The sequence below is a fragment of the Pelobates fuscus genome, chromosome 1 (genome assembly GCF_036172605.1).
Source record: "Pelobates fuscus isolate aPelFus1 chromosome 1, aPelFus1.pri, whole genome shotgun sequence".
NCBI lineage: Eukaryota > Metazoa > Chordata > Amphibia > Anura > Pelobatidae > Pelobates > Pelobates fuscus.
In genome coordinates, this window is record NC_086317.1 from 457521469 (window position 1) to 457809826 (window position 288358).

At 42.6% G+C, this 288358-nt stretch overlaps 4 protein-coding genes across 5 annotated transcripts; 3 read left to right on the forward strand and 1 right to left on the reverse strand.

Annotated features, from left to right (window-relative positions):
- The first annotated feature begins 70605 nt into the window (after positions 1-70605).
- Positions 70606-93840, forward strand: LOC134599239 (transmembrane 4 L6 family member 1-like). The gene is made up of 6 exons (XM_063444948.1): positions 70606-70769; positions 82399-82581; positions 85979-86044; positions 87695-87840; positions 87980-88166; positions 93541-93840. The coding sequence occupies exons 2-6, from the start codon at positions 82411-82413 to the stop codon at positions 93553-93555; spliced, it is 585 nt and encodes a 194-aa protein (XP_063301018.1). The 5' UTR covers positions 70606-70769; positions 82399-82410; the 3' UTR covers positions 93556-93840.
- Positions 93841-108920: 15080 nt separating this feature from the next.
- On the forward strand, positions 108921-132262 carry LOC134585353 (high-affinity choline transporter 1-like). Its single transcript, XM_063440762.1, has 8 exons — positions 108921-109098; positions 118027-118140; positions 120787-120942; positions 125812-125960; positions 126137-126280; positions 127526-127679; positions 129847-130064; positions 131732-132262. The coding sequence occupies exons 1-8, from the start codon at positions 108921-108923 to the stop codon at positions 132260-132262; spliced, it is 1644 nt and encodes a 547-aa protein (XP_063296832.1).
- Positions 132263-141235: 8973 nt separating this feature from the next.
- On the reverse strand, positions 141236-198872 carry LOC134571968 (high affinity choline transporter 1-like). 2 transcript variants are annotated; one of them, XM_063430713.1, is made up of 8 exons: positions 198552-198872; positions 193312-193425; positions 165832-165948; positions 153261-153409; positions 150550-150693; positions 148967-149120; positions 144909-145126; positions 141236-142101 (listed from the first exon to the last, which is right to left on the reverse strand). In XM_063430713.1, the coding sequence occupies exons 1-8, from the start codon at positions 198727-198729 to the stop codon at positions 141601-141603; spliced, it is 1575 nt and encodes a 524-aa protein (XP_063286783.1). In that variant the 5' UTR covers positions 198730-198872; the 3' UTR covers positions 141236-141600. The 2 variants fall into 2 exon arrangements, with proteins under 2 accessions (XP_063286783.1, XP_063286776.1); XM_063430706.1 differs by having other exon boundaries at positions 165793-165948.
- A 25972-nt stretch (positions 198873-224844) lies between these two features.
- Positions 224845-257400, forward strand: VSTM5 (V-set and transmembrane domain containing 5). Its single transcript, XM_063430752.1, has 4 exons — positions 224845-225131; positions 252576-252902; positions 252986-253123; positions 255647-257400. Exons 1-4 carry the CDS (start codon positions 225062-225064, stop codon positions 255679-255681), a joined length of 570 nt encoding a protein of 189 aa, XP_063286822.1. The 5' UTR covers positions 224845-225061; the 3' UTR covers positions 255682-257400.
- Positions 257401-288358: the final 30958 nt, after the last annotated feature.

Genomic DNA, 288358 nt, shown 5'->3' on the forward strand with positions numbered 1-288358 from the left:
ACAGAGCAGAATCAGGACTGTTCCCCCTACATAGGGTCACTTGGCAGATTTGGATTGACACCTGTCCTCGGGGACCCTGATACACACTGACACAGAGCAGAATAGGGACTGTTCCCCCTACATAGGGTCACTTCGCAGATATGGATTGACACCTGTCCCCAGGGACCCTGATACACACTGACACAGAGCAGAATAGGGACTGTTCCCCCTACATAGGGTCACTTGGCAGATTTGGATTGACACCTGTCCTCAGGGACCCTGATACACACTGACACAGAGCAGAATAAGGACTGTTCCCCCTACATTGGGTCACTTGGCAGATATGGATTGACACCTGTCCTCAGGGACCCTGATACACACTGACACAGAGCAGAATAGGGACTGTTCCCCCTACATAGGGTCACTTGGCAGATTTGGATTGACACCTGTCCTCAGGGACCCTGATACACACTGACACAGAGCAGAATAGGGACTGTTCCCCCTACATAGGGTCACTTGGTAGGTATGGATTGACACCTGTCCTCAGGGACCCTGATACACACTGACACAGAGCAGAATAGGGACTGTTCCCCCTACATAGGGTCACTTGGCAGATATGGATTGACACCGTCCACAAGGACAAGCTGCAGGCTTCCTGGTAGGACAAGGTGATAGAGCAGGCTTGTGATACCACCTTTGGGATCGGTCCGGTCACAGGCACGGGAGGCAAGCGCATGCTCCATGTGAACATGCTCAAGCCATACCATGAGCGCACGGAAGAGGTAACCGCGATCTGTGCACCTGCCACTGAAGATTATGATAATTTGACACTACCAGATCTCCTAGACCAAGAGGGCCAGAGCGTAGACCTCGGAGAAGTACAGTTAGCAGAACCGTTAGACCCCCAGGAGCGAACCCAGGTCTAAAGACTAATCCAGGACAAGGGGGCCACGTTTTCCAACTACCTGGGTACACTCCGTTAACCACTCACAAAGTTGAAACCCTAGACCAGACCCCCCTTTGCCAAACAGCCTATCGCATACCCGAAGCAGTTAAAGAAAATATGCAGAAAGAAATTGAGGAAATGATGCAGTTAGGGTGATAGAACACTCTGACAGCCCCTGGGCCTCCCCGGTAGTACTAGTACCGAAACGGGACGGCACGACCTGTTTCTGTGTGGACTACCGGAGGCTAAACGATAAAACAACCTCAGACGCCTACCCTATGCCCCGGATAGACGAGCTCCTAGACAAAATGGCCAGAGGCCAGTACCTCACCACAATAGATCTGTGCAAGGGGTACTGGCAAATTCCATTAGCCGAGGACGCCATCCCCAAGTCGGCATTTGTCACCCCGTTTGGCCTGTATCAGTTTAAGGTCATGCCATTCGGGATGAAGAATGCCCCGGCTAACTTTCAGAGGATGGTAGATCGGCTACTGGATGGGTTTCAGGAGTATGTCTGCGCCTACTTGGATGATATAGCCATTTTTAGCTGCTCCTGGCCTGAACACCTGACCCACATAGGAGCCGTACTAGACCGGATTAGGGAGGCCAGACTGACCCTAAAGCCCAGTAAGTGCCATATAGGAATGGCAGAAGTTCAATACTTAGGGCACAGAGTCGGGAGCCTGCTACAGGAACCAGAACCCGCTAAAATAGAGGCAGTCGCCAAGTGGCCAACCCCCCGCACTAAAACCCAGGTCCTCGCATTCCTGGGTACCGCAGGGTACTACAGGAAATTCATAGCTAATTACAGCACCCTAGCTAGACCTCTCACAGATCTAACACGTAAAAACTTCCCCAAGATAGTAGTATGGGCCCCAGAGTGTGAACAGGCCTTCCAACAGCTCAAGACGGTGCTCATTAAATCACCTGTACTTTCTGCTCCTGATCCAACTAAACGCTTTCTCGTCCATACAGACGCTTCTATGTTTGGATTGGGAGCAGTACTGAGCCAAGTCGGAGCAGATGGCGGCGAGCAACCCGGGGCTTATCTAAGCCGGAAACTTTTGCCCAGGGAAGTAGATACACTGCCATTGAAAAGGAGTGCCTGGCGGTGGTGTGGGCCCTCAAAAAGCTGCAACCTTACTTGTATGGACAACCGTTTACCTTACTCACAGATCACAACCCGTTGGTGTGGCTGAACAGGGTGTCAGGAGACAATGCCAGGCTGTTGCGCTGGAGTTTGGCGTTACAGCCTTTTGACTTTACAATTCACTATCGCCCTGGGAAGCAAAATGGCAATGCTGATGGGTTATCCAGACAAACAGTGATCTGTGAGTACTCCTCCGGACATCCCCAAGCCGATCCTGGCCTGCTTCAGGACGTCCTGTAAGCCTGGGTACTTATGCACAAAGCGTTGTATGATCAGATTACACACATGTGCCATGCACAGAAAATGTGTCAACTTGCCCAAATTCAATGCCGCCAACAAATTTCTTACGTTGTCACAAACCACTTTGCCGATCTCCAGTTGCTGCAGAGTCAGCCACTTTTACACCTGTGCGTTCAGGGCGGACAGGAGTGCTGGTCCGGTGTGACTCTCTGCTTTCAGGCAAGTCAACCCCAAGACGGCATGACACTGCCATATCCGGGATGTGGAATAGTACCTGGGGAGCTGGAGGGGTGCCGTTGATGTGGAGCAAGACACAGCAGCAGAAGAGGACTCAGCCGAGGAGGTTATGGAAGAGGATGGAGTAGGAGGAGTAGAGTAGGTGGCAGCATGCCTGCCTGCAAGTCGTGGCGGTGTCACCAACTCCTCTGCAGAGCCACGCATTCCATGCTTGGCATCCGTCAGCAGGTTTACCCAATGCGCAGTGTAGGTGATATACCTGCCCTGACCATGCTTTGCAGACCAGGTATCAGTAGTCAGATGGACCCTTGCCCCAACACTGTGTGCCAGACATGCCATTACTTCCTTTTGCACAATCGAATACAGGTTGGGGATTGCCTTTTGTGCAAATAAATTTTGGCCGGGTACCTTCCACTGCGGTATCCCAATAGCTAAAAGTTTTTGGAACGCCTCAGACTCCACCAGCTTGTATGGTAAAAGCTGGCGGGCTAATAGTTCAGACAAGCCAGCTGTCAGACGCCGGGCAAGGGGGTGACTTTCTGACGCTTGCAGACAACTAACTGCTATTCAATCTATAACAGTGAAAAAAGTTTTTTGTTTTTTAAATGCAATCTATTGTGACACCAGATAAGAGTGGCACTGTGCAGTGGCAGAGGTTGGCAGAGTAGGCGCTGTAGGCCTGACACCCGCTTGAAGACAAATAACTGCTATTCAATCTATAACAGTGAAAAAAGTTTTTGGGTTTTTAAATGCAATCTATTGCGACACCAGATAAGAGTGGCACTGTGCACTGGCAGAGGTTGGCAGAGTACACGCTGTAGGCCTGACACACACTTATGAAGGACACTGACTGCTATTATATTACAGTCCAAAACGTTTATGTTTTTAAATGCACGCTATTGTGACACCAGATATGAAGGGCACTGTGCACTGGCAGAGGTTGGCAGAGTACACACTGTAGGCCTGACACACACGCTTGAAGACAACTAACTGCTATTCAATCTATAACAGTGAAAAAAGTTTTTTGTTTTTTAAATGCAATCTATTGTGACACCAGATAAGAGTGGCACTGTGCAGTGGCAGAGGTTGGCAGAGTAGGCGCTGTAGGCCTGACACCCGCTTGAGGACAAATAATTGCTATTCAATCTATAACAGTGAAAAAAGTTTTTGGGTTTTTAAATGCAATCTATTGCGACACAAGATAAGAGTGGCACTGTGCACTGGCAGAGGTTGGCAGAGTACACGCTGTAGGCCTGACACACACTTATGAAGGACACTGACTGCTATTATATTACAGTCCAAAACGTTTATGTTTTTAAATGCACGCTATTGTGACACCAGATATGAAGGGCACTGTGCACTGGCAGAGGTTGGCAGAGTACACGCTGTAGGCCTGACACACACGCTTGAAGACAACTAACTGCTATTCAATCTATAACAGTGAAAAAAGTTTTTTGTTTTTTAAATGCAATCTATTGTGACACCAGATAAGAGTGGCACTGTGCAGTGGCAGAGGTTGGCAGAGTAGGCGCTGTAGGCCTGACACCCGCTTGAGGACAAATAATTGCTATTCAATCTATAACAGTGAAAAAAGTTTTTGGGTTTTTAAATGCAATCTATTGCGACACAAGATAAGAGTGGCACTGTGCACTGGCAGAGGTTGGCAGAGTACACGCTGTAGGCCTGACACACTTATGAAGGACACTGACTGCTATTATATTACAGTCAAAAACTTTTATGTTTTTAAATGCACGCTATTGTGACACCAGATATGAGTGGCACTGTGCACTGGCAGAGGTTGGCAGAGTACACGCTGTAGACCTGACACACCCGCTTGAAGACAACTAACTGCTATTCAATCTATAACAGTGAAAAAAGTTTTTTTGTTTTTAAATGCACGCTATTGTGAGATCAGATATGAGTGGCACTGTGCAGTGGCAGAGGTTGGCAGAGTACACGCTGTAGGCCTGACACACACGCTTGAAGACAACTAACGGCTATTCAATCTATAACAGTGAAAAACGTTTTTTGTTTTTAAATGCACGCTATTGTGAGACCAGATATGAGTGGCACTGTGCAGTGGCAGAGGTTGGCAGAGTACACGCTGTAGGCCTGACACACACGCTTGAAGACAACTAACTGCTATTCAATCTATAACAGTGAAAAAAGTTTTTTTGTTTTTAAATGCACTCTATTGTGACACCAGATATGAGTGGCACTGTGCACTGGCAGAAGTTGGCAGAGTAGAGCAGACTGATGTTCTAGCCCTAAAAAGGGCTTTTTGGGGTGCTGTCCTTACAGCAGAGATCAGATGAGTCCTTCAGGACTGTAGTGGACACTGAATACACTAGCCTAGCTATCCATTTCCCTATCAAATCAGCAGCAGCTACACTTTCCCTCCTCTCACTAAGAATGCAGCTTCAGAATGAATCTAAAATGGATGCTGTACAGGAGGTGGGAGGGTCTGGAAGGGAGGGTCTGCTGCTGATTGGCTGGAATGTGTCTGCTGACTGTGAGACACAGGGTCAAAGTTTACTCAATGATGATGAATAGGGGGTGGATCGAACCGCGCATATGTTCGCCCGCCGTGGCGAACGCGAACACGCTATGTTCGTCAGGAACTATTTGCCAGCGAACCGTTCGGTACATCACTAACACTGACATACACACAGAATCACTCCAACACACACATGAACTCACAGACACACACACACACTAACTGACAAACATGCTCCCTCACAGAAACACACACTCACTCAGACACACAGGCCCTCACAGACACACACTGTCATACACACACACACACACACACACACACAGACTCACTGACACACACACACACACACACTGACAGACAGCCATACACACAGACAGCCACATACACGCACACGCACACACACACACACACACACACACACACAGATAGCCATATATAAACACACAGACAGTCATACACACAGATACATAGACAGACACACACACACACACACAGAGACAGCCATGCACACACATACAGCCATGCACACACATACAGCAACACACACACACAGACAGCCATATACACATACACACAGACAGCCATACACACACACACACACACACATAGACAGCAATACACACACACACACACAGACAGCAATACACACACACAGAGACAGGAATACACACACAGCAATACACACAGACAGCCACACACACACACACACACACACACACACACAGGCAGCAATACACACACACAGCCATACACACATACAGCCATACACAAACACACACATACAGCCAAACATACAGACAGCCATACACACACACACAGACAGCCATATACACACACACACACACACACACAGACAGCCATACACCCATACACCCAAACACACATTTCCCCCCCCCCCCAATTTTTTTAATTATTTAAATCCACCCAACCTCCATACTTTTGGGAGAGTTGGGTGGATTTCTTACCTGGGGTCCAGTGGGGCTGCTGGGCGGGAAGGCGGGCGAAGGTACAGGCGGGCCGGCGCTCTAAGTTTTCAGCAAGGGAGCACTTTCCCCTGAGCTCTCTCTGCGTGGCGCAGAGTGGTACCGGGAGCCGGAATGTGACATCATATTCCAACTCTCGACATCACTGCGGGGGGCTGAGCAGGGAGAGTTTACATTCAGCGCTCCCTTGCCGCGACCCGCAGGCTGCAAACATATTAGTTGTGGGCCGCATGCGGCCCGCGGGCCTCGAGTTTGACATCCATGCATTAAATGAACAGTTTATTGTGAGGGATACAACGCTGTATTTCTAACACTAAACTGTTCCTGCCTCCCTCCCGACGCAAATAAAGCATTAAAAATTATTTTTACACTCACCTTATTTCAGCATCAAGGTCGCCTTCTCCTACGTTAGAGCCGTAAGGGGGAACCTAATGTGCCCACACTGCGAGCGTTGTACACACATTGAGCCTTCCCAATAGGAAAGGATAGGATGTCCTGCGCCGTCACACAGAGTCAAACTCTGTGTTAATAGGGTATTCTTATGAAACCCTACAAACTAATTAACTTTTAATAAGGCACACTCGCAGTGAGTGGCAATATTGCAACATGACTGTGTAACAAAAAAGCTAATCAAAACACACATTCTGACTTTTTCCTCTCTTGAGGTACATTTGTTAAATGGACAATATAGGCCCTATCACGTATCTTCTCATTGAATGGATAGTTTAAAAAAAAAAATGTGAGCAGTTTAAGGGGACACTATGGACACCCAGAACACTTCGGTTCATTAAAGTGGTCAGGGTGCAGTGTCCCGGGTCCTTTAACCTTACAGTCGTAATTATTGCAGTTTTTAATAAACTGCAATGATTATCTCCCAGGGTTAACTCCCCCTCTAGTGGCTGTCTACCAGTAAGCTACTAGAAGTACTTCCAGGCTATGCATTAGGGCATCCAGCGTCCCCCGAAACCTAATGCGAGCATGACCATCGCCGCACATGGGCATTAGGACCCCACTTGCTGAAGTCTGCTGGGGAAGAGCGAAGGCGGATCCTGAATCAGCGCCAAGGGACATTGACGTTGGAATCAGGTAAGTGACAGAAGGGGTTCTTAAACCCTTCTGTACCACTTAGGGAGGCACAAGGGAGCGGGTGCACTATAGGGAACTACAGTACCATAAAAACAACTTTATTTTCCTGGCAAATAAGGGCCCCCGGGCTCCTACTGAGGGCATGGCTAAGGCAGGAATTAAATTGACACCCCAGAACCCTAAAGCACTTGCTGAAAAAATATACTTTTTTTTTCTTTCCTTTTGCAAAAAGTGCAGTATTTAATAGAAATTTGCACTTTCATAAATTAACCTTGTTACACCCCAATGGCTGTTAATCAGACAATCGGCCCTGTTACTTTCTGGTTTGGTTAGCTCAGTGGAGATACAGTGCCTTGCAAAAGTATTCACCCCCTTGACTTTTTACCTATTTTGTTACATTACAGCCTTAAGTTCAATGTTTTATTAATCTGAATTTTATGTGATGGATCAGAACACAATAGTCTAAGATGGTGAAGTGAAATGAGAAAAATATATACATAAAACTACTTTTTAGAAATAGAAAACAGAAAATTGGGGGGCATGGCTTGGACACGGAGCGAGCTGGACGTGTTTGCCTAGAGCTCCGCTCCGACTGCACCCCAAAACAGCTAACTTCAGCATAAAAACACATCCAAAAGAAGCCGAAACTGCTCCCGGGGATGGATAAGAGGCCCCAGAAGAAGAACTCTAAAAGGGCCAAGACTCCGGTACCTCCGTGGCGGAGTTCTTCACCGCACGAGCTGCGACCACAGACCGCCAAGATGGCGGCGGCGGCGGGAAGGAGGGAGGTGAGGAGCCAGCGCACTGGACTGGTGCTGCGGGACCTCAGAGTATTGCAGACGCAGCCCAAATACTTACCACACTCGCAGAGGTAAAATCATTCCTGGCTGGAGAGATAGACCGCGCCGTCAAGCTTCTCCGTGATGAAATCCAGGCCCTGGGAGACCGCACCACGAGGCTGGAAACGAGGCTTGAAACCACGACAAAGGCCCACAATACGGCCGTCGCACAAGTCAATCAATTGACAGCTAGAATGGTGGCGGCTGAATTAACCATCGAAGACATGGCAAATAGATCACGCCGCAATAACCTACGACTAAGGGGCCTCCCAGAAAACGCGGGAGAGGGCCCAGTGGCGGCCATAGTGTCTGCAATTTTGAAACCACTACTGCCTGATATCCCCGACCACCAATGGCACATTGAAAGAGCCCACAGAGCTCTGCGGGCAAAGAGGCCAGACGCCAACTACCCAAGAGACATTATTATAAGGTTCCTGCATTACCAAACAAAAGAAGCCATCCTTAAGAAAAGCAGAGAGGCCCGGATCACCTTCCAGGGTGCTGAGCTGTCTATTTTCCAGGACTTAGCGCCTACCACCCTGCAGAGGAGACGGGAATGGAGGCCCATCACAGAGTCACTGCGAGACGCTTCCCCCCCCCCCCCCCGGCTCCCTTCAATACACTTGCACCCGACAGTACGGATATTTACCAGTTGAGCATGGGACCACAATAGGTGTACTAGGGTAGTCGGGCCTAAGTGATAGACCTATGGCCCGGATGTATGGGAGGGGGTGGCCGGATGGAATGGGTTCTGGGGTAGCAATGTATATACCATATTTCTGTTAAGTGTATGTATTCGCTATATATGATTTACCTGCATGGGAACCTAACTGCATTGCCTACAAATATACAATGTGTAACCCCGCAGCGGACAAGCGCCCCACCCAAATGTATAAGGAGGGATGACCCAATATGTTAATTGACTAATTGGTTAATCAATGTTCAAGTGCATATACTGATTGTACAGCGCACTCCTACTGGGTAAATGTAAATGTAAAAGTTAATGCTAGGTCAATGTTCCACTTCCCACACGTGCGTTCCCTCTCCCTGAGACCCAGTTCATATGCCCCCCCCCCCCGCTTCTCACATCAAAGTTACGGCTTCTCGCCTTTTAACCCCACGGAGTCACACAACCTAGTCCCTCCCTGGGACGCACATACACGTACAAGTGACGCACACACCAAACCGACATATAGCGATTAACGCGGTGCGGTTCCGCCACGGCTTTGTAACCCGAAGTCCATATAGTACCCGGCTGGGTACAGGCTGTGGACGCGAGGACGACACCCCAAATAGAACTGCCAATTAGTAAGTCCAGTCTTTTTTCTTTTTCTTTTTCTTTTCTCTTTAATCTTATCTCTCTTTTCCCCCCTTACCTTGCCCCCTACCTGCCCCCCCCTCCTGTATGCGATGGTCTCAGAGGCGGAGGAACACTTCATAACACCAGTAATCGGTAGTTATTATAGCAATAGTGACAGTCAGAGAGGGAGCCCACTAACGGGTAACGAGCGACAAACACAGCGACAGATATGGCTCTAAAACTACTTTCCATAAATGTCAAGGGCTTGAACGCCCCTAGAAAGAGACGCCTCATGCTCAGGGAAATCAAAAGACACAACCCTGACGTAGCGCTCATTCAGGAGACACACATCTCTCAGAACACGACGTTCCACATTAGAGACCGTACGTACCCTACATCTTATGAGGCTAGATCTCACCGCAAACACAACGGGGTGGCTATCCTTGTACATAGCAGGTGCCCGATACAAATACAATCTAAGGACATAGACACAGACGGCAGGTACATCATACTGTCAGGGACATTGTACTCCCATCCAGTGCACTTAATCAATGTGTATGCCCCTAACTCACCAGACTCAGCATTCTGGGGGACAATGACGGACAAAATTAAGGCCCTTCCATACGGTATGTTAATCATGGGGGGCGACTTCAATGCCGCACCGTGCCCAGCAGTTGACAGAAGCGCCAGGGCAGGTATCCAGAGGTCGCAGGGCAGGGGGGGTCAGGACAGAATGCTTCGTGGTTTTCTCCAGAGTACCGGCCTGATTGATGTGTGGCGGGCCTAGCATCCCGGAGAACTCGATTACACCTTTTACTCCGCACCGCATGGTACCTACTCGAGGATTGACTACTTCCTCGTTAACGACACAAGCATGGCAAAGGTAAAAGAGACCGCAATTGGTTCAATCACATGGTCAGACCATGCCGAAGTCACCCTGACGCTGGATCACCTGTGCTCAGCAGCGCCATGGAACTGGAGGATGAGCCCACACCTGTTACGCGACGAGGGTACCAAAGCTGAAATACGCGCCGACATGCAAAACTACTTCAACGAAAACGAAACTGATGATATTGCCCCAAATACAGTGTGGGCGGCCCATAAAGCTGTGATCAGGGGCACATGCATTAAACTAGCAACGAGAAAGAAAGCACACAAGGCCAAAGAGGTGAACAGACTAATGGAAGAGTTGAGGAAAACAGAGCAGAGGCATAAAACCGCTCCAACCCCCCAACTCACGGAGCAAGTGCAAGAGATCAGGCGATCCATAACCGCTTTACTGATGGATGACACCATAAAAGCCCTTAATTGGACCAAGAGAACATATTATGAACACTCAAACAAAATGGACACCTTATTGGCCAGAACCCTAAGACCAAGACAAAACCGTGCCCCGATCACTACGATCAAACACAGTGACGGAACGATAAAAAAACACCCCAGCAGAGGTGGCACAGGTCTTTACCGACTATTATAAGAAACTCTACAACCACACACCCCAATCTCAAACGTCTCAAGAAGAAGCTAACATGCACATGCGCAACTTCGTGCAGGGCCTAGACCTGCCAAAACTCTCGACAGCGTCGGCACAGCTCCTTGACGAAGCCATAACGAGGGAGGAAGTAGATAGGGCTATAGCGGGCCTGAAAGGTAACAAGGCACCGGGACCAGACGGCTTTGATGGGACGTACTACAAGGCCTTTAGGGAGGAACTATCCCCACACTTAGTGCGAGTATTTAACGACCTCATGGAGGGCGGCGACACAGAAAGCAGTATGTCTCTAGCTAACATAATACTCCTCCAGAAACCTGGCAAGGATCCACTACTCCCTGACAACTATAGACCCATATCGCTGATTAATCAAGACATTAAGATACTGGCGAAGATATTAGCAGACCGACTGAACCCCGCATTAAAAACCCTGATCCATCCTGACCAAGTGGGGTTCGTACCAGACAGACAGCTATTTGAGAATACCCGGAGAAATATAGACCTCATATGGCGACAGAAGGCCTCCAACACTCCCACATTATTGGTCTCGCTTGATGCAGAGAAGGCCTTTGACAGGGTCGAGTGGCCGTACCTATTCGACCTCCTGAAACACCTGAACTTCCCCGAAAGGTACGTAACATCAATCAAGGCCATGTACAACCATACTTCTGCACAAGTCAGGATGACGGGAGCAGGACCCCAACCCTTTTTTCTGAGGAACGGAACCAGACAAGGCTGTCCCCTCTCCCCCCTCCTGTTTGTGCTGTCGCTTGAGCCACTCATGCAAGCCATGCGACGACACCCTCTGATTACAGGGATCAAAGTAGCGGGACAAGAGTTTCTCGCCTCCGCCTACGCGGATGACGTTCTGTTGACCCTCACGAATCCCACAGCATCCATGGCAGCACTCAGAGGCCTACTGACACAGTTCGGGGCCTTCTCCGGCTACAAGGCGAACCTGGATAAATCAAGTGCCCTCCCAATCGGTATGACAACAGAGGACATAACGACCATACAGGAAACTCACAATATTCCGATAGTACGTGACCATCTAAAGTACCTAGGAGTACGCCTATCTGCTGACCCAAAAAATTTACACCACTTGAACTACACCCCCCTGATTAAGACACTCATGCACGACATGGACAATTGGCAAGACAAACCCATATCCTGGATAGGGCGCATCCACACAGTAAAAATTAACATCTTACCAAGAATCCTGTTTCTCTTTCAGGCACTGCCTGTCAGACTGCTCAAATCAGACCTGGCACACCTCCAGAAAGCAATAGGCGATTTCATATGGCAAAACCGCAGGCACCGGATCTCCAGGAATATACTATTTAGACAGAAACAAAGAGGGGGGTTGGGCCTGCCACACCTCTACTCCTACTACCTAGCGGCACAATTGGCACAGATCGCTATGTGGCATTCTCCCCTGGAGGTTAGAAGGTGTGTAGACCTGGAGTCGCTCATGACAGGGACCGACGTCCCGCAGTATCACATGTGGGTACGCAAAGAAGACAGGCCTATCCTGAGGACGACATGCCCAGCCATACTGAATTCCCTAACCATATGGGACACATGTGCCCACAAATATAACTTAACATCTAGACACTCACCCATGACCCCTATACTGAGGAACAGAGCATTCCCCCCAGGCATAGCAGCTAGGGACTTCGCTAACATAGCCAGCAGGGACAGCAGGGATTCAGAGGATCTGCCATATGTATGAACATAAGAAACTAGTCCCCTTTGACCTACTCCAACAGAGAACACACCTCACCCCAGCTGACTTCTTCCGTTATATACAGATAAGAGACTACGTTCAACAGACAGACGTTCGACAAGCAGCAACCACCCCCCTAACATTCTATGAAAGAATGTGTCTGAATTAATCTACACAAAAAGGCTTAATTACCACAATGTATGCACACATATGCTCAGAATCAAAAGAGTGGGGACCATTGACGTACACGGAGGCGTGGGAAAGAGACCTGGGGGAGGTACTAGAGGGAGAGGAATGGAGGGACATCTGGGAGGCAAACCATAAGGTATCTATAAGTGTAACACTACAGGAGCAATCCTACAAAACAATGTTCAGGTGGTACACCACCCCAGTTACACTACACCGCATGGGTCAGACACCCACTGACGACTGTTGGAGGGATTGCGGACATAAGGGTACATACCTTCACATGTGGTGGGATTGCCCCAAAGCTCAAGCATTCTGGGCTAAGATACACCAAGTAGTCAATGGGATATTCCACAAGGCACCCGACCTAAACCCATGGACATACCTCCTGAACAGACCCGTAGATAATTGGACGAGAGTTGAACAAACATTACTCCATAAAATTACACTAGCAGCTAGGAGATCGATAGCACAAACATGGTTACAAACAGACTTACCCACCACCCAGAGAGTAATAGGTAACATAAAAGAGGTACACCTAATGGATAGTCTAACGGCCAGATTGAAAGGCACCACACCTAAATTTGACAGAGTGTGGGAACCGTGGCATGACTATGTACTCCCGGTCACCGCATAGAACAACACATACCGATATACAAAGAATAACGAACATTACCACACTGCGCTGGGACGTCGCATACGACCCACCCCATCTACCCCCTACCCCCTTTCCCTGCCCTCACTTCTTGACCCCTTTTTCTTCTCTCTTTACTTTTTATTCCCTTCCTAATCCCCCCGTTTTTGGTAAACGGGGTGAGCACGGAAGTTCTACACATACGTTCTAAAACAACGGTGCATAACCACACAACATGAACCAAAACACACTTTACACTCAAATAGTGTTGCAAGATAGGTACACGGAAAGGTGCGCCAGGGTGAACCCCTATATTAAGGGACGAGGCAACCCTATCAGGTTACAATACATAAGGTTATATGTTATATTTTATATTTCACGATTGTTTTTTCCAATGGTTACACTAGCACGATGTAATGTGGATTTCTAAAAAGAAAAATCCCCTGGAGGACAGAGACAATGACGACATCAAGCCTCGTGTGAACTAGTTTAAAGTATCTATGTACAGTAAACATGGATGTTATTCCTTTATCTAAGTTTCGTGGCTTCTGCGTAAGCCCATGCAATGTTATCATTCCTCTTTGTCCGGCAGGATGCAAAAATAAAGTACTTAAAAAAAAAAGAAAAAAGAAAATTGGCATGTGCGTATGTATTCACCCCCTTTGTTATGAAGCATATAAAAAGCTCTGGTGCAACCAATTACCTTCAGAAGTCACATAATATCCAAATCTTTGAAGATCCCCAGGAGCACCATCAAATCTATCATAACCAAATGGAAAGAACATGGCACAACATCAAACCTGCCAAGAGACAGCCGCCCACCAAAACTCACAGACCGTGCAAGTAGGGCATTAATCAGAGAGGCAGCACAAAGACCTAAGGTAACCCTGGTGGAGCTGCAGAGTTCCACAGCAGAGACTGGAGTATCTGTACATAGGACGACGATAAGCCGTACGCTCCATAGAGTTGGACTTTATGGCAGAGTGGCCAGAAGAAAGCCATTACTTTCAGCAAAAAACAAAATGGCACGTTTAGAGTTTGCGAAAAGGCATGTGGGAAACTCCCAAAATTTACTTTTCGTCCATCAAAGAAAACACTGTCTGGTGCAAACCCAAAACATCACATTACCCAAAGAACACCAACCAGCAGCCGCGACTGGGAAACTGATCAGAGTTGAGGGAAAGATGGACGGTGCTAAATACAGGGATAATCTTGAGCAAAACCTGTACCACTCTGTGTGTGATTTGAGGCTAGGATGGAGGTTCACCTTCCAGCAGGACAATGACCCCAAACACGCTGCTAAAGCAACACTTGAGTGGTTTAAAGGGAAACATGTAAATGTGTTGGAATGGCCTTGTCAAAGCCCAGATCTCAATCCAATAGAAAATCTGTGGTCAGACTTAAAGGGACACTCCAGGCACCCAGACTACTTCTGCCCATTGGAGTGGTCTGGGTGCCAACTCCCACTACCCTTAACTCTGCAACTGTAATTATTGCAGTTTCTAATAAACTGCAATAATTACCTTGCAGGGTTAACTCCACCTCTAGTGGCTGTCTACTAGACAGCCACTAGAGGGAACTTCCTGGTCCATAGCAAAGATTTTCTTTGCTAGAGCGTCGCTGGATGTCCTCACGCTGTGTGAGGACCTCCAGCGTCGCTCAATTCCCCATAGGAAAGCATTGAAAATTGTTTTCAATGTTTTCCTATGGGGTGCGCTAATGCGCATGCACGGCATTGCCGCGCATGCACGGCATTGCCGTCCATGCGCATTAGGTCTCCTCGGCCGGTGGCCGGTATCAGTCTCGCCCACCGGCCACTGGAGGCAGAAGGAGGAGCGGCGGGGGAGGAGCAGGCAGCGACGAGGGACATGTCGCTGCCTCAGGTAAGTCACTGAAGGGGGTTTTCACCCCTTCAGCAACTGGGGATTGAGGGGTGGGAGGGAGAGGAATCCTGCAGTGCCAGGAAAATGGATTGTTTTCCTGGCACTGGAGATTCCCTTTAAAGATTGCTGTTCACAAGCGCAAACCATCCAACTTGACGGAGCTGGAGCAGTTTTGCAATGAGGAATGGGCAAAAATCCCAGTGGTAAGATGTGGCAAGCTCATAGAGACTTATCCAAAGCGAATTGGAGCTGTGATTGCTGCAAAAGGTGGCTCTACAAAGTATTGACTTTAGGGGGGTGAATAGTTATGCACATTGACCTTTTTTTGTTATTTTGTCCTATTAGTTGTTTGCTTCACAATAATAAAAAAATAAAAAAAATAAAACATCTTAAAAGTTGTGGACATGTTCTGTAAATTAATTGATGCAAATCATCAAACAATCCATGTTAATTCCAGGTTGTGAGGCAACAAAACACGAAAAATGCCAAGGGGGTGAATACTTTTGCAAGGCACTGTACACTCAAGAATCTGCTATTGCCCAGCGTACCTGCCTTGCAAAGATTTCTGATTGTGTTGCATTGGGAAGTCTGTGATTTGATTTGTCTGTGATTTGACAGGAGGAAAGGGAGAAGTGCTGGGGAGGGGGTAGAGACACATGGAGGGGCTGAAGGGGTGGGAGAGACACATGCAGGGGATGGGGCGAGACACATGGAGGGGCTGAAAGTGGAAGAGACACATGGAGGTGATGGGAGAGAGAAATGTTGAGGGGCTGGTGTGGGATGAGACATTTTTGAGGGTCTCAATATAAATTTCACTATAAACGCAATATCAATTTTATCCTATACAGTTCAGAGTTAATATATTTTATTGAATTGTGGTCCAGTTAGTGTGAACTAAATTTCCCATAATGCTCATAATGCTGGCAAAGCATCAGGGGAGATGTAGTCCACAACCACTGGAGTGCTAAGCAGTGCTTGTCTCTGGCACTAGTTGAAAGATATCTCTAGTGTGAAGTAATTCATCTCTGTCTGAACAGCAAGAAATACATTATTATTTAGCATTATCATTCAGCAAGCCAAGAGGCAGCAATTGCCAGGAGTATGTGTCTTGCAAATACTTCTCATTGAGCTGCATTGGGAAGCCTGTGATTGGCCTGTGATTGAACTGACACATAAAGTCTGGGCGGAGTTAGAAGGGAAGGGCTTGGAAATGCTTCAGACAAGAGTTCTGCAGCGTTTTCAAGCTGTTTTTAGTTATACCCCCATTAAAAATGCATAATTAAATGCATGCATGTGTTCATCTACTAAACAGTGATTTTTATTTGTATTTGGGCAGTGGAGTGTCTCTTTAAACACTTCTTTCTATACCAATTCAAACCAGCAATGGGAGCTGTGATCGCCTGAAAGCATCAGTTCAGCATTTAGCGTTAAAGCATTAAAACAGTGTAACAACGAACGGCAGGACAATGTCGGGGGACTCCAGACACTATAACCACAATTATAACCACAGTGAGAGGATGCAGTTACAGTTGCCTATAGTATCCCTTTAACTTTAAGCCCAACTTCTCCAAGAATTAGTAATATGTCAGTATCTTGTATAACTTCCTTCTAGCTTACCTTGCCCTATTCTCTACAAGTTAGTGATAACAAGTTATCAAAACTGAATTTTAAACATTTTATGATGTAAATCATATATATTTTTTTAATAATAAATCAATGACATTGATTGTTATTCTGGGTTTAGATACTGTTTCAAATAGTCAATTCTCACATTTGCTGACATAGGTTATTAACAATCTCAATTACAAGTTTATTATCATTTCTAGGAATGTAACTCGGTCAAAGACCTAGAACTCTCTAGACCTTAAAGGGACACTCAAGACTCATACAGCACTTTAGCACACTAAAAAACATTATGTGTGAAAAGTGTGTGCTATTTTTTTTTTCATTTTGCAAAAAGGGCAAATTTTATTAGAAAGTGGCACTTTTATAAATTAACCTGGTTATACCCCCTGGCTTTCAAGCTTACAACTGGTCCTGTTACTTCCTGGTATGGTTAGCTCAGTTGAGCTAAACTCAATAGGCATCAATTGTCCAGCGCGGCTGCCTTGCAAAGATTTCTCATTGAGCAACATTGGGAAGTCTGTGATTGGACAGTCACTGAAAGCCTGGGCAGGGTTAGAAGGGGGAGGGCTTGCAAAGGCAGCAGACAAGAGAACTACAGGTTTTGCATGTTGTGTGTAGATATACCACTAATGAAAAAATGCATAATTAAATGCATGCACGTTTTCATTTGGGTTATATCTATTAAACAGTGATTTTCTTTATTTTGTATTTGAGCAGGGGAGTGTTACTTTAAATAAAGAGCTTGATTTTTTTAGCACCCTTAACAGGCAGCATTGTGGTAGTGGACAATACATCCTAGAGAGCTCTGCCAAGTTAATCATCTGTGCTTTTTAATTAATATTGAACTGGGGTTGAAGATGGGATATCTCCTGTTGCTAGGTGGTAGCCTTTAAACATTGGAAGGCGTGATGGATGGAAGGGGTTAGATCTAGTACGAGGGCAATGAAGTCTCTGGTGACAGGTCTGGCCAGAATAGGGTTCTGTTAGCCCCATAGGCCTTGCACTTTGTGAACATGTTTAAAGACCTGCTTGGTCTGAGATTGTTTTTCTTGGTTTATCTGAAAATGCACTTTCAACTTTTACCAATAGATGTCACTCAGACAAATCATTAAAAGAATCACATTGTGACAACTAGAGTATTTAAATTGCGAAAATGATTCTGTTTCTTTTCTTTTGTGTAAGCATGGATGATAGTAAGAATAATGTTACACAATATCTTACCAATGCTTTAAAAAAAAAAAAAAGTATCTTACATTTTTATCCTATACAGTCCAGAGTTATTATATATTATTAATTCGTATCATAGTCTAGTTCAAGGGCGGGCAAACCTCAGCACTGTAGATATTGTGAACTACATCTCGCATAATGATCTAGCAGCAATAATGCTGGCAAAGCGTATGGGGAGATGTTGTCCACAACATCTGGAGGGCTAAACGTTGCTTGTCCCTGGCGCTAGTTGAAAGATATTTCACCAGAGTGTGAAGTAATTTGTCTTTGGCTGAAACATTTGGCAAGAATTAAAAGATTATTTGGCATTATCATTCAGCAAGCCAATACAGGTGGATCGGTTGTTATTCTTAATAGCCAGGATTAATTTGAGAAAGCAGGTGTCTGATGAGAGATTCTAATCCATATACCGTTTAATTCTTGATTGTTAACAGAAGCTTTATCGATATGTCTTAATATGACAATGTTGTCTTTACTATTGATGAATATTTAAACGTAAAGTATCTATTGTTCCAATATTCACCCTAAGGTTCACAAACCTGCAGTGGTTCGCTTAAAAATCTGACTGTTTAGGGTACAGGACTACTTAGTTTGCATTTAATCAAACACTAAATTAATGCTATTATTAGATGTGTGCACCAGTGAAATGTTTGTTTCGTAAAGTTTCAGGAGAGGTTAACAGGGGTTAGCAAGCACAGAGGTGGTCCGTAGTTCGTGGGTTTGTTCGGTAGTTTATTATACCGAATGCAGGGAAAGCATAGACGAACTCTAGGCACTTGTCAGGGAAAAAAGAGGTTGGGGAGAACAGCTCCAGGGTAGGCGAAATAGTGGGTTTTGTCACGAACGGTACCGTCTTCGACCTAGAAACATTTTTAATTACTATACTGATGGCAATATTTTATTTCCCATGGAACACAATAAGGAGTCCATTGTGATTTTGGATTTAACAATGTCTACAAATAGTTTGTCACTTGAGATATCTTTGTATATGCTAAAATGCTTTGGCAACAATCTTATAGTGGGCTCTCCTGTTCATCGTAGACTTCATGTAATTGGCAAACCAATTCGGCAAATCCTCTGTGTAAAGTGAATTTGTTCTAACTTTGATGATGAGGCAAACATTCATATGCTCTTAGAGATAGGTCTCTACACATAGATGATCTAATTCACGTTTCAGAAAAAACTTCTGTCTAGAATACATTTTCAGGATGTGCTGCAATTTGCACACAGAATGTGTTTTATGTATCAACGGCATCTATCTTTCCCTGAAACATCAAGGTATATATGGGAGCTCAATAAATCTTATCATGTGATTAAACCATGAGGCCGATGATTGGCTGCTAATCAATTAAGGAAAGACATAACTCCAAGCTCTCAGTTAGAGAAAGGACAGTACCTCTGACTGGCCAATCGCTTGCAGGAGGCATAGTGAAGCTACAATTAGATACTGAAGTCATGTTATTAAAACCTGTTTATGGAAAGGAACATTTATATTGTGTTGCTGCTTTGTATTAAAGAAAATTACACATAGAAAGAAATTAGTCTCTCCAAAAATAAGTTGTACCACTCCAATAGAGTATAGAGCTTCCAGTTCAATGTTTTCATTGGAATCTCCGTCTCTGTGCCATAACATCTTTATTTGGCTTTCAATCTTTTAGAATGTTGACAGTGTATCTAATTTTCTTATATGAAATGTATTTACTCCTATTTTTGTAAATAAATAAATATTTGATTCTAATTAGCTCCTTATGACCGCACTATGTGTTCTCCTCTGTGTGTCTTCCATGTACCCTCTGTCCATGTCCGTACTTTCAAAAATTCTGAATTCAGGAAACTGAACTGCTAAGTGCTTAACTCACCCTTTAATACATTCTGTAATGCACTGTCTTTGAAAGTGTGTATTTAGTGTGCATTTTTATACTTTGTTCTGTATTTCTTTTTTATTTTACTAAAATATGATTTCTCTGTACATTGTAGGTAAGCAGAGCTGCCACCAGAAATTGTGTGTTAGTGTAGTGAATGCAGAGTGTGTGTTAGTGTAGTGAATGCAGAGTGTGTGTTAGTGTGTAGTGAATGCAGAGTGTGTGTGTGTGTTTACTAGTGTATGCATGTTGTGTAAATTGAGCATTTCCCCCTCCCGCCACATGAAAATGTAATAAAACCTATCCCCCCCTCCCTGCTTCTTACCTGGTCCAGTGGCATGGTGGGGCCCCCGGCTCCCTGTATTTGCAGAGGGGGCCCAGCAGACTACAGCTCTTCCCTCTCTCAAACTCCCGCGAGCGTGACGTGCGTGCCGCACAGAGCATTGCCATGGTAACCCGTGGCAACGCTCTGACGGTCGCACGTCTCGCGGGAGTTAGAGAGAGGGAAGAGCTGTTACATACTGCTGCAGTCTGCTGGGCCCCCTCTGCAAATACAGGGAACTGGGGGGCCCTACAATGCCGCCGGACCACCAGGGGTGGAATTAGAAATGTGCAGAGAGGGAATGTGGGGCCCGGGACTGCCAAAGCAGTCCGGGCCCCCCAGGACCGCCGGGCCTGTGACAACCGTCATGGTTGTCATCCTCTGATGGCGGCCCTGCAGGCAAGTGACTACAACTACAATGGGGGAACCCCACACAGGCCGAGATGCATATAATAACCCATTATGAACCTTTATCCTGGTAGATAAGAAATGCATTTCCATGAACCAGGTACAGATGAGGCTTTCCAACACTGGTCACACTGATCACAGATAAACCAAGCCCTCAATTGTTTAATATTATTTATTATACTGTCCATTCAAGAGAATGCTTTCATAGCTCCCCAGGCAGTATTCTTTGGTCCTTCCAACCCTTTGAAACTGCTAATAATTAAATGTTTGTCTTATTTGTAATGTGGCTATAACACAATAATACATTATCATATCGTGGCTAATGCGGTTTCATCTAATCAGATTGATAACAATTTAGACCTGACTGGTTGAATATCATGAAAGGTGTGCTCTGCTGCTGATAGCTAGACAAATATTTACCGTCTTTCCCAGAAAATAAGACCGGGTCTTCTATTAGTTTTTGCTCTGAAAAACGCACTGTGCTTATTTTCGAGGAATGTCAAAGCATATGCAAGAAAGTAGGTCTACGTTCGAGGGGGAATGCCCCAAACATAGACCAGTTTATTAAAGCATGGAATCCCGCAAATCTATGTTCCGGGAAACTTCCCCGAAAATACATAAGCTTACTAGCGCATGGAATCCTGCAAATCTACGAAAATTCCCTGAACATAGATTAGTGAACCAGTGACTAGGGATTATTTTTGGGGTAGTTCTTATATAAAACCAGCTTAAGATCTGAGCAGGGACCCACCGAAGGGCAGGCTATTTCAGCTGCTGCCCGTTCTCAGTATTCTCTTGCGCCCCATTTTTTGCTCTCCATAAATTTAAAGGGTATTCCAGACATGGACCCCTTGCTCACGGTGCCTAGAGAGATATCAGCTATGCCTCACTGATGATGCCTAACAAGGCTGAAACGATCATCTGTGGTTGCTGTGTCTCTCCCGCAGAGGGAAGTTGCTGGCATTTCGGACCTGGACTGCCTGTATGAGTGGGGCCAGTCTGATATGCTTTAGACATGTTCTCTCTGTAATGGCACAAGATGAGCTAAAACCAGCTTGAGAACTGAGCGGGGACCCACCGAAGGGCAGGCTATTTCAGCTGCTGCCCGTTCTCAGTATTCTCTTGCGTCCCGTTTTTTGCTCTCCATAAGTTTATGGAGAAAGAGAAAGACAAACAGATAACTAGAGAGACAGACTTTCACACATTCTTTTTTTTTTTTTTTATATAATTTTTATTGTCGTTATAATTAATTTCTTTCTTTACATACAAAAACAAAAACATTCGTTGTGCTTGGTTACATACTACTTAGTCTTCGCGGTTTAGTCACAAAAAAGTACAATAAATACATATACATACATACATATACATACATTACATCACATATACATTACATCACCTTGCATGCCGAAAAGAGAGCAGGGGAGATCTGCTGGTTCATCACATAGTCTCAGAGTCACACCAGGGTCCTTTGCCGGTTATCAGCCCCTATGTTTAGCAAGTGTGACCTGGGTATCACTCAGGGACAAACCTAATTACCGCTATCATTTTGTAGTTTTTCTCTCCAAAAAGTGCTATAATCTTTGGCTTTCAAGTCTTTGCCATGAAACTTATCTAGTTGGGATTCCATCCCCAGTTGGAACTTTACTTGAGATAGAAGTTTATCTACAGAGAAGGGAAGTGAGTTTTTCCAATTCCTAGCTATTATAATTTTTACAGCTATCATAAAATGAATGTAGACAGTAGAATCTTTCTGAGATAGAGAATCAATATTTAAGTGTAGAATAGCATTTTCTGGACATTTGGGTATAGGCTTAAAAATCAATTTTTCAATAATAACAAAAGTTTCCTGCCAAAAGTTTCTTACATTCTCACAGTCCCACCAAATATGTAAGTAAGAGCCCACTTGTCGGTTACATCTCCAACATATGGGTGAGGTCGAGCTATACATATTAGCTAATCTGGTGGGGACAAAATACCATCTGTTTATTACTTTATATAGTGTTTCCAGTAAATTTAAGCAATGAATATTTTTGGCTGTTTTAGATATAATCGTACACCAATCTTCCCTTTTAATTCTTATTTTTAGTTCTTTCTCCCATTTTTGAACTGAGGTAATAACAGGAGGTGCATCAAGTTTTAGAATAGCTTTCAATGCTAAAGCAGAGACTCTATTAACTCTTTTGTTGTTTAAAAATAAACATATCATCTTAGCCCCAGCTTGTAAATTATGTTCAATTCTTTGATTTAAAAAATGTTTTAATCTCAAGTATGTAAATAGTTCTTTATTAGGGAGCTTGAATTCCTGCTTCAATTGTGGGAAAGGTTTAATTTTATCATTTACAAACAACTGATCTGTCTGGACAATACCACTCATAACCCAGCACTTTAAATTCAAATCTGTTACATAATATGGAATTAATTCAATTTTAAGAGTTATGGGAATTTTGATTTCCAAATTGCATTTCCTTTTTATAATATGCCAAATTTCTAATATTGAGTCTATACATGTATTTAATTTTCTTATAGATCGAACTTTGGGATCAACAGAGCTATACCATAACAAAGAACTTAGATCTTGGACCTGGCAGATCTCTCTTTCTAAATTATACCAACCCTCATTCTTAACACATTCCAGCTGGGTTCGGTATACATGAAAAAACCCGTTTGCCAGATATATATCATTAATGGTTGGGAAGCCCAAGCCTCCTTCTTTGATTTTTTGTGCCAAAAGTAACTTGTTTAGTCTGGGTCTCTTATTTTTCCATATAAAATTGGTGACCGAATTTTGCACCAGTTCAAGCCATGGTCTAGGTATCTTTATAGGAAGCATTCGAAACATATATGCCCATTTAGGGAAAAGATATGCCTTTATTAAGTTCATTCTACCCCACCAAGAAATTTCTATTTTTTTCCATCTATTTAGGGCTTTTGTCATGTCTCTAAAATTACTCAAGAAATTAATCTGCATTAAATCTATAAGATCTCTTGTCAAAAGTATCCCTAAATATGGGATATTATTTTTAGCCCATTTGAAGTTGTATAAATCTTGTAGGTGGTTCCTGGTGGCTATATTTAAATTAATATCTAATATAATAGTTTTGTCTTCGTTTAGTTTATAGTTTGAAATTTCGCTGTACTCCTTTGCTATCTCCATAAAGGTCCTGATAGAATTAATAGGATCGGTCAAGGTCAAAATTAGGTCATCCGCATAAAGTTTCAGTTTCCATTCTCTTTGTTTTATGGTTATCCCACTTATATGTTTATTGGATCTTATTTTATTGGCCAAAATTTCCATAGTGATTATATAAAGAATGGGGGATAGTGGGCAGCCTTGTCTCGTTCCATTGTACCAATTGAACCAGTCCGCGCAGATATTAGAGCCCACTGTCCTCGCAGAAGGACCACTATATAGGGACATTATGGCTCGGTGTATCCAACCTTGGATTCCAAATTTTTCCAAGGTTTTACTCATAAAAACCCATTCCACTCTATCAAACGCTTTCTCAGCGTCCACCGTTATTATAGCAAGATTTTTGCCTGTTCTATTAGCCAGGTCTATAATGTCAATAATACATCTTGTGTTATCAGAAGAGACTCTATTTGGTACAAAGCCTATTTGGTCTGGATCTATTATATCAGGTAGTATGGTTTTCATCCTATTTGCTAATATTGTGGCAAAGATCTTAACGTCAGTATTTATGAGGGAAATAGGTCTGTAGTTGTCCACCAGAGTTGGATCTTTATTCTGCTTCAATATTGGTGTTATATTAGCTCTTAGCATTTCTTTGGGGAATTGCCCTGTTTCTACTATATTGTTAAATAAAAATGCTAAAGGTTGTTTGAGAAGATCACAAAAAGACTTATAGAATATATTAGAAAATCCATCAGGACCTGGGGTTTTGTTGTTCATCAATTTTCTAATGGCCTCCTCAACCTCTTGGGACGTAATCTGAACGTTAAGAGATGTTCTTTGAGAATCTGATATTATTGGAAGATCCATGTCCTCTAGGTATTTGTCTATGTCTTTTTCTTTTGTTGAGAGAGAATATAAGTTACTATAATATGTATTAAAGCATTGCCCTATGGACGTAGGGGTAATATGAATCTTATCGTTCATATTTATCTTAGTTATTTTACTTGATACCCTTTTGTCTCTAAGTTTCTTAGTTAATAGTTTATCAGCTCTATTCCCTGTGCTATATTCTTTAAGCTTTAGCTTTGCCAGGATTTTTGCATTCTTTTCTATATTAATTTGGTTGATTTGGTCTTTAATCACCTTGATCCCCTCTGATTTAGGTCTAGAGGGATTCGTCTTGTTTTTTTTCACTTGTTCAGCCAAATTATTGTAGAGAGGAATTAAATCCATACTTTTGTTTCTATTTAAATGTGCTTCTAAACTTATTAAATTACCCCTCATTGTAGCTTTAAAAGAGCACCAGTTGTTAGCATGTGAGGTGTCATTAGGCCTATTAGTTTCAAAAAAGCATTCCATCTGTGTTCTAAGCAAGTCTAGATTTAATTTGTTATAAAGTAAATGATCTTTTAATCTCCATGTAGCTTTATTGGTTTTATTCCACTGGTCTCTCATTGTCCAGATATTAATGCTGTGATCGGACCAGGTATTATCCCTAATTTCAATCTTCTCTAGATTTTCTAAAGCTATTGCATTACCCCATACCATATCGATCCGCGAATATGAATAGTGTACTCTAGAAAAAAAAGTATAATCTTGTCTCTCTGGAAAAGTAGATCTCCATAGATCAAAATAATCAAATTCATTCATTACTCTATTTAACGATTTGGCCATTTTTGTTACGGAACCATTCACTTTTAAATCCTTAGCTAGCTTCTTATCCAAGCTTGGGTCCAAAACACAATTAAAGTCTCCTGCGATAATACACACCCCAGTTTTTATAGATTCAACTTGTTCTAATATATCTCTTAGTGTAGTAACTGGAAGGGCATTAGGCAGGTATATATTGACTAACGTATATTTAATTTCGTTTAGCTTACAGACAAGAATCAAAAATCTAGCTTCGATGTCAACATGTTGATAAATTAATTCGAATTTCACGGAGCTTGCCACTATTATGGCCACCCCCCTTTTCTTCCTGTCGTTAAGAGAAGCTTGGAATACATATGGAAATTTAGTCCCTCCCCATTTTACCTTGTCTATCAGCCTCCAGTGTGTCTCTTGTAAGAACCCTACCTCTACGTTATGATTCTTAAAAAAGTCATATACCAGAGTTTTTTTCACTCGTAAGTTTAAGCCCTGAGTGTTTACTGAAATCATTTTAACCATATTCTTTACCAGAATCTCCCTGTGCTCTCATCGGCATGCTTACATACTTCTCAACATTTACCCTAACAATAATGATACAGTCATACTCTTCTGTTCTGGTAATGAACCAGAAAAAACAGATTGGCCTCGCAACCCGCCCAAGAACCTTGGTGGGTGGAGCCATTCTCTCGAAAGTGGGTTCGAGACGAAAAAACCCTCCTAACGGTATTAGTGTCTCAACATGGACACATGGCCGGGGTGAGGAACCCTGGCCTGAGGGGAAAAACTACTTCCTCTTTTCTCCCTCTCCCTTATATTCTCTGAAAAACCATGTATTTTGACGTTAGAGAGAAGAGAGAGGGAGGGGAGAGGGAGACGGAGAGAAGAGAGAAAAAAATAAAATAAAAATATATATTAATCCCTATTCTTTCTTTTTAAATTATGAGTTGTGCTTGTATCTACTGTTACACATAATAGTTTAAGAATCCTTCACTATCCTATACCATCCAAAAGTGTTAATCCCTGTTCTTTCTTTTTCAAATCGTGAGTTGTGCTTGTATCTATTGTTAACCATAATATTTTAGAAAATCCTTCCTTATCCTGTATTTCTTAATACCCAAAAGAAACCAAAAAAAAACAAAAAAAAAAAAAACCATATATATTAATCCCTTATCTTTCTTGTCCGAATTGTGAGCTGTACTTGTGTCTACTAATACACAAAATGTTACAGAGATCCTTCCTTATCCTGTGTTTATTAACCCCGTCATAAGTTTATTGCGATGGATCCCCTTCTCCCCCCCTCCTACCCTCCTCTTAGCTTACTATTGCCAGTCAAGTGATGCTCTAGGCATTGAGTGATACAAACAAGTGTCTATATAGAAGAGAAATCAGGGAAAAAAAACCAAAAAAAAAAAAAAAAAAAAAAAAACATATATATATTAATCTCTATTCTTTCTCTTTTAAATTTTAAGTTATGGATTTATCTACTGTTACACATAATATTTTAAGAATCCTTCCTTGTCCTATACCAAAAAAATATTAATCCCTATTCTTTCAAATTGTGAATTATACTTGTGCCTATTGTTACCCATAATATTTTAGGGATCCATCCTTATCTTATATTTAATACCAAAAAAAAAAGAAAAATATATATATTTATATATATATATTAATCCCGGTGCTTTCATTTTCCGATTGTGAATTATTCCAGTGTCTACTACTACACCTAATGTTTCAGAAATCCTTCCTTATTCTATGTGTCTTAATATCATCGAAAATATTTACATACATGATTCCCCAATCCCGCCCCTCCCCCCAACCCTCCTCTTGGCCTTTCTATTACCAATCAAGTAATATTATAGGCTTTAGATGGTACAGGAGTCTATGGAGGAGAAGAAAGAGAAAAAAAAAAAAAAAAAAAAAAAAAGGGAAAAAGTCCTTGTTGGTTCTTTCCAAACCACTTCATGGGTTAGTTATGGGTATTTCAAGTATATTTAGTTGTTCCATCCAGACCTTCAGTGCTTCTTTTGAGGCAAAATTAACCATTTTTCCATTCCAAGACACTCTTAATAGGGAGGGAAATCCCCATCTGTAGCCTATGTTCTTCTGTCTTAAAATAGGCAGCAATTCTTGGAAGCTTTTCCTCCACATTCTTGTTGAGTATGATAAGTCTTGGAATATCGATAAATTCTTGAATTTGTCTTCTAATACAGGATTATTCCTCATCGCCATCATAACTTTTTCTTTTGTTTGGTATGAATGAAATTTAACCAATACATCTCTTATAAATGTCTCCGGAGCATTATGGGGTCTAGGTAGTCGATGTCGGCGATCCATTAAATAATCGTGTGAAATTACGCCTGGAATTACATTTTGAAAAAATTCCATCAGGAAGTTGTCCAAATTCTCATTGGAGATTTCTTCTGGGATGTGTCGGATTCTAATATTTGATCTTCTGGATCTGTCTTCCATGTCGCTAACTTTAGCTTCCAATGTTCCTATTTTATTTTTCATCATAATAATCTCTTCTTGACAGAGTTTATATTTGTTGTCTAACTTAGTAAAGTTATCCTCCATAGTTACTAATTTAGCTTGTATCGTTTTAAATTCTTGTTTTAGTTCTTTCGTATTTGCGGCCATATCATCAGCTAATGTTCTGGAGAATTTTTCCAAGTTTTTGGTGAGAATATCTTCCGTCATAGTGGTAGACGTTTGTGTCTCTTTAATTAGACTAAAATTCATTTCTGCATTTTCATCTGTATTTTCTTGTGTAGTTTTTGTCTTATGTTGAGATGGGGAAAAGTACCCTGATAGTCTTTTGTCAGGTGGTAAGTCTCTTTTATCTTTTTTCCTCCGCTCTTCCTGAGCTTTTTTAGAAGCCATGCTGGAGAGAAAAAAAAAAAGGAAAAAAAGACCTTTGCTTTCTTCTTAATTTTCTCCTTCTGATTCCTTGATTTCTGTTTCTGTAACTGTAAATCTTCCTTTGGAACAGAATCAATCCTTATTGTATAGAGTAAACCATGCATATATTGTTCTCTGGGATTCCTCAAGGCTTTCTCTAAATCATGATCTTAGGGCCTCAGTTCATATATTGCTTTCTTTGGACTGTATCCTTGTCAACCCCATTAAAGTTCTTTGGATTATGTTGTCTTCTGCCCCTTTAACAAATCCGTCCACCCATCCGCTGTGTCTGGGCTTTCTCCGGGCGTTATCTGAATTGTACCCTATCTGCCCCTTTAACGTTTTCAATTATTTGGCGTTTTCCGCCGTTTATTGTTTTCTGGGGAGTCTAGGGAGTCTCTGAATGCCCACACATCCCTCCATTAATCTCCTCTGCACTCGCAGGGTCTTCACAATCCTAGTATCTCCCTTTCTTGCCCTTTTCCCCTTCTGTCTCCTTCCTCCACCTTCCTCCCGTCTCTCTCCTCTCCCCCTCTGGTCTCCCTCCTCTTCCTTCTGTTCTCCAGCCCCACGTTCAATTTTTCTTCAATACATAAATTATATAAATTTTCTTTGCTGTTGTTCCTACCTTCGCCCCCGGAGTCAAGCTCTGAACCCAGACCTCGTCCAGCCCCTCTTCACTCCTTTGGCTTCGCGCCAAAAATCTCCCGCTTTTCAATATCTGGCCGGCCTTCCGAGCGGTCCGAGACACCCGGAGGGGAAAAAAGGTAAGGAGTCTGCTTGTGTTGCGGAATAGGGTGGACGTGGACTTTCACACATTCTATGTTTGAATGATAACATTTCCACTAAAGCAAAATATATGTCAACAACTGTGTAGCAGAAATATATTGTTGTTGGTTTTTTTTTATTGTATATATGTTTACTAGATGAAGCAAACTATTGGTAAATGCTATTTACCTTTGTTGTGATCAGATGTGAAAATTGTAAGAAGATTTAATATATATATATTAAATAGACATTACCTTTATTTTAGGAATGGGATAAAGCCGGATAAATGCTCTTATAAAATTCTGTTTGTCATCGCTACAGTGGCTCCTGTCTAATGTATTCAGCAACAAACAAAAATGGCACTTATGATATAATCAGATTAAAATATCCTCTTCTGTTTACCTACTGCATATTTCAGTCATAGTTAATCTGTTTGCTCATTCGGTAGTTTGTACATTGGGATTATTTTCTTTGGCTCAATTGAATGAATTTGAAAGTGAGAGTGGACGGCTGAGGAGAGCTGTGGGGAATTCCCAAAGCCTGGGGAAATTCCAAAATGATCTTGTGAAGACTCTGCCTAACATACTTTCACCATCTTTTATTCAGTATTTAACTTTGGCAGGAATCTACGTTTATTTGAAAAATATTGAATTACGAGCAGGAGAAGAGAAGTAACAGTAAATTAAACCACACACAAATTACAAATAAAAAAACATCACGAGGTCCAGATGACCTAAAAGGCAGACCATGGGAAGACCAAGGCATCATGGGAAGTAATGTCTTCAAACAAGGTGTGTTTTAATTGCTCTTTTTATTAACCAGCTCAAGCAAGTAAAACAAAAGTTCAAATTTAAATTATTTTCCTTGGGAGGTTAGTTTTTCAGTTTAAATGACACTTTTTAAAATATATATATTTTATGCCCATTGTCCTTTATGTAGAAGTTGGTGCACCAGTAGAACCCCCAATTGCCTTTATTTATTTGTTGTTGTTTTTTTGTTTTTGTTTTACAATAAAGCATTTTATAAAATTTTATCTGACTCTTCTCCATTTATTTTTAATGCATTTTTGTAACATTTTCTGCTCATGGAGGTCTTCAATCAATGACTGCTGACTTGACACACAGTAAAGGCCTTGGTAAAGCCTCGGTAAATTCAGTTGGCCATGGCTAGGCAGATCCTGATACCATCAGCCAACTGGTGGGATCTTCCATGTAGACCCATTTTATATTAAAGTGAGATAATATCATGATAACATGAGAATGACATTTCTTACAGAATTTGTTGAAGACAATTACAGTGCTTTTTTTTTAACTTTTAATTGTTTTCTGTCTGTAGCATACATACCTTCTATCTTAATAAGTTACAGGTCCACTTTAAGGTCACTGTCGATAAAGTAATAAAAAAATAACTAGACCTAAGTTCTAATGCAAGACTTCTTAGAAGAAAACTGCATTCATGTTTGTACAGTTATAATTAGTGACCCCAAGATAACTTTAAACTACATGTGGTGAGTTTCCTTTAGTGATGTTCTTGTATCTTACACTCATGTAATTATAGTAGTTAAGGGGCTCAATACACAGATGACTGGGAAATGGTACCAGGAAATCACACAGAAGCAATGGCAACCAACAGTGGCAGAGGGAGAAGTTTAAAGTGTTAAATACAAATGGGTAACTCGAAAAGGCAGGGTCAAGCTAAGCAGCCTTAGAAGGCCGGTGTTCTCCTTTTATTGAAAAACACCACTTCCTCGTGCACACTCTAGCCCCACAAGACGAGACTTTGGTTTTCACCCTACCCCCGGCCATCTTGAGGTCTAAGCTGGACGTGAGAAGATTTGTCACAATGCTGAGGTCCACTCAGGTGGAGTGGGCACCACTCTGGGACTGTACATGATGGGCATAGTTTACGTGAGGAGACCCAATCCAGAGAAAAGGATTTGTACAAAGACTTTTTATCCAGCTGAGGAAGCCTATTTGGCGAAACGCGTCCTGGAAAAGACTGTAACTATTGGACTTTTTATTTTTTGCCTTTATAGTGTGTATTTATATTTATTGTTTGATACTTTTATACTGATATATTTATTGTTTGATACTTTTATACTGATATATTTTTAAAAAAGTGATAGTCAAATAAAAATTACTATTTTTACTGAGACACTATCTGGCAAAATTTCGTTCCTGCTACTAAAAAGAAGGATTGTGGTCCTTAACCACATATGCTGTACCATTGAGCCTAGTTGAAGGCTCTGGTTTTGTGAGTACCCCATTCTGAATTACACTTATATAAGCCATTTACCAAAGGTACTACACTATATGTGTTCTATGTCCTAGATTGGAAAAAGGAAGAACAAAAGTGTCAGGGTACCTGTGGTCTCTACCTCCGAAAGAGGTAGAGACTTAGCTGTTCCTCCATGCAGACGGTCTGATGGCTCCCTTCCCCGCGGTCTATCCGGTCATGCTAGGCCGGCCGCGAGGGAGTGACTGCCTTTTACAGCATCTAGGCAGGAAGTAGTCATCAGGACACTCCCCCGGAACGACCTGTCAGTCAATTGCTGCAGGACCAATCAGGACGCCTCGGAGGCGTGGTTACTGCTCTGAACAGGGTATTTAACAGAGCTTCTTTCATTAGCTCATTGCCCTGTCGTGGTTCTAGCTTGTTCTAGTCACTCAGTGCTTGTGTATTCTATTATCCCTTTTGGTTTTGACCCGGCTTGTTTACCTTACTCTGCTTATCTCTGTTACCCTTGATTCGGCTTGTCTCTCGCTTACCTGTCTTCTGTTACCCTCGACCTCGGCTTGTCTTTGACCATTCTATACTGTACTACTTACGTTAGTCCGGCCATTCTAAGGTCCGGTATACGTATCTGGCTACTGTTTGTACTCTGCGTGTAGGATCCCTGTCCCGATCCTGACATTACGACAGGGCCAATGGATCCTGCAAGTACAAACAGTCAGCTGGCTGCTCCTGATCCTAGGTTTGAAGCCATGGATCACAGAATGGATCAGATGGCGCTTGCGCTACAGGCTCTATTAGCTGGTGCCAATAACCCACCAGAGGAGATACGTAATACCCCTGTTTCTCCTGTCGGTTCAGGTCTAGAGGTAGCCACAGTGGGTGCTTCTTCTCACATTACCCCCCCAGTACGCTATGGTGGGGCTCCTGAGAAGTGTCGTGGTTTTTTAAACCAAATTAGTATCCACTTTGAATTGCAACCTCGCTCTTATCCTACAGATAGGGCAAAAGTAGGATTTATTATCACCCTACTCATTGAGAAAGCTCTGAGATGGGCCAACCCACTATGGGAGAACGATAATCCATTAGTTTATAACTATAACGCATTTGTAGCTGCTTTTAGAAGAACATTTGACCCTCCAGGTAGAAAGGTTAATGCAGCCAGATTACTGTTGCGCCTGAGACAGGAGAACCAAACACTGGTGGATTATGCACTAGAGTTCAGGTCTCTGGCGGCAGAAATCAAGTGGAATGAGCAGGCGTATATGGATGTATTTTTGAATGGCCTATCTGATGTAATCCTTGATGAGGTTGCTACCAGAGAACTCCCTGAGAATTTAGAGGATTTAATTTCGTTCATCTCTCGTATAGATGAACGTCTAAGAGAGAGACAGAACACTCGAGAGAGGAACCAGAGACCTTCTTTTAGGTTAGCTCCCGCTGTTCCAAGTCCTGACTCCACGATATCTTTGCTTACTGAACCTATGCAGATAGGGTATACCCGCCTCTCTGAGGAGGAAAGACAGCACAGGAGAAGAGAGGGTTTGTGTATGTATTGTGGAGCCAAGGGTCATTTACTCTCGAACTGTTCTAACCGCCCGGGAAACGCTCGCACCTAAGTCTCTCTAGAGGACAGGCCTTGGGTGTTTCTATTTTGTCCTCTACTCCTGATTATAAAGATCACAGGCTTCTGCTACCAGTTTCCTTAACTTGGGGGAAGGAAGTAGTAAGGGCTATGGCATTGATAGATTCCGGTGCTGCTGAGAATTTTATCGACCAAGCCTTTGCTAGTAAGAACAATTTCCCATCCCAGCTAAGGGAGACACCTTTGGCCATTGAGGCCATAGATGGTAGACCACTACTAGACCCTGTTATCTTTCGTGAGACCATACCCATTAATTTAAATGTTGGTATCCTACACGTGGAGAATTTATCTCTTCTGCTCATTTCGTCTCCTTCCGTTCCCATAGTTCTGGGGTACCCATGGTTGAAAAAACATAACCCTATTATCGATTGGGAGTTAGGAGAGATACTCTCGTGGGGCCAGGGCTGCCAGGATCGGTGTTTGTGCAAGGTTTCTCCATTAGCTAATATTAACATACCGGAGAATCCTACTCAGTCCACAGAAAGACAAATACCAGACCTTTACCTAGACTTAAGGGCAGTGTTTGACAAGAAGAATGCCGATTCTTTGCCTCCACACAGGTCATTTGACTGTAAGATTAAGCTTCTACCCGGCACTATGCCTCCGAGGGGCCATGTATATCCTTTGTCTGTTCAGGAAAATTCGGTTCTAGAGGAGTATATTCGGGAGAATTTAGAAAAGGGATTCATCAGGAGGTCTTCTTCTCCGGCCGGGGCTGGGTTCTTTTTCATTAAGAAGAGGGATGGCACGCTGAGACCTTGTATCGATTACCGAGGCTTGAATAAAATAACTGTCAGAAATGCCTATCCTATCCCACTGATTACCGAGTTATTTGATCGTCTTAAGGGCTCCAAAATCTTCACCAAGTTAGATCTCAGAGGGGCTTACAATTTGGTGAGAATCCAGCAAGGTCACGAGTGGATGACGGCATTCAATACCCGGTATGGCCATTACGAATACACTGTGATGCCATTTGGACTATGCAATGCTCCTGCAGTATTTCAAGATTTGATTAATGAGGTACTTAGGGAGTTTCAGCATGATTGTGTTATCGTTTACCTGGACGACATACTAATACACTCTAAGGAGATTGAGACTCACCATAGACAGGTCAGAAAGGTATTACACAAGCTGCTGCAACATGGTCTATATTGCAAATTGGAGAAGTGCAGTTTTGATCAGTCTCAGGTAGACTTTCTTGGATACGTGATTTCTGGGGAAGGTTTTAAAATGGATCCTGTAAAACTTCAATCTATTTTAGACTGGCCCTTGCCCAAAGGACTCAAGGCTATCCAAAGGTTTATTGGTTTTTCCAACTACTATAGGCGCTTCATTAAAGGATACTCCTCTATCATTGCGCCTATTACCAATATGACCAAACAAGGGGCTGATACTAAGTTCTGGTCTAAGGAGGCTCTGGGTGCTTTCAAGACTCTCAAGGAACTTTTTGCCTCGGCTCCCATTCTAGTCCATCCTGATACGACTCTGCCTTTCTTGCTCGAGGTCGATGCCTCTGAGACAGCAGTTGGGGCTGTTCTGTCTCAAAGGTTAGGGGTGGATAAACCGTTACACCCTTGTGGTTTCTTCTCTAAGACATTTTCTGGGCCTGAGAGCAGATATGACATCGGGGAAAGGGAACTGTTAGCAGTCATTAAAGCCTTAAAGGAGTGGAGACATTTGTTGGAGGGGACCCTACACCCTATTACGATTTTGACGGACCACAAAAATTTGTCCTATATTGGGGAGGCTAAGCGCTTATCCTCTAGACAAGCTCGTTGGTCCTTATTCCTGACTCACTTCAATTATGTACTGACTTACAGACCTGGTTCTAAAAACTCTAAAGCCGATGCATTATCTCGCCAATATGAACCTTCTACTGTACCTGAACCAGTTCTTTCTTCTATAGTTCCGAAATGCAATATCATTGCTAATACGAATCTCAGGATTCATTCTCCATTATTGGCCGAGATCATTAAGTTGCAACATCTAGCACCTAAACAGACTCCTGCGGGCCGTCATTTCGTTCCTCCTGCTCTTCAACTGGAATTTTTACAGTGTTTACATAATAGCAAGATGGCGGGACATCCTGGTATTCGCAAGACTTACGCGTTGATCTCTAAGGACTTCTGGTGGCCTGCTTTACGGAGGGATATTGAGGAGTTCATCGCTGCATGTGAAGTTTGTACTAAAACCAAACAACCCCATACGCTTCCATGTGGATTCCTGCAACCCTTGGAGGTTCCAGAAAGACCATGGTCCTGTTTGGCCATGGACTTTATTGTCGATCTACCTATCTCTAAAAGACAGACTGTTATCCTCACCGTGGTTGACAGGTTTACTAAGATGGCACACTTCATTCCCCTGCCTAAACTCCCGTCTTCTCCCGAATTGGCAGAGATATTCGCTAAGGAGATTTTTCGCCTACATGGGATACCCTCTCAAATTGTATCGGACAGAGGCTCCCAATTTGTTTCCCGCTTTTGGAGGTCCTTCTGCTCTCAACTTGGTATTAAATTAAACTTTTCTTCTGCCTATCATCCTCAGTCTAACGGAGCTGCTGAACGTACCAACCAGAAAATTGAACAATATTTACGATGCTTTGTTTCTGAACACCAGGATGATTGGGTCGGTTTGATTCCTTGGGCGGAGTTTGCACACAACAATCTCGTTTGCGATTCTACTCATTCAAGCCCCTTCTTCATGAATTATGGTTTTCATCCGTCTATTCTTCCTTCGGATTCTCCTTCCCAGGGGGTACCGTCGGTTGATGTTCATGTTGCCAATTTGAGGAAGTTGTGGGATCAAACTCGACAAATCCTTGTGCACAACTCTATGTTGGTCAAGAAACACGCTGATAAACGTAGAAGGGCGGCTCCGGTCTTTGTTCCTGGTGATAGGGTATGGCTGAGCACGAGGAACATCCGTTTAAAAGTGCCCTCCATGAAGTTCGCTCCTCGTTATATTGGACCCTACAGGGTGCTGACCCGTATCAATCCAGTTGCGTATCGTTTAGCTCTTCCTAATACCTTACGCATCCCGAACTCGTTTCACGTTTCATTGCTGAAACCACTCATATGTAACAGATTTTCCTCCACAATAGCCCCTCCTCGCTCCGTTCAGGTGGAGGGTCAGGAGGAGTATGAGGTTAACTCTATTATTGATTCTCGAATCTCCCGGGGAGAGTACAATATCTGGTTGATTGGAAGGGATATGGTCCTGAGGAGAGGAGTTGGGTACCTCAGGAGGATGTTCATGCTCCCCGTCTCCGCAGGGCGTATCTCTCTCGCTTCCCATCTCGTCCCGGTTCATTCCGCCCGGTGGGCGTATCTGAGAGGGGGGGTACTGTCAGGGTACCTGTGGTCTCTACCTCCGAAAGAGGTAGAGACTTAGCTGTTCCTCCATGCAGACGGTCTGATGGCTCCCTTCCCCGCGGTCTATCCGGTCATGCTAGGCCGGCCGCGAGGGAGTGACTGCCTTTTACAGCATCTAGGCAGGAAGTAGTCATCAGGACACTCCCCCGGAACGACCTGTCAGTCAATTGCTGCAGGACCAATCAGGACGCCTCGGAGGCGTGGTTACTGCTCTGAACAGGGTATTTAACAGAGCTTCTTTCATTAGCTCATTGCCCTGTCGTGGTTCTAGCTTGTTCTAGTCACTCAGTGCTTGTGTATTCTATTATCCCTTTTGGTTTTGACCCGGCTTGTTTACCTTACTCTGCTTATCTCTGTTACCCTTGATTCGGCTTGTCTCTCGCTTACCTGTCTTCTGTTACCCTCGACCTCGGCTTGTCTTTGACCATTCTATACTGTACTACTTACGTTAGTCCGGCCATTCTAAGGTCCGGTATACGTATCTGGCTACTGTTTGTACTCTGCGTGTTGGATCCCTGTCCCGATCCTGACAAAAAGCCGCCCAAGAAGGGAGAGGGTTGCCTTTACGGACCCTATAAGCGCATGAACTGAGCTAAAACATTTTGGCTCTTTAAAGTGTGAGTGGGAATAATCTTATATACATACTTGAAAATATACTTTACAGTGTTATACTATGATATATTCTTTGTGTTTATACTTTTAAGGAACCGTATATCAAGGTTAAGATCTCAAAAGAGAGAGAAAAAGGATATTTCAGGTATACCCACTTATTCCCAAAGATTCTCTGTATTTTTCTTACCTTATATATAAATATAGCGCTTCACCATTTCCCTAGATTGTATTCCTTGGTGTTAAGATAAGATTTTGGTGTTTAAGCAGCTACAATTGTATGATATTGTAACCAATTGGTGTATATTGTGATTCTCCAAATTAGCGCTGGTACATCCACCCATCTTTGATTACCCTCAAATTAAAGCTGAAAGTCTGCAGTTAAAGCACATCTTGTTTGTTTCATTTCAAACCCATTGTGTTGGTGTATATAGCCAAAAAGATTAGAATTGTGTCGATGTCCCAATATTTATGAACCTGACTGTGTATATATATATATATATATATACACATTCACAGAAATGCTTTAGACTTGAGAAAGGGAGGATTGTCATGATAAATCTTTTAATGAGAGTAAAACAATTGCATATCAGAGGCATACCCAATGCTTGATATCAAGGAGAAGAGACAAACACACGCGCGTTGTATGTTAAAATCATCTTCTGGTTTATTCCGCGGTTGCTCAAGTCTTTTATGTTATGTAGATAAGAAAGTTTGAACATGTCTTTTCCTGAGAAATTAAACTTTATTAAGTTTCCATGTCTCATGAAATAGAAATCCACTTGTTAGTTTTTTTTCTACTTTTTCTCCTGGTACTGGTTGATACAAGTGCGTAGATACATGATTATAGCTACTGGATAGAAAATTAACCCTGAGTTAGATTTTCTTCCATCACGGATCTCCTAAAAGTTATGCATTCCAGAAGTCTCTTAGTCCAATAAAAAAGTTACTAATTTAATTTATCTAACATCTGCATCACTGGGTTAATAAGGCTAGAATCTCTACATATATATATGTATATATATATATATATATATATATATATCCAATAAGCAGAGAGGTGCACTCGTAGGTCTTAATCCAAGTGATATTTATTCAAAAATATTCATTCAAATATAAAGTCCCGATGTACGTATGTAAATACATAGTGTAAATTGCAAGTTTAAATACAAGTGATAACCACTTACCCTATTCTACTCGTACTCTACAACGGCACTGTCATAATAAATTATCACACTTTGTTTACATATCACCTAGCAACCACGCAAATGCGTACGCACGCACGTCACGGTGTTCTCGTGTCCCACCTATGCACTTCCGGTTTCAGAGGGATTGAGCTGCACGCACTCTGTTTGGTAAGTAGTTATCACTAAAAATTGTATTTAAACTTGCAATTTACACTATGTATTTGATCTATGTGAACGTTGATCGGGACTTTATATTTGAATGAATATTATTTAATAAATATCACTTGGATTAAGACCTACGAGTGCACCTCTCTGCTTATTGGATATATTTAGTACGTTGGTTGCACCGAGGCTCAAAAAACTAAAGGGGTGAGTGCTGAGGATTTTTGGAATATATATATATATCTCCAAAGTTTCCCTGCACGCTGCACAGGCTGTATGCAGTGTAGTTATGATTGCCGAGTGCCAGGCCGTGGTCACTGGTATACAAAAAATCGAAGAGATGGTCTGCACTCACGGACTTGATACAACTTAACTTTTAATATCTACATAAAAAAAGAACAAAAAAAAAAAATAAAACAGCTATGATGCTTGTTAGCGTCAACGTTTCAGTCCCTGTTTGGGACTTTCCTCAGGACAGTGCTTATATATATATATATATATATATATATATATATATATATAGATAGATAAATGCAAAATCCTTGCACACAGGCTATACGTATAAATAGAAAAATAAATAGATGCCGGGTGCACACCCTGGGACTTTAAGTATCCAAATATAGGTAGAATAGGTAGCACTCACGGTCTTCAAAGTTAAAAATCTTCTTTTATTGTGCAAGTTTAAAACATAATGCCAGGATCAACGTTTCAGTCCTCTCTCAGGACTTTCATCAGGATCAAATCTTTGATCCTGATGAAAGTCCTGAGAGAGGACTGAAACGTTGATCCTGGCATTATGTTTTAAACTTGCACAATAAAAGAAGATTTTTAACTTGAAGACCGTGAGTGCTACCTATTCTACCTATATTTATATATATATATATATAGTGCTTGTGAATGAAATTCTCTCGACTTTCGGCCTGGGATGTGAGGCACGTCCCTCAAAGTTTAATTAATTAAATCACACAATTATGCTGAAAGATTATCATAAATATACACATATAATTTTAATCTATATACATATATATGTATTTAAATTCTACGTGTATACTTATGTAATCATTTATGTCATTATATATATTTGTATTTATTTATATATAGATAGATAGATATAGAATGTCATTCTAAGTGTATTTTGTTACCAATATATATATATTGGTAACAAAAAAAAAGTCCCCATGTAGGCAGATCTGCAGACAGCTATACCTGCCATTTGATTGCTCTTTAAAAGCAATCACATGGCCCCCAGGGGCCTGATTTGCTCTGGTAGGACTGCCTGGGCTCCTGAAGCAGAGCGCCAGGAAGGTAAGTATCCCGAGGCTCCTGTGCTGCAAGCTGTTACGGCGTTCTATGCCGCTGCAACGGCTTTAAAGCCCATTGAATGCGGGACAGCATAGAACACCATAACAGCAATTAAACAGAAAGGGTGAAATTCTGGTAGAATTAACCTTATGGCAAAAGTGCCAAAAGATCTCGGGCATAAACATGTTGCATTTCAAAAAATAATTGTTCCATAAGGGGTTAATCCTAGGTTTAACACCCTCTTAAAAACTAAACATCTCATGTACCCCAGTGCAAAATTTAAACCGACTCTAACCTTATCCTCAATAATCCTAAACACACCCTGTACCTAAATACTAAATTTAATCCCATTCTAACCTTAAACCAAATAATCCTAAACACTCCTCCACAACTATAACAACTCACAAACGTTTAATCTTCATGACACTAAACAACATATGTAATCTATTTTTGATGTTAATCCCTTTGTAACCTTAATGTCCCTTTACCTAATCACTTCTAACATTACCTTTAACCCGGCATGGTGTCGGCATGCATTTAAATTGCATAACTCCCGATACTCACAGATTCAAACACAATTCATTAGAAGTAGATCAGCTAAAAGCTGTAGCTTGGGAGATAGTTTAACAGCCGGGCAATGATACCAAGCACAAGGCAAAAGGAATAACGGGGTGGCTCAGGGACATAAATGTTAAAACGGTATATTGGTAATATGCAGTAATTTGAAAAGGGATTTTACATTTAGTTTAAACACAGCTCTGTTATTTTAAACCTAGGTTAAACACAGATCTTTTATTTAAAATTTCTACATGTATCTCTATTTGCAGTTAAAGGTGTTAGAAATACAAATATGTATTCCTAACATTAAAGTGTCCCTCTGCCTTGCGGCACCCCTACTTCCCCACTGCTCCATCCATGGAAAGGTTAAAAAAACTTTTCATTCACTTACCTGATTCCATCACCTATGACCCTCGGCGCTAGGTCGCCATCCTCTTCTGCTGACTTCAGCCGATGATGGACCCTAATGCACATGTGCAACGAGTGCCATTCATGCTTTAGGCCAGGGCTGTCCAACCTGCGGCCCCTCAGATGTTGCTGAACTACAACTCCCATGATTCCGTGGCTATCTGTTTCATTGACAAAATCATGGGAGTTGTAGTTCAGCAACATCTGGGGGACCGCAGCTTGGACAGCCCTGGCCTAAAGCATGAATGGCACTCGTTGCACATGTGCATTAGGCTCCATCATCAGGTGAAGTCAGCAGAAGAGGATGGTGACCTAGCGCCAAGGGTCATAGGTGCTGGAATCAGGTAAGTGAATTAAATGTTTTTTTAACCTTTCCATGGATGGAGGGGTGGGGAAGTAGGGGTGCCGCAAGACAGAGGGACACTTTAATGCTTTCCTATGGGGTTTTGCTTAAAGCTGGAAGTCCTCATACAAAGTGTTATTTCACAGAGTCAAACGCTGCCAAAATGCAGGAAGCACCTCTAGTGGCTGTCTGGTAGAAACTGCAATGTTTTACATTCTAGGGCTAACAGGATATTGACACTGCACCCAGACCATTTCAATGAGATAAAGTGGTCTAGGTGTCTGCAGTGTCCCTTTAAGTCACTTTTAGTGAATTAAGCAGCTAATTAGTCCAGGTAAGCCAATAAATAAGGCAGCATTTAAGGCAAGCATTTGCCAAACTGTAGTCTTTGGTGATATATATATAATATTTTTTGTGGTCGGGGAAAGGTCGAGGGCATTCATTAGGTTTGAGCTATACCAGTAAGCGCAAGTCAGTTGTAGTGTGCCAAAACCGACAAACAGGTAGGCCTTAAAAAAAAAAAAAGGTCAACAATTATTAATACCACCACATCTTAGAACAGAAATAAGTACCCTTATAATTAGCAACTGTTACATATTGCCAAAAACTAGGGATGTGCATGGGCAAAAATTTGGTTCTGTTCGGCACTTCCGAAATTCAGGAATTCAGGACTTCAGCACTTCCCTAACCCTCCCCCTAAACCTACCCCTAACCCTACTCCATAACCCTAACCACCACCACCACTTGCACATATAGGGTTAGGGGTAGGGTTAGTGTTAGGGGTAGGGTTAGATTCCTGTCATCATTCCCGTTATTTTCCCTCCCTCTCTTGTTTTGCCACTTTTCAGAAATCCAAAGCACTTCCCCAGCCGGCCTGGGCAGCTCAGGGGGGTCTTGAGGAAGGGTCTCCTGATTATAACAGTACCCCCTATGTACAGGTTTTATGGTGTTTTGGAAAGTTAAAGAGTCAAATATAAGGCTTACATTTTAGTTTTTTCACATTGGAATTTGCCAGATTGGTAATGCTGCCTTTGAGACCATATGGTAGCCCAGGAATGAGAATTACCCCCATGATGCCATACCATTTGCAGAAGTAGACAAGCTAAGGTATTGCAAGTGGGGTATGTTTAGTCTTTTTTAGCAGCCACTTAGCCACAAACACTGGCCAAAGTTAGCATTCATAATAGTTTTTTGCATTTTTCACACATTTCATTGTACAAGGTACATTCACCCAGTTAGGACTAATTCGTAGCCCAGCGACCTGTCCATGCCAGCACTGTGCCTTGCCTAGAAGGTTCTGTCTCATCAGGTTGCCATGTGAAGGCAGATGTAAGCTAAATTGTCTCCTGGTGGTGGTAACTTGTCCCGGGAGCAGAGCCGGTGCAAGCATTTTTGGCGCTCTAGGCGAAAACAAATTTGCCGCCCCATTTGCTTCACCTAATCATGCAGACTAACACACAGACTGACTCAAGTAGACACACACTGACCATGCAAACTGACACACACGCACTAACCCATGTAGACTGACTCATACAGACTCATATACACACACTGATCCATGCGGACACACACATACAGATACACTGACCCATGCAGACACACACAATGACCCATACAGACACACACAATGACCCATACAGACTGACACTGACCCATACAGACACACACAATGACTCATACAGACTGACATTGACCCATACAGACTCACACACTGACCCATACAGACACACAAACTGACCCATACAGACATGTCTAGACTACTAGGTAGTCCGATATTGCTGTTTTACCTCTATGCCTCCCGTTTAATAGCTAGCGTGATAGCAATTCTAGGTTACCCTTACTAGTCCCGTAAGACTGCCAAGCTTCCATGACACTTTTTTTTTTTTTTTTAAATTCTTTATTTTTTAAGTGCGCACAGTGATAACAGTTGCTTATGAGGTACCCCAAAGGCAATCCTCTAGCACGTTAGGCACATTTGTACATAGGGGTAGACATGAGATCTTGCACACAAATTTTTTTTAAAGTAAGGAGATAAACAGTAATGATGAACTTTGCTTAGTGAGTTTGCAAAACACAACAAAGAAAAACAACGTTTTGTTTTTTACATAGTGGGTTAATATGCTGTGTCAGATGCTAGGCAGAAACGTTTTCAATTATTCTTATTCTAAATGAAGCGGACAGGTTACATATCGAGCAACTTAGCTTAAGACTCCGCTGGAAGTTAAATCTGAAGTGGGGTGTTCCTATCCCTGATTTATTCACATAAATTGAATTACCAGGAGCTCCCTGTGGAGTTTAACAATAATCTGCCGTGTCTGGTTAGTTGAGGGCGATTAGGTGATTCGAGACATAAGCGTTTATGCATTTCAAGGCTGAACTATGAAAAACAATCTATGCTGGAATAATGCATGTAATAGCTGTCAGCTAGGGTATGTGTCTTAAGAGTAACCGTGAGGCTGAAATTAAATGCAATAATGATAAAATATCGTCAAAATGAACTGTGCCGGGCTGCCTAAATATACGTATGGAAGCATGTACCAGACAGTTCGCTTCAGTCCCTCTAGAGTTTCTCAGCCCACTCCTACTGTCGGTAAGATGGCGTCTCCAGAAGTGATGTCCTCCATTGCTGGTGCTGCAGAGGTGAAGATCTGCGGTAGCTTGTTCCGCCGGATCCCCTCGGGGACTCGTGTGTGGTCAACTCCGCTCCGGTCGGTCTTGTCACCCCGAGTGGGGGTTCTGGAGCTGGTGAGTGCCGCTTGAAGAGGGGTCCCGGTGCTCTGCTGCACGCCTCCTTGGACTGTGGCTGGAGCGTGTAGAGACTGGGATGCAGCGTATCGAGCGCCAGCTCCCAATCCAGGTGAGGCTATTTCATGTGTGGTTAGGTTAGCGGTCCCGTTCTCAGGATCGTGGGGGCAAGCACCGGTGTCTGGGCTACAGGGCTTCCTAGCCCGCTTGTGGGATCGCTGATGTGTGCGCGGCCCAGTTACTTTTCTGGACGTCTGTGGTGGGTGCCTGTAGTAGCGGCGTCTGCTTCCTGGGCGAATCCACGTGGCCACTATTTTTACCGCACGGTGAAAGGCTATCCCGCGGTCTTGCAGTATAGTCCATAGGCCCGCACAGAGTCTATCAAAGTCCCCCAAGGGGTCCGTGGGTGATTGGGCGTGTGTGCTCCGCTTCTTAGGCCCTTGCTGGGCGGCCATCTTAGGCTGCTTTACAGTGGCTTGGTGCATCCGTGTGAGCCGCGTATCGGGTAGCTGAGCCCCGGTATAATGTCGAGGGACCACTGGTGTTGCAGTAGTGATCCCAGCGAGGACCGGGATGTCCCCCACCGGTCAAAGGGGGGGGTGACAGGGCGCCAAGGAGGTCTATTCAGGGTGTTCGGCACCCGGCTGGAGATCGGCCGCCTCTCCTAGGCCGGAGGCCTGCTGCCCCGGTAGGTAACTCAGTCAGATTAGCGACTATGCTGGTTCCTGCGGAGATATTTGGGCTGCTTAATGTCTCCTCTTGGTTGCTAGTAGTCTGTGCTTGGTTTCAAGCTTTTTTGCAGGGTTTTATAGTTATTTCACGCTTTTCTTTGCAGGAGCTCCAAGCAAACATGTCTGGCCTGCTTGAGAGTCAGGCCCCGCCCCCCTCCATGACACTTTTTTGTTTTAAAAGAGGAAAAGATAAAAAGGAAATAGTGGTGGAAGGGGTGGAAAGAAAAAAAGGGGGGGGGAGTGAGTAAACTATGTACAATGTAGGTGTATATCACCTGTATCTCATTAGGATGTAACTATCACATAGGACGAAGCTCCCATACGTGGAAGCCTCTTAATGCCCAGTGCCTCCTGTGTTTGCTATTGCAAATATTGTAGTGCTGCTGCCTATGTAATATGAGTTGAGAAAGTCAAGCAGATTCCGGATATCAGTCTTTGTTATTCTCTCTCTACGCTAGCTCTCTTACCCCTCTTCCTCCAGTGATGGAGCTACTATCTGTCTATACTATTTTTCTTTTTTATATTGAAATTATAAGGTGTGCACGTGTTGTATCTCTCATTCCCCTTCCTCCCCTCATCAGCGAAATGTTCATGGGTTGTGGATGTTTTCGTTTTTTGTGTGGGCTGCAATGTATGTGTCCCATAAAGCACCAGCTCCCTGTACATATTATTTTGGACTGATATGAGTATGGGCCATGGATTTGTAGCCCAGATTCAAGGAGATCTGATCTAAAAGGGCAGAATGTGTCGGCACTCGGCACCACTATGGTTTTCCATGTCACTACACAAAAGTATATATTTGTAGAAAGTACATCCCCCAGGCTATGTAACTAAGAATATTTTGACATGTTTCATTTAACCATTCATAAACCTAGGTCACATAAGTTAATTATTTTTGTGCTTTTCTCCCACATGTGTTTTATTTTGGGGGAATTCACAGACAACTCATGCCCACTATTGCACCCACCCCATATTTGTATTCTGTTACTCTTCTCAATTACAAGGATCCCCTACATCTATACCTTTTCCTGTAGTCCAACCCCTAATCCAATCCTTAATCCAGGCATTAAGTCTACCCTTAAATCAACCCTTAATCCTAACCAAATTCCTCTCTGTAAACCAATCTATAACCCAACCTATCATCCTACCAATTAGCCAACCCATAATCATACTCTTAATCCTGACCCTAAACATCCCCTACTCCGACTTTAAAGCAATTGGTGTATACCAATTTGAGTCTGGTTAAAGTACTTTGCAAAAAAGCATGGACTGCTGTTGAGAGATAGCAAGTCTCTGTTTGCCTTTTAGATTGAAATATTTGAATACTTAAATGCGAGAATAAACAAAGAATTGTTGTTATTATTATTATTATTATTGCCATTTATATAGCGCCAAACAGATTCCGTAGCGCTTTACAATATTATGAGAGGGGATTTAACTATAAATATGACAATTACAAATAAATTTACAGGAACAATAGGTTGAAGAGGAACCTGCTCAATCAAGCTTACATTCTATAGGAGGTAGGGTGTAGAACACATTAGGACAGGAATTTGCAATCAAATAAGGTGGGCTGCCCTTTAGGAGAGGGCAAGAGACAGGTATGTGAGGTTGGGGTTAGTCTTGGAGGCCATAAGCTTTTCTAAAGAGATGGGTTTTAAGGCACTTCTTAAAAGATGCAAGACTAGGGGAGAGTTTGATGGCAGTAGGCAGGCTATTCCATAGGAAGGGAGCCGCCCACGAGAAGTCCTGCAAGCGCGAGTTGGCCGTACGGGTGCGGACAACGGACAGGAGGTGGTCACGGGCAGAGCGGAGAGACCGAGAAGGGACATACCTATGGATCTGTGAGGAGATATAAGAGGGGCTAGAGTTGTTCAGTGCTTTATAGGTGTGAGTTAGTACCTTGAATTGACTCCTATAGCATACAGGAAGCCAATGTAAGGACTGGCAGACGGGTGAGGTGTGAGAGAAACGACTAGAGAGGAAAATCAGTCTAGCAGCAGCGTTCATTACGGACTGTAGGGGTGCAGTACTAAATTACTAGAGCATGGACAAGCTCTTTGGTAGCATCTTGCGTAAGAAAGGGGCGGATGCGGGCTATGTTTTTAAGATGGAATCCACAGGATTTGGCAACATACTATATGTGAGGCTCAAAGGTGAGGCCAGAATCAAGTATGATGTCAAGACAGCACGCTTGCAAGGATGGACTTATGTGGATACCACAAACTTGAAGGGAGGGCGAAAGAGGAGGATCAGTATTAGGAGGAGGAAAGACAAGGAGCTCAGTTTTTGAGAGATTGAGTTTCAGAAAGCGGGAGGACATCCAGTCAGAGATGGAAGAAAGGCAAGCAGTGACACGTTGCAGGACGGCAGGGGAGAGGTCCGGGGAGGAGAGATATAGCTGGGTGTCATCAGCGTACAGGTGGTAGTGGAATCTAAAAGAGGTAATAAGTTTGCCAAGAGAGGCAGTATAAAGAGAAAATAGAAGGGGACCAAGGACGGAGCCTTGGGGGACTCCAACCGAGACAGGACGAGGGGAGGAGGTATCATTAGAAAAAGAGACACTGAATGAGCGTTGGGAGAGATAAGAGGAAAACCACGAGAGGACATATTTTAACTTACCTGGTGTCTATGTTGCTGGTTGTCTTCCTATCTTGGTAATTCTGGAGTTGGTAATTCTAGTGACAACTAACTAGGGACCACAGTAAAAGGTATTAAGAGAATGCCGTGGTGCATGATTTATCCACATTACTTTTTTGTGTGAGGAACATAGTGACCGGATATATACCATATATATCGCAACAAATTTACATGTCAGGTGCCTGTAAACACAGAATTCTAAAGTACCCTTCGCTCCCAACACCTATAAAAAGGCAGATAAAGTGAGTTTCATTAATTTATTAACTTGACATTGCAGGCATAAAAAATGTATAAAAATCATATTCATATTGGACAACTGCCTATATATAAATGTCCATTTAAGGTCCAAAAATGTAAAAACATGCTGAAAACAGATACCCCCTACAGGACATGGCCTGTAGTCGTAAATTCAGCCCTGGGTATAGGCAGGGGGGTTTCTTGTGGCTCTCCAATAAATTGTGGTCATAGAGTTCTATCTTGGTCTCATCTTGCAACAAAACCTTTTCCCATGTCTTAGTCATTCTCATATCTCATAGTAAAGATTTATTTTGAGCAATATATAAAACATAGGGACAGGGCACTCCCTTGGTAACCAGGGTGCAGCCGTACCCGAGGTAGGCCAGAAATCAAACTACAGTTATGAGGGGCCTGGGGAGATCGCCTGGATATTTCAACTCCAACACAGGACTCCGGGTGAAGTTTTGAAAAAGCGGCTTTAATTCAATATAAAAAATAAAGATAAAATAAATATAAACAAGGTCCTACGCGTTTCGTCCCTTTTACAAAATAGGGACTTCCTCAGGGACCACAATATTAAAATACAATTGATACAATACAATAAAAAAAACAGCCTAACAAATCCCCACCCGAAAGTCCTTTAAATAGGGCTAATCCCTAGATGTAATTCTGTCACATGTGCCTCTCAGTCCCTCCTCAGTTAAATTTATTTTAGAACACAATTATTTTTTCTTTAATGACAAATTTTATTTACAAATCACGGGAACCGCCATGGGCACCAGGTTCGCCCCCAGTTATGCCAATATCTATATGCGGAGATGGGAAGAGTTATCAGTTTGGGCTGGTCATGACTGGAGGGAGAACCTGGTGCTCTGGCGGAGATATATCGACGAAGTTATTATTATTTGGAAGGGTTATTTTTCTTCTTTTCAATTATTTGAAAATTATTTGAACCAGAACAAGTACAATTTAAAGTTTACTTCCGTATGGAGTCAAAAGGAAATTAATTTCTTAGATGTGTCCTTGATATGTGAGAATAATTCAATAAGAACAAAGTGTTTCTTCAAACCAAGTGATGGCAATGGATATGTCCACCAGCAAAGTTGCCATCACCGCCCCTGGCTTAGAGGAATAGCTAAGGGACAATTCACCAGGGTGAGAAGAAATTGCTCACAAGTCCAGGATTTTATAACACAATCTGTCCATATCAAGGACAAATTGGTTGAAAGAGGTTATAAGAAGAACACACTAGATAGGGAAATTCGTATAGCTCTACAGACCGACAGGGGTAACTATTTGATGGATAAACCTTGTGCCAAATCCTACCAGGACAATATAACCACTTTTAGAACTCAATATTGCACAAATCATGTTAAAATTAGGAGAAGTTTACAAAAACACTGGTCGATTCTCCAACAAGATCCTGTACTTAACTCTGTTTTACCTGACCGGCCCAAACTTATTTTTTAAAAAAAAATCTGAATTTTAAGAACATTCTGGCACCTAGTTATGCCATAAAAAACTATGAGGTAGTTGGAATTCCGTTGGTAATAGTTCTTTCAGGGGTTGTAATTCTTGTAAAGCTTGTCACACTGTTAACATAGAAAGAACAGATACATTTTCTAGTTTCATTACAGGGGAGGTTTTCCATATTAAGACCGAGATAAATTGCCGCACGGACTATGTAGTTTATCTACTTCAATGTCCGTGCGGCAAACAATATGTTGGTAGAACCAAGAGGGTCTTGAAAGTTCGTTTTATGGAACACATTAATAATATTAAAAAGAATTTAGCTACCCATTCTATTCCAGTTCATTGTAATCATTGTCCACTATTCTCCTTCACTAGTTTTAGGTGCACAGGCATTGAAAGGGTAGTAGTGGATTGGAGAGGGGGTGATAGAGTAAAAAAACGTGAGACTTACTGGATCCACAGACTGCAGACATTGGAGCCAGGAGGATTGCATGCAGAGGTGGATCTAGTGTGTTTTCTATGATTGCATTTCACCATTTGTATTATATCTTTGAATTTTTTAGAAATTCGTATTATTAGTAGTTTAGTATTAATTTTATCAGATTGATTCCGGTTGAAAGATTCTTATTCTAACACACAATCACAACAAAAAAAAAAAGTTATAATAAGATATTATTATTAAAGAAAGATTGACACAAATGAAGTTATTAACAAATTTATTGAAATGTATTGCAATTTGTAATACAAACTAGATATATAAATAGTAAACTCACTAAAATTAGGGGATAGATCATATGATAATATAAGAATCATATTATTAAATATTGTATATTGAAGTGGATTAAATACAATCATTCGGAGGATGTTGTACAAATGGTGTAGTGTAAATTTTGTATGTACTATATGGGAAATACATTGTTAGTGGGGATGGAGTTGTGGAGTGGGAGTATTCACATGTATTTTTATGGCCAGACATTACAGATTACAAATGGAACGCAAAAACGAGGTTGAAACGCATGCCACTTCTGGTTATACCCCACTTCCGGTTTCATGAGTGTAGTTGGAACGCACGGCACTTTCGTTTTTTTGGAACGCACAAAATTGCCGAAAATTAATGGAGGATCATTCAAGAGGTCGAGATCAGCTGTGAATATTTAGGATCATGATCATCAACAGATGAACTTTATCAACACAGGACCAATGAGGAGGGACTGAGAGGCACATGTGACAGAATTACATCTAGGGATTAGCCCTATTTAAAGGACGTTCGGGTGGGGATTTGTTAGGCTGTTTTTTGATTGTATTGTATCAACTGTATTTTAATATTGTGGTCCCTGAGGAAGTCTATATTTTGTAAAAGGTACGAAACGCGTAGGACCTTGTTTATATTTATTTTATCTTTATTTTTTATATTGAATTAAAGCCGCTTTTTCAAAACTTCACCCGGAGTCCTGTGTTGGAGTGGAAATATCCAGGGGATCTCCCCAGGCCCCCCATATCTTTAGGGGAGGCACCATGTCAGGGACCAGGAACCAGACAGAGACAGAAGTAGATGCAAACACACCTTTAATAATAAATAACAAATAATAAACAAAAGCAAAGTCCAGGAATCAAGCAGGGGTCAGTCACCAGAGCGGGTAGTCAGACAAGCCAGGATCAGGAGCACGGAGAGCAGCGGAGTCAGGAACAAGGCCGGAGTCAGGAACCAGGATCAAACAGGAAACACAGGAACAAGGAGACTTCTGGGAAACAGGAAACCACGCAAGGGCAAGGAGGTTCTGGGCTTAGCTGCTTAAATAGGCAGAACTGATTAGCAGCAGGGTGATTACTACTCACAGGTGAGTAACCGTGGCAACAAGCAGAAGCAGCTCATAGGAATTGCAGCTGCAAACTCAATCACTGAAACAGAAAGGTTTGCTGTTAGAAACAGCAGAGAAACCCTGACAGTACCTCCCCCTCAACGATTCCCCCCATCTCTGTTGGTGGGTCCGGGCTTCATGGGGAAGCGGGCGTGATAGGAACGAAGGAGGGATGGTGCATGGACATCAGAGGCTGGAACCCAGGAGCGTTCCTCTGGACCGTATCCTTTCCAGTGCACCAAGTATTGGATCTGTCCTCTGAAGACCTGTGAGTCAATGATGCTGCGTATTTCATATTCCTCATGATTGTCAATCAGAACAGGACGTGGACGTGGCACTGAGTTGGTGTAGCGATTACAAACCAACGGTTTCAAGAGGGAAACATGGAAAACATTTGAGATGCGCATGTTAGCAGGAAGGTCAAGTGCGTAAGCTACAGGGTTAACCCTTCGAAGTATACGAAATGGCCCAACGTATCGGGGTGCCAGTTTTTGTGAGGGAACACGAAGGCGTAGGTTGCGGGAAGACAGCCAGACCCTCTCTCCGACCTGATAGGTAGGTGCAGGAAGGCGTCTGCGGTCGGCCTGGAGTTTGTAGTTCTGCATTGCGCGTTGCAAAGAACTCTGAACCTGCACCCAAGTGGAACGGAGTTCCCGTAGATGTCCCTCCAATGCCGGTATCTCCTGTGGCAAGAACGTATCAGGCAACATGGACGGTTGAAACCCATAGTTTGCCAGGAACGGGGATAGCCGGGAGGAGGCATTAATCGCACTATTGTGGGCAAACTCCGCCCAGGGTAGCAGATCAGACCAGTTGTTCTGGTGGTCAGAAATGTAGCAACGCAGAAACTGTTCCAGTGTTTGGTTAGCTCTTTCCGCTGCACCATTGGATTGCGGGTGGTAGGCCGAGGAGAAGGAAAGCTGAATTCCCATTTGCGTACAAAAAGCTCTCCAAAATCTGGACACGAACTGGCTACCCCTATCTGAGACTATCACTTTGGGTAACCCATGCAAACGAAAGATCTCCCGACCAAAAATTGTTGCAAGTTCCTGGGAAGTTGGTAGTTTTTTCAAGGGAATGTAATGCGACATCTTCGAGAATCGGTCAACAACCATGAGAACGACTGTATTGCCACGAGAGACCGGAAGATCTACGATAAAATCCATGGACAAGTGGGTCCAGGGTCGTTCACCATTAGGTATGGTTTGCAGGAGACCCACTGGAGAGCGTCGTGGGGTTTTGTTTTGAGCGCACACAGGACAGGCAGCTACAAAAGCGGTGACATCCGAACGGAGACTAGGCCACCAAAATTGCCGGGATACGGACCAGATTAACTGGTTTTTGCCTGGATGTCCAGCTGCTTTGGAGTCGTGGTATGTACTCAATAGTTTCGTACGGAGGTTAATAGGTACAAAACAACGGCCATTAGGTTTCTCTGGAGGAGCATTACTTTGTGCAGCCAGAATCTCCTCGCCTAGGGGTGAGGTGAGGTTAGTACGGATGGTTGCCAGTATATGGTCCGGAGGAATCACAGGAGTAGGGGTTATCTCCTCTATAGATGGAGGGGAGAACTGTCGAGACAAGGCATCAGCCTGGATGTTTTTTGTACCGGGCAAGTAAGAAACCACATAATTGAATCTTGATAGGAAGAGAGCCCATCTAGCTTGCCGGGGGGAAAGTCGCTTAGCTTCAGAAAGATATGTTAGATTCTTGTGGTCTGTGAGTATGAGGATTGGCACTGAAGTACCCTCAAGAAGGTGCCTCCATTCTTTGAGAGCCAAAATTATGGCTAGAAGTTCTCTATCACCAATCTGGTAGTTGCATTCCGCCGGGTTCAATTTCCTCGAGAAATACCCGCACGGATGCCTGGAACTCTCTGGGTTAGGACGTTGAGACAGGAGGGCGCCCACTCCTGTCTCAGACGCATCGACCTCAAGAATGAATGGTAAGGCAGGGTTAGGGTGTGCCAGTATAGGGGCAGCAGCAAAGGCGACTTTGAGAGACTCAAAGGCAGTAATGGCTTCCTGTGACCAATGCTGTGGATCAGCATCTCTCCTGGTCATGTCCGTGAGAGGTTTAACCAAGGAAGAAAAGTTGCGTATGAACTTCCGATAATAATTGGCGAAGCCCAGAAACCGTTGTATAGAGCGAAGACCCGTAGGTCGAGGCCATTTAAGTACAGCCGAAAGTTTCTCCGGATCCATAGAGAATCCAGTATCTGAGATAACATATCCCAAGAATGTAACCTGTTTGCGGTGAAACTCACATTTCTCCAATTTGCAGAACAGACTATTTTCTCTAAGTCTCTGTAGAACACGAGAAACGTCTGCGTGATGGTTCTCGAGAGATGTGGAATGGATCAGAATATCATCAAGATAAACCACCACACATTGCTGCAGCATATCTCGCAGGACGTCATTTATAAATTCTTGGAAAACCGCCGGAGCATTGCAAAGACCAAAGGGCATTACTAGGTATTCGTAATGGCCGCTCCTGGTGTTAAATGCGGTTTTCCATTCGTGGTCCTCTTTTATCCGGACGAGATTATATGCCCCTCTCAGATCAAGTTTGGTGAAGACCGTTGCTCCCTTGAGGCGGTCAAATAATTCCGTGATTAATGGAATGGGGTAGGCATTCTTAATAGTAATGCGATTGAGACCCCTATAGTCGATACAGTGTCACGGTAACATACCCCAACACGCAGGAATAGTTCAATAGTCAAGAGACAAGAAACAGGGTTCGTCTTACCGGACCTTAGAATGGCCGGACTAGGACGAGAGAGAAAGACAGAGTCAGGACAAGCCGAGGTCAAGGGAACTGAGAGACAGCGTAACGTAGAACAAGCCGAGGACTGGTACACAGAGGACAAAACAGTGGATAGGCAAGCAAGGATAAGGAGAGAGCGGAGTCAGGAACAAAGCCAAGGTCGAGCACCAAAAAACCAACTGAACGATACAAGCACTAAAGGGAACTGGACAGAAACCACGATAGGGCAAAGAGCAAGGGAAACAGGTGAGTATAAATACCCTAAGGTTCACTTTGATTGGCCCCTGTCATATCCACGCCCCCAAAACGTGAGTGTATGGGGAATGTGGCCTGACAGAGGCCAATGGGAGACTGATTCTAATTTAGTCTCCCACTGTCCCTTTAAGAGCGCGCCCGAGACGCGCGGCGCGCTCTTAGTGTCGGGCGGGACATGTGACCGCTTCTCGCGGTCAGTGCCCGCCTGACTGATCCCATCGTTGGCTGAGCCGCGCGCGGCTCGTGCAGGAGCAGGACCGCGCGCGGCGAGAAGAGAGGACCCCGGCCGGCCCCTGGAGAGGGTAAGTACTGCTACAGTACCCCCCCCTGAAGACACGCCCACCGGGCGGGGAGGAGCAGGCCTGGCAGGAAAACGAGCGTGGAAAGAACGCACAAGGCGAGGAGCGTGAACAGCGTCAGCGGAAATCCAACTGCGTTCCTCAGCCCCATAGCCCTTCCAATGTACCAGATATTGGAGGCGACCCCGAAGCAAACGAGAGTCAATTACAGCCGCCACTTCAAACTCCTCATGGCCCTCCACAGAAACCGGAGGAGGAGGGGGGACATGCCGAGTATAACGGTTGCACAGGAGGGGTTTTAACAAGGAGGTATGAAACACGTTAGGAATGCGTAAATTTTTAGGAAGATCCAATGCATACGAGACAGGATTAACCACATGCAAGATACGAAAAGGACCAATAAAACGAGGAGCCAACTTCATAGAAGGCACACGAAGACGAATATTGCGAGTAGAAAGCCAAACCCGGTCTCCCACAGCATAGGATGGAGCCGCCCTGCGATGCTTGTCTGCCTGAACCTTCTGGCGAGCAGCTGAGGCCACCAAAGAACACTGAACCTGCTCCCAAGTATTACGTAGACTAGCCAAATGTTCGTCCAGAGCTGGCATGCCCTGTAAGGAGAATGCAGCTGGAAGAACCACGGGATGCCGGCCATAAACAACGTAAAAAGGGCTGTTACCGGAGGATTCATGAGCAGCATTATTACGAGCAAACTCAGCCTAAGGAAGAAGGTCAGCCCAATTGTTCTGATGGTGGGACACGAAACAGCGAAGATACTGCTCCAGAGATTGGTTGGCACGTTCAGCAGCTCCATTAGACTGGGGGTGGTAGGCTGAAGAAAACGAGAGGGAGATACCCATCTCCGCACAAAACGCTCTCCAGAATCTGGAGATAAACTGGCTACCCCTATCGGACACGATCGAAGTGGGAATACCATGCAACCGAAACACCTCCCCGGCAAAGATAGAGGCAAGTTCCTTGGATGATGGCAATTTGACAAGAGACACAAAATGAGCCATCTTAGAAAAACGATCCACAATCATCAGGATGACAGTTTTACCATTAGAGGGAGGTAATTCAACAATAAAATCCATGGATATATTGGACCATGGCCTCTCGGGTATGGGCAACGGATGCAACAACCCACAAGGAACTCTGTGTGAGGACTTCATACTGGCACAAGTGCTACAGGCATTAACGTAATCGGTGACGTCCTTGCGCAAGGAAGCCCACCAGAAATATCTAGAAACTGCTGAGACTGTCTTAGAAATACCAGGGTGTCCAGCAGTTCTAGTGTCATGATATAATGACAAGATGTCTCGTCTCTCTGGTATATCAACGAATAGCTTATCAGCAGGCCTCTCCTCAGGAGCCAAGTTTTGTTTAGCCTGAATAGCTTGTAAGAGAGAAGACGAAATAGAAAGAACAGTAGTCGCTATTATTCTGTCAGGCGGAATGACAGGGGTAACATCGACCTCGAGTTTGTCAGTAGTCTCGAATTGTCTGGACAGAGCGTCAGCTTTAGTATTACGATCACCCGGTCTGTAAGTGATTATGTAATTAAAACGAGACAAAAACAGAGACCACCTGGCCTGCCTAGAAGACAATCTTTTTGCTTCACTAAGGTATGAGAGGTTTTTGTGATCCGTTAAAATGAGGATAGGATCCCTGGTACCCTCTAGCAGATGTCTCCATTCCTTGAGCGCCAAAATGATAGCAAGGAGTTCACGATTGCCTACATCATAATTCCTCTCTGCTTTGGACATCTGTCTGGAAAAGAAGCCACAAGGGTGTAACGGCTTTTCAGGTGAATCTCTTTGAGACAAGATAGCACCTACCCCTATCTCAGACGCATCAACCTCAAGAATAAAGGGCAGTGAAGGGACAGGATGCTGTAAAACAGGAGCAGAGGCAAATGTAGCTTTCAAGAATTCAAAGGCCTCGAGTGCTTCTGGTTTCCAGACATGAGTATTACCATCCTTCTTGGTCATTCTGGTTATAGGCGCTACAATGGCAGAAAACCCTTTAATAAAACGCCTATAATAATTAGAGAACCCCAGAAAACGCTGAATGGCTTTCAAACCCTGGGGTAGAGGCCATTCCATAATGGCAGACAGTTTCTTGGGATCCATACGAAAACCCTTGGCAGAGATTATATAACCCAAGAATTGGACTTCAGATTGATCAAATGAACATTTTTCGAGTTTGCAATAGAGACCGTTAACCAGAAGAGTTCTCAACACTAATTTAACATGCATGTGATGAGTCTGTAAATCATTAGAATAAATTAATATGTCGTCCAAGTATACTATAACGAATGTATGTATAAATTGACGTAGGACATCATTAATAAATTCTTGAAAAACTGCTGGGGCGTTGCAAAGACCAAAGGGCATCACAGTGTACTCGTAGTGGCCACTCCTGGTATTGAAAGCAGTCTTCCACTCGTGATCCTTTTTGATACGTATGAGATTGTAAGCACCCCTAAGGTCCAATTTAGTAAAAACTGTGGCCTGTTTAAGCCTATCAAATAGTTCTGTGATCAAAGGTATGGGGTACGCATTTTTGACGGTGATTTTATTTAGGCCCCTATAGTCAATACAAGGCCTTAATTCGCCATCTTTCTTAGATACAAAGAAGAAACCCGCCCCTGCCGGGGAAGAGGATCTTCTTATAAATCCCTTCTCTAGAGATTCCTTAATATATTCCTCCATAACCAGATTCTCCTGAGGAGATAAAGGATATATTCTCCCTTTGGGAGGCATCGTACCAGGTAATAAATTAATTGCACAATCGTAAGGCCTGTGAGGTGGCAATCTTTCAGCCTCCCTTTTATCAAAAACAGATTTAAGAGACAGGTACTGAGAGGGTATGACCGTAGGCACGGGAGGAATATTAGTAGAATTCAAAGGGGTGACTTTAACAATACAAGACTCTTGGCAATAATCACTCCAAGAAACTATTTGTCCTGACTCCCAATCAATGGTGGGATTATGAGTACGTAACCAAGGATACCCTAACACGAGGTGAGAGGAAGGAGAAGTAATGATCTGAAACCGAATGGTCTCAGAGTGTAACACCCCCGTAGACATATGTAGTGGAACAGTTTTATGTGTGATAACTGGAGAGCATAATGGTCTACCATCTATGGCCTCAACGGCCAGGGGTGTCTCCTTCTCTCTGGTGGGTATGTTATTCTCCTTGACAAAACTGGAATCAATAAAGTTTTCGGCCGCTCCGGAGTCAACCAGGGCTAATATATTCCCTGCTATGCAGTTACTATCAAGGTGCAGGGAAACAGGAAGAAGTAATTTATTAAGAGGCAAATGTGAGGACTGTGAAGTCACACCCAAGGCTAGTCCTCTATACGGACTTAGGTGCGATATTTTCCTGGACGCACGGGACATTCTTGTCTCATATAACCCCTCCTTTCTCCTATAAAGCTTTTCAGCGTCAGTAAGTTTGGCAACCCCTAACTGCATAGACTCCTCCTCAGAACCTTTAGATCCCTCGGGAGTCTCAGCTCTAGGGGAGTTAACGGGAGCAAAAGGTCTATTTCTGGACCTGGTATATAACCTGTCACGGATCCTGTTATCTATATCGATAAGATAGTCAATCAGGTCCTCCAGGAGTACAGGGAGGTCCTTAGCTGCTACCTCATCCAACATAGTTTCAGACAGACCCTCCATAAACGCAGTAGTAAGCCCATTATTAGTCCAATCTACCTGTGAGGCAAGGGTACGGAACTGAATAGCATAATCGGCTACTGATTTAGATCCTTGCTTTATTCTCATTAATGCCCTGGCGGCATTTTTTGACCTTTTAGTCGTGTCAAAAGTTCTACGAAACGCTGTGAGGAAGCTAGTGAAGTCGTGTACCATAGGCCCATTAGCCTCCCAAATAGGATTTGCCCATTCTAGTGCCTTATCCGTAAGTTGGTGCATAAGAAAACCCACCTTAGATCTATCAGTGGGAAATGAACGTGGGTACATCTCAAAGTGGAACTCCACTTGATTAAGGAATCCCCTACATGTCTTAGCGTCCCCTCCATACCTAGGTGGCGGGGTTAGATGTGCTGAAGCATTAGGCATATTAGCAGTGTCTGGTATAGGGTTTACAGGAGGCGCAGGTACAGGTACCGGAGCTGATCTGGATAACAGTGTCTGGATGGCTTGAGCCATTTGATCCATACGGTGATCCTGTTCTGCGAATCTAGCCTCATGAGTGGCCATCTGTTGTCCTAAACCTGCGGGGTCCATGGCCCTATCGTAATGTCACGGTAACATACCCCAACACGCAGGAATAGTTCAATAGTCAAGAGACAAGAAACAGGGTTCGTCTTACCGGACCTTAGAATGGCCGGACTAGGACGAGAGAGAAAGACAGAGTCAGGACAAGCCGAGGTCAAGGGAACTGAGAGACAGCGTAACGTAGAACAAGCCGAGGACTGGTACACAGAGGACAAAACAGTGGATAGGCAAGCAAGGATAAGGAGAGAGCGGAGTCAGGAACAAAGCCAAGGTCGAGCACCAAAAAACCAACTGAACGATACAAGCACTAAAGGGAACTGGACAGAAACCACGATAGGGCAAAGAGCAAGGGAAACAGGTGAGTATAAATACCCTAAGGTTCACTTTGATTGGCCCCTGTCATATCCACGCCCCCAAAACGTGAGTGTATGGGGAATGTGGCCTGACAGAGGCCAATGGGAGACTGATTCTAATTTAGTCTCCCACTGTCCCTTTAAGAGCGCACCCGAGACGCGCGGCGCGCTCTTACTGTCGGGCGGGACATGTGACCGCTTCTCGCGGTCAGTGCCCGCCTGACTGATCCCATCGTTGGCTGAGCCGCGCGCGGCTCGTGCAGGAGCAGGACCGCGCGCGGCGAGAAGAGAGGACCCCGGCCGGCCCCTGGAGAGGGTAAGTACTGCTACATACAGGGTCTCAACTCGCCATCTTTTTTCTTTACAAAGAAAAAGCCGGCCCCGGCAGGAGAAGATGACTTCCGAATAAAACCCTTAGACAATGCATCGGTAACATACTCCTCCATGGCTCGATTTTCTGCTACAGACAGTGGGTAAATCCGGCCCTGGGGAGGATTGGTACCCGGTTGGAGTTCGATACCACAGTCATACGGACGGTGTGGTGGCAGAACGCTGGCTTGACCCTTGTCAAATACATCTTGGAATTCTTGGTACTCAGCGGGTAAGGAAGAGGCAGAACATGCGCCCAAAACTTTGACCGGTTTCTGGAGACAGGACAATGTGCATTGCTGGGACCATGATAATATCTCAGCTTTGCGCCAATCAATTGTGGGGTTATGCTTCTGTAACCAAGGGTATCCCAAAACAACCTGGTAATATGGAGAGGAAATGACCTGGAATTGGGTCGTCTCATGATGTAGAGCCCCTACAGCCAGAGATATGGGCACGGTTTCTTGGGTCACGTGGGTTGGCTGTATTGGTCTGCCATCGATGGCTTCGAAGGCTAGTGGGGAGTTGCGAGACTGTAAGGGTATAGAGTGCTTTGCTGCAAATGCACAATCTATAAACAAGCCTGCGGCCCCAGAATCAAGTAACGCCCGGGTTTCAATGGATGAATCAGACCAGGAGAGGATAACAGGCACCAAGGGTTTGTGCACACATATCTCTGGGTCTGCAGAAAGACCACCCAAGATCTGCCCCTGACAGTATCTTGGGTATGGACCCTTTGCCGGACGGATCGGGCAAAACTTTAACATGTGACCGTGGTGTCCGCAGTATAGGCACAGGCCCTCCCTCCTCCTAAAGGCTCTCTCCTCGGCTGAGAGGCGTGAGAAGCCTAACCGCCTTGGCTCCACACAGACAGAGGACTCAGGACCAGGAGGCAAGGGAGGTGAGGGAGGTTCGGGTGGGCAAGAAAAGCTCGGTGTCAAATTTACAAGAGGCCTCCGCAGGCGCTCCTTGGATGAGGATCTCTCTCGGAGTCTGATGTCAATGAGGGTGACAAATGATATCAGTTCCTCGAGATCTTTAGGTAGTTCTCTGGCTGCAATCTCATTTTTAAACACATCGGAGAGACCTTGTGCAAAGGCAGCCACAAGAGTCTCGTTGTTCCAGCCACCCTCTGCTGCCATGGTACGGAATTCACTGGCATAATCGACAATAGTTTTTGTGCCCTGAGAATTAGACATGAGTAGTTCGGCAGTAGGGGTGGAGCGAGCTGGAATATCAAAAACCCTATTGAAGGATGCAACAAATTCAGGGTAATTGTAAATAATAGGCTTCTCCGCCTCCCAGAGAGGTTTTGCCCAAGCTAGGGCCTTTTCAGACAGCAAAGAAATCATGAAGTGAACTTTGTCACTGTCTGTAGGAAATGCCTGGGGCAGGGTTTCAAGGTATCCTTTAACCTGATTTATAAATTCTCTGCACTGTGCTGGGTCGCCCCCAAAATGCTGAGGGAGCGGGACAGACCCAGTCATTTCTCTAGCCGCTACAGGTTTGGAGGTTACAACCGGTGCTAGAACAGGAAGTGAGGCAGAGGCGGCCGCAATCGCAGGCTGGCCGGGTACTGGATCCAGATGGGCATACTGGTCCAAATGGTGGTTCTGCTGGTCCCACTGGGTAAGCAGGTTAGGTATAGGTGTCTTGCCTGTACCATCTGTATTCATGGCCCTTGCGTAATGTCAGGGACCAGGAACCAGACAGAGACAGAAGTAGATGCAAACACACCTTTAATAATAAATAACAAATAATAAACAAAAGCAAAGTCCAGGAATCAAGCAGGGGTCAGTCACCAGAGCGGGTAGTCAGACAAGCCAGGATCAGGAGCACGGAGAGCAGCGGAGTCAGGAACAAGGCCGGAGTCAGGAACCAGGATCAAACAGGAAACACAGGAACAAGGAGACTTCTGGGAAACAGGAAACCACGCAAGGGCAAGGAGGTTCTGGGCTTAGCTGCTTAAATAGGCAGAACTGATTAGCAGCAGGGTGATTACTACTCACAGGTGAGTAACCGTGGCAACAAGCAGAAGCAGCTCATAGGAATTGCAGCTGCAAACTCAATCACTGAAACAGAAAGGTTTGCTGTTAGAAACAGCAAAGAAACCCTGACACACCACACATGCTTGAATTGTCCAAAATCCTGTGAGTGCATTTCATATCGTGCAGTGTTTATATTGTAAACTGTATTACACTATATTTTCTTTATTCATTCTTATTTAGACCAACAGCCGGTTCCCTCGTTGTGTTTTTGCATATTCTTGTGGTCAAGCTGATCGCTAGCTGGGAGCGATATGAGGGAGGCTGTATTCATCTACATTTGATAAGTATCCTTGTATATATAGTGTGTGTGTATAAGGTACATTGTCGTTGGTTGGTTTTATCAAACTATAGTTATAAGACAGAAGATTGTCCAGGCACTCAAGGTTCAAAGAATAAACAGATGTATTGGGAGAGTGTACAGCAAAGCACAAAGAGCAATAAATCTGCTTATTCTGTTCAGTAATGGCGTCTTTCCTGCCACCCTCCCTTAACGGCCAGTTTGATAGAGAGCTTTCAAAATTATTGAATGGTGCACATTATTCCAATCTCAATCTGACCACTGTAGCTTCTTTAAAGTGACTGATGGCTTTTTCTTGGCTTTCGTCACAGGTCCCCTCCCCACTTTGTCATTGAGTTTTTGACCTTTTTTTAGACAGTGTCTGAATGGTGTGAAGTAGCCTCTACTTCTGGAAAATTGGTACAACAGTGCTAACTAGGCTTTTCAGTCTTTTAAACAGTGTTGAATCATTTGGAAAGCGTATTAAATCACGGCTTATGTAGTATAATCTCTGTAACCGTTACTTTTAATAACTGATAAACGTTGTAAAACATAGTAAGTGATACAAAACAAGAAATGTTAAATAAACAAATATGTGACCGTGGAGGCAATCATCTGAAGCCTTAGTCATGTAGATGTCCATTCAAAATACTAACCCTTACCTATAAAGCTTTAAACAACTCTAGCTCCTCTTACATTTATTCACTGATTTATAGATATGCCCCTTCTCGGTCTCTCTGCTCTGCCGGTGACCACCTCCTTCCCTTACTGCCAACTCGCGCTTGCAGGACTTCTCACAGGTGGCTTCCTTCCTTTGGAACAGCCTGCCTACCCCCATCAGACTCTCCCCTAGTCTTCAATTGTTTAAAAAGCCCCTCAAAAGAAATCTCTTCAGAAATGCTTATGGACTCCCAGAGTAAATTATCTATACTTATCCATATCTGTCTCTTGCTCTCCTAAAGAGTCACACTCCACTCTCACCTCCAGGTATGCTACTTTTTCACCTTGTTTGGTGTCTGTCACCCTTGCTGCCCTGTTGTGTATTTGTACCCCACCTGCGCTAGAGTGTAAGCTTGTTTGAGCAGGGCCCTCATCCGCCTATTGTTCCTGTGTAATTGTCTCTAATTATAACCCCCCCAAATATTGTAAAGCGCTGCAGAATTAGTTGGCGCTGTATAAATACCAATAATAATAATAATAATAATAATAATAATAATAATAATAATGTTGGAGTTGTTCTAAAAGTTGTTGTTCAGAATCAAGACACTAGGTGGCAGTGTTTTCCTGTATTTCAACATCATAGTGGATACGGTTTTAACCAAGTGATCGACGCTCAAAGAAGTATATTGTATTTTCTGAAGAAGATATTTGCAGTAGCAAATTCTTCCAGAATTCTTTTGGGATGATATTTACCTGGGTTTGTTCACTGAGCTGGAAATTTGGAAACGTAAGATGGAAATTGAACATTTTAGGCCAAATTATTGAAGCTCAAACAACATCGAGATATACTGAATTCTTCCAGTTTAGCTACTGAGGTTTAACATTTTCATGTTTGTTTATTTGATAAACACAGCAGGCTACACAGAGAGGGCAGTGGCACAATTTTTTACTTTAAAAAGATGGTTTAAGTAAAACAGTGTTTTTGCTGTCACCTGCATTCATCTGCCATATGAACTCTGAATCAGAATCTGCCTGACTGGCAAAGCCCCTGCGATATATATTCTTAAAAGGTTATCTGTCACGGCTCCCGGCATCTCTGCCGGCGTGGCTGCACTCAAACTAAGCAGCCATGCCATCAGAGATGTTTCAAACTTATCTTGGGCTCGGCGGGCAGCTACCAGGTCTCCCTCCGTTCCAGTCCCCAGCTGGTGCGACGTTCTTAGTACTTCCCTGATTTCTGGTATCCTTGACTTCTGGCTTTCCTCATCGTTGTGTCTCATTCTGTGTCCCTAATCTTGGCAAGTATTTTGACTATTCTGCGGTACGTTAAGTCCGGCTATTCTAAGGTCCGGTTAGACTTTATCCTTAGTCCTAGGTGTGATACTATTCTTGGAGACGTTAAGTCCGGCCATTCTAAGGTCCGGTTAGACGTTATCCTTAGTCCTAGGTGTGATACTATTCTTGGAGACGTTAAGTCCGGCCATTCTAATGTCCGGTTAGACGTTATCCGTAGTCCTAGGTGTGATACTATTCTTGGAGATGTTAAGTCCGGCCATCCTAAGGTCCGGTTAGACGTTATCCTTAGTCCTAGGTGTGATACTATTCTTGGAGATGTTAAGTCCGGCCATTCTAAGGTCCGGTTAGACTTTATCCTTAGTCCTAGGTGTGATACTATTCTTGGAGATGTTAAGTCCGGCCATTCTAAGGTCCGGTTAGACGTTATCCTTAGTCCTAGGTGTGATACTATTCTTGGAGATGTTAAGTCCGGCCATTCTAAGGTCCGGTTAGACGTTATCCTTAGTCCTAGGTGTGATACTATTCTGCGTGCTGGATCAACAGTAATCCTGACAGTATCCAAGCTGGCCAAGCAGCTTCAAATAATGATTTTCAGCAATTTATCGCACCAGCACCAGGTATGAATACCACGGTTTGGAAAGGACTGGTGTTTTATTTACTAGTTAGCTGTGTTCATGAACAGAACTAACTACAGGCTTGTTCAAAAGTTGAGGATGTTAACCCCTTATTGATGGAAGTATTTGTTCCGTATTGTTCTGGTAATTGTTTTCAAAAAATTATTTAGGGACCTGAGTGGGGATTTACTGAGGGGCAAGCTATTGAATTTCTCTAAACTTTTGTCTGTTCTCAGAGTTTTCATATTCTCTGTTTCTGAACCAAAACAAAACCTTGAATTTTGCTTTTGTTTATTCTACCGTAATTTAACCCCTTAAGGACTGAGACAAATGTACACGTTTTGATCAAAATAAACAAATAACTTGGAACTTGACTATATGTCTGTTCACCTCTTTCATATTAAGTGCACCCACACTTATTATATATAATTTTATTCACATTTATTATATATAATTTTATTCAGGGCATTCATTTAACATCAAATATTGAGCTAAGAAACATAATTTAATATGAATAAAATATAAAAAAAAGTGTGAGAAATTAAGAAATTGTATTTTTTTAGTACTGCGTGACATTTTAACTGTGAATGTCATAATACTGTTTGCTTTTACTGCAATAAAATACACATATTTGTATTCAGCGATATCTCACATGTAAAACAGTACCCCCCATGTACAGGTTTTATGGTGTTTTGGGAAGTTTTTAATTTTTTCACATTGAAATTCGCCAGATTGGTTACGTTGCCTTTGAGACCGTATGGTAGCCCAGGAATGAGAATTACCCCCATGATGGCATACCATTTGCAATAGTAGACAACCCAAGATATTGCAAGTGGGGTATGTCCAGTATTTTTTAGTAGCCATTTAGTCACAAACACCAGCAAAAGTTAGCGTTAATATTTGTTTGTGTGTGCAAAATGCCAAAAAACTAATTTGAACTCCGGCTTCCTCTACTTCTGCTTCCAAAGAAGGGTTGGTGCCCTCTTTCTAGGCAGCTAGGCGTTATCACCCAGAGCCAGGTTCTATTGGCTCTGGAAAAGGTGAGCATTTGTTTGCATTTTTAATTAAGTCACTACTCATATACTACACTATAAGCGATGTGTATCTCATTTATCTTCTGAGGATATTCACTGGAACCAAGAAAGGGTTACGTGCCACCAGACAGCCCAGACGCTGATGTGATTTGAGCCTGTCCATCCAGTGGCTCTAATCCATGTGAGTTTACATCTTATAGTATCTTCTTCATTTCCACGTATCCAACCCGGATTAATGCTATGTGATTTTTTTTTCTCTCTCCCCCATTTATGTTCTACCAGTATCTGAACATTTCATCTGTTTGTAGTAAGTGTAAATTACTCTTTCTCCACTAATCTATAGCGCTCCACTCATATATACGACCTAGTCGGATATATACCTTTCCTTCAATTGTATTTAACAGGTAGCTCCCTAATTTGTACCTTATGTGCTATTCATTTTATTAAGAGTACCAAAAAGTGAGCAGCCTGCTAAGCAGCATCCAAATTTGGTATCCTTTCGAATAATGGAAATAATGGTGCCTGAACTTCGTTTCACTTCCACATTTTTTCAGGATTTCATTTCAGTCCGAATCAGTAATTTCCAAACTTTATATGAACTGAATTTTGAAAATTAATGAATTGACAACAAGAAACTATTTCTTTGCCAGTGCACATCTCTAAGAGGTATAGTTGTTATAGTGTTGGGGGTGGTTGGAATAGGGTTAGCATTAACTCCCAAAATTTAATTCAGAACCAAGACATATTAGACCTTCAACAATAAGGACTAATATGCAGGGCCGGCGTGTCCATAAGGCGGCACAGGTGGCCGCCTTAAGGCACACGGGCTCTGGGGGCGCAATATTTCAGTGACCGGCAGGAGGGAAGCTCTCCCTCCTGCCAGGCCACCATCTCGACCCCCGGCGCGGAGTGCGGCAGTGCTGTGATCAGACACGGCGAGGGAGCTCTAATCTCACCACTCTGCTCCCTCGCGCGCTGTCTGCTGATGCCGCGGGAGCCGGAATATGACGTCATATTCCGGCTCCCGCGGCATCAGTAGACAGCCCGCGAGGGAGCAGAGCAGAGAGGTTAGAGCTCCCTCGCCGCATCTGATCACAGCACTGCCGCACGCCGCCCAGCAGCCCCACTGGACCCCAGGGAATGATCCATCATCCACACCAGCTCTCCAGGTAGGGAGGCTGGGTGGAAAATGTTTATTTATAAAATAATTAGTGAATGTATGTGATGTGTGTCTGTGAGTGACAGTGTGTGTGTCTGTATGTGTGTCTATGTGTGTGTCTGTGAGTGACAGAGTGTGTGTCTGTGAGTGACAGTGTGTGTGTGTCTGTGAGTGACAGTGTGTGTGAATGACAAAGTGTGTGTGTCTGTGAGTGACAGTGTGTGTGTCTGTGAGTGACAGTGTGTGTGTCTGTGAGTGACAGAGTGTGTGTGTCTGTGAGTGACAGTGTGTGTGAATGACAAAGTGTGTGTGTCCGTGAGTGACAGTGTGTGTGTCTGTGAGTGACAGTGTGTGTGTCTGTGAGTGACAGAGTGTGTGTGTCTGTGAGTGACAGTGTGTGTGAATGACAAAGTGTGTGTGTCTGTGATTGACAGTGTCTGTGAGTGACAGTGTCTGTGAGTGACAGAGTGTGTGTGTCTGTGAGTGACAGTGAGTGTGTCTGTGAGTGACAGTGAGTGTGTCTGTGAATGACAGAGTGTGTGTCTGTGAGTGACAGTGTGTGTGTCTGTGAGTGACAGAGTGTGTGTCTGTGAGTGACAGTGTGTGTGTCTGTGAGTGACTGAGTGTGTGTGTCTGTGAATGACAGTGTGTGTGAATGACAAAGTGTGTGTGTGTCTGTGAGTGACAGTGTGTGAGTCTGTGTGTGACAGTGTGTGCGTCTGCGTGTGTGTCTGTGAGTGACAGCATGTGTGTCTGTGAGTGACAGCATGTGTGTCTGTGAGTGACAGCGTGTGTTTCTGTGAGTGACAGCGTGTGTGTCTGTGAGTGACTGCGTATGTGTGTGTGTGAATGAGTGCGTCTGAGTGTGTGTGAGTGATTGTATGAGTGTGTGTGCATGTGAGTGTATGAGTGTGTCTGTCAGTGTATGATGAGTGTGTTTGTCAGTGTATGAGTGTGTGTCTGTCAAATCAGTGAGAGTATGTTTGTCATTGAGTCTGTGTGTGACTATCAGTGTGTCTGTCAATGAGTGTCAATCAGTGTGGGTCTGTCAGTGTCAATGAATTAGTGTGTGTCATATCAATGAGTCTGTGTCTGTCAGTGACGTCTGTGTGTTTGTCATTTTGTGTGTGACTGTCAGTGTGTACAGAGTGTAGCGGAGCAGAGCGCAGTACAGGAGCTTCTGTTTCCTGTACCTGGCCAGACTGACAGGAGGTGCTCACAGAGAGAGCACTCCCTGTCAGTCCGGGCCGGGTACAGAAAACTGAAGCTCCTTTAGGGGATCTGCTCTGCTCGGCAATGCAACAATAGAGGTAGGAGGCACACCAGGAAGGGGAGTGTTACCACTAAAGGGGTGTGGGGTGCACCAAGGGACAGGGAGGGAATGGGAGAGAAACACCAAGAGACAGGGAAAAGAGGGGGGAGGGGAAAAGAACACTAAGGGACAGGGAAGGGAAGGGACCACTAATGGTACGGGAGGGGAGAGCGGCTGGTTAAGAGGCACATAGGTGAAGATGTTTTTTTTGGGGGGGTGGGGGGAAGGGAAGGGAAGGGCGGAAAAATGCATCTTCGTCTATGTACCTAAAAATCCAAGCACCGGCCCTGCTGATATGCGAATCAATTTTGAGTTCTTTGTATTTAGTTGCCATTGATGTTTATAAATTATTACAAGCAAAAAATGTTTCCCCACGATTTTTATAATTTTTAACAGAATTCTTAAATGACGGTGGAATAAACAATAGTCAATAGCTCCCTAATTTGGTATCCTTGAAATGGCAATCCCATTTAAGGGCAACAAAAATCTCTTTTCATTGTTTTGCTCTTTCAGTTGCTTAGTAGATAAGTCCCTAATGTGGTACCCTTATTTATGGCACTCCTACATTAGGATACCAAATTAGGGAGCTATCTACTAAACAGCTGAGAAAGCAAAAAAATAAATAATGTAAAAATATGTTTCTTAGTAGATAAGTCCCTAATTTGCTGTCCTTATGAAAATTAATGGATCTGAAAGAATTTCCTTCAATTTGTTCCGAATTCCTTTGTTTTCTGTTCGCTTTGTTTTGCAAAGAATTCAGAAATTCGGACGATTCTGAATTGACAAATGTGGACGAAATTTGATTTGGAACTTCGATTGGAATTGCACATGTCTAATGTCCCTTATCCTTATTAATTACAAGTGCCCAGCATGGCCAGCATCAGCGTCATGTGCGTAATCCTCTGTATCTTCAATTGATTAAAAAACAAAAAATACCACGTCCCTCGAAATGTGAGAGCAGTAAAAGTAGTATTGTAGTATGTTAGTATTTCTGAGTATTTATTCTGTGGTGTTGACAATTTTAAATATTATTGATGTAGTCAGAGACACTTTGAGCACGGGACCAAAGCATGGCGTGGTGTGCTGATGAGATCTTAAAGGAGGTATCTTTGTTTTAAATCAGGTGTCAAAACATGGTCTGTGTGAAGATAGGCAAAGTCATATCCCTATGTAGAAACAAAAAGGGCATTGAATAATAGAAAGGAGTACCCTAGGTTGGTAAGGCAAAGTTGGTAACAGATATGTGGTGACAGGTAACTGTCTAATGTAAAGAGGGACAAGCTATGTACTTGAACCCAGAAAACAGGCTGTTTTTATAACAAATCAATAGGTGTGTGCAGGCAGCAGACAAATGATAATCTGGACAGGAAAGAAAGCAGTAAATAAGACCAAAGTCAATCAGGAATGCTATTATATAGGTAAAACCATGAAAATGCAATGTATGAAATATGGGTTAATACAGGCCACTTCTAGTGATGTTTAATGTCTTATTAACAATAGTACAAGGCTCAATTACACGTTCATCCACACGGTGGCGCTCACAGTCATGTCTATAACAGGGATACAGACAAAGAAGAGAATGTCCATTGCCAAAATTATGTTTAATAAATCATGCATCCTGCATAGAAGGTCTGTATCTGGGCTTCTGATTGGTGTCACCGAAGCCATCCAAATCTCTTGAATAACCTTAGTGAAAGGCTGTTGCACAAACTGTTTCTTAAAGTAAAGTTGAAAATATTTGATATGGCCATAAGCACAGATTTACGACACGTTCAGGACTTTACACTCCCCGGATTTATTTATGTCTATTAACACACAAATCTGATCTCCAAATAAATATTGCAAAAGAATTGTCTTTGTGTGAGATTTCATTGTAAGGAAATACGCAGAGAACACAAGACGTGCTATGCATAATTCAGTTTCGTGTACATTATATTTAATTACTGCTGGGTACAAAATACTGATTGAAATTATATCACCTGCTGTTTTGTAATTAGCAGTCTGACAATATATTTATTTGCCAAGAAACGGCATTACACATACTATGGTATTAATAAATGTCCAATCCCTCTGCACCATCATCACATCCTCTCTATATTACTCACACTTATAGTTCATTCATTAAATAAAAGATTTTTATTATTTATGACTATAATCACACTGAGAGGTTATCCTAATCTCTATCCTAATCTCTACATAAATGTCTGATTATTCTTCTGTGTATGTTACAGCTCTATTATACTATATTAAAAGTCTGTATGTTGTACATGGTTTTAAATTACTAACATGCTTCTATTTGGCAAACATGGTTAAACCATATTGTGTTACGTCTTTCTTAAACCTGTACCTGTTGAGTTCCAGGATGGATATAAGGCAATTCGCAGAAATTTAACTTATTTCATTTATAGGTATTTGGATTAATGTCTGGAGGATTATCAATAAGACAAGTACCGAGTTTGTGATTTAATTGTTGCCAACGTCAGTTGGCTGGTCTTACGTAATTGCAGATTAAGTCCAATTTTAGGGGTCATTTTACTGAGGTACAAAGTGATTTTATCTGGATTTTTTTTTTTTTTTGGTAACAGGTGCTATATTAGCCCTTTGCATTCTAACATGCCAGGAGTAAATCATTAACTATTTCCCTTCCAGCAAGGGATATACACATGGTAACCATTGATTTTTTTGCTCATTATATTGTTGTTAGGTTGGCGAGGAACACACAGACCTAGGGTAAAGGGCTCTTTCATTATTCACTCTAATGGGAAGTACATAGATCTAGTGACTTGGGCAGTACATTGCTATATATGATGATTAAAGGAATACATACCTGTACTTCTAACACTACAGTTTCTAGCAATAGTAGGCTTCCTCCCTCCATCGCTCCCTTGGCACTGCTTACCTCTTCACCTTCCACAATAGAGGCATGAACTCCTCCATGCTGGTCTAATCCAATGTTCCTCATTTAATGTATGGTGTTGAATGGGATTTATGCCAGACAAATACTGTTAGAGCTTTATCACTAACCAACCACTTTTGTCCTTAGAGAAAAACAATTGTGTTATTGGAGATAATTTACTGGGCAAACTGGTAAAATGTCCTTGTTACGTTTTTACCTCTGCTAATTTTATCTGTGCTTTTACTATATCCAGAATATTTAGGCTACATCCAATCCATAACTTCAACATTTGTGGACGGTGATGGGTAGCATAGACAAACATTACCAGAGCTTTATTTATACAAAAATGACATCATCTCAGCGAGTTAATAAGTAAAAAAACAGGAACATTGACCAAGAGAACAGTGAGGCATTCACTGGCCAGATAATCGATAACGCAAGATATCACTTGTTGCTGCAGCCTAGATACAAGTTCAGGGTCCTTCCAAATTCTTGCAATCATTGTTAGCTTTCACCGGTTGCCGACTGCGTTCAGAAAGTCACTCATCACACAAGCACTGCGGTAGAGGAGAAACATAATTCCGGTGTTTGCTTCTCGGGGTTTCAGGTACGTAACACCTTTTTGTTCCAGGGTTCCATACTCTGAACGTGTAGTATTTTCAAATTATTTTGATTACATTCATGATAGATATATAGATAGATAGATAGATAGATAGATAGATAGATAGGTAGGTAGATAGCATTTTATTTATTTATTTTCCGACATTTAGAACTAATTTCTAAAAGTACAAGTAATTTGGTAATATGCAGATTTGAACATTTTAATCTCTGTCATTAGATTTGTGAATGAGATAAATGGATGGTTACTGTGGAATTAGCCTGAACATCTCTTAAAATGCTCAGATCGTTCAAATGCAATCCTGTGAATTTTAAATGGTGGAGTGCGAAATGGCAATATGCAAAAAGTGGTCATCCCAAAAATTCCAAATCCTGCGTGTCCCTCTTTATTTGTAGTCAAGCGTTTGGAATCAGCCAGTGTAGCGAGGCTTGTTATTAGTCCCAACATGTATGTTTTATATTTGTATACGTTAGTTTCTTTTAGTTTAGAGCAATACACATTAATGGTAATTCAGTAAAGTCCCAATGCCACAACCGAACGGGACAAAATCATTTGTTGAAGTGCTATTCGTGCACTGTTTATATGATTTAAGAAAGTCCAGAGTTTGCAATCCAAGCTCTGAATGAGACTAAATTTGAAATCTGACGGATGGCTGAATTCCGTACCTGGACACTTCAAATCAGAGCCTGGATTTTAAAAATCCAAACTATTTGCCCACGGGGCAGAGCTAGTAGCCTTTAGATTTATTATGTTTTCTTATAGTGCTCCCACCACTGACCAATTTAAATATATATCACTTGCACCTAAATATTAAACAGTATTTGCCTCGTAAACCCTAAGAAAATGTCCTGCAGGTAAAACACAGGCAGCGTATTAATAATCCCCCTTCCCCAAGAACTAGACGACACGTAGCTTGGAGGTCAACTGCCGTTTTTTAAATCACGGGCACAGTATTTATGCGGTTACAAATGCAAGGGGTTTCCCAAGTCACACTGCAGGGGCTGTACAGCAGTTGACTACATGGGGGGCTGAGCTCACAAGCTGATTTCCCATCATACACTGCTGTACTAGAGAGATAAGCACCCAAGAATGTATTGTTAATGGGATTATCTACTAGAACAGCAAAATACAGTTTTTACATTAAAATCCATAACTGACACAATATTACTGCAATGTAGCTAACAGACCCCATTTTTACATAGCTGGGATATACAATTACATTCTGTAAGTGGCTAGGTTTGCCACACTCGTACAGCAAAATATACAGTTTTACATAAAAATACATAACTGATATAATATTCAGACGAATGCTACACACTGCATATAAAACGAGCATAGCAACAGTTAACGAAATATTCACTCTAAGTTTCCAGAAGTGACTAGGTTTGCCACATTTACGTTGCCCAATGTAAGATGGAGATTGTTTCACTTGAAATCTGATTTTTGTTATCTCACTATTTAGTAAATTGCCTCTAGTTTCACAGGTCTTATTGAATCTTCCTGATTTTTTTCTGACAGACACATTACATACTGAGTCATATCTAGTTACAGTTTAACAAGGTAGGGATAAAGATGAAGATTATGGTACACGGGCAGTCTGAAAGATTGCCCATTGCATAATAGACCCCTTTATTTAGAAAAATATGACATGATCCTGACTGTTAATTATTGTGTATATTTTATTTATAGGCAGAGTGACAATAGACATTAAATTGATCATTAAAGGGACACTCCAGGCACCATCGCAATTTAGTGGACATCGCAATTTAGGCACCTTTGGGCTTAAACCGCTTGAGAACGATTTAACCCCTTGTGGTAAAAGTGCCTCCGTTGGCCTCCTGGCACCATAACCACTTAGTTTAGATTAAGTTATTTTGGTGACTGGAATGTCCCTTTAATAATCTACTAGGATGACATGCGTAGTACAGCAATATTTCCATTGAAGTCCGCACACGGTAGTAGTAGCTCCATCCTATTAATGAATACTAGTTGCTGCCATTTTTGTAATATGTTTTCCTGTATCCATTTTTTAATAAATTGTGAACTTTCTCATTATTTACCTGTGACATTATTTTGGAGCTACTCACGTGTGCGGACGTCAATGGAAATATCGGTGTACTGCATATGTTATGTTTAGGATCAATCCAGCACCGGTATGAAAGCACCAGGATTTTTATCTGACAGGCAACGACATTATACCAAGTAAACTTTTCCTGCTGTGTCTACCCCTTGATGTTTGAAAGTGGCGGTATTTTTTTTTCTTTTACGGGGATTATTTTCTGTTCTATTTCATATTTACGTGGGATTAAATAAGTCCTGCTTGTAAGTATTTTTTTTGTGAATTGTGTTCTGAAGCATTAGCATAAATCATGATGATCCCGAGGTACTGCTTCTAGCTCTTATTTTATTTGAAGTCACGTTTTGTCGAATTGTTTCATTAAAAGGTCAGTTTAGGCACTATACCCACTACGCCATTTTCATATGGTCTGACAATGTAATATTTTTGTTTATGGCACTTGGACTGCATTTTTAAAATTTTCATCTTCTGTGCTGAATCTACTAGTTGGGCATTGTAAAAGTTGTAGTCTGCACACAATTATTAGAGGAATCATTACATTAGAACACTGACAATTTTATATAGAAAAATGGAAGTGAGTTATGCTTAGCCTTTGGACTGGCACATTATCCCATGAAAAGTTGTTTGTTAAAATCTGCAATGCAAAGGCTGAACATAACTGGTATACGTTTGTTGTTTTTTTAATGACAAAAATGAAAACTAGCAATGAGATGATAACAATATAGAAAAAAAGCAAAGTTTTTACATTTACAGCGGAAATCTCTCACTAATTTAATCTGATTCACAACCCTCCGTGACATACAGTAACATTCAGGTTAAAAGTCTAGATTCTAAGAGGTAAGTGCTCTCACTCCTACCATTATGACCACATTATAACGGAAATAGTCTATATCTAGTACATAGAAATCAGTGGCAACTCTTGGGGAGGGGTAGAATCTCCATTTAAACTAAAGGAGGCCTACTACACTACATGCGCTGACAGTTGGCTAAATGGCCTATCTTCAAACAGTCGAAGCAAAGTGGAGCTCCATACTCAGAATACTCAGTACCTCCATTGTAGTTTTCTTATTCCAGGGCAAAATCGCACATCAGTGATTATAGCGCTCCACAGACACTAGACGACACATAGTGCTGGGAACAATAACTCTCTTTGTATTTATACACAGAGAGGGCTGTTTGCATACAATGGGTAATTAACAGCACGTACCTCTCCCCATCAAGTCTTCTCCTTTAATTCCTTCTGTTTCTTGCTGAAAACCACCAGCAGCCCCAACAAAACAAACAACCTAAAACAATGAAGTCTGCTTCCCACCCAAGCATGGGGAAGCCCAGCCCCGCAACCCTGGGTTCAGGACAGGATCCATCACACAGGGCAGCCACATTGAACTGGTCTGGAAGTGTCCCTGGAACAATGGGACACTGCTGTGCTGGGAAAACAATAAGACAAGAGAAAGGGGAAGACAATAACTAACAACAAACAAATACATTATACCCAGCCTGCACCTATAATGGGCACAGGGTGACTAAAACATAAGGGTAACCTGGGGGCCTACATTACGTATCCGCCATCCGTCCCCAGTGATGGTGACTACCATCACATGAAGGATGTATGAAACAAGGATGGGTGGTGGGAGGAAAAGGAAATGCCAATGACACAATACCCATCACTGGTAACTGGTGGCACTAACGACGTAAAGACCCATAATGACTGCGCATGTTCAGGTCACATAGATATGTGGCTCACACCTGCACTTTGCTTTCTTGGAACTTTTCTTGGGTGTCACCATTCAGATGTCAGAGAAACAAAATCCCAGGACAATGGGACAGTGATGCTAAACAGGGACTGATATCCTGGATGTAAGGATGTTGGGAGGTATTATATAGATATCACTGCATTTTCTGCCATTACCAGCCATGTCAGGTACTGTGCTTATTATCTAAATTTTCAGATTACACATTACGAGTGCTATTTCAGCTACATTTAGATGGACAACCACAATATCTGCAAAGTTTTGTGGCTTTTTTTTTTTTTGTCCCAAAGGATTGTTCACTAAAGCGAGAATTGCTGTAATTTCAAAGTGAATTCAAAATGAGTTTCACATTTAAAGGGACACTATAGTCACCAGAACAACTGCATCTTATTCGTATTTGTTCTGGTGAGTATAGTCAGTCCCTGAAGGCACTTTCATGTAAACCAGTGTTTACATTGATGCCAAGGATAGCTCCAGTGGCACTCACTCAGATGGCTACTAGAGGTGCTTCCTGGGTCAGTGCTGCACAGTGTGACACTCAGTGTCTCCACCCACTGAACTTTCCTCAGAGAGATGCATTGATTTGATGAGGAGATGCTGATTGGCGCAGCATACATTTTGGCGTGCGTACACTAAATGGGAAAGCATTGGATTGGCTGAGACTGTCGATTTTAATGATCTGAGCCAAGGAGGCGGAGCAGGGACAGAGCCAGAGGCGGCGAGACTAGCGCAGCACCGAATTAAAGGTAAGCTTTATTACCTTTTAATGAGGGCAAAAAGGGGCTGGAAACTAAAATGTGTTTTAACATTTTAATGTCAGGAAAATATGTTTGTATTCCTGACACTATAGTGTTCCTTTAAGGCCAATGTAGCTGATCTTGAGGTATGACTGGCTTGGAGAATTTTACCAATTCAGCAATATATACCTTAAATTTGAAATTAACTTTTGAATTATATACAGTTTCCTTGTTAAAGTTAAGAGAGAAGCTGTTTAAATTGGATTAGCAGAGCTCTGAGGTTCTGCATCTTTCTTCTTATTTCCCGTTTCTGAAGTTCACTGTAGGAAATGAACAATGTATCATGCCTTTGACATGTGATAACTGTGTGACAAGGTATGTAATAACATGGTCAATGAGCCAGTGTTAAACTAGAGACATTCTTAGAATGAATGAAGTTTAAATGATGTTCCTTTCTTTGTTACAATGAAGACAGATTCCCTGGATCCTCATTATAAGCCATGTGTAAACAACAGACTCTTAACTCTAACTCTAACACCTCAAGGAAATGAAATGTGAAAATATGTTTTAAGTAAAATTAGTATTATAATCATATTGTACTTGGACAGCACCAACATATTCAGCAGCGCTGTACAATAGCGGGAATGCTGAACAAATAATGAACAAATACCCTGCCGATTATACAAACCGTGCCTATATGGTGATATATAGCCTAAATTGGGGCAAGACGTTCTGATGAGCCAGAAGGCCAGTAGTTAATGGTAGCAGTAAAATCATTCATTATTGGCACAGAGACAGATCTAATGCAGATGAGATTTTCCCTTTCTGTAAAAATAGTGCAACATATGAAGAAAATAACAATATTATGATACAACAATAATGTAGTCTAACATATTTTGTCTGCTTCTCAAATAATAATTGCTAATATATTAATTTTTATTAAGGCTATAAAAATTTACTGCCATATTTTCATTATGATTTATCATGCCACCTAGGTGACTATATTTTTTAATGTGTTTATTATTTTTTTTTTATGTACTACTTTCTGTGTTATCTATTGGTTTAGTAGTGATAATAACAGGGAAAACATATGGGTTTGTTATGATAAAATAAAATACATCAAAGCAAGATTTTGAAATAAAACCCCACAAGCTTCTTAATGAAAAAACAGCTACTGTGATGTGTGTTTTTTTTCCTTAACAACCAGTTTTGGTTGTTTTGTTTTGTTTTTTTAAAATCAAATCACTTTATTATAAATTTAAATATACGAAACAAAAATAAGTAACAATAATAACAATGTGTCAATACTGCAAAAAAAAAAAAAAAACAGAATCAGTGATAGAAGCCACACAACACATACTCAAACCACAAAGGGACAACAGCCCATCAGTACAAGGCTGGACACATGCACCAAACACACCCTAACACCCCGGCACTAACAACATTTTATGTGTTTTATCCACTTTATTAGAACCAAAATCCCATCAATATTATTCATTTATGAATTTAGTACTCTTTGTTTATTTAAGTTCTCATTTTTTACTTTTACTTGCTGAAGCCAGTCTCATATTTTCCATTTTGGGGACTCAAAAGTATTGTTTGTTTTGTTTGTGTGCTTGGTTTTAAGATAGCATTTAAAAGTATGGTTAAAGTGGGATGTGGCTTAGCGATCCACCAAGATGGCCGCGTAATCTGCTAGCTCCGTGGTCCAGCTTAAGCGTGTAGACGAGCTTCCTTAACCCCAAACCACAGCATAGATACCTGGGGGAAGGCTCCAAACGAGCATGGCTACGAAATCGGGCAAAAAAAAAATCAAAGCTCCGGCAAACAGCGCTACAAGTTACGGCACTGATATTGCCGAAAGCACAGGCCCAAGATGGCGCTTCCCGACCACGCTCTCCTGCGTCCTACTTGGACAAAAGTGATTGCACGTCTGTTTCTTTACCTACCTCGGCACCAGCAACTGATTTTTCAAACCACAGGATGCTGTAAGCCTCCCTTCAGTCAGGCCTGGCTAAAGGGGCAAGAGACATAAGGGCAGACATACAAGCCCTGGGAGACAGAAAGTCCCATTTAGAAGACAAGACAGAAGAACTAATCACGGCCCACAACACGTTGGCGGATGCTTACACAGAGCTCTGCACAAACAACTCACAGATAAAGTGGCTGATCATGAGGACAGAGATCGGCACAGCAATGTCCGCATTAGGGGTATCCCGTAGGAGGTATCGCCGACGGAATCATAATTATGGGCCCATGTTGGACCCACAGTTCCTCCCATCACGCACAGGCGACAAAGTTGCTGACCCACTACAATATCCCGTCACGTACAAGAGCTCTTTATTGACCTCAGAGTCCCCCCATACATAGTTTTAAGATGACATTCACTATACTAGCTCTCTGAATGCCAAGGGCCTTAACTCCCCCAACAAGTGAAGGCTAGCCCTAAGAGAAGCCAAGAAATGCAAATCCCAGGTGGCTTTTTACCAGGAAATGCACTTCAAATGGGGGTATAAACCAAAATTCTGCTCCAAAGCCTTCCCACATGACTACCACTGTTGTTTTAAAAAGAAAAAGAGGGGTGTGCCAATCCTGATAGGTAGTGACGTCTCCTTTGTCCTTGTCAAAAAACTGGGTAATAAGAATGGTAAATATATGCTGTGACAATGTTAGATTAATAATGAACCATATACCTTGGTAAATGTATATGGACCCCACAAAAATCAAGCTGAATTTTCTAACCAAAATTCTTGCCATGGTGACGCATACAAACTTGGGAACGTCATCATAGGGGGCGACACCAATTTCATCTTAGATTGCCAGCTGGATACCTCCTCAATGGGGAGGGTCTTGCACACCACTGCACAAAAAATGCGCAATGCGACTGAACACAAATGTACCACAATCCTTCAACATGACTTCATAGACCCTTGGGGGATATTACACCCTGCAGAATGAGACTACACATTTCACTCAATTCTACACAACATATACATTAGAATTGGCAGATTTCTCACCCCGGCCGATATCATGCACAAAATTCAAGACGTTAGCGTAGGACTGATAATGTGGTCAGACCACGCACCTATACTCCTGTCAATCAACAAACAGTTCCCAAATACTGGCAGAGGCTCTTGAAGGCTTAATTATGTTCTCCCGCTTAACCCCAAGATAGTCTCCGCTACAGAGACGAATTACAGTTGTATTTCTTCGACAACACGACCCCAGACGTAAGCATCGAAAATGTTTGGCAAGCCCATAAGACTGTGATCGGGGGGGTACTTACTAAGACAGCTAGCTATGCTAAAAAAAACGAAAATTCAAGTGTACACCTCCTTGATAAAAGAATTGACACACAAAAATAAGACAACTCCGTCCCCTTCATTGAAAAACAACTTGATGAAATTACAAACCAAATTGCGAGAAATGAAATATGAAATTATATAACCTTAAAAGATGACCCATCAACGAATGTTCACTCTCCGAGCGACATTACCAAAATTACAGAAACACTAAACTTCCCCAAATTGCTCCCAACTGATCTAAACTGATCTAAACTGACGGCTCCCTTTGACAGTTTGGAAATACAGGAGGCCATCAAACACTTCCCCAAACACAAAGCGCCAGGGCCTGATGGCTAAACAAATCTTTACTATCAAATGTATGCTGACATTTTATCCCTGTATATGACAAAGCTCTTTAACTCCTGCTTCTCTAAGGGAGCCCTACCTTGTGATATGTTAGAAGCACACAGCTCCACCCTGCCCAAACCTGGCAAACCACCTACACAATGCCAAAACTTTCATCCTATCTCACTCCTAAATAGCGACGTCAAACTCTATGCCAAGCTCATATAGATTGGCAAACATTCTTCCCAGGTTCATACATAACAATCCGTCAGGGTTTGTTCGTGGATGTCAGGGTTCAGATAACACAAGAAAAATACTCAACATCATATCACACATGGGTTCAGATAAACACAGAGGTCTTCTCCTAGCACTTAATGTGGAGAAGGCCTTTGACCGGCTACACTGGCCGTATATGGAGCAAGTGCTCTAGCAATTTGACTTTTCCAACCCACTAATTCAAAGCATCATGGCTCTATACAATAACCCCACTGCCCGAGTTTCAAACTCCAGATTAAGAACGGCACCAGGCAGGGATGTCCCTTTTCACCTCTCCTGTTCATCCTTTCCTAGAGTCGCTGGCCTACAAAATCAGGGAACACAAGGACATTGCTGGCATCTCGATGGCCGGGCACAAATACTGCATATCCATGTTTGCAGATGACATCCTCCTGACTATCAGCTATCCATCCACATCTCTGCCAAACATACTGGACTTACAGACACAATACGGAAACATCTCGTACAACAGACTGAATCAGACAAAGATCCATGCACTGCCAGTAGGACTCTAATCGGTCACGGTAGAAGCCCTCAAGAGGACTTATGACTTTGACTGGGGTTCAACTCACACCTACCATTGGGGAACTCTTCACACATAATTTCAAGCCACTACTCGCACAATGTACAAAAGACTGCCACTCGTGGAAGGCAGTCAAAATTTCATGGCTGGGCAGGATAAATACTGTCAAAATGGTGGTACTCTCCAAGATCCTTTACCTATTTAGGATGTTGCCTGTGACTATTTCCCCCGCTTTTTGTAGACAACTGCAGAGAATTATCTTGAGGTTTGTGTGGGGAAAACTGAGACCCAGTATGGTCTTGGTTGCAGAGGAGGGGAGAGGATGGTGGGGTGGGGTTGCCTGATTTTTCTGCCTACTACAAGGCTTCCCAACAGGAGAGAGTGGTGAAATTACACACACCACCCAACACTCTCCAATGGGTGGATATGGAGAGACACGAGGCCCTTTTCTGAATGTAACTTGTTTTTTCTCCCTTCTTGCCTTCTGTACCCCTTATCACTTTATGCTACAAAATGAATAAACTTGAATTGAAAAAAAGTATGGTTAAATAAGTATGAGTAAGAGAGTAGTGTATTGTAAGAGAAATATGTATTCCTGATGTTATAGTGCCCTAGTCACCGTCTAGGTAACCAGGCCAGCGCTGCTAGGGTTAAAAAATATATTCTAATTAACTTTCTTCCCTTGCCACGTCGGTCTCATTGGGGAAGCTCCACCTCTTTGGCTGAGATCATCAAGATCGATGATCTCAGCCAATCCAATGCTTTCACATATTGAAAAGCTTTGGAAAGCTAGAGCGCATGAGCAGCACAACCCAAGCTTGTACTCTCTGAGACCATCTAATTAAAATACCAGAGTATTTCTCTGCTATTTTACGGACATACCTTGAGTGAAGGTCATATTGACAGCCACTAGAGGCAGGTTAGCCCTTCAATTAAAATACTGCCGTCCCTGCAGAATTGTAATGTTTCAGCTGCAGGGTTAAAATGGGGCGCACGTTGAGATAAAGTGGTATAGTTGCCTACAGTGTTCCTTTAACACACTGCTCAAAAAATAATTGGAAAGCAAAATAATCAGGGTTTGTGAATTGTTTGGAATTCTAAATTAGTTCAAATTAAATTAAAATTGTTAAGGCAAAGTAACACAACTGGTAAAATGATCCACATCTGCTATGTTTCCGATTCAAAGATTTTGCCTTATGATTTATATCAAGTTTGAATTCACAACAATTTAAACATTGGTGTTTAACAACCAGCTAAAAGAGTCATTAACCTAAACACATTAGTATTGTCACATTAAGCTCACACTATACAATGACTTAATTTGTATTTATGTGATTGTTAATGGCCTCATGTTAAGTGTACTAATAACTACTGGCCCATACAATAGGACTGTTTATGTGTATTTGATTGTATCTCTGTTTGTACAGATATAATTAGTACATTTAGGCTGATTTTAACATACTTCACAATGTTGGTTGGTATGATATCAGGATGGGGGAAGGACCTGATGCAACTGGCATATCTGTCAGCGCCAACAACAGGATGGCCTGTCTGGAAAATGGGGTGGGGGTCTGCTCACTGAAGAGGCCTTTTTGGTCAGCAACCAACTTACAGGACCTTGCAGAGAGCAGCACAGGCTGTGGTGTCCCCAGATGTTGGACAGGACACCAAAATTTAAACTGTATTTTACTCATACTGTGAAATGTCAAAAAATGAATTTACATTTTAAGACTAATATATACGTGAATTTTAAAAAAATACCTGACTACCTGAAATTACCTGTGGCAAACGTGCCACGAACTCCTGGAGGAGCCTAGCCTCCTGCCCAAGGACTATGGGCCATATACAAAGACCCTGTTCGGGAGTTAAACCTCCGCCATTAGTAGCTTGCCCTGGGTGCCCCTAGTTCGGCACTCTCCGTTCATGTGAATGGAACCGAAAGCTGTCTCTCTGGCCGCCGTTCACATGAACCAAACCCACAAATTGTCCTCATTGGTACTTAGCTGCGATCATTATGGAACTAAACTAGGCATTAGGACTTTGTGCGGTTTTCCGGCCAACTTGGTTCGTGGGTTTGAGTCATTTTGAGACTAAGGGAAACAAACGCAACCTAAGAGTCAGCTGGAGCAGTCCTTATTGCGGCCGCAGGAGCTCCTGAGAGTTGATTGGCCAAAGCACCAAACGCCGAGAACTGTTTTGGGCATAGGACCATGTATGTGGCCAGTCAGAACTTTAACGCGGTGACGTTTTCCCTACACTGCATGGATCTGAGTGCTATTTGGATAATTTGGACACTCAGATCAGGGCTATTTGGCAATGTATTTTTTGTGGGGCTATTTTATATTTTTAGGATGTTTTAAAGGTATTTTTATGTTTTATATTTTTATGTTTGCCTCTCTGTTCCTGGGAGATAATTAGCTTACCGGTCTTTAACGCAATTATCTCCTAGGCTCCCAGAGATCTTTGGGAAGGGCTTGCATTGTATTATGTGGAGACTCAGTTGTTTTCTGTCTTCATCAGTGAATGTGAGAAGTTGGAAGTTGATCTTTTAGGATTGGCTAATTTGAGAATTTAGCATTTACTGATTTAATTATTATTATTGCATTTATGTTTTTATTTGGCAGTTTTCCAAGACAATGTGCACAGGGAAATGTTCGAGGCTCATTGGTATAGCTCTTTTCCCCCTCGGAATCTGCGCCATTATTTGCAATCTACTCCTCTATTTCCCCAACGGAAAGATTTTGGCAACAGAAGAGATAACGGATTATGTGTGGTATTTTCATGGAATAATTGGAGCTGGATTACTAGTAAGAAAGATGTATTTAAATTATTTTCATACTATATACCCAGTAGAATTCTACTGTGAGTTGTATGTTTTTCCTTTATTGACACAAAATAACAGAATACATAAGTACCACAAGGATACGGTCACTATTAGACTTTAGGTATTTTTTTTTACTAAAATTGGGATTTCTGATTTTAAGCTAAACCAGGAAATTGCATATTTTAAACTAAAATAGCCAAATTAAAAAAAATTCTCCATATCATTATTTTAACCACTCAACTGTTCTAACCTAAAATTCCCTGGTCAGCGCCCCAAATTCCCGACTAATCTCAATAGCTCCCTGTGGCTGAATCTCTCTGATTTTTTTCCTGAGTGGTTTTGTTTTTATAAAAACACCGAAGGAAAAGTAAGGACTTGCGGCATAATAGTCAAGTTGACAAAGTTGACAATGGGCGTGGCTTGAAGCAAAGTTCTGTGTCGCATGCCATTCAGATTTACCCACAATCCATCTGTAAAATCATTCCTATAGAAGGTTAAACAGCCTACATCATGGGCAGAGGAGAACAAAATGGCGGCGCCCAGATATTGAGATCCGGTACTAGAAAGAAAATACATTATATAAAAATATAGCCAAGAAGGAAGGGAAGTAGCATGATCATTAAGGTACAGGACGCATAAAGGAAGGAAAACCAAAAGAACAAAAACATGACTTTAAATGCAAATATTAAATCAAAATGCAGTGATATTTATTGAATGCAGGTATAACATAGTGCAACATTATCACTTCAACATGTCTGTGTATGTTAACATGAATAAATAAATAAGAATATAATAATAATAAATAATTCGTTGTGATGTGGAATGTGGATTGCTGAAATGAAAAACTAGCACAAGTGAGTCATTTCTTTGTACAGAGAGTCATAAAGCCTTCACTCAATAAATATTTAACATGATAAAGTACAGGGAAATGTATTCTATATCGATGATGGAAAGAACAGAAACAAAACGTGCAAAAATAAATAAATAAATAATGCATGTTTTCTGTCTCATGAATTGCCATGTAAAAACAGTTTTAATCAGCTGATGGGCCTGGAAAAAAGGTCAGGTTTCCCAAGGCTCTGATGCATGATTCCGAAATAATGAAAAGTATAGTGATATAACTTATGTTATTGGGGGAAAGGATATGACTTGGATTCCTAATAATGTAAGGATAATACTAGGTAGAGTCCTGGTAATTGTTTTTGTCTAGTAATATCTCAGCAAGCCACTAGGTGTCATGGGTGCTGTGTATTGAGGAGTCCAGAGAGAAATATACTGATCAGCCATAACATTAAAACCAGCTGCCTAATATTATGTAGGCCCCCTCTTTTGCTGCAAACACAGCTTTGATGCGTCGAGGCATCTACTCCTCAAGACCACTGAACGTGTCCTCTGGTCCTATGGTATCTGGCACCAAAACATTAACAGCAGTCCTACAAAGTTGTGAGGTAAGGCCTCCATGGATCGGATTTGTTGTTCCAGCACATCCTCCAGATGCTCAATTTAATTGAGATCTGGGAAACCTGGGGGCCAAGGCGACACCTTAAACTATTTGTCATGTTCCTTAAACAATTCCTGAACATTTTTTCAGTGTCGCAATGTGCATTAACCTGCTGAAAGAGGCCACTTTCTTTTTTTTTTTTTTTAATTCTTTATTTTTAGTTGTGCATGACATAACAACGAGCCTACGCAGCCACGACAGTTGACATAGGCGGTAACAGTCAAAACAATGTATACATGGCATAGAAAACATGTTGCACAATTTTAAATTTTGGTGAAAGAAAAAGCATAGACAGCGGGTGAGAATGACCTTCTGTAATTGAGTCTTCCTGGTCGACCTGCCCCTTTATTTATTTATGCAGTTAGTGTTTCGTATCGGCAGACCAAGGGCATCTCTCCTAGCATACACAGGTAACATTAACATAACTAGATCTGTAACCATGAGTAATAACGGTGGTCAATGACAACCCATTCTCGTATCTGAGGCCGTTGTAGTGGTCTCCCGAGAACTGGTTGGTGATGCCAGTAGCCGTTTGTCGGCTCGGTTTCCGCGGTTTTGCAGAGGTAATCAGAGCGCTACCTGAAGTCTGAGGTATGTCATGTATCTACAGTGCATATGGGCATAAGAGCAGCAGTAGCGCGTGACCTCCCCCAGCGAGGAGGTCCCTGTGGTAAGCGGGGCTCTCTATAGGGTGTAGCCCGCGGGCACAACTGTAGTGGCTACATCTCTCGGGAGCTCGCTCCCAACAGTCTCTGGCAAATATATGCTAGCCATAGTTACAAAAATTAAAGAGAGAAAGAAGAAAAAGGCCAAGAAAGAGAGAAAAGAGAGAAATCAGAGAGACAGGGGTAGGGTGGGGGGGGGGAGGGGGGGGCGGGGGGCGTGGTGGGGAGGGGGGGGGGGTCATCAGGGGAAAGAGGCCACTTTCATGCGCCACTTATGGTAGGTACTAACCACTGCATAACAGGAACACCCCACAATTTTTCAATTTTAGAGATACACGGACCACCACCCCTCATAGTTATTAGAATGGGGTGTTGGAAAAATAGGGATGCTCCTTGCACGATAACCTCCTATATTTAGCTAACAAATTACACTTTTAGAGCACAAAAACGGAGCATTTATCAAGTTCGATCTTCTACGAGCACCTGTCAAACTTTCTGTTTGCCAAAGTTTTAAAGAGGAAAAAAAGTCCCCCCCCACCCCCGAAAACTCAATGATGAAAGTTTCCTCTATAAAATCAGACTATAACAACAATTAATTTCCTAAAAAATCTCAGTGAATTAATATTTTCAGGAAAACTGGTTTTACACGGTTTCCCTAAAGTTGCATTTAAAAAAAAAAAAATGAAAACGTAAAAGTGGATTTGGAATCAAAGGTTGACACTACTGTAAGTATAATGCTCAGTACTGGGAGACACAGTATTTATAATGGAGTCACCCAACATTTACTGAATAAGAGGCTCTGCTTGGCAATTATGTTGAATACATATGATCTAAATCAGTTAGGTAAATTGTATTTCATTACCTTTGGGGTTTATGGCACATTGTATCCATAGGCAACAGTGTAAAAGGTCTTGGGGGGGGGGGGGGGGAACCACAAAAGGTGACTTCATTTAGTGCACGTATCATTCCACTTTGCATATCGTTGCAGACTTTTAGTACATTAGGAACTGATGAAAAATGTAAATATGGGGTGCTCAAAAGGTAGATCTCCAGATGTTGTAGACCTACAACGTCCATGATGCTTTGCATGCAATCAGAATGTCAAAGCATCATGGAAGCTGTAGTTTTAAACCATCTGGAGATCTACCTTTTGGGCATCCCCAATGTAAATCATTTAAAAAAAAACTTGTAAAATATATTGCTGTCTCCCACAGGTTTTCCTCACAGCGTTTATGACACTTGGGGCAGGTGGAGAAGGGTGTTGCGCAAATAGATGTGGAGTAAGAATTTTTATGTGATCTCACATTCTTTGTTTATCCTACAATCCTGCTAATGCTTTTATTTTGTTTGATTGTTCAGTTTCTGCCATTTATTAAAGTTTATTTAGCGGCTCTTCCGACTAGAGTTATAATCAGTGTGGCTGGCTCCTTCTCTTTGTGCGGGATGCCAAAGGCTGTGAAGGCTGTGAAGGCTGTGAAGGTACACATGGTAGTCATTGTCACCGTCCTTAATGAAAATGGCCAGAGTACTAAAACATCATTCTCGCATGTATCAGAAGAGCTCCCATTCCTTTACTTCCTCATGTTCTTTATTGGCACAGCTGTCAGAGGCCTTTGTCCGGGCATTCATAAACAGTCACATTGCCCTCACATCATCTAGCTGCTGGAGTTATAGTAGTGTTTGCGGTTCTTGTTCCTGAGTTTTCTCTGATTGCTGCCGATTGCAACCCAATGATCCAATTAGTTACCTGGACAAACCTATTGCTGTATCACAATCCTTCACAATCTGGTTATCTTTTATCCAAATATTTTTTGATGCAGAGTTTTACATAAGTAATGGGGATTAACTGACCACAATCAAGACAATGTACCAAGCAAATACTAACTAAAAGAACCTTAAATATTAACGATACACACTACCAATTAATAATAATATTACATGTCTCAATCCCAGATAAGACAGGCAGACCAAGTTCTTGTTCTACAATACCATCAGAGTCCCTAGTAATAAGTCTTATATGACAAACACCAAACAGAAGACATCAGGTGATAACTTATAGTTTATTTGATGCATACACAGAGGAAATGAAATGTATTCTAACTCTCCACTCTGAATACCAAATCACTGGTTATGTGGACAGGTTCACGGTAATAGGTAATAACTACTCTGCATTAGTTTTACTGACCTTAATGTGGATGGACAGTTTTAACTATTTAGGAGCATACTAAAACGTGTACAAGATACCTAACTCTTTAGTATACCCAATACTGATACTCTTACAGCCACGGAGTACTCTGTCTATGCACTTTGGTAATTTGACACATTCTAAAGGCAATACTATCTTCCCAAAGGTAGCAGACAAATCTTCAAGCAAGTCCATTTAATTCTTAGTCTGAATTTCTCCTAAATATTTCTCTGCCTACCACTTATACACCAATTAGGTAGCTTAGAGCTAAGAAGGTGCTATAACAGTCCATTCTACTGTTATCTTTTAGGATAAGGAATGGTCCTTTCTGCTCCCTTGTGCAGGTATCACAATAACCCCCCTGCATTAAAGGAAGCAGTAAAAATCTTCATATGTATTTTCTGATGACCACCATTATCTCACCATGCTCTACTCATCGTAACAATGAATTTGACACTCAGTTCCAAGAGATCTAATCCTCAAGAAAACTTGCATCAAAGAGCCTAACATTCCTTGCATCAAATTGGTTGTCCTTTCCTTACTGTGTGATCCAACCATTGAAAATGCATACTGAGGATACCCGAGATGTTATTCATGGTCATTTATGAAGTAGAAAGCTGATTTTTACTAATGCTATCCCTAGGGCCATAAAAGAGAGATTGTTTTGTGACTTTATTAAACATGGTTTATTATGTTTTAGAGCATACTATTTGTCATAGTGAATTTATGCCGTGTCCATCCTCAGATGTTGCTGTCTGTATTGCTGGCTTTGTTGGGCACTGCGGGTGGAGCTTACTGTGTTGTCATCTCTGCAATGGGATTGGTCGAAGGACCTCTGTGTGACACTGGAGATGGAACATACACCTATCCTTTTAGAAATGACACAGAGGAGTAAGTCTACTAATTACCAAAGATCAGCAAAGCTCACATGGTTTGCTTGGTTCTTTAAAGCAATGAGCATGTCCCGGGTTTTCCATGATAGGCATATAAAATATTTGACCTCTGTTGTGTTCTTTATCCACTGTTGCAGAGAGAGCTACTTATTCCAACAGAACACGTGGGACATTTGCCGGGAGCCTGAAAATATTGTATTATGGAACATTGTCCTTTTCTCGATCCTCCTGGGCTTGGGTGCCATCGAAGCACTGTTGTGTGCCATTCAGGTGATCAATGGACTTGTTGGATTCCTGTGTGGCACCTGTTTGAGAAAAAGAAGGGTCAGTAATTAAAAATATAAATAAATCTGACTGTCTGTCTATCTGTCATGACATATTAGATCCAGGACTCTCACAACATGGAGTAACTTGTTATGAAAAAAAACTATTTATTCAACTACCTCAAATTAATGTATCGAACATTCTACCATTCAGATGTCCACCATTAGAGTTGGCAAACCTCAAAGCTGAGTTACTTGGAGGATTTGGATAGAAGATTATACTGTGTGTGTTGGGGAGGCTGAAGTGCATTGGATACCATTATCACATATGAAGTCATGGAGGTGTTTGTATAAAAAGACTGCAGCAGTCAGTACTGGTTATTGAGATCTTGATAAAGAGCTGAAGTGATAATTGAGCAATTACTTGTAGTATTCTTTCTTATCTCTGAAGAAAGCGTAATTGAGGGCAGGCATACCAGCATGTCTTGATTCCTCCAGATTAATATTTGTTAAAGGGACACACCACTGCCCAAATACAAAATACATAAAAATCACTGTTTAGTAGATATGTCTCTAATTAAAATGTGCATGCATTTAAATACATATTTGTTTTTCATTAAGGGTATATCTAAAAATATCTTCGAAAACCAGCACTTCTTTTGCCGGCCTTTTCAAACCCTCCCCTACTAACCCCACCCATACTTTATGTGGCTGTCCAATCATAGACTTCCTAATGCAGCTCAATGAGAAGTCTATGCAAGTCAGGTGCTCTGGGCAATTGCTGCCTCTTGAGTTTAGCTCCACTGAGCTAACCAAATCAGGAATTAACATTACCTGTTGTCTGCTTCAAAGCCAGGGGGTGTAACCAGGTTAATTTATAAAAGTGTAAATTTTTATTTAAATCTGTATTTTCTGTAAAATAAAAAGCAAAATGAGGACACACTCTCCCCACGTAAAGCTATTCAGTACGCTAAAGTGCTTTAAGGGTTGTGATGTTTTAGATGTGAAGAGTGTGTCCTATTTTTTTTTCATTTTGCAGAAAATGCTGATTTAAATAGAAATTGACCCTTATATAACATAACCTGCTATTCCCTAGCAAAGAAACAACTTAAGGAAGTGTCACACTAAGGCAGTGAGTGATGAATGATTACTACAATCTGCTTCTCACTGGTGTTACGCACTCCCAGCTCACCCAGCTACAATCTATACTGAATGCTGTGGAAGGACTCAACTTCCTGTGTTCCCTCACCTCCCCGGTCAGTCCTTGCATTGGCTTCCCATTAGATATTGAGCTCAATTTTATATTCTAGTAATTGCTTATGAATCTCTTTATAAAACCTATCCTGTTTACCCAGGGCCGTCTTTAATATTGATGGCATTTGCTTGGGCCCCCTGGTACCCTCTCCCCAGGTGTGCAATCCCGTCCTCCACCCCAACGCAGTGGCAGACCTAATGTAGAGAGGTGCAAGAATTTTTTTGAGCCTCCCTATCGCACGGGTGATTAAAAGGTAGTTCCCCATCTGTCGTGCAACTCCAGCAATGCATTGACAGCTGGGGCTCTACCAATTACCCATGTTTGAAGGTTTTTATTTAGCACTAAGCTGTTTTTATGTGTTTGAATGTAAACAGGTTTTTGTATGGAATGTATGTGGTGTTGGCGTACTTGCATGCATGTATTTATGTGTAGTGTTGGTTTTTGAATGCAGGGGTGTGTTTACATATAATTTTGGTGTGTAACACAGACGTGTGTTTGTACGTAGTGTTGGAGTTTGAATGCAGGGGTGTATTTGTATGTAGTGTTTGTATATGTGCATACATCTCAGCATTCACACACTCACACACATAGATATTTATACACACACACACTGAAAAACATGCAGACACACAGATATACACACTGGCACACATGTAGATATGCAGACACATATACACACATGCAGATACACAGATACACCGAAACACACAAAGACAGCATACAGATACACACTGATACACATACAGACACACAGATATACAGACACATATAGACAGACAAACTGACACATACATACTGACATATGGATACCGACACATACACTGACATACATGCTGACACACACACAGACACATACTGAGACATACTGACATACATTCACAGACACACACACAGACCTACTGACAGACACACAGACATAGTGGCACACAGACATAGTGGCACACACACACACATACATACTAATACCCAGGCAGACACACTGGCACACTGACACACACACAGACAGACCTACTGACAGACACACACACAGACCTACTGACAGGCACACAGACAAACTGACACACATACACATACCTACTGACACACACACACAGACCTATTGACAGACACAAACACAGACCTAGTGACAGACACACACACAGACCTAGTGACAGACAGAAACACAGACCTAGTGACAGACAGAAACACAGACCTAGTGACAGACAAGACACACACACACACACAAACCTATTGACAGACACAAACACAGACCTAGTGACAGACAGACTGACACACACACAGACAAACTGACACACACACACACTGACACACACACACACACACACTGACACACACACACACTGACTGACACACACAGTCCTACTGACAGACATAAACACACATATACTGACATACACATGGGCAAACTGTAAAGCGTCCCCTCCGGTTTCCTACCTTCCCTGGGGTTCAGTGTGCTGCCTTGGGTGGTTGGAAGTTGGGGACTGGCTCTCTTTGCTCAGTCCCCCTCCTCGCTGCCTCCTGGCTCAGCCTCCCTCCCGCGCGGCTCATCATCTCTGAGGGAGGAAGTGACTCCCGGACGCCACTTCCTCCCAGGCTGCCGTAAAGCAGGAGGCCCGGTCGTGCTGTTAAACGGCCACAGCATCCGACCGGACCCATGCTGAAAAGTGCTCACCGGGTGGCCCTAAGTGTATTGGCCACCCGGTGAGCACCCTTAGAGTATGGGCCCCGGTGCAGCCGCAATACAAGCACCGCGGGCCCATGGGTGGGGAGGGAATTTTTCTTATGCAGGCTATGGGCCCCCCAGGAGTAACTGGGCCCGGGGCAGCTGCCCCGTTTGCCCCGCGTTAAAGACGGCCCTGTGTTTACCTGTCTACATATCCTCACCAAGTATGGCCATGCAGGCCCCTACGCTCTGCAATAGACTTGCGTCTATCCTCTGTTTGTACTCCGACCTCTGACTCTCACCTTGAAGACTTCTCTAGGGCTGCACCGTTCCTATGGAACTCCCTTCCTGCGCCATTAGCCTCTAACCCAGTCTCTATTCCTTAAAAAATAACTGGAAACCCACTTCTTCAAGAATATATTTCAACTAAACTGTTAGTTTCCACTCCTCACCATCTCTCCTGCAACTGTGTCATTTAAAATATTAACCTGTCACTCTTAACTCTTCTCCTTTTCCATTACATTAAATTAATTGTTCCCTAACTTCTTGTGTCATTTTGCCCCACTCCCCTTAGAATGCAAGGTCTACTGAGCAAGGCCCAATGAACCTTCTGTTCCTGTACATCCCACTTAGCTTGTTACAACTACTTGTTGTCCACCTACTGTACTGCACTGCAGAATTTGTTGACACCTTATTATTATTATGTTATTATTATTATTATGTTATTTATATAGCGCCATCAAATTCCGCAGCGCTTTACAATGGGTGGACGAACAGACATGTAGTTGTAACCAGACAAGTTGGACACACAGGAACAGAGGGGTTGAGGGCCCTGCTCAATTAGCTTACATGCTAGAGGGAGTGGGGTAAAACGACACAAAAAGGTAAGGATAGAAATATAAACATTAATAAAAAATAATAATGAGCAAGAAAGATGTAAAGGTAAATGCAAGTGAATTCGCTCTGTCCACTCTTTACCCCAAATAATACACATTCAGGGTTATTTGCTAAAGTGAGAATTGTCTGGATTTCAAACTGAATTTAAAATTTAAGGCCAACGAAAGCTGAATTGGAAAAATGTCCTATGTCAACCAGTAGCATAACTACCACAGTATCAGCTGAGACCGGGCCTGTCACTCCAGGGGGCCCGGCCCCAGCTGCAACTCTTGCAACCGTGGGCCACCTTACCTTTAGGGCCAGTGCACAGCTGCTGGCCCAGGGCCAGCAGTTGCTGGGTAATCAGCAGGAGGGGAGCATTGTGCTGCTCCCTTCCTGCCGCTGTGTGTAGCATGGCTGAGTGGATTGCGGTCTGACAGGAAGTGCTCACTGAGAGAGCACTTCCTGTCAGATCGACCGGGTAACGCGGTAGGCAAGTAGAGGAGGGGATGGGGGAGAGATACATGGAAGGGATGGGGGGCGAGGGAATGAGACACATTAAGCGGCTCGGGGGGAATGAGACGCATGGAAGAGCTAGAGAGAGGGAATGAGACACTTGGAGGAGCTGGGAGGTGGGAGGGAATGAGACACATGGGGGGCCAGGAGGGAATGAGACACTTGGAGGAGCTGGGAGGAGGGAGGGAATGAGACACATGGAGGGGCTGATGGGGAGGGAATGACACATGGAAGGGTGGGGGTAATGAGGTGTCTCATTCCCTCCCTATCAGCCTCTCCATGGGGTGGATGAGACACATGGAGGAGCTTGGGGGAGGGAATGAGACACATGGAGGGGCTGGGGAGAATTAGACACATGAAGGGGCTGGGGGAGGGAATGAGACACATGAAGGGGCTGAAGGGGAGGGAATGAGACACATGGAGGGGCTGCGGGGAATATGACACATGGAGAGGGAGGAGGTAGATTGCTACACACATGGAGGGGCTGGGGGAGGATGAGACAAATGGAGGAGCTTGGGGGGGAGGGAATGAGAAATGTGGAGGTGCTGGGGGGAATGAGACATGTGGAGGTGGTGGGGGGAAATGAGACACATGGAGGAGCTGAGGGGGAATAAGACACATAGAGGAGCTGGGGGGAGGGAATGAGACACATTGAGGGGTGCAAGGGGGAATGAGACACATGGAGAAGCGCAGGGGAAATGAGACACATTGAGGGGAGCAGGGGGGAATGAGACACATGGAGGAGCTGGGGGGCAGAGAATGAGACACATGGGGGGGCTGAGAAAGGATGAGACACGTAGAGGGGCTGGGGGGAGGGAATGACACACATGGAGGAGCTGAAGGGGGCGAGACACATGGGTATTTTAAAGTGTGAATTCACTTTGAATACCTGACAATTCTTCCTTACGTAAATAGCCCTATTGGTTTGGGAAGCAACTGGTTGAAAAGCCAGAAATAGGGGGAATATATATATATGTATTTTTTTAATTAAAGTTCCTTCTACATACAATATGGTTGTAAGGAATAATCAAACATGAGAACCAATATAGATATGTGTGAGGGGAGGGAAGGGAGACGTTATATTTCTTTTAATTTTGTTTGTGTTTGTTTTTTTCATTCTTACAGACTGGAGTAGCCTAATATCTGGGATACCATACTTGCCATGCAAAGACAACAAACCAGAAGCAGTGTGTATTTATAAAATGTTTAATTAAATATTCTCCTGTTTCTCCATATTAATTAAATAACCTAAAATGGAGAAGTATTTTGTACCAGAATAAACTGGTTATCACTGATAGTATATCTTGCATTATCAGGACTAATGATGCCAATAACTTTGTAAAGTACATTGTTATTGCTAAAGTCTGACACGCCTGTGAATTACCATGTTTCAATATTTAATAAATTGCATTTTCTAGTGATGTACTCTTTATTGTGTTTTTGCATATTGGTAAAAAAAATAAAAAAAATAGAACAGTGTGATATTGTATGTAGTGTACCGTCACATAATTATATATTTTAAGGAGCAATACAATATAAATAAAATCCTTTGTGTACGAATACGGATTTCAGTCTTTGTCAGAAATAGATAGAGTGTTATTCTGATAGTGAGAATGTCAGGTTAATTCAAAGTGAATTTCAAATTTATGGTGAAAGTAGTCCGTTTGGCTGCTGTGGCCTTAGATTTGAAAATTACTTTAAATTCACCTTAAATTCTTACTACAGTAAATAAAATGGATGTAAATACTCATTAAGAATATTCAAACAATATACATTTTTGAGTATTTTTGCTAGTACAATTTATAAATGATTTTTATTCTCTTTCAATATTCACTGCACACACAAAAATATGGCCATACCGTGTTAATCTCACCACTACTTCACAGTACCACAATATCGGTGGGCCCTACACTAAATCTAATGAAGCCCATGGATCAGCGCAGTCAGGGGAATGGGCCTTGACAGAGCCAAGGAGTAGGCAGGTGGAGCTATAGATTCGGGGGTGGGGTTTAGGGTGGAGCATGCAAAAGGGTGTGGAAAAGTGCGAGTATATTAAGCGGCCATTTTAGCAAACGGCCATTTTAATTCAGAATCCGCACTTACCTGTTAATTGTTTTTGGCAGGTTGTGGGGTTTCTTTTCTTCTGTCTTTCAGATGGCTTCGCTTGAAGAGATCTTGGACGGTGTGAGAGCAGCAGTGAGAGACAGGGGGATGGCTTGGCTACAGCAGCAACTGGCGGCTCCTGGGACCAGCGGTAACCCCCCAGCGGCTGTGGAAAGGCGATCGGTGCGGAGGGCGAGACCGCCCCAGCGGCTGAGCCCGGGCGTGATGCCCGCAGCGCGTCGGAGACGGAGTCCTTCCAGAGAGGCGAACGGATCATCAGTTAAGGAGGCTGGCCAGTCGGAGCCAACGCAAACGCCGCCGGCCCCGTCTGTGCGACGCGGTGCCGGTAAGGCAAGGGCGGAGAGTAGGCCTGGCACGGAGTCGCGGCCTACCACGAGGAGCGCTGCTCGCAGGACGGCGGGCGGCAAGGCGGCGAAAGTAGCGACGGCCTCCGAGGAGACCGGGACCGCAGAGGATATCGGAGGTGTGGATAGAGCCCAGACACATCCCGGTGAGTCTGCCGCTGGTTTAAATACCGGGCGGCAAGGAAAGGCGCTGGGGATTGGGAAGGACGGGCTGACACCACCTCAGAGGACAGCAAGGGATCCCAGCGGAGGGAGACCTGATCAGGCGGGCGAGACAAGGCCCAGGCAAGGCAGCGGGGGGACAGCAGGACAGGTCACCCAGCTAGGGCCGCAGGACCGACTCAGGGCGACAACGGAAGGGGCTTCTGTTTGTCAGGGCCAGCGCAGCGCTTCCCCAGTGGACGGAGGAGCGGACAGTGAGGGAATGTCCCAGGGGTACGACACACACTCTGACAGCGGGGCTAGGAGTGTACGGGAGGGCCATAAATGTTGCTCCCGGGGACGGCATGATTACAGAGACAACCCTAGGCCTATGGAATACAAGAGACGGCGCAGGACTAGCGCCAGGCAAGTCCGGGCAGGGTGTGTCAGGGAAAGGAGCCCGTCTACTGACGGGTGCAGTAGGCAAGGATCAGTCTACAGGGCCAGGAGGAGAGGGGAACGGCGCTGCGAGTCTGGGTCCTCCGACGGGAGCGCTCAAGGACGGCCGGACAGTTCGTACGGCCCAGAGGGCCTGGCTACTAGGCGAGAGAGGCGCAGGGGTGACGATAGGGAACGTATGGAGGAAGGGCGGGTAGAGGGGCACTCGAACAGACTACCCAGGTGTTCTTCTCCCTACAGGTCGCGGAGCGGTACACCTGCGGTCCCGCGGAGGGATCTGGCGGAAAGGAGTCGGCGTCAAAGGGACACCCCGGAGCCGCACGCAGCGGAGGGAAGGAAAACGACCCCGCGGCCTTCCGCGGCCGGAGGATCTGGCGGTGAGTTGCCTGTCATATCACATTCTGATTCCATGTTAACTTGCCTAAAATCATTATTAGACTCATGGGGCGGTGGGGAGGGGGCTTCACCGCAATTTTCGAAGGTATGGGTTCCGGAAGTAGGTTCCGGGACGCCGGGGCAGGCGAAGGGGGCGGTGAGTGGTGTCTCCGGACGGAGCACGCCCGAACCAGGCGACAAGACAGGCTTAAGTTCGGTGGGAGGAGGGGAGGTTTCTGACGCGGCGCGGCAGAATGTACATGTCTCTTTCGCGGGCCCCTTGGGATGTCACCTGAAGTCTGAGGTGAAGGACAGGATTTGGAAGGGTGAGTTCGTAGAGGTTTTTTCTCTCCTTCCTCTGGAGGAGTTCCTCGATCTAAAGGATGAGGATAAAAAGGATGCGAAGAAGGAGGAGGAAGAGAAGAAGCGTAGGTATCGGAAGATACCAAAGACGTTTGCGAACTGGTTGCGGGCTTTTTGCATACTGGCCAGCGTCATCGGGGAAAAGTTTCCCGATCGCTGTTCACAACTTTTTTGCTATTTGGACGGGATAGGGGACGCTTACCGGACGTATGGTGGGATTGCTTGGTGGAAATACGATGAGCAGTTCCGCCAACGTTTAGCAGCGAACCCGAACATGAGATGGGATCAGATGGATCTCCCCCTGTGGATGCGGCTCATGATGGCGCAGAAGGCTGCGCCCTTTCACGGGGCGGCCGGTGCAGCACCTGGAGGAGCGGCGCCGGCCGGACAAAAGAAGGGTTTCTGCTGGCTTTTCAACGAGGGCCAATGTAAATGGGGCTCGTCGTGCAGATTCAAACACGAGTGTTCCGGTTGCGGCGGTACACATGGAGTCAATAGGTGCTTCAAGAGAGGCAAATCGACTAGCGGGGGAGGTCCCAGTGGCGCCACGGCTCCTGCCGCTGCCACTGGGGGCAACTCCGGTGAGGGTAGGCGAGATGCTGCCATGGCTAAAGCGCTACGCTAATCGGGCTGACGCGGAATTTCTGAGGGAAGGATTCACGGAGGGGTTTAAGATACCGTTTAAAGGGACAGGGTCAGGGACTTTATGTTTGAATTTACGTTCCGTTCGGGATCACCCAGGGGTGGTGCGGGACAAATTGATGGCGGAGGTACGGCTTGGCAGGATGGCGGGACCCTATGCGGTCCCACCTTTGCCGAATTTGAGGGTGTCTCCGTTGGGGGTGGTCCCCAAGAAGGAACCAGGCAAATTTCGGTTGATACACCATTTGTCTTACCCAAAAGGGGCGTCCGTTAACGACGACATTGACGCGGCCCTGTGCTCTGTGTCATACGCGTCATTCGATCATGCGGTGGAGTTGGTACGGAGAGCGGGGCCGGGAGCGTTGATGGCGAAGGTGGACGTGGAGGCGGCTTTCAGGTTGCTTCCTATTCACCCGACATGTCACCACTTACTGGGTTGTTTCTTTGATGAGGGTTTTTTCGTGGATCTGTGTTTGCCCATGGGCTGCTCTATTTCTTGCTCGTACTTTGAAAAGTTCAGCTCTTTCTTTGAATGGGTGGTGCGTCTGGAGTCGGCTGGGGGTGCAGTAGTGCACTATCTGGACGACTTTTTGTGTGTAGGTCCGGCAGGGTCCGATCGTTGTGGGCAAATACTAGGGGTGTTGCAATGGGTGGCACGGGTCTTTGGGATCCCGTTGGCGGCGGAGAAGACGGTAGGCCCGACGGTATGCTTGAGCTTCCTAGGGCTGGAAATAGATTCGGTGAAGGGTGAATGTAGGTTGCCTTTGGATAAACTGACAGCGCTCCGCCAGCGGGTGGGGGTAGTCAGGGGTTCGAAGAAGGTGACCTTGAGGCAGTTGCAGTCCCTGCTGGGGAGCTTGAACTTTGCTTGTAAAGTGATCCCTATGGGGAGGGTTTTTTGCAGGCAGATGGCTCGAGCAACCTGCGGGGCGCGATTGCCAGGTCATTATATCAGAGTCTCCGCGGCAATGAAGGCGGATCTGGATGTTTGGTTGTGTTTCTTACAGGAGTTCAATGGTCGGGTATATTTTAGGGAAGAGGCGACGTCTTCAGAAGCGATAGGCTTATATACGGACGCTTCCGGGAGCGTAGGTTTCGGGGCCTACTTGGCTGGGAGATGGTGCGCGGAAGAGTGGCCAGAGGCGTGGAAGGAAAACGCCTTGATCAGGAACCTGGCCTTCCTTGAACTCTTTCCCGTGGTAGTGGCGGTATCTTTATGGGGCGAAGAGCTCGCGAACAGGAAGGTGATCTTTCATTCTGATAACATGGCGGTGGTGCAGGCAATTAATAATATCTCGGCTTCTTCGCTGCCTGTGGTACGGTTGTTGAGGCGTTTGGTGCTGCTGTGCATGTCTTGGAATATTGTGTTTAGGGCGAAACACGTCCCGGGATTGTTGAATGTTATCGCTGACGCCTTATCTCGTTCGCAGTGGGAAAGTTTTCGGGCAGCGGCGCCGGGTGCTCAGGAGACAGGTCAGTCATGCCCGGCGGAGATGTGGCGGCTCGGGACGTCTTGCTTGGGGGCTTTATAAGAAGTTCCCTGGCGCCCGGAACGTGGACTGCGTACACCAAGGTATGGTATGAATGGGAGGAGATGATGGGGCAGTCTGGAGGGGCGAATTCGCCGGCAGGTAGGTTGGACACGCTTTTGTGGTTGTTGTGTCGGTTATTCGCGGGAGGGGCTTCTCCCGCGAAGGTGGACCGTTACATGTCAGCACTGGCATTTTGGTTTAAATTCACGGGTAAGGAGGATATTACAAAAACTTTTTTGGTGAAGCAGGTGTTGAAAGGCTTTCGTAAAGGACGTAGGTCTGTAGACTCGAGACGGCCTGTGTCGTTTAACATTCTACAAGGCCTGGTTGACAGGCTGCATGACGTTTGCACATCTGCGTCTGAAGCGCTCTTGTTTACCGTAGCTTTTGTTTGGGCGTTTTTTGGGGCGTTCCGCATCGGCGAACTGGTCAGTTCTAATAAGTCCGGGGTGACTGGGATCAGGTTCGAGGATGTGTGGCTGGGACAGGACAAGGTCGAGATACGCCTGAGGCACTCCAAGACGGACGTCTTTGGGCGAGGTAAGACGATAAGTTTGTTTGCGTTGCCAGGGTCGGCAGTCTGCCCAGTAGCGTGTGGGCACAAATACTTGGGCGTGCGCCCTCAAAGCTCTGGGTGCTTCCTCGTTCACGAGGATGGTCTTGCGCTGTCGCGCTTCCAATTTGTCAGGGTATTCCGCATGGGGCTGCAACAACTGGGTTTGCATCCCATGCAATTTGGGACTCATTCATTTCGCATAGGGGCTGCAACGGAAGCAGCACGGCTCGGACTCGGGGATGACCGGATTAAACAGATAGGTCGGTGGGAGTCCGCGCGCTTTAGGACTTATGTGCGAACAGATAAGTTGGTTTGAAAAGGGTGTCTGGTTGGGTTTGAGTTGTGGTGTCGATGCTCTGCTAGTTTATAACTTGTGTTTCTTTACAGGTCGGGTTGTATGGTTGGTGGGTCACTCCTACGTTTATTGGGCGCAGAAGAGGGCCGCAGTTCGGAGGAATGGAGCACAACTGGGCTTTCTTCAGGACACTGTACAGTTACAATGGTTTGGTTTTCGTGGTTTCAGCTGGCAGAGCATTAGTGGAGTGATTTTTGGTAAATTGTTGGAAGGCAATTCTCCGGACGTAATACTGATACATGGTGGGGGTAACGATTTGGGGCTTATCCCTCAGAGGGAGCTAATTAGGAGAATGAAACGGGATTTGGATCGCATCCGGGAGCGGGTGCCGGGGGTGGTTATAGTGTGGTCTGAGATGGTGCCTAGATTTAATTGGAGACACGCCAGGGACACAGCGGCGGTGTCGAGATGCCGGGGGAAGGTTAATAAGGCCATGTCAGTTTTCGTTAGGAGGTCAGGCGGGGTCCCGGTAAGGCATTGGGAGCTAGAGGGTATGTTACCGGGGTATTATCGTAAGGATGGGGTGCACCTTTCGGAGGTAGGTTGTGACTTGCTAAACCTCGGTTTTCAGGAAGGGATCTCCCGGGCCCTATTTCTGTGTGGTGGGGGGCGCTCGAGACATTAAGGGATCAAGTCTCGGGCTGTGGCGGGATAGGGCTAGGGTAATTGGGATGGAAGTGGATTAGCAAGTGGCTAGGCTAAGCTTAAGTTGAATTAGGCCAGAGTTGGAAGTGGTCTGTTGGTTCGAGCTCATCGGTGGCTCCGAACCTGGTGGTGTAGGGGTGTCTCGGTACACCCCTACAGTTAATAAAGTTACAATTATGGGGCCTCTTTGGTAGGCCGTGTGTTATATATTTATGTGTTATTTATATTGTTATATATTGTTTATGGTATGGGGTCATTGTCTGGGTTAATGCTGTACGGATGGGGGTGGGGGTAAATTAATTTATTTGGCAATGACCCCAATTTGTTATCTTGTTTATGGAAAAATTTAAATAAAGCTGTGGACTTTTATTTTCCAACAGAAAATTGGTGTCTGTGTTTATTGGTGGGTTATGGGGAAGAAAATGCCACAAGCCGAATAACGACTGTGCGCATGTCATGAAGCCCATGGATCAGCGCAGTCAGGGGAATGGGCCTTGACAGAGCCAAGGAGTAGGCAGGTGGAGCTATAGATTCGGGGGTGGGGTTTAGGGTGGAGCATGCAAAAGGGTGTGGAAAAGTGCGAGTATATTAAGCGGCCATTTTAGCAAACGGCCATTTTAATTCAGAATCCGCACTTACCTGTTAATTGTCCCTCCCACCCTCCCTAGGTTTTTAGCAGGTCCCGTTTTGTCACAGCGGCGGGATAGGGCTAGGGTAATTGGGATGGAAGTGGATTAGCAAGTGGCTAGGCTAAGCTTAAGTTGAATTAGGCCAGAGTTGGAAGTGGTCTGTTGGTTCGAGCTCATCGGTGGCTCCGAACCTGGTGGTGTAGGGGTGTCTCGGTACACCCCTACAGTTAATAAAGTTACAATTATGGGGCCTCTTTGGTAGGCCGTGTGTTATATATTTATGTGTTATTTATATTGTTATATATTGTTTATGGTATGGGGTCATTGTCTGGGTTAATGCTGTACGGATGGGGGTGGGGGTAAATTAATTTATTTGGCAATGACCCCAATTTGTTATCTTGTTTATGGAAAAATTTAAATAAAGCTGTGGACTTTTATTTTCCAACAGAAAATTGGTGTCTGTGTTTATTGGTGGGTTATGGGGAAGAAAATGCCACAAGCCGAATAACGACTGTGCGCATGTCATGTGGAAGACAAATTAAACAGTGCTAGTGCTAAGTGAGTTAAAGTGTAAGTATAAAAAACACAAAAGAATACAGTGTCAAAACTAAACAATTAAGTGCTTTGATCTATATACTCACAATGCAAATCATATATCCGCTCTATATCATTTTAAAATTATAATCGAAGTGACATTACTATCCGAAACCTCCTCAAATGTATGCTTTACTGTGGTCACTTCCAAAGGGACATCTGCAGCTTGGAGGGTAGGACCAAGTTCTAAACCCAGAGGTAATCTTGTCTGGACTCCAAGCATACATAGTAAAAACAAAAAGGGAATTTGGGGCACACCTGTAACATGCATTTTACAGGAAAGGTGCTGCCTTAGATATCAAAATGTACACAATACACAGATTAAAGAACAGTGCCCTCTCAAGAGCCATGTACTGGTGAAACACGCATGTCAGGGGCTGTTAAACTACCAGACTCTGTTTACACTAACCACTTTGCTACCATGCTGATAAGTGATACCTATTTAGACGGCTGATAGTCACAATGGCTGTTTATTTGTTTATTTGAACATTTAATCATCTAATCTATTTGTTTGAAGAGTTTCCATTTATCCACAGTGTTCTTTTCACTAAGGAGTTTATGCCAGTCGATATGTTGTAGAGCTGCCCTAATCTTATTGAAAAAGGCCTTTTTAAAATCATACATTTTAATATACCCCACGTGCTTTTGCTATTTTGAGTTTATTTCAAAAGACACCAGGTTGGGATCACTATTTCCCAAATGCTCCCCTACTTGAATGTTGGTTAAAAGATTCACATTGTTTGTTAGAACCAGATCAAGGCGAGCATCCTTTCTAGTTGGTGCTTCTACCAATTGTGATATCAAGGTGTCATTTAACTACTAGTCCCTCTATCCAAATTTATGTCCGGGTAATTAAAATCTCCAATAGTTAACGTGTTACCCAGATGTGCAGCTTTCCCAATTTGCTCTAAGAGCTGTTCTTTCTTTTCAATATTAACATTAGGTGGTGAATAACATATCCCAACCTATAATTGATTTCCGTTCTTTTACCACAAGCAGATACAGTCAGGTCCATAAATATTGGGACATCGACACAATTATAATATTTTTGGCTCTATACACCACCACAATGGATTTGAAATGAAACAAACAAGATGTGATTTAACTGCAGACGTTCAGCTTTAATTTGAGGGTATTTACATCCAAATCAGGTGAACGGTGTAGGAATTACAACAGTTTGTATATGTGTCTCCCACTTTTCAAGGGACCAAAAGTAATGGGACAGATTAACAGTCATAAATCAAACTTTCACTTTTTAATACATGGTTGCAAATCCTTTGCTGTCAATTACAGCCTGAAGTCTGAAATGCATAGACATCACCAGACGCTGGGTTTCATCCCTGGTGATGCTCTGCCAGGCCACTACTGCAACTGTCTTCAGTTCCTGCTTGTTCTTGGGGCATTTCCCCTTCAGTTTTGTCTTCATCAAGTGAAATGCATGCTCAATCGGATTCAGGTCAGGTGATTGACTTGGCCATTGCATAACATTCCACTTCTTTCCCTTAAAAAACTCTTTGGTTGCTTTTGCAGTATGCTTCGGGTCATTGTCCATCTGCACTGTGAAGCGCCGTCCAATGAGTTCTGAAGCATTTGGCTGAATATGAGCAGATAATATTGCCCGTAACACTTCAGAATCCATCCCTCTGCTTTTGTCAGCAGTCACATCATCAATAAATACAAGAGAACCAGTTCCATTGGCAGCCATACATGCCCACGCCATGACACTACCACCACCATGCTTCACTGATGAGGTGGTATGCTTTGGATCATGAGCAATTCCTTTCCTTCTCCATACTCTTCTCTTCCCATCACTCTGGTACAAGTTGATCTTGGTCTCATCTGTCCATAGGATGTTGTTCCAGAACTGTGAAGGCTTTTTTAGATGTTGTTTGGCAAACTCTAATCTGGCCTTCCTGTTTTTGAGGCTCACCAATGGTTTACATATTGTGGTGAACCCTCTGTATTCACTCTGGTGAAGTCTTCTCTTGATTGTTGACTTTGACACACATACACCTACCTCCTGGAGAGTGTTCTTGATCTGGCCAACTGTTGTGAAGGGTGTTTTCTTCACCAGGGAAATAATTATTCGGTCATCCACCACAGTTGTTTTCCGTGGTCTTCCGGGTCTTTTGGTGCTGCTGAGCTCAACGGTGCGTTCTTTCTTTTTAAGGATGTTCCAAACAGTTGATTTGGCCACACCTAATGTTTTTGCTATCTCTCTGATGGGTTTGTTTTGTTTTTTTCAGCCTAATGATGGCTTGCTTCACTGATAGTGACAGCTCTTTGGATCTCATATTGAGAGTTGACAGCAACAGATTCCAAATGCAAATAGCACACTTGAAATAAACTCTGGACCTTTCATCTGCTCTTTGTAAATGGGATAATGAGGGAATAACACACACCTGGCCATGGAACAGCTGAGCAGCCAATTGTCCCATTACTTTTGGTCCCTTGAAAAGTGGGAGGCACATATACAAACTGTTGTAATTCCAACACCGTTCACCTGATTTGGATGTAAATACCCTCAAATTAAAGTAGAAAGTCTGCAGTTAAAGCACATATTGTTCATTTCATGTCAAATCCATTGTGGTGGTGTATAGAGCCAAAAAGATTAGAATTGTGTCGATGTCCCAATATTTATGGACCTGACTGTATCTACCCATAAAGCTTCCACATTTTTCTTGCCACATTTCACTTGTGTAAGATTTGGCTTTAACTCATGGTTGGCATACAAACATACCCCACCACCTATACTGTTTTTTCTATCCAAAATGATCGCTCAGCTGTTAAACAGCCTTTTCACAAACATATATATATGCCTTCAAATATAGAGCGTGCGCATATCGAACATATACCAGTTCCATCATTTATTGATCTTACATTATTAGAAACCTCTTCAAGATATCCTCTATAACAAAATCTAAAGGTATCTGCAGTCTTAGGATCTGTACATAGTCTGTCATTTCTCAAGAATAATATTATCCCTCATGAAAGAAGGATGCTAGGACTTGTAGTGTTGAAGACCATTCACAGTTTAAGGCATACCATATATAGTAAAACATCCTTATCCGCGTAACATGATAAATGTAGAAAATCAATGTGTTGCTCACCATACTGTAAAGTAAATTCCCAATCCCACAAATTCTCTATGTATACAATTATGGAAATCAAAAAGTTAACTTCAGAGCCTTCCCTAAGGAAGAGCACATTATCAATGTATCTATGTCAACTAGTTAAAAAAGGCAGAAAAGGATTAGTGCTGCCACAGGTAAAATATATTGTAAATCACAAAAACCCTTCATATTTACTAAACAGGGAAGTTAATTGGTCCATGACATTAAAAAGTATAAATATATGTTAACAGTGAAGGGACACTATAGCGTTAGCAAAACATATATGCATTCCTAACAATATAGTACACTAGTCACAGTTTAGATGGTTCCTCCCATCTCCCCCGCAAGGATTAAAAATTTGTAGTTAACTTACCTTTTCTCCAACACCACGCTGCTCTGTCTGATGCTGACATAGGAGAGCATTGACGGGCTAGTGCACATGCGTGGCAAAATGCCACTCTGTGCCAATAAGATAGTTTCTGTGAGACCATCAGATATAAATAGTCACGTTTTACTTATATTTTTCTGCAGAATATCCTCTAGTGGCTCTCAGAGTGACATGAAGGTGTCATTTAACACGTTAAAAACCTGATTGACCTTGCTGAACTACTAGTCCCTCTTCCCAATTTATGTCTGGGTAATTAAAATCTCCAAATGTGGAAATAGCGTTCCTTTAATTATGAGAGTTGGTGAGTAGTATTGACTGTTTGTATAAAGGATTATTTGCTTTTTAATACTGTCTCTAGAGCTCCTGGTAGAGGGTTAGAGGAACAATCCATCCACATAGAGCATTCTAGTTTGCTGAAGTGTTTTAAATGAGTCTATCCTCTTTTTCCATTTTACAAAATAGTTCAGATTTCAACTGAAATTGCCACTTTTCAAAATTAACCTGGTGGTCAATCAGACAACAGATCTTATTACTTCCTGGTTTGGAACTCAGCAGTTGCCTTGCAAATACTTCTCATTGAGCAACATTGGAAAGTCTGTGATTGGACAGTTTTTGCAAGCTGTTTTTAGATAAACCTCCAATGCTTTGGAAATATATATTGTATATATACTAAATATATATTTTTTTATTTGGGCACTGGAGTCCTCCATTAGGAAAACAAATATGGTTCTGTGTGTTTGTGCCTAATTAATTTTTTTTTTCTATGTATATTTAAAGAAAAAATGCATAATTAAATCCATTCACGTTTTCACTGGGGGTATATCTACTAAATAGTTCAGTTTTCTTAATTGGGCAGCTGAGCGTCCTTTTAGAATTCTTAGAATACAATGACTCCCCTAGTAACCTGAGTATGGTTTCCTGTGTAATAGCATCTTGTGAAAGGTTGTGCGAATTAAATTAGTGGGAGTCTGTTGACATTTTTCTTATGTTGTAAAGGGAATGGAGTTTAGTTTGTATACATTTGCCATAGAGTATAGACATTTGGTTTTGTCCTAAAAAAAAATGCTGGATCACTCAATTGCAGGCCGCTATTTCTTTAATGTGTTTGCACAATTAGAACTCATTGGAAAATGAACTATGCTGCCTTATTTATCCACTTGATAAAAATGGTAAAATTTCACAAATAGACATATTGCCCAACTAAGGACGCACTGTGAATTTTCCATCCACTGATTGCAATCTAAATGTCAATGAACCTCTATGGAACACACAGTTAACATGCTAAAAGATTTTGGATGTCACTACATGTCCTGTGCAGGATACTATTTCAATGGAGGGCTTGCCTAATCCACAACAATGCTGCAAAAATTAACTATGCTTCTATATTCATATGCTTGATAAATAGTTGAATGTTGCATAAAGGGGATGGTCCAAAATGCTGATAAATTCTTATGAAACACAGGCCATAATAATATATCAACCCCTTTTTACTGGCAATGTAGAAACCTGGAGTGCCCCCCTGCCTCCCGCCCCCTATCCTACGTCGCTGAAGGGGTTAAAACCCCTATAGTCACTTACCTGAATCCAGCACCGATGTCCCTCGGCACTAGGTCATGCTCCGCCCCCCCCCCCGACATCCGCCTCAATGGCCGCACGCACGCAATAGACCTCCTTATAGGAAACCATTATTTAATGCTTTCCTATGGGTATTCTGACGACGCTGGAGGTCGTCATGCATAGCGTGAGGACGTCCAGCGTCGTTTAGACGAGTAATTACATATTTATTACTATATTTTGACAGCTTTGAATGTTAGAGATAAATATATAATTACTCTCATTTCTTGGAGTTCCTGATTCTTGGTGATCCCTGTGGATTCCTGCATATCTGGGAGACGTTACCATCTAAAGCTCCACCTGACATCTCCCATGGGAGACGATATACATCATAAGTCCTGAGCCTACTTTTAATTGGCTCATCAAAGTGTGAGTGTATCCACTACTTTTGTAACATTGTATATATTTGTTACAGATTACACTATGTATCTTTATTTGCATTTTATCTAGGAGAAACCTTGTTCTCCCCGGAAAGGAAAGTTTTATGCAAAGAATAATACAGTATTTGTGTTATACACTATAAGAAGGAACCAATATATGAGGTATGTTATTCCTTTCTTAACCTCTGTGTGTGCGCTTATCACCCATATTCGTTTTTTTCCACACATACAGACAGACACACACACACACACACAGATATACTGATACACACATTCTCTAACACACACACACACACAGATATACTGATACACACATTCTCTCACACACACACACAGATATACTGATACACACATTCTCTAACACACACACACACACACAGATATACTGATACACACATTCTCTAACACACACACACACACACAGATATACTGATACACACATTCTCTCTCACACACACACACACAGATATACTGATACACACATTCTCTAACACACACACACACACAGATATACTGATACACACATTCTCTCACACACACACACACACAGATATACTGATACACACATTCTCTAACACACACACACACACAGATATACTGATACACACATTCTCTAACACACACACACACACAGATATACTGATACACACATTCTCTCGCACACACACACACACAGATATACTGATACACACATTCTCTCACACACACACACACACACACACACACACACAGATATACTGATACACACATTCTCTAACACACACACACACACACACAGATATACTGATACACACATTCTCTAACACACACACACACTGTTTAAAAAGTGACTTACCTGGGGTCCAGTGGCTGCCTCATGCTGATTGGAGTCAGAGCTCCCACTCTGACTCCCTCCTCTCCTCCTGCATGGCGCTCTGATGGCTTCCTCCCAGCTCTGACATAATAACTGGGGCCCAGTGGGCATGGACCACCCGATGGGCTCCTCCAATGCGGGCCCAGCATTTTTTCTGCGCAGTCGGGGCCGCACCAAAATGCAGGCTGGCACCCCGGTCGCAGGGGTCAATAGGGCGACAGGGCCCCCTGGAATGACAGGTTGGTCGCAGCTGCGACCCCTGCGACCGCGGTAGTTCCGCCAGTGACCACGAATATAAGTAATCAAACCATTTAGTAAAGGTTTGAATTTAGACATAACGTCCAATAGGTGCTTCTCAATGCATTCTCTCAGTGAGAACCTCTCTGTCAGAGCTAAACCAGGCATGCATCTGTCTCTCATGAAGACTGAGCAGGGATACGAAGGGTGCAGCGCGTGGTGGACCCAGGTAAGATGTTACACCTTCACAAAATGGGCTTTAAAAAAGGTACATTTCATTCTAAGCCAATTTTGAGAATTGGGAGTCACTGATTGGTCGGTTGCCGCCTGGGGGAGTTGAGATGGGCGCTGGGCGCAAATGGATTAATCTTTTGAGGTAAGAGTGCACCCAAGGGCCTCCTAGCACCATAACAACTTAATTTAGATTAGGTTTTTATGGTGCCTGGAGTGTTCCTTTAAATTCTGCCTTTTATTATTGGTGTAATTATTTCTGTATTTTTTTTTATATATAATTACACACTGTGACTACTTAATGATCATAATAAATGTTTCTTTATTATGTTCTGTATTTTATCATCACATTATTGTACAGGTATAGGCAATACTATTGTGTTTTCATATTGATTTTTGGTACATTGTGTTTTATAGTTTTTAATCTAATCTGGCCGGGGTAACCTAGGACTCTGCAGGCTTTCATTATCCTAATGGTGGAATCTATGAAATCAGAATCAGTGTTGGTGGCAATAATATTTTGTTATCATTATTTTATGTCTAGTGCAGACTAAAAGGGATTTTTAACCCTTGAGCACACCGAAGCAAGTCATGGCATGCTTGGAGCAGCCTTGTTTGTGACACTGTGTACACCTAATTTGTTAAAACAAATATTGTTCATTGTGCAAAACTTATGACTTCTAAGACTAAAACCAGAGAATGAATAGATACATGAGTGCAAATAGTTAACAGTTTCCTTTAGAAGATGATCATACAGCTAAGATAAACATCTATGACGGAGAGGGACCAATAGAAATGTTTCTATACAAAACCAGTAGTCAAACTGCCCATTTATCAGTGCACAACACTCACACAGATAATCACAAGACTGTCTAACACTATAAATACACTAAATGCTGACCTCTGCATCCTTAGTAGTGCGAGATCACAATGGCTCTTAACATTCCAGCTCTCGTCTCGATAGTGTTCTTCTATATAATAACACTGGCCATTGGTGTATGGGCTGCCCGGAGGACCAAACGGATACAAACCAATGGAAACCACACTGAAGTAGCCATCGTAGGAGGAAGAAGCATCAATTTATTTGTTGGGTTGTTCACAATGACAGGTACCTTTTAAACTTATAAAATTCCACTAGGGTCACTTTAAGAACAAGCAACAAATACAGATCTTGTACTATAACTTTAATAATAGAATTTCAATTGAAAGAGTACCTTTATTATTTTTCTTTTTTTTTTTTTTTTTTTTTTTTTTTTTTAGTCAATCAATTTTTATTAATTCAGGCAGAGATATGGGTACAGAATGAAGAAGGGGGGTACAAATGAAAATTTTCATACAATCTGGGAGCATGACATCAATTAATCGCAACATTTACATGCAAAGAGTGTAGCTGGTTGCTATGATAGGCATTTTATATAAGAAACACTGTATGATAAATAGTATCAGAACAAGTTGACTACCAAGAACGGGTTTACGGTCAAGCAGTATCTTCAGGGAGATTGTCGAGTGCTACTGGTATAAAATTGGACTGAATCATCGCAAAGGAGCCACTGTAGAGGATGTCCCATATCGTATGGGCGACCATAAATTGTGGGGCCAAGAGCATCCACTGAGTGGGTACATGCACTGCTATCTACCATATTGAGGACATGCGAGGTGCGTATGGGGCACAGCAAGGCTAACAGGTAATCTAGTGATTAGAGGGTGGCCACAGGCTGGCAGTTTAGGGTGTCAAGCAGTTTATCATGTCTTTCGCAGTGTGGCCCTTACGGTCAGTGGCTAGGAAACTCTGCGGATGGGAGAGGCATGTCTGTGGGTCCCACACGGATGGGCCTATAGAAAGGCAGTCCAAATCTGGTAATACATACGGGTGTCGGTTTATAGTCGTCAGTGGTTTGAGCTTATGGTCGAGCGTCAGCTAGTCTGACCGTCTGAGACAGTCTTGTGGGCAGAGTGGGGGGGGAGGGGATGGGGGGGGGGCGTGGAGAGAGGGGGGGGGGAGAAGAGAGGGGGGGGGGGAGAGAGTGGGGGGGAGAGAGAGAAGAATCCGAGGCCCCGGCCCGCGCCCCTGCCACCGTGAGGTACCACAGCCAGGGCGCCCAGGTGCGCGTGCATTTCTCCTGCCTGTCCTGTAGCGTAGCCGTGAGGGATTCCATGGTGTAGATGTCTCCCACTCTGTCTAACCACTGCTGGAGAGTGGGCGCATCCCGTTTCTTCCACTTTGTGGGTATCAAGGAAGTAGCGGCTGTCAGCAAATGTTTAAGCAGTGACTTTTTATAGGTGGTGGTTGGTATGTCTGTGTGGTGTAGGAGCATGGACAGGGGTTGGAGCGGTATGGTAGTGTCCGTGATTTGTCGGATGGTGTCTCTAATCATTGTCCAGAAGGGAGCGATACTGGGGCAGGACCACCAGATATGGAGGTAGGAGCCGTCTGTGGATCCGCATCGCCAGCAGTCCCCAGACGTCTCTGCGTCCATTCGGTGCAAGGTGTCGGGGGTTCGATACCAGCGGGTTAAAATTTTAAAGTTTGTCTCCTGGTATTTGGAGCTGATGGAGCATTTATGCGTGAGGGTAAAAATCTTTTCCCACTCCTGATTAGTGAGTGTGGTCCCCGTCTCCCTCTCCCACCTGGACACATATCTAGGGAGCGGAAGGTTTTCGCTGGTCAGCAGTAGTGCATAGAGTCTGGAGATCCCCTTATCGGGGTGATTTCGTTGTGTGCAGAGCGATTCGTACTGAGTGGGCTCCCTGTGAAGGGGTTGTGTGGATGGAAAGGACCTATAGTATGCCTGGATTTGTAAGTAATGGAAGCTGTCTGCGCCCGTGGGTGCTTTGTCCCCAACGAGGTCCGCCAGGGGCTTGAGCCTGTTCGCTTGTAAAAGTTGACGAAAGTATAGCCAGTCCGAGTCGGTGAATGCACGCAGGTCTGCGGGGGTGAGCACCCCACCAATCTTAGGATTATGTGTAATGGGTGTGAGGGGGCCGTCGGCAGTCGTGAGTTGGTGTGAGTATCGCAGTGACCTCCAGACTTTCAACGTGGCGTCTATGAGTGGGTTTCCAGTTCGCAGGGGTCCCGTCTCCTGGGAGCTCAGCCACAGGCGGGATGGGAGAGAGCCACCCGTCTGTGTGAGTTCCATGGGAACCCATAATTTGGTCGTGGGTCGTGCGTGCCAGTCCACCATCCGCAGTAGGTGGGCCGCCTGGAAGTATCTTAGGAAGGACGGGAGCCCCGCGCCCCCCTTGGCCCTGGGACGTTCTAGAATCGCCCTACTCACCCTGCTGGCCCTCCCGTTCCACACAAAAATACGTACGGCCTTAGTTATGGTATTGAAGAAAGTTCTCGGTGGGGTTATGGGGACCGCCTGGAAGAGGAATAGGAGACGTGGTAAGACATTCATTTTGACGGCGTTTATGCGGCCAAACCAAGAGACGTAAAGGCCCTGCCATCGTCGGAGGTCTAGCTGAATGTCTGACAGTAGGGGGAGAAAATTCAGTTGGTATAGGAGGGCCAGGTCTGTGGGGAGCCAGATCCCTAGGTATCTCAGTTTAGAAGTGCACCAGGTGAAGCGAAATTGTGTGCAAAGGTGTGCGGTTCTCTCAGCGTCAAGCGAATTATTTTTATTATTTTTCTAAGACTGTCTCACTGTTACTATTATACAAATGAATGGTTCTCATTTTATTTCCGTCAATTGAAAAAAAAAAAATTTAATGGAAGATTTGCAATATTTAAAAAAAAGAATAAAATATATAACAATAATGACATAAAAAAGAAACTGGGGAATAAAAAAAGTACAATAGTCATCCAATAATATACAATAGATATACAATTATACAATAATTACAAAAAATAAATACAATACTGTGATTATTATGAGATTAAATAATATGAAAAACAATATCTATGATCAAGTGATGATAATGGTTATAAGCAATAACCATGTCTCAGGATATTAGTGTTTTCCGATGGTGGTCTAAAGTGGATGGTGGATGCAGCCTGGAAACCCCAACGTGATTGTTTTTAACTGTTTTTCATAAATAGGAGCATTAGAAACTTCCAAATATTTTTTTCTTGTAATTGATAATAAGACAAAAAGGAGTTTGATGAAAAAATAATAATTGATATACCTAATTAAATGAGAATACCAATATTTTAATATTTCATATCTCATTTTATTGAGCTTGAATGATGAAAGTATGGGTGGGAATCAACAAAAACAGAACACGCAAAAGGAGTCAAGAATTCATTAAAAAAATTATTGTAAATTAAATTGTGTTTTTTTTTCTGCTGCTACCAACAGAGTTATTCAAAAAACTTGAATTGTCACAAATTCTAAATTAACTGAATGTCAATATTACATTTTATGTGAAAATAGTCAAATGTGCATGTGATATGGATAATTTTTCCATTTTTAAATTCACTTTGAATTCTACACTTTATTAATATGTAAAGTTAAATTATTTTATTTAGACCCCCATCCCAAAAGAGGAAGGGGTGGAAAGCCATATGTAGCTGCCCACCAAGTGATTGACTAAACCCTCCACCCGCTGGCTATATGTGGGGGTATAAAGTGAGGGCAAATAACATGTCCTCTGGTAATTTATTTAGATCCTCACATACTACTGATACGGCTGGAAACTAGGGGAAAGCTGGACCAGTTGCTTACTAGTTGATTGATTTAGACCTTTAAGGTGCTGGACAAGGGTATGGTTTAGGGTATGTTTTCCCTTTATTAATCCACTTATAATCCCTTCACACCGCTAACAGGATGGAAATATTAATGTAATTTGAGGAGATGCCAATTATTCAACTGTTTGACCCCTTAAGGGCACAGCTTCAGAAATAAAAGGCCAGTATGACGGAAAAGTTCTGCCATGCGTCCTTAACCCCTTAAGGACCAAACTTCTGGAATAAAAGGGAATCATGACGTGTCACACACGTCGTGTGTCCTTAAGGGGTTAAAGGACCACTGTAGTGCCAGGAAAACATACTCGTTTTCCTGGCTCTATAGGGTCCTTGGGTCCCCCTCACCCTCAGGGCCCCCTTCCCGCCGGGCTCTAGGGTGAGGAAGTCCAATAGTTTGTTTGTAAATCATCCCTTACCTTTTTTCCAGCGCCGGGCTTCCTCGGCGCTGGGGACTCTCCTCCTCCTTTCCCTGTCATCAGCTGAATGCGCATGCGCGGCAAGAGCTTCGCGCACATTCAGACAGTCCTTAGGAAAGCATTCTCAATGCTTTCCTATGGACGCTGGCGTCTTCTCACTGTGAAAATCACAGTGAGAAGTGTGGAAGCGCCTCTAGCGGCTGTCAATGAGAGAGCCACTAGAGGCTGGATTAACCCTAATGTAAACATAGCAGTTTCTCTGAAACGGCTATGTTTACAGCAGAAAGGGTTTATCCTAGATGGACCTGGCACCCAGACCACTTCATTAAGCTGAAGTGGTCTGGGTGCCTATCGTGGTCCTTTAAATGGATTAATTAGTAAATCCTCACTCAGGTATCATTAGAAAGGGATTAGTGGAGAGTTAGGTCTATATGACTTTCATATTTGCTTATTATCAGTGTATAGCATGGACTTTATCATCTCCCGTGGTTAATGGGGGCAAGGGATCCCAATTTATTATGATTGGTTATTTTTGTGCAGACACAGGGGTATTTTGTTTGTATAGAAGCACAATATGATACAGTTTGACTGGTCTGCTAAGCAATATATTCACATTTCCCTTCTTCCTATAAAATAATTTGCAGTAAATATTGGCTGCATGCTATACACTTAATCACATGCAATTGGGTGCTCATTTATCATAACATGAGATAAAATAAATTGCAGATGGTAATTTTGTAACTCCAGCAAATTTCAAGAATTCATTTGTAACAACTTTCTGTAGTATAATACATCCCAGATAACAATGAAATATGTGTGTCCAAAATATTTGTTCAGCCAAGCGGGATTTTCAGGTACAACAAACAAATTATCTAAATTCGATGAATATTTTAGAGTCTGTGGAAATTAAATGCAGATATCTTAGAACATTTGTAGATTTTCAACTGAAATGTTGTATTTGAGAAAACATTCTAAGGTCCTACATTTATTAGAACACGAGTCAGTACGGCACTGGACATGAAAGCATTCGTTGATTAAGCGTGGCTTACACAGTCACACGCCAAGCTCTGAGGTTACATGCGTAACGCGATGTGACCCCAAATGTCAACACCCAGCGCCCTAACCACAAACTCAGACAATCGAGACTTTGTGCAATGTTCAGAAAGAGACTTTTAGGCCCTGAAGCAAGAAAACACCCTATAGGAATAGTGTCACAATTCAATGCATGTTTTTTATTATTTATATTTTAATGCAAATATACAAAGTGTTTAAAGTGTGATGCCTTTGGGTACCATTTGTACATTTTTTTTTTATCTATTGCAATAATGTATAGTTCCCTGTGAGATATATTGCCATCATAAATTATATTGCTGTGATGTCTATGCATATTTGATTGTTGTCTAATCAATGTGTCTTTGTTACTACAAGTTATCTTACAATAGTTATATTCCTGTGTAAATAGTTTGTTTGTAAATCATTGATTTGTTGGTTAACACTTATGTGAGGAATTCATCACTTCGATAACATTAAGAAGACGCACAATAGACAGATTTTACTGTGTGCACGAGTAATCACAAAGGAAACGGCAGACATTTTTTTCCAGACAGCAAGCAGAATGGTATCTAAATTAAACTTAGAGATGCCCACTTAAACAGGTCATTGCTCACTCATGGTAAATAATTAGTGTTCAAATATTGCATTTTCCCATAATTGTAAATGTAAGCTATATCAGAGAATCCCCTGTATCCATTTTAATCTCTCACAGTTTGATAAAATCGGAATGGTCCCGTACCAAATAGGGCAAAACCCTTTGCTGTTGTGCAGGGCCAATAGGACCACAAAATGCAGACACTGTGCGCAGTATTTAACAATGTCCGGATTTTGCTAATCAGACTCTGAATGAAAAAGTGACTGTGTAAAAGTGCTGTTTAGTGGATATGTTACTATTATAACATGCTAGTGATGAGGAGATTTAGAAACAAGCTGCTGTCACACCAAAGTATGTCATCCCTTTTAAAATACCAATCAAAAAAATCTTGGCAGTGTAAAAGAGTTAATTATGTGGTACATTGCAAAAAGTAAAAAAAAAACAACCTGTGTGGGTCAATATAACCATAATAATAAGGAGGCTTTTAACAGGTGGGGGCATGTTTACTAAACTATAAACTAGTGGCTGGGTGTCCGTCGTTTAGGGGCGGATCCAGAACTGAATCTCGGGAGGGCACTTGGAGATTATTACAGGGACAATCCAGGCACAATAACCACTACAGCTCTCTGTACTGGTTATGATTCGAGGAGCGCCGTGGCGCCCTCCCTGAGTAAGTAGTCAAACCGTTTAAGAACAGTTTGTCAGCTTACATGGGTTCTGCCAGGATATGGGCTGTAGTAGGGGATAGGGCCTGTAGTGTGTGTGAGGGGTGCAGTATGTGTGTGTGAGGGGTGAAGTGTGTGAGGAGTGCAGTTTGTGTGTGAGGAGTGTAGTTTGTGTGAGGAGTGCAGTGTGTGTGTGGAGTGAAGTGTCTGTGTGAAGGGTGCAGTGTGTGTGTGTATGGGGGGCAGTGTATGTATTGGGTGTAGTGTCTGCTTGTGGGGTGAAGTGTCTGTGTGAGGGGTGCATTGTGTGTGAGTGGTGCAGTGTGTGTATGTGTGAGGGGTGCAGTGTGTGTATGTTTGAGGGGTGCAGTCTGTGTGTGTGTGTGTGTGTGTGTGAGAGAGAGGGGGCAGTGTGTGTGTGTTTGTGTGTGTGTGTATAAGGGGCTGTGTGTGTGTGTAGGGATTCGTAATCTCAGTCAAAGAGGTGGAGCTACATGGAGGAGGCCACTGTTTCCAAATATGTGTGTGATGATGTGTTTTTGTATTTGTGTATTTGTGACTGCTAGTGTGTGTCTGTGTATGTGCACTTACATGCATCTGAAGGGACCCACAAAAAAGAAAACTGTTTGAGCTGTTTTACGTGTTCCTTTGGATCCTATTTAGTTTGGTATACAAATACCTAGGGTCCTCCTAAAGTAAAATAGTAATTCAGACACAAACCTTGCTCACTGTGTTTGGAATTGTATCAACTACACCTCACTAGCAAGGCCTAACGAAGACCGAAATCATCACGTGGAATTGCTGCATCTCTCATGTAGTGAGAATGTGCCATCGTTTCGGATATGGACTGCCTTGTTCAGTGGGATCTCCCTGACATATGCAAATAGGATAGGGGATGATCTGCTAAATGTAGATACAATAAAGGAACATAGCGTTTAACTGTGTGGGAACTGATACTAATGTGAAATCACAATTGGTCACTCACAGATTGGTAGAGTTAAAAAAGCCTTCAATGGTATCTTTTCTTTTCAGTATCCAGTATGTTGTCCCTCCTCACATATTCATCATAGAGTAGATGTATGTATCTCAAAAGAGAAAGATATATACACAAATGTAGTGCACTTCCAGAGTTCAGATAAAAAAAGTATTTAATAACTTACATTTGGGTATAAAACAAAACAGCTTGTCACCATACACGTCCTACGCGTTTCGTCCTAAGTTTGGACTTCCTCAGGGACTTGGTGCAATAAAAAGTAATAACAGGATCTCCCTGATATGCAGCTGTAAAGTGAGCTTAAACTAAAGGGTGGTTATTTGAGTTGTTTTCTGATTTCAGTGTTCTTTCGCACCCTGTTTTACTTTTATTATAATTTATGAGGCACCACTTTATTCTGCAGCACTTTACAATTTTACAAAGACAATATAAAACAGCAGGTAGTTGACAAACAAACAAAATGGTGGTAGAACCAGTAAATGAAGAAAAAAGATTGTCCTGATCAAAGAGGAATAATTAAAGTGACACTATAGTCATCACTATATATATATCTATCACTTCATATAATGGTTCTGTTGTCTACACCGTGTCCCTGCAATCTTGGCACTGTAAACACTGCCTTTTATCTAAAAATGCTTTTCAGATAAAAGGCAGTGTTTACCTTGCTGTCTAGTACTCGCGCTTGCAGGACCTCTCACGGGCGGCTCCTCTCCTTTGGAATAACTTGCCTACTGCCATCAGACTCTCCCCTAGTCTTCAATCATTTAAGAAGGGCCTTAAAACCCATCTCTTCAGGAAAGCGTATGGCCTCCCAGAGTAATCTCTCCCTTACATACCTGTCTCTTGCTCTCTCCTATGGGATAGTGCTTTGCTCTCTCCTCCAGCTCTGCTTCACTCCTACTTGATATTTCCTGTCCTAATGTTTCTAATACCCCACCTCCTATAGACTGTAAGCTCATTTGAGCAGGGTCCTCTTCAACCCATCGTTCCTGTACGTTTTCTTGTAATTTTCTTATTTATTGTTACATCCCCCCTCTCAAAATATTGTAAAGCGCTACGGAATCTGTTGGCGCTATATAAATGGCAATAATAATAATAATAATAATAATAATAATAGTAACACCTCTAGTAGCAGTCACTCAAACGGCCACTAGAGGTGCTTCCTAGTCCAGTGATGTGTGGAGGCACTGGGGTTCATCGTCTCCACACCTTGCATGGAGACGCTAAACGTTCTCCATGGAGATGCATTGATTCCTCTATGAGGAGATGCTGATTGGCACAGCTCAGCATTTTGCTGCGCATGCGCAATAGCCTCCCAGTGCTTTCCTATGGCCATGGCAAGACTTGCACTGTGTAAGAAAGCAAGTGAGTAAAATCAGAATTTTTCTGCACAGAGAGGGGGCCGGTCACCAAACAGCCATTTCAGCACTATATGTGCTGTATTGAATATGGATTGAATATGGATCGATGGGTTTCATACGTACATTTTTTTTGTTGTTGTTGTTGTAAATCATATTTAAGGTCAAATTAAAAATCAATACAAATAAGTCTGAAGGATTTTAAAACACACATATTCTTGCTCTCAAAGGTTGTACATACCTTTAATTCTTTTTTTTTCTTCTTTCTTAGCAACATGGGTTGGTGGCGGCTTTATTAACGGATCAGCAGAGATAACCTACCTTCCAGGAGGGGGACTGGTATGGCTTCAGGTACCATTAGGATATGCAATAGGACTTGTTTTAGGTAAAAACTATTCATCTTTGTAAATGATTTATGTATCGGTTACATTTCTGTTTTACTTCGATGCCATCGTAATGAATGTTAGATGCTGAAAAGTACTCTGTGACTTGATACTGCATAAAAACACAAAATTGATTTTTAACCACTTAAGAACCAAATATTGCACTTTGCCCTCTTCACAACTGGATCCCTGTAAACCGGATGCCTGCATTGTATTATTAATTAAAGGGAAACTCCAGACATTAAAACAACTTAATCTAAATCAGGCGTAGTTAACCTTTTAATACCTACTGCCCACTTATGTATCCTTTTTGATGGTAAAATTTCCTTACCACCCACCGTGACACATGATTGGCTGAGAAAGGTCTGCAGACACTCTAAGCCAATCAGTGACTTCCCATTCACTAAACAAGCTTGGAAATCAGTCTGTGTAAATTAAATACATTGCTCTTGTTCCAAATTACATTTTAGTTGCATAAATTGCTTAGTAAGTTACTTAACATTTCTCAGAACAGTCCCGCCCACGGTCACGTCCCCAGTCACATCCTTAAAATTAAATTGTTATTCTTTGTAAATTTGAAATGTTGGGAGGTATAGAAATACTTTATGAGTGAAGAGTGTGACTTCTTCCTTTTATTTTACAAAAAAGTACAGATTTCCATAGAAACTGGCACTTTTATAAATTAACCTTCTTTCACCCCTCTGTTAGACCGGCGCTCCTCAGCCTTTTCTCACCCAAGGAACACCAAAGCTTTTCTCAGAATTCCACGGCATACCACAAACAAAAATATCTAGAAAATAAAATAAGAGTAATACAATCCATACACAGAACACCTGTGTCCACGTGGCACCCCACCATGTACTCCACTTTGGACAGTCTTGTGTAAAGCAATGTCCTGCAACAGACTCTCTACTGTGAGCTCACCACTGCACCCGCTGACACACAATCCCTTGCTCCCTAAAGACATATCGGCCTGGTTATCTGCTAGTTGTTTGCACAAACACAGGATTGCTCTAAGAGACATATTTAAGGATAGTCAGCCTCCCGCTGTCAGAGACTACCTAACCATACAATTCCTGATTTCGCTGACAAATTCTAGCATCACAGACTGACAAACAACCTCCAATCCATACTAGGTAAAAGGGAGGACTTCAGCCCCGTACTGACTGGAAATTCTTGTCCAACACAGGCCCCTATGGCTTCCTTATTTAGGTATAAGTAAAATGCTTTTCTCAATCCAGCTTAGTGATTGGCTGAGAGCGTCTCTGAGAAGAACTCTTTACCTAGCTTGAACGTGCACTCAGAATACTATGTGTTCCTCCTGCCAGGTTTAGCAGTTTTACCTCACTGCACAACCATCACAGAGCTGCAGCACTCTGGAACCTTGCGGCACATCCAGTAAATCCGGCGATGTAACACCTAGCACGCTGGTTGCGGAGCACTGAGTTACTTCCTGGTTTACATAGCTCAGTGGAACTAAACTCAAGAGGCAGCAATTGCCCAAAACACCTGCCTTGCACGGATTTCTCATTAAGTTGCATTGAGTAGTCTGTGATTGGACAGACACAGAAAGTATGGGCGGGGTTTGAAGGGGAGGGATTGCAAAGGCTTCAGGCAAGATATTTACAGCTTGTTCAAGCGGTTTGTAGATATATCCCCAATAAAAAAATGCACAATTAAATACATACATGTTTCATTGGAAGTATATCTACTAAACAGATATTTTGTGATTTATTAAAGGACCACTATAGTGCCAGGAAAACAAACTCGTTTTCCTGGCACTATAGTGCCCTGAGGGTGCCCCCACCCCTGGGTCCCCCTCATGCCAGGCTGGATGGAGAGGAAGGGGTTAAACTTACCTCTTTTTCCAGCGCCGGGCGGGGGACTCTCCTCCGCCTCTCCTACTCCTCTCCTCCTCCATAGCGACGTCATCGGCTGAATGCACATGCGCGGCAGGAGCCACGCGTGCATTCAGCCAGTCCATAGGAAAGCATTCTCAATGCTTTCCTATGGACGCTGGCATCTTCTCACTGTGAAAATCACAGTGAGAAGTGCGGAAGCGCCTCTAGAAGCTGTCAATGAGACAGCCACTAGAGGCTGGATTAACCCTATTATAAACATAGCAGTTTCTCTGAAACTGCTATGTTTATAGAAAGAAGGGTTAAACCTAGCTGGTCCTGGCATCCAGACCACCTCATTAAGCTGAAGTGGTCTGGGTGCCTATAGTGGTCCTTTAATCTATTCCATTGGGGAAATAGAGTGTCCCTTTCAAGCATTTTTCATGGCTTTACCTTAAACACTGTGTTATAGTCTTTTATGTAGATTGGTTTATAATGCCATCTAGTGGTTACATTGTTGAATAACATTACAGAGAACCTGGGACGCATTTTCAATCTGGTGCTTACCATCATATGTTTTTTTACTATATTTATACTATTACCCAATTTAATGGTACTCATTTTATCTACCTCGGAAGGGCTGAGTCAACCCTGCCGGGATTTGAACCTGCGACCCAAGGGTTGAACAGATTCTACTGATGATGCAATAAATAGCTGTCTATACATGAAAATGTCTGTTTTGTTAAACGTTTATGTGTTTACGATAACTATCACACTTATTATTTTGTGTGATGTTTTTAATACACACAGGTGCTCTGTTCTTTGTCACCCCAATGAGATCTAAAAAGTATTTGACCATGATGGATCCTCTCCAGGAATCCTACGGCAATACCATGGCGAGCCTTCTCTTCATCCCAGCGCTTATAGGAGATACATTTTGGTTTGCTGCAATTCTCTCTTCTTTAGGTAAAGATAATGGGATAATCACGTTTTAACATTACAATGTGTATAAATCAAACAAGGAGTTAAATAAAATTGAATTTTGATGGATGCAATAGCTCCAGCAGAAGAAACAATGTTTTCTTTTATATAACCCTCCAGGCCTTAGAAAAAAAAGTGAAATACTTTATTTGCATGGTACAAGTTGTCTGCAACATTGTGAAGGTAGCATTTAAATAATTAAAAAAAGATTTATGGATGAGAACAGGAACATAAATTGACACTATAGTCACTCAGTGTTCCTGTCCCCCTTAGTCCTGCAATGTAAATCGTTGCAGTTTTAGAGGAACTAAGGACTAAGACTGCCTCTAGTGACTGTCAATTAGAGAGCCACTAGAGCAGGGGTGGGGAACCTTCGGCCCTCCAGATGTTTTGGACTACATCTCCCATAATGCTCTTACAGTCATAATGCTAGCAAAGCATCAAGGAAGATGTAGTCCACAACATTTGGGGGTCCGAAGGTTCCCCACCCTTGCACTAGAGGCACTTCCAGGAGGTTAGACAACTTTTTCGCTGGACATTAGTTCACGCTCTGCATGAGGACATCCAGCGTCCGTTAAATTAAAGCAAAGCTTTCCTATGAGGAGGGCCTAATGAACTCAAAGTTAATATGTTTTAATATGTTTTATATTTTGTTAAATCGTTCTCCATTTTTTATATTTTCAATTATCTTACTTTGTTTTATTTTAATTATATAGAAAATGTCATGCAGAATATGTCAACCAGAGGCATAACTTGAATTCACCGGTGCAAAAATTGCCTTGGGGCCCCTACTCCCTGGTGCCTCATTCCCCCCCCCGGTGTATCATTCCCGTGCCCAGGCCCCTCCATGTGTCTTATACCCTCTGCTCCCCTAGCCAATCCATGTGCCCCATCCCCTCTCCCCTCAGCCTCTCCATGTTTCCCATACCCTACGCCCTCCCAGCCCCCACCATGTGTCCTATTTCTCCCTCTCCCCCTCCCTGTGTCCCAGTCTTACCTCTCTCTCCCCAGGGCCGGATTAAGAGCACAGTGGGCCTGGTGCTGACAATTATGATGGGCCTAATTACGGAATCTTATTGACCAAAAATACTAAAACAGTCATACCTCCCAAGCGTCATGTATCTGATGGAGATGGTGCTGGAGGGAAACTCATAAGATGCAGCTATAAGAAAACACATAGTCTATGTAAATCCATAACCCCTAACAGCAGTGTCCAGTGAAGCAGGAAGTCAATGGGCCGGGTAAAAGGGTGTGCCACTGGCGCGAATCACGTGACAAGACCTGCCAAAAGGGGTGAACATGCCATAAAGGGGGCATGTTTGGCCAAAGAATTGGAAGGTTAGCCTGCCATGAATGCATGGCAGGCTGCCTGCCAATCCTGCAGACTGTCAAACTAAGGGCATACTATGCAGGCAGCACCTTGAGCTTGACATAAATGCATCTAATGATGCGCTCACTCCATACTTTCTAAGGACTGTCCCCTAGCACTCGCTGGTCCACTTGTCTCCTTACCTTCTTACTAGCAGGCAGAAGTTCCTGGTATATAGTCAGACCACCACTTTTGAGCCAGCAGCTGCAGACTTGAATACAAGTAATATTTTACTATATTTAGGGAGGCAAGAAGGGGACAGGGTGATGGTTTTAACATGATAGGGTCAGAAATACATGATGGTGTTCCTGACCCTATATTGCTCCTTTAACCCCTTAAGGATCAAACTTCTGAAATAAAAGGGAATCATGACATGTCACACATGTCATGTGTCCTTAAGGGGTTAAGCAAGAGTATGTGAAGAGTAGTTAAAGGAACACTATAGTCACCTAAATTACTTTAGCTAAATAAAGCAGTTTTAGTGTATAGATCATTCCCCTGCAATTTTACTGCTCAATTCACTGTCATTTCACTTTGTTTCTGTTTATGCAGCCCTAGCCACACCTCCCATGGCTATGATTGACAGAACCTGCATGAAAAAAAAAACTGGTTTCACTTTCAAACAGATGTAATTTACCTTAAATAATTGTATCTCAATCTCTAAATTGAACTTTAATCACATACAGGAGGCTCTTGTAGGGTCTAGCAAGCTATTAACATAGCAGGGGATAAGAAAATCTTAATTAAACAGAACTTGCAATAAAGAAAGCCTAAATAGGGCTCTCTTTACAGGAAGTGTTTATGGAAGGCTGTGCAAGTCACAAGATTTAACTCGTAAATGGCAGAGGATTGAGCAGTGAGACTGCAGGGGCATGTTCTATACAACAAAACTGCTTCATTAAGCTAAAGTTGTTCAGGTGACTATAGTGTCCCTTTAAGGTTGCCACCATTCTTGGAAAAAAATACCAGCCTTAATTATTTGTATAATTAATTAGTAATGCGTGACATCACATGATGTAAATCACAAGGAGTGACATCAGAGAAAATTCTGTAAAATCACCAACAAACTACTCACAATTTCATTCTGCTGTATAGATGGATTGCTCCCAGTGTCTCCCTGTTTCCCAGTGTCTCAGTCTTGCAAGTCACCCAGTGTCTCAGTGTCCCTATGTATCACAGTGTCAGTGTCCCCATGTCGCCCAGTCCCCTAGTCTCCCAGTGTCTGTGTCCACATTTCTCCCAGTGTCCCAATGTCTCAGTGTGTCCCCATGTCACTAGGATACTGGGGACACTGAGAGACCCGGGGACACAGAGACATTTAGGGAAACTGGGAGAAATTGGGACACTGAGAAACTAGGGACAGAGACACTGGCAGACATGGGGACACTGAAACATTTGGGGACACTAAGACACTAGGGACACAGAGACATGGGAACACAGACATTGGGAGACTAGGGGACACTGGGAGACTAGGGAACACTGGGAGGCAGACACTTGGGGACACTGGGAGACATGGGGACAGTTGTGGACATAGACATGGGGACACTGGGACATATAGGGACACTGGGAGACATTGGGACACCAGGCACACTGAGACACTAGGAACACAGACACTGGGAGACATGGGGACACTGAAACATTTGGGGACACTAAGACACTAGGGACACAGACACCGGGAGACTAGGGGACACTGGGAGACTAGGGGATACTGGGAGACTAGGGGACACTGGCTGGGAGACAGACACTTAGGGAGACATGGGGACAGTTGTGGACATAGACATGGGGACACTGGGACATATAGGGACACTGGGACACATGGGGACACTAGGCACACTGAGAGACATGGGACACAGACACTGGGAGACTTGGGGACACTGAGACACTAGGGACACTGGCTGGGTGACATGGGAACATAGTGTCTCCGTGTCCCAATGTCTCAGTGTCTCCCAATGTCCCTATGTCTCACAGCGTCCCCATGTGTCTCAGCATCCCCATGTGTCCCAGTGTCCCCTAGTGTCTCAGTGTCCCCATGTTTTCCAGTGTCCCCAAGTGTCTCAGTGTCCCCAGGTCTCCCAGTGTCTGTGTCCCCAGGTCTCCCAGTGTCTGTGTCCCCATGTATCCTAGTGTCTCAGTGTCCCCTAGTGTCTGTGTCCCCATGTGTCTCTGGGAGACTTGGGGACACTGAGACACTAGGGACACTGGCTGGGTGACATGGGAACATAGTGTCTCCGTGTCCCAATGTCTCAGTGTCTCCCAATGTCCCTATGTCTCACAGCGTCCCCATGTGTCTCAGCATCCCCATGTGTCTCAGTGTCCCCTAGTGTCTCAGTGTCCCCATGTTTTCCAGTGTCCCCAAGTGTCTCATTGTTTCCAGGTCTCCCAGTGTCTGTGTCATAGTGTCTCAGTGTCCCCTTGTGTCTGTGTCCCCATGTGTCCCCTAGTGTCTGTGTCCCCTAGTGTCTCAGTGTCCCCATGTGTCCCTGCTGCCTTTCCCCCCATCCCTCACTTACCTGAGCTGTAGAGCTGCTGTCTGGACTCTGTGCTGTGTTGCTGCTCCCCACGGATCAGTGAGTAGTAGAGAGAGGCAGGGATATTCTGTAACTTCCTATTCCTGCCTCTCTCCACACACTCCACACACGGTGCTGGTATTGCAGAGTAATTTCCATTTATTCGGAGAAAATTACCTGCATTTGTAGTGCAGGTATTACTGCAATACCGGCACGGCCAGGCTGCCTCAAATACCGGCTGTGCCAGTAAAATACTAGTCAGGTGGCAAACCTAAGAGTAGTGTGTAAAAAAAAAAAAAAAATGTTTTTTTTTTTTTAAATGGGCCTACTCCATGGGCCTGGGCCTGGAGCTGCAGCTCCATCAGCCCCTATGTTAATCCGGCCCTGTCTCTCCCCCTCCCTGTGTCTCCCCTCCAGTTCCAGCATTTCTCTGCCACTGTTCCCAGTCTGACAGGAAGTTCTCTCTCAGTGAGCACTTCCTGTCAGACCGCTCAGCCACGCCACATACAGGCAGGAAGGGAGCAGCACAGCACAGCTCTCCCCTCCTGCCAGCATCGGGAACCACGGACCCGGGCCGGTTGGGGCTGTGCACGACCCATAAGTTATCCAGGTGGCCCACGGACGCAGGGGTTGCAGCTACAGCTGGGCCCCCTGTAGTGTGCGGCCTGGTCGCAGCTGCGACCGTGGTAGGTACGCCACAGATGTCAACTGATAAGCCTTCATTGCGTCGCTTTTATAATTGTTGAATATGAAAAACTCGCTTATTACTCTTCATTGCTGCTGGTCTGATATTGTTCATTCTTCGGTTCTGCTGCTGCGAGGTTACCGTATAGGAAGTGATACAACTATTCAGCCTCCTGTCTCATGTTAAAATGACTTTATGGTTAAACATACCATCTACATGACCGTTTTGTATGCTATCTTTTGTGTATGTTATGGTGGAATAGTTGATCATGTCAAATTCAACGATTTCAACAGCATCAGCAGTGACGATCATTATGGACATCCAGAATTACTTATCAATCATCGCGTCAGCTTGTATCGTTATAACGTACACCTTATTTGGAGGTCTCTATTCCGTCGCATACACCGACGTGATACAGTTACTATTCATGATATTTGGTTTGGTGAGTATAACACAGATCTACAATGATTTCCACTTATCAAAAATAAGATGACTTTCATTGGAACTCTTTGTTCATATTTTTATTGACCTATTAAAATCACAGCAATAGGCATTGATTAAATCTTGAGCCTCATCGCAGTAGATTATTTCATTTCAATATGCTTTTCTCATCCTTAGTGTCTTTGTCTACCATTTGCTATGATGAACCCGACCTCTCTGAGTATAGTAAGCACTGCTACTCAAGAAGTATTTCAAACGCCCTGGCTTGGAAGACTGGACTTGCAGTACATTGGAGTATGGATAGATTCTATTCTGTATATTGTAAGTATGGTAACTGTTAGACTTCTGCAATTCGGCCGAATTTTGACCGATTCTTGAACTCTAAAAATGCACCTGAATCATGAGCCAACTGAAACGCGCAATGGTTTGAGCATGCTCATTTTGATTCATGATTCTGAATTTTTACAATAAAAAAGATGACTAAGGGGAAAAACTGATTGCTGACTATGGGACAGTCACGAAAAGTAAATTTTATTCATAGAGCAAGTGGAGAGTGCGCAATAGAGAGGGGAAAAAAAGAAACGCCTTTTTGTATTCTCTCCATTGGTTACTTTTTCTCAGTTGATCTGTGAACCAAATAGCAAGAAAATGTTATTCGCTAAAGTGAGAATTCAAGGGGAATTCAAAGTAAATTTCATATTCAAGGTATAAATAGAAACATTCTCTAAGCCTGCTATGCAGGGCCGCCATCAGCTGGGGGTACCAGAAGTACACCTATTGGGGCCAGGGCCACCCGGCATACCCAAGTCACATATTTAAAAACAAATAAATTAATTAAAAACAAATAAATAAAAAGTATATACGATATATTTATTAATAGCCGCAGGGAGGGAGATCTCCTAACTCTATCTTACCTCTCCCACTCTCTATTCATACCTATACTCTCTTATCGTTATCTGTGCCTCTGTCTAACTCTCCTTAAATGTTTCTGTCTCAGTACTTCAATACCAGACAGCTGGATCCTGCTATGGAACATATCTTGTTCTCATGAAGACATGCATAGAGTAGATATAATTACAATACAATTAGTATTGTTTTTAATAGCAATTATTTATTTATTTATTTATAATTAAAATATTTTACCAGGATGGATACATTGAGATTTCTCTCGTTTTCAAGTGTGTCCTGGGTCCACAAAACATTGCATGGATACAATAGGATACAATATTACAAAAATCCAATATACAAACTATATATATATATATATATATATATATACACACATATATAAATTTAATACATAACAGGTAAAAAATATATTCAAGCATGACAGGTGCATTCTGTGCTGAGGTATATTGAGGTATAATTATCATGGACAGGATGCCATCAGATTTGTTGGTAATTGCTTGAATAAAGTTGTTTTTTATTCAGCATGTCAGTAGAAGTGTAATCTCTTACCTGCCATGCTATAAATCTCCAAAAAGCTCCATAAGTAAAAAAGTACACTTACCCTGATCCATTCTCTCGATGTATTCATTGCAGTGATTGCCTAATTTACTCTTGTAGAGTCTCGGGAGCATCCCTTGGCAGATTTACTTCCAGAGAATCCTATCTGCCTCGACAACATCTCAAGCCAAAATAACGTCCTTACTGAGTTCAATCACATGCATGACGCTGGCGGTACCATCGGTCTTGGTTGGAGCTGTAGCTGCTTCAACAGGTATATATAAATTGATAAAAATTAATCATTTTCTTACAGTGAATTATTACAAATTATTTGTGTCAAAACTTGTTAAAATGAGAGTTTTACTTTATTTGCTACCTACACTTTTTGAATACGATTTTAAAATAAGCCAGAGATGTGTATGTAATGTGCCTGAAAATGTAGTTGCTGTGATCTATTTTTGGACTTGTTTCCCTGCTGGCCCATAAACTTCATTAGTACAAAGATCTGTTAAATGGGTATGGCTAAAATCCTAAAATTATGTTTTCTTGGTCCACCCGGCCTATAATGCCTTTATGCTACCTACATCTGCATCCACTGGTACCGACCACCTCTTAGCGGTTACCATTTTGCAAATTGGCCAAACAGGTTTGTCTTAAATGCCATAACAACTGCAGTAAGACACAATTCTCTGAGCTAGTTTCCCTGAAGATTTTATCCAAGAAACAACAAAATTTTGTTTAGGTAAAAAGTGCTAATCTGGAAAAAATCTCAAACTTTGCTATAGTGACAGCTTGGCTATTTAGGTTTAAAGGGACACTGTAGGCACCCAAACCACTTTAGCTCATTGACGTGGACTGGGTGCACTGTCCCTATTGCACTTAGTGCTGCAATGTAAAACATTGCAGTTCCATAGAATTGCAATGTTTTATTGCAGCTCTAAGTCTGCCCTCAGTGGATTATTATCAGACAGCCACTAGAGGGCTTCCTGAATTGAAACGGACCTTTGGTCCGGTATCTGACGCTGGACATCTTCACGCTCTTCATGAGGACCTCCAGCATCAGATTTTTCCCCATAGGAAAGCATTGGTCAATGCTTTTCTATGGGGAGGTCTAATGCGAGCGGAGCATTTGCCGTGCCTGCGCATTAGACCCCGCTCGTCACGGGACGGAGGGAGAGGCAGAGCCGTGACCCAGACCCGAGGGACATTGGCACTGGGATAAGGTAAGTAAATAAAGTTTTTTTTAACACTTTATTTAATGAGGAGAGTGGGGCAGGGGGAGCAGTAGTGCCTAGGAATACAGCATTGTATTCCTGGCACTGCTGGATCCCTTTAAATTTGAAGTTTGCTATATAGTCAATAAACCTTTTATGTTGCCTGACTTTACAAATTTCACAAATATTTATTGAAAACTACATACACCATGCTTATAGAAAAGCTTTAATTCTTGAATGCACTTTGATATGGAATAAAATAATTTTTCCTGTAGGATGTATTGAAAGTTTGCAGCCATTAAAGAGACAGCTTATTGTAGTTGTTCTGGTGATTATAGTGTGTCCCCTGCAGGTATGTTCATGTAAACACTGCCTTTTCGTGATGTCAGGAAGATCAGGAAATAAAGGTCAGGAAATAAAGTAGGTTTTCTTACCTTTTTAGTGTGCGAATGGGGGGCAAGCCACCTAAATTGTGTCTTTAACACTATAGGGGCAGGAATACACGTCTGTATTCTGATAGTGTTCCTTTAACTTCTCTTTCCCTCTATAAATTTAGATAATGCAGCCCTAATTTTTAATCAGATAGCGATAGGTGGTAATTTTTATTATTATTTGCACCTATTAACCTCTATGGGAGTATTTAAAAACTTACTACAGCCACTAATTACCATTATTAATAGTTATGTTTTGTAGATTGGATGGCAGATTGGCTTGTTGTTATTCAGCAGTTTATTAGCTTGTTGTAACAGATTAAGACACGCATGGAAACAGACCAAAAGTGAAATTTAACACAGTACAAAGTCAGTCAACATAAAAGTGGAAAACACAACTCATAGCCCGAGATATTAGCAACCAAAAACCTCCCTCCAACAATTTATACAAATATGCCAGCTCAGTAAATATTTTTGCATGCGTGCGACTCTGATCATTATCATTCAACAAACAGTAGTCTTGGGAGCAATGGTACACCATTTATGCCCACAGTTTGCCTTAATATTACATATAGTACGGAAATAATCTAATTTGCAGATTTTATATGCACTCAAGTGCTTTGATTTTGTTGCTATATTGTTATATGGATATTCTGTGTGAAATGCGTTGGATACTATACATTTACTGAATGAATGATTTGCTACTGTCTGATTTGTACATATGCATGTTAAAAATTACCTTAAAACATAAAACAAATGAATCAGTTACTTATGTATCTATTTTCATATTTGCTAGACTGGAATCAGACCAGCTATGGCTTGCCTACCCCTTACGAGCGTGGAGAGGCTGGCATGATATTGCCCATTGTATTTCATTATCTGTGCCCCTCGTATGTGTCGGTTGCTGGTCTGGGGGCTGTTGCAGCTGCTGTTATGTCTTCTGCCGACTCGTGTCTTCTGTCATCCAGCTCAATGTTTGGTTACAACATATATAAAAAGATAATAAGGAAACAGGTATTGAATACATTTTTTGTTCAAACTGCTTCTCTCGTTTGCAGTTACTACTGCAAAGGATTCTGGGTGGGCCTATGTAATTAAGTTCATCAAAGAACCTTTTTTCCTAATTTGTTCCACTTGTTACTTGTATTCCTTGGAGTATATGTCTGCTATGTACAACAGTTTATAAACACAACTCAGGAAGAGGTGCAAAGCCAGTGAACCACTCATGTGAAGTTGTTTCGCTGTTAATGCAACTCATCAGCATGAGGTTGGTTACTGGCTTGCTATTGAGGATTGGTGATACCTGTGAGTTGGGAAGGGGGCGTTTACTGAGAAAGAGCTTGAGTGGGGCAGCTAATAGTTGTGAAGGAGAAACAAAAGCACTTATAGAATAAAATGATGTGGAGACAAAGTGTACAAGGCAAGAGTGAACTGAAATGAGGAAAAAGTGAGTGAGCATAGGACATGGACACTTTTAGATCTAGTAACTGATTTCTGCAGGAGATTGTATTATTGCACTCAGACATATTTTTTTATGCAATAGAACATCTCTGGAATAGAAGGTTTGTGCCATGTAGAATTTATTATTTGATTAGGAATCGGAGGCAAATAGAAAAGTCAGAAGGAGGAAGTGTATTTAATGGGGAGAAACTTGTTTTTTATATTGATAGAATGTTTTTATTTAAGAGATGTCTTAATGTGGGAGCTATAAAAAGCAAAAATAAATGGACTTAAAATTAGCACTTATAAGTTCTTATGGGGACAGGAGTGTCCCGGCATCATTTTATCTTCAGCATTTAAACCATTGCAACAGTTAAACCTCAAAGTTGGTGCTCCAGCGACCGGCACCTCTGCTACCATGCTTCCTTCCTTCCTCTCTGCCTTGCAGTATGAAGAAGGTTTAAACTGGTAGCTGTCACTATCCACCCATTTAGAGCAATAGTGTGTGCTAGGAACCAGAGTCAAAGCCATTAAAAACAGTTTAACACCTAAAGGTACGATGGAGCCCAGACACTGTTGCCCGCACAACAACTACAATGAACTTAAGTTGTTATAGAGGGTTGGGAGTGTTTCACTAATGAGAGACAGTTGTGTGGTGAGAGAGGGCAGCGTAAGTTTTCATAAACTTATCTTGTGCTGCCGCTGCATTTGTGGACCAATTTGTAACTTCATGCAACAATTCCAGATCAAACTCCCCATATACATGCCTACCTACACGCAAAGATACTTTAAAAGTGTGGATGGCTCTATCTTTGTGGCTTTGCAATGTCCATATGACCATTAACTTTGTAGGACATAATTCATCCACATGTAGTACCATATGGTGATGTCATGGAGGGACGGAGCAAAACAATTTACTTTTTAAAATATTAATCTGTGCAGACGACAACACAGAGAGGTCACGGAAGAATCGTCAAAAAATTTGATTTACAAAAATAAAAGATGACCTTGTTTTAGTTTGCCTTTTGCCTAAGTGTTTGGTTGGAATCTTGAATTGTTGATACAGTTTTTAAGTTCTCCAGTACATCAATCTTCCCTGATAATCTATTAAGAAATATATGTTCTTTTTGTGCTCCCCAATTTGCATTTTCTTCTACTTATGCAAGGCTTATAAAATTATAGCTGAGGACAAATCCAAACATTGTTGACTGAATTATTAAATATAGATTTGTTTCATGCAGGCATCAGAAAAAGAAGTAATGGTGGTAATGAGGATTTCCACCGTCATCTTGGGATCACTGGGAGCCAGCTTTGCCTTCTTGTCCAACTCAGTCTACGACTTGTGGTTCATGTGTGGAGAACTGGTGTATGCTCTTGTTTTCCCTCAACTCTTTTGCGTCCTTTTTATACGTAAAACAAACACCTATGGGTCAGCTGCTGCGTTCTTTCTTGGACTCGTGTTGAGGGTGCTTGGTGGAGTGGAATCACTGAGACTCCCACCTGTGATACATTACCCATGGTGCACTCTCATCGATGGAAACTATGTCCAACTCTTTCCATTCAAAACATTTACAATGCTGGTTACACTCTTTATTCTAGTTGTGGTGTCTTACACAACAGATATTTTGTTTAAAAACTCATACCTACCCATACATTGGGATATTTGCCATATTACAAAGGCAAATGACATAATCCAAGAAACAAAAACTGAAGTAGAACTTTTACAAGTAAGAAACACAGAAAACTGTCATTTACATGGTGCTGAGATGTAAATAATTTTATATCTGTAAAATGTTGGTTTATAGGGTCATGCAAATACCAGCTAGCAGGTCAATAGACGTTTTCAAAGTTATGAATGTGGTGACAAAATATGTCCAGACAATTAATTCTACGGTTTGGAATGATAATGATAAGATTTTCTGTGATGGGCATGATGGACTGTGGTAGGAGTAAACACTGTGATGGGCATGATGGACTGTGCTAGGCATAAACTCTGTGATGGTACTGGGGCATTGTGGCAGAAGTAAAGGCATGAGAAAAGTTCAGATTGAGGACTGATATTATCAATGCATGGTACGGACAGTGCAAAATAATATATTTTTAATTGTAAATTATAAGGTATTTGCTCCATGTTACCTGATTTTGTTTTAAAAATAGTTCTTTATGCATGTTTCATAAATGTGCTTTTTTCTCCAGAACATTTATTTAACTTTTTTTTCTTCATATGGTATATTTTGGAGTCGGAGCCCAAAATTCTATGCCTACAGGTACCTGAGAGGCACATCCATCCCTTCTCTATAAAACGTTGTACCAAGATTTGGGGAAATTACTTTCTGAAATCATTGACACTGAGATAAGTTTACCCCATTGTGACGTTTTCTGAAATTCTGGGTATTTGTCACTTTTGCCATGCATTGGTTCTACCATTGTTTATCACATTACTTGCACCCATACATAATAAATGTTGTTTTTAAAAGACAGATACATATTTTCTTTCTGGTAGTCCGTATGTATATATACATGCCACAACTTTAACCCCTTCAGGACGGAGTCAATAGTGCACGTTCTGATCAAAACAAAACGTAAACAAAAACTGGAATTTGCGCTGTATGTCTGTTCAACCGTAATTCACCTCTTTCATATTAAATGCACCCACACTTATTATATATCATTTTGTTCAGGAGAAACAGGGCTTTCATTTCATATAAAATATTTATATATGAAACATCATTTATTATGAATAAAATTAAAAAAAACTGTGAGAAATTTTACAAATAAATTAAAATTTGTAGTTCCGCCTCACATTTTAGCTGTAAATGTCATAATACTGTGAGGTTTTACTGCAACAAAATGCACATATTTGTAATCAGCGATGTCTCACGAGTACAACAGTACCCGCCATTAACAGGTTTTATGGTGTTTTGGAAAGTTACAGGGTCAAATATAGAACGTTCCATTTTTAAATAGAAATTTGCCAGATTGGTAATGTTACCTTTGAGACGGTGTGGTAGCCCAGGAATGAGAATTACCCCCATAATGGCATACCATTTGAAAAAGTAGACAACCCAAGGTATTGAGCGTGGGGTATGTTTAGTCTTTTTTATGAAGTGCCTTTGGACCGACAGGGGAGATACTTTTATCTCCCCTGCCAGCCCACGCAGAGCCGGCCTCGCTGTCTGCCTTCTCTGGCCGGTGGGGAGATCAAAGACCTCCTCACCGGCCCAAAGGCAATTCGTTATGGAAGAGGGAGGGAGGACCCAGTAAGCTGCAGGAGAATGGTAAGGAGGAGGGGGACCCGGGAGCCTGATCCCACAGCCAATCTGTTCAGAGTGTTGCGGTGTGTTACCATGGCAATGCTCAGACACAGCTCTCTGCTAGTGAAAGGAAAATAATGTTGTCAGCCTGCACATGGAGGAACTCCAGGTTAAGCACATGCATCACCACTAGACCACCAGGGCTTGCAATGTCGTCGCCCCCTGGCAAAATGTAAGAAGAAGGATGGGGCTGAAAAAAAGATTGTCTTATTTTTTAAAGGAAAAAATAAACATTTGCTTATCATCCACCCACACAATATAGACCCTATGCACTCCTCAACCACACTGCTCCCCTCACACACACACACTGCACCCCTCACACACACAAAGTGCACCTCACACACACACACTGCTCCCATCACACACTGCACCCCTCACAAACACTGCACCCATCACACACTGCACCCCTCATGAACACACTGCACTCCTCACACATACACTGCACTCCTCGTGCACACACTGCACCCCTCCTATACACACTGCACCCCTCCTATACACACTGCACCCCTAATATACACACTGCACCCCTTACACAAACACACACACTACTTTCCTCCCCCCCCCGGTCCCAACCCTGGGCGGCGGGTGGGGGCCATAATAGTAATGAGGGGGGGGACCTACTGTCCTCCCTCCCCCGGCCCCCACCCCTGGGCGGCGGGTGGGGGCCATAATGGTAAGGAGGGGGGGACCTACTGTCCTCTCCCCCCAGCCCCCACCCCTGGGCGGCGGCCATAATGGTAATAAGGGGGGGGACCTACTGTCCTCCCCCCTGGCCCCCACCCCTGGGCGGCGGGTGGGGGCCATAATGGTAATAAGGGGGGGGGGAGATCTACTGTCCTCCCCCCCCGGCCCCCACCCCTGGGCGGCGGGTGGGGGCCATAATGATAATGGGGGGGACCTACTGTCCTCCCCACGCCCCCACCCCTGGGCGGCGGGTGGGGGCACAAAGTCAAATCCCCCCCCCCATCAAGGTGATTAGGGGTCCCCAAGCCCCTAGTCACCCACCCCCCACCCAAATAAAAATGCCCCTACCTACCCCCCTCACCCTAAAAAATAGTGAGGGGGGAATAAAATTGCTAACCTGTAAAGTAAAATTAAACTTACCATTCAACGTCTTCTTTTTTCTAAAATCTTCATTTTTCAGCCCCCAAAAAGGCCAAATAAAAAACCATCATACCCGTCGAACTAAAAATAAAATAAAAAACCTGAGCGCAAAAAAAAAAACAGACGAAAAAGAAAAACCCGAGCGCCAAAAAAATAATCCATCTTCACCCATGGAGGGCTCCGCGCAGACTGAGCTCCGCAGGGCGGGGGAAGGCTTATAAAGCCTTGCCCCGCCCTGCAATTAGGCTAAGAACACTCTGATTGGTGGGTTTAAGCCAATCAGAGTGCTCTTTGTCATTTTACACAGCGTGGGAAAATTCCAAAGAACTTTCCCACGCTGTGTAAAATGACACAGAGCACTGTGATTGGATGGATTTCAAGCCATCCAATCACAGTGCTCTGTATCATTTTACAAGCGTGGGAAAATTCCAAAGAACTTTCCCACGCTTGTAAAATGACACAGAGCACTGTGATTCGATGGCTTGAAATCCATCCAATCACAGTGCTCTGTGTCATTTTACACAGCGTGGGAAAATTCCAAAGAACTTTCCCATGCTGTGTAAAATGACACAGAGCACTATGATTGGGTGTCAGTAGGTCCCCCCCTTATTGTTTTATTAGGGCCCCCACCCACCGCGCAGGGGTGGGGGCCAGGGGGAGGACACTAACCCCCCCTTATTGTTTTATTAGGGCCCCCACCCACCGCGCAGGGGTGGGGGCCAGGGGGGAGGACAGTAGGTCCCCCCCTTATTGTTTTATTAGGGCCCCACCCACCGCGCAGGGGTGGGGGCAAGGGGGGGAGGACAGTAGGTCCCCCCCTTATTGTTTTATTAGGGCCCCCATCCACCGCGCAGGGGTGGGGGCCGGGGGGGGAGGACAATAGGACCCCCCTTATTGTTTTATTAGGGCCCCCACCCACCGCGCAGGGGTTGGGGCCAGGGGGGGGAGGACAGTAGGTCCCCCCATCTTTATTTAGGGCCCCCACCCACTGCGCAGGGGTGCGGGCAGGACACCAGCCGCGCGCGCGCGGGGGGGGGGGTTATTAGGTTTTTTGTTTTTTACAGTGAGCAGCTATAGGCTGCTCACTGCTTACTACACATGCCCCTACTCGCGATCTAGCGAGTAGGGGCATATTATTTACTAATACTAAGTAATCTTTACTTAGTATTAGTAAATTTGGCTTAAAGACCAATTTAGGTCTTTCAGCCTTTTAGTAGATAGATCCCTGATACCGTGGAAATTAGGGAGTTATCTACTAAGCGGCTGCAAGATGCAGCCGCGGCAATGAATAGGATCGGAGTTTCATTCATTAGAATGAAATTCCGATACGAACAAAGTACCGAATTGCATCCTAACACGAACGGAGAAATTCTTCTCATTCTGTTAGGATGCAATTCGGCAGTTTATCCGGCGTTCTGTCTAAGTGACAGGACGTTCGGCAATACTGACAGAAAGCATTGTGGGAACAGGGAGGAAAGCTAGGGATCATGGGAAAATTGCTCTGACCAGCGGAAATGAAACACACTTTGCTCCTCCGCTGGTCAGAGCTGGTCAAGCGGAGGAATCCTCCATAAGGCAAAGAGTCCCTACTTTGTCTTATGATTTTAAAGAAAACTAAAGAAGACAGGAAGAAAAAAATAACAGATCCAGAGAGAGGGGGAGAAGAGGAAGAGATTGAGGGAAGGTAAGTTCGGCATGACAGTGCCGCTTTAACAGATCTCCCCAAACATTAATATTGACAGATTTCAGAAAACAGACATATCTTTCCCCGAGCATTTAAATTCATAGACAGACAGATTTTTCAAACATTTACATTGACAGACAGACACATTTCTCCAAACAATGAAATTGAAAGACAGATAAATATATTTCCTCAAACATTTAAATCAACAGACAGATTGTACCAAACATTTGAACTGACAGACATATTTTACCAAACATTTGAACTGACAGACGGACAGATTTTACCAAACATTCAAATCGACAGACAGACAAATTTCCACATTTCCACAGACAGATAAATATCTTTCCCCAAACATTTAAAATTACAGATAGATTTTACCAAACATTCAAATTGACAAAAAGACAGGCAGACAGATTTCAGCAGTTAGTTTGATAGACAGATAGATGTCCCCAAACATTTAAATTATTTCAGCTGGTGAGGTAGCTCAGTTGGTAAATTCCCTGACTGCAAAGCCTGTTAAAACATGCAAGGTCGCAGGGTCAACTCAGCACTTCATCATTCCAAGGTCGATAAAATGAGTACCATCAATTGGGTAGTAATAACATGCATTACTGTTCAGCTGCTGAGTTGGTTAATTGCAAGAGTGTGTGCTGAAAAGTGCCTTCAGTCCCCTGGGAGAAAGGTCTGGTTGTTATTATTATTATTATTATATATATTAGACTGGCAAAAGGACAGACAAACTTACACCAGACATTTTAATTGAAATAAAGAGAAACACAAGAGATTTAACTCCCAAATGGCAGAGAATTAAGCAGTGAGACTTTTATATACTAAAACTGCTCCATTAAGCTAAAATTGATTTGTTGCATATAGTGTCCCTGTAATTTTCTTATTGAGAGAGAGAGGAATTATGGACATACTGAATGAGAGGCTTGAGGGAGGACTGAGATGAGTAAAGTAAACTGGGCATGAAATGGGTCACAGTGTCTCCCCCTGATGTCGACAAGTTGGAGTTCTTATTAAATAACAATTATTATGTGGGGGGACTTAATATTTTCCACTTGCCCCCAACCATAGTCAGCGGGTGGGAGCTAGAATTAAAATAAGTGACCTAGTGCCCTCAGCCCCAATCCACTATCTGCGGGTTGGGGCTCTCATTTTAATAAACCAGTGGGGACCTAATTATATTGCCTGCAGATTATTGAGGATTATGTCCTCAATAAATGGCATTGAATCACAGAATCTGATATTTTCAATGTTAAGTGTATTGTCGATTTTTAATGTATTTCAAAAGTCTGTTATTCCAACTGCTATTTGTTCACTCCCAATAAGCCTTTAATGGTGGTAATTTTAATCTGAACCGATAAAAAGCTTATCGGGAGCCAATAAACTTGCTATAAATCGTATCGGCTGGAATGTAATCAAGGGTAAATATAAAGGGACACTATGGCAGCCAGACCACATCATCTCATTGAAGTGCCCCTGTCCTCTCAACCCTGGAATGTAAAATATCGCAGGGTTAAGACTGCCTCCAGTTGCTGTCTAACAGACAGCCAAAATCCTGGATTTTCGAGGAGTTTAACTCCTTGATACGAGGCTGGAAGTTCCCCCCATTGCTGACGTAGGAGAGAGTGAGGGTCAACTCAGCACTTCATCATTCCAAGGTCGATAAAATGAGTACCATCAATTGGGTAGTAATAACATGCATTACTGTTCAGCTGCTGAGTTGGTTAATTGCAAGAGTGTGTGCTGAAAAGTGCCTTCAGTCCCCTGGGAGAAAGGTCTGGTTGTTATTATTATTATTATTATATATATTAGACTGGCAAAAGGACAGACAAACTTACACCAGACATTTTAATTGAAATAAAGAGAAACACAAGAGATTTAACTCCCAAATGGCAGAGAATTAAGCAGTGAGACTTTTATATACTAAAACTGCTCCATTAAGCTAAAATTGATTTGTTGCATATAGTGTCCCTGTAATTTTCTTATTGAGAGAGAGAGGAATTATGGACATACTGAATGAGAGGCTTGAGGGAGGACTGAGATGAGTAAAGTAAACTGGGCATGAAATGGGTCACAGTGTCTCCCCCTGATGTCGACAAGTTGGAGTTCTTATTAAATAACAATTATTATGTGGGGGGACTTAATATTTTCCACTTGCCCCCAACCATAGTCAGCGGGTGGGAGCTAGAATTAAAATAAGTGACCTAGTGCCCTCAGCCCCAATCCACTATCTGCGGGTTGGGGCTCTCATTTTAATAAACCAGTGGGGACCTAATTATATTGCCTGCAGATTATTGAGGATTATGTCCTCAATAAATGGCATTGAATCACAGAATCTGATATTTTCAATGTTAAGTGTATTGTCGATTTTTAATGTATTTCAAAAGTCTGTTATTCCAACTGCTATTTGTTCACTCCCAATAAGCCTTTAATGGTGGTAATTTTAATCTGAACCGATAAAAAGCTTATCGGGAGCCAATAAACTTGCTATAAATCGTATCGGCTGGAATGTAATCAAGGGTAAATATAAAGGGACACTATGGCAGCCAGACCACATCATCTCATTGAAGTGCCCCTGTCCTCTCAACCCTGGAATGTAAAATATCGCAGGGTTAAGACTGCCTCCAGTTGCTGTCTAACAGACAGCCAAAATCCTGGATTTTCGAGGAGTTTAACTCCTTGATACGAGGCTGGAAGTTCCCCCCATTGCTGACGTAGGAGAGAGTGAGGAGCGATCCAGTGCAGAGGGTCCTCAGTGCTAGAATCAGATAAGTAAAAATAAAATGCTGATCCAAATTAATTAAATCGAGACAATATTAAGGTATAAAGAATATTTAAGAGTCAAAACCTTTAGATTACATTTTCTTTTTCTTACAATAAAAATCCACGAGAGCAGAGTGTTCAGATGACGGACTTTCTTTTTGATACTTGTATCTCGGAATACAGTATATGCATTGTAGCCACATTGGGTCTGACCAGTGTTAATTTTGGCGGCAAATTTCAATTTAGTTTTAGTCATAGTCTTTTGACTAAAAATCCATTTTAGCTTTAGTCATATTATAGTCATCTAAATTGTTTAAGTTTTAATCCAGCTTTTAGTCAACTAAATCTTCAGGAGATTTTAGTTGACATAACTAAAATCGAATGGGTTTAGTTAAAGCCTCTATCCATCTCTTTTGCCCCTTTCCCAGCCCCTCTGTGTCTCTTTGTATCCTCCTAGCCCCTCTGAGTGTCTCTCTACCAAGCCCTGGTCTGTCTCTTTTGCCCCTTTCCCAGCCCCTCTGTGTCTCTTTGTGTCCTCCTAGCCCCTCTGAGTGTCTCTCTACCAAGCCTTGGTCTGTCTCTTTTGCCCCTTTCCCAGCCCCTCTGTGTCTCTTTGTGTCCTCCTAGCCCCTCTGAGTGTCTCTCTACCAAGCCCTGGCCTGTCTCTTTTGCCCCTTTCCCAGCCCCTCTGTGTCTCTTTGTGTCCTCCTAGCCCCTCTGAGTGTCTCTCTACCAAGCCCTGGTCTGTCTCTTTTGCCCCTTTCCCAGCCCCTCTGTGTCTCTTTGTGTCCTCCTAGCCCCTCTGAGTGTCTCTCTACCAAGCCCTGGTCTGTCTCTTTTGCCCCTTTCCCAGCCCCTCTGTGTCTCTTTGTGTCCTCCTAGCCCCTCTGAGTGTCTCTCTACCAAGCCCTGGTCTGTCTCTTTTGCCCCTTTCCCAGCCCCTCTGTGTCTCTTTGTGTCCTCCTAGCCCCTCTGAGTGTCTCTCTACCAAGCCCTGGTCTGTCTCTTTTGCCCCTTCCACAGCCCCTCTGTGCAGTGTTAATATTGGCAGAAAATTTCAAATTACTTTTAGTTAATGTCTTTTGACTAAGAAGCCATTTAAGTTTTAGTCATATTTTAGTCATCTGAATTGTTTTAGTTTTAGTCTACTAAATCTCAAATATTTTAGTCAACTAAAATTTGACTAAAATTGTTAGTCGACAATATTAATATTACTGGGTGTGACATCTTTGAAGAGTTCAGGTTACACCCTGCTAGTGGTTTCAGAACTGCCACTTTAGTCATTCCCTCTTGTATGACCATGTGGAGTATGTCTGGACAGATTGCCTTTGCTATGATGTTGCAATGTGTATGTTTATCAAGATATACATTATATTCATCAGCTTATGTTTAACTAGAAGGACACTATGCGATCTTACACCAAAATACACACATATTTGTTGAATATTTAATTGGAGACATAAACTTTTCTATGCATGTAAATAATTCAGAAAGGAACTCAACAGAATGAACAATGAGTTTAACCTACGTGATATTTAACTTTATGGATGGGCTTTCATAGTGGACTTACTTCACCAGTCTGATACATGGAAGACTGTCCCCTGAGACCACACCATTTTCACATGGTAATCTTGAAAAGTAGAGTACTTTAGAAGAATTCATCTCAAAATACAATTGTGGGAGATATTTCTTTCTGAAGAATTGGTCAAAGTAATTCTCTGCTTCTAGAATCTTAATATACTTTAAGAATCGGTTGGTTTACATTGTGAACAAATATTAATTTACCCCATAAAATTTATTCATAATACTGTTATTCATGGAATCAGGGAAAAGGTAAAAAGATTACAAAAAAAGGTCAAACAAAAGAAAACATACTAATAACACATTATCACATAGCTTTAGATTATGTACAGTTTTTAATTTTATATTCTTGTTTTTTAGATCTGATAGACCAGAATCGGCCCTATTATAAATATCTTGACATCGACAAAGACCTTGCTAAATACATATTGCGATATCAGCTATAATAACATCTGTTTATCATAAGAAAAAAAATTCATTTTGATGTAGAAACTGATATCTTTCCACCGTACATTTATACAAATATGGATTGTTTGTCTACATATATTATGTTCTGTACAGTTAAATTAGAAATATAAACTGTTTATCCAGCAGTATGATTGCATATTATTTATTTTTGGAAGTTCATGGATTACTTGGTGTGACTTTATGAATGTTCTCAGTTTTGTTGTAGTGCTTCTTGTTCTTGCAACTCATGTTGTGAATGATGTAATATCTCTTTTCTAAACACCTTTGAAATATCCCAGTGGACTGGCAACACTTTCTTCATGAACAAAACCTGCGCCAAGTATGATACAATAACTATAGTAGTCAGGCTAACCAACATTGTGAATGTCTTGAATGGAAATAGTTGGACGTAGATGCCATCAATCAGAGTGCACCCTGGATAATGCAGAAGAGGAGGTATCTTTAGGGATTGTTCTCCTCCCAGAAGCCTCAAAATAAGGCCAACAATGAAGCCGGCTGCTGAGCCATATGTGTTGGTGCTGGAGATGAAAAGGGCACAGCAAAGCTGTGGAAACAAGAGTGCATAAACCAGCTCCCCACTCAGGAACCACAGGTCATAAATAGAACTTGACAGAAAGGCTAGACCCATGCCAGCAGTACCAAGCAACACCATGGTGAGACGCATCACACAGATAACTTCTCTGTCAGAAGCCTAAGCAAATGAAAGGAGAAAGAAAAATTATAGGATCATCTGTGAGAGATTTCAAATTCCTGCTGAATTATGTTTGTCTTTGTCTTTATATTTGTATGAAACTCTTCTGGTCAATTTTGGACAGGCAAAAAACACAAATAAAAACAATGGTTTCTGCAGTACTATAACAAAACATGCTGAATCCAGAACATGAGTTCATACCCTTCCTTCTGGAAACAAGACCAAGTAGTGGTCTGGAATCCCTTAGTCCTGAGCTTTGGGTATTTTCTTGGACCAGAGTGAATGGACATCCACTGGCTCTATGGCAATGAGGACATGAGAACTGAGCTTCCCCTGATTCATCTATTATTGGGGTAGGTAGCTTGGGGACCATCTAGCCCCCATTTTTGTATTACCCTCTACTACACGCCCCAGAGAGTGGAGGAAGGTGTTGAGGCCATTTAACAAGCGCTTTCCTGGTTAACAGTGTTTTTTTAAAACATTTTTTTAAATTCAACATCAAAAAGATGATCATCTCTTTCAGGGAAGAGAGTCTATTAGCTCTAATTTGTTACATAGTGAACCCACTAGTAAATCGATGGCCAAATCTTGTGGGCCAAATGTCTCTACTGGTGGAATGTGGATGTAAAGCCTACATTTTCTTGGGAGTATGAGTTAATTATCTATTCTGAAAAAAAGATAGCAACAGAAAAAATGTTTTAGTGTTTAGTGATCAATAAAAACACAGTTTTAGAATGCAAAGATGCACAAAGTAGCTTATTAAAAATTATTGTCTAAATTTAAGGACAAGGTAGTCTAGAAATGTGTATAATAAAAGAGAATTTGAGAGACAGGTAGATACTAAAGATTTTCCAATTTGAAGATTTACACAATTTCCAAATAGTTATTTTACAGAAGGAATATCTTCCTCCTCATTAACCATTTAGTACTGTTTGTTTTAATTAAAATTGAATTAACATGGAATTTCTAGCTTTGTCAGTTAATATCTCTCATACTACTTAGTTCACAGTTTTGGGTATCAAGCAATGTGCCCTACTGTCCCTACTGTTCTCCATCTATACTGCCTCCCTTGGTAAACTCATTAGCTCCTTTGGCTTCCAATATCATTTCTATGCAGATAACACGCAAATCTACCTGTCCTCTCCTGATCGCTCCCAGTCCCTCTTGACTAGTGTCTCTGACTGCCTCTCTGCTGTTTCTAACTGGATGGCTGCCCACTTCCTTAAACTAAACTTGACCAAAACTGAAATTCTGGTCTTTCCTCCCTCAAGTGTTGTTACTCCTGTGTCTGTCTCCCTCCAAGTCAACGGTGCTACCATCAGCTCCACCACGCAGGCTCGCTGCCTAGGTGTTCTCTTTGATTTCGACCTCTCCTTCAAGCCTCATGTTCAATCTATCACCAAATCCTGTCATTTCCATCTCAAAAACATTGCGCGCATCCGCCCCTACTTAACGCCAGATGCGACTAAGGTGCTGGTCCATTCCACTGTCCTTTCTCGCCTTGACTACTGTAATCGGCTTCTCAGTAGTCTTACGTGCTCCCAACTTGCGCCATTACAGTCCATAATGAATGCGGCGGCGAGGCTCATCTTCCTGTCCGCCCGCACCTCCCATGCCTCACCCATCTGTCAGTCCCTACATTGGCTTCCTATAAAATATAGAGCTCAATTTAAAATTCTGCTTCTTGCTTTCAAATCTCTACATAATGCTGCTCCCACCTATCTATCCTCCCTTATACACAAGTATGTCCTGTCTAAGCCCTTACGATCTGCTGAAGACTTACGTCTATCTTCTGTCCGTACTCCCACCTCTGATGCTCGCCTTCCCTCCTCCGTTAGATGCTCACCCAGTCTCCACTCCTTCAAAAAAATCGTTAAAAACCCACTTCTTCATAAAAGCGTATTGATTAAACTGTTAATAGCTCCCAACTGGTTCCTCTTCTGCAACTGTCACTAGTCTAATACTATCCTTACCTTTTGTGTCATTTTACCCCACTCCCTCTAGCATGTAAGCTCATCGAGCAGGGCCCTCAACCCCTCTGTTCCTGTGTGTCCAACTTGTCTGGCTACAACTACATGTCTGTTCGTCCACCCATTGTAAAGCGCTGCAGAATTTGACGGCGCTCTATAAATATCATAATAATAAATATCATAATAATAATAATAATAATGTGCAGCAGTTGCTGACTGCACATGCAGGTGAACGCGGCTCTTCTCTCTCCAGGAAGGAAAGATATCCTTCCCATCTGTACATGCAGAGTCTGGATGTCTCACACACAAGTTGGACAAAATGAACACAACAAAGTAGGAAGTGAAAATCCTTTATCAGTTGGATTTCAGTTGTGCATGGCTTATACTTGCAGTGATTGTTTAAAAAAAAAATTGTGACAGAGGGTGCAGAATACTCTCTAAACTCTTTAAACCATATACCTTGCAATAATGCAATGTTGTTATGGTGCTTAAACTCACTCTTTAAGACAACAATCAAACGAAGGGGACAAGCCCTATATTCAATGACTGAATATACACTACTATCTAAGATTGAATATACACTACTTTCTAAGGCTGAATATACACTACTTTCAAGAACTGGATATATGTGCAACTCGCAAACAACAGCCTTTACCTCTATTTTACAACTTATATTTTAGCTTCCAATCAAAGAACTACGCACTTAATACCATCATTTAAAAAAAGTTATTTTAATACTTAGTATTTCTGTTAGTTTTAAAAAAATTTAACATTATTCTTACTGGCTATAACTATCAAGAGAGCGCTGATTTTATTGATTACATGTAAATATCGTACCTTCTTCCTGAGCAGCTTCTTGTAAATGTTGTACGCAAACATAGAACTAGACGACAGTAGCGATGAATCAGCAGAGGACATGACGGCTGCAGCAATGGCTCCTAGCCCGGCCACCGATACAAACGTGGGGCAAAGATACTGCAAGACGAGGGGGAGAATCATGTTGGACTCCCCTCTCTCATTCGGAGTTGGCAATCCATAGCTGGTCTGGTTCCAGTCTACAAATATTATTATCATTATTATTATTCATTAATTGCCAATATATTATGCAGCAATAATGCTAAAGACATAGGTCTGGGAAATATTACAGAATAATGCAGAGGACGATTTAAATATACATTAGGAGTGGGCAGCGTGAGTGCAACTGTTGCCATTAACCACAACAAATATTGACAACAGATTTCTAAAGCATAATCATACTAAAAATGGAGGAATCTAAAGAAACATCCAGTTGGTTTTCATGGTAACTGCTCCTTATTTGGCAATTACACCTTGTGTCTACATATTGGATACAATAGTGAAATTAAACAATGGTAATAACTAGTTTTGGCCATTAGGCACAACATTCAAGGTGGGAAATAGTTTTGTATTTTTGGCATATCCCTAAACTTAATGGCTATCAAATTGAGGCTGTTTATAGCGATGACATGACGGCAGCCATACATGAAGTCTTTAAAACCCCTCATGCATGCAATGAACTAGATACTGGAATATGGGCAGTGCAGTACATTTTCCGAACTGTGTGAACTTAAACTAATGCAGATAAAATGACAGTGGAGCAGAGTTCCAAGCCAGTTGGATCTCTTAGTTCTATCAGTTGGACCTTGGATGTTGTGACACAGGCCCTAAAGTTCTGTGTGGTCACCGGCCACGGCATGGGGCCTTCATTGTATTGTCACATACAGGGCTATTCACAAGTTGAATTCAAAGTGAAATTAACATTTTAGGAAAGGTAGCTCAACTGAAAGCATAGCTTACTTAGAGAATTTTTCCAATTCAGCTATTTTGGCTTTAAATTAGAAATTCACTTTGAATTCTCATTTTATTAAACAACCCTGATACGCTCCTATATTAGAAGAAAGTATTACAAGTAGCTGCTGTGAATACCTGTTGAGACTAGCGACAAAGTAGATGGAGACATTTAAAAATAAAAGTTCATGGTTGTAGAATGCAAGTAGGTTAATATTTTCCAAAATGTTGTCAGTATCACGTGCTACAATAATTAGACATTGATACTTAGGGAGTTAGGCATGGAGGGGTGATTCTACTGATTCTACACCAGATTTTCAGTAGACATGTGCAATTTGTTTTGTTCCGAATGTAAATGCGGATGAATTTTGGCAATTCGGAAATTCGGATGCTTCCGAATGTCCCAATTGGCGAACTGCCGAACTTCGGAGGTGCCGAACTGAATCGAATTGCCAAAGTGCCAAAGTGCATCGGATTTCTGAAAAGTGGCAAAACAAGAGAGGAAGGGAAAATTACAGGAACAATGACAGAAATCTAACCCTAATCTAACCCTAACCATACCGTTAACCCTACCCCCTAACCCCTAACCCTATCCCTAACCCCAACCCCAACTCTATCCCTAACCCCAACCCTAACCCAAACCCTAACCCCTACCCTTAACCCCTATCCCTTTCCCCAACCCTACCTCTAACCCTTCCCCTGACCATAAGCCATAACTCTACCCCTAACCCTACCCCTAACCCTATTTTGGAAGTGCCAAACCGAAGTGCCGACTTGCCAAAGTCCCGAATTGCCGAATTCCCATATTGCTGAACTCCCGAATTTTGGAAGTGCCAAACTGAAGTGCCAACTTGACGAAATCCCGAATTGACGAAGTCCCGAATCTCAGAAGTGCCGAATCGAACCAAATTTTTTGCCCATGGGAATGTAGTGTAAAAAATACATTTAGATATTTAGGGAACTCTGCAATGCAGATTTTACAGCAGGAATGGGCTACAACTCAAATTCGAGAGATTCATTGTCATGAATATTTGAGTATTGGTTTGTTTGTGCATTCAGGAGAAGCAACTAAAGAGTTAGTTTCAGAATTTACATATCTGAACACCATACAGGGGGAACAGTCATTACAAAAGGTGAAGTAATAAATTGAACCACTAGATGACGCTGTTGTGCAGTTTTGATAAATGTTTATAAGAATCATTTAACTGTTATATTGTAGTAAAACTGTCCAACCAGTCTATTTTTATTATTATTTTATAATTTATATAGCACCAGCAAATTGTGTAGCGCTGTACAATGGGTGGACTAACAGACACGTAACTGTAACCAGACAAATGGACACACAGGAACAGAGGGGTTGAGGACCCTGCTCAATGAGCTTACAGGATAGAGGGAGTGGGGTACACAAAGGGTATAAGTAGGGGTAAGGAAATAGGTTGCTAGAAAAGTATTCACTGAGAATTTAGTAGGTTATTTTTGACAGTTGCAGGAGAGGAGTCATAGGGGGGGGGGGGGAGGGGATGAAACCCCACTAACAGTTTAAATGACAATGGAAGCCAAAGGAGCTAATGAGTTTACCAAGGGAGGCAGTGAAGACTGAGAACAATAGGGGAGCAAGGACAGAACCTTGGGGAACGCCAACAAAGAGGGGTTGGGGAAAATAGGCAGAGCCAGAGAAAGAAATACTGTTTTGCTGCTGGGAGAGGTAGGAGGAGCACTAGAAGAGAGCAGTATCTCATAGACCAAGATTATGGAGAATGAGCAGAAGCTTTTGATAATCAACAGTTTCAAAGGCAGCAGAAAGATCAAGGGGAATTAGGATAGAGTAATAGAGGTTTAGCAGCGATTAAATCGTTGGATACTTTGGTCACAGCTGTTTCAACAGAGTGATGAGCGCAGAATACAGACTGGAACAGGACAAGCAGAGTGTTGGATTCGAAAAAGTCTGTCAATCTTGCATACACAACTCTCTCAAGGATCTTTTAAAAAGACACTTGCTAAAACAAAAATAGATATATTTTAAAAATCACTGTTTAGTATAAACATGCATGTATTTACGTATGGATTTTTCACTGGGGTTAGATAAAAAAACAGGTTGTAAAAGCTACAGATCTCTTGCCTGTTGCCTTTGCAAGCCCTCCCTTTCTAACTCCGCCCAGACTTTCTGTGGCTGTCCAATCGCAGACTTCCTAATGCAGCTCAATGAGAAGTCTTTGCAAGGCAGGTGCTCTGGGCAATTGCTGCCTCTTGAGTTTGTGTCCACTGAGCTAAACAACCAGGAAGTAACAGGACCGGTTGTCTGATTGAAAGCCAGAGGGGTGTAACATAGTTAATTTAAGTAAAAAATTCTATTGAAATCTGCACTTTTTGTAAAATAAAATAAGAAAAACTTAACATACATAAGGTGGAGCTAGTATAATATGAATCTGTAAAGATAAAATCTAACAAAACAATGATGCAATATTATCATTATTAGTACAAATGCTTGAAAGTAATAAAATCGGGAGTATCACTCACAAGTGAAGAGCCATTAACGTGATATGACTCTGATTGAAAGCGTGGTAGGACACTTGGAGGAGGTCCAACTTCTATTACTCCCGGTCTGCTTTGTATACCTCTGGTAACCTGGACACAGGATTCTGGAGCTTTTGCTTGTAAAAAAACGCTTTTTTAAGTAAGTGAATAAAATCGAATCTATAAAAATCTTATATGGCATGTGGACAATATAGTCCTAGAAAGTGCAAAGGTAGTCCAAAACGTGTTTCACCCCTGTAATGGGGCTTCCTCAGTTGGTTTAGATCCTCTCTTGAGTTTGCTTCGTTTTAAATGCGGCGTTTTCGCTTTATTTCCAGTTCGGAGGTTGAGATACATCACGTCTGGTATATCTCTTCAATGGAACGCATTGTGCGTTCCAGACGCCACATGGATGTCATTCCGGCGTCCGGAACTATGTATTGCCCTAAAGTGTCCATGCTTATTAGAAGTACCACCTTATGTAAGAATAATGTCGATATCAACATCATCCAAGAACTCATTCTATGGAGAACATTTAGTGAAAGAATTGAAAAACCAAATAATTAATTCATTACCTGTGGAGGCTGCAACTGCACCAATGAGAATTGACGGAACCCCCATGACTGCACTCAGGAACCCTGCTGCATATGAGGTAAGGATTGCTTGTCTGGAAGTGGAAGCAGCCAAAATTCTCTGGAAATATATTTGCCATGCAACACCTCCGATACCCTAGAATGACAAGAAGCAACATTTCATGCCAATTTGGAGATAGATACACCATACGGGTTTTCATATCCAACTTTAGAACAGGCATTCTTTCACCTAACACTTCATGTCTCTATGTTATTTCAATGGTCCCATTTGGTCAGGGCAGTTATATTATATTAATCAGACCACAAAGAACAGCCCTCAGTAAGAGGTTTACTAGTTTACTGAAGCAGCATTGACTTTCTCGGTTTTATTGGAAACACTTTTACACAGCGAATAGTCTAATGAAGGTGTTTTACTGAGGTTAGTATGTTAAGATTGTCAAGTGTGAAAAACAATTACTGGCAAGCCAAGCTGATTATGTAAATGATTATAGATGCCTTGAACTCTCTCTACAAGATCTTGAGATGCTGAGGAGGCAGCATAGGCGGCTGGGACCAGTGACCCCAGGTAGGACGGCGGGAGAGGTGGTGGGCTGCTCTGTCTGGTGTCTGAATGGAGGGACTGGCACGGGAGTCAGATCATGAGGGAGCAAAGACTGAAATCTTCTCCCTCACATTACACAGCATACTGCCCCAGGAGCGGCCAGCCTCATGAGTGTGTGTGTGTAACAGTGTTTACATGTGCAACAGTGTGTGAATATGTAACAGTGTGTGTGTATGTAACAGTGTGTGTGTATATGTAACAGTGTGTGTGTTTATATATGTGTGTGTAATTGTCTGCGGGTAGTCGTGTTGAATACCTTGGTTACTTCTCTGCTTCCTTCGCTATTTCTGGACCATCCGGTATCTCCTTGCTGAATTGAAGTACTTGTGATGTAGAAATACCATATGTAATTCATTAGGCCATTTGGCCTTCTAGAACAAATGTGTTTGACACCCCTGCCTTATGTTATCTGGTCAATCTATCACTTTGCTTTTTTATTAAATTGCAACGGAACTTAATAATTTTGTATTTGTTTTTTTATTTAGCTTTTTTGGGGGAAGTTTTAAGGAAAAAGAAATCTAATGCTAATTATAATTTTTTTTTACACGTTTTTATCAATTGGGGCTCTGTGTACTATTATTAGGGTGAGGGGAGTAAGCATGGTTTTGTTTTCACAAAATAAAGAGATGATATCGCATATTGTATTATTTTTTTTAATTAAATATTACTTTGATTTGGCTTTACAATTTTCTCTTTAGGTAGGAAGATATCACTTATATCCTAAATCATGTAACATATCACGACATTAATTATTGCATTATCATGTTTTGAATATATAGACATTTATGAAATAAATATTAAATAAATTGGAAGGGGTGGCTAAGGGGATGGGGACATAATTTTGTTGGGGTATGTCCACCCTCTTCCATAATTAATTGCAGTCGCCACCATTAAGTTGGCTACCTTGCATGTGAGGTCCACTTTAATTGTTTAATTTTTAAATTCCACAATTACCATAACTCACCAAATAAGCCAGGTCATCCAGCCATCTTGCTATATGGGATGGCTGTATCTCACCAAGCCACGGCCCTTGGTACAGATCCCGCACTGCTGTGTAAGCAATGTTTTCAGATGCTGAATTTAGAAGAGCAAATGGTACACAAATCCACTATGTTTAAAATAAGACAAGTGATTAGTACAGCATTTAATATTTAATGACCTTTACAAACAAAACGGAGATTGGCTTTTTTTTTTTTTTAAATCATTTCTCTTCACCACAATTAACTCAGAAAGTCCAACATGCACTGTGTGTTAATAATCGTGATGTTTTTTATTTTTATTAATTAACGAAAACCTTAGTTAAAGGGGCGCTCTAAGCAATATGACCACTACAATTCGCTGTGGCAGTTATGTTTTGTAAGAAGTCTTCACCTTGTCCACTAATTTAATGTCAAATTGGTAACACATGGATTGGCATAAACTGGGTTTCTGAAATTTGTACATCCTGTACGAATGGGTGTAATAACCAAATAAACCACCTTTTATAATAGTCCTATCCCACTTAGAATACATTAAACCATGCATTTGTGTGCAGACAAAACTGATACATTATTACTGAGGTCTATTTGCAGAAATGGATAACCAAATCTTTTGACATGTTTTGTTTTTATGTTTCATAATCAGTGAAATTTATAATCAGGAAAACACCAGATTTTCTGAGTGGGATTTTGCCCCTATTCCCGCATTCCCCACACCCATGCCAACTAATTCTACAATTCAAAATAAACAAAAGAGGTGAACAGTGCTGAAAAATGATAACAATATACATATGAAGAAAGGACCTACTTCTCGTTTGTATATATTAAAAAGAAAATGAGACAAATAGTGGTGCAATACAGTAAAAAAAACTATAAATAGTGATGGATAAGAGTCAATGGAATACTCTGGGTTCCGATCTTACGACCCGGTCGTAGAACGAATTGGTCGGTAAGTGAGGAGTTGAGGGATTCCCTGCTCTGGTACGCGTGTCTATGAAATTTCCCCGAACATAGACGAACACAGCAGAGCAGGGAATCCCTCTAATCCACATGACCCCCACGCCAGAGAGCTGGTAGTAAGTGCGAGCCGTCGTAAAACAGGTAGGTCGTAAAATGAGGACCACCTGTATTGCGTGCATAGTCTGCTCCACGCAAAGTGATTCCTCCTCCGCTTCTGTAGCTTACAGTGCAGGGACACGTCACAGGGAAGCGAAAGCTAATGTATTGACTTAAGATACACAAACTAGAAGTTGGTCCTTTCTTCATATGTATATTGGTATCATTTTTAGCGCTGTTCACCTCTTTTGTTTATTTTGGTTTATATGTCACAAGGGTGAGGGAACTCCTTGGTGAATTGCTGCTAGATTTATTGCTGCACTATATAATAGTGAGCGATGTGAAGGAGGTCAGGGCTGCGCCTAGGGCTAATAACAGTAGTCTATAACAATAAGAACCAGACCAAATGGTCTAAATGGAGATACAACAACAACAAGTAGGCCTATGCAGGTAATAAAACAGTAGAGAGTAAAAAGTCTCAATAAATCAACAGAATAAAATAGGGGGTAATCTTCAGGAGTTGCTCCTTACAGATAATAAAATATTCATATAAAAGTCATATAAAAGTCTCACTAATATATCAGGATAAGGTAGGGGTACAATCCTCAGGAGTTGATCCGTCCGTATGGTTAAAATATCCGTATATGTGGAGAGACAAAGGGGAAACATGACAAACAGCCGACAGTGTAATATATCCAAGATCCAATGGTAAAATGGATAGAAATGAAGGTAATAAACTCACATTTGAGAGAGCTAATATTAATACTTTATTATCCAGACGGATCAACTCCTGAGGATTACCCCTCTATTTTATTCTGTTTATTATTCATTTTATTTATTTGGGTTCCTGCCCTTCAGTTTGTTATCTAGCGCTGACTCTCCCCCCCCCCCCTGTTCTTACTATTTATTAGTAAGCGCTTATCTCTTTATCATTTTATAAATCTACAATTCAGTTGTCAGTTCAGCAAAGCGCATTCATTATTAAATAATGGTCTGGCTTTATCAGCTGATTAATAAGGCATTTCGTTCACATTTCATTTAAAGTGAGACATTTGTTATGCTTTCTTTCCATGCCATCCAAATGTCACTATTTAGGAGGGACAGTCTTTAATTTGGGCTAGAATCCCTCTTTTCTATCCTAATGTCCCTCTTTTCTTGGAACTCAGTATTGTTTGTGTCTGAGTGTATAACAGAGCTCCACAGCAATAACACTCCCACTAATGTGTCTTTAAACTACAATACATGTATTTAGTCTCTGAAAAGCAGGCTGTGGTGAGTTGAAAACAATGCCGTAAAGGTCAAGTTAAAACAGTCAAAAAAAATCCCCAATTTACCTGGTTTTTCGTTTTTTTTCAATCCCCTGTTTAACTATTTTGGCATAAATGTTCCAACCCGAGTTAGAACTATATTAGCAGCTGTCTTTCGTTTTAGTTTTTACAGTGGGGTCTACTTACTTAACATTGAATTTAAATGCACTAACAATGGGATTGCAAAATGAAATAAATATTTCAACACTAGGCAATTTAGAAAAATCTCCAGTTCACCTACAGTAACTCCTCGGTTGTTTTCACCTAACTTTTGCAATACAGTTTTCGATCCAGGGAATAAATACCATTGTCTTTGAGAAGAAAAGAGTACTTACCAGGCTGAACACAATGAAGATGAGTTGTATCACATCTGTGTACGCAACTGAGTACAGCCCGCCGAGCAGAGTGTACAAGATTACCGTACAAGCAGATATAATGATTGACAGGTAACCATTCACATCCAGTATAACTCTCACGGTGGCGTCTAGAGAAAGAGGCAGGTTTAATTGATTCGAATTTACAATTAACACTGATCATTTTGTTATTTTTTTTATTCTTTATTTTTGTATGAAAATATAAAGTATGTTTCGGTGATGGATAGCCTAAGTTCTAGCAAAGCACCATGGGAAATGTAGTTTGTCTTAGTCACAACTAATCTGTATCAATCTTTCTCAAACACTTTACAATTAATGAATTCAGGAAACAATGTTCACCCAGTTACAAAGTCAATATTTTGAAACGTTTTTAATTACTCCAAACATTTGTTTATTTTCATTCATTCTTGACAGGGCCCCTGATCAAAGACGGCCACCAGGTGGTTCAAAGTGCATAGGCCATCCAATGGGCCCCTTCAGCTTGACGGAGGTCTTTCTGCCACTTTGCCAGCCCCCCTCCCCTGGTAGTTACGCTACTGGGATCAGGTGCATACGAAGATTTAAAAAACAACATAAACAACGTAATGGCACGGATTACAGGGGTTGTCTAAGCACCATAACCTCAACATTCGCTTGCAGTACTTATGGTGCTGTAAGAATGTAGCCACGTACCCTCAGTTCTAGTCAAACCACACTCTCTATATGTCTAATGTGGAAGTTTCAATTTTAATTTTGTTAATTTAGGGGAGGAAATCTTGGGAATAATAGACCCCAAACTTTTTAAGTTATTAATGATTAATTTGCACATTTTTAATAGAGAGATGATTGGTTATTTCAGTGAGGAGCGAGCCAATGGCTGTCTGTCACTGATTACATGCTGGGATCTCAAAGACCCCTGTATGTATAAATTGTGACATTTTACTTTCACGCAAGCATTAAAGGGACACTATAGTCACCAGAACAACTACAGCTTATTGCATTTGTTCTGGTGAGTATTATTATTCCCTTCAAGCTTTTTACTGTAAACACTGTTTTATTTATGCAGTGTTTACATTACAGCCTAGGGGCACCTCCAGTGGCCACTCCTCAGATGGCTACTAGAGGTGCTTCCTGGGGCAGGGCTGCAAATGGTGAACTTTCTCTATGAGGAGATGCTGATTGGCCAGGGCTGTATTTGGTTTGTTCTAGCTCTGCCCCGGATCTGCCTCCTTGACAAGCTCAGCCAATCCAATGCTTTCCTATGGGAAAGCATTGGGATTGGCTCAGATCACTACTTCTGATAATGTCAGCCAAGGTGGCAGATCAAAGGCAGAGCCAGCAGCAGCAGACTGGAATAAAAGTAAGATTTAACTATATATAGAGGGGCAAAGAAGGGCCAGGGGGGCTAGATGGTGTTCTTACACTGTATGGTCAGGAATACATGTTTGTGTTACTGACCCTGTAGTGTTCTTTTAATGCATTAAATAGTTTTTACAGTTTTTACAAATTATCATTGTTTGAAGCTATAACTTACAAGCTTCTGTCTGCTATTTTCCCAGCATTGTACAAGGTTTGTCCTTACACTGGGGAAACAAATACACTGACCTATGAGAAAACTAAGAAGTTGAGTTATGTTCAGAAGCCAGTCCGTGAGTCCTTATAATAAATATCATCGATCCTTAAACTGGCTTAAAACTTCTGGAATAAAAGGGAATCATGACATGTCACACATGTCATGTGTCCTTAAGGGGTTAAAGCGGTTTCCAAACTTTTTTCCAAACTGGCTTACAAACCTCTTTGGCATCAGCGGGGACATTTACACCACTTTGTAAATCAAGGTGATTATACTAATTGAGATAGTTTGACTATAGTGTGTTGGCTTGCTGGCTCTTATCTGCTGTCATAAAGTAGATATCTAGGTTACAGTCATAAGATACACTCTATAACATAAATAATAAATCGTAGTATTGCTATCCATGGCAACCACATTAACCATAAAAAATAATGACTGCAAAAAGTCACTAACTGTAAAGAATCCAAACTTTGATCTTTCCGGCTTATGGCTCAGTGCAATTAATATATGTAACGTGACATTCACTGTTTGCCATTTGGAGAGGAAATAAAGTGAAGGAGGCCTGTTAACCCTTTCTCTACCAACTCATGTATATACCCGTGGCAGAAAACATCTACCTTGAGTACCTACATGGATTAGTTTTTCAAGCAGACCTAAACAAAATAAAAATGATCTGTTACAAAGAGCCGATCACCTGGCCCAGAGTTGCCTGTGTCACTGAGAGCTATTATTGGTGCCGCGCTTCCCCCCTTTTGGACCGATGACCCCCACTGAAGAGCTGACCTGATGCAGTAGCAGAAAGGAGGGACAACCTGCACAACCGGCGGAGCCTTTCATCCGCGGCGAACATTTTAAGATGGCCGCTGCAATGACCTTGGTCCTCCACAAGAAGCACATAGAGCAGGCCTTTGAGTGATTTTAGTCACAATGTTTGGCTAAAATAAACCGAAGAGCAGTGGAGGAAAGCTCCCAACCAATAATGCTGGGAGGAAGCCTCAACTCAAAGCCTGCATGTCCTGGCCTTACTTTGACTCTGAAATCAGGGAGGCAGATAAAGGAGCAGAGGGAACCTCAATTCTGGAGGCTAAGATTTGTGGGCAGATGTCACTTACCTAGGCCTTAGTCCAACCTGGGTCAAATCCCAAGGCACAGCTCGCAATCTCAGGAGGTAAATATTCATCATAGAAAGAAGCATTCTCGTGGCAGATGCCAAGCCCACTTTTGGTTTGCAGGATGCGATCGGACTGGTGAGCAAAGTGCACAGAACTGTGCTAGAGCCTGGGGCTGTTGGGGCACCGATGTCTGGAACTTGAGCAATAACTTTATGCTGGGTATATTATATTGTCTGGTGGGCATAGGATAGGCTAAGCACCTTCTCTAGCACAGGGCCCAGGATCTCTCACTTCTTTCCTACACTGGCTCTTTGGCACATACAAGGTAGATGTTTATTATTTTCATTTTTTTATATGCTTTCTGCTAAACATTTACATTTCAGTTAGTATCAGCAGCATTACCTCTCTTGTTTAACAACAGTATGTGTTTAATTGTGAGCAGTACACCTCTTTATTGTTTTCTCTCAGTTAACCTTGGATAGCACATGGGTTTGATACAAATGGGGTATTTTTATAGTCCGTACTCTTACCAATGAATTCTGCATGCATATATGCCTTCCTTATCCACCTACTCTAAATTAATTATGTCCATGTTGCTATCTGTTCTTCTATTCCTTTTATTACATCTAAAAATGTGATGTTTTTATCACCCAGTGATATGACTCGAATTCTATATCAAGCTGTCAAATTCTGGTTTTACATTATTCTTTGTATGTTTTATGCTAACATGTCAATAAAACAAAGATTGGCAAAAACAAAAAAAGGATCTTTTACATTCCCTACCATACCCATGCAGAGCCTGATTCTCTAATTAATTGGAATCTGGCTAGTCAATCTGTCCAAGGGGCAGTTTATGATAATGCCCCACCAGCACTGAACCCAAACTGATGTAATGCACCTGTGACAAACGCTCCATAGCCTGGACGTTTTCCACAAGCCCCGGGAGGAGCCTGTTAGCTAGCTTCCTGCCCCAGGACTATGGGCCATATTCCAAGACCCTGTTCGGGAGTTAAATCTCCCCAACCGCCATTAATTTTTTGCCCTGGGTGTCCCTGGTTCGGCACTTTCCCTTCACGCAAATGGAACCAAACGCTAGCTCTCCGGTGGCCGTTCGCAGGAACCAAACCCACAAATAGTCCCATCGGTACTTAGCCGCGACTGCTATGGAACTAATTTCGGCATGAGGACTTCATGTGTTCCGGGTCACCTCAGCGGGACTTAGCCACGAATGTTATGGAACTGTTTAGCAGGAGGTGACTGTGCGGTTCCCGGACAACTTGGTTCGCGGTTTTAAACCACTTTGAAATCAGTCAGGAGACTGCTTTTTGGAGGGAAGGTGCCTGAGACTAAAGGGAACAAATGCTACCTAGGAGCCAGCCGGAGCACCCCATATTGCCGCAGGAGCTCCCGAAAATTGACCGGCAAAAGCACCAAACACCCTGGAACTGTTTTGGGCATAAGACTATGTATGCAACCGGTCAGAATTTCCACACTGTGGTGTTTCCCCTACACTGCATGGATATGAGTGCTATTTGGAGAACTTGGGCGCTCAGATCAGGGCTTTTTAACGATATACAATTTGTGGGGGTTCCTATTTGTTTTGTATGTATTTTTTATGTATTTTGATGTTTTATTTTTTTTCTGCCAAGTCACTCTGACTCAGGAATTTGTGGACATTTTGTGGGAGTGTTCTGGGCGTGTTTTACTGCATCCTTGTTTTGCATATAAGTGAGCCATTTGGCCATGATTAAACACATTTGTTTCTACCCTTCATCCACCCTTCTACCCTTCATCAAGTCTTGGATGATGTTTGGGGAATACTCAGCCGGAGTATAGCGGATCCATTACAGAACCTAATAAGATAAATACCACAGGAGGATAGGGTATTTACATTTGTGAAAGCATACCAGCAACTTTTAATGACAGATACCTTATTTGAGTTAGGGAGCTATATATATATATATATATATATACACTGAACAAAATTATAAACGCAACACTTTTGTTTGTGCCCCCATTTTTCATGAGCTGAACTCAAAGATCTAAGACTTTTTCTATGTACACAAAAGGCGTATTTCTCTCCAATATTGTTAAAAAAAATCTGTCTAAATCTGGAATAGTGATCACTTCTCCTTTGCCGAGATAATCCGTCCACCTCACCGGTGTGGCATATCAAGATGCTAATTAGACAGCATGATTATTGCAAAGGTGTGCCTTAGGCTGGCCACAATAAAAGGCCACTGTAAAATGTGCAGTTTTACTGTATTGGGGGGTCTGAAAACCGGTCAGTATCTGGTGTGACCACCATTTGCCTCACGCAGTGCAACACATCTCCTTCGCATACAGTTGATCAGGTTGTTGATTGTGGCCTGTGGAATGTTGGTCCACTCCTCTTCAATGGTCTTACGAATTTGCTGGATATTGGCAGGACCTGGAACACGCTGTCATATACGCCAATCCAAAGCATCCCAAACATGCTCAATGAGTGACTTGTCTGGTGAGTATGCTGGCCATGCAAGAACTAGGATGTTTTCTGCTTCCAGGAATTGTGTACAGATCCTTGCAACATGGGGCCGTGCATTATCATGCTGCAACATGAGGTGATGGTCGTGGATGAATGGCACAATAATGGGCCTTAGGATCTCGTCACGGTATCTCTGTGCAGTAAAAATGCTATCAATAAAATGCACCTCTGTTCCTTGTCAATAACATACGCCTGCCCATACCATAACCCCACTGCCACCATGGGCCACTCGATCCACAATGTTGGCATCAGCAAACCGCTCACCCACACGACGCCATACACGCTGTCTGCTATCTGCCCTTCACAGTGAAAACCGTGATTCAGCCGTGAAAAGAGCACCTCTCCAAATTGCCAGATGCCATTTGTCCACTCAAGTCGGTTACTATGACGAACTGCAGTCAGGTCGAGACACCGATGAGGACAATGAGCATGCAGATGAGCTTTCCTGAGACGGTTTCTGACAGTTAGGTTATGCAAACTGATTGTTGCAGCAGCTGTCCGGGTGGCCGGTGTCAGACAATCTTAGAGGTGAAGATGCTGGACAAAGGCACACCTTTGCAATAATCATGCTGTCTAATTAGAATCTTGATATGCCACACCTGTGAGGTGGATGGATTATCTCGGCAAAGGAGAAGTTCTCACTAACACAGATTTGTGAACAATATTTGAGAGAAATAGGCCTTTTGTGTACATAGAAAAGTCAGCTCATGAAAAAGGGGGGCAAAAACAAAAGTGTTGCGTTTATAATTTTGTTCAGTGTATATATATATATATCATTTATTTATTGCATTATGAGCACTTGCAGACATATTTCTACATATTTTACACTTGTTAAACATTTGTTAGATTTAGCATTCTAAGACATGCCCGTGGTTTTCTGATAAACAAACAATTAACATCTGCCTAACCATGTTAAACCTGTCCATACAGTGTAGCCAATACAACATTCCCACATCAATATTATTCCCTACATGTATGTAATTTACATTTATTTCTGAGCCTGAACAAAAATTAATTCAACCATTTGTTTGACCCTATTACGGTTTGACCCTATTACTATGTTTGGTGAAAATGAAAAGAACCAAATGTAGCAAATCAGTAAATCTATGTAGTTTATAATTGGGCAAATTGCTGACAATTAATGAAATATTTACATTCTTAATAGGTAGTTATTTTTCTATTTAGACAATTAGATACCTTTCTTCTGTTTTTTTTAAGCTTTGCTGAGCTTTTCATGTTTAATGGTTCCCTGCCGAGATCTGACACATAAACACAACCTTCTGTGCCTGTCCGTTTGTTATTGTACATGTTTCAGGAATTTAATTTGCTTTAAAAGTAATCTGAAAACTCGTCGCTGGTTTTCTTTTCTAAAATAACTGGACTCAAATCTTGTTTTAGTCCTGAGTTTTAAAATGTTTGTAGGAACTTAATATTAGCGGGTATGTTAAATATGGTAGGTTAAAAAATCTATCTTTAAAATTCACATTTGATTGTTTGTCTAAATTCTACTCTAACTGGTGATACTTTTAATTGGCTAATCACATACACTTACATACTTGCTGTACACACAGGGGCATAATTAGCCACACACACACACATGCATGTATAATTAACCCAACATTTAAAGGGATACTATAGTGCCAGAAATACAAAGCTGTATTCCTAGCACTAACGCTCTCTCTGCCTACCCGCCTTCCTCATCCCCTCCCTCCCCCCCACCCCCCCACCCCCACTGCCCCCTCACAATGAATACATGGTTAAAACCTCTTTAATTACATTCATGCCCCCAGCTCTGGTGTCCCTTGGTGCTGGCTCGCAGCTCTGCCTCGTCTGACGTCCCTAGACGAGTGGGTGCTGTGTGCTATACTAATACTAATATTACGGTAGTATAGATTGTCTACCAGATAAGTATTCGTAAGAAAAAATTGTAAAAATAATAAATATCAAAACAAAAAAACTTTAATCAATGCAAATACAATGACACCAACTAGTTAAAAAAAAAAACATTTAAAGGTTGGATTAGTGCCTAAGTGGTGATAGTTAACAAATATAGTCAGAGTGGCTCTGAGAAATGACTGTTCTGGAGTCCCTATTTCAAATCATTAAAGGGTTAAATGCTTTCGCAGTCCAAATGCTGTATTTTCAAGTCTATATGAACGAGAATTTTGGTTCACAAAAACTGTCGTCATAATACAGTCTTTTTTAAACATTAGATCTATTCTATAATGTCAAATGAGCATCCCCTTATGCGACGCAATACACTGTACGAGTCAGCAACATAGTGTCAATTTAAACAAGCTTAGCAGTTACCTGGTGTCTAAGATAGATAGTCCACCGTAAAGGTTACAATGTTACAAATACTGCTATGTAACGCTAGCGAAATCGCTATTAGGCATGTGCATGGGGAAAATTTTCAGTTCGGTTCACATTCTGAAATTCGGGACTTTCGCAATTCGGGACTTCGGCAATTCGGCACTTCAACACTTCGGCAACTTCGGCACTTCGGCACTTTGACACTTCGGAAATTCGGCAACTTTGGCACTTCGACACTTCGGAAATTCGGGACTTCGGCACTTCTTTTGCAGCCGCTTAGTAGATAACTCCCTAATTCCCACGGTATTAGGGAGTTATCTACCAAAAGGCTGAAAGACCTAAATTGGTCTTTCAGCCAAATTTACTAATACTAAGTAAAAATTACTTAGTATTAGTACATTTTGACCCTACTCGCTATACCGCGAGTAGGGGCATGTCTAGTAAACAGTGAGCAGCCTGTGGGGTGGGGGCCAGGGGGAGGACATTAGGCCCCCTCCATTATTATAATTTAGGGCCCCCACCCACCGCTAAGGGGTGGGGGCAGGGGGGAGGACATTAGGTCCCCCCCCCCTTTATTTGTATTTAGGGTCCCCACCCACCACTCAAGGGTGGGGGCCACGGGGGAGGACATTAGGTCCCCCCCCTTATTATAATTTAGGGCCCCCACCCACTGCTCAGGGGTGGGGGCCAGGGGGGAGGACATTAGGTCCCCACCTTATTATAATTTAGGGCCCCCACCCACCGCTCAGGGGTGGGGGCCAGGGGGAGGACACTAGGTCCCCCCTTTATTTTACTGTAGGGCCCCCACCCATTGCTCAGGGGTGGGCAATAGGTCCCCCCCTTTAGTGTAAAAGCCCCCACTTGCGCGTCGCCGGTGGGGACTCGGGAGGGGGGCCTTTTTTTTTTTTTAACAGTGAGCAGCCACAGGCTGCTCACTGTTTACTAGACATGCCATTACTCGCGGTATAGCGATTAGGGGCATAATTTACTAATACTTACTAATAAGTATTTTTCACTTAGTATTAGTAAATTTGGCTGAAAGACCAATTTAGGTCTTTCCGCCTTTTAGTAGATAGCTCCCTAATACCGTGGGAATTAGGGAGTTATCTACTTATTCATTCCTGTCATTACATTGACAGGCTAAGTAACTTACATTTTATATGAATGTATGTTACTTAATTGTTGTAAGTGTTGCAAATGCTTACAGCTGAATCCTGGCTATGTTTGTATACTTTTTATTTAAAATTGTATACAGTGTAACATTCTTCTTCTTTAGCTGGGTAAGTATATTAGTACTTAGGCAATACTGTGCTTCAGAACTTCGGGACCTCGGCAATTTGGCACTTCGGCAATTCGGACATTTGGAAGTACCCGAATTTCCAAATTGCCCGAAATTCGTCCAAATTCATATTCGGACCAAAACGAATTGCACATGTCTAATCGCTATATTAATGTGCTGGCTGTCTGGAAGTATGGTGATGCTCATATAATCGTTTATAGTGACCAAAGAGGAGGAAAGAGAGGATGGAGGAGAAGAGATAATACTAATTAATAAGCCCTGTGATACTTATATAGATATATATAAAAAATAATTAACAAAAGGAAATTCAGAGCAGACTCATCTAAAAACAGGGGGGTGGGGGGGGGGGTAAACCTTCATTGCATAACAATAAAAGTACACACAGTGATGACAAACAAGTGATTTAAAAATAAAACACGTTCGAGCTATAATGGCAACATCCTGCAATAAAGTATTCTGTAGGAATCTTAATAGATCGTATGTGAACAAAGGATGCAGCCTAAGCCCCTGACGCGTGTGTTTCGCTTGAGCTGGCTCAGCAGAGGGGAAGGCTGGAAAGATTAAGAATGTGTTGGGATTTAGCTCTATCACAATGGTGGGTCAAGTAAGTACATTGTAGCACAAAGTGGCAGAACGAGTTATAAAACAAATCTAGTTTATGAAGGGGGGTTTGCAGCGCTGGTGCATATACTACATCTCCATAATCAATGACCGGTATTAGCATGTGTCACACTATCTGTTTCCTTACTGTAGGGCTTAGGCAGGATTTGTTTCTGTACAGGGCACCTAGTTTTTGATAAAGTTTTGAGGAATTTTTTTCACTCTGAAGGCCAAAGGATAAATTGGTACTCTTATGTGAGATTGCCATATTTAAGGGTACCAAAGTAGGGATTGGGGAGCTGTTGTTTGTTTAGTAGATAGCTCTATTATTAGGTATTCATAAATAGGATAATCCCACATAAGGGTACCAAACTAGGGATCTATCTACTTAGTAGTTCCCTAATTTGGCATCCTTAGATATTGTCAATCCCAGATAAGGGTACCAAATTATGGAGCTTTTCCCTAATTTTGATCTTTTGGCTACTTAGTAGATAGATCCCTAATTTGTGCCATGTTTAAGGGTAGCATATAAAATAACTATGTACTAAGCAGTATAATCCCACATAAGGTTATCTACTAAAGAGCTGATCAAAATTGAGAAAATTAAATTTCTTAATCTTGGTCATTTAGCTGTTTAGTGTAGCTCCATCATTTGATACCCTGACGTGGCATTGTCATATTGAAGAACACCAAATTAGGGAATTATCTACTAATAAACACAGCGCCATCCCTAATTTGCTATCTTTCAAAATGGCAATCCCATCTAAGGGTACCAAATTAGGGCACTATCTACTGAATAGCTGAAAGACCAAAATCAAGAAAAGCCTGTTTCCTAATTTTGATCTTTCAGTTATGTGGGTTTGCCATATGTAAAGGGACAGTAAAGCCACCAAAATAACTTTAGCTTAATGAAGCAATTTTGGTGTATAGATCATGCCCCTGCAGTCTCACTGCTCAATTCTCTGCCATTTAGGAGTTAAATCACTTGGTTTATTCAGCCCAAGTCACACCTCCCTGCATGTGACTTACACGTCCTTCTTAAACATTTCTTGAAAAAGAACCTTGATATTTTAGGTTCCTGCATTGTCTAATCTAGAATTTCTCCTTGCTTGCTCTGTTAATAGCCTTAGTAATCAGTGTGACATCTTTACTGCACCTGCTACAAAGTGATCTTTGCGTGTTAAGTGTAATGTTCTAACTCTACACAAATGTATGTGATGAAGAATACTAAGTGAAGCACCACAAATTGACGTACATTACATACATTTATATACAAGGGAATGATGGGTGGCTAGTAATATTGCAGACTTCACAGAAGAGGCATATGTAGAACAGTGTGTACCACCATAGACAGAAACTGATAAAGCTGTGTGTGGTAGTGACCGGGCAAGGTAAAAATGGAATGTATCAATCCAGTCCCTCAATTTTTCCTGTTTTACTTTTTTAAATATTGTTGTAAGTTCTTCTGCCCTCATTCAAAACGGACGTCATAATGGAATAGTTAAACTGACAACACTGCATTCACCTGCATTTAAACCTGCATTGTGCCTATGCTAAAATGGTGTTTGTAACTAGTTTGTTGCGCTGTGTCTACAGTAGAGGTTTATGGACTTGTTGATAACAGAAATGAATGCATATTAAGATAGCAGAGACAGCCTACACATAATGTGACCCATTGTACAACTTCTAAGATATCTTTATCTTAGAAGTTCATTGTCGTGTAATAAAGATAAAGGAAATCTATACGATTTGCAAATAATAAAGTCCATATGTTGAAAGCTAGAAATTAATATCAGAAATACATAAATTACTTATATAAGGCTGTATAACATATGGTAATGCTGGTTACCTCAAACCCAAAGATTTGCCCAAGATATTAATGACTTGACCTGAGATAATCTAATATACATGCAGAATTGTCTCTCCTGCATATTTGGCAATACTAATTTGGAAGTAGGACCATTTGCATTAGGGATATTAGAACAGTAGGCCAACCCAGCAGCACTGCGGGAACCCATGCGACTGTGCAAGTGGACTCCTGGCTCCACAACTACTACAGCTCATTGTAGAGGTTTTGCTGCTGAGACTGATGTATCCAGTTACATGGTGGTATATAGATAACACAGTAACGTCTATTTCGCTCCAAAGCATCAGCTGCAAGTCATCAGCCAGTATTACTGTACTCTGAAATTTAATTGTAGAATGTTTTCTGTACTTCTTGGTGGAACAGGAAGCAGAATCCACAAGTAGGAACATGATTCCACACTCAATGTTACTATAGCACTCAGCAGGCATCTTTAAGTTCTCCCATTTGAGAGTATCTCCAAATCAGTTGTGTTACAGGAACAAGATGACTGGTTCCAAACGTTAGATCCAGGAGTATCTCCCCAGCCTTATACCCAAACACTAGGCAAGGCTTAGTGCAGGAACATGATAACTCACTTATTAAACAACAGTCTGGAAATTTATATTCACTGATTACCTAAGCATAAAAAACACCTGTCTAATATCGTGTAGATCCCCATTGTGTTAAAAAAAAAGCTCTGATGTATTGAAATTTATATTCACTGAATACCTAAGCATAAAAACCACCTGTCTAATATCGTGTAGATCCCCATCGTGTTGAAAAAAAGCTCTGATGCATCGAGCCATAGACTCCACAAGACTTCTGAACGTGTCGTGTTATCTGGCATTAAACCATTTGCAGTAGATCTTTCAAGTCCTGCAAGTCGCAAGGTGGGGCCTCCATGGATCAGATTTGTTGTTCCAGCACATCCCACAGATGCTCAATCTGATTGAGATCTGGGTGTTTTGGAAGCCAGTGCAACAAGTCAGGAGTGTACTCCTGATGATCCCGGCATAGCGGGTGAAAGGCGCGTCAATAAGTATACATACATTGCAAAATAGGAGATATTTATCTATCTAAAAATACCCATTTTGACGGATTTGGTTAGAGAAATATACCAATTTAAAGTGATGAAATAAAAGTAATGTTTTAAATTAATTACCATTTCAACAGTGTTTCATTATTTTTTTAAATCCAATTTAAGGGGACTATTGCGAAAACTTATTGCAGTGACTTTTTGACTTACTTAATGAAGCAAGAATAGATGCAAACCAAAATACGTCACCAAGTAGTGGTGGAATAAAAAGAATGCTTCCCATCGTTTGTCCAAACTTTTCCTGGAGGGGATCCATCATTGTTACATATTTTTTGGACCTCATTGGCTTTACAAAGAAAAGTCCACCTAAAAATAAATACAGAAGTTAAGTGCACATTTACTGAAAATTGAATTTGCTAAGTGAACATGTTACTTCACAGCTTTGTGCTTGTACATGCTATAGAGAGAGATAAGTTCTGTTTAGTTTCCACACCCAAATATGCACTTACCTATGCTGGGCAAAAGGATGGAATGGTAAATTCTATGGATCTCAGGCGGACCTCCCCAGTTCTTTAGAAGTCTACATCTCTGTGCCCCCACAAAAACATGCTTTAATTGACTCAACTTATTATTTTGTATTTATTTTGTATTTAAGCATTTTCAAGTATGTCTAGTTTACCTTGTTTTGATACATGTTTTTTGTTTAACCTCCTCACCCCATTGAAGGGTTATGGCACACCTATGTTGATATTAGACTTGTACATTCGATTTCAAACTAATTGCAATTCGGCTGTATGCTGGGTGAATGGGTGGTCATCTGGATTCTGTAACTCCAAACCCACATGTGGAGAAATTATACAACAACCAAAACAGAAAATGGACGAGCCATTTCACTTGTTCCATGATTCAGAGTTCCATTCATGGGGCCAATAAAAAAAGATGATTGATGGGGAAAAAATATGATTGAATGTTGTAGGACAGCGAGTAATATTGATAGAAGTGACCAACAGAAGGAAAAAAGGAGGAGCAGTAAAAAAAATAAATCTATAAATAAACATTTGTGTCATATAGTTAATATATAAATATATATATATATATATATATATATATATATTAAAGATATTCCTTTTTTCCTGATCATTATTCATAGCAGCATTTACTCATGGGTAGCTCCTCCCCTCACAGCAGAAAGGACAGGAAACAGAACTCTGAAACTGGTATAAATAGATCCTCCCCCTTCCCATCAGGCAGTCTTTTTTCCTGTCCTTCACAGCAGTTTGGAAGGAGTCTGCTTATGCAGGCCTAGTTTTTTCTTTTATGCTCACCAGGCAATAGTTTTGAAGCCTTGCCGGGGTTCAGCCTCTAAGCCCTGAAGACCCAGCAATGCACTATTGTAAAAGTGGCTAGACTGGGTACCCCCTTTAGTGACCGGGGGTCGGACCCAACCTCTCCCTCAGGGGATGAAAATGGTCCACTGCATGCCAGGGTTCAGCCTCTTATCCCTGAAGACCCAGCAACAGGCCAGCTTGGGTACCCCCTCAGGGGATGAATGTGATATACTGCCTACATGAAGCCAGGCCAGGGTTCAGCCTCTTATCCCTGAGGACCCAGCAAACAGCACATCTGTAAAGGTTGCCAGCCTGGGTACCTACTTCAGCAACCAGGGGTCTGTCCTATCTCTCTCTGAAGTGATGACAGTAGTCCACTGCATACATGAGGCCCAGCCGAGTCTAAGCCTTTATCCCTGAAGACCCAGCAAACAGCACATCGGTAAGAGTTGCCAGCCTGAGTACCTCCTTGAGCTATCAGGAGTCTAACCTATCTCTCTCCCTGAGGGGATGACAGCGGTCCACTGCATACATGAGGTCCAGCCGAGTCTAAGCCTTTATCCCTGAAGACCCAATATACAGCACTTCCATAAGGTGACTACCTGGGTATACATATTCTATGTATTCCACCTTGTCTGGGGTTTGGTTAAACCTTCTTCCACTGGTGATGATGAAAGGCTTATGGGGTACAGATGGAAGCCTATAGTTTAAACAGTTTAGGCTGTCAGTTGTTCAAATCCCCATTTTGCCACTGAAACACAGGCCTGCAACTGTTCAGGTAAGTGCATTAGCAATTTAGATTAAAACTAGTATAGGCACCTGGGTCTCTGTTCTTTCAGTCCCTCCCAGCTGCTTACATTAGGCTTCCTTCTAACAAATAGGTCACATTTAGGAGGTTTGTGTGGTGAGCATTTAGGTAAGTTTATACATGAAAGAATGCTTGGTGCAAAAGAGTGCTGATTATGCAAGGAGGCATTGTGCAAAAGAGTGCTGATAATGCAATGTGGCATTGTGAAAAAAGAGTGCTGATAACGGATATCCTGGCTGTATAAAGTCTGCTGGAATTCCACAGTCCTGAAGACAGAGAAATATCCAAGGTAAGAACTTTCCTGGATAACAGATTGAAGTACACACATATATATGACCGGTTTTAAAAATCTAAGTCCATACACACACTTGTTTCTATCAAGGCATGTGGCATTGATTGCTGTTATCTGTGCATTATTGCAAATAAGCAGGCTTTTGCAGACAGTGGAAGAATATACTGCACAGGAGACCACTGGGTCTCAGTATCTGTACACGAACTGGTTTCTGTTACAGCATCATTATGTTTCCAATATATGCTTTATGTATGAATTGGTCTGAAGACTCTGCCTCAGTGTGTGTCCAGTATATGCTTTATGTATGAATTGGTCTGAAGACTCTGCCTCAGTGTGTGTCCAGTATATGCTCTATGTATGAGTTACTATGAGGACACGGCCTCAGTATATGTGTCCGCTATATGCTCTATGTAAGAATTACTGTGTGAACACTGCCTCAGTATACATATCCACTATATGCTGTATATATGAGTTATGAGGACATCACATCAGTAAAGGTATCCACTATAGGCTCTATGTATGAGTTGCAATGAGGGCGCTACCTCAGTATATGTATGCAATATATGCTTTATGTATGAATTCTATGAGGACACAGCCTCAGTATATGTATCCACTATGTTGTGTATGTATGAGTTGATCTGAAGACTCTGCCTCAGTTTGTGTTCTCTATAGGTGAATGATATTGTGGTGGAATCTCGGTAAAAATAAATTTAGTAGGCCGAGATTACCACGTAGCATGTGTACGTGCATATGCTGACGTATCGGTCGGTTGGTTGCACGTGGTAAGATACGATCAGTAGTGTACGGAGCATGTGCGAGAATACAGGATGTAGTATTCCCCTCCTCCATTGTGCTGGACAAGCCATGCGGTCAAGCAGGAAGTTAATTCTTATTTGTTTTGATTGGTTAAGAGAATGTGCGGGTGGAGCTTAATATGGGAGGAGTCATATGCTTGGCTTCCGTCAGTTTCTCTGGTATCATTTGGTGCATTGGCCGGGAAGCTCATCGTTCAACGGTAGCTGAGAAGCAGAGGCGTGAGACGGTCTATCTTTGCCCACGTTCTCTATGGCTGCACCCCTGAACTTCTGCGTGGACCTCCCTTCATCTCGGCGCCACTGGTCTGTTGTCCAGGAGATCATCGGCCTCTACGTAGTAAGTACTGGGGTGTCCCCGTCGATGAGTGTGAACTCAGGTTCAGGAACGAGGAGGTAAGACGACCGCTGTTTTAGACGGCGGACCCACTAGGGGTATACCGATTGTGCGGTAGGCCCATAAGGGGTTAATCTGTGTATGGAATCTGCCCCCTCTGTCGGAGGGAAGGAGCGAAGGCGCACCGCTCAATCGAACACTCTTTAGTAAGACCGTTTGATTTGGTTTGGAGTCAGGCGGGGTTCTGTGTAAATAGCCCTAGCCGGACACCGGTGTCTTGTCTAGACTAGCGTTCTAGGGTGTACAATTTGTTCGCTAGGTCGGAGGGACCGGGAGACTAAGCGGCGTCTGTGTAAATTCGGTCCGCTAGCTCTCAACCTATCTTGGCTAAGTGGGAAGGCATGTAAATTTGGAACCCACTAGACTATTGATAGAGTAGAAAGACTAAAAGGGTTCTGTTGTAAATTCCGCCCTCTAGTTCGCTATATGTGGTGCTTGGGCAGTGTGGCTAACCAAAACGGATGTAGATAGTTTTAGGTAGTCCATCAAGGTACTGGCCAATAGATTAGTTGGGATTGTATATGTGATAAAGATTGTTTAGTAACGTGTATATCTTGTTAGATAGCGTGAGCTCTGCCGTCTAGCGAGAGTGTTAATAGTGTGTTGCTGTATTATAGTGCACGGTACCATAACCCTGTATATTTGCTGACACTGTATATAAGTACTAATCATTGTCGTCTATTGCATGTCTAACACCATAACCACTAATAATTGTATTGTGACCTTAAATTGTACTTTGACCTATGCTAACCGTACTGTAACTGCTGTTTGTAAAAGACGATGTTACTGGGGTGTGTTATAGACGGGTAATTCATATATAGAGAATTATAGCGTGGGTGACGGTATAGTTTCACCAAAGGGCAGAATATTGATTACTTAGTGACTGGTGTAACAGCTGTGTGTGTACGGGAATTCCCTGAGTGTTTTTATTGTGTTACTGTGTACGTTTCACTTGGTAACTGTACCACGTGGTGCTGTTGCCGGAAGAAACGGGTGTGACTGTTGAATAGAGTGTGTGTATAGCATTCGTTGTCAACGACGCTCCATTGATAAGTATGGGCGCGTCGGAGTCGACGATTTTGGATCCCTTAGGATGTATGGTAAAGAATTTTAAAAAGGGATTCACAGTATGTGATTTTGGGGTTAAAATGTCTTCTGCCCGTTTGATCACTTTGTGCACTAGGGCCTACTTTGGTTGCGGCATGGCCGCCACGTGGCAGTTTGGATCCAAATCTGGTACAGCGTGTACACGTGGCTGTATCAGGTAGGCCTGAACTTTACGGACAGTTTCCATACATTGATTGTTGGAGGCAGGCCGTAATCGACTTGCCAAGATGGGTCCGAATATGCCACGAGGAGCAATGTCGCCTCATGGTGGCCAGGACTTGTTTGTCCACTAGGACCACGATTAAGCCCATTTTGGACACGCCCCCTGAGTCCGAGATCCCTATGCCGCCCCCTTATTTCCCTATAGAGGAAGGTGATACAAGTACAGGAAGTTCCACACCCCCTCACCCATCTACTTCCTCCTCTAGCTCAGAATCCACCCCACGCCGTAATAAACCTCCCCTTCCGACACCAGCCCCCGTTAAGTCCATCTATTCCGATTTGGCGCCATTTCAAGCTTCCGGTCAGGCTTCCTCTAGCCCGGCCCGGAATATTTTATTCACCAGCCTTCCCCATGATGAAGCTTCTCTATCCCCACGTCTTATTACCCCCCGACCGGAACCTCTAACCGACGCCCCTCCACGAAGCCCTATACTAACCCGACAACTGACCGGTACCCAACAACCCAAACATTACCAGATGCCTCTTCGTTTGAATCCTGGGTCAGCCTATCTTAATGCTTTAGGTCAAATGGTGTATGCTGACCCAGTCTTCGTATATGTCCCGTTCACGACTACCGATCTCTTGAATTGGAAGACCCACAATTCCTCATATACTGAAAAGCCACAAGCCATGACCGACCTGTTCACCTCGATAGTCCAGACGCATAATCCAACTTGGGCTGATTGCCAGCAATTATTAATGACATTATTTAACAATGAGGAGAGGACTGGGATAAATCAAGCGGCTATTAAAGCGCTGGAGGAAGAAGCCCGTACTTTAAACCAAGCAAATCCAGCAGCATGGGCCGCAACTCATTATCCTAATACCGATCCCGACTGGAATGTTAATGGCGCAGATATGGTTAGACTAAAAGCCTATAGAGACGCTATAATTGCTGGCATTAAAGCTGGAGGGAAGAAAGCCATAAATATGTCGAAGACGGTTGAGGTGATTCAGAAAAGTGATGAAGCGCCTAGTGACTTTTATGACCGATTATTGGAGGCATACCGCTTGTATACCCCCTTTAATCCGGAAGACACTGATAATTCCCGAATGGTAAACTCTGCCTTTGTCAGCCAAGCTTATGGAGATATTCAGCGCAAGCTACAGAAGTTAGAAGGGTTTGCAGGAATGTCCATCACCCAACTAATGGAGGTAGCAAATAAGGTGTATATGAATAGGGAATCAGAAAGTAAGAAAGAGGAAGAGCGCAAGATGCGTAAAAAGGCGGATATGCTAGCGGTAGCGATCGCAGGCGTAGATAGACGGGGCCCAGATAGAGGCGATAGTAGGTGGAATAGGGAACCCCTGAGTAGGAATCAGTGCGCGTATTGTAGAGAAGAAGGGCATTGGAGAAGCGAGTGTCCAAAAAGAGAGCAATACGAGAGAGACCCACCCAGGGCAGGTTATGGAAACTTTAGAGGCAGAGCGAGAGGTAGAGGAGGTCCCGGAGGGAGTAATAGTGGTAACAGAGGAAGTGTAAGAGAAGATAGATACTATCCCGCAGCGCAAAGGTCCCGCGATAGAGAAGATAGGGACTTTGTAGGATTGGCTGACACGGTCATGAAGAGCTATTGATACCGACCGGGCTCCATCCCCCTTGGTCGAGCGGAGCCTATGGTCGATGTATCAATAGGGGGAAAAAGGAGTGCATTCATGATCGACACTGGTGCTGAACATTCGGGGTGACTGATCTGGTTGCTCCTCCATCTGGAAGAACTATTACCGTAATAGGAGCAACTGGAAGGAGTGCTGCAAAACCGGTTCTTAAAAGTCGACTCTGTACATTGGGAGGCCACGTAGTAAAACATCAATTCCTTTACATGCCTGAATGTCCAGTCCAATTGCTGGGACGTGATATGCTATCCAAATTACAAGCGCAGATTACGTTCCTACCAGATGGAACAACATCCTTAAAGTTTAATGGACCTTCAGGTATTATGACATTATCCGTACCAAAGGAAGAAGAGTGGCGACTTTATACAGCGTTGACTAGCCAAAACCCTAAGAGTGATGAATCCTTATTCAACATACCAGGAGTTTGGGCAGAGAACAACCCACCAGGACTGGCCCGCAATATTCCACCCATTCGAATCGAACTAAAGCTTGGGGTTTATCCAGTGAGCCTACGGCAATATCACATCCCGCAGAAGGCTAAGAAAAATATTCAATCTTATCTAGATAAGTTCATACGGTATGGTATCCTAAAATTCTGTACTTCCCCCTGGAACACCCCATTGCTGCCTGTTCAAAAGCCCGGTACAGATGAGTATCGTCCTGTGCAGGACTTGAGAGCAGTCAATGTTGCGGTTGTTAGTATACACCCAGTTGTGCCCAATCCGTATAACCTGCTTGCTTTAATTCCGGGCGGGGCTACCTATTTTACAGTCTTAGACCTCAAAGATGCCTTCTTTTGCCTTCGAATTGCCGCAGAAAGTCAATGTATCTTCGCTTTCCAATGGGAAAACGCTGTAACGGGCTCAAAACGCCAGATGACTTGGACAAGACAGCCCCAAGGGTTTAAAAACTCAACGACCCTATTTGGTTCAGCTCTAAGTCAAGATCTACTGGATTTCAAGTCCATCCCAGGAGAGTGTGTATTATTACAATATGTAGACGACTTCTTGATAGCAGCAGTTACAAGAGAAATATGTCAGCAAGCCACACACGATCTACTACACATTCTCTGGAAGGCAGGATACAAGGTGTCTAGGAAGAAGGCCCAGTTGTGTCTGCCAACTGTCAAATATCTGGGATTCCATATCTCTGAAGGTCAAAGAATAATGGGGCCAGAGAGAAAAGAAGCTGTGTGCCAAATACCAACACCCAAGAATAGAAGACAAGTGCGAGAGTTCTTGGGGGCAGCAGGCTTCTGTAGGATATGGATTCCCAATTATGCGATATTGGCAAAACCTCTGTATACAGCTATCAAGGGTACAGAACACGACCCCTTCCTATGGACTCAAGAACAGCAAACGGCATTTGAAGATGTGAAGAGGGCTTTGATGAGTGCCCCAGCATTAGGTCTACCTGATCACACACGACCATTCTACCTGTATGTACAGGAGCAAAGAAGAATGGCTGTGGGAGTACTTGGGATCATGGCAAAGACCTGTTGCCTACATGTCTAAGCAACTGGACGCAGTGGCCAGCGGTCTTCCACCTTGTCTAAGAGCCGTAGCTGCAGCCGCCCTGCTGGTAGCTGAAGCCGATAAACTCACTCTTGGTCAAGAACTTTATGTACGAGTTCCACATGCAGTACAGACGTTGTTGGATTACAAAGGAAATCATTGGTTTAGTAACAGCCGTATGACCAAGTATCAAGCAATGTTGTGTGAAAACCCAAGAGTGCATTTAGAGACTGTAAATACCTTAAATCCAGCTACCCTTCTGCCGCAACCTACTGAAAGTCAACATGATTGATTGGAAGTGATGGATGAAGTATTTTCAAGTAGACCAGATCTTCGTGATTTTCCCATCCAGAACCCCGATGTCCAATATTATACAGACGGTAGCAGTTATGTGAAAGAAGGGATTCGCTATGCAGGATACGCAGTAACAACGATAGACAAGGTGATAGAAGCTCGGCCACTGTCAAAAGGAACATCAGCACAAAAGGCAGAATTGATAGCACTGACACGAGCGTTACAATTGGCTGAAGGTTTAAGAGTGAACATCTAAACGGACTCCAAGTATGCGTTTTTAACCACTCATGCCCACGGAGCATTGTATAAAGAAAGAGGACTATTGAATTCAGAGGGCAAAGAAATCAAGTACGCAGCTGAAATACTACAACTATTGGAAGCAGTATGGGAACCGAAAGAAGTCGGTATTATACATTGTCGAGCGCATCTGAGAGGAGATGGTGATGTAACCAAAGGAAATCGGATGGCAGATAGTGCAGCTAAGCGTGCCGCTGAATCAGGAAGACAGGAATATGTGGAACATATAGCTGCTCTTATTCCAACTCCACTGTCTCAATGGACTCCGGTTTATACAGCTCAAGAAGAGGAGTGGTTAAAGACTGAACCTGGAAAGTATTTGGAGAACAAATGGTATCAGTTAGAAGATGGGAGAATAGTTATTCCAGCATCACTAGCAGTAGAAATCGTCCAAAACTATCATAACGGGACGCATTCTGGAAGAGATAGTACAGAAGAATCTCTCAGAAAACATTTCTACATACCAAGATTGTCCAACTTAACTCAAGCCATTGTTCGAAGATGTGTAACGTGTGCTAAAAATAATGCAAGGCAAGGACCAGTAAAGCCACCAGGAGTTCAGTATATGGGGGGGGACTCCCTATGTCCGATCTACAAATTGACTATACAGTAATGCCTAAATCTGGTGGACATCGCTACCTACTAGTAGTTGTGTGCACCTATTCAGGCTGGGTAGAAGCATGTCCTACTCGTACAGAGAAAGCAGGAGAAGTTGTGAGATTCCTGCTATGAGAAATAATACCCCGATATGGACTACCCTGCTCTATAGGATCGGACAATGGTCCAGCTTTTGTTCATCAGTGCCTACAACAACTGACTCATATGCTTGGTATAAAGTGGAGACTTTATACGGCATATAGACCTCAGAGTTCTGGTAAAGTAGAGAGAATGAATAGAACTATTAAGAACCAGTTGGCAAAAATGTGTCAGGAAACCCAACTTAAGTGGAACGTCCTTTTGCCTATAGCTCTGTTGCGAATTCGCAGTACACCTACCAGAAGGATGGGTCTCTCTCCTTTTGAAATCATGTATGGGCGTCCACCTCCCGTACTTGGTAACTTAAGGGGGGATTTGAGTCAGTTGGGAGTAGGAATTACCCGGCAGCAGGTTGTAGAGTTGGGTAAGACTATGGAGGAGGTACAGAAATGGGTACAAGATAGATTACCTGTGAATATTTATCCCCCAGTTCATAGTTACCACCCAGGAGACCAAGTGTGGATTAAAGAGTGGAATAATGTACCGTTAGGGCCCAAGTGGAGAGGTCCTTATGTTGTTCTTTTGTCTACCCCTACAGCGATAAAAGTGGCCGAAGTGACTCCGTGGATTCATCACTCCAGGGTTAAACCAGCAGCGGTGGATTCTTGGCAAGCTATATCAGATCCAGAGAATCCCTGCAAGATCCGGTTAAAGCGCACGACTCAGTCGGAGTGACGAGGAACCTTGTGGATTACAAATTTTATTGTTTCAGAGATTGATAAGTGAGTGTTGAGACGGCCATAATAAAGCCTGTCCGCTCACCGACGTGTAGTTTAAAAGCCAGGAAAGTCTCGAAGGGACCCCTGTGAAGACGAGCAGAACTCCATTCCCTGCAGCCCTTACATCCTGGAAGCTGAGGTGCCATCGCACGGACGAAGACTGAGGATGCAGCCGATGAAAGATGTATTTGTGATAATGTTTATTTATATGTATTTTTATATTCAGGAAGGTAGAGGTACCGACACTCCTAGCTGTGAGGTATGCATTAAGACTACAAGAACAGGTAACCATATTTCCCAGACCCTAATTTGGCATTCGCAATATGAATGTAAAGGTGATGTGTCTAGGTGTAGATACTTAAATGTAGAGTATAGTGTATGCCATTTAGGGATAGGAGAACCTAGGTGCTTCAATCCGGAGTATCAACCCCGTACAATTTGGTTGACTCTCAGGAATGGAGATCCTCAGGGGACCCTAATAAATAAAACAGTGTTAGAATCCGTACATTCTTCGGGTGTTCTACTATTTGATGCATGTAGAGCAATATCAAGTGGTAGAAAGCCGTGGAATGTATGTGGGGATCTTAGATGGAGAGAACGGATGGGTCTAATGATAAATATATATGTCCCAGTAGTAAAAATAAGTATGTGAGTCCTAGATGCCCAAATAGGGATTATAATTTTTGCCCATATTGGTCTTGTGTGGGGTGGGCAACTTGGGGACAGACCGCAGACAAGGACATGATTGTGACTAAGTTGCCTACCAATCCATACTGTAAGTCTATGGAATGCAATCCAGTCCATATTCTTATAAATAATCCTGACCAATTCTTGGATAGATATGGTAATTTATTTGGGTTTCAAATATACGGGACGGGTTTAGACCCTGGGACAGTATTGTTTATAGGGATAGAGACCGATACGGTAACCTCCCAAACTCATCAGGTATTCCATTCGTTTTATGAAGAGATGAGTATAGATAATAAGATCCCCCATAACGCTAAAAACCTGTTCATAGATTTAGCTGAGAGTATTGCCGGTAGTCTTAATGTAACCAACTGCTATGTGTGTGGAGGTACTAACATGGGAGACCAATGGCCTTGGGAAGCAAAGGAGGTAATGTCCGGTTCTGAGGCAGTTGAACAATTAATATCTTCACAAGCCTATTATCAGATGAGTGTTAGAGGTAAATCTGAGTGGAGATTAAAGACCTCCATCATAGGTTATGTTTGCATAGCAAGGAAAGGAATGATGTTTAATACTTCTGTAGGAGAGTTAACTTGTTTAGGGCAAAAAGCTTATGATGATGATACAAAGAATACAACTTGGTGGTCGGCTTCAAATGTCTCAGAACCATCTAACCCGTTTGCAAGATATGCCAATTTAAAGGACGTATGGTTTGATTTATCTATCACATCTAGTTGGAAAGCCCCAGCAAATTTGTACTGGATCTGTGGTAAGAAGGCCTATTCGGAGTTGCCACAGGACTGGGAAGGGGCATGTGTGTTAGGTATGCTCAAACCATCCTTCTTCTTGTTACCTATTGAAACAGGTGAGACTTTGGGTGTTAAAGTGTATGATGTGAATCATAGGAAGAAAAGGGGACCCATAGAGATAGGCGCCTGGGAAGATGATGAATGGCCTCCCCAGCGTATTATAGATTACTATGGGCCAGCCACGTGGGCAGAGGATGGTACTTTCGGGTATAGGACCCCAATTTATATGCTCAACCGCATTATGAGATTACAGGCGGTGGTTGAGATTATTACTAATGAGACCTCACAAGCGCTCAATCTTCTAGCGAAGCATAATACCAGGATGAGGACAGCAGTGTACCAAAATAGATTAGCCTTGGATTACCTATTGGCAGTAGAGGGAGGTGTATGTGGGAAGTTTAACCTGAGCAATTGCTGTCTTCAAATAGATGACGAAGGGCAAGCAATAGCTGAGCTTACTAGCCATATGGTTAAACTAGCGCATGTGCCTACTCAGGTATGGAAAGGGTACAATCCAAGTAGTTGGTTTGGTAACTGGTATGAGCAGTTTGGAGGGCTTAAGGCATTGGTAGGCGGAGTCATACTGATTTTAATGTTGTGTCTACTCCTGCCATGTCTTATTCCCTTAGTAGTTAGGTCTGTGCAAAGCCTGATAGAAAATATAGCAGAAAGGAAGGCTGCAGCACAGATAATGGCTATATATAAATATAAGGCTCTAGATCAGGGAGAACCAATGCAGGAAGAAGAGTGTTGAGGGATTCACATCATAGGAAAAGTCTGGTTTGGTTTATGGTAACCTGAGGCGTATGCAAACCAAGGTTAAGTGATGCCTCAAGTAATTGTGAAATATCAAGAGGCATCAAAGGGGGGAATGTGGTGGAATCTCGGTAAAAATAAATTTAGTAGGCCGAGATTACCACGTGGCATGTGTACGTGCATATGCTGACGTATCGGTCGGTTGGTTGCACGTGGTAAGATACGATCAGTAGTGTACGGAGCATGTGCGAGAATACAGGATGTAGTATTCCCCTCCTCCATTGTGCTGGACAAGCCATGCGGTCAAGCAGGAAGTTAATTCTTATTTGTTTTGATTGGTTAAGAGAATGTGCGGGTGGAGCTTAATATGGGAGGAGTCATATGCCTATATAAGGAGCCTGCACTATTGTCCGGGGCTCAGAACCTGTTGTATTTTGGTGACATTAGTCCCTCTGAGTCCCGATCGGTGAACCGAATAAAGAATCTCTTCCTTCCTGAAGAAACCTGTGTCCATCTCTCTGTGCTTGGCTTCCGTCAGTTTCTCCGGTATCAATATAAGACACATCCTCTATATGAATCCAATCTAATACAAGTTCTATGTGTGGTTGTTAGTCACAATTACAACCTCAGTGTATGTGTGTGGAATAATATGTGCATGAAGCTCTGTTAGAACACAGCCGCAATTTAGCTCACTCATATCATCTTAATATGTGTGCAGACATAGTGTCACTGTATATAGCAGAGGTAGGCTATGTATGATTACTGTTTAAACAGACTCAGTATATGTGAGTGGTATATTATGTGCATGAAGCTCTTTTATACACAGCCTCAATTTAGCTCACTCATATAATCGTACTATGTGTGCAGGCATAGTGTCACTGTATATAGCAGATGTAGGCTATGTATGATTTCTGTTTATTCAGACTCAGTATATGTGACGAAATCTCTGTGCATAAGGTGCTGTTAGAAACATCCACAATGTATGTGATTCCTATATTCTGTATGCAGGTTGGTATTAATATATAACCAATTTATACACAGCCTTGGTAGATTTAACAATACAAATGATCTAAGGTCTGTTTTGAGCGGAGATATAATACAGCCCAATTCTAGCAAAAACAATTGTACTGGGTAAGTAACTATTGCCTACTGTGGATTTTCTATTTCAGTTTTTAAATGAAGTAAATAAGGGAACATACTGCTTTTGGCTTTGTATTAGATTCCCTCTCCCACAGGTGTTTCAGGATATGCAATTAACACAGTTTACCACTTCAGATAGATTGCAGGTGTTACTGAACCTGTAGGAGTGCCTCTCCTAGGCAGGGCCGGTGCTAGGATTTTTAGTTACACAGGCGAAGATGCATTTTGGCGCCCCCAACCCTCATTAAAAAAAAAAAAATGCATCTTCACCTGTGTGTCTTTCCTCCCAAGCCACAGGCACACATGCATCATTTTTCAGTCACACAGTCAAAGTCATACAGGTACACTGTCATACAAAGACAGAAATAATCATACAGAGACATACAGACACATACAGTCAGAGACATACAAGCAGAGACATACATGCATACAGAGACATGCAGGCATATAAAGACATACATGCATACAGAGGCATACCGTCATACAGACACATACATACAGACAGGCATACAGAAACATACATACAAAGACATTCAGGCACATACATACAGACATACAGGCATAAAGAAACATACATACAGAAACATACAGGCATGCAGACACATACATACATACATACAGGCATACAAAGACATACACACATACAGATACATGCATGCATACAGAGACATAACGTCATACAGACACATACATATAGACAGGCATACAGACACATACATACATACAGAGGCATACCGTCATACAGACACATACATACATACATACAGAGGCATACCGTCATACAGACACATACATACATACAGAAACATGCATACAAAGACATAAAGGCATACAGAGACACACAGACACACACATACAGAGACATAAAGGCATACAGTTACATACATGCATACAGAGACATATATACAGACATTCAGAGACAAACATACATCCAGTTACATACAGGCATACAGAGACATACAGAAACATACGTACAAGACATACAGGCATACGGACACATACATACATACAGAGGCATACCGTCATACAGATACATACATACAGACAGGCATGCAGAAAAATACATACTCACACACACCCACAAACTCACAGACACATACTCGAACACACACACACTGACAGACACACATACTCACATGCGCACACACACACTGACATACTCACACACACCAACAGACACACTCACTCACACACAAACTCATAGACACACTTACACACACACTGACACACACATACTGACAGACACACACACACTCTCACTCACACACACACACACACACACACTGACAGACACACACAAACTCACAGACACACATACACACTGACATACACACTCACACACACCGACAGACACACTCACTCACACACAAACTCATAGACACACTTACACACACACACTGACAGACACACACACTGACAGACACACACACTCACTCACACACATACACACTCACACTCACATGCACACACACAGTAATTAATAAAGTAATTAACAATAAATTAAATTTAAATTTCCCACCCAGCCTCCCTACCTGGAGTGCTGGCGTGGGTCTTTCATTGGTGGTCCAGTGGGGCTGCTGGGAGGCGTGCGGCTGACTGGATTAGGAGGCGGCGAGGGAGCTCTTTGATCTCTCTGACCGGCTCCCTCGCAGGCGGTTTTCTGATGCCGCGGGAGCCGGAATATGACGTCATATTCCGGCTCCCGCGGCATCAGCAAAAGGCGCGCGAGGGAGCCAGTCAGAGAGATCAGAGAGCTCCCTCGCCGCCTCCTAATCCAGTCAGCCGCACGCCTCCCAGCAGCTCCGGGGATCCAGGAGGTGACCAGGCAGGAGGGAGCACTTCCCTCCTGCCGGTCACTGGAATTTTGCGCCCCCAGAGCCGGTGCGCCCTAAGGCGTCCTGTGCCGCCTTATGGACGCGCCGGCCCTGCTCCTAAGAGAGAAGGAGATCTGATTTCCAAAATGGAGCATGGTAATGTTTAACATTATTAATGTGTTTTTTTTTTGTTTTTTTTTGTGTACACACCTATGTATACATGAGACCATTCTACAAAAGTGTTTCTATTTGTTTTTGTTAAGTTTGGTGGCAGGGTTAACCTTTAGATATATGCTGATTACTGTTGTACAGCTTAGTAGATCATGCTGGTTGCAGGAGCACAAATTGGGCTATTAATCGTTCTCATAAGTAGGTAACTCTGAAACAATTACCTGACTGTTTTCTCTGGTATATTTCTTTTCTTTCTAAAATCTAATTTAAAAGCTGTTAATATTGGCTTTTTCTTTCGCCTACTCCTGATAAATTCTCCTGCACTGGTTTATACATTTTTATTCAGTATTCTCTTTTATTCCTTGGGGACCTGAAAGTTCGGCAATCCCTTAAGTATATGTCAGGGGTGTCATGCTTTTGATTCTTAAGGAGTTAATGTTCAGAATTTTCTCACAGATTCCCCCGTTGTGAAGGGGAACATTATAATTTCCTTTCTGCAATAAAAGGTATTCTTTTAGGCTCATATGCTCCAGGGTACTTTGATACTGAGTATTGCAAGTATTTTAATTGACATTGGAAGGTATTTTCCAGTTCCTAGACCATTCTACCAGGCTTACTATTTCAGATAAAATTCACCTGCTACCAGAACAATAGAGGAAATCCCTGAACACGTAGTTCCATTATGGACCTCTCTTCTGATATCCATGGGGATTCTTCTAGGTGTCCTTTATATGTGGAATTTGCAACCAATGTGTGACTTTAAGTGGTTGATTCATCCTGCATATTATAAGGTAATGCAGCTTGCTGATGACAAACATTTGACTGATTTTTACATGGTCTCTGTACCTAGATCGGTATAAGTTATGGTCACTTCTAACATTGCATTGATTTAATACTTGTGGATTATATGCTTGGTTTGGTGTTGATATCTTGCAGATAAAACCAACTGCTTATTATCACCACAGGCTCTGCCATAAGTACTTCATCACTATCTGAAGATAAGGTAAGAATAAGTGTGCGATTGTTGGTTCTCATAAGGATAACTGAATATCTTCTACTATCCTGCTTATTATGTCTGTTGCCACAATGTATCATGTGCCTATTGCATATCTCCTAGTCAGGTTGCACAACAATCTCTAATAAATTTGATTATGCTCTTTGGCATAATCTCTACTATTTACAACAATATGTTTATCTTTGAATGTAGGTACTGATGTGGTTGGCCTACATTGCCTACTTATAATTTAGTAGTTACCACAAATTCTACGGTTCATACCGATATTTCTTTTTTCCTCAACTAATCTGTATATGATTCTTTTTGCCTTTGCCTAGTAATGTTATTGGTTTATACCTCTCCTGTAACTGATCATTACTGTATCAATTCATCCACGGTGTGTAGTATTGTTGTGAGTCTGATTTTGCAATTTATATTCATTGTTGCAGTGTTTTTCATAACCGGCTCTTATTTCTCTACTAGGCTCTGCCTCTTTCTGACAGGCAGATATTGATTTTGTTTCCTGTATCTACAGGTAAGTAGTTCACTAGGCAAGAGGACGCAATGTGAATTGTCTTTGATAAAAACATCCAGAAAGTAGTGTAATTCTCCCACGTTAAATAGCATGGTGTGACTGTTCTCATCCAACAGTGTCTGATTGTTCCAGTATGATTTCTGGAAGTTAACCGTTTGTCAAGGTTCTGATTTGATGATGCCATCCATTTGGTTTTAAATTTATATCAGAGAAGGACATTATCCTTTCTTGTTGACCTAATAGATCTATAATTTCTAGACCATGTCTGGGTTTCATAGAGGTTCTCTAGACTAGGCTATCATGGCCATTAAAACCTATTTGGCTCTATGTTTATTCAGGATATTTCAGCCATTTGAATGCCAGGAGGTTGCTGACCTTGCAGCCTCTAGGGTAAATTGACTTTTCTGAGCAGATTTTTTGGCAATAGCCTGTTGATTGCTTGTTTGGCTTTTTTTTTTTTTAAATTCTTCTAAGATTTATACGGCTCAATAATGGTTTTTATAGCTATTAGCTGTTTTTGAACTCTGTCCCTCCCTCGATATATATACTGCTTGGGTAATCCCCATGAGTAAATGCTGCCATGATTGATCAGGAATAAGGAAAATTGTTTCATACTTACCGTAATTTTCTTTTCCTGATCATTATTCATGGCAGCATTACGTTCCCACCCATATACTATAGGAGTTGTGAAGCTAGTTACTAAGACGGGAAGGGGGGAGGATCTATTTATACCAGTTTCAGAGTTCTGTTTCCTGTCCTTTCTGCTGTGAGGGGAGGAGCTACCCATGAGTAAATGCTGCCATGAATAATGATCAGGAAAAGAAAATTACGGTAAGTATGAAACAATTTTCCTTATTTCTGTCTATTCATAATTACTCACTAGATCTGTAACTCAAATTAAGCAAAAATGTATCTACCAGTGTACTGCAAAAAATATTTTGCAGTACACTGAATAGTCAATTTTTACACTTATAGCAGACCCCGGGTAACCTGGCTGGCTACCTCCGCTAATTCCCTTCCTTCAGCCGTTCAGGAACCATTTCAGAATATCAAGAGACCCTTTTCCTCCCCCCCTTCCCCAAGTAACTGGACGACACACAGTTCTGGAGGTACAACACAATTTTATCGGGCCACACTCGGCTTTTATGCATGACTTTGTGCAAGGGGTTGTCATCTCAAGTCAACAGGGGTCGTATTCCAGGAGCCTCTGTACCTGGGAGCCAAAGTGCGGAAAAGGGGTCATTGTCCCTTTGTCTCCCAGGTACAGAAAGCCCACCACACATACAAGGAGTCTCTCACCCCAACAGACAGGGGTCTTCATCCCAGGATCCTCTGTGTCTGGAAGCCAAGCCAAGGAGTTGTCTGACTGGATGTGAACAACCATTCGCTCATAGATGTGGAACTGTCGTATTTTGTCAAGTAACTGGGGCAGGGAAGGGTAGTCTGGGGATTTCCATTTTTGAGCTGTACGGTTTCATGCAGCTAGTAGAACCAAAGCAGTGATTTGTTTCGGCCATAGGTCAGGGATCCAGGCAGTGGTGTATCCTGGTTTTGTGCTGCCCTAGGCACCCCCACCCAACCCTTCCCCCTTGCCCCACATTCTAAATACACACACACATTCACTGATAGAAACACACACTCACTAACAGACACACTCACTCACAGACACACACCCTCACTCACAGACACACCCTCACTCACAGACACACCCTCACTCACAGACACACCCTCACTAACAGACTCACTCACTAACAGACTCACTCACTAACAGACAAACACACACTCACTAACAGACAAACACACACTCACTAACAAACACACACACACTCACTGACAGACCGACACACACTCACTAACAGATACACACACTCACTAACAGATACACACACTCACTAACAGACACTCACTCACTCACTAACAGACACTCACTCACTAACAGACACTCACTCACTCACTAACAGACACACACACACACACTCACTAACAGGCTAACACACTCACTAACATACACACACACACTCACAGACACACACACACACTCACAGACACACACACACACACACTAACAGACACACACACACACACTAACAGACACACATTCACTCACTAACAGACACACATACACTCACAGACACACACACACACTAACAGACACACACACACTCACTAACAGACTCATACAAAACAAGATTATTTGCACAATAAAAGTGCAAATCACACAAGGTGTCAGAGTGGTGTCAGAAGTATAAGTGCAACTCCCCAGTGTTTTAAAACCACTTAAAAAAACACTAATACAAATATAGATAAGAACAGAGATAGAGGAGTGCAAGTAAAAACAGAATAATATACTTATTCACATACGGACATCTTATTGGTTTCACCTACATAAAAGAGTGAAAACATAGCATAGCACTAACAGACTCACTCACTAACAGACAAACACACACTCACTAACAGACAAACACACACTCACTAACAGACAAACACACACTCACTGACAAACACACATTCACTAACAGACACACACACTAACAGGCACACACTTACTCACTAACAGACACACACACACACACACACTCACTAACAGACACACACACACACACTCACTAACAGACACACACACTCACACACACTAACAGGCAAACACGCTCACACTCACTAACAGACACACACACACACTCACTAACAGACACACAAACACACACACTAACAAACACACACACACACACAGTCAGACACACACAGTCAGGCACACACACACTAACAGACACACACAGACACACACACTAACACACACACAGACAGACATACACTAGCAGACACACACACTCACTCACATTAACACACTCATCTTATTCTGGCTCCCAGCATCACTCTGCGACGCGCGAGGGAGCAGAGCACTCAGAGGAAAGTGATCCCTCGCCAGCCGTCCGCCCGCCCGCCCGTCTGGCTTGTCAGTTAGCCGCAAGGCTAACAAGACATTTGCCCTGGGCATTTGGGGCGGCTTTTTTTGCCGTCCCCTGGAAAATGCAGCCCAAGGCAAATGCCTTGTTTGCCTTGCGGCTAAAATGTCCCTGGATCCAGGGAACAGCAGCAGTAGGCAGATAGGTGCCGTTAGTACGAAAGTAGGGATGTCCAGTGTGCCAAGGACAGAATGTACTATAGTCAAGAAGGACTGAATGCCCCCACAGGACCATGAGTGTGCCTTTATCCGAAGCACACCTCCAGCATGTCGGAGATGAATTGGGGAACATACGCTGGAGTCTCTGAGGGGTCATGTACCAGCGATACAAGAGTTTTCTATGGGCCTCAATATGTGAGAAGCATTTTGTCCATCTAGATAAGTCATTGAGGACAAGGAGCCAGTTCACATCTGTCAAGGGCCTACCTACCTGTCTGATTCCCTTAGTGATGGAAAAGAGCGTAGACAGGAATCCCCCGTGTGAGACTCTGGCTGTAGGGGTGCCATATAAGGCCATGATGCCTCGTATTGTTTCTTCTGGAAAATTTTATTTAGACAGTACTTTGGTCATATCCGCCCAGTTCAGTCGGTCGAAGGCCTTTTCTGTATCTAATGCAAGAAAAAGGCCCTCAGTACCCTGGGTTGACAAGATGTTAAGTGTTTTTCTGGTATTGTCTGATCCCTGGCAGCCTTGGATAAAGCCTGACTGGTCTTTATGTACAAGCTTGTGGAGTAATAGGGGCAAGTCGGTTGCTAACAAGTTTGGCATAGATCTTGGCGTCCCCATTAAGTAGAGAGATGGGTCTAAAGTTCTTGCATTGGGTCGGGGGTTTACCGGGTTTAGAGGGTGGATATATGTGCCACGAGCATTTCCATTAGCTGGGAGCTGGGATATTACTTTTGTGATTTTGTCTACGGAAAAAGGTTTTTGCAGAAGGTCAAGGTCTCCCTCTGTCAATTGGGAAAGGTCGAGATCTGTTAAGAAATCGTCAATTTCGGTTGTGGTAGGAAGGACTGTCTGTGGATAATTTTTCAGGTTGTACAGATCACCATAATATTCTGCGAATTGGTTAACAATTGGTTAATTTTTTTTTTTTCGTTTACCATTTTCTAGGAAGGCAATCCTGGAGGCGACAGACCTGTGCTTTAATTGTGATGCCAATTTGGTGCCCGTCCTGTTGTCATTGTCAAAAAAATTGTATTTAGACTTGCAGAGTAAATATGTTGTTTTGGCTAGTTCCATATCTTTTAGTTGAGCCTGGAGATAGAGCAAATTAGTATACGTGGTTGAGTTAGGCTCGTGTTTATTAGAAACCGTTAGTAATCTCTGCTATAAGCGAGTTATATGTGGCAAGTCTTAATTTCTTGGCGTGGCTGGCATGCTTAATGAAGCTACCTCGAATGAATGCTTTATGCACTAACCATATCTGGTCAAAAAGGGAGTCAATAATTGTGTTTTCACTGGAATAGTGTTGTAAGTCTGTAGAGATTTGGGAGACTATGGAGGGGTCAGTGAGAAGGGATTCATTGAACTTCCATGAACCCTGTCCTTTATTCAGGATGTTTTCTCTTATTCTCAGGGTAATTGGAGCATGGTCCAACCATGAGATGAGTCCAATGGTGGACTCCTCGATTGTGGGCAACGAGGTGGCGGGAATTTCGGGAGTAACTGTTGTGTGCTGCTGTATGACAAGTAAAATCAATTTATTTTGGGTGCTGGATGCGCCATGGGTCTTCAAAGTGATGTGAGGCTAATGTAGCACAGATTCATGACAGGGTTGATCGTTGCCATAGGGTACGAGAAGTGAGATCTGCAGAAGCAGATGAGTCTGCCATGCCATCTAACAAAAAATGTGTGTTGCCTCCAATAATTACCTCCCCATATTTATACATATCAGTTAAAGCTAGTACAGTAAGCAAAAAATCATGCTGATTCTGATTGGGGCTGTAAATGTTGACCAATGTATATGGATTTTTATTGAGGAGACACTGCGATATTAAGTATCACCCTTTTTTAGAGCAATGAAAATTATGCATCCTTGCTTATCAAGGTGGAATTAAATGTCTGTTACTCCATCAGCTGTCTCATAGTTAAGAGACCCTCTAATAGCTTGTTGGGCAGCATATATGATAATGGTCATAACAACTCCATTTGTGTGGGGATGCCTCTCGATACCTCGAGACCTGTATACAACACCCGACTGAGTGTAGCTTTTGGAGGTAACATACTCATAATAAAATAAAGGGGGTTAACAAAATGATAACTATATACAATGTTCCGCTTGCCATACGAGTATGGCATTAAGCTGCTCGAAAGTAAGGGCTATAGAGAAAGCCTTGGGGGTAGTCATAGGAAGTGAGAAGTGCCGAGATCTGTGGGATTTAAGAAAGATTGTCGGCTGTGTTGGAATCAGAAATGGACGTACGGGGGCTAAATTGGCCGACCGCGGCCTAAACCTTGGGTCAATGATGTTAGATTAACAGTGGGTGAATGATTCAATAAACAGGAACAATTAACCTAAGTGGTAATTTAGCTAGTTGGTAACACGAACAGCACTGCAGCACGACAGTCCACTCAGGTCTGGAAGGCTCTGTGGTCCGGTGATGTGTGTGGATCTGGGCATCTAGAGCCAGTCCTTAGGTAGAGATTTGGCGCGGGGGTCTGTAGCGAAAGCCACTTCACCACTGTGTTTTGGAGGGGGCTTACCCTGTGACTACGGTCCCTGGGCGATTTGGCCCTTTATGCCCGGTATTTGGGCATACTGTGTGTTATTGGGCTGCCCCAGGATTATGGGCCCTCTCATCAGCCCATACGAAACTTAAACCCCATGGCGTTTGAACTGTGTTTGTGGCATCTGAGCGCTGTTTGGATATGTTGAGCGCTCAGATCCAAGCCATCTGGGGATGGGTTGAATGTGGGGGTTCTGTTTAGCATAACAGGAGTTATGTATTTTTATGTCTTTTGGTGGTTGCTGGTAACATGTGCTTAATGGAGGCTGTGTTTGTCCCTGGATATAATTAAATCATCTTTTCCATTGTCTCCAGGATAGAGGATTCTGTGGAACTAGTTTGAGCTGGAAAAACCATGCTTCCAGAAGGTCAAATGCACATTTGTACTAACTTTTGAACCCCTGGTCCAATTCGTATGATTTTTGAGTATGTTGTTCCCCCGAATGGATTGATTGTGAATATGTATTTTTATGCGAATGTGATGTATATTTTGGGAGTTATGAATGTTGTGTAAAAACTGTATTTTCCCTATCTATGATAATTGTATTTTCCTGTGTGTACAGATAATTAGTTTACAGGTAGAGGGGAGGGCTATGTGTGGGATGTAACTATTGTGTGATTGGTTAATGTACGTTACTGTGTGTGTCCCTCCCCTTCATGGGAGCACCTAATAAAAAGGGCTGCAAGCTAGCAGCCAGAGAGTTCTATTTTTACCCTCAACTTGAGTCCTGTCTCTTATTGGGGGAATCTGCTACAAGGGATTGCTATGCTAGGCATATTCCCTTGCTATAATCACTGAGCTCTTGTAAGAGCTTGTTCCTGCGTCGTTCTGAAGGGAGATAGCTGCAGCCTGCGGTGCTTATGGTGTCTGGTGGAGTGCTTGGAGTCCTCTGGAAGCGCTAAGAGCATCCTTTAACGGAGGTGCCCAGTCGGGGTGCCAGGTGATCCGTTACAGGGTCACAGAGGTATTCCTTGGGTCATCAAAGCACAGCTGGATATTCCATTCTTGCAAGATCTTCTTCTCGTCTTCCGGGGTGAATATGGGTTTGTCCACCCCATTTCGTTTAACTAACAACTTGGCCGGGAAACCCCATTTTGTATGGGATATTTGCGGCACACAGAGCTGTGGTAATGGGCGCAAAAGTGCGGCGTTTAAACATGGTCTCAGAAGAGTGGTTGATGTGGGTGTAGGGGTCAGTTCAATATGGCGGCTTGCATAATGCGGTCCTTGACCGTGAAGTAATGGACCCTAGTAATTATATCTCTTGTTGTATCAGTAGGGAGATGCTAAGGCTTGGGGAGCCTGTGTGTTCGGTCTAGGAGTAATTCTGAGTCACTCAGTGTTGGAATGAGGGCCTTAAACAGGTCTTGTACATACCGGGGCAGATCAACTTGTTTGACGGATTCAGAAACTCCCCTTATGCGGACGTTGTTCCTGTCCTGGTGGTCTGCTACTTTCTTTAAATTTTTTAGCTAGGGAGGTGTAGGCCTCAGCCATAGAGTTGTGAGCATCTATAAGCTTTTCAGTACGGTTTTCTAGGCGGGCCGTGCGCTTCCCAATACTTTGGATGTCTGTTCTGATGTCGGAGGCCATTTGCTGAACGTCAGCCTTGAAGAAAGCTTTCAGCTCCTGCATAAGCAACCTCATGGATGTTTTGATCGCTGGGCTTGAGGGTCTGGCTCTTCTGTGGTGGCTGTCGTCCGCGTCGGAGCTGTACGCCGTGGAGCAGGTCCATCGGCGCCATCTTGGTCCTCGAGCTCTAAGGCCTGCGGCCGCTCCAAATGTGAGTGCAGCTGTTTTTTTGGGGGGGTTTCAGCAATTTCGTCACCATCTGGTGTGGGAAGTATAGATTTTTTCGGCTGTAAGACACGCTGTGTTCACCGCTTGTCAGGAGAGTACCCGGTTCACACGTCCACTCTCATGTGCAGTTAGGACACACCCCCGATAGTTCTGATATTTGACTTGACTTTGTTTACACATTTATACTGAATTCTGGTATCCCTGGCACTTGGCTCTGTTACTCTTGTTACTCTATCCTCACCTAGACCTATATACTTGACTACTCTATATCCTATACCTTCAATATACATTAAGTCTGACCACTCTAATGTCTATTAATACATCTTTTCTGTGCATAGGGTCCAAGGGCCTCACTGTTTGTCAGTTATGGAGTCTGTCCTCAACATTGTGAAGGCAAGACGAATGGATCAGAGCATCTCTAAAACGGTAAGTCTTGAGGGGTGTATGCAATGGTTATTATTATCCACCAAAAGTGGTGCTAGTAAGGACAAACGGTGAATCAGCTGCAGGGTCATGGGTGAAAAAGGCTCATTGATGCACATGGGGAGCAAAGGCTAGCCCGTCTGATTCAATCACATAGAAGAGCTACTGTCTTAAGTTGGTGAAAAACGTAATGCTAGCCATGATCGAAAAATGTCAGAACACACAGTGCATCTCAGTTTACTACGTATGGGGCTACATAGCCGTACACCTGTCAGAGTGCCCATGATGACCCCTGTCCACCGCAAAAAGGGCCTTCAATGGTGACGTGAGCATCAGAACTGGACCATGGACCAATGAAAGAGGATTGCCTGGTCTGATGACTTATGTTTTCTTTTAGATCATGTGGATGACCAGGGACCAGGTACCAGGTACATGTGTGTTATTTATCTGGGGAAGAGATGGCAGCAGCGTGCACTATGGAAAGAAGGCAGCCTGGTGGAGGCAGTGTTATGCTCTGGGCAATTTGTAAACATGAATAAAATGTCTAATCACCCTCATAGTTTTATTACCAATTTCAATAATATTTATTAAACTATTTGTTATTATACTGCTATGTATTGGATAGTTTTATCTTTCAGTGGCTTTTCTTCTATTTTTACTATTTGGAATCCTGACCAGATTGCTATTGGGTTGAGCAGCCCACCCATCCACTATAGGTGCCCCATTTAAGGTGACCACGGAAAATTGCCCAGAGCATAACACTGCCTCTATCAGCCTGCCATCTTCCCTTAGTGCAAGCTGCTGCCATCTCTTACCCAGATAAACAATGCACACGCACCTGGCCATCCATCTGATCTAAAAGAAAACGTGATTCATTAGACCAGGCAACCTTCTTCCATAATTTGAGACAAGTCTCTGGATCCCCAATTCCCATTTTTTTCTATGTATATTTGGAATCCAGACAAGATTCCTATCGGATTGAGCACCCCACCGATCCACTCTAAGTGCTGCTTTGGAGGTGACCATAGGAAAGCATAAATTTAGGAGAGTTTCTGGAAGCAGGGTAAGCGGTAAGTAATGCAGTTAGCATGTTAATCTCCCATGTTGAAATTAGTGTAGAACCCACTGATCTCGAGGTACTGTGGCGTAATGGTGTAACTGAATCCCTGTATTTGTTTGCTAAGATAGGTGATTTAAAGTAGTCTTGTAAAATGTAAAACTGTATTTTTTTGGTGTGTGTGCCCTCTTCCTTAATCTGGGTTTATTGTTGTAGCTGATTAGTGTACTTTTATTGCTTTCATTATTGTAATACCCAAATAAAAATGATATTTAACATTTATATATTATACAACAAAAAAATCCGACAGAAATTTGCAAGTTGTTATATGCGGACAGCACAGTTAAAGTCATGAATGGATGTTGGCAAAATTGGAACAAGGTCACCACAATAAAATCTACACTGAAAGGGTTCAACTGTATGGACTTCAGTCTTTTTTCAGCCTAGATTACAATGTACCTAACTTGCTTCAACTTAACATACGGTAAGTGTTTGTTGATTCATGAAAAAAGATTAGATTGAAGAATATTGATTTGATGAGCGTTCCGATACAAGTGGAACTGAGTTTGTTAATATTTCATCCGTATAATGTCAGGAATAAACCGAACACTGTGAAGGAATAATGACAATTACCAAGGTTTCATGCTTGAGATATCATTATGTTTCTGTTGCTCAAATTGTTCTTGGTGAAGTCCCACGGAGCCATACAGATAACACACATTTGAGATTTTTTTTTCACTGTCTTATTCAAGTTCCTTGAATAAATCTAATTACCGGGATGGCCATTGCTTTCCGGGAAATGCAATAAAGTGTAATTTTGTTAGTCTTTGAAATAGGAAATATTACATTAAAATAAAGTATAATATATGAATATATCTCCACATGTCCCCAGTACTGAATGGGTGAAGATCAGAAATAGCCTAAGATAATTTCAAGAATGAATAAAGATGCAGGGAAGTTATTCACTAAACAATGAGTGGTGGTCATTGGTGAGCAAACAAAATGCCAATTTTAGACTAGTGTAACCAAAAAGGAGAAATAGCTGAGTTGCACGATTTTCACAATTTTTCTGCTTTCATGAAAAATGTACAGTTCCCCAAATTTCACCTTTAACAACTATATAAATCAGGACATTAAATGCTGGAAAAAATACAATGGTACATTTTATGTCCCTTCCCATACAATCAGCCTAATACCAAGCCCCACAACCAACCCTGAACTAATGTGTTCTAAGAATCCTTTTGTAACACCAAATCTTTGATTGAATCCAAAGAGTTTTACATGAACCTAAATTTATAAACTCCACATTTCCAAACCTTAAACCATGCTGTATTAAACCTTCACCCCTCTGCATTAAAATACTGCACCCACAGCAATACCCCTACACTATGCTGTATAATTAACTACAAATAAAGTGCTTTAAAATGGCACTCGCAATAATTATATAATATCAGGTGTCATTTATCTCTCACTGTCACAAAAGACCTGCAGCTGACAATGAAATTAGACATGGGGCTTTTTCAGGATCTTAGTTGGAGCTCTATACCCCGTCAGTCCCTGACAGTGGGGAGTCAGACAAATTGTCCAACTTGTCCATCACATTTCACTACAAACCTGAAAGCATGGTATAACTATTGGCTTTTTGTTGAGCTTTCTGATGAAATGGTTGGTATGAAGCCATGCTTACCAATTATAAATGTTATTGCGAATCCAAGGGGTGCATGTACCCAGGCCAAGCCTCTTGAAGGAAGATACACGATTTCTGCGGTGCCATTGATGTATGCACCTCCAACCCATGTAGCTGAATAAGAAAAAGTAAAGGAGAGAATTCATCAGTCTAGTAAAATATAACGTAATATGTTAGACGCTATAGTTGACGTTATATATATTTTGTGTTTTAAATGGTCGATAAAATACATTTTTGTCAAAATTAGTAGGATGTTTCCTCCTGTACAGAATGAGAAAATGGCCAACAGTGGCAGCTCCTGGTAATGATATAGCACACGCTGGGTTACCATTTCTAGTGAATTCAAGTGTAGGCTAAGCCTGCCCTACTGGACTCTTCTTAGGATCTACTACTAATGTCTCCAAATGGACCTTCTTAGTCTAATAGAGCTAGCCTATGACACACGGGCAGACCGGGGCGGCCACATGTGATCGCGACTGAACATCGTGGACAAATAGATAGTAAACTTACCTCTTGCTGTGTCTCCTTTCGCTCTCCTTGCTACACGGCTGGAAGTCACGCTGGCATTTCGATGGACGCCGGCTGCTTCCACAAGCCGCGATTTAAAGTAGCAGACACCAATTGTGACGCTGGTGACGTGGATGTGGTGCATCATCACGTCATTGACGTGCACGCACATGTTGGCATCACCAGGTCCGAGAAACCAATTGGAACCCTTCTTAGGCTATTTAAACTCACTTTACCAACTCACTTTACCAACTGCCGTTATACTACCACTGCAGTAAAACTGCTGGCAAAACTGCCTTTCCTGGCACTACTACCACTGCAGTAAAACTGTTGGCAAAATCGCCTCTCCTGGCACTACTACCACTGCAGTAAAACTGCTGGCAAAATCGCCTTTCCTGGCACTACTACCACTGCCAGTAATACTGCTGGCAAAATCGCCTCTTCTGGCAATACTAGCACTGCCAGTAAAACTGCTGGCAAAATCGCCTCTCCTGGCACTACTACCACTGCCATAAAACTGCTGGCAAAATCGCCTCTCCTGGCACTACTACTACTGCCATTAAACTGCTGGCAAAATCGCCTCTCCTGGCACTACTACCACTGCCATAAAACTGCTGGCAAAATCGCCTCTACTGGCACTACTACCACTGCCATAAAACTGCTGGCAAAATTGCCTCTCCTGGCACTACTACCACTGCCATAAAACTGCTGGCAAAATCGCCTCTCCTGGCACTACTACCACTGCCAGTAAAATTTCTGGCAAAATCACCTCTCCTGGCACTACTACTGATGTAGAATTATTAAAAATCTTTATTGAACTTGTACTGAATTATTGTACTAACTCCATTTTAACCTCACACTGTAACAAACCCTCCATTTTGTCCTCATTACCTGACAAATTCTCCATCTTAAACTACATTACATGACAGAATTTCCCAGCAACATTCAATACAATGAACAGAGACTGTATTTTCTATAAAGACATAGCTGACTCCGGAATTATTGAATCTCCTGTAACATGCAACAAAGTATAACCAAGGCCAGAGCCAAGGCCATGAGAACACTGTACTAATGAAATGTTCTATTCATAAAATAACTTTGCACCTGACCACAAGATTGACATCGCTGACTGTGTAAAATGACGCTCAAGCCCCCCTTTCCACCGAGTAAAACTCATGCTGGGAAAAATGGCGCCTGAGCCTTCTGTCCACACCCTTGTCCAGAACAATACCACCTCCCGGTGGGAGGACACCCAGCTAGTCACTCAAACCCCTGAGCCAATTAATAATATTGATGGGTGGACACTGATATAGTCACATAACATTTAATCCAATTAATGATGTTTATTTGTTATTATCTGATAACCAATGATGATGTCATTTTGCATTTAAAAAGGCCTGCATAACTGTTTTCCAACCAGATTGCATTAAAATTTCTGAAGTGCTTTTAACCTGAACTCCATGTGTCAGTGTGAGCTTACTTCTGCGTATACGCAATTTAATCATCTCAGATTTGGACAGGAACAGATAGACATTTAAACATATTTGTTTATTTCTAAATTAATCTACATCAATTTGGCGCCCAACGTGGCTGGCAAAATCGCCTCTCCTGGCACTACTACCACTGCCATAAAACTGCTGGCAAAATCGCCTCTCCTGGCACTACTACCACTGCCAGTAAAATTTCTGGCAAAATCACCTCTCCTGGCACTACTACCACTGCCAGTAAAACTGCTGGCAAAATCGCCTCTCCTGGCACTACTAACACTGCCAGTACAATTTCTGGCAAAATCGCCTCTCCTGGCAATACTACCACTGCCAGTAAAACTGCTGGCAAAATCGCCTCTCCTGGCACTACTACCACTGCCATAAAACTGCTGGCAAAATCACCTCCCCTGGCACAACTACCACTGCCAGTAAAACAAAATAGGCTCTCAGGGACGTACTAACACTGCTGTTTATGCTGCCACTGCGGGTTATTCTGCCAAACCTGACAAAACTGGGCCTTCTGGTAATTCGCCCACAATCTGTGTCTCCAGGTAAAATCTCCAAAGCTGGTCATACTGCCTTTCCCAGTAATACTGCAACTTATTGTACCCCAACGTCGCTATAGACAGGACTGCAGTAAAAAAGGACAGTCAGGACTAGGTTTACATGACAGTCATACAGGGTAAGGTACTGAAATGATTTGTGGAAATGTGGGCCACAGCCACGTGCCTCAAACAGCCCCCCTGCTGAAATATCTTTCTGTGTAATTCCCAACTCTTCCCATAGGAATTCTGTATCTCTCCACAGTTATCAAACACGGAGGAGCTCCGATCAAAATGTAAAAATGAGAATTATAGACCAACTTAAAAAGAACCAATAAATCTGCAGTCTTCCAAAATATGTAGGGTTGCTACACTGCTACCTACAGCAACATCAAACCGCACTCCCAACCGTGGGTGATTTCAGGTTAAAAATAAACTTTATTCACGTAATTAGCTCATCATGGTGCATCATTTCCCTGGCGTGTTTAGCATATTAATCATGGACTAATTAGTAAATACATCTTTCAGAATTACCTGAGATAATTTAAATTCTACAACTTACTTGGCATTGATACTGTCTGGGATTCTCAACATTTCCAAAAAATATTGCAGTAGATTGAAAGAAAAAAAGGCAGTATCTGTGGATGTCTATATTAAATCTAATTCCCACAGCATTTGTTTAAAATGTTATTTTATATCTTTTTTTTATTATCTGTTTGATGCAACAAAAATAACTGGTAACTGGTGACCATTGTTTACCATAAAGGAACGCTCTAACGTAAAAAACAAATACATTTATTATTAAAATAAGAATGTTCCTTTTTACTTTAGATTACTGGCTCCCTATTTAAAAAAACAAAAAAATACAATTAAACTTACCTGTAACCCTGCTTCGGGACAGTTTCTATCTGCGACCTCATCGACATTCTGCAAGATTACCAGTCATGATGGTACAATCAGATGATTTACTACGCATTTGTGTCAATCTCTGGGATACTCCAATACAATGCTTCTCCACAAGTAGCGTTAGCTGTGTTTGTCGTCATCATACTGTGTCAGGCAGGAGAGCTCACTTACCTGATCCCAGCAACGATGTCCCACGGATCTGAGTCCTGGCTCCGCCTCCTCCGCATCCTCCACCTCCTCCGACGTCCTGTGACGAGCGGGCACTAATCCGCATGGGCGGCAAATCGCGCACGCGCATTAGAACTCTCCATAGGAAAGCATTAAATCAGAGCTTTCCTATGGGTAAAAATCTGACGCTGGATGTCCTCATGCAGAGGGTCCAGTGTCATTTCCTGGACCAAAGGTCCGTTAGGATGCAGGAAGCGCCTAGCTGTCTACCACACAGTCAGTCACTGGGGGCAGACTTAGTACTGCATTGCAAACATTGCAGTTTCTCTGGAACTACAATGTTTAACATTGCAGCACTAAGTGCAATAGGGGCATTGTACCCAGACCACTTTAATGAGATGAAGTGGTCTGGGTGCCTATATTTTCCCTTTAATCCTACCTGTCAGCATAACAAATATGAATATACATGTAATATACAACAAAGTTCAATTTAACGCACCTCACTCATAATGTAATCTGTGAAGAGCTAAGCGCATCTGTTGGTGCTAAATTTAAAAAAGAAACATACACTGAATAATGATTCAACCATCTACACCTCCTATTATATAACTTGTCAAGTAATTCATGCTAAGTAGACATGTTAGTGCAATATAAATAATATATATATATATACATACTCTGTATATGCACTTACTGTACCACTCTCTACTGTAATGTAAACTGTAAAGTGCTAAGTATACTTACTGAACTATATCAATATAATATCCATACACTGTGTAACTAATGCACTTCCTCTGCCCCCTCTACTGTAACTGGTAGTTTGCTAAGTGTAGCTGTTATACATATTAATTATATTTATCTATCTATCTATCTATGTATCTATCTATGTATCTATCTGTCTGTCTGTCTGTCTATATCTATCTATCTATCTATCTATCAAATAGTATCTATCTATCTATCTATTTATCTATCTATCTATGTATCTATCTGTCTGTCTGTCTGTCTGTCTGTCTATATCTATCTATCTATCTACCAAATAGTATCTATCTATCTATCTATCTACCTGTTAGCCTGCATCTCTCTCTCTCTCTCTCTATATATATATATATATATATATATATATAATTTTGATTTGATTGAAAAACCTCATGGGTTTACTATATATTTATAAGTACAATTCCTGAATCACACTGTGCTTGTGTTGGGAGTGTGTAAGCCATAAACATTTGGTACCTCTTACCCTATATGCAACCTATTCATGAGCTGAAATATAACTCAATCTTTTAAAATTACTTGAAATGTTTCAATGTTCTTTTCAAACCAAGAATGAATCCCTTGCTATAGACCTCATTACCGCAGTTTGTTCATTACAATGCAGCAAGAGTCATTTCAAAGCAAAGAGAGCATTTAATACACAGCAGGGGGCAACCCGAAAATAAAGCATGTTTTCTCTAATAGTTTGCCTTGTGAATGCAGAAAAGTTACCTGGGCTTAGTCAACAGAGCTTAACCCATCCTGTGCTACGGATGCTTACGACTGCATGACTCGCAGGGTTAATTTAGGTTTCTTCCCTAATCAGGAGTTTAAAAAAAAACAAAAAAACATTAAAATAAAGAATCAAAAATCTTACCAGTTGTGGTGAAAAGTCCAACAAACACATTCAGATTTCTTCCACCTACAATGGCAATCTCTGTCTGTCTATTTTTCTGCTCATTCTTTTTTGCTTTCCAAGCTGCCCACAGTCCAGTTGCTAAAGTCAAGGTATAAAAGACGATTACAGCTATTAAACCGGGGACATTGAGAGCCATTTTCAACAAGTGTCCCGAGATACGATTTGCTCCTAATCAACGTAGAATGGAATGAAATATCTCCAGATTAGAAAAGCTTTGCATCTTCACAGGATATATATGGGGTCACCAAATGTTTAAGAAGTGATGGGCCAGTTCCTTTCCTGGACCTCCTGTACTCTTAGAAAACTTTTCTTGTCTGTCCAACAACAACAACTTGAAAAATGGGAGGTGTTTGGCCATATTCCCAGTACTGTAGCTCAATTCAAATGGGAAAGGGAAAATGGGATGTAGGGCAATCAGTTTGATCATTAGTACAGAATTATGTCGTACTGAGTAACATATAAGTGTAGACATTTGGACTTTTTTTTTTTTTTTAATTCTTTATTTTTGTAGTGCTTTGCAAATTTCACATATGAACAGAGCCATTGACCGGTATCATCAGTAAAATATCAACTAGTAGAGTACATCACATGTCTGATTCACTGCACTTTTTTACAATTCTATTATCAAGATGTATATTCATGCTTATAAAACATAGAGTAGGATAAATGATAGTAGATTGCTAGACACAAGCTAAACATGCTGAGAGAGGTTATTAAAGCTTTAACAGCCCAAGTGGGTAACATATTCAAAGCTAGGGTGCAAGATTTGTATAAAACCACAGATTTTGTGATGATGATCTTCTACACAGCAAGTGACCCCTAGTGGTAAGAGCGAAGGGGATCAGTGGCAAAAAGACTGCAACATAATATTAAGTAAATAAAACTCTTCAGGAAAAGTTTAGTCCCAGGAGCTGTTCCTGCTTTTCACCCCACACCATCTCTTGTGGCTTCGTGAGTCAGTCCAGGGATAAGGACAAGAAAGGGCCAGAGCAGAGTGTCGCCAAGCACTGCGGCAGCCACCAGATTCCTCTCTGGTACTCGCCTACTAAATGCTGCATTTAGAAAGCGAGTACCAGAGAGGTCAGTGGAAGGCGCTGGAGTGGCAATAACACACAGCGGCATACCCCCCAACAGCGACAACACTCTGCTCTGGCCCTTTCTCGTCCTTATCCTTGGACTGACTCACGAAGCCACAAGAGATGGTGTGGGGTGAAAAGCATGAACAGCTCCTGGGACTAAACTTTTCCTGACGCGTTTTATTTACTTAATATTATGGTGCAGTCTCTTTGCCACTGATCCCCTTCGCATTTACCACTAGGGGTCACTTACTGTGTAGAAGATCATCATCACAAAATCTGTGGTTTTATACAAATCTTGCACTCTAGCTTCGAATATGTTACCCACTTGGGCTGTTAAAGCTTTAATAACCTCTCTCAGCATGTTTAGCTTGTGTCTAGCAATCTACTATCATTTACCCCACTCTATGTTTTATAAGCATGAATAATAGATCTTGATAATAGAATTGTAAAAAAAGTGCAGTGAATCAGACATGTGATGTACTCTACTAGTTGATATTTTACTGATGTTGCCGGTCAATGGCTCTGTTCATATGTGAAATTTGCAAAGCACTACAAAAATAAAGAATTAAAAAAAAAACTAAAGTTCAAATGTCTACACTTATATGTTACTCAGTAAGACATAATTCTGTACTAATGATCAACCTCATTGAACCTACATCAACATTAAATGTTTCATCTTGTTTTCCCTTTCCCATTTGAGCTACAGTAGTGGGAATATGGCCAAACACCTCCCATTTTTCAAGTTGTTGTTGGACAGACAAGAAAAGTTTTCTAAGAGTACAGGAGGTCCAGGAAAGGAGCAGACCCAGCTGTAACGAGTATATACCCCTACACGCAGGATCCAGCCAAACAGAAGACAGCACAGAGGAGAGATACGTCTACCGGACCTTAGAGTGGCCGGACTCGACGTAATAGGAGAAGTACAGAGTCAGGAACGATCCGAGGTCAAGGGCACAAAGAGACAGCGTAAACGAGAACTAGCCGGGGTCTGGTACACAGGAATCAGCAAGCCGGCAAACAGTACAGACAAGGATAAAGCGAAAACAAAGTCAGAATACAAAGCCAAGGTCAAATACGGAGAAACACAACTGAACACAACAAGCACTAAAGGGAACTGTAGCAGAAACCACGATAGGGCAAGGAACTAAGGGAAAAGGGTAAGTATAAATAGGTTCAAAACTAATGTGATTGGCTCCTGTCACTTCCACACCCCCAAAAGGTAAGTGTATGGGGTGTGTGGGATGACAGGGGCCAATGGGAGCCTTTTGGCAATTTAGGCTCCCACTGTCTCTTTAAGAGCGCGCCCGAGACTCGCGGCGCGCTCTTAGATTCAGGCGGGACATGTGACCGCATCTCGCGGTCACTGCCCGCCTTCCTGCCTGAAGCGTCGGATGAGCCGCGCGCGGCTCGTGCAGCCGCAGGACCGCGCGCGGCTTGAAGAGAGGACCGCAGCCGGCCCCTGGGAAAGGTGAGTAACGCTACAGTACCCCCCCCTGAGGACACGCCCTCCGGGCGGGCAGGACTAGGTCGGGCTGGAAAACGTGAATGGAAAGAACGCACAAGGCGGGGAGCATGAACAGCATCAGCAGAAATCCAACTGCGCTCCTCAGGCCCATAACCCTTCCAATGTACCAAGTACTGAAGCCGACCCCTAAGGAAACGAGAGTCAATAACAGCAGACACTTCGAACTCCTCATGACCCTCCACAGAGACAGGAGGGGGAGGGGGAGTATGCCGGGTATAGCGGTTGCGCACGTAAGGCTTCAACAACGAGGTGTGAAAAACATTAGGTATGCGCAGATTCTTAGGCAGACCCAAGGCATAAGAAACGGGATTAACCTTATGTATAATACGATAAGGACCAATGAAGCGGGGAGCCAATTTCATAGAAGGCACACGGAGACGAATATTCCGCGTGGAAAGCAAAACTCTGTCCCCCACAACCTAGGAAGGAGCCGCTCTGCGATGCTTGTCAGCCTGAGCCTTCTGGCGAGCAGCAGAGTCAACCAAAGAATGCTGAACCTGCTCCCAAGTATTACGCAAACCAGCCAAATGTTCATCCAGAACTGGCATGCCCTGTGAGGAGAATGCAGCCGGAAGAACAACGGGATGCTGGCCATAGACGACGTAAAAAGGGCTTTGGCCGGAAGAATCATGAGTGGCGTTATTCCGAGCAAATTCAGCCCAAGGAAGCAGGTCAGACCAATTGTCCTGATGGTGAGACACAAAACAACGGAGGTACTGCTCCAGAGACTGGTTGGCACGTTCAGCAGCTCCATTAGACTGGGGATGGTAAGCGGAAGAAAACGAGAGAGAAATACCCATTTCTGTACAAAAGGCCTTCCAGAACCTGGAAATAAATTGGCTACCCCTATCGGACACAATAGATAAGGGAATGCCATGTAACCGAAATACTTCTCTAGCGAAGATAAGGGCCAGTTCCTTGGATGTGGGCAACTTGCGAAGAGACACAAAGTGAGCCATTTTGGAAAACCGGTCAACTATCATCAGGATGACTGTGTTACCATTCGAAGGGGGTAATTCAACAATAAAATCCATAGATAGGTTGGACCAAGGTCTCTCGGGAACAGGTAACGGATGCAACAGCCCACAAGGGACTCTACGAGAGGATTTCATACAGGCACAAGTAGTACAAGCACTTATATAGTCAGTGACATCCTTTCGTAAGGAATCCCACCAAAAATACCGAGAAACAGCTGACACTGTTTTGGAAATACCAGGATGTCCAGCAGTCTTAGTATCGTGATATAGTGACAGAATATCCCGTCTCTCGGGAACGTCAACGAACAATTTATCATTAGGCCTCTCGCTAGGTGCCATGCTTTGTTTCGCTTGTATGGCCTGCAATAGGGACGAGGAAATAGATAATACAGTAGTAGCTATTATCCTGTCTGGGGGAATGACAGGAGTAATATCAATCTCCTGTTTGTCAATAGTTTCAAACTGTCTGGACAGAGCGTCCGCTTTAGTGTTCCGATCACCTGGCCTATAGGTGATTATATAATTGAAATGGGACAAGAACAGTGACCACCTAGCCTGCCTGGAAGACAATCTTTTAGCTTCGCTAAGGTAGGACAGGTTCTTATGATCCGTAAATATGAGGATGGGATCCTTAGTGCCTTCTAACAAATGTCTCCATTCTTTGAGTGCTAAAATGATAGCAAGGAGTTCGCGATTACCCACATCATAATTCTTCTCTGCTTTGGACATTTGTTTAGAAAATAAGCCACAAGGATGCAATGGCTTTTCAGGAGACTCTCTTTGAGATAAAACAGCACCTACCCCGATATCTGAAGCATCAACTTCAAGTATATAGGGCAATGAGGGGACAGGATGCTGTAAAATGGGTGCAGAGGCGAACGTAGTCTTAAGGAAGTCAAAAGCTTGAAGTGCCTCGGTAGACCAGACACGAGTATTGCCTTCCTTTTTTGTCATACGAGTAATAGGTGCTACAATAGACGAAAAACCTTTGATAAAACGTCTATAATAATTAGAGAAACCCAGAAAACGCTGGATGGCTTTTAGACCTTGCGGCAGAGGCCATTCTATGACAGCAGCGAGCTTCCGGGGATCCATACGAAAACCCTTAGCGGAAATCACATACCCCAAAAACTGGACTTCGGATTGGTCGAATAGACATTTTTCTAATTTACAATAAAGACCATTAGCAAGAAGGGTCTTCAGAACGGTCGTAACATGTCTGTGATGAGTGTGTAAGTCTGTAGAATATATTAAAATGTCGTCTAAGTACACAATAACGAATGAGTGAATAAAGTCTCTCAAGACATCATTAATAAACTCTTGGAATACTGCTGGGGCATTGCAAAGCCCAAATGGCATGACGGTATACTCATAATGACCTGACCTAGTGTTAAAGGCTGTCTTCCATTCGTGGTCCTTTTTATACGTATCAAATTGTATGCTCCTCTAAGATCTAATTTGGTGAATACCGTAGCATGTTTGAGCCTGTCAAACAATTCTGTTATTAATGGTATAGGGTAAGCATTTTTGATGGTGATTTTATTAAGACCTCTATAATCAATGCAAGGTCTTAAATCACCTTCTTTCTTCGATACAAAGAAGAACCCCGCTCCAGCCGGAGAAGAGGATCTCCTAATAAATCCCTTATCTAATGATTCTTTAATATATTCCTCCATGACACGGTTTTCTTGAACCGATAAGGGGTACACCCTGCCCTTTGGAGGTATAGTGCCAGGCAATAAGTCAATAGCACAATCGTAGGGTCTGTGAGGCGGTAATTTGTCAGCCTCTCTTTTATCAAAGACAGTCTTTAAAGATAAATACTGAGAGGGTATAGCCGTAGACAAAGGAGGAGTGGTAGGAACATTAATAGAATTCACAGGCGTGACTTCAATAGTACATGACTCATGGCAGGCTTCACTCCATGATTTTATCTGCCCTGTCTCCCAGTCAAAAATGGGATTGTGGGCACGTAACCATGGATACCCTAACACTAACTGTGAAGAGGGAGAGGTAATGACCTGGAACCAAATGGTTTCATAGTGTAAAACCCCTGTGTGCATGTGTAACGGTGCAGTCTCATGAGTAACAACTGGAGATATCAATGGTCTACCATCTATGGCCTCAACGGCCAAGGGTATCTCCTTCTCCCTGATGGGAATGTTGTTTTTCTTTACAAAACCAGAGTCTATAAAATTCTCAGCTGCTCCAGAGTCAACCAGGGCGAAGCAGTCGGTTAGGAGGCAATGTAGGAGACTTAGAAATCACACCCAAGGCCAGTCCCCTATAAGGTCTTAGGTGCGAGAGTTTTCCGGGAGCAAAGGACACTCCTTTACCATATGGTCTCTCTTACCACAATATAGGCAGAGTCCCTCCCTTCTCCTATGTAATTTTTCATTATCAGAGAGTTTGGCAACCCCTAATTGCATGGGTTCCTCTTCAGATACTTTTACACTCTCCGGTGTATTAACTCTGGGGTGAATAGGTGTAACAAAACGTCTATTCCTGTTCTTGGTATAGAGCCTGTCACGAATCCTATTATCTATATCGATGAGGTAGTCAATAAGGTCCTCTAAGGCAACAGGAAGCTCCTTAGCTGCTACCTCATCCAATATAGAGTCTGATAAGCCTTCCATGAAGGCAGTAGTTAACCCATTGTTGGTCCAATCTACCTGTGAGGCAAGGGTACGAAACTGAATAGCGTAATCAGCCACAGACCTAGAACCCTGTTTAACCCTCATTAATGCTCATGCGGCATTCTTAGACCTTTTCATAGTGTCAAAAGTTCTGCGAAAAGCTGTAAGGAAACTGTGAAAGTCATGCACCATAGGTCCATTAGCCTCCAAAATAGGGTTTGCCCATTCAAGTGCTTTGTCGGTAAGTTGGTGCATAAAGAACCCAACTTTAGACCTCTCTGTGGGAAATGAACGTGGATACATCTCAAAATGAAACTCTATTTGGTTAATGAACCCTCTGCATGTCTTAGAATCCCCTCCATACCTAGGAGGAGGCGTTAAATGGGCCGTAGCATTAGGCACAGTCGATACTTCAGGAAGCAGGGGTGTAGGAGGGTTAGGTGCGGTTGCTGGAATGGTCCTAGCTAAGAGCGTCTGGAGAGCCTGAGCTATCTGATCCATACGGTGTTCCTGCTCTACAAATCTAGCCTCATGGGACGCCATCTGTTGAGCTAAATCTGCGGGGTCCATGGCCCTATCGTAATGTAACGAGTATATACCCCTACACGCAGGATCCAGCCAAACAGAAGACAGCACAGAGGAGAGATACGTCTACCGGACCTTAGAGTGGCCGGACTCGACGTAATAGGAGAAGTACAGAGTCAGGAACGATCCGAGGTCAAGGGCACAAAGAGACAGCGTAAACGAGAACTAGCCGGGGTCTGGTACACAGGAATCAGCAAGCCGGCAAACAGTACAGACAAGGATAAAGCGAAAACGAAGTCAGAATACAAAGCCAAGGTCAAATACGGAGAAACACAACTGAACACAACAAGCACTAAAGGGAACTGTAGCAGAAACCACGATAGGGCAAGGAACTAAGGGAAAAGGGTAAGTATAAATAGGTTCAAAACTAATGTGATTGGCTCCTGTCACTTCCACACCCCCAAAAGGTAAGTGTATGGGGTGTGTGGGATGACAGGGGCCAATGGGAGCCTTTTGGCAATTTAGGCTCCCACTGTCTCTTTAAGAGCGCGCCCGAGACTCGCGGCGCACTCTTAGATTCAGGCGGGACATGTGACCGCATCTCGCGGTCACTGCCCGCCTTCCTGCCTGAAGCGTCGGATGAGCCGCGCGCGGCTCGTGCAGCCGCAGGACCGCGCGCGGCTTGAAGAGAGGACCGCGGCCGGCCCCTGGGAAAGGTGAGTAACGCTACACCAGCACCTCTTAAACATATGGTGACCCCCATCTAAATACTTGGTGCTCCTATGAAGATGCAAGGCTTTTCTAATCTGGAGATATTTAATTCCAGTCCAAGTTGATTAGGAGAAAATCGTATCTAGGGACACTTGTTGAAAATGGCTCTCAAAGTCCCTACGGTCCAGTGGCTCAGGCTGATGGGAGTTTCCACTCTGACTCCCTCCTCTCCTTCTATCTTCCTCTTGGCAATTAAAATAGAGGGTACATTATAGTTGGAACAATTGTTACAGTGCAGTTATAGCTAGACCTCCAAGCCTTCCCCCACTTTTACTGTTCCAAGCGGCTTGAGAGGGCCACCAACTTCTACTGCTCCAAGAAGCCATTGAGGATCCTTTTTTCTGTCTTTCGTCTTCTTCCCTGGTGTCAGGAGTGTTTTCGCGCCCACCCCTTATAAGAAGTCAAAATGTTATTCAACTCTCCTCATCAGGAAACGTCCATTAGCAGATAATGTCATGATCTGCTCTGCTCTGTTCTGATGTCTGGACTTTGCTTCTGGTATCCAGTACTCTTTTTGCTATTCTTGCTTAGCTTTCTTGGGTTTTTGGTTTTCTATTCTATGTCTGGTTTTCTTTATGCTGGGATTTCTGGGTTCATTTCTATAGTTCATCCCTGGATTTCCCAGTCTCCAGGTTTCCTTTAAATGTTTGTTTTATGTTGCCACACCCGTTTGTTTTCCATCATTCCTTTCTGTTTCAGAGCCCTGCAGGTAGCTGCTCAAAGCTTCTGTCCTTTCTTGCAGGTAAGTGCTATATATGTCTACTTAGGATGTTTTAGCATACATTAGGCAGTGTAGGACCTGCCAGATATGGGGTACATTGGCGTTGTTGGCAGGCTTATGCAATGTATGATCATATAGTGTGACTAAATCCCCATGATTTTCATATGTAGTACTTAGTTATTTCTCCTCTTGTTTTGCCTATGTTATCCTGTCTTGTTTTAGTTTGTATACCCAGTCCATGTACAGTCCTGTCCAGTCATGCCCATGTTATGTTCATGTTTTCCTCATGTCTTGTGTATATGTTCTGGGTTTAGCTTACTATCCTTCTCTGGTTCTGGGTTCTGTTAGTTCTGTCTTGTTTTCATGTTTGGTGCCCAACTCTAGTCTTGCCTTGTTTCTAGTACTGGATACAATCCTGCTGCAGAGCCTCCCTATTAAGCTCCTGGGAGGTCTGCTTAATTTCCAAGCTCCTAGTTCCTGTTATCCGCATAAGCTGAATCAGGGTCTTGGTATGTGGCTGCACAAACGCTGGTGCTCAACACCAGGGGGCGTGCGGTTACCCTGCACCAGACCCTGCTAATCCACCTTCACGCTGAAGACTCCCACTTAACATCAGGCATATTGGGTCCCGGTCCACGCACCGCCGCCTGGACACTGTGTCTGGGTCCCGGGCACCGGACTGCCACCCTGACAGATAATAGTGGAGTCGGGGAACTCAGTCCAGCGAACGCCAGATAAGAAGTCACACCATTTAAAAAACGGTTTGAATCCTTGCAATGGGAGGGAGGGGTGCTAGTGCACTCAGGGAATAATGGGGTTGTAGTGCCTGGAGTTTTTCTTTAAAATACAAAAATCAGCCCAGAACAAGGAGAATCCTTACCTTCAATATATTTTAGTGAGTAATTTAATTAACTTTGTCACTCTCCAAGTATTACGATGACAATGGAGACCTAGTAATCCCTGATCAAACTTTATGAAAATGTAATAATTTTATGGAGTCTTATTTTGGAAATAAGCCATGTAAGTATTCTGATCAACACTTCACTTTCAGTCTTGGATGTGAACCAAGACTTTTTTCACTAGGCTTCAGAGGACTAACTCATTCTACAAACCAACGCATTTCACATTTAGAGCCAAAGAGTCAATTAGCACTCAGATTTCTTCACTCCCCACAGTGCCAGCGAAGTTCGTGTTTCAGGGATTAGCTTTTTAAGCAGAAATTGTTACAGTGTCAGCAGCAGACCTTTCAAAATTCTTAGAAATGTCAATGACTTCAAACAAACTTAATTAATTATAAACGCAGAGAGCACTATGTTTTAATTCTAGCAAAACTCCTTTCCTGCTGCAAATAATTCAAATAAAATGAATATGAATTGCGATCTTACACCCCCTGATTCTCGTGGATTCTTGATAAATGCATTTATAGCCAACAAAAGGTGTTTTACAGGCATACTGTATACATTTATTTTACAGTATACTTTTTATATACTATTCATTTTATATATATTTACTTTTTTGGAGTCAGGCTCTCAACAGGTACTTGATTTGGTACCCAAATTTGATTGTTAGACCTAGTAAACACCACTAGGAGGGTCAGATATTTAGTTACTTCAGACACTGGCAGGAAATAAGAAAGTCCTGCAAGAGAAGTATTTGAGATGTGTCCCCTTGGGCCTATAGCATGAGAACTTGACTCAGTATAAAAAAATCCAATCAATTACCTGAAGAATTATCTTTATGGTTATTCTGAGGTCCTATTTCAGAAATGTTGCTCAAATTAATATTGAAAGAAGAGTCATTTTCAGGGTTCTGCAGATCCATATGTTGGGTCGAACTATGCTATAAGTCTAACCCAACAATGACCTTTGCTAATGACAGTGGTTGAGTTTTTATTCAGTAATATTCAATAAGATGTTTTGATGAAGCAAACAGAAGGCCAGACTCTACTCATTTTCCTAGTAGATTGTCTTTTATGCAACTTTACTGCAACATCTTATTGAATGTTACTGAATAAAAACTCTGTCATTACCTGTCGAGGCACTCAGTAAATATAAAAACATTTTTTTACAAAATAAAAATTGTTAAATAATTAAAAAACAAAAAATGTAACCCCTACCCTCCCTAACTCTCCCTCCCCCTTCCCATGTACATACTGTTTGCCGCCGTTCCCTTCTTAAGACAGTCCCCCCTCTCCAATTTAGGACCCCCAGGGGCATGTGACTGCTCTGAAAGAGCGGTCACATGGCCGCCATAGGTGTCCACAGTGCTGCCAGCAGGGGGACTGCCTGAACTGACCGGCAGTCCCCTTGCTGGTGGGAAAAGTTTTAAAAAAAAATTGAAAAAAGTTTACAAAAATAAACATAGTTAAGAAATTATATGAGATATATCTTATATATAACATCATACTAAGTGTATTTTTTTTATTAATGTATACTGTCCGGCGATCACGGTCGGGGGGGACTGCCGAAGACCCCAGCAGTCCCCCTGCAGTAGCTCCGGCCACCCTGGCCCTTTAGGGCCATGTGATCACCATGAGCTAGGACAGTCCACCAGGCTGCTAAAAAGTAATAAAATAAAATAAATATATTATACATATATATGTATAACATATTATAAAATAATTAAAGCATTTTATAATATATTATACATATATAATGCATATATCTGATTTCATTATAAGTGTACTTTGAGATATATACACATATATATGCATTATGTATGTATAATATACTATAAAATGCTTTAATTATAATATTATACATATATAGGAAATAAAAGTGTGTGTGTGTGTATATATATATATATATATATATATATATATATATATATATAAAAGTAGATAAATACCGGCACTCCTGGATTTGTACAGCACATCGATTTATTGTCACAAGTCAGTCAACGTTTCAGTTCCTAGCATGGAACTTTGATCAGGACATACCTGATGAATTTATGTATTTATCTACATTTATATCACACTGTGGCTGGGCACTCGGTATCATCTTGGCTGGAGGTAGGAGTACAGAAGCTCTTTATTTTTTCCTATATATATATATATATAATATAAATTGAAAAAAAAAACATTTATAACAAACAAATAAAAACACTATTTTTATACTCTGGAGACTTCACTGAACACAAATATGAGTGTTTAAAACAGTAAAACTTATCACGACAATAAAATCACCAGTAAAAGTGCAGTTTATGTGTAACAAAATGCAAAAAACAAATAAAACCGCTAACTTTGGCCAGCGTTTGTAACTAAGTGGCTTCTACAAAAGACTGGAAATACCCCATTTGAAATACCCTGGGTTGTCTACATTTCAAAATGGAATGCCATGATTGGGTTATTTCACATTCCTGGGCTACCATATGGTCTCAAAAGGCAACACAGACCCAGCAAACAAATCTGGCAAACTGAATTGGGCAAGCCCTATATTGACCCTGTACCTTTTCAAAACACCCTCAAATCTGTACATGGAGGGTATTGTTATACCCAGGAGACTTCGCTGAATACAAATATGATTGTTTAAAATAGTAAAACTTATCACGATGATGAAATCACCAGTTAAAGTGCAGTTGTGTAATAAAATGCAAAAAACAAATAAAAACTCTAACTTTGGCCAGCTTTTGTGACTAAGTGGCTACTACAAAAGACTGGAAATACCCCATGTGACAGACCACCTGGCACCCCGACCGGGTACCTCCGTCAATGGCTGCTTCCTAGTACTTGCGAGCACCATAAGCACTGTACTGGAACACCATAGCCACCGTAGACCCCACGAACCACCGCAGCTTGGTTGGGGTCTCGGCGTCCTCCACCCACCCTGGACCCAAGACCAGGATCCAGCTTCCAGTGAGTAGACCTCTCCTAGTCCAGAGAGCGTAGCAGGAACATCTTTTATAAGAGCTAGTGATTATACTCAGGGGAGTATAGTGATTATAGCAATCCACAGAGTGAATGTAGTTCTCCAATCCCCCAAACATTAGCTAAGACTTCATGAAGGGGTAAACGAATCTCACTTTAATGGGAGCCACACTTGGCCTTTAATGACAATCCCCTTACAAGGGATACGCCCACATGGACCTTGTTGGGGACTCCAACACAAAGACACAGACCAATAAGAGCAGTGATTAAATGCACGACACTCCCATACACAGCACAGAATCCCTCCCCTCTGCTTGGGAGATAATTGGATCAGTAACTGTACTAATTCTAATCCAATTATCTCCAAGCACAGAAAAAACACACTTTTTTAAAAACACCTTAAAAGTACCCTAAAAATACATAAAACCCCACAACATCCCCTGATAGCCCTGATCTGGGTGACCAACATATCCAAAAATCACCCAGATCAGTTCAGGGGTTCAGAAATTTTATGAAATTCGTTGTTTTTACCGACCGCAGGCAGGGTCCCATAGCCGGAAATGGTTCCATAGTTTTGCGACTAAGGTTTTAATGCTGAAAATAGTTCCAGGGCATTTGCGGCTAAGTCCCCCTGAAGTCTATTCACGGTTTTCGTCCATGTGAACAAGTTACTTTCGTCACACCCCGTTTGGAATACCCTGGGTTGTCTACATTTGAAAATTGTATGCCATGATGGGGTTATTTCACATTCCTGGGCTACCATCTGGTCTTAAAAGGCAATACAGACCCAGCAAACCAATCTGGCAAACTGAATTGGGCAAGCCCTATATTGATAGAAAGATACAAAAATGGATGTGGCTAGAATAAAGGCACTCAATAGTTATTTAGTGAGAATTATTTGTTATAGCTGCTGTATGCACTTTTAGTGGATACTCCAAAACCACTATAATTGTGAAACCATAAGAAAACAGAATACCAAGCAGTGAATCAGAATGCAACACACTTCAAAACCACTTGATATAAGTGCAGCGCTAAAAGTGTGATAATAGTACTCCTTATGCACTTACCCCTTACAGTACACACGGGGTATGCATGTAAAGTAAACAAGAAAAGAGATATATAGAGTAGTATTGTCGAGTAATCTTTGAGTGGAAAGTACATGAATAAAAAAGGGAAACTCACATTTTAAAGAGCCTTTTATAAGGGTATAGGCTCTAAACACATCAGCCAACGTGCCTTTTATGGTAGGCAGTAACACCTAGGGATAGGGGTTGTTCCTTTCTTCCCCCTGTCTGTGGATTGTATCTCCAAATAAAGCACAAAAAATAAAGCATAAAAGAGATTTCCTGGTGCAGATTATCTTAAGTCAGATGGTGCAAAATATATATAAGCTCAGTGCTCACCTTTTATAGAGCCTTTTGGTAACTGGCTCTAAGTACTGCAGGCATAAGTGTCAATTAAGAGGTGACACTTCCCTCAACCGGATACCAAATATGAGGAGGAGATGGAATATAAGTAACTTAAAATTACAATTTAGTTAGACAAAAAATAAAATACATGCAAAAGTAGCATGCATAAATACTAAATATCCTCTCTCTCCTCTTCAGTCAGAAACGCGTTTTGCCGTCCTTTTCGCCTTCCTCGGTCTGTCACCATCCAACCTGTACATAGGGGGTATTGTTATACTCGTAATACTTCGCTGAATACAAATATGATTGTTTAAAACAGTAAAACTTATCACAAAGATGAAATTACTAGTAAAAGTGCAGTTTGTGTGTAAAAAAAAAAATGCAAAAAACAAATATGAACGCTAATTTTGGCAAACTATATGGTCTCAAAGGCAACATAGCAAACCGATCTGTCAAATTTCAATGTGCAAACATGGAAAAGTGGAAAGCCCTACATTTGACCCCAGTATGTTTGCAAAAATAAATAAAACCTGTACATTGGGGGCACTGTTGTACTTGGGAGATGTTGCTGAACACATATTGGGGTGTTCTTTGTCAGTAACACATAACAGGAACTGAGAATCCATGTCTAACGTACAATGTGAGAGAAAAATAACATAAATAACACAAAAAAATTACAAAGACTGGTGATAAAATTAGTGCATGGTAAGTGTTAAAATATCACCATTTGAAATACCCTAGGGTAACTACTTTTCAAAGATATATGGTTTGATGGGAGTAAATTACATTGGCCAGCTTCAAAAATCTCCCAAATAGGACATGGGTGCATGATGATCAGCTGAGAAAATTCCAAGTTGGAAAACTGGAATGCAGACCCTCCAAATAAGGTATTTTAGCCCCCAGAGGACCAGACACACCTATACATGGGAGGTATCACTGTACGCAGGAGATGTTGCTGAACACATATTGGGGTGTTCTTTGGCAGTATCCCTTAAAGTTCTACGTACATGTATTCTTAAACTGCTATGTGTGTCAAAAAATCACCAATTATAATTTTTTTATTTTTCATTTGGCATAGATTGGTGGTAAAATGGTTTCACAAAAATAGTGAAAATAGCCCAAGTTTAATACCTTAGGTTGTCTTCTTTTAAGAAATATATACATGTGAAGGGATTCCTGACAGATATCAGTGTTACAATGTAACTTGCGTTAATTTTGAAAAATAAATGGTTTGGAAATAGCAAAGAGCTACTTGTACTTATAGCCCTATAACTTTCCAAAAAAAAGCTAAGAACATGTTAACATTGGGCATTTCTAAACTCAGGACAAAATTTAGAAACTATTTAGCACAGGTGTTTTTTGGCAGTTGTAGATGCGTAACAGATTTTGGCGGTCAAAGTTAGAAAAAGTTTTTTTTAAATATTTTCATCATATTTTATAATTTCATTTATAGTATATTATATGATATGATGAAAGTAATGGTATCTTTAGAAAGACTATTTAATGGTGAGAAAAATTGTATATAATATGTGTGGGTACAGTAAATGAATAAGAGAAAAATTACAGCTAAACACAAACACCGCAGAAATGTAAAAAGAGCTCTGGTCCTTAAGGGTAAGAAAATTGAAAAACGGTCTGGTCACCAAGGGGTTAAACTTAAGGAGAGAAAAACAAGTAGCAGGGGAGGTGAGAACAGACAACAGATCAATTAGTCTGCCCTTCGGTGGGTACCCGTTCAGATGTCAAGATGGTTTTAGCTCATCTTGTGCCATTACAGAGAGAACATATGTGAAGCATATCAGACTGGTCCCACCCATACGGGCAGTCCACATCCGAACTGCAACACTTCTCAAAATATTTTCTTTTATTAAATGTAGTCAATGTACTTTTTTATTTATCAGAAAATGTACAGTATACTGATATTCAGGGCCAGATTTGCCATTAGGCAGAGTAGGCACCTGTCTACAGGCACCTGTCCTGTAAGGGGCACTTGTTTTCAGAATTTTTGATGTGTCTTTTTGGAATTCAAGTGGGCTGGTGAGGGGAGATAAGTACCAGGAGCCTTTCCCAGTACACTCTGCAGCCCAGTCTTAAAATCAGACCTGCAGTAACTGTTGTAGATGGTGTAAAACTCTATCCCAGCTCATCCTTGGTCTTTGTGTGAAGCTGGACAGGAAGTGGAAGGGATCTAACATGTTCTCACACAGGAAATACCTTGCAGGAGTAGCAGGGAGAGCACTTAGTTACAGTGCAGCTCTAAAACTGGGCTTCAGAAGACATAGATGGGTGAGCCTTTATAAATATCCCTCTAAACTCCACATACCCTAAACACATCTTTTTCCTATCCCTAAATGTAACCTCTCCCAAAACCTACACAAACACTTTCCTTAGTCTCAAATAAGGACCACATGACATTCTATGCCATCAAGCAGTGCATGGATTTAACACCTCTTGATGCCCCTTGACTACTAGGAGAAAATAAATCAATGCTGGTATCAAGGAACCACAGGTATCTTTTGATACCTGAGGATCCCTTCTGTCAGCTGGGGCCACATTTAGTGATCCCAGACTGACAGACGAGCTATATACAATGCTCAAAGTGAGCCCTTTACATTGATTTAAATACCATGGCTGAGCTCTCCCTCTCAATCACACAAAACCCTCAGTACTGTGTGATTAGGAGATGTTTTAGGGGCAGGATTATGAATAAGACTATTGGTTGGATTATGGGTATTATTAAGGGTTGGATTGTGGGTTAAATTAAAGGTTGGTTTATGGGAAGGATTAAGGGTTGGTTTAACAGTTGGATTAGGGGCAAGATTTGGGTTATGATATACATGTGGGGTATCCTTGCACTCTACAACAGTAGCAGACTACAAATATGGGGTGTTTGCAGTAGTGGGACATGCATGGTCTGTGAATTCCCCCCAAATAAAACTTGCATGAAAAAAAAAACATAAAAATAACTTTTTTTTTTTTATTATTCTTTTTTTTGTATTGACATACAATAATGCAAACAATTGTCAGTAGATATATTCAATAGATAACAGAAACCGTTTATGAACAGTTAGCATATACATCTCTTTGTCATAGAAAACGTAGTTTAGTGATACATGATACATGTTTAAAACTCACAAATTAGACAATTGCCGTAATTTGTGAGTTTTAAACATGTAGTACCTGTCTTTCTCTTTAGTTGTCTTGTAATAGTCATTATAGTACACTATCATCGGATCTTGCCTAACCTGGCAGTGTATGAATAGAAACTTACTGTACCTAATTCTTAAGTTCCATGTTCCAGTTGCAAGAAAAAGTATGTGAACCCTTTGGAATGATATGGATTTCTGCACAAACTGGTCATCAAATGTGATCTGATCATCATCTAAGTCACAACAATAGACAATCACAGTCTGCTTAAACTAATAACACACAAAGAATGAAATGTTACCATGTTTTTATTGAACACACCATGTAAACATGCACAGTTCAGGTGGAAAAAGTATGTGAACCCCTAGACTAATGACATCTCCAAGAGTTAATTGGAGTTAGATGTCAGCCAATTGGAGTCCAATCAATGAGATGAGATTGGAGGTGTTGGTTACAGCTGCCCTGCCCTATAAAAAACACATACCAGTTCTGGGTTTGCTTTTCACAAGAAGCATTGCCTGATGTGAATGATGCCTCGCACAAAAGAGCTCTCAGAAGACCTACGATTAAGAATTGTTGACTTGCATAAAGCTGGAAAGGGTTATAAAAGTATCTCCAAAAGCCTTGCTGTTTATCAGTCCACGGTAAGACAAATTGTCTGTAAATGGAGAAAGTTCAGCATTGCTGCTACTCTCCCTAGGAGTGGCCGTCCTGTAAAGATGACTGCAAGAGCACAGCGCAGACTGCTCAATGAGGTGAAGAAGAATCCTAGAGTGTCGGCTAAAGACTTACAAAAGTCACTGGCAAATGCTAACATCCCTGTTAGCGAATCTACAATACGTAACACACTAAACAAGAATGGATTTCATGGGAGGATACCACAGAGGAAGCCACTGCTGTCCAAACAAAACATTGCTGCACGTTTACAGTTTGCACAAGAGCACCTGGATGTTCCACAGCAGTACTGGCAAAATATTCTGTGGACAGATGAAACCAAAGTCGAGTTGTTTGGAAGAAACACACAAGACATTGTGTGGCGAAAAAGAGGCACAGCACACCAACATCAAAACCTCATCCCAACTGTGAAGTATGGTGGTGGGGGCATCATGGTTTGGGGCTGCTTTGCTGCGTCAGGGCCTGGACAGATTGCTGTCATCGAAGGAAAAATTAATTCCCAAGTTTATCAAGACATTTTGCAGGAGAACTTAAGGCCATCTGTCTACCAGCTGAAGCTCAACAGAAGATGGGTGTTGCAACAGGACAATGACCCAAAGCATAGAAGTAAATCAACAACAGAATGGCTTAAACAGAAGAAAATACGCCTTCTGAAGTGGCCCAGTCAGAGTCCTGACCTCAACCCGATTGAGATGCTGTGGCATGACCTCAAGAAAGCGATTCACACCAGACATCCCAAGAATATTGCTGAACTGAAACAGTTCTGTAAAGAGGAATGGTCAGGAATTACTCCTGACCGTTTTGCAGGTCTGATCTACAACTACAGGAAACGTTTGGTTGAAGTTATTGCTACCAAAGGAGGTTCAACCAGTTATTAAATCCAAGGGTTCACATACTTTTTCCACCTGCACTGTGAATGTTTACATGGTGTGTTCAATAAAAACATGGCAACATTTCATTCTTTGTGTGTTATTAGTTTAAGCAGACTGTGATTGACTATTGTTGTGACTTAGATGATGATCAGATCACATTTTATGACCAATTTGTGCAGAAATCCATATCATTCCAAAGGGTTCATATACTTTTTCTTGCAACTGTATATCTGTCTCTCGGAATGCCTTATGTTGGTCAATATTTTTGGTTTATATAGAACATTAAAGAATGAACAGAAATAGAGAGAAAGAAAAAGAGAGAGGTTCGAGCAGATGGAGGGGAGGGGCTAAAATTAATGTATTTAACCTAGATTTGTGATGAAAAGTGTCAAAATGCTACATATCCTGTACTTTCTATAAATATATACTTTCATGCCACATGTGGCGGAACTTACCACCAATTTCATGTTTTTCCCTCATTTCGCATGTTTTCGACTTTTTCCGTTCAAGAGTACTGCATACGAACGATATCCATTCGTCTCCTGAACGAAGACCAACCCTGTACCTCATTAGAACGTCACACCATCAACTTAAGTGCGAATCTGCAAGGGAAGTAATTAATGAATGCTTCCCGTTTCACCAAACCGATCTGAGTGATATTTGGATATGTTATACACTCAGATCAGGGCTATCCGGGGATTTAACTTTTTGTGGGGTTCCTGAGTATGGTGGGGGCACTTTTGTGGTACTCTATATTTTGTGGAGATTTTCTGTACCTGAGAGATAATTGGATTATAGATTTTTCTCATGCAATTATCTCTCAGGCACAGAGAATCCTGGGATTGAAACCCTGTATTTGTGTGTTGGAGACCGCATGTAGGGGTCTGTGCATAAAAGCCGTGTGTGGCCTGAATAAACTTAGTTGACTCCCAGGACTATGTTGTGTCTGGTTACTGGGGGAATGGATGTCTGCAGGTTTTAATGGTTCCAGAGTGGAGTTAAGGAATTAGCGAAGGTTACCGGTCGGGTTACCCGTGGTTCGCTACATCACAGTTTTTGATTCTGTGACAATTATTAAAGTTGTAAGTTTTAGCATAAAAAACATAGTTCACTCCTTGCAGTATTTGTTTTATAACTGCTAAAATAATGTGAAATCCTTGCCATATTTTGGCTTATTTTTTTTATTCTTCTTTTTTCTGTGTATAGGTAATACATAGTACAGGTATACACAATATATAGAAAAATAAACCCCATGTATGACATGATCTAAGACTATCATGTGATGTGCTACCTATGATTGTTGCGTTGCTCAACCTATGCCCTCCACAGAATACCTGGTGGCCTTGTGAGAAAAATTACAAGAGTTCTGCTTCACGGTACACCACCAGCACCAAGCTAGGTGGCAGTCCCCCTCTCCGGTCTCATAAATTCCTTGTGTTGTTGCAGGCAAGACTTGTTTTCTGTGCCCACTTTGAGGATTCCACTGCTTGTGCTCAGTGAGGGTCATCTGAAGGAGAGAGTGGCGTAGAATGGTTCTTCTCTTAAGGAACTGTGGCTCATGCAAGCTGCGGGTTTTATCTGGACTGAGCCATCTGCATCAGAATTTTTATGAGGCCTTCGCTTTCCCACCAATTTGTAGTCGTTATTTGTTTTAAAAGCAGGCAGAATAAAGGTCTCAGGCCTGGAGCTTGGGCAACGTGTGACCAGCCAGCTCAGCAGTCAAGCTCCACACCCCATATTTTGGCATTTTAACAATCCGGAATAATTAGTGAATCTATTTTGAGTTTGTTTTCTTTAGCTGCACTTGGTGTGTAGAAATTATTAATTGTAAAACTGACAACAACAAAAATTTTTTTTTTTTTTTTTACATTTTTAAAAAATATTATATTCCTATTTAATAATGTGTTATGTATACATACAAGGTGTCAAAATAAAGCCATATCACTCCTTTTAAAATATATATATAATAATTGAAATGGTGAAATTGTGGTATGTATGGAATGCATGGCAAAAGTGCCTAGAAAAACCTTGGTCTTTAAGGGGTTAAGTACTCAAAGCTTATACCTGAAACAACCCTTTACCTTACAGCGACACTGTCATCATTTGGGGACTTTCCCAAATACGCAAAGTCCCCCGACGGTGACATCGCCACTGCTGGTCCTGTGGCCGGGGGAGGGGGGCATGATAGGATTTACTTACCTGAACCTGTCTCTCCTGGGCGTGACCATCTTGATCTGGTGGGGTCCTCTTTGCGGATCATTCATGCTCGAGAGTAGAGCATTGAGGTCCAAAGACACAGCCAATTCTCAGGAGCCATGACTGGAGACGGCTGACGGGATTACATTTTAGACTCCACCCTGAGTCTAAGCAAGTCAGGCAGAGGCAGAATACAGAGACAAATAGTAACTACTTTTTCTCTGTATATTGTTTGACTGGGTTGGAATTACAGTGAAATTCAACACAGTAAAATTAGTATTTCATAAAGATTCTATGTTTAAGGAATACTTATTTTTCAGCAGGAGGGTGACAGTCCTGCTTTAATTCTATGTTTAACGCCTCTTGGAAAAACTAAACACCCCCTGTACCTCAATACTAAATTTGTGCCAACTCGAACCCTAAACGCAAAGCACTCAAATTCTACTCACCCCTTACACCACGACGTTAACCCCTGTTAACTTTTAATCTTCTTAACAATAAACACCATATGTACTGTATTCTGACATTAACCCATTTCAAACCTTAACACCCCCCACTTTACCATAACCACTTTTAATAACTTTCAGTCTCCATGCATTTACACATACAATCGCTATACTCACAGATTCAAACACAAAACATTACAAGCAGAATTATACACATGCATACATGCATGCATACATACATAAGATACATATACACTTCGGTAGTTGTCATATATAAATACATTTGTATGCCTGCAATGTCCATTTAATACATTTATTAAACTCACTTAATCTGAAGAATTTATTAATTTAAAAAAATATATATTTTCAGGGTGGTTGTATGAGTTTTCTTAGAATTCTGTGCAGGCATCTTGCTGTGATTTTTTTTGGTTTCCAATAGGTACTGGAGAGATCGTGTATAACACGAGTTTACACAATGTGCCATGTTCGCATATCTGTTGCCATGACTACATTGTTGCACAGTAAAAAACACTTACCTGCTGCCTCAGACCCTGCATTGATACAGCTGCAGGCAGTGATGCAAGAACCATTGAAAAAAAAAAAAAAAACTCCCTAGATTCTTAATTACTTGTAATATTTCTATACCTGCTCTACGAGAATCTCTTACCATTTAAATACTTTTCAGGAATCCAGCTGTGGAGTATGTGTGAGTGGTGGGTGGGGTGCGAAACACAAAGAAACTGTTATGAATTGGTTTTATTAAATGTCCATATCTCTTTACTTGATATGTAGTTTTAATCCTTCTGTCCCTGTTTGTGTATTTAGTATTAATTTGGCTAATTTCAGTAGTATCATAATAAATAATCCATCTTCTTCGTCTTTATACATCCAGGTCTGCCATCCTTGGCATCATTCATGCAATGGAATTTGTATTAAGGATATTTGAAACTGTGTTAAACTAGTTGATTTAAAAAATAATAATAATAATAATAATAATTTTTGGCACCACGCCATAGTACCTTGGGTGGAGGAAGGGGTACAAAGGTCTTCACAAGGCCACTATGTCTTAATATTGGAGTCCATGGGATGTCATGCAAAAGTTTTAAAAATGTCCGACCTGACAAGCCCTTTTTTGGATTGATAGTGTGGTTGATCCCATATATGTGTAAAACTTGTATGGTTACTTTGTCTTGTGAACACCACAAAAGGAAACAGCACAAATAACTGCACTAATACTATGACTCTGAAAAGGTCAGTTTTAATTCTGGTACACAGCCTACAAAAGGCTCCAAGGGCCCTCTGTATGGCCCTACTAAGTGTAGGATTTTGTCTAGGTGCTCATTTATTTTTTTACGGTATCGTGATGTCTAGTTATGTGTTTGTATGTATGATTTCCTGTGTAGCTGTTTCTTCTGATACTCCATCTTGTAAAAGCACTTTGTCTAAAAGCTCTTTGCAAACAGAGGAAAGGCTATAATAGTCCACTATATGTTTGGCACAGAAATATTCTGGACACCATATAGAGTCCGTGTCCAAATAAGGTTTGGGATATGTGATGACAAAGTAGAGAGCTACTTACTAATCTAGTTACTCTGATAACCTTATAAAATGACTGCTCGCCATATGCTCAGTCTGCAAGATTTTCTACTATTTACAATCACCACTCACTCAGTCTGCGACATTTACTACTACGGTATATATTATAATGACCAATCTTTGTAAATATCAGTCTGCGAGATTAACTAATATATAATGACCAATCTCTGTAAATATCAGTCTGCGAGATTAACTAATATATAATGACCAATCACTGTAAATATCAGTCTGCGAGATTAACTAATATATAATGACCAATCTCTGTAAATATCAGTCTGCGAGATTAACTAATATATAATGACCAATCTCTGTAAATATCAGTCTGCGAGATTAACTAATACATAATGACCAATCTCTGTAAATATCAGTCTGCGAGATTAACTACGGTAATATATAATGACCAATCTCTGTAAATATCAGTCTGCGAGATTAACTAATATATAATGACCAATCTCTGTAAATATCAGTCTGCGAGATTAACTAATATATAATGACTAATCACCGTAAATATCAGTCTGCGAGATTAACTAATATATAATGACTAATCACCGTAAATATCAGTCTGCGAGATTAACTAATATATAATGACTAATCACCGTAAATATCAGTCTGCGAGATTAACTAATATATAATGACCAATCTCTGTAAATATCAGTCTGCGAGATTAACTAATATATAATGACTAATCATCGTAAATATCAGTCTGCGAGATTAACTAATATATAATCACCGTAAATATCAGTCTGCGAGATTAACTAATATATAATAACAAATCTTTGTATGCTTAATCAGTGAAATTTACTACTCGGAGTAGAACGGAGTGTAAATCAGATATTTGAAAATTGGGCTTTTTTTGTGTATGAGTTATGCATGCGTAATGCAGGGATAAACATTGTTTTTTAACCGTTTTAACATGCTTATTTCTATGGGTAGAAGTAGAGGATACAAGGGCTTTATTCTGGAGCTTTTTTCAGAGTTTAGTTATTTGGGCATAGTTATTAAAAACAACTATTTTATAATACTTATTTGTGATAACGGTGCTAGGTAGAGATTTGTATTTTGTTTTTACCATTCTATACCATTTCATTTATCCAGAAGGAAAACTACTTTAGGTAGTTAGGGGCTAGATGTCCTAAAGTAGAAGTTATATAGGGAGCACTTACACCCTAAACCACTGGGCATCTCCTGTAGTTATAATAATAAGGTCACATTAATCAGGCCTGGGTGTTTGGAAACAGTACATCCCCTGGTCCTTTAATATGTAGAATGGGCATATTTGGGCCCCATAGCAGATCCGTAGACCTCCTCCCAATAACATCTTGGTGTGATTGTCCTGCATCCCACCATATTTTAGAAAAGGAGGGATACTCACCAAGCCAACATGGGTTTCCTGGCCAAACATTTCCTTTGTTGGAGAAGGATGGTGGTCTGTTTGCCAATCCGTGGGTACTATGGTATGTCAAGTTGTGGTAATGAGAGATACATTATTTTATCAGGGTTAAAGGGATACTATAGGCATCAAAACAACTTTAACTTAAAGTGAAGCTGCATGAGACCCACTTTTTCCAGTCTGTGCCAACAAGAGCAACAATTCTCTCTTTTTATGAAGCACATTGCAACATTGTTGGTTTAGACAACATTGTGCTTTATCTTGCACCTATTAAGGTACCGCTGTTTAAAGGGACTCCAGGCATCCAGACCACTTCTGACCATTGGAGTGGTCTGGGTGCCAACCCCCACTACCCTTAACCCTGCAAGTGTAATTATTGCAGTTTTCACAAACTGCAATAATTACATTGCAGGGTTAACTCCTCCTCTAGTGGCTGTCTACTAGACAGCCACTAGAGGGCACTTCCGTGTTTATAGCACAGGAAAAGTGTGCTATAGCATCGCTGGACGCCCTCACGCTATGTGAGAACCTCCAGGGTCACTGACATCCCCATAGGAAAGCATTGAAAGCATTTTTCAATGCTTTCCTATGGGGAGGTCTAATGCGCGTGCGCGAAATTGCCACGCATGCGCATAAGGTCTCTCACGCCGGTTGCCGCGCATGTACAATAAGTCTCCCTCACCGGATACAGGTAAGTCACTGAAGGGGTTTTAACCCCTTCAGCAACTTGGGATGGGGGGTGGGAGGGAGAGGGGACCTGCAGTGCCAGGAAAACGGTTTGTTTTCCTTGCACTGGAGAGTTCCTTTAAGGGAGTCTGTACAATTCCCACTCACTTCCTCACTATTACTGATTTTAAACTATAGTTATTAAAAGTTAATTTTTAAAACAGTTTTCAGTACACTTTGGTCTGGGCAAACCTTGTTTCCTTTTTTTGTTATTTACATTTTATAGCGAACGTTTTGGGGAGCTGAAAAAGAATAAGGACAAGAATACTATTGCGTTAGGAATACAGATTTGTAGCAGTATGAAGCAGTTTTAGTGTGTAGATCATGCTCCTGCAGTCTCACTGCTCAATTCTCTGCCATTTAGGAGCTAAATCACCTTTGCTTCTGTTTAAACAGCCCTAGCCACACCTCCTCTGACTGTGACTCAAACAGCCTACATGAAAAAAATTGCTTCATTTTAAATCAGATTTTAAATGTTAAATATATATGTATATATATTTAATTTTCTTCTGGACTGTAAATTGAACTCTAATCACACACAGGAGGCTGTACAGGGTCTAGAAGGCTATCAACAGAGCAGGAGATACGAAATTCTAAAGTAAACAGAATGTGCAGTAAACAGTAGATCTCTCAATGCTGGAAGTGTTTTGGAAGCCTGTGCAAGTCAGATGCAGGGAGGTGTGACTAGGGATGCATAAACAAAATTATTTAACTCCTAAATGACGTAAAATTCAGCAGTGAGCAGGGGCATGATCTATATATTGATCAAGGCTAAATCAGTCTTGGTGTCTACAGTATCCCTGTGATTGTGGGTCTCTCTCTATTTTTAGTTTAATGTTATTTTTTGTGCCCTATGTCGCTGAATAGGTATAGTTTAATGTTAATAAAGGTCCAGTTCCCAATGGTGTAGGTAGATATAAGGTGGAGGTGAAGGTTATTCACAGTTGGAGATAAGAGTGTTTTGGGTTAGTGGGGACTTAGGGTTAGGGAACTAATGGTACAAAAGACTTAGTGTTAGAGGTGTTAGTGTTAGAGGTACCTGCCCTAGAGTGATGGGAGTAGCACAGCACCCAATAGCCTTAAGACCCCCCACCCCCTCCAAAGCTACACTACACAAAACATGCTAATCCCCTACTTTAGCTCCTTAACAACACGTAAACCTACTGCACATGCCGCATTGCTGTACCCTGCTTCGTTGCATATTTGGTGCAACAGTGTACTCAGCGCTGTACAGATTGCCTGTGACCTATAGTATAGTTTGTTTTAAGACGCCACTGTTACAGCATTTGAATAACAATGCTAAATTTTAATGTCTACACATTGTAGAGGGAACAAAAAAAAAAGCTTTTTTTTTCAGACTCACAATTAATATTACAAAAATTGCCAAAATGATGTCATCACATTCCCTATGCAGAGTGTATAGCAGGAGGCCATGGGGCAAGGTACATTTCTCCTGTAAATGGATTTACACTGCCTCAGCAAGAGGCCATTAAGCATTTCTTACTGGCATGTATCCAACTGATTGTAGGTTTTCTTTGTACTTATTTGTGCTTCAGCCAATAAAACCATAAATCAATATGAGAGCATGTGCTGCAAACAGCTCTGGTGCTTTTTGCTCTGTGGGCTTGTGTTTCTTTTAAAAGGGATGTGCCCTGTGAAAACTGGTTAAACCAGAGCCTCTGTCTAACAAGCCCATCAGATGCAAATATAAAAAGCTGCAAGGCACAGGTAGTGTGAATGCAGTGTGTGCACTAAGTGATCTGTCTGCATGACAAGGCTGTCCACACAGCTGGCTATTGGGATCTGTCTATTTCCCAGCCATGGACAAGGATTTAAATTCCCCATCATCATGACATATGACAGGAGCAGGTCTCTGGAAACCTGAGATGTATGACTGGAATCCTCTATTCCCATGAAGAATCTAATACCATGGAAACGTGCATGCTTCTTCACAATCTGCCTCATTCAACAATTCTATCACAGTAAGTGCTACCTTATATCTGGTCATTCCACAGGACGGAGAAGGTGATGGCACTCAGATAGTTAAAGGATACTGGGATGTTGATAGATGTCAATATTGTATCATTACACTGACCATTGCATTCTGTTACCCTTTATCTGATCATAAACTGTATGTTTTTTTAATATATATTTAATCATTTTCTGCAGACATATTTTACTCTTATTTTTATATATTAAATGTCCTTTTTTAAATCTTTTTGTATTTTTTTTTTTTTTTTAATAGCAGTGCTCACGCCTTCCTATCAGTGATATGTTCTGGTACTTGCAATGTGCTCTCATGAATCAAATTATTAATATGTGAATTTAATCTGATAGTGATGGTTACACAGTAAGCAAGACACTGTGAGCTACACTGGGTGCTGCAATTAAACAAATGCTGCTGTTTGGAAATGATAGGTTATTTTTTGTTTAATGCAACAATGGTAATTGCAGAGATGTTGGGGGAATACTTGTGGCTGTCATACCATTTTTGTATCAATTTTAGATTGTTTCCTGGGTTTGTCCATTAGGTAAAGTAAACACTGGCCGGTTTAGTTAGACTTTATGTGAGATAAGAATTGGGAGTGGGTTAGTGGTAGCACTGCCCATTGTTAGGTAAATCCTGTCTTTTTTGGGAACATTCTGTCACATCGGGCATGTCCTGCCACATACCAAAATCTCATTCAAGTTTTTACCACAAAGGTGTTGTTGGGATATGCCTGGGGCAAAATGAAGCCCTACAGACATACTATATTTGGCCCATGTATTAATAAAGGGGTGTAAATTTATGGCACTCTCCTCGATTATTTCCCGAGAGTAACAAAAAAAATAAAGAAAAAATGCAGATTATAAAAAAAAAAATCTCTGTGACCTAACAGGTGTAAAAATATTTCAGTAACAAAGGTAAAGCAACTACAGTGCTTCAAAATATGAATTATTTCAATTATGTGTTAAAAATCCAATAAGAATAAAGGAATCCTAAATATAACTGAAAACAGCCACTACGGTATATATCCCATCGAGATGACACCCCTTATTCATATTAGAAAAAAAGAATTGTGGGAGTTTTTTTTAAGATACTTCAAAGAATGAAATGATAGACTAACATCGCTTCCAATTCAATTTCCAAGATTTGTCTATGTACATACATAACAGAAGCAATATAGTCACAAACGAAACAGGGACGGTATGATGTGTATTGGTCAAACATGTTCAAATGCAGTAGAAGAGACAACCGGACACTGACACTAGCCCAGGGATAGGCAACCTTCGGCTCTACAGATGTTGTGGACTACATCCCCCATAATGCTCTTACACACATAATGCTGGCAAAGCATCATGGGAGGTGTAGTCCAAAACATCTGCAGAGCCGAAGGTTGCCTACCCCTGCACTAGCCCGAACCTATACCAGCAGTAGACAACTTTCACACTCCAGATGTTGTGGACCATATCTCCAATAATGCTCTTACAACCAAAATGCTAGCAGAGCATCATGGGAGATGTGGTTTCCAACATCCAACAGAGTGCGAAGGTTGCCTACACCTGCTCTATACAATGGGTCTGGTTTAAATTACTTCAGGGCCCTTATGCTGTCTACCATAAAGAACATCAGATTGCGCATTAGTACTTTTGGTTAATATAGACGTATATTAACCTGGCAGCCTTTAGCCCAGTGAAGATATATACATAGAAAGACCTATTTCAATCACCCTTGAACACAGAAACCAAGTTATTACACTGTGTTTCCTCGGTTGAAGAAACCCTATGGTTACCGTAATTTGTATTTCAGAATTTCCAAAAAGCCTGTTAAATCTTTGACTGTTGTTGCTTCTTTGTTTGTACGTTTAATCTACACATAGTATTCATTTTATCATATTAATTACATTTAAAAAAAATTAGTTTAATCGTGTTGCCACATGACCTTCCATCTTAGAGTAAGGGTACCTTCTTTAGTTGTTGCAGAACTACAAGTCCCATTATCCACACATTAAATTTTCCCAATAGGATGTGTACTGGCTGTTAAGGAAGGAAATTATTAGAAATAAAACATGTTTTTACTGCAGTCCCATAGTGCATTGACCTGTGTGTGTGTATATAGGGCTGAAACCTTGGAGAAGTTAGTTTATCTTCAAATTGCTCCACCTTTTCATAGCTATCATGCCTTAAGGTAATTCTAGCTGTCAGTTACTGTAGATAAGACAGGGATGGGCAAAGTATGTTTGCTTTATAGAAAGCATACAGTCCTGTCTGGCGTGGGAGCGGGGGAATAAAATGATTTTGTATATTTTATCTTTTTAGTAATAGGTCTATTGTTTTCATTGGTTTATACATTGATAGCAAATAAAATATATTAAATTAACATTTTATAATAGATGTTTTATGTATCTATTCCCATAACCCTTGATATATTCCCTAAATCCTATATGTGTGTCCAGATTAGAGAATTTGTTGGAATATCCCATGTGGAGCACATTGGGTGTAGAATACCCTGTATGAGCTCAACGTATAACAATTTCTCAAGCAAAAAGTCCCCAAACTGCAATTTTGAATTCACATTCAGTGTTAGAAGCATAGGATTCCATTTGCATGTGAAATGAATAAAAAATGCAACTTCAATCCACGTATATGGGAGGTGATTGGCTAAAAAAAAACACTCCGGGCACTATCCTTAGTGGCAGGTGATGACACATGTGGTGGGGTGTGGATAATTAAATTGTATGAAAACTGAACATTAGTATTCATTTAAGTGAGAATTCAAAGTGAATTTCAAATGTATGTTCACAGTAGTCGAAATGGAACAATTTTCCTATTTCGGCTACTTTGGCCTTAAAGGGACACTACAGGCATCAAAACAACTTTTGCTTATTGATGCCCCTTCAGTCTTGCTGTTCACTTCTTTGCCATTTAGGAGTTAAATTACTTTTGTTCCTATTTATGCAATTCTAGCCGCACCTCCCCTGGCTGTGACTCACACAGCATGCGTGAAAAAAATGTTTTTATTTTCAATCACATGTTAACTTTTTTATCTCCTACACTGTAAATCGAATAGTGCTGGTCCATGCCGCTCTCCTCTCTTGCCTTGACTATTGCAATTATTTTCTCAGTGGACTTACACATTCCCTGCGGGCCCTATTACGGTCTATATTGAAAGGAGCGGCAAGGTTCATCTTCCTGTCCACCAGCACCGCCTACACCATGCCTCTCTGTCAGTCCCTAGAAGATATAGGGCTCAATTTAAAATTGTGGTACTGCTTACAAATCTCTACATAATGCTGCTCCTATCTATCTTTTCGTACTCTCATCTCTGACGCCAAACTTCTCTAGTGCTGACTCTCACCCAGTCTCCATTCCTTCAATAAATCTTTGAAAACTCACTTCAGGAAAGCATATCAGTTAACTTATTAATAGGTTTCCCTCCCCTCACCTTGCTTCCTATCCTGCAAATGTGTCATCAAAAAAAAAAAAAGCCCTCATTGAAAACTATTCTAGCAACCTCCTTTTCTACCCTATCCTTACCTTTTATGTCACTTTACCCCACTCCCGCTAGCATGTAAGCTTGTTTGAGCAGGCCCTCAACCCCATCTGTTCCTGTGCGTCCAGCTCATCTGGTTACAAATACTTGTCTGTTAGTCTATCCGTTGTATAGCCCTGCAGAATTTGTTGGCACTTTATAAATATTAATAATAATTACACACAGGAGGCTATTTCATTGTCTATAAGTGTCAGGGTACCTGTAGTCTCTACCTCTGAGAGGGGTAGAGACTTAGACGTTTCTCCTTCCAGAAGGTCCGTTTCTCCCGTTCCTCGTGGTTCCCTCGGTCGTTTACACGCCGGCCGCGAGGGAGCTACTTCCTTTTATGACGCGACGCTCAATAGCCGACGTCATGACGCTAATCCAGTCCGACCTGCCACTCAAGCCCGGAACACGAATCAGGACTCGTCGGAGGCGTGATTACTCTCTAGAGCCAGGGTATTTAATGGAGCTTTCCGCATTTGCTCATTGCCCTGTCGTGGTTCTAGCCAGTCTAGTCACACAGTGCTCTTGTATCCTGATTGTCTTTTGGTTCTGACCCGGCTTTGTTATTACTCTCCTGCTTCTCTGTTATCCTTTGACCTCAGCTTGTCTCTCGCTTACCTGTCTTCTCGTTCCCTCGACCTCGGCTTGTCTCTGACCATTCTATACGTAGTTCTTACGTTAAGTCCGGCCATTCTAAGGTCCGGTATACGTATCTCTCTACTCTTTGTACTCTGCGTGTTGGATCCCTGTCCCGATCCTGACATTATGACAGGGCCAATGGATCCTGCAGGTACAAACAGTCAGCTTGGTTCTTCTGATCCAAGGTTTGACGCCATGGAACACAGAATGGATCAGATGGCACTAGCGCTACAGGCGTTGTTATCTCGTCCTAATAATCCACCAGAGGAGATGCGTAATACTTCTATTTCTCCTGTGGATTCATGTCTAGAGGTAGCTACTGTAGGGGCTTCTTCCCGAATTACCCCACCTGTACGTTATGCTGGATCTCCTGAGAGGTGTCGTGGTTTTTTAAACCAAATAAGTATCCACTTCGAATTACAACCCCGCTCCTATCCTACAGATAGAGCGAAAGTGTGATTTATTATCACCTTACTCGTTGAGAAAGCTCTGAGATGGGCTAATCCGTTGTGGGAGAATAAGAATCCATTAGTATACAATTATAATGCCTTTGTAGCTGCTTTTAAAATAACTTTTGACCCTCCTGGCAGAAAGGTCAATGCAGCTAGATTACTGTTGCGCCTTAGACAGGATAACCGAACACTTGTGGATTACGCACTAGAGTTCAGGTCTTTGGCGGCAGAGGTTAAGTGGAATGAACAGGCTTATATAGACGTGTTTCTAAACGGACTATCTGATGTAATACTTGACGAGGTAGCTACTAGAGAGCTTCCTGAGAATTTGGAGGATTTAATTTAGTTTATCTCTCGCATTGATGAACGTCTAAGAGAAAGGCAGAACACTCGAGATAGAACCTGTAGATCTTCTTTTAGACTAGCTCCATCTTTTCAAAGTCCTGAGGCCAAAACACCACTTTTTCCAGAACCTATGCAGATAGGCCATACTCGTCTCTCAGAGGAGGAGAGACAGTACAGGAGAAGGGAGGGATTGTGTATGTACTGTGGAGTCAGAGGTCACTTACGTTTGAATTGTCCCAATCGCCCGGGAAACGCTCGCACCTAAGTTTCTCTAGAGGACAGGCCTTGGGTGTTTCTATTTTGTCCTCTACTCATAATTACAAAGATCACAGGCTTCTATTACCCGTTTCCTTAACTTGGGAGAAGGGAACTCTAGAGACTATGGCATTGATAGACTCTGGAGCTGCTGAAAGCTTTATCGACCAAGTTTTTGTCACCAAACACACTATCCCATCCCAGTTAAGGGACACACCCTTGGCCGTTGAGGCCATAGATGGTAGACCTTTAGTTGAGCCTGTGATTTTTCGTGAAACCATACCTCTTAATTTAACTACTGGTATCCTACACGAGGAGGAGACATCTCTATTACTCATTTCATCTCCTTCTGTTCCCATAGTCCTGGGATACTCCTGGCTTAAGAGACATAATCCTATTATTGATTGGGAATTAGGGGAGATAGTCTCATGGGGCCAGAATTGTCAGGAGAAGTGTTTAAAGAGAGTCTCACCGCTTTGCACAGTTAACACACCTACTAATTCTACCGACTCTACAGAAGTACAAATACCGTCCTTGTACCTGGACTTAAGGGCGGTATTTGACAAAAGAAAGGCCGATACTTTACCTCCACATAGGTCCTTTGACTGTAAGATTAATTTACTTCCTGGTACTATGCCTCCAAGGGGTCATGTATACCCTTTGTCTACAAAAGAGAATTTAGTTCTAGAGGAGTATATTCGTGAGAACCTAGACAAGGGATTCATTAGGAGGTCCTCCTCCCCTGCTGGGGCTGCATTTTTTTTTGTTAAAAAGAAGGATGGTACTTTGAGACCTTGCATTGACTACTGAGGTTTGAATAAAATTACCATCAGAAACGCCTATCCGATTCCCTTGATCACTGAGCTCTTTGATCGATTAAAGGGTTCCAAGATCTTCACTAAGTTAGATCTCAGAGGGGCATATAACTTGGTCAGAATTCAGCAAGGACACGAGTGGATGACTGCGTTCAATACTCGTTATGGGCACTATGAGTATACAGTAATGCCCTTTGGTCTCTGTAATGCACCGGCAGTATTTCAGGACCTAATTAATGAAGTTCTCAGGGAATTTCAACATGACTGTGTTATTGTATACCTCGATGATATACTTATACATTCTAGAGAAATTGAGACTCACCACGGACAGGTCAGAAGGGTTTTGCACAAACTCCTTCAACACGGCTTGTACTGTAAATTGGAGAAATGTAGCTTTGACCAATCCCAGACAAACTTTCTTGGTTACGTAATTTCTGGGGAGGGGTTTAAGATGGATCCGGAGAAACTCCAGTCCATTTTAGATTGGCCTTTACCTAAGGGTCTCAAGGCCATTCAGAGGTTTATTGGTTTCTCCAATTACTATAGACGTTTCATTAAGGGATACTCTTCAATTATTGCTCCTATCACCAATATGACCAGACAGGGGGCTGACACTAAGAATTGGTCTACTGAAGCACTCCTTGCTTTCAAGACTCTCAAAGAACTGTTTGCTTCCACACCAATTTTAGTTCACCCTGATACTACTCTGCCCTTCCTACTCGAAGTTGACGCTTCTGAGACGGGGATAGGTGCTATCCTGTCCCAAAGGTTAGGTGTGGATAAACCATTACATCCATGTGGGTATTTTTCCAAAAAATTGTCCGGTACTGAGAGCAGATATGACATTGGTGACAGGGAACTTCTAGCGGTTATCATGGCCTTAAAGGAGTGGAGACATTTATTGGAAGGGACCTTGCATCCTGTTACCATCTTAACGGATCATAAGAACTTGTCCTATATTGGGGAGGCTAAGCGATTATCCTCAAGGCAGGCTCGTTGGTCTATATTTCTCACTCACTTCAATTACATACTCACATATAGACCTGGTTCTAAGAATTCTAAAGCCGATGCCTTGTCTCGTCAATATGAACCTTCTGCTGTATAGGAGCCGGTTTTGTCTTCTATAGTACCCAAGTGTAATATTATCGCTAACACAACTCTCAAAATCCATTCTTCGCTGCTTGCCAAGATCATGAAGTTGCAGCATCTGGCACCTAGACAGACTCCTGCGTCAAGACACTTCGTTCCTCCTGAACTCCAACTGGAGCTCTTACGGTGTCTTCACGAGAGTAAGGTAGCTGGTCATCCGGGCATTCGCAAAACATATTCCTTGATCTCTAAGGATTTCTGGTGGCCTTCTTTACGGAGGGATTTTAAGGATTTCATCAGAGCTTGTGAGGTCTGTACTAAGACCAAACTACCTCATTCGCTTCCATATGGTCTTTTACATTCCTTTGAGATTCCAGACAAACCTTGGACCTGTTTGGCTATGGACTTTATTGTAGATTTGCCTGCTTCTAAAAGACAGACTGTTATCCTCACGGTGGTTGATAGGTTTACCAAGATGGCACATTTCGTACCTTTACCTAAACTTCCGACTTCTCCTGAATTGGCGGAAATATTTGCAAGAGAAATTTTTCGCTTACATGGGATCCCTTCTGAAATTACTTCTGATAGAGGCTCCCAATTTGTTTCACGTTTCTGGAGATCATTCTGTTCTCAACTAGGCATCAAATTGAATTTTTCTTCTGACGGAGCTGCTGAACGTCTAACGGAGCTGCTGAACGTACCAATCAAAAGATTGAGCAATATCTGCGTTGTTTTGTTTCTGAACACCAGGACGATTGGGTTGGTCTGATTCCTTGGGCAGAGTTCGCACATAATAATCTCGTTTGCGATTCAACTCACTCTAGCCCTTTTTTCATGAATTATGGCTTTCATCCTTCCATTCTTTCTTCGGTCCCCTCTTCCCAGGGGTTACCGTCGGTTGATGTTCATGTTGCCAATCTGAGGAAATTGTGGGATCAGACTCGACAAATTCTCCTACATAATTCCTTACTGTATAAAAAACACGCTGATAAACGCAGAAGGGCGGCTCCAAGTTTTGTGCCTGGGGATAGGGTATGGTTGAGCACTAGAAACATTCGTTTGAAGGTACATTCTATGAAATTCGCTCCTCGCTACATTGGGCCCTACAGGATTCTGACTCGAATTAATCCAGTTGCGTATCGCTTAGCGCTTCCTCCTGCTTTGCGTATCCCTAATTCTTTTCATGTTTCATTGCTGAAACCGTTAATCTGTAACAGATTCTCCTCCAAGGTCTCACCTCCTCACTCTGTTCAGGTTGAGGGCCAGGAGGAGTACGAGATTGACTCCATCGTCGACTCTGGTATCTCCCGCGGGAGGGTTCAATACCTGGTGGACTGGAAAGGATATGGTCCTGAGGAGAGGACTTGGGTACCTCAGGAGGATGTCCATGCTCCTCGTCTTCGCAGGGCTTTTCACTCCCGCTTTCCGTCTCGTCCCGGTTCCTTCCGCCCGGTGGGCGTTTCTGAGAGGGGGGGTACTGTCAGGGTACCTGTAGTCTCTACCTCTGAGAGGGGTAGAGACTTAGACGTTTCTCCTTCCAGAAGGTCCGTTTCTCCCGTTCCTCGCGGTTCCCTCGGTCGTTTACACGCCGGCCGCGAGGGAGCTACTTGCTTTTATGACGCGACGCTCAATAGCCAACGTCATGACGCTAATCCAGTCCGACCTGCCACTCAAGCCCGGAACACGAATCAGGACTCGTCGGAGGCGTGATTACTCTCTAGAGCCAGGGTATTTAATGGAGCTTTCCGCATTTGCTCATTGCCCTGTCGTGGTTCTAGCCAGTCTAGTCACACAGTGCTCTTGTATCCTGATTGTCTTTTGGTTCTGACCCGGCTTTGTTATTACTCTCCTGCTTCTCTGTTATCCTTTGACCTCAGCTTGTCTCTCGCTTACCTGTCTTCTCGTTCCCTCGACCTCGGCTTGTCTCTGACCATTCTATACGTAGTTCTTACGTTAAGTCCGGCCATTCTAAGGTCCGGTATACGTATCTCTCTACTCTTTGTACTCTGCGTGTTGGATCCCTGTCCCGATCCTGACAATAAGGCTATTAACAGTGCAGGAGATAACCAATTCTAAATTAAACATACTGTGCAATTATGGAAGATTAAACATTAGATCTCACTTTACAGTAAGTGTTTAGGAAGGCTGTGCATGTCACATGCAGGGAGGTGTGGCTAGGGCTGCATAAACAAAGTGATTTATCTCCTAAATGGCAGAGAACTAAGCAGTGAGACTACAAGGGCATAATATACCGTATTTATCGGCGTATAACACGCACTTTTTCTCCCTGAAAATAGGGGGAAAATCATGGGTGCGTGTTATACGCCGATATCCCATATTTACTTACCTGTCTTGAAGCGTGGGCCGGCTTCACAGCGCTCACCGCGGTACTGGAACTTAAATTTCAGGTTCCGGTTTCCGGCGGGACTGAAAGGAATTGTGTGCATACTTCCTTTCAGTCCCGCCGGAAACCGGAACCTGAAATTTAAGTTCCAGTACCGCGGTGCGCGCTGTGAAGCCGGCCCACGCTTCAAGACAGGTAAGTAAATATGGGACAAGAGGGAAAGTGCACTAGGGGACACTATGGGAGGGGGGGCACTATGGGAGGGGGGGACACTATGGGAGGGTGGGGGGGACACTATGGGAGGGGGGACACACTATGGGGGGTGGAGAATACTATGGGAGGGGGGGAAGAATACTATGGAAAGGGGGGGACACTATGGGAGGGGGTGGAGAATACTATGGGGGGGAAGCATACTATGGAAGGGGGGGAACACTATGGGATGAGGGGGGAACACTATGGGAGGGGGGAGAACACTATGGGAGGGGGGAGAACACTATGGGAGGGGGTAGAACACTATGGGAGGGGGGGAGAATACTATGGGAGGGGGGGAGAATACTATGGGAGGGGGGGAGAATACTATGGAAAGGGGGGGGAACACTATGGGATGAGGGGGTGGAATACTATGGGAGGGGTGGAAATTTCCTGGAATTTCCTTCTGAAAATAAGGTGCGTGTTATACGCCGGGGCGTGTTATACGCCGATAAATACGGTAAACACCAAAAATGCTTTGTTAAGCTCAAGTAGTTTTGGTGCCTATAGTGTCTCTTAAAGTTTGAAATCCTTTAAATTCTTCCCGCACAGGTACAGTGTAAGAGGGATTCCCATTTTCTCGGTTCCTCATATCTCCAATCTATTAAATATATGGTTAATGGAGATTGCCATTCATAGACTGTATATGTTAAGTTAACATATCTAGCATATTGCATGACTGTTTAGAAACTAGATCTGGTTAGGCACACTTTTCGGGGTGTAGGAAACATAGAAACATAGAAACACAGAATGTGACGGCAGATAAGAACCATTCGGCCCATCTAGTCTGCCCAGTTTTCTAAATACTTTCATTAGTCCCTGGCCTTATCTTATAGTTAGGATAGCCTTATGCCTATCCCACGCATGCTTAAACTCCTTTACTGTGTTAACCTCTACCACTTCAGCTGGAAGGCTATTCCATGCATCCACTACCCTCTCAGGAAAGTAATACTTCCTGATATTATTTTTAAACCTTTGTGCCTCTAATTCAAGACCATGTCCTCTTGTTTTGGTAGTTTTTCTTCTTTTAAAATTAGTCCCTGGCCTTATCTTATAGTTAGGATAGCCTTATGCCTATCCCATGCATGCTTAAACTCCTTTACTGTGTTAACACAGTAATTAGGAACGTCCTAATATTCATTACAGATTCATTAACAGGTTAATATCTTAGTTTTCTCTCTGGCATAGATCTAATAAAGCCATATTTTGAGATACTGTAACCTTTTATGTCCCCAACTGCTCAAAATTGTTAAAGGGAATCTATAGTGTTAGGAATACAAATCTGTAGAGCCCTCGACCGATTGACAGCCAGGGGGTGTAGCCAGGTAAATTTACAAAAGTACCAATTTCTATTTAAATCGGCACTTTTTGTTAAATTAAAAAAAGTAGACACACTCTTCACAAATAAAGCATTTCAGCAAGCTAAAGTGATTTATAGGTTCAGAGTGTCCCTTTGAAGACCCTGCTGTTTTTCTTTTTTCTAATAATTTTTATTTTACAGAATTTCTTACAAAAAAAAGACAAAAATAAATATAAATGTGATACACATTAGTAGAAATGATGTCATATAAACGAGGACCGAGCATATTGACATTACATACACAAAAAAAAAAGCCAACAACATTCAACATCACGGCTATGGAGCCACGTCCGCCCATTCTCATTTATTATGGTGTGGTAAATGCAAATATGGAACTTGCCTAGTACCTGGTCTTAAATTATAAAGTCTTAACCAAATTAATTATTGATATTTGTTTACATAGGGGTTGATCAAATGTATGCCCTTCTCCATCTCCAAGTGAAATGTCAGTTGGTTTATGAGATGATCTTTGGATGGGACAAGAGTTTGAGTTTTCCAATATCTTGCGATTATTACCTTTGCCGCCATGAAGCAGTATGTACTTAAGATTTTTTTTTTAATTCTTCTGCCAATTAAGATGGAACCGGGCAATCTCAGATTTTATTATCCATTATGGCCCCCGTTAGTTCTCTGATGTGTCAAAGACTAAACTAGTTAATCCTAGAACATCTCCACCAAATATGTCCCAATAGTTCCGTCATGTTGTAGACATCTCCAACATACAGAAGCATTTGTAGGAGATATTTTGAATAATCTGGTAGGAACCATATACCAGCTATATAAAATTTCTACGTGTGACATACGGTTATTAAGACAATGCACACATTTTTTGTTAGCTTAGTAAATGCTAACCTCCAGTCTTTACATTGAATGGATACTGAGCAGTCACTTTCCCATTTTTGTTTTAAAGCCGAGGGGATGTAACGATCCCTCTTTCACTCTTTTCACCTTAATCCAAAACGATGGAACGGTGGGCAGTTTCCAGCTCAGTGAATTTATTAACCCTAACATTTTATCTCTCAGTATGGGATAATCGGTGTGTTCCCCTACCTCCAAGGTTCTAATCTAAAAGGTAATTTTATTTAGATGTATTATTGCTATGTATATGTACACATCAGTTCCTACAGGGAGTGCAGAATTGTTAGGCAAGTTGTATTTTTGAGGATTAATTTTATTATTGAACAACAACCATGTTCTCAATGAACCCAAAAAACTCATTAATATCAAAGCTGAATATTTTTGGAAGTAGTTTTTAGTTTGTTTTTAGTTTTAGCTATTTTAGGGTGATATCTGTGTGTGCAGGCGACTATTACTGTGCATAATTATTAGGCAACTTAACAAAAAACAAATATATCATTTCAATTATTTATTTTTACCAGTGAAACCAATATAACATCTCAACATTCACAAATATACATTTCTGACATTCAAAAACAAAACAAAAACAAATCAGTGACCAATATAGCCACCTTTCTTTGCAAGGACACTCAAAAGCCTGCGTGCAGAAGCAACCACAGCCTCCCAGACACTGTTCAGAGAGGTGTACTGTTTTCCCTCCTTGTAAATCTCACATTTGATGATGGACCACAGGTTCTCAATGGGGTTCAGATCAGGTGAACAAGGAGGCCATGTCATTAGATTTTCTTCTTTTATACCCTTTCTTGCCAGCCACGCTGTGGAGTACTTGGACGCGTGTGATGGAGCATTGTCCTGCATGAAAATAATGTTTTTCTTGAAGGATGCAGACTTCTTCCTGTACCACTGCTTGAAGAAGGTGTATTCCAGAAACTGGCAGTAGGACTGGGAGTTGAGCTTGACTCCATCCTCAACCCGAAAAGGCCCCACAAGCTCATCTTTGATGATACCAGCCCAAACCAGTACTCCACCTCCACCTTGCTGGCGTCTGAGTCGGACTGGAGCTCTCTGCCCTTTACCAATCCAGCCACGGGCCCATCCATCTGGCCCATCAAGACTCACTCTCATTTCATCAGTCCATAAAACCTTAGAAAAATCAGTCTTGAGATATTTCTTGGCCCAGTCTTGACGTTTCAGCTTGTGTGTCTTGTTCAGTGGTGGTCGTCTTTCAGCCTTTCTTACCTTGGCCATGTCTCTGAGTATTGCACACCTTGTGCTTTTGGGCACTCCAGTGATGTTGCAGCTCTGAAATATGGCCAAACTGGTGGCAAGTGGCATCTTGGCAGCTGCACGCTTGACTTTTCTCAGTTCATGGGCAGTTATTTTGCACCTTGGTTTTTCCACACGCTTCTTGCGACCCTGTTGACTATTTTGAATGAAACGCTTGATTGTTCGATGATCACGCTTCAGAAGCTTTGCAATTTTAAGAGTGCTGCATCCCTCTGCAAGATATCTCACTATTTTTGACTTTTCTGAGCCTGTCAAGTCCTTCTTTTGACCCATTTTGCCAAAGGAAAGGAAGTTGCCTAATAACTATGCACACCTGATATAGGGTGTTGATGTCATTAGACTACACCCCTTCTCATTACATATGCACATCACCTAATATGCTTAATTGGTAGTAGGCTTTCGAGCCTATACAGCTTGGAGTAAGACAACATGCATAAAGAGGATGATGTGGTCAAAATACTCATTTGCCTAATAATTCTGCACTCCCTGTATTTTCGATTTATTTCAGGACTGATTCAGAAAATTGTTTGCATCTTCATTAAGCATAAGGTTAATTAAGGCAAATCAGGCTTCTTTTGACACCAGCTTAGATCATTTGGGAAGCTCATTAGAAACATTAGTAAATGGTTTGTAGAATTTATTTTTTAAATGAAGATAAATGTGAGTTTTTTTCCTGAAATGTGGAGTTCAGGAAATTATCCCAAGGGATGTGTACCAATATGTCAACATTTTCAAAATAGAATTAAGCTGGAAAAAAGTCTCCCGGGTATCCAAAATAAATATTTTTCCAGCACCACAATTCAAGGTTAGTTCTTAAATAGTTATTCACAATTTACTGACACAAAACTATTAACAAAAAGCGAGGTTTTTGTACCCTCTGAGTTTTCTTTATGACATGATATAGCTTGGTATGAGTGAGATTCAGTTCCCCCACCATTCACTGTTAAGGGAATAAACCCTTCTTTTTTCAGTTAAAAAGGGATAATGGACAGAATTTTTAAAAAATCTGACAATTCATGATTAAATAACTCACGGCTAATTTATTATTAAGCAAGGGAGTTGCATCTCTAAAGATAATTTTGCTTGGGGAGTGAGAAGGCACAGGTCTCACAAGTTCTGATGGTCTATGGCTGTGGTGGCCAGGTCATTTGTGCTATTTTTAAGAGCTGACTGGTCGACCGCCATAGTCTTGTACCCTCTTAGGTATTATATTTAGAATGATCCCACATCAGAAGCTTGCAACATTCTTCCATGGTTAAGCCCTAAAGTGTGTCCCAAATTCAAAGTGATTTTCTAATTTTAGGTCAAAATAATCAAATTGAAAATATTCTCCAATGTTATGAGTTCGGCTATGTAGGAGTAAAAATCTTAAATTTCAGTAAGGCTTTTGACACTGTCTACTGCACCACCCTGGTCTATTATTTTAGTTACCCAATAAATAAAAATCAATTAGATTAGTTTGGCATGATCTCCCTAAAGTAAATCCATGTTTTCTCTGATCTTGAAATCCATGTGTTTTTAGATGTTCAACAATCCTATCCTTTAACATGGTTTCCATCACTTTCCCCACTACTGATGTAAGGCTTATTGGCCTATAGTTGCCCGACTCTTAATATTTAAGAATTAATTTTGAACACAAATATTATTGTCATCATGGTTTTATGAAAGACATGTCATGCCAAAATAACCTAATTGCGTTCTATGCAGAAATTAGTGTAAACATAGATCAGGGTGTTCCAGTGTATTTAATCTATTTGCCAATGCATTTGATATAGCTCCACGCAAAAGGTTACCATTAAACCTGAAATCAGTTAGTGAAACATCATGTTCTTTGATGGAATATTGGCATAAAGATAGAGCGCAAAGAATAGTTGTAATTACAGATAGATGTAAAGTCATGCATTTTTCAGATAAGGAACTCACAAACCACTTATCCATTAAATTGGGTAGAGTTAGGGATAACATCAAATGAAAAGGACTTAGGAACAACGATAGATAACAATAGATAACAAAACTAATCTTGCCCTTTTCTAAATCTATGGAAAGACCCAAACCTTGAATTTTGGTCACCAATTTAACCCCTTAAGGACACATGACATGTGTGACATGTCATGATTCCCTTTTATTCCAGAAGTTTGGTCCTTAAGGGGTTAAAATAATGATATTGTGAAACTAGAAAAAGTGCAGAGACAAGTTGATAATTAATTATGAAGAAAGACAATGAAATCTGTGTTTGTTTTCTTTAGAAAAAAAAAAAGCATATCGGAGGGGATTTAATGGGACCACAACTGGCCTTTTTTGACAGTCCCCATGAAAGGGGCACTTCCCCCTGGACCTGAGAGTAAACCACAGTAGAAACAAATGAACAATCACATTGGCTTTTAGATCCAAGACACTCCCATACAATCTAGGTCAATCCTTCCTCTGTACCTGGGAGATAATTGAGTCAAGTACTATATTAACTCAATTATCTACAGACACAAAAACACACATTTTACAAAACTCCCAAAATACCCGTAAAACACACGAAACCCCCTCAAAAGTTACATACCCTGGGGGCGGAGCCGAGCAGCGAACCTGGATGGCAGCAATCCCTCAGAGCTCCGCTCAAAATTGACCAAAAACGGCTGAATTCTGTTAAAAAAAAAGACCTGCTTACCTTACAAAAAACGACACCCTGACTGCAGGAACCAGAATGGGTCGCAAAAACAAGAAATCTAGACCTGATAAGAGTCCACCGGGCCGAGACATTGGAGAACTTTTCCGAAGCTCACAGAGAACAGCATGGGACAAAATGGCGCTGGCGGACGACTGCTCCTCTTACTCGTCGGACGACATGGCAATTGCCCCAAGTGTACAGACCACTCCGGCTATGAAGCAGTGCCAAGCCCCACTGGGGACCACCACAGACCGAGACCCGGTCACCGCCGCGCAAATCAAGGCGATGCTGGCGGAACTCCGCGCGAATTTGGCGGACGACCTAGCCCCCCTCAAAAAGGCAGTGGAACACACTACTGCCAAATTGGCCCAGCTCGACACTACCCAGAGCAAACACGCTAACCGGCTCACTGCGGTGGAGACAGAGCTGGCAGCCTTAAACCAACACCGGCTAAAGACCGACCGCAGACTCGACAACATGGAGGACCAGAGGCGCAGGCACAATTTGAAACTCAGGGGAGTGCCGGAACAAGTGGGGCTATCAGACCTACCTCACTTCGTCAGGAGATTCATGGCGGCCCATCTACCTCCAAAACAGGCCAAATCAGTCAGAATTGATGGTATGTTCAGGCTCCCCAAGCCGCCAAACGCACCAGCCTCCACTTCTCCGGACCTCATCATCCGCTTCAGCTCTCTACAGGACAAGGCCCTGCTGCAGGCTGCGGTGAGGGGTAAAACGCCCATTCCCTTCGAAGGCGCTTCGCTGCTCCTTTTCCCGGACCTGTCCAGGAACACACTCCTGTGGCGCCAATCCATGAGACCGCTACTTCAGCAGCTGAGAGCCAAAGAGGTGCCATATCGCTGGGGTCCCTCCCGCACGGTGCTGATAACAGCCCGGGACACTACCCTCCGCGCGGAAACCTATCAGGAGCTAGAAGACCACCTACGGTCGCTGGGACTCCCCCTTACTGCTACACCTGAAAGCAGCAGCCTGACACAGGTTGACCTAACCACGATCCGAGAGTTCGTGCCTCGAGCGACAGGACCCACCGCATCCGTAGGATTCGGGACTTGACCAAGAGGTGGAAGGGTCCCAGCGGAGGCTGAGCACCTACCCAAATGCCTCCACACTGCCAGGGACTGTACGAACTGTATAAATCGTTCTCAAGTTACCGATATTACCGACCGCATGGTCAAATGTTGGACTTATTTTTTTTTTTTTTTTTACTTTACTTTTTCCATAGTTCAGGACTCTGAATGATCTAATTGTTATACTTGTTTTAACCCGCACTTGCTGTGCCTCCAACACACACATATACGACACAGACCACATAATAACACCATCCAGGTACTCATTGCAAACATATCAGACTCTCTCTCTCCCCCCCACCCCTTCCGCACTTCCATCTGCCGCACTGATCGCGTTACTCTCTCCAGAGGGAAGGGCACACACTCTAGCCGCGATTATACAAATCACCCACACTGCATTCCGACACTACAAGTATGCGGCATCACCACTCACACAACAATCGGGCAGGCTCTCACCACACAACAAACTCACCCCAATTCACTAATAGAGCTATATATAGCAACGAGATAGTAAACGGGAACGCTGAACCTCGCAAATGCTATAAAAATGTTGTTGTTCCCCTTATTTCAAACAACCCTGCTGTTAGTGATCACGTTGCAGAACCTTCCCATATAAACCTATAGCTAACAGGGAGGTCTTCTGTTAGCACAGTACTCTACATTATGCTACGACATTTGGGCTGTGTAAACAGTGACAGCTTCTTGTGCACCGGTAGCAATACGTAGCTCACTCTTGCTAAACTAACCGACAAAGGACAGAGCTTCATGTTTCCTATTTGTATCAATGTCTTAAAATGCACCAATACTGTTGAGTTTTATACATGTACTTCTCTTAAATATATACAAAAATGAGCGCAGTTTTTCCCATGTACCACTACTATATTATATATGTTGTCAACACCTGTCTTACTTAGCTGATGTGTCAAAGCAAGAATACTTGTAACTTTCAAGCGCTCCAAAAATAAAGAATTTAAAAAAAAAAAAAAAAGTTACATACCCTGATGGCCCCGGTATGGGTGACCAACATACCCAAAAATCACCCAGATCGGTTCAAGGGTTCAGGAATTTCCTGGCAGTCAAAGTTTGACCGACCGCACGCATGGTCCCATGCCCAAAACAGTTCCATAGAATCGCGGCTAAGTGCCACTGGGGACAGACCGGGAACCGCAAAGTATTGAAGCCAAAAATAGTTCCTGGGCATTCGCAGCTAAGTCCCCCTGAAGTCTATTCAGAGTTCTGGTCCATGCAAACGGCCGCCAGGGAACTAACGTTCGGTTCTATGTGCACGAATGGAAAGTGCTGAACCAGAGGGAATAAAATATGGGTCTTTACAGTCGCTGACCTGGCCCATAGTCTTTTGACAGGAGGCTGTGAAGCAGGCCCCTTCAAAAGCCTGTGGCAAGGTTCTGTTCGACACACTCGTATAAACCAAATTTTTTGCTATGCACAAGTCTATTATTTTCCACCTATATATTGCTCTAACATATGACATTAATGTAGAATTCTAAAAAAAACACGTTATAAAATTGGTTATAATTATGTACTTTCCTACCACAATGTGCTTCAGCAACTCACAAGGAAGGTGTGAACAAATCCCAGTTTGAAACCAAATGCACAAGTCTGGTCCCCAAGATATACTTGGAAACTATTGAGACGCCATTTGTAGCTCATCTGAATAAATACTTTGAAATTATTAAAACAAGGTCTTAGGTCCCATCATAAGGTTTCTCCCTTTCACATGGCAAAGAGCAAGTCCTCTGATCACCAGATATTACTTTATAACTTTATATTACTTTATAGCAGAAGGTAAGGTACTGGTCTTCCTCAGGTGCATGCATGTACCTTGGTCGAAACGCGTTGTGCTAGTGCTTCTTGTATCTACTTTTATCTAATAAAGAGCTATTTGAGCTACCTTTGGTTCCTGAACTTATATCCAAGTGAAGTAGAAGTTCTCTTTTTCCTGGGGGACCATCATCACTACGGCTATTTGTCATGCTGAAACTACTTCATCATAGTAGAGATGAACTACCTGCCATCATAGTAGAGAGCCGACTTATATGGCTCTCTAAATTGTGAGTGTTTCCAGTTATACCTATATTTGACCGTTTTTTTTTATATATGTTGCCCTATGAAGGTTCTGTTATATTTATTACAGATTGTTGCAAAGGTATCCATTGTGTGTGCCAACCTCTCTCTTTTGTAACAAAAGAAGAACAGATACATGTTTTATTTACTTTTTATCGAAATGTTTTGAATTGTACATTTTTTTGCACATGTTTCATTATGTTGTATGCTTCATGATAATATCTGCAAGTAAATGACTCTCTCGTATTATTTGACTATTATGAACTATATCACTTTAAAAAACAAAAATTGGGATGATGACATTGCAAAAGCTACAAGTATTGCTGAGGTAAATTAAAGCCAATACATTCGAAATGTATTTTATGTGATTGGTTTGTAAGCTTATCTGAACACAGCCTTCTTCACTCCTTTCTGTAATTGTCTGACGCTATGGATTATGTTGGCTCTATATAAATACTAATAATAACAGACGTAGACTAGTTCATAAAGCTCTCCATTGATTACACTTTTCCTTTCTTCTTTTACATACATTTTAAAAAATGAAATATGAAATAGTTCTATTATGATTAATGGAAAACTCAATTGGCAAAAAAAAAATCACAATTTTTTTTCATTGGGGCCTGCTGACCTGCAGCCTTTACAAGTCCTCGCTTTTTTCCCTGTAACAGTCTCGCTAGGGTTTTCATGTGTGTAGCAGTGCACAACTTTCCAAAGATGGCTACCTAACCTACCTGAGCCTGAAATCTGATTGACAGCCAGGGCTGTGTTACTGCAGTTATTACCTAAAAGAGAACTCGTCACTTTTATAAACTGCCATTAAAATGAACTTATCCTGACACATAAAGCAAGATGAAGTGTTTATGTGTGTGGAGTGCTCGTTTAAGGCCAGATGTCATCAATAAACCGGCAAAATTGATCTGTTGGTTGGTTGATAAAAACTTAGCAAATAAATCCTAAACAGCATTATCTTTCAAAACATTTAGTGACAAATTAACTCAGTTGGCAAATGATAAAACATTATGACTCAAGTCATCGTACCATATGGAATAACTGAGAAAATGAATCAAAAGAAATCTTCAATAATATCTGTTCGTCTGGATGTGACCCAAAAAATTCTAAACTGATGCATTTTATAGATTCTATTTCTGTTTTCAGGAATTAGCTAAGCAATACCCCTCATCCTCAGTCATTATGCTTCCTGAATATTTCATTGGTCTTGTCGTGTTGACAAGTTGCGTATGTTTTAAGTGCTTCACAATGCAATCAATACATTTCCTACGCTTGGATTTTCAGGACGAGAGAATTACACTTAATGTTGCAGAGTATCTTTCGAAGTGCCTCAGTTAAATTTGTGATTATTTGCTATTTGCTCTGTCCACTAATCATGTCTCCTGATTTATTTGCTGGATGTGTGTCATTAGAGTTGCAGTTCACAGTAGTAGTGACAATTTACAATAAAAGCTGCAGGTCTCAGTCAGAAAACACTATGAAACAAACTGAGTATTTAGCTACTTACAAGAGAAAATCATTAGCAATGCCAGCATGTGACACAGAAAGAGTAGGAAGAAATGATCAAAGTAATAAATGACTGTCCACCTACTTGTCAATAATATTTTGTTCTATCATGCCGCCTGCATAGTCGCCAACAATTGAAAAAAATTCCAGGGACAATTTGTGCAAACAAGCATACAAATGTACACAGATACACATACACACCATGGCACATGTCCAGTACATACAGTGATAAATTGACACACAAACACACACAAACACAATGGCACACACCAAGTTCATTCAGTGACAAACTGACACACAGATAAACACAATAACACACCCGACCCAGTACACGCAGTGACAAACTGACACACACAAACAAACACAGTGACACATACTCAGTACATACAGTTACAAACTGACACACACAGATAAACACAATGACTCACACCCAGTACATACAGTGACAAACTGATACACACACAGATAAACACATTGACACACACCCGATACACTCAGTGACAAACGGACGCACACAGAAAACCACAATGACATACACCCAGTACATACCGTGACAAACTGGAGTGGCTACAGTAGTTCTGATACTGGAATGCGTGACAAATTCCGGAACTCGTTTTTGCTGATACAGGAGCCCAATGCATCGGACTGTCTTGAAAAACTCTCAACAGTTGGCCACTATGCTTTATAGTTTGGTGAAAGAGAAACTTTTGGCCCCACCTCCATGGCTAGGATCTTCAGCCTTGACGATCTCAGCCTATCCATTGCTTTCTCAAAGGAAAGCATTGTGAGGCTATTACGTGTGTGCGCCAAAATGCAATGCTGCACCAATCCGCATCTCCTCATAGAGGTGCATTGAATCAATGCATCTCGATGGGGAACTTTCAGAGTGTGTAGCTGCTGAATGCACACTGTTATGCACTGGATTAGGAAGCACCTATAGTGGCCGTTTGATTGACTGCCACTAGAGGTGTTACTTGGCAACAATGTCACATGAAAGCAGGCAGCGGGACTTAGTCGTCGAGTGCCTGGAACACTCGACGGCCCGAACACTGGTGAAACCATACAAATGCCTGCTTTTGTTTGCGGCAAGCCAAGAGAGCGCTGTTCGGTAGGTTTGTTTGACTGTATCTCACGAACAAACACTACCCATGAGCCAGGGGACCGTTTGCCTTTTTGTTCAGTTTATAACTCTCGACTTGACCGACCGCTACCTCTGAAACTATGGAACTATTTTGATAAGACGTATCAAGAGCGGTCCATCAAATCTTCACCCCATTGGCGATTCGACTATGTTCGTGGAATCTCAGCGCTTTTCGCATATGTTGGGCACTCAGATCTAGACTATATGGGGATATATAGACTTTGGGGATTCGGTTATGTGAAATATGATTTTATGTATTTTAAAGTATTTTTGGAGTTTTGGTAAAAGTAAATGTTTTCTATACCTGGAAATAATTGAGTTTAATACAGTACTTAACCCAATTATCTCCCAGGTACCGAGGAGGGATTACCCTATTTTATGTGGGATTGTCCTGGACCTGAGAGCCAATATCATTGTGTGATTGTTTATACTGCAGTCTACTCTCAGGTCCAGGGGGAGTGCCCCTTGCATGGGAACTTGCATAAAAGCCAGTTGTGGCTACAATTAAACACATCGTGTTACCCCTTCATGAAGTCTTGGCTCATGTTTGGGGGATTGGGAGCTATAATCACTACAACCTCTTCTATGCTTGGATTTCGGGAGACGCTTCACGGATATACTCAGTCGTAGTATAGGGGATCCGTTACAATATATTTTTATATAATTCTTTATTTTTGTACTGCATTGTCGTTTCTCAGAGTAACCAAGACGTTGCAAAGTGTTACAGTAAATAATAGCCACAAAGAACAATACATGTCTGCATCGATGCACATATTATCATTATAAAGTTAGAGTATATCAAGCTGTGTATTCGGTGCTGGTAAGCTACTATAAGGGTTATTGTAAGAGCATCGTTATTTTAATTATGAACAAGTTGACAGTTACGTGTTCTCAGAGGTGAATGTGAAAAACTGTATAACAGTTGCGTAAGTTAGTCAACTCTGCAGTATACAGGTCTGTATCTAAACCTTATTAAAGCTATGAATACGAAAAGTGTGACTCCTCCTGGCTGCGTGTAATTTATACCCCTAACCTGGAGGGTAATGGAGGGGGGTGGGGGTGGCAAGGAGTATTTTCTTTGCACGGACAAAAGTACTAGCAACCTTGGGACGGAAAAGTGGCAGGGTGTTAACCAGAGTGCATGCGATGGTATGGAGCGGGTATAGACTTGGGCTCCGTTTAAAGGTAGGGGTAGGAACACTGGAATCATCAAGGCTAGACCGCTAACAATGTATGTGTCCTCCCGTAGTGGGCGCGGTCAGGTAATTAGGCACAAAATAAAATGCACAATAAACCAATCTATTAAAGTAATAATAATAATTAATGATAAAAAAAATTATCGAATCTTGCAGATCATAAGGATAGGTTTGGATATGGAAGCCTTTTAAAAGACTATAACAGTCATTATGATGTGTGCAGTAAATAACTTGCGGGTTTATCCATTGTTCAGTCATTAGGACTGGCGGGAGCACTGGATGCCGGCATTGGGAACGAAGGTAATGACTTTGGAGACACCCCATCTATGACCTGAGTTCTTCACCTGTCTAGGCTCTGTGTTTGAGGAAAGGCCCAACACTTCTAGGAAGGCCACAGAGTCTGTGGCTTGGGTGAGTGTGTGCACAGTCCCTTCTTTAGAGACCTGTAGGGATCTGGGTTTGCCCCAACTGTAGGGTATATTCTTGTCCCTAAGGACTCTGGTGAACTGGCGGAGGATTTGTCGCCACTGCAGAGTAGATCTTGACAGGTCAACATAGAATGATAGGGTATCTTCCACAAACTCTAGTGTGGGAGAGAAAGCTTGTACCGCCACCTTATTCATGTGGGAGACAAATTGGACAATGAGGTCACAGGGAAAGGAGCTTGGTGCTCTCACTAATTTGTGGATCCTGTAGTAGCCATCCAGGAGGATGCCCTGAGCTTGTTTCAGTGGCAGAAGGTGATGGAAGCGTCAACGGAGATATTGTGGCATTTCCGTGTCGGCTATTGCTTCTGGAACACCCTGTAATTTGATGTTTCTGCGTCGGCACTGGTCTTCATATATCTCCTCCCTCAGTATGTCGAGGTCTGCACAGAAGAGCTTGTGGATGTCTCGGAGGGGTGTTTTAATGTCCTTCTTGGTAGCCGGGGTGTTTTCATCCTCATCCGAGGAGGTATGGTGTAGGCTTCCTCCACCGGGGATGTCATCGAGTTCGTCCATGGGTTCTTCCTCCCCAGACGAGGAATCAGCCATGGTGCTGTTTTGGGTGTCGGTCGAGGTAAGCCTCCCAACAGAAAATCCCCAATATTGCGGAATCAGGAGCCCTCTGTGGGGTTTCTTGGTATGTTTTACCATTTATGTACCTGGTCAGACTGGGGTTGTAGGATATCGGGTAGCAGTTTATATATCTTATTTGAAGCCTTGAAGCTTGGAGCTCATGCGAAACACTTCTGCTTAGGTTGCTTGGTAGTTCTGCCCACATTATATATTTTTAATATTAAAAAAAAAACACTAAATTGTAGTTAATTTTTTTTTTTTAATTCTTTATTTTTGTATTGTGTAAGCTTTAAACAGGCGCATGTGAGGTACCCCAAAGGCAATCCTCCAGCGTAATGTAAACAGTTGAACAAAGGTACATGGTATATCTAACACATTTTTTTTTTTTTTTTTATGTAAAGATAGGTTAGATGATAGACATTATAAGTTTTCGTCGTTTAAGTTGCTTATTTAGGTTTAACGATGCGTTTACAACGTGCACAGGCACCTGTAAATGAACTAAGTGCTTTGTTTTTGTGGTTTAACATTAGTAATCCTGCTGGTGTGGCATATGGTCAAGTTAGGTATGATTATTCAAGGAATAACAATATGGTGCAACATGGCAGATATTAACATTGTATGATCAGAGCTGTCTGATTAATTACACTTTAAACTGTTTAGCCACATGGTGAAACATACTTCTTGTCTGACTAGGTATAGAGTATATGATTACATGTTGCGCTAAGCTTAATCTCGCTAGTTAGTAATTAGGAGGCAAAGGTAATAAAACAAAATAAACCAAACATTAGCATATTAAGATTGCCCTGTAGCTCTTCCACCCCAAGTGGATTCCATGTCTGCGAGGTGATGTTCAGCGGTAGTATATTCGGAGACCCTTCTGAGGACGTTAGGGAACTTTCAATTTGGCAGGGAGTCTGGAGGCTGTTATGTTGTTTCAAGTCCCCAAGTGTCAGTGTAGTATGGTAGTACTTTTGGCTGTCGTCTAGTCGGGTGCCTGTTTTTAGGCGGGAGTCCATTCCTAGCAGCCGTGCCTTTCATTGGGTGCAGTATGCCGGCTGTATGTTGCGGAGCCTCGTGTGTCTGCCCCCTTGTGGTGATCTGAGTGGTATGGCAGGTAAGGCCAGAGCGCTGTGGCTGCCTCCCTTGCCGTGGTTTGCGGCTTTGTTTTGCGGCTTTGGGTTTGCTCGAGGTAGCTCCAGCGTTGCTTGACTCGTGGGGTTATGGCTTGAGTGTGCCCATTTACTGTCGGCCCGTAACTGTAGAGCCATGTCAGGAGAGATGGGTGCTCCGTTCAGCCCTCGATCGTGGGTGCATGTCACACAGGCTCCGCCATTTTGGATGCGGCCTCTGTGCACAGTGTCCGCTTAGCTGGTGATTTGGGTGCCGGTGTTGCGGCACTCCGATGGGCCTCGGGGTGGGGACTGGGATCACCCCCGCCAGTCCAGGGGGGGGGGATACTGGGCCAGATCCGCCTAGCCTCGTGCTTCTGCCTTGCTGCTGGTGGGCCGGGTAGCTGGGCAGCGGCCGTCCGCCCCTCTCCCCGTCCGAGCAGTCCCCATGCGGTTGGCAGGGATCGCCCCTCCGAGGGACTAGAACCGGTCAGCAAGCCTCACCTCGGGACCAGCGTGGCTTCATGCTTTGGACTAAAGTTGTCAGACGTCGGGTGAGTCGGAAAGTAGCATTTAATCGCCGAAAATTGTTGATTGTCTCGGGAGCTACACCATTGTGCGTCCGTTTAGCATGGCGGTCCGGCCCCGCCCCCCAAATTGTAGTTAATTTAATTGCAATTATGAACTTTAGGTAAACTGCCGATTTGGAAAAAAAATTGTAAAATGTTTTTCATAATATTAAATAATTTTAAAACTTTGCCCAATAATATTAAATCATTTGGAAAGCTTATTCAACAATATTGAATCGAGGCCAATATTTTTGGGTAAGCTTTTCAAATTATTTAATATTTTTGGGCAAACTTTTGAAATGATTTCTGTACAAACATCAATACACACATTTATATAAATAAGATGGCGCAAAAATTAACAATACATTAAATAAGATACAATATTATGTGCAGCAACCCGCTTCAGATCTTGGTAATAAGATTCAAACAATGAAACAAAAAAAAACTGCTGGTGCGCAAGATTTAAGAGAACACCCTTAGTGATGCTAAATAGCAAAAGTGCTCTCTGGGTGTTTATATGCGAAGTACTAGTGAAAATAATGTTAACCCACAGTACGACACATATATATACTTGCACAGTACAACACATGTATACACTGGTGGTATCTGCAAATTGGAGACAAAGTTAAAGTTACAAAGATAAAACAAATATGTAAAAACCCTCTGTAGGTAGTGAACTCACAAGCTGAGAGTGGTAATAGCCCCACTGGTAATAACGCCAAGGGAGGATCAGTCCCTAGAGTACGTGGGATCTAACAGATGCTCTGTTTACCCGGGTAACAGGTAAAAAAACTCCTTTATTATAAGCCTTAAAAACACATATAGCAGCAAAATAAGCCCATCGTCTGCTCACCAGCCCCCTGGTAGTGAAGGGCAGTTAGGATATAGCCGCCGTCCTTCTCCTTCAGATCGTGGCTGGTCTCGCCGGTGCATAAGCTTCAAACACTGCCCGTGGCGCGTTTCGCCCCTCCTCCTGGGGCTTTCTCAAACGAGCAGTCCAGTACAAACATGCCCACATACTTTAATGGTAACTTCTGTAGAAAAATAATTTGTAACTTTTATACTAAAATTTTAAATAATTTAAAAAGCGTATAAAAAATACGTATATAAAATATTAAATTAAGGCAATAATTACACTAACTTATTCTGAAGAAAGAGTATAAAATCTGTTGATGCATTTGAAGGTGAGAATAGATTGCCAAAATAGATTTGATATTTTCTATATAAGTGTTTGCTATATCTGCTGAGCATTGTATGAGAATGTGGGTCCGCTCACTTAAGCCTGTATTTTTATTTATATTTATATTTGGATAAAAAATTAGTTTTTCAAAAATATTTTTTAAAAAAAGCAACAGATATATAACATATGAAATAATATATCAATATGTAAACAAATAGAATAATATTAAAATATTTTTTAGAATATAATTTTTTTTTTAAACTTTAGCCAAAAATATTAAATTGAGGCCTTAATTTTTACGATGGAAAATGACTGTTGACTGGAGTTTATAGTCGATGGAAAGAGCTGGAATTAGCATTCTGCTACAGGAAGCAAAATGACTGTTTTTCCAGTGACACATTGTACCAAGACATTCATAAGACCTTAGGATTTTTTTTCTATTTATATCAGTACCTCGTACCAGACATTAAACAAATCCAAACATGTGACAAGTCAGAGAAATAGACAATATTGTGTAACTAAGAGCTAATTAAAGCATTTAGCATTGAATGTTGTATTTACATATAAAAAGCAATATACTATCCCTTAACATGGAAATTGTCTGTTCTGTTTCAGATGAAGGAATTATACTGTTTGTCCCGGAACCACTGGTTAATGCTACAGTGTCACACAACGTCTTACTATCGGTGCAATACATATGTAATGGGACACCATCGATAGAATGGCAGCACACATCAAACTGGCGGAGTGAACGCATTATTGACTGGAGGACAGGGTTCTATTTGAATATCTCCAAAGGTTATGCTGGCAGAGTTAAGGTGTATGACAATGGCTCTATCCTGCTGGAGGATGTCGGAGTGAAAGACACTGGGTATTATGTGGTCACTGTCACCGAGGATTATGGGAACACTAAGCACGGCACCATCTTTCTCAGTGTTCATGGTACGTATTCTAAATTCATTGTTTTCCGTCCCTCATTTCCAACTGCAAAGTGGATTCACAATTTGTATCCATTCTTTCCACAGAGATCCTCTATGAAGATTTCTATTTTGTAGCAGTATTTATCGCCTTCCTGGCGGCAGGCGCTGCCGTTTTGATCTGCCTCATGTGGCTTTGCAATAAATGTATAACTGTTGTTCAGAAGAGGAAGCAAAGTCGAAGAGGTAGAAGTATTTATCTTTTATTTAACTTTCAGGGTTTTATTGCAAACATACTGTTTACTCACAAATCCCAAACATACTAAGTTTAAGTGATTTAAAAGTGAGTACAGTTAAGAAACATGTCAAGCTTAATAATTACTTCAGCCCGTCTAGTGATTATAGTGTCAAGAGTGCCTTGGTGTCATCCAAAAGTAAGATGTAAAACTGTTTTTGGTATGGTTTGCCAACTTACCTAAATTCCCGCTCTGAGTCAGCAACATCCAGAACCAAATTTCTCTTCAGTCGCTACATTGGCCTGTAGTGGTTATGGACCTCAAATGATCCTCTTTTTTTAAGGTTAAAATAGTCTGGTGTTCCTTAAACCAGCTTTCAGTAACTACCAACAATTCAATATTTCTTCACAAATTCACAAGGACACAATTTGGCAACTTCTTAACATCAGGGGCTTGGGTCGTACTCAGGGTATTGCTTGAGGTATAATGGATTGTCTAGAAGTGTTGTGACCTTTTAACAGCTGAAACTCTTAGCAAGATCAATGATACTCGGTGGTACTCGGTGGAGTTTTTTTTTTACATCCGAATGGCTTTTATCCAGTTGGTTTAAATATTGCAAAGGTTCACTATTGAGTCCTAATGGAATGACATTCAGTGCACAACAAAATAAATGTTATGTTTCTTTCAGCCAATAAAACACACTGATGATATAAGATGCAGATTTGTTATCCTAAACATTTTGTTAAATACATTTTTATTGAGAATATCAGGCAGAAAAGCAATTGCATTAGCATTGAAATAGAAACAATACAGAGGACGTTCCAGTTGGTACATGCAGCATAATACAGAAAATAGATTTTCAAGGTAACATTCTATTTTCTAACAAAAAAAACAAAAACATAAGGTGTATTGCTTAATGTAACACTGTAGGCTGAATAAAATGCACTACAGTGGACCTAAAGACTATGAAAATTATACATAATAATTAGTGTGATCAAGATTTAGAGACTCAATATCCTCGTCAAAAAAGGCTATGGTGAATTATTGAACAAAAAAACAAAAATAAACCTTGACAATAGTTATTTGGCAGTCTCACCATTACATCACTTAAGTAGGAGACCATCTTGTATAACAAAAGTGGATGTTAAAAACGTGTTCTAGTATAACGTTATTGTATGTGTGGGTCCTTCTAGATTAAAAAAGAAGTGTCATACTCTATTTTGATGGATGTAAAAATCTCAATATATAGAATATTAATTGTCTGTAATTTTTAAAGAGGTTATGCTTCCTTTGAAGCGGAAGTTATCCCTAAATCAATGTGACTCCAAATGCTAAACATTTTTGCAGCTTCAATTAAAGGGACACTATAGTCACCTGAACAACTTTAGCTTAATGATGCAGTTTTGGTGAAAGAACATGCCCCTGCAGCCTCACTGCTCAATCCTCTGCCATTTAGGAGTTAAATCCCTTTGTTTATGAACCCTAGTCACACCTCCCTGCATGTGACTTGCACAGCCTTCCATAAACACTTCCTGTAAAGAGAGCCCTATTTAGGCTTTCTTTATTGCAAGTTCTGTTTAATTAAGATTTTCTTATCCCCTGCTATGTTAATAGCTTGCTAGACCCTGCAAGAGCCTCCTGTATGTGATTAAAGTTCAATTTAGAGATTGAGATACAATTATTTAAGGTAAATTACATCTGTTTGAAAGTGAAACCAGTTTTATTTTCATGCAGGCTGTCAATCATAGCCAGGGGAGGTGTGGCTAGGGCTGCATAAACAGAAACAAAGTGATTTAACTCCTAAATGACAGTGAATTGAGCAGTGAAATTGCAGGGGAATGATCTATACACTAAAACTGCTTTATTTAGCTAAAGTAATTTAGGTGACTATAGTGTTCCTTTAAGAGCCTGGGCTCCCTTTAATACTTGACATTTTCTGTGCAATGTGACTTTGTGAGTTGAATGGTTTAATGCCTCTATGTTTTGATCCTCTTCATCGTCTTGTTTACTGGTCTAAAACTAAGTATATTGATTTGATTTGGCTTAGCATATAGTGATAGTGCCTAAGCATGTAGTAATATTCACTTAGTATGTTGTCATAGTGGCTTAGTATGTAGTGATAGTGACTTAGTGTGGTGCAAAAAAATACATAAATACATTAGATTTGTGACATAATAAAAAAAATACCAGCGAGTTGTAAATAGAATATGTATGTTATGATGTTTTGTTTTTTTTGCTCATATTCTTGTCTGGTATCACGTATATTATCAGCTATCAACGTATCAAATATTGGTGTAAAGTAAATGGTAGAGTCACTGATGACACACAAGCATTAATAAAGGCTTAGATCAATGCTAATGGGATTTTCGAGACTGGCCGGCCATCAATACACATTACTATCGCACTTTAAATGTCTCTAAAGTCACAGTCCCAAACTGGTGGGAATTATCTTTGTTTATACTCAGAATAGTGTGATGAAAAGAACAAATTATATATTTTTTAGCTGTTTACTATTTCTTTCTGTTTCTAATAGAAGAAGAGATTGAATTGAGAATAATTTCTGAATAAATGAAGGACCTATTTTTCTGGAGTCTACCTCAAGATCCAAGCGTAAACATGAATTAAAGGTTCATAAATAAAGACTATTTATTTAATTCACCGTTTGGTAGGAGATCTGTTTTATCTATATGCACTGAGAAAACCGATTTGAACATTTAGTACGTGAAAGACATTTTTGTGAAAAGAAGGGGAAACATCTGTAGTTTATCAGCAATTGTGAACATTTCCTATTTTTGGTAGAATTCACATTCAATTATGCTGTTCCATGATGCACCGTCATTGTCTACAGAAATCCTCTGGCGGTGTTTCTGGGAAACCTGCTGGGCTACGCATGTTGCAAATGGACCCTGGGACGTCTCCTAGGTCCAGCTCACACAGCCCTCTACAAGTAACATACACTGTATTTTGAGTGTGTATCCAAAACAGTGGAATTACAACTCAGATGTTCCCAAGTCAAGACTCAAAAAATACACGGTATTAAATTTTCCTTTAATGACATCAACTGTATAGAGCAATCAACAAGTGTGTCGAACGATCAAGGACTATGACAGCAACAAGAGTTGGTAGGGGAGTCAAGTATTACCAAGGAGACAAATTTCTCCCCCTGGGGGACTGTAATGGAGTCAAGTATTATCAAGGCACCCAATTTCCCACCACCTTCAAGTTACTGCTCATCCGCTATTGGTATCAAGCTTGTGACAATATACATTCAACACATACATTCAGCGTAGGCGCTTCTTTTTGACAGGTGCCTATAAGCAGCTGCCTTCCATGTCCATTGGTGATCAAGTCCTGTGTGCCATTAGTTCGCATTGTTCTGATTTCCATATTTTTGCCCTATGGTGAGAGCTGTGTTTGACATACTTCCATCAGAACAATGTGTAAAGATGGAATTATGGTTGTTTGAGAGTGGTTGGCCAATAATGACACATCACGAGAAGACGCATCATTACTGGAGGAATTGATGTTTACAGTAGCTAAAGTTCTAGAATTTGCTCATCACTAGTGCATGAACATTAGTGAATTTATTCACGAAATGGTAAGTCGTGACAAGTGTACAGTTTTACAATATTTACTCACTACATTGTGAATTGTCTGAACATCGAAGTGAATTGAAAATTTTACGCCAAAATAGTAAGGCTAAAAACAAAAATAAATTTCAAGTTTGGCTATTTTGGACAAACATTTGAAATTCACAATAATTTACCCTTCAGTGAATAACCCTATAAAGAAAGCTATTCGTTTTAGAAGAGGCTCAAGGAACACTAAATTGAATCTTTCTTTTTTCCAGGTTTGATATTTTGGCTTGAATTTTAGACCACAGTGGTGAACTCGTCTATACAACTCATAATTTAGTGAGTTAACTCCCACAAGTATTGTCATTCCCTTGCACTGTACTGTACTGTATAGCCATGGAAAACAGATAACATTGTATCTTTAGCCAAGTGACAATCTATTCTTCAGATCAAACCCGTTGGATGGGATTCCAAATCACCTAACAAAGCATATTGTCTTAAGACTTGTTACAACACGCTACATGGCCATTAGACCGTATCAAACAAATACGCCAGGGGGCATTTAAAGTTCTGTGTTCAATGACATAATAACAGGGTCTATAACATCAAGTGTGGTGTCCGTGTGATGTACATGAGGTGTGTATGTTTACATTCAATATTTAAATTGTCATATTTTTGGAAGTAAATAAACAATTAAATATTTGTCTGTTTTTAGTGAGTGTCTCCTTGTGACCTGTGAATTTTGTTGTTGTTGTTGTGATATTTATTTAGTTTTTCTTTCTGACATTTAAACTACGTTTCTGCATGCTCTAAGGGTAGTTGTATATTTTGTGACAATTAGAACTGTCACCTAAAAAAACACCTATAACCTTTACTAATCGTAGCATTTATATCGTGCCAATATATTCTGCAGCCCTGCACAGTTAACCAGTTTCATGAAAATGTATCTATTGTGTTTATTGACTAAACCAAGGAATTGCGGAGAATTGAAAAGCGAAAAGCTAATTATTAAATCAGAGTAGCTAATATCAGAGTTTGAGAATTTTTCCAGTTAAGCTTTTTCGGCCTACAATTAAAATATTATTCATCAATTTTGAAATAACCCAGTAACTTAACAGTTGAGTTTTTCTAATAAATCATGCCAGACATTTCAGCTATTGTTTACATGACATTTATTGTACGCATTGTACCCAAGCAGACATAAAACAAGTCAGAAAGGTTTTTAAAATACACAAAATGAGCATTTAATAAAATACATGATTTTCAAGGTGTATAGAAGCCGAGTTTGCTCTGTGTATGTGCTATATAGACAGAAAGACAGACTGGTTAATTCACAGTAATACATTCTACAGCTCTCTATCAGTCTGCTCAACGCAAGGATGGCAAGGAGGTAGGGCACCTAGTATACATGGGTTGTGGGTTGCATCCTCACACCATCATTTATTTTGTGGGCTAAAACAGAGAGAGATGAGTTTGGAGGAACAGTGGCAACTCTAGCAACAATGTATAAGAGGGACAAGTAAGATACTACAGTTACAATGCCGGGGGGGACTAACAGATGTTTATACCACTAAAAAAAAAAAAAACTAAATAAATATATATATAAATACACACACAAACATATTTCGATGTGGCAAGTGCCATAACTTTAGTTTATAAATCAGAGGAAAAATAATGGTACAGGGGGGATTATTTAAAGAGTTTCAGAGTTTGCCAAAGTTGCAAACAATGACAACAAACTTTGGCATTTCAAAAAGAGAAATCCAAATTCATCAGTGAAGCTCCCTAGCCGCTGTTTGAATATCTATTTTAAATATCTCTTTTGTGAAGTTTGTCGCCGATGCAACAAGATAAATTTTCACCATTGTTTCCAAGTTCGGCAAACACCAGCGCTCTTTGAATAACCCCTATGGAAACTAGTTGCCATTTTATGATGCCCACATGCCACATTGTCCGCATTTATTTTAGTTCGCCTACATTTTACTACATCTTGCCACATTGCCCCCATGCAACATTTCTTACATTTCACATTGCTTACATATATTTTAGCTTGAGCAAAAAACAAGTCGCAAGAGAGTGCTGAGAACGGACAACAGCTCAATTAGCCTGCCCTTCAGTGGGTCCCCACTCAGTTCTCAAGCTGGTTTTCGCTCATCTTGTGCCATTACAGAGAGAACCAGGCCATGTATCTCAGACTGATTCCACCCAAAAGGGCAGAAAAGATCCAAAATACAGGCCGGATCTCTCTGCACGAGAGACACATCTACCCCAAACAATCATTTCAACCTTGTTAGGCATCATCAGTGAGGTATAATCAATATCTCTCTAGGCAACGTGAGCAAGGTGCTCACGTCTGGATTACCCTTTAAACTTAAGGAAAGAAAAATAAGTAGCAAGAGAGGTGAGAACGGACAACAGCTCAATTAGAATGTCCTTCGGGGGGTCCTCGCTCAGTTCTCAGTTTTTTAAAGAGCAATCCGGACGTGGTGCCTAGAGGGATATTGGCTATACCTCCCTGATGATACCTTACAAGGTTGAAACTATCGTCTGGGGTTGCCGTATCTCTCGTGCAGAGGGAACTTGCTGGCATTTCGGATCTGGACTGCCCATGGGACCACTCTGATATGCTTCAGATATTTTCTCTCTGTAATGGCACAAGATGAGCTAAAACCAGCTTGAGATCTGAGCTGCTCTGACGAGGTGGGGAGAGACGGGACGTGAGCAGGAGAGGCAAAGTGAAGAAGAGTTGGGAGAGAGGAGAAGAAGGAAGGGGGAGGGGGAGAAGAAGAAAAAAGAGGGGGTATAGGCCCAGACAGGGACCGCCTCTATTCTGCGTGCAGCCTTCATCTCAGCGCCGCCGCAAGGCCTGAAGCCTGCATGTCCACCAGATGCCCCCCAGCAGGGCCGCCACCAGAAATTTTGGGGCCCCTAACTCAGCTCAGGGTCTGGGCCCCCTGGGCCCGCCTCCAATCCCGCCCACAGAGTCCGCCTCCCAATCCCGCCCACAGGAATACACACACAGACACAAAAACACACACTGATACAAAAGGACACAGACACACATACACACACAAAGATACATACTAACAGACACACATACTGAAACAGACATACACGCATATAGGCATACGTACTGACACACACATACTGAGACATACACACATATACAGACACACAGGCATACATAGTGACAGATAGACACATACTAACATACATACAGACACACATGCATGAGGACTTACACATACATACACCGACATTACATACATACACACAGACATACATTCGTTCATACTGGCATACATACATATATACATACATACAGACATACTGGCAAACATACATTCATACAGACACTGACATCCATACACACATACATACACAGACATACATTCATAATGGCATACATTCATACTGGCATAAATGCATATATACAGACATACTGACAGACATACATACATACATTCATATATACTGACATCCATACACACAGACACACATACTGATACACATATATACATACTGACATACATACAGACATACTGACATACACACAGACATTCTGACATACATACAGACATACTGACATACACACAGACATACTGACATACACACAGACATTCTGACATACATACAGACAAACTGACATACACACAGACATTCTGACATACACACAGACATTCTGACATACATACAGACATTCTGACATACACACAGACATTCTGACATACATACAGACATATTGACATACACACAGACATACTGACATACACACAGACATTCTGACATACATACAGACATATTGACATACACACAGACATACTGACATACACACAGACATACTGGCATACATACAGACATTCTGACATACACACAGACATACTGACATACATACAGACATACTGACATACATACAGACATTCTGACATCCACACAGACATACTGATATACACACAGACATTCTGACATACACACAGACATACATACATTCTGACATAGATACATACTAACATACACAAATACAGCTAATTTTTCTTACCTTTCAGTCAGCGTGGCTCCAGCGGACGGTCTTTCTTCCCTCCCGCGCGGCGCTGAGGGGAGGGGAGGGAGCTGGGAGGAAGTGACGGCCACAGCAGTACTTTGCGCCTGAGATTTTTTTAAAGGGGCCCGGTTGTGCTATTGCACGGCCGCAGCGCTGACCAGGCCCCTGAAGATACAGGGCCCATTGGGTGGCCCTAAGTGAGTGGGCCACCCGATGGGCTCCATCAGCGTGCGCTACACGTGGGGCCCGGGCGGCTGGGCCCCCCAGGGCCGCCGGGCGCGTGACAACCGTTATGGTTGTCACCCCCTGATGGTGGCCCTGCGGCCCTTAGCTCCTCAAACCAGCCTTCTCTCGTCCCTTCGAGCCAGGTATTCCATCCAAAGAGTTTGTCTCCATTTTATTATGCCCATATCATGCCACATTGTTTGACCTTTAGAAAAGACACATTGTTACTGGACTAGCATTATGGGGAAATTGAAGTTTACAGTAGCTAAAGTTTTAGAATTTAATCATCCATAGTGCATGAACATTAATGAATTTATTCACTAAATGGTGAGTCATGACAAATGTACAGTTTTACAATATTTATTCACTCGGACAGCAGACTACAGCGCAGGGTAGTATCAGTGACACTTTTAATGTGCATCACTGGCTCTGCTTGGGTGACCTAGTCACCCAGATAGACCCAAAGATTGTCAGTACAGCCACTTACCCACTGTGGGGCTCCAAGTTCAGTGGGGGGGCACACATGGGGAGGCTGGAATAATGTAGTGAGGGGGCAATTACCCCCCTTTGCTTCCCCTGTAGCAATGCTTATGGGGAGCAGTGAGGCTGCACACAGGATATGATTGAGGTCTTTGCTAGCCTAGCATTGTATGGTTTTGTGGCCTGCAACCTCTCTGTTTCCCTCACCTGGCATAGCCCACTGGGATGTTTCACCATACACTGTAGCATCTGGTTTGGCCTGGCTTCCAGGCTATGGTTACTATGTATGATCTCAATGGAGATGAGCACAAGTCACAGACAGTCACAGACCGTTCTCATTCAGAACATGTCATTTGTGATAAAGGAGTTGCCCCTCTGTCAACTCCATAGATTGTATGCTCTGTGTATGTCAGACCACCCACATACTCACGCACCAAAAACTGCATTTATTTGTACCTGATGAGCCCTGCCTCTGCCACCTTCTATTTCTGCTGTGAGACTGTGCCATTTATCAACCTTCCTTCCCAGAAATAGTGTATTTAACTTCTTGTCTCTACATTTTCCACTTTTTTTTTTTTTTTTTTTTAGTCAATCAATTTTTATTGAATCAGGCAAAGATATGGGTACAGAATGAAGAAGGGGTGACAAAAAGTGTTCATACAGGCTGGGAACATGTTAACACATTGTAACAGCATTTGTAAGCAAAGAGTTTAACTGAAAATTAAGTTATGCATATTACAGAACAATCACTGTGTAGCAGAAAGGAAAGGTAGATAGGCAGATCCAGAATAAATTAACTACAAAAATGAGTATTCATTCAAACAGCCTTTTGAGGGAGATGGATCAGTGTTACAGGAATAATATTGGGCTGAGTCATAACAAAGGAGCTATTTTATAGGTTGTCTCATAGCATACAGGTGACCTTATATTGTAAGATCAGAGGTAACCACAGAGTAGCCATGTGTATTGATATCATCCTTAGTAAAGACATGAGAGTAGTGTTCAGTGCCCAGCAAGGCTAACGGTTACTCTGGTGATGAGGAGGGGGTCACAAGTTGGCGAACTAAGATGCCAGGCTTTAGAGCGTGTCTATCGCGGTGTGGCCTATACGACCCGTGGCCAGGAATATCAGCGGGCAGGCGAGTTATGTCCGTGGGTACTTCATTAATAGGCATATAGGAGATCAATCCGTAGCAGGTGTTACATATGTGTGTTGGTGTTTGGTCGTCCGTAGGATGGATTATGAACGAGCTTCAGCTAGTCTGTCCGTCTAAGACATTCATGTGGGCGGAGGAGGGGGGGAGGGGGAGAGGGGGGGGGAGAGAGCGGGGGAGGGGGAGGGGGAGAGGGAAGAGTCCGAGGCCTCGGCCCGCGCCCCTGCTACCGAGAGGTACCATAGCCAGGGCGCCCAGGTACGCGTACATTTCTCCTGTCTGTCCTGCAGCGTTGCCGTTAGGGATTCTATGGTGTATATGTCTCCCACCTTGTCTAACCACTGCTGGAGCGTGGGCGCATCCCGTCTCTTCCATTTTGTGGGGATCAAAGAGGTGGCAGCTGTCAGCAGATGTTTAAGCAGTGACTTTTTATAGGTGGAGGTTGGTATGTCTGTGTGATGTAGAAGCATGGGTAGGGGTTGGAACGGTAAGGAAATGTCTGTGATTTGTCGGATGGTATCCCTAATCATTGTCCAGAAAGGAATGATACCGGGACAGGACCACCAGATATGGAGGTAGGAGCCATCAGCAGATCCGCATCGCCAACAGTCTCCAGATGTAAATGTCTCAGCATCTATTCGGTGCAAGGTGTCAGGAGTTCGATACCAGCGGGTTAAGATTTTAAAGTTTGTCTCCTGGTATCTGGAGCTAATGGAACATTTGTGTGTTAGGGTAAAAATCTTTTCCCACTCCTGGTCTGTGAGTGTTGTCCCCGTCTCCCTCTCCCACCTGGACACAAATCCAGGGTGTGTTAGGTTTTCGCTCGTCAGTAGTAATGCATAGAGTCTTATCGGGGTGGGTCCGTATTGTGCAGAGCGATTCGAACTGTGTGGGGTCTCTGTGTAGGTGTTGTTTGGACGGGAAGGTCCTATAGTATGCCTGTATTTGTAGGTAATGGAAGTTGTCCACGCCCGAGGGTGTTTTGTCCCCAGTAAGACCCGCTAGGGCCTTAAGCCGGTTCTCTTGTAGAAGTTGTCGAAAGTATAGCCAGTCCGAGTCGGTGTATGCGCGCAGTTCTGCAGGGGTGAGCCCCCTCCAATCTTAGGGTTATATGTTATGGGCGTGAGGGGACCATCTGTGGTCGTAAGTTGGTGCGAGTATCGCAGCGACCACCAGACTCTTAATGTGGCGTCTATGAGTAGGTTTCCAGTTCGCAGGGGTCCCGTCGCCTGAGAGCTTAACCACAGGCGGGATGGGAGTGAGCCATCCGCCTGTGCGAGTTCCATGGGAACCCATAATTTGGTCGTAGGGTGAGCGTGCCAGTCCACCATCCGCAGTAGGTGGGCCGCCTGGAAGTATCTCAGGAAGGACGGAAGCCCCGCACCCCCTTTGGCCTTAGGTCGTTCTAGAATCGCCCTGCTCACCCTGCTCGCCTTCCCGTTCCACACGAAGTGACGTACGGCCGCGGTTATGGTATATGGGGACCGCCTGGAAGAGGAATAAGAGACGTGGTAAAACATTAATTTTGACGGCGTTTATTCGGCCGAACCATGAGACATATAGGCCCTTCCACCGTCGGAGGTTGAGCTGTATGTCTGAAAGTATGGGGAGAAAATTCAGTTGGTATAGGAGGGACAGGTCGGTGGGGAGCCAAATCACTAGGTATCTTAATTTGGAAGTGCACCATGTGAAGCGGAATTGTGTGCGAAGGTGTGCGGTTCTCTCAGCGTCAAGCGAAATCGGCAGGGCTTCAGATTTACTCGTATTCAGCTTAAGGTTAGAAATTTCGCCAAAGTCTTGGAAGGCCCGGAGGAGGTTGGGGAATGAGACTGCCGGGTTGTTGATAAAAAATAACATGTCGTCCGCATAAGCGGCGACCTTGTGTTCCACATTGTGCAGTCTGTACCCCGTGATGCCCCCATCCCGTCTGACCACCTCCAGGAAAGGTTCCAGGGTGAGGGCAAACAGGAGGGGGGACAGGGGACAGCCCTGCCTGGTACCATTGCGGATGGAGAACGGGGCTGAGAGTGCGCCATTGATCCGAATACGGGCCGTGGGGTTCGTGTATAGGGCTTGGATCCAGGAGCGGACGTGGGGTCCAAATTGCATGTGTCGTAGGGTGGCCTCGAGGTACTGCCAATCCACCCGATCGAAGGCTTTCTCGGCATCTGTGGAGACCAGAACCAGGTTTTTGTCTGTCGACCGGGCGAAGTGGATCATGTTTAGGGCTCGAATGGTGTTGTCCCGGGCCTCCCTACCGGGGATGAAACCCACCTGGTCAGGATGTATCAAGGCGGGGAGTACGCGAGCGAGTCTAAGGGCCATGGTCTTGGCGAATACCTTGAGGTCAGCATTAAGGAGCGATATCGGCCTGTAACTTCCGCAGTTGGTGGGGTCTTTCCCCTCCTTACGAATGACCGTCACTGTCGCGTGTAGGGAGTCTACCGGGAACCTACCACCATCTAGAAGGGAATTAAAACCCTCCAGTAAGTGCGGTAACAGTGTGTCCTTGAATTTACGTAGGTACGCAGTCGGTAGGCCGTCTGGGCCGGGGGCCCTGTTTGATTTAGACACCTTGAGGGCTGCGGCGAGTTCCTCTATGGTGATAGGTTGGTCCAGTTCCTCGGCCAGGTCCTCCGGGACCTTGCGCCCTACATATTCTGAGAGGAAGGTCTCTATTTTCCGTAGGCGCCGTGGCGACTCCGCGTGTCGTGTGGTATTGTCAATGTTGTAAAGGTCTGAGTAGAAGAGCCTACAAGCTTTTAATATGTCTGATGGGGCCCTTTTCATTGTCCCGTCTCTCCCTACGATCTGGTGTACATGGCGTTGCCTCTGTCTCTGGGTCAGTGTACGGGCGAGCAGTCTCCCACTCTTATTGGAGAATTCATAAAAGTGTCTGTTGGACTTTCGTACGGTGTGAAGCATTTTCTGGGCAAGTAAGTCTCTGAGCTGCCTACGCTGATCAGTGAGTCTGCAGTATATGTCGTCTGCTTGGTCCTGTTTGTGGCTAGTCTCTAGGTCTGCTATCGTGCGTATTAATGTTTGAACCTGTGCGTGGTCTTTCTTCCGTTGGGTGCAGAGTCTGATGAATTGGCCCCGAATCACACATTTATGTGCCTCCCAGACCGTAAGTGGGGGTACGTCTGCGGTGTTGTTGTCGGTGAAGTAATGTGTCAGAGTCTGTGCGATTTGGGCGGTAAAGTCAGGATCGGCTAATACGCTCTCATTTAGTCGCCATTGGCGTTCTCGAGGTTTGAGAAGCGGCGTTGTAAGCCTAATTTGTACTGGGGCATGGTCCGAGTCGTGTTGTATTCCTATAGTGGATGTGGTGAGGAAAGGGAGAAACTCTTGGGCGAGGAAAATGTAGTCTATCCGACTGTATCTGTTATGAACCGCGGAATAGCATGTATAGTCTTTGGTCTCGGGATGCGCCACTCTCCAGCAGTCGATCAGGCCCGCCTTAGCCAAGGCTTGCTTGGCCTGGCGGATACAGTGTGTAGGGATCGTGCTGGTGCCCGTGGATGTGTCCATCCGGGGCTCCAGAGGGATATTGAGGTCGCCAGCCAGCACTAAGGTACCTTCCCGGAATTTCTCTAACTGCGACAGGGTTCTCGCTAAGAATCGGTGTTGTCCCTTATTGGGGCAGTAGATCGTGGCGAAAGTATACTTATGTTCCGCTATTGTTCCCTTCACAAATAGAAATCGTCCGGTAGGGTCGGCCAGCGAAATGGTATTCTCAATCGGGACTGTATTAGCAAATATAATAGCAACGCCTGTGCGTTTAGCATCGGGGTTGTTGGCGTAGAATCCCAGGGGGAACCTCCTGTCCCGCACCTGGGGGGCATTGACCCCCTTAAGGTGGTCTCCTGTAAAAACGCTATCGAGATCCTCTGAGACCATAGGGATCTCAGCAGATGTCGTCGTTTCTCAGGGGCGTTAAGGCCACGTACATTGTGTGAGTGTAAAAGGAGAGGTGCAGGCGAGAAGGTGGTCGCCATGGCTGTCTGGGGGGGGGGAGCCGGGCCTCGGGGAAGGGGAGGGATGCAAGAGAGGGTGAAGAGGGGGGGGGGGGGGGTCCAAGTGGGGGGAGGGGGAGGGAGAGAGAAAGAAAAGAGAGAGAAAAGGAGGGGGGGAGGGTATCTTGGGCGGGAGGGGGGGGTAGGGCAATGGGGGGGAGGTAATTTAGAACTGTCCTTGTGCCGGGGGAGGGTGCCCGTCAAGTTTGTAAGAGCAAAAGACAACTATAGCCCTAGGTCGAGTGGGGAAGACCTAATTTACAGGTGGGTCAGTTGCAGGGGGGTGAAGAATAACAGTAGGTGAAGTCCGTCTGAAACAGTCGGAGTCCGACTACCCTCGACCCACGTCGAGGGGCGTCCACTGAGCCTCCCGCAAGATGGGAGCTTGAGAAGGCTTCGACTTAGGGAATCATTGCGGGTTTGGAGATGGGACAGTCTTCCCTTGTCGATGTATTGGCTCTCAGGTTAGGGTTGTACGAGTCACTACTAAGTCATTTGTAAATTGTATCGTGAGCCGGGTGGTCAGCCCCGGGGGTCACCATGTAGGATGGGGGCTGGCCAACGCGTGTCCGTGTGGAACTGTGTCAGGATGGTACCTCGTTTTGGAATAAGAAATTAACCCGGGGGAGACTCCCGGTGGGGATCTTAGCCTGGCAGCTCAGTTTGCACTAACACCTAAAGAAATGACAGTTAACAGCACCGAAAACTATGCAAAACTTTATAAAACATTAACAGCATGAGATTCTTGGCAACATACGGTAGCTCATGGGAACACTACGTGGGCAACCACCGGGCCGTAGCAGAGCCGTCTCCCGGTAGCACCGGAGTGGTACCGCAGGGTTTGTATCCGAGGTTGGTAATGTACGGCTCTACTGGAATGATGAAGTGCGGACCCGGGGTCGCGGCCGCGTTCAGTGTCAGGCGAATCCAAGGGGCATACGCCCGTTGGTGCCGCCCGAAGAACAGGGGTGGACCGTGCAGTCCGTAGTATGTAATGTGGCAAATGATGCTACCGATCCCAACAGGCCGAGGTACATGGTAACACAATAAAACATGCATACTGTAAAACATAAAGATCGGTCCCACAGCCTTGGTCAGAGGCCCATTATAACGACATGACCCCAGGTTTCCCCACCATATGCAACGTGCAAAAGCGGGCATCGGTTAATTCAAGGGAGTCTCGTGGGGTTCAGCCTGTCTCAGGTTAGTCCATGGCGACCCCCACCGGGTGGGGAGGGACAATAAGGGTAGGGTTTCGCTGGAAATAGGTAAGTTCTAAGGACCCCTGCAATGTGAGGATATCGGGCACATCTGGCCAGTCCCAGTCAGGGTTCGGGGGGGGAACCATTTCTCAGGTGACCCAGGTCGTTGTGCTGAGGTAAAGTACCCGCTCCCCTCCCAAATACAGCGTGGGCCCTCAGGGAGTCAAAGTGGAGCCATAGGTGACCATATAGTCCCAGGGGCTTCGTGTCAGACCTTCCGGCATCCGTACTCCGGGGACTTCCGGGTAGACGGAGCGCGGCCACTCCCCCTCCTCTGACGCGGTCACTCCCAGGATACAAAGGGAGACCGCGGCAACACCTCAGTGCTGGATCAATTTGAAAGCCTCCCGCGAAAACTTCAAAGCTAAGTGTATCTGTGTTTACCTCTACTGTGTATCGGACCCGGACTGTTTATCGTTTACCTGCCTTCTCCTCTCCTCGACCACGGACTTGCCTTTGGATACTCTTTTGTCTGCAGCAACCTTACTCCTCTCTGAGAAACATCTCTCATCAAACCGGATTACCACCCCTACAAAGCTAAGTAGAACTCATCTGCCTAAACAGGAGTATTGTTATCCTGCATCTCTGCTTACCTTCTTTTGCTTCACCCTAACTAATTGTTCTGCTGCCATTTAACAATTCTACATTGGAATCTCATCTCTGTTCAGACTAATAATTGCCTCACCCTAAATCTTCTCTGCAAATCCTGCTGCTGCTTAATTTTCTGACAAGGAATTAAAGAGACAGCTCAACTTGAATTTTACTTTATTTCAATTATAACAATTTAATAAACAATTTCAGTTATCTACAGTTGTGATCCATATTGTCAATAAGTGACCATTACAGATTGATCCAGCCCTCTTAATGGATCCAGTAGATCTCACTTCTGAAATCACAAGATTGAACCAAAGAGTGGATACGCTTACTCAAGGCATGCAAGACCTACAGGTCACCAATGAACGAATCCTTACTTATGTAAGGGACTTACAAACACACACTCCTCATACCGTTACACACTCGGCTAGTGATCCTGCTGTTTCCAACCCCGAAAAGTTTTCTGGAGACAGGTCCCAATACCGAGAATTTATCAATTCTTGCAAATTGTTGATTGCCTTGAAACCTAGATCATATCCCACCGAAAGATCTAAGGTTTGTTCTGTTATTTCATTTTTAAGAGGCGAACCCATGGCCTGGGCTCATTCCTTCCTGGAGAATGATGACCCCATATTGGATTCCCTGGATGAATTCTTCGAAGCCATGTCTCTCCTTTACGAGGACCCTAATAAACAAGCAACTGCAGACTTAACCATTAGAACACTGCAGCAAAGAAACAGGCCTGTCGAAGATTATATTGCTGAATTCAAACGATGGGCACCAGAAACTCAGTGGAATGACATAACACTACGTAACCAGTTCCGTATTGGGTTATCTGAAGCTGTCAAGGATGAGCTCTCCAGGACAGAACTACCTACTACACTGAATACTCTTATCCAATTGTCAATCAGCATTGACAGACGACTTAGGGAAAGAAAAGCTGAGAAGTCACTCACTAGCTCCCTATGGAAAAAACCCTTCACTTCTTCACGAGCACCAGAGAAACCTGTAACTCCCACAGAACCTATGGAAATAGGGGTTTTGAGAAGTCCTCTTACTCCAGAAGAGAGAACCAGAAGAAGACAAATGAACCTCTGCATGTACTGTGCTTCACAAGAACATGTGGTCCCAGAATGTCCTCTATTGAAACGTCCTAGAGGCGGTAAGCATGGTTCTACTACGAATGTAATGAGTGTACTTCCTCCTAAAACTACCTCTCATCTCTCCTCTGTTTCTCTCATATTACAGTGGGACAAAGAAAGGATTACCACTGATGCCATTATCGATTCCGGTGCTAATGGGGTTTTCCTGGACTCATCCTTTGTTACAAAAAATAAAATTCCTTGTGTTCAAAAACGTAATTCCGTCTCTGTCAGAGTTATTGATGGCTCCTTAATATCCTCGGGGCCCATTCGTTCTGAAACTATCCCTTTAAGAACTACTACTAATCATATCCATTCTGAATTTCTTGTTTTTGATGTTATAAATTCTCCTCTTTATCCAATTATATTAGGAATCGACTGGTTGCGGACTCACAACCCATATATTACATGGGCTCCTTTCTCTCTCACCTTTAACTCTGCATATTGTAAGGGAACATGTCTACAACACATCCCCATTCTACAAGTTACTGAAGAAACCCCCATACCTTCCATCTATTCTGAGTTCGCCGATGTATTCAGTAAAAAGGAAGCGGAGACACTTCCTCCTCATCGACCTTATGATTGTCCGATTGACCTTGTTCCTGGTGCTCCTATCCCTTTTGGACACATTTACCCTCTCTCTGAATCAGAGTTAAAAACCCTCAAAGAATACCTGGATGAGAACCTCCGTAAAGGGTTCATTAGACCTTCCTGTTCACCAGCCGCTTCCAGCATGTTTTTCGTAAGGAACAAGGATCAGACTATACGCCCAATCATCGACTACAGGTCATTAAATAAAATAACTATCAAGAATCGTTACCCTCTTCCCCTGATCAATGAGTTGATCGAAAGATTAAGAACAGCTACCATCTACACTAAACTTGACCTTCGTGGGGCATATAACCTTGTTAGAATCAAGGCCAATGATGAATGGAAAACGGCGTTCAGGACCCGATATGGCCTTTACGAATATCTTGTCATGCCCTTCGGGCTCTGTAACGCCCCTGCAACCTTTCAGCATTTCATAAACGATATCTTCAGAGATCTCCTAGATGTTTGTGTCATCATCTACTTAGATGATATTCTCATCTACTCCAACAACCTTGAGGAACACAGAAAACATGTGAGATGGGTATTATCCAGATTAAGAACACACAAATTATATGCAAAACCAGAAAAATGTATTTTTGAAGTCAATGAAATCACTTTTTTGGGATACGTTATCTCCCCTCATTCCATAAGTATGGATACCTCAAAAATAGATTGTATTGTCAATTGGTCTACTCCTGCTAATATTAAGGACTTACAACGTTTTTTGGGATTTGCCAACTTCTACAGGAAGTTCATTAAAAATTACTCCAATGTAGCTCATCCGCTTAACCTGCTCAATAGCAGTAAACGTTCCTTTGCTTGGAACAAAGAGGCTCAAGCAGCCTTTGATGAATTAAAACGGAGATTTACAAGTGCTCCCATTCTCCAACTCCCTAATCCTGATTTTCTCTACGTCATGGAAACAGATGCTTCTGACGCAGCTATCGGGGCTGTCCTTTCTCAGCAACGATCGCCTCAAGATTCTCTCCATCCAGTGGCTTTTTTCTCACGATCTATGTCTCCTGCTGAACGAAATTATCCTATAGGAGAAAAAGAATTGTTAAGTATTAAAGCAGCATTCGAAAACTGGCGACACATACTTGAAGACTCACGCACTCCTGTAATTGTTTACACCAGGGGCGTACCTAGAGCATTTGGCACCCGGGGCGGGTCCTATTTTTGGCACCCCCCTGCCCCCCCCCCCCCCCCCAAATTTAAATATAAAAACAACCAATTTTTTTTATGTATTTAGCACTAAGCAGTGTTTGTGTGTTTGAATGTATGCATGTTTTTGTATGGAGTATATGTGAGTGAATGTAGCGGTGAATTTGTATGTAGTGTTGGCGTTTGAATGCAAGCATGCATTTGTGTGTTGTGTGGTATTTGAATGCAGTGGTATGGTTATATATAATGGTGGGGTGTGTATGTAGTGTTGACGTTGAAATGCATGAGTGTATTTGTGTGTAGTGTTGGCGAGATTGTTAGATGTCTGCACATATACACATACACGGACATACACACATGCAGATACATATACACAAAACACAGTCACACACAGATACACATTGACACGCATGCAGACATCGTGGCGACTCTAGGAACAATATATATGGGGGGGGCACATAAGATACCACAGTCAAAACAGGAGGGGGAGGGGGAGCAGTAAAACTTCTCACTAGGGGATGGGGTAATATGCTGCCATTGGCTGTCTGATGCCAGCATGCTGTGTTCTGCATGCTGGCATCTGACTACACATTTGCATATTATTCACATTAGCCACCCAGATTTCTTGTCGTGGGCTGGCTGACACCTCTTAATTGCAATCTTTGTTTAGCAGATAACTCCTCTATTTGCTATCCTTTGTGGGATTGCCATATTTAAGGACACCAAATAAGGTGCTATCTGCTAAACAGCACCCTCATTTGGTATCTTTAAATATGGAAATCTCACATACGGGCACCAATTCAGGGAATGATCTACTAAACAGATAAAGGATAAAAAAAATGCCCTTTTCTTATTTTCAGTTGTTTAGCAGATAAATCCCTTTATTTGTTATCCTTATGTGGGATTGCAATATTTAAGGACAGGAAATAAGGGAGCTATCTACTAAACACATACGCAGAGATACACATAATCACAGATTTACACAAACACAATCACTGACCCACAATCACATACACACACACAAATATTACATACATACACACATTTAATCATTAAGAGGTCCACCCTGCCTCCCTACCTTGCTCTAGAAGGGCTGGAGTGGATCCTCAGTCCCTGGTGGTCAGTGGTTGCTGCTGGGATCTCTGTGCTCTTTCTGCACAGGTCCATCGCACGCCCTGTAATGATGCCGAGGCCGCGATGACATCATATCCTGGCTGCCGGCTCACTGCAGGGCGAAGACCGTCAGACACAGTCACTCACACACAGTTACAGGCACAGTCAAACACGCAGGCAATCACACAGGCAGACAGTCACACATACACACACAGATTCACAGACAGTCACACCCACAATCACAGGCAGACAGTCACACATACACACAACACAGTCACAGGCAGTCACTCACACACACACACACAGTCACAGACAGTCACTCACACACACACACAGTCACAGACAGTCACTCACACACACACGCACACAGTAACAGACAGTCACTCACACACACACGCACGCACGCACACACACACACAATCACAGGCAGACAGTCACACACAGTCACACAGACAATCACAGTCAGACAGTCACACACACAGTGGCACGCACACACACACAGTCACAGACAGTCACACACACAATCAGAGGCAGACAGTCACACATACACACAACATAATCACAGACAGTCACACACACACAATCAAAGACGGTCACAATTAGGGATCGACCGATATTGATTTTTTAGAGCCGATACCGATACCGATAAGCTGTGAACTTTCATGCCGATAGCCGATAACTTGCCGATATTCTGTACATTTACCATTTTGAAAAAATAAACTCTTTCTAACGGTAAATGCACAAAATATACATGCCACATGTAGTGGATGAAGTGTATTTAGACAGGGGAGCTGTGTGTGTAGTGGATGCAGTGTGTATTTGTGTAGTGTGTATATATAGTGTATGCAGAGTGTATAGTGAATGCAGTGTGTGTGTATATATATATATAGTGAATGCAGAGTGTGTATAGTGAATGCAGAGTGTGTGTTTGTGTAGTGTGTGTATAGTGAATGCAGAGTGTGTGTTTGTGTAGTGTGTGTATAGTGAATGCAGAGTGTGTGTTTGTGTAGTGTGTGTATAGTGAATGCAGAGTGTGTGTTTGTGTAGTGTGTATGTATGTAATGCAGTGTGTGTGTATGTATGTAATGCAGTGTGTGTGTGTGTGTGTGTAGTTTGTGTATGTAATGCAGTGTGTGTGTTTGTGTAGTGTGTATGTATGTAATGCAGTTTCTGTGTGTTTGTGTAGTGTGTATGTATGCAATGCAGTTTGTGTGTGTTTGTGTAGTGTGTATGTATGTAATGCAGTTTGTGTGTGTTTGTGTAGTGTGTATGTATGTAATGCAGTGTGTGTGTTTGTGTAGTGTGTATGTATGTAATGCAGTGTGTGTGTTTGTGTAGTGTGTATGTATGTAATGCAGTGTGTGTTTGTGTAGTGTGTATGTATGTCATGCAGTGAGTGTGTGTGTGTGTGTGTTTGTGTAGTGATGTAATTTGTGTAAAATGGAGGGGGGGATTTTTTATGTTTATTATAATTTTTTTTATATTTAAATTGTATTGTTTCTTTTAGTCCCCCCCCCCCCCCACCTGCTTCTTACCAGGGAGGGTGGGATATAGTATTCCCTGGTGGTCCGGTGGCTTGTTAAGTACTGTGGGGCGGCTGGCAGCAAGCGCTAACTTACCCTCCCAGCAGCTCCTCCAGCTCCCCAGTGTAAATCTCGCGTCCCTTAGTGCCGCGCGGAGCGTTGCCATGGTAACCCGTGGCAACGCTCTGCAGCCGCGGGTCTCGCGAGATTTAGACATGGAGCTGCAGGAGCTGCTGGGAGGGTAAGTCAGCGCTTGCTGCCGGCCCCCCCAGGATCGCCGGGCTTGTAATGAGCCTGGCGGTCCTAGGAGGTATTATCGGCAATATCGGTAGCTATATTGGCCGATACCGATATTTCCGAAAATAACGAATATCGGCCGATTATATCGGTAAAACCGATAATCGGTCGATCCCTAGTCACAATCACAGTTACACACTCACACACAGTCAAAGACAGTCACAATCACAATTACACACTCACACACAGTCAAAGACAGTCACAATCACAGTTACACACAGCACACACAGTCAAAGACAGTCACAATCACAGTTACACACAGCACACACAGTCAAAGACAGTCACAATCACAGTTACACACAGCACACACAGTCAAAGACAGTCACAATCACAGTTACACACAGCACACACAGCACACACAGTCAAAGACAGTCACAATCACAATTACACACTCACACACAGTCAAAGACAGTCACAATCACAGTTACACACAGCACACACAGTCAAAGACAGTCACAATCACAGTTACACACAGCACACACAGTCAGACAGTCACAATCACAGTTACACACTCACACACAGTCAGACAGTCACAATCACAGTTACACACAGCACACACTCTCTCACTTACAGTAAGCTTGGGCTGGAGTAGGAGTGGATCCAGTCCCTCCTGTGCTGTAGTTGGGGAAGCAGGGACTCCTTCCTGCTTCCCCTCTCTCTGTGTGCAGCAGTATGAGGCTGCATTTGGCTCCGCCCCCGCATCCGGCTTGGCTCCGCCCCCACGGCCGTTTTAGCTCCGCCCCCAAATCTCCGTGCAGGTTTCCTGCTTCCAGCCCCTGCTTGTGAGCTGTGTCGGCTGCCCGGCGCCCTGCTGCTACGGCACCCGGTGCAGCCACACAGCTCACAGAATAGCAAGCCTGGCCAGCCCTGGTGGCACCCCCCTGCCTGATGGCACCCGGGGCGGACCGCCCCCCCCGCCCCCCCCTTAGTACGCCACTGGTTTACACTGACCACAGGAACCTTGAATATCTTCATTCGAACAAAACTCTCTCTGCCAGACAAGTAAGATGGAATCTTTTCTTTGCCCGATTCAATTTTCAAATTATTTACAGACCTGGATCCAGAAACAAAAAAGCAGATGCTCTGTCCAGAATTCAACAAGATCTTCCTGTGACTGGAACTCCCCCACCTAAAATCATAGGTATCATTTCGTCATTAATAGATGATATTAAACATCTTAAAGAAGAAGATCTTGAGCTTCCCAAACAAAAGAAACTATCAAAAAAGGACGGTCTCTACTACTTCAAAAACAGGTTATACATTCCTCCCTTGTTTAGGAATAAAATTCTCACCTTAATACATGATTCCCCTCTGGCTGGTCATCCTGGTACAAGGAAAACACTGGAGCTGTCTAAAAGATATTACTGGTGGCCTCGCCAGGACAGAACCATAGAATCTTATGTCAAAACCTGTCCAACCTGTCTGAGATCAAAATCTGACCATCATCCACCATTCGGTCAACTATTAAGCCTACCGATCCCAGAAAGACCTTGGCAGTCCATTTCAATGGATTTCTTGGTGGAACTCCCTCCTTCGCAACATCATAACACCATTCTAGTAGTGGTAGACCGTTTCACCAAAATGTCTCATTTTATTCCTTTAAGGAAATTACCCTCTTCATCTGAGCTTGCAAAAATATTCATCGACAACATAGTGAAACTCCATGGACTTCCTGAGGAAATCATTTCAGACAGGGGAACACAGTTCACCTCCAAGTTCTGGAATGAGATGTGTTCCTCTCTCAGTATTCAACGTAAATTGTCTTCAGCCTATCATCCCCAAACCAACGGACAAACAGAGAGAGTTAACCAGTGTGTTGAACAATACTTGAGGTGTTATTGCTCTCACTTACAAGATGATTGGATCACATGGTTACCAATGGCAGAATTCTCATATAACAACTCTGTACACGCTAGCAGTAAAATGACTCCATTCTTTTCAAATTACGGATTCCATCCCTCTTCGATTCCTGATCAGGGACTCCCTTCTTCTAATCCATACGTCTCCAACCACAACGCTTTCATGTCTGCCCTCTTCCTCAAGTTGCGTGATAACCTCAAAAATGCATCATCTGCTCAGAAAAAGTTTTTCGATACTGGCAGACGACCTTCCCCTGCTTACAACGTTGGTGATCTCGTATGGCTCTCTTCAAAGAACATTGTCACAAACCGTCCCTCAAAGAAACTGAGTTCTCTCTTCCTTGGCCCTTTTCGTATATTGTCTCTTATCAACGAAAACGTGGTCAGATTGAAACTTCCACCTACCATGAAACTTCATCCTGTCTTCCATGTGTCTCTGCTTAAACCACACCGCTCCGACCCTTTTCTAAGGGATGCTCTTACCACTCCTGATCCCCTTCTGGTACAAGGTGAGGAAGAATACGAGGTCCAGAGGATCCTGGATTCGCGAATCCATCGTGGTTCCTTACAGTATCTTATCCGGTGGAAAGGCTACGGAGTTGACGAGGATTCCTGGGTGTCGTCCTCCGCGGTGCATGCTCGTCGACTCATCAACGCGTTCCATGCTCGCTACCCTTCCAGACCTCGTTGACAGCATCCGGTGGCTGCTTCTTATGGGGGGGGTTCTGTCAGACCTTCCGGCATCCGTACTCCGGGGACTTCCGGGTAGACGGAGCGCGGCCACTCCCCCTCCTCTGACGCGGTCACTCCCAGGATACAAAGGGAGACCGCGGCAACACCTCAGTGCTGGATCAATTTGAAAGCCTCCCGCGAAAACTTCAAAGCTAAGTGTATCTGTGTTTACCTCTACTGTGTATCGGACCCGGACTGTTTATCGTTTACCTGCCTTCTCCTCTCCTCGACCACGGACTTGCCTTTGGATACTCTTTTGTCTGCAGCAACCTTACTCCTCTCTGAGAAACATCTCTCATCAAACCGGATTACCACCCCTACAAAGCTAAGTAGAACTCATCTGCCTAAACAGGAGTATTGTTATCCTGCATCTCTGCTTACCTTCTTTTGCTTCACCCTAACTAATTGTTCTGCTGCCATTTAACAATTCTACATTGGAATCTCATCTCTGTTCAGACTAATAATTGCCTCACCCTAAATCTTCTCTGCAAATCCTGCTGCTGCTTAATTTTCTGACAAGGAATTAAAGAGACAGCTCAACTTGAATTTTACTTTATTTCAATTATAACAATTTAATAAACAATTTCAGTTATCTACAGTTGTGATCCATATTGTCAATAAGTGACCATTACACTTCGTATGTGAAATGTGAAAATAGCAGGAGATGCCACAAGTGGTATAAAAAATAATGAACAATTTATTGTATCATATATAAAAAGTAATAATAATATAAGATATGTTCTATACATAAAATACCACTAAAATGGCTAAAAAAAGTCCAATGTAAGAGTCTCTTTCCTCACAAGGTCCCCAGGACGCGTTTCGCCGTTCTGGCTTCTTCAACTGGTGTTTGGAGAAAGATTTTTTCTTAGTGGTTTTTTAGTGGTATTTTATGTATAGAATATATCTTATATTATTATTACTTTTTATATATGATACAATAAATTGCTCATTATTTTTTATACCACTTGTGGCATCTCCTGCTATTTTCACAAAGAAGGCTTGTAGTCCTTAACTACATACACCCTCAGACCAGAGCCGATGTGGAGGGCTCTGGGCTTGTAAGTACAAAATTTTACTTGTTTTAATATCACCACTGGAACCCACAATATTGCACCATAGATGTCTGTGTTTTAATCTAGAAAACCAGTGACAAAAGAACAACTACCCAAGAAGGGATAGGGTCGCCTTCACGGACCCCACAGGCGATCACAGTGAGCTATATATTGTTAGCTCCTGAAAGTGTGAGTGGGCATATTTCCCCTATTTTTTATATACCACTTATTCATATTACAGTATACACTATGTGTGGTTATTTTGCCTTTTGTCTTTAAGGTTCAGCATACCTCCATTAGGACTCCTGTATTAAAATATTCTAAGGTAGAGGTATTGCTATATATTCCGCACTGTATATCACAAGTTATATATTACTAGTGTTGAGACATTGAACCATTCCATCATGCTCAAGACACAGTGTTTAATCTCTCTCTCTTACCCTTCTCTTCCCTTCACATGTTGCATACTGGACTTGGGTTCTAGACCGCACAACGCTGCATTGTTCGCTTGTTCTGAATATTATCTTTTCTTCTACATCTCCTACTGATAAATGTGACCTACCTGCTTACACTGCTTGGAATATCATAAAATAACACAATGAAAGATTTAAAATACAAATATTACTTCCCGGAGAACTAGGAGCTCTGCTGAAGACTCTTCTTACCTCTATCCCCAATGTGCTATTACTTTGTTTATTTATAAGTTGCATGAAAACATAATTGCAAGTTCCCTTTTCTCTTCTGTAGATGTTGGTCGCATTTTCAGTTAAAGATTGTCGTTATTATTTACACAGCACCAACGTTGTCCTCAGAGACGTGAATGCAAAACTGCATTACATTATATTTATTCATATCAATATGGAAGAGATTAAGTTCTGTTTCTCTAACTGCCAAGTGTCTATCGCCGTTGTTGTATGACACAACATTACTCAACATCTGTGTCAGAGAACAACTGCTGAGTTGTCCCCGCTGGGAATAAACAGGTTGGAGCAAATGTCAAAATATTTGGCTTTGGCGATCGCATCTGCCTGTTTGATGTATTTACATCCATAACACGTATGAGAGAGCAAGACATTACAGTCAGATTCCAAAAACAAGAATACACATTGTCTCCAAGTCGTACTTAAAAACATATTTTGCTTTTTAACCACTTAAGGACACATGACATGTGTGACATGTTATGATTCCCTTTTATTCCAGAAGTTTGGTCCTTAAGGGGTTAAAGATTGTAAGTTCCCATGGGAATGGGGCCCTGATGGAGAATACATTATTTTACACATGCAATGCTTAGTGAATATTCCCCTAGACATACAGAGATATACATATATATATATATATATATATATATATATATATATATATATATATTATGTTACAGGGTGTCAGTCTCGTGTCCTGCTTTCTACTTCTGTAGTTCTTATTACTAACAAAACGTATATAGAAACATAGAAACATAGAATGTGACGGCAGATAAGAACCATTCGGCCCATCTAGTCTGCCCAATTTTCTAAATACTTTCATTAGTCCCTGGCCTTATCTTATAGTTAGGATAGCCTTATGCCTATCCCACGCATGCTTAAACTCCTTTACTGTGTTAACTTCTACCACTTCAGCTGGAAGGCGATTCCATGCATCCACTACCCTCTCAGTAAAGTAATAATATACTATATACAGGGCTTGGGAACATTGAATGGTCAGTAAGCCTGAGTATAATACAAGATACTCATGCTCTAAAAGGGTTAAACTCAACATTCTTTAAACATTTATTTTTTCTGTTGAGAGCCTGACACTAGTTTTCATTATCGTGTATAAACATCCTGCCATTGGAAAACATAACATTCTCTCTAACCACCTGAACATTTTAATTGGGTTCCTAAATTTAAAGACTGTCATGTACATCAGTTTTTGTCTTACACTGAACAAAATTATAAATGCAACACTTTTGTTTCTGCCCTCATTTTTCATGAGCTGAACTCAAAGATCTAAGACTTTTTCCATGTACACAAAAGGCCTTTTTCTCTCAAATATTGTTCACAAATCTGTCTAAATCTGTGTTAGTGAGCACTTCTCCTTTGCCAAGATAATCCATCCACCTCACAGGTGTGGCATATCAAGATGCTGATTAGACAGCATGATTATTGCACGGGTGTGCCTTAGGCTGGCCACAATAAAAGGCCTGTCTAAAATGTGCAGTTTTATCACACAGCACAATGCCACAGATGTCACATGCTGACTGCAGGGATGTCCACCAGAGCTGTTGCCCGTTAATTGCCCGTTAATTCAATGTTAATTGAATTTCTCTACCATAAGCCTTCTCCAAAGGCGTTTCAGAGAATTTGGCAGTACTGAACTCGACACTGCAACGAATTACATCAACATTGAAATAAAGACAGTGAGTACAAGTAAGTTGGTGTTATAAATTATGTATTTCCTTCTTGATCTCATGTCCTTCAAATCATAAATAAATAAATAATAGTTGTGAGCTAATTATGAATTTTCTAAGAAGCGCACTGGGGGTAATTCCTACTGAAGTCTAAACATATTAAAAAGAGACTAACTTTCCAGAGAAAATTGTGTGAATTGAAAACTTAACTTTTATTTATCCTAATAAAGGCAATAATGGTTTAAATTTAAATCGATTAGAGTAGCAAAAGCCGTAACGACCAGTTTCAGAAATGTTTAACAGTGTCACAGATATTAAAAAAATGTCAGGTAATTCTCAATCTCCATAACCCATTAGAGTTTGATTTGCAGTTGTATGAATTGGGATCCTCGTTCCATGTATTGCCCTGCTACTTCTTGTCTCAGCTGGGCTTTACTTGGAGGTCTAATTGCTACTCTATATGATATTAATTGATACCTTTGCCTGATTTTATTAGGATAACTAAAACGTTATGTTTTAAATTAATACAATTTTCTCTAGGAAGGTAAACTTTTATCAGTTGTAAGTCATAAAGAGAGTAACTAAAAACGGATTTATTTATTTTTTAAATACTTTATTTATGAATAAAGCGCTTGACAAATACAGAATTGACGTGATACATTGCCACAGGTTTGTTAGTTCAGTCGGAATCTTTGGTATTGATACCTGTCACGAATGTCCTCCGTCATACTTGGTCTTTTGTTCCGTTTTGTCTGAGTACCGTTATATATATTGTAATAACTCACGATAACGTTTAAACTATGTAACAAAGCTTTTCAACAGTTTTTATGGAAGCTTATATAGTCGTCTACCTCTCTGGTCGGGCTCTCGGCCCCTGTCGCCCCCCCCCAGGTCCTACCTTGCGTTTATTCCCGGCGTTTGATGCCGGCCTATGGGCTTATTCACTACCGGAAAGGCAGAAAAGAGAGAGTGAGAAAAGATAAGAAAAGGAAGAGAGAAGTCAAGAGGAGGTAGAGGGAGTTCACCAAGCCAGAGGACGGCGCTGCCTCTGTGCGAGTTGTGCGTGGTCCCTTTGGAGTTGGTACCCTATAGGGGCCTATCTCGTGGTGGGGTGGTGTGAGGTCGGTCGCTTCTCGTCTGTGATGATGCTCATTAGGCTAGATTGCTAGAGGTCCAGGGTTCCCATAGTTTCTCAAAACGTGACATAGACCCCCTAACCCTTGCAGTTAGGTTATCCATGAGGCATACGTCTTTTATGTTGGACAAAACGGAGCTCACTGGGGGTACTTCTACTTTCAGCCACGTGTGGTGAGTGTTCTGATCAGTGGGGTATAGTTTAGGTGATATAGTTTGGCCGGGTCGTCTGGCAGGTAGATCCCTAGGTATTTGATGTGTCCTTGGCATGTTGTGGGCCGCTCGCAGTGCCGCCGTGTCAGCCGCAGACATACCCACTGGAAGGGCACTGGGTTTTTCCAGGTTGGCTTTGTATCCTGAGAAGGCTCCGTGTGGCAAACCTAGCCACTTCTGAACTATATTCATTACAGGTTGTCCGTAGGCTGACTGCATAATGTGTACCGTTAAATGTATATGTGTTGTATTATGGCCGTTCGCATGCTGGCAGCCGTACGCTGCCAGCATACAAAGCATTAGTACGACGAAACACGGCTATCCTGGCCGTTCGCCGTACGAATGCGGGCTCCCCAGGTCGACCACACATTCACAGGTCGTGTGGCACCAATTAACCGATTGCAACATTGTTGCAATCGGTAATTAAGGGCTCTCCTAGGTGTCCGTCGTTCGGCTACCGACCATGCGGCGGTCGGCCATCTTGGATCCTTTGTCTCTGCAGCGGTGTTCGGTCGTCGAGAGCCTGGAACTGAAAACGGCTACTCAATGATCCGAACACCGCTGGACTTCCAGAGCGTTCGGGAGTTCCGCGTTCGGTACATTATGTTCCCCATACTTATTCGGTACTTTTAAACTAACTTCAATGTTTAAATGTATTCTGTGCGGCGTTCGGTTAATTCAGCTGGGATCAGAGCGGTATTCTCACGAAGTATGCGCTTCGACCCCAGCTACCTACCGAACGTTCGGTTATTCCAAAGTACCGAATATTGTGTGAAATATGTATTTTAAAGTAAATTGTCAGTTTTGCTGAACGAGGGGATAATCCACTTAATCGTCCATTTTAGTGGGAGTATCCTTCTCATGCAGCAATGCCTGCTGGGAAAGTCACATTGCATGATGGGAGAAATCCCCTGGATTTACTGTATGGAAACCCCTTGCATGGGGAACTGTATAAATATGCCAGCTGTGAATAAAGCCAGTCAGTTGACTCCCAAACTGTGTTTCGTCCGGTTATTGGGAGGATTGGGGATATTGCCGTGCTTTCTACTCTGACTGTGGATTTCCTGAAGATACCAACGGATATCGTGTACTATTATACTGCATTCCGTTACAATTGGTGGCAAGCGACGGGATCCGAACCTTACAGCCGAAAAGCAGCGTTCGTGTAAACTACCGAACAAGGAAAGCAAGGGCAATTCGTATGGAGATTGATTATACCATACTGAAACGACAGACTTTAAAAGAGCTACTGGAAGCCAGGGGTAAGATAGCCAGCAACAAATCTAAGGCTGTGCTGATCGCTGAACTGATGGAGGGAGACGGAGCCCGCAGCGCTACACCTCCACCAGCCATGGAAGAGACCCCATTCCAGAAAGAGCTACGAACCAGGTTGGCGTTTCTGCCGCAACCAGTACCTTTGGAAATATTGACCGTGCTGGTATCAGATGTACATGATTATGTGATGACGACCCGCACCCCAGAGACACCGCCTAGGGCAGAGTCTGTTACTGCCTCCACCTACGGACAGGTAAAGCCCAAAGTCCCACATCACGCATTTAAAGCGTTTTGTGAAGAAAAGGACGAGATTGATGGGTATTTACAGGATTTTGAGCGGCTGTGCGATTTGCACGATTTGGAACCCGCAGTATGGGTGCCGCTGCTGGCAGGCAAATTATCGGGTAGGGCAGCTGAAGCCTACCGTGCTGTGCCTCGAGAGGACAGCAAAGATTACCCTAAAGTAAAGAGGGCGATCTTGGAGAGGTATGCTATTACCCCAGAGGCGTACCGGCGCAAGTTCAGGGGCTTGCGCAAACCTGAGAAAGATTCTCACGCAGAGTGGGCGCACAAGCTGGATCAAGCATCACTAGGCTGGATACAGGCCAGCAACGCTACTAATATGGAGGAGTTGCGACAGTTAATGCTGCTGGAACAGTTCTTTAATGGTTTGTCCCCAGAGGCACAAGAATGGGTGAGAGACCGTAAACCACTCACCCTACCCGAAGCCGCTAGATTGGCGGATCAGCATTTTGATGCCAGGAGGCATCACGGACCCCAGAATAAGACTCTCCCTCGGATTACCGGGCCACCCAATACTTTTACTCCTACCGGCCCCACCGTACCCCTGCACAGGCCAGCACTGAATACTCCACCACCCCCCTCCCGATACAACGGCCGGGCTAACATTCAGTGTCACACCTGCAAGCAGTGGGGACACATTTCTCGGGAGTGCACCCAAAACCGGAGCCGACAAGCGTGGAATCAGGTGCGACAAAATTTAGCACCAAGGGCTGCTGCGCACCACTACCAGGTAGCACCCGCCACCCAGGAATTGCTGAGCGCTCAAATCGAGGAGCCTCTAGGGGTGCTCCACGAAGTAATGTCGGTCCGAGCCACCGACAACCGGCAACATCACCGGCAGCTAGTAACCCTGGAGGGGAAGGAGGTACAAGGGCTCCGGGATTCGGGAGCCACTCTAACTTTGGTTGCACCACATTTGGTACCAGGCGCAACCCACACTGGCGGCTCAGTGGCAGTACGGGTGGCCGGGGGAGCAGTATACCGGCTACCCACCGCCAAGGTACATTTGGATTGGGGTGTGGGAGAGGGCACTGTGGAAGTGGGGCTTATGCAGAATTTACCTGCAGATGTTGTGCTGGGGAATGACTTGGGCCAGATGACTTCCGCTTTTATTCCCCAGGCTCCATACCAAGAGGCCCACCCCGTAACCACCCGGCAGCAGGCTCGCACCACGGCTACACCAATACACTCTGAGGCTCAGGTAAGAGACCATGACCCCCAACCGACCCCCATGTCCTGGGATACCCCGACTACCTTTGCGACCGAAGTCCAGACAGACCCCACCCTCCAAATATATAGGGACCGGGCACAAGCGGACCAAGCAGGGCTAGAGGGGGAGCGGTACACGTGGGAAAAAGAGTTATTATACCGGGTCACGGCTAAAGATGTGGGGGGATCGGTCACCCTGACTAACAAACAGCTAGTGGTACCGCAGAAGTATAGGCAGGAGCTGCTTAGAATCGCTCATGATATCCCCTTGTCAGGACAGCTAGGGATGACCCGAACCCGATACCGATTAACGCATGCCTTTTTCTGGCCCGGGATCTCTCAGGATGTGCGCCAGTATTGCACCTCCTGCGACGTCTGCCAGCGAGTAGGTAAACGAGGGGATCGCCACAAGGCCAAGCTATGTCCCCTACCCATTATCGCAGAACCCTTCAGCAGGGTAGCGGTGGATATCGTAGGGCCCCTGCCAAAACCCAGTCCCTCTGGCAAAAGGTACATTTTAACTGTAGTGGACTACGCCACCAGGTACCCCGAAGCTGTGGCCCTCACTAATATCCATGCGGAGACCGTAGCTGAAGCTTTAATGAAAGTGTTTTCCCGGGTAGGGTTCCCCCAAGAGATAATATCGGACCGAAGCACCCAATTTACGGCCGAAGTTACCCAACATATGTGGAAGGTATGTGGCATTAAGCCAATAGTTAATTCCGCCTACCAACCCCAGTCCAATGGACTATGTGAGAGGTTCAACGGGACGCTGAAGCAGATGCTTCGGACGTTCGGGGAGACCCACAAAGACTGGGAGAGGTTCCTACCTCACTTACTCTTTGCGTATAGAGAAGTTCCCCAGGAGTCGACAGGATTCTCACCGTTTGAGTTACTATTTGGGAGGAGGGTGCGGGGACCCTTAAACTTGATTAGGGAACACTGGGAGGGAGAGAGTACTACTAACGAAACCCCTATCGTATCATACGTACTGGAGTTCAGGGACCGTCTGGAGGCGCTAACTCAGGCTGTGCACAACAACCTCCAGGCGGCCCAGAAACGCCAGCGACGCTGGTACGATAGGGGAGCCCGAGACCGCAGCTTTCAGGTGGGACAGAAGGTTTTAATTTTAAAACCCGTCCGCACAGATAAGCTGCAGGCCGTCTGGCAAGGCCCATACCAGGTAGTGGAGCAGCGATGCGACACTACTTATGTGATTGGCCCCTGCTCACGGGTAGGGAAGAGACGCATGCTCCACGTGAACATGCTCAAACCCTACCATGAGAGGATCGAGGATGTGACGGCAATCTGTGCCTCCTCCTTAGAGGATCAGGAGAACCTACCCTTACCTGACCTACTAGAACCAGAGGAACCGATAGAGCTCTCCCGGGGAGTTCAGCTGGGGGAGCGGCTAAGCCCCCAGGAGCGTGCCCAAGTACAAGCGCTGATTGTAGCCAAAGGGGCTACCTTCTCCAATTTACCTGGGTACACTCCGCTAGCCACCCACCGAGTGGAAACCCCGGGACAGCTACCTATGCGGCAGGCTCCATATAGGGTTCCGGAATCAGTCCGTACCCATATGAAAGCCGAACTAGATGAAATGTTACAGCTAGGGGTTATCGAACCCTCCGATAGCCCCTGGGCATCGCCGGTAGTCCTGGTACCTAAAAAGGATGGCACCACCCGATTCTGTGTCGACTACCGGAGGCTAAATGACAAAACGGTGTCTGATGCCTACCCGATGCCCCGGATAGACGAGCTGTTAGATAAGATGGCACGGGGCCAGTATCTCACTACCATTGACTTGTGTAAGGGATACTGGCAAATTCCTCTAGCCGATGACGCCATCCCCAAGTCGGCGTTTGTCACTCCGTTTGGCCTGTACCAGTTCAAGGTCATGCCTTTCGGAATGAAAAACGCTCCGGCTACCTTTCAGCGGATGGTAGATCGGCTACTGGACGGTTTTCAGGAATATGCCTGTGCCTATCTAGATGACATAGCCATCTTTAGCCAGACCTGGGAAGACCACCTACACCATATAGGGGCGATCCTAGATCGTATTGGGGAGGCTGGGTTAACGTTAAAGCCTAGCAAGTGTCACATAGGTATGGCCGAGGTGCAGTATCTGGGACACCGAGTAGGGTGCGGGCAGCAGAGACCCGAGCCAGCCAAGATTGAGGCCGTAGCAAAGTGGCCTACCCCCAGGACTAAGACTCAAGTGCTGGCGTTCTTAGGGACGGCCGGCTATTACCGGAAGTTTGTTCCCGACTATAGCACACTGGCCAAACCCCTAACGGACCTGACTAAAAAGAACCTTCCCCGACTGGTTGTCTGGGCCCCAGAGTGTGAGCAGGCATTCCAACAACTAAAGACAGCTCTAACTAATGCTCCTGTGTTAACTGCTCCTGATCCAACTAAAAGATTTCTTGTTCACACAGACGCTTCAATGTTTGGATTGGGGGCAGTACTGAGCCAAGTGGGAGCCGATGGCGGAGAACACCCCGTAGCTTACTTAAGCCGCAAGTTGCTGCCTCGTGAAGTGAGCTACGCCGCCATTGAGAAAGAATGCCTGGCCGTGGTGTGGGCCCTTAAAAAGTTACAGCCATATTTGTACGGACAACCTTTTTCCTTACTCACAGATCATAACCCGTTGGTGTGGCTAAACCGTGTATCTGGAGACAATGCCAGGCTGCTGCGCTGGAGTTTGGCGCTGCAGCCCTTTGACTTTACCATCCATTATCGGCCAGGAAAACAAAACGGTAACGCTGACGGGTTATCCAGACAGACTGAACTCGAGAAGTGATCTGTGAGTACTCTCCCGGACATCCCCAAGCCGATCCGTTGGGATCAGACTGTGTATGCCGGCTTGGTTCTGGGGGAGCATTGTGGCAAACCTAGCCACTTCTGAACTATATTCATTACAGGTTGTCCGTAGGCTGACTGCATAATGTGTACCGTTAAATGTATATGTGTTGTATTATGGCCGTTCGCATGCTGGCAGCCGTACGCTGCCAGCATACAAAGCATTAGTACGACGAAACACGGCTATCCTGGCCGTTCGCCGTACGAATGCGGGCTCCCCAGGTCGACCACACATTCACAGGTCGTGTGGCACCAATTAACCGATTGCAACATTGTTGCAATCGGTAATTAAGGGCTCTCCTAGGTGGCCGTCGTTCGGCTACCGACCATGCGGTGGTCGGCCATCTTGGATCCTTTGTCTCTGCAGCGGTGTTCGGTCGTCGAGAGCCTGGAACTGAAAACGGCTACTCAATGATCCGAACACCGCTGGACTTCCAGAGCGTTCGGTACATTATGTTCCCCATACTTATTCGGTACTTTTAAACTAACTTCAATGTTTAAATGTATTCTGTGCGGCGTTCGGTTAATTCAGCTGGGATCATAGCGATATTCTCACGAAGTATGCGCTTCGACCCCAGCTACCTACCGAACGTTCGGTTATTCCAAAGTACCGAATATTGTGTGAAATATGTATTTTAAAGTAAATTGTCAGTTTTGCTGCACGAGGGGATAATCCACTTAATCGTCCATTTTAGTGGGAGTATCCTTCTCGTGCAGCAATGCCTGCTGGGAAAGTCACATTGCATGATGGGAGAAATCCCCTGGATTTACTGTATGGAAACCCCTTGCATGGGGAACTGTATAAATATGCCAGCTGTGAATAAAGCCAGTCAGTTGACTCCCAAACTGTGTTTCGTCCGGTTATTGGGAGGATTGGGGATATTGCCGTGCTTTCTACTCTGACTGTGGATTTCCTGAAGATACCAACGGATATCGTGTACTATTATACTGCATTCCGTTACACTCCGTATCGTGTCAGGACCTCGGCGAGAGCGTCCATTGATTCCCTTGGCCCTGTGATTGTCAGGAGAACGCCATCTGC

Coding starts and splice junctions, on each gene's coding strand:
- LOC134599239 (XM_063444948.1), top strand. CDS start 82,411: ATGTGCACAGGGAAATGTTCGAGGCTCATTGGTATAGCTCTTTTCCCC. Junction 82,582..85,978: donor TAATTGGAGCTGGATTACTA/GTAAGAAAGATG, acceptor TGTCTCCCACAG/GTTTTCCTCACAGCGTTTAT. Junction 87,841..87,979: donor TTTAGAAATGACACAGAGGA/GTAAGTCTACTA, acceptor CCACTGTTGCAG/AGAGAGCTACTTATTCCAAC.
- LOC134585353 (XM_063440762.1), top strand. CDS start 108,921: ATGGCTCTTAACATTCCAGCTCTCGTCTCGATAGTGTTCTTCTATATA. Junction 118,141..120,786: donor TGCAATAGGACTTGTTTTAG/GTAAAAACTATT, acceptor TAATACACACAG/GTGCTCTGTTCTTTGTCACC. Junction 125,961..126,136: donor TATTCATGATATTTGGTTTG/GTGAGTATAACA, acceptor TCTCATCCTTAG/TGTCTTTGTCTACCATTTGC.
- LOC134571968 (XM_063430706.1), bottom strand. CDS start 198,729: ATGGCTCTCAATGTCCCCGGTTTAATAGCTGTAATCGTCTTTTATACC. Junction 165,949..193,311: donor CGCAATAACATTTATAATTG/GTAAGCATGGCT, acceptor ATTTATTTTTAG/GTGGACTTTTCTTTGTAAAG. Junction 142,102..144,908: donor AGAAGCTGCTCAGGAAGAAG/GTACGATATTTA, acceptor TCATTTGCTTAG/GCTTCTGACAGAGAAGTTAT.
- VSTM5 (XM_063430752.1), top strand. CDS start 225,062: ATGAAGAATCTAATACCATGGAAACGTGCATGCTTCTTCACAATCTGC. Junction 225,132..252,575: donor CATTCAACAATTCTATCACA/GTAAGTGCTACC, acceptor GTTCTGTTTCAG/ATGAAGGAATTATACTGTTT. Junction 253,124..255,646: donor GAGGAAGCAAAGTCGAAGAG/GTAGAAGTATTT, acceptor TGTTTCTAATAG/AAGAAGAGATTGAATTGAGA.